Source organism: Anas platyrhynchos, chromosome 14 (assembly GCF_047663525.1).
Source record: "Anas platyrhynchos isolate ZD024472 breed Pekin duck chromosome 14, IASCAAS_PekinDuck_T2T, whole genome shotgun sequence".
In the NCBI taxonomy this organism is placed as follows: Eukaryota; Metazoa; Chordata; class Aves; order Anseriformes; family Anatidae; genus Anas; species Anas platyrhynchos.
Genome location: NC_092600.1, coordinates 17,805,144 through 18,093,501, shown reverse-complemented (window position 1 = coordinate 18,093,501; position 288,358 = coordinate 17,805,144). Strand labels below are relative to the sequence as shown.

At 38.5% G+C, this 288,358-nt stretch overlaps 1 long non-coding RNA gene across 2 annotated transcripts; it reads left to right on the top strand.

Annotated features, from left to right (window-relative positions):
- Positions 1–107,065: 107,065 nt before the first annotated feature.
- On the top strand, positions 107,066–252,469 carry LOC106019904 (uncharacterized). 2 transcript variants are annotated; one of them, XR_002406168.4, is made up of 3 exons: positions 107,066–107,192; positions 108,603–108,668; positions 250,933–252,469. It is a non-coding gene; the product is annotated as an uncharacterized lncRNA (long non-coding RNA). The 2 variants fall into 2 exon arrangements; XR_001195123.3 differs by lacking the exon at positions 250,933–252,469 and adding an exon at positions 121,086–121,205.
- The last annotated feature ends 35,889 nt before the right edge of the window (positions 252,470–288,358 follow it).

The following is a 288,358-nucleotide window of genomic DNA, read 5'->3' as shown; positions in this document are numbered from 1 at the left end:
TAGAGAGCAATAAGGTCGCCCCTGAGCCTCCTCTTCTCCAGGTTGAACAAGCCCAGCTCCCTCAGCCGCTCCTCATAGGACTTGTTCTCCAGGCCCCTCACCAGCTTTGTCGCCCTTCTCTGGACTCGCTCAAGCACCTCGATGTCCTTCTTGTAGCGAGGGACCCAAAACTGAACACAGTACTTGGGGTGCGGCCTCACCAGAGCCGAGTACAGGGGGACGATCACCTCCCTAGCCCTGCTGGCCACACTGCTTCTTATACAAGCCAGGATGCTGTTGGCCTTCTTGGCCACCTGAGCACACTGCTGGCTCATATTCAGCCGACTGTCCACCAATACTCCCAGGTCCTTCTCTGCCTGGCAGCTCTCCAACCACTCCTCTCCCAGCCTGTAGGTCTGCTTGGGGTTGTTGCGCCCCAGGTGCAGGACCCGGCACTTGGCCTTGTTGAACTTCATGCAGTTGACCTCAGCCCATCGGTGCAGCCTATCCAGATCCTCCTGCAGAGCCTTCCTACCCTTGAGCAGATCAACACACGCACCTAACTTGGTGTTGTCTGCAAACTTAAACGACCATGAAATAGGTAGATTATATCGTTCTATTGGAGTGAAATAGTCCCTTGCAATTTCATAACTTTGTGTAAGTGAAACAGAATTCAGTAGGGCTTTCATTTTTTGGTTACTAAAATGGCATATGAATAATATAACTAAAGTCATAGAGAAACAAAGTGTAAAGATGGTAAATCACAAAGCAAGGACAGTTGTAGACAAAAGAACACTATTGAAATAGTAATTGTATTTGTAAAAATATCATGGCAACTTAGAAAGGAGGCAAGCTTTTCATCTGCATAAGCTTTGAAATACAAATGGCATGATTTTCAACATTTTCTGCATGTATTCTTTTGTTTGCATCTACAATTATATAATCTTTGTTTCTGTTACATTATCGTGGTCATTTATGTTCTCATTGTACTAAAAGATAAATGATAAGTCTAGTACAAATCAGTGTTATCTAGTAAGTTTTTTTAAAAGTAGATAAATACTATTTTACAAAATACTTGGTGGTTATCAAAGTTCAACTGTTAAAATAAGGAAAATACAAAAGTTTTTAGGTTTATTTATTTATTGTTTATTTAAAAGTACTTCAGAGAACATTCTTCCAGTATTCAAGGGCAGATTTTTTCCAGTCACTGCTAGAATACGTAGGAGTCCTTTACTCTGTCAGTGAGAAATGGAAACATTTTACGGAATTGACACTGTCACTACAACAACATTGCTTAAATAATTAGTCTCCCTTATTCAGATAAGGGTTCATTGACTTGGTGGATATCAAAATGACAAGTCATCCTGTTCAATTTCACTATGTTAGTTCATATTAGAAATTACTTTCATCATTCTCTCACTGCATTCTGGTATATATGCTTGGTGTTTCTGGTATCAGTTACACAACTTGAAATCATTTTTGAGTTTTTCTTTATTTCTTCTACTACAGTTCACATATTAGGGTTTAAGTCAGTTTTTACTATATCTTTATAAATAATAGTATTGCTAGTTTGTACTTCGTCTGTCAGCAGATCTCATTGCATTGTACAGGCAATTAAAAAAGATCCTCTTGCAAAGCTGTTACTTTTTGTTTTCCAGAAGACGACGTTGAGTGCAGATATTCCAAAACCTGGACAGAAGCTATGCCCAGTGGGTTTTTACAGAGTGCCTGGCCTTATGTGCATTTGAACCTAAAGAAGGCTTCTTATCAGAGTCTGATAGCTTGAGAAGAGAACAAAGGTATGATGGACTAGGGATGGAGAAAGGTTGTATGAGTTATACTTGCATATCTAGAGACCCTGAAGCACCTTTACATTTACCCGTGTCTGGAGTTTGTGTATAAATAGATCAATTAGCTGCTCTTAGGTTCATGCTTTATGTATGAATTATGATTACAGACATATTCTTACCTTAGTCTTTTGTATATATTCTTACCTTAGTCTTTTGTGTATGCCTGGGACAGGCAGCACAGAAGGGGTGGCGGTGTGGCTCTCTATATTAGAGAGTCTTTCGATGTTGTAGAACTCGAGGCTAGGAATGACAAGATCGAGTCCCTTTGGGTTAGGATCGGCAGGGACAACAAGGCTAGTGTCCTGGTCGGGGTCTGCTATAGACCGCCGAACCAGGATGAGGAGACGGATGAGGAGTTCTACAGGCAGCTGACAGAAGTTGCGAAATCGTCGGCGCTTGTACTCGTGGGGGACTTCAACTTCCCTGACATATCCTGGAAGCACAACACAGCCCAGAGGAAGCAGTCTAGGAGGTTTCTGGAGAAAGTGGAAGATAGCTTCCTGACGCAGCTGGTTAGTGAACCTACCAGGGGTGGTGCCCTGCTAGACCTTCTCTTCACAAACAGAGAAGGACTGGTGGAGGATGTGATTGTCGGGAACAGTCTTGGGCAGAGTGACCACGAAATGGTGGAGTTCACTATTCTTGGCGGGGCCATGAAGGGAACCAGTAAAGCCACTGTATTGGACTTTCGGAGGGCTGACTTTGGGCTGCTCAGGACACTAGTTGGTGGAGTCCCATGGGAGGCGGTTCTGAAGGGCAGAGGGGTCCAGAAAGGCTGGGCGCTCTTTAAGAGGCAAATCCTAATGGCGCAGGAGCGGTCTGTCCCCATGTGCCCAAAGATGAGCCAGCGGGGAAGAAGACCAGCCTGGCTCAACAGAGAATTGTGGCTTGAGCTTAGGAGGAAAAAGAGGGTTTATAATCTTTGGAAAATTGGGCAGGCCACTAAGGAGGACTATAAGGATGTAGCGAGGCTGTGCAGGGACAAGATTAGGAAGGCCAAAGCTCATCTGGAGCTTAATCTGGCTACTGCTGTTAAAGATAACAAAAAACGCTTTTATAAATACATCAACACAAAAAGGAGGACTAGGGAGAATCTCCATCCTTTACTGGATGCGGGGGGAAACTTAGTTACAAGAGATGAGGAAAAGGCAGAGGTGCTTAATGCCTTCTTTGCCTCAGTCTTTAGTGGCAAAACCGGTTGCTCTCTGGATACCCAGTACCCAGAACTGGTGGAAGGGGACGGGGAGCAGGATGTGGCCCTCACCATCCACGAAGAACTGGTTGGTGACCTGCTACGGCACTTGGATGTGCACAAGTCGATGGGGCCGGATGGGATCCACCCAAGGGTACTGAGAGAACTGGCAGAGGAGCTGGCCAAGCCCCTATCCATCATTTATCAGCAGTCCTGGCTATCGGGGGAGGTCCCAGCTGACTGGCGACTAGCAAATGTGACGCCCATCTACAAGAAGGGCCGGAGGGCAGACCCGGGGAACTACTGGCTGGTCAGTTTGACCTCAGTACCAGGGAAGCTCATGGAGCAGATCCTCTTGGGAGTCATCATGCGGCACTTGAAGGGCAAGCAGGCGATCAGGCCCAGCCAGCATGGGTTTATGGAAGGCAGGTCCTGCTTGACGAACCTGATCTCCTTCTATGACAAAGTGACGCGCTGGGTGGATGAGGGAAAGGCTGTGGATGTGGTCTACCTTGACTTCAGCAAGGCTTTTGACACCGTCTCCCACAGCATTCTCCTCAAGAAACTGGCTGCTCTTGGCTTGGACTGGCGCACGCTTCGTTGGGTTAGAAACTGGCTGGATAGCCGGGCCCAAAGAGTTGTGGTAAATGGAGCCAAGTCCAGTTGGAGGCCAGTCACTAGTGGCGTCCCCCAGGGCTCGGTGCTGGGGCCGGTCCTCTTTAACATCTTCATCAATGATCTGGATGACGGCACTGAGTGCACCCTCAGTAAGTTTGCAGATGACACCAAGCTAGGTGCGTGTGTCGATCTGCTCGAGGGTAGGAAGGCTCTGCAGGAGGATCTGGATAGGCTGCACCGATGGGCTGAGGTCAACTGTATGAAGTTCAACAAGGCCAAGTGCCGGGTCCTGCACCTGGGGCGCAATAACCCCAAGCAGAGCTACAGGCTGGGAGAGGAATGGTTGGAGAGCTGCCAGGCAGAGAAGGACCTGGGAGTGATGGTGGACAGTCGGCTGAATATGGGCCAGCAGTGTGCTCAGGTGGCCAAGAAGGCCAACGGCATCCTGGCTTGTATCAGAAACACTGTGACCAGCAGGGCTAGGGAGGTGATCGTCCCCCTGTACTCGGCTCTGGTGAGGCCGCACCTCGAGTACTGTGTTCAGTTTTGGGCCCCTCGCTACAAGAAGGACATCGAGGTGCTTGAGTGGGTCCAAAGAAGGGCGACGAAGCTGGTGAGGGGCCTGGAGAGCAAGTCCTATGAGGAGCGGCTGAAGGAGCTGGGCTTGTTCAGCCTAGAGAAGAGGAGGCTCAGGGGTGACCTTATTGCTCTGTATAAGTACATTAAAGGAGGCTGTAGTGAGGTGGGGGTTGGTCTGTTCTCCCATGTGCCTGGTGACAGGACGAGGGGGAATGGGCTAAAGTTACGCCAGGGGAGTTTTAGGTTAGATGTTAGGAAGAATTTCTTTACTGAAAGGGTTGTTAGGCACTGGAACGGGCTGCCCAGGGAAGCGGTGGAGTCACCATCCCTGGAAGTCTTTAAAAGACGTTTAGATGTAGAGCTTAGGGATATGGTTTAGTGGGGACTGTTAGTGTTAGGTTAGAGGTTGGACTCGATGATCTTGAGGTCTCTTCCAACCTAGAAATTCTGTGATTCTGTGATTCTGTAATGGAAAATGCACATATGCTGCACTCCCATAGAAGCAAATTGCCACTTAGATTTTTGACTTGAGGTTTTGAAAAGCCACTGCAAAATTCAACCAAAATACATACTGCATTTTCAAAGCAGTTAGAAACCCATCCTCCCTTTTACAGCTCATCACACGCCTATGGACACAGGATGTCCATACCTCCTGGGGAAATGAAATGTATTTCCTTACATTAAAACTATCTATGGAAAACAGTCAATTTTCCTCCGTTTTTGAAGAGTGGAGGGTAAGTCATCTCTTTGCAAAGGAGGGCAATTGATTTCTCATTAAGAACTTATAAATCTCACTTTAGCTGCTACTTGCACGGACCTCATGAGCATCAGGAATGTTTGCTGTTGGTCCAGGCAGTTAGTATCAGATTCTAAGAAATAGGCAATATATGAAAGGGAGGAGGGAAGGAAAGGATACAACGAACATCACTGTGCTGAAAACTGGATCAAACCAGCAGTGGCTTCTGTAAGGTCTGAAATAGGATGAGACTAAAGAGGAGTCAAAATCAAATGACTTTTTCTATTCATTTTTTTTTTTAAATGGGTTAATAACTAAAAATAAAAAATAGAAATGTAATTTTCCCTTGCTGTTCTACCTATTGTATCTTCACAAATGTAGGTGATGAGCTGTGAGCTTCAGGTGCATGAGGACAAATTTCCCAAAAAGCTGCTATTCTTTTGTAGATTCAGTTTACTACTGTTGCATTTGTCTCTGTGAGCCTCTGCTAGTATCTCAGTTCTGGGAACATATCTGGATACTTGGACTAACAATTTCTTATGGATGTTCCTGGTATTCAACTGTCAATCAGATGCATGCAGATGCAAATTGGATGGTTAGATACACAAGTACTTTGATTTGTCTGTAAACCCATCTTAAGCCTGGATTTTTGTAGGTGGAAATAGTGCTTTCTTAGAAGGACACTGAACCTCTGAAACAACTCCTTGTAATGCTTGGTTGGGTCAGTTCATTTATGCTTACTTTTGAGATGATGAAAATCTTACAAGTCTGAAACTCAGCCTGAAAGCATATTGCTGAGGCTAAAAATACTTGCAGTAAAATGTAACAGATAAAGCTTTGAAGAACCAGATTTTATTTGACAGTCTAGATCTTTTTTTTCAATGACCACACAAAAGCGTTAAATGGGAATGGCCTGAGGACAGGCACTAAATCAATAAGCAGCAGTAAGTTTGTGAAATCAATTTTTTGTTTTTCACATACACAAAAATTGATGTAGCCAATGCTGTGTAACTCCCATTAATTGCCCAGGGTGACAGAAAATTTATCAATTGCTTATTGACTTCTTTGAAGTCATAGGGGGGAAAATGGAAATAACTGCAAAGTTAACTGTGTAATACAAAAGGTATCTTTCCTGAGTGGATGTGTAAATATAGACACAGTAGATTCTTCAGAGCTTCACAGTTACTGCAGGTAATATGTTTGCTATCAACATTTCTGCAATCAGAAGTAGAAACAATGTTATTACAGTGTCAAAATTGCAAAGGTAATATACATGATGTATCATGCAGTTACCATCAAGAACATTAGGACTTTAACTGTGTACGAAAGAATCTATAATTATGCCTTTATTTGTCTGCATGGGATGAGTTCCTTTGTTCATATTAAAAGAGTCAGCATGTTCAGAAGTGGCTGTCTGCCTTGGGCTATCTGCCCCAAACACAGACTTGGGGTCTGCAATTGGTGTGTTTGAAAATGGATATACAAAATGAGTTTTGTTCATGAAAACCTTTGTCTTCTGCATCCTTATTTTCCTTGATAATTTCCCTTCTTTCCCACTCAGGATACTGGGTACCAATAACAAGATTTCTATCTTAACCTTTATTTCCGTTTCACTGGGCTGAAGATAATCTCTCTCATTAGCTCCTGTTTTAGTTCCGTTCTTACAATTATTTTTATACTTCACATAATTTTCCTCTGGTTTCTCCTTGGTTCCTTCACATTTCCTAAAATACCCACTGTGTGAGATGTTCACAGCTGTCAGAGCAAGGGTAAGAATAGAAGAACAGAAGATGCCAAAGTGCCACTGGTGCTAGTTTAGAACCAGTATTTTATACCAGTTACCCATAGATGTGCCTGTGTACAGAGAGGCCAGAAATGTTTCTGTGCCTTATGCCTACAAGGAGGATAAAGAAACTTTTGTCCCTTCCTGAGCTGTAGGTGGATAGAACGGGTCATATTCTGAATGTATTAGACTGACATTCAGGACAGCTATAGTAAAATCCCAGTTCCGTTACAGACTTCCTATTTTGTCAAACATCAGGCATCTAGACCCTGATTTGTGTAAGTGGGTGTTTAACTACAGTGATTAATTTATATTTAAAAATGTTCAAATGTTTAAATATTTTCCTCGTGAGTGTTGAGATCATAGCTAATTTTGAAGCATGTATGAACTTTGCTGAATCAAACTTTGCTCAACTGTCTGCTTCCTTTTTCAGTTTCTACTCTGGAAAAAATGAGATAATGTTCACTTCCTTCTGATGCTTGTCTTTGCCATATATTATTCTTTTGCTCTCAGTTGTTCCATAAGAGTTCCTGTTCAATTCAGGATGACTTGTGGCAAAAGTTATGGCCCAAATAAAAGCATCTCTGTGCCAGACTTTGAACATTTTTTATACAGGTCACAGGCCTCTTATAAATAGCATATTTCATGTCTAGTAGCTGTAAAGTTGGCAACTCTTTCTTAACTGAGTCTTCTTACCTCTCCTGAGTATACAGCATGAGAGAGCTCATTAAACTTCTAAGTCAGAGAAGAGAAAGACGTAAATAAAAATAAATATATAAATTAAAAATACACCATCTGTGGTATAAACAGGGCACTCTGAAATGTTATTTAAGATTTCCATAAAGTGACACATGATAAAAAGAGCAGTTGCAAAAAGCAAAAGAAGAAAAAGACTTTTAAGGCTAATAAACTTTGCACTGAAAAGTGACACCTGACACTTCAAAGTGAAAGAACTGAGTTATTTATGTTTTCTGTGTCTTCAACAGAAAGCAAATTAATAGTCTTTTTTTTTACGATAATAAATTACTTGGGTATCTAACATACATATGTAACCTAGAGTGGAGCCAGGAGCAGGAGGAAGGTTTGTAATAAGCTAGTTTTTATCTTTTTTTCTTTTTTCCTGATTACTCTTTAAAAAATGATTCTGAGTCCTTCAGTGTCAAACTAATCCTCTTCCTTTTATCTTTAACTCCATTCTAACTCCTCTTTGAGGAAGTAAATCCATCTAATACCCTTAGTGTGAATGCAGACAAGCATCCTGGAAAATAGGTCCATCACACTCTTGCTTTCTCTCTGTTCTACCCTGTTGTCTAGCATAGACGCTAATTTCAACAACTGATTGAAAATAATCCTCTGTAACAAGATTTTAATGGTAACAAATTGTGACTTCTGCATACGAGTAGGATCATGAATGCACAACACAGAGATAATTTATTCAGGGAAGTTAAAAAGATATTTGTAGGTGGTGTTTACCAGAAGAGAATGAATTGGTTTAGAGTAAGTTGAAGACATTGATTAAGTTAGCGGTCACAGCACAATGTCAAATATAAGTTTCCCAAAACAAATAGCTTGTAAAGATTGGAAACCATTGTGTATTTAAAAGCAGGAAGATACTGATTCAAAATCAAAATCAGTAATTTGATGCAGCACCAGCAGATGCAGGTTTTATGGGCAGGATACCCATACATACAAGTAGGATCTCTGTTTAAAAGACTGGGTGCTGAAAAGGACAAAGGAAATAATGGGGCAGGAGGAAGAGAAGCAGGTTTAGCAAGCTGCATCTGGATGAGCTGTTAGGCTTAAGGGTGAGGAAACAAGAGTTGCAGCTGAAAGCTCTATTAACCTACTGAATACTTTGTCTCTTCAAAAGGTACAAATTAAAAAAAAATGGTTATCTTTGGAGACCCACAGCTGTGTAAATAGAAAACCCTTACCCTCTGGTGAGCGCTGCCTCGAATGTGCTCCTCAGAGGGTAATCAGCAGGTTGATAATGGAATTGGTCTGTTATGACATTTTTTCGCGACTGCTCGCTCTGGGCTCAGTATCGATTTGACTCCACAAACAAGGCAGGCTACAAGAGTGCATCATGCTCCTGTGTGAGTTAGTTTGTCTGTGTGTGTACCTGTGGGCGAGCTGTGGTGAGTTGTGCCTGCCCTGCAGGCCCGCAGCCCTGGCAGGGCTGCCAGGGGAAGGTGCAGGTCTGGCTGCACAGGGATCCCCTTCCCTCCTCCCAGCGGCCTCACCCTCTCCCCTGTACTTCTGGGGTTGTTCTTCTAGTTAAACCAAAACGAATGAGTCAGTCAGGGGAAGCTCAGCCTGTTTGTGTCCTTGCACTGCCTTGTGACAGGCGAGCACACCTGAGGGGCTGAGGTGTGAGGGAGAATGAACAGCAGTCTGAGCTGCATTACTGCATGTAACTGCTGTGAACTCTGTGGAAGTGTTAGGTGAGGAGAGTGATGCAAAGTTGTACGTGAAATGTTCCCTGAAAAAACAGAGGGGTGCACTTTCCTCTATTCAGTTTGCTGAGAAAGGAATGTGTGCCCACACTGGAGCCGAGCATTTCCAGCAAAGAGCTGGAGTGGGTCACTGGGGGTCTGGTGGGAGGCCAGCTAGAGCTAATCACTTTGTGCCTTTGCACTGAGATGAGAGAAAACTTTCGTGGTTGTATCTGTATATTGACCTGTATAACAAAACCTTAAGATAAGTCTTGAGCTCCTGGAACTACCAAAGTAAAAGGAATCAACATCACATGAGACATGCTGTCCCCACAGCAGCTCGGCCCTCAAGAGTTGTATCCTTGAGCCCCACTGCCATGTGGTTACTTGTGCCCTAACTGTACCCTGCTGTGGCCATTTATGTGGCTCCTGCAAGTCTGTGGGATACCAAAAGCCATGCTTCACTTTGGTACATAAATGCAGGTTTGGCAGAAGTGATGTGCAAGGCTGTGACAGTGTATTTAGAGTCTATGGAAAATATGGGACTTGATGCTGTTCTGGAACTGAGGCATTATGTTTTAATAATGGAACTGATATAACTAATGGAAGATTTGCAGAGAAATGAGGTACAATGACCATTACTTCATGTCTTGAAGTAAATATAGAGCATATTTCAAAAGATACAAGATAGCTGGAAGAGACATTATGGACTCATTTCAGGAATACATTGGAAAAATGTGTGGTTGTCAGTGTGCTGGAGGTCAAACTGGTGGATGCAAGATTTACTGACTTTGTCTGCTTTGTGGACTACTAGGACAGTAAAAAGGGGTTGTGGGTAAATAGGTTGCAGAGCTCCATTCCAAAACTTGTCTGCAAGTTTTTAGGGGTGGAAGGAGACAGTCCAGCTCCTTGTTTATCAGATTTTATGTTCTAAAGTCCCACATTGAAAATAATGTATTCTGTGCTGCATGTAAAAGAAAAGTCAGTCATGCATTCTTTCATTGTTTTTATCCAGAGCCAACGTTTTTGACCTAAAGATGAACCAAATTTTAATCTTTTGTGCCCTTTTTTCACCTTGAATCTTTTCCTGTATTCTTTAAAATATTCATTCTTGCATTGAGAAGCCAAATTTTTCAAGGTGATCCTAGGTGAATAGGATTAAACAACTCAGGTCAAACTACTTACTTAATCACTGTATATTCTTCGTGCAATTGGCAAGAAATTATATTTCATACAGCATTCTTTATAGTCAGAAGTTTTAGTATTCTAAGGGAAGAAAAATGAAAGGCAAATATCATGACCTTTTGTATCACAATGACCTGAAACTGGAGATGGGTTGCAATTTAAATACAGAATTTAATCCCACCTTTACAGTATCTGTAGACACTTGTAAAATATGTCTGGGACATTCAAAATGGAAAGGATATAATGTAATTTCTTTCCAGGGAGAAGAGCTCTGAAAGTTGCCATTGTCCCTTCACACGTTAAAGCAGTTACTGATGAAAATTCATGAATGTGATTAAGAGAAAATCATAGTTTCCCCCAGAAGCAAAGTTGTTTTCCCTTTTAATTGTTTTATTTGCTTCTAGTGCAGGAGAGATGATTCATGTTTCCGTTTTACTCCAGAAAAAATGCCAATTTAATACTGTTTTCCTATGCAAAATCATTTCATTTTATTAAGTTATGATCTGTTAATGACATAGCTATGCAGCTTCTACTCAGTATTCTTTGTAAGAGAGTGATTTCTGACAGACAAAGATCTGAATTTAATCTAAGCACATACTTGAGTGTCACTAGGTAAAAAAAATAGACCTTAGCAGAGGCATGCTTTTCTCAGTCTGAGCATGTGCTCAGCCCCAAGGAAATCAAGATAGGGGAATTATACTTGTAGCACAGAGACTAAACTTTAGGAGCACATAGACTTCAAAAGAAGATCTTTTTTCTGCAGAAAACATGCGAACGAAGACTTTCCTTGAATGTACTGTCTGGGTCTAATAGGTCAGTGATTGCAGTGGAATTTACTTGCCTGTTCCACGCAGAGGAATCATGTGCAGCACAGGAGCCGCAGTGGATACCTAAGCTTTCTATGATTTAGCCTTAGATAATTGCATCTCAAGCATCCCTGCAGCTCCAGCAGCAAACAGTGAAGATTCTTCACCATGGTGGTTTTACAAATAAAAGATCTTGAAATCTGACCATTGAACTGAACCACCTCATACTTGGCAGTGCCTTGAGTACCCTTCAAGAGGCATAGGTTTTTAGAAATTGCTGAGCACCTACATTTTAGCAGTCAGGCTTCAGTGGAGTTTTTTAGTATAGGAGTTCAAGTTCATTATTCATATCCAAATACTCAATGAAGGTAATGCTGTTTTGTCACCTATAGTGGACTGAAAAGAGGATGATACAGGTGACTAGCAGGAGTGTTAAATGGCTATGATGACATAGGCTCACAGTAGGTGATCTCAAGGGATGTAGGTCATCCAGATAGCGTTAGAAGTGTTTCTTTAGGTCCCCATTCAAAGATGCAACCAAAGTGTGACCAGAGGTCATCAAAACATAGTGTTGCAGTTACATTTTCCTTTCCATCTGATGCCAGACAGAATCTTAGTCGGTGTTTTGTACCAGCTGTGCTTATACAATTCTGTCTACAAGGAAATCAGAAAATGTTTCATGATTTGTCTTGCTGGACTGAAACAACGACAAACATCTGGACTGCTGCAGCAACAAAGTGGACAAAGGGAAAGCTGCTGGTAGTATTTCTAAAATGGCAAGAAGTAGACTTCATGACAACAAACATACAACATGTATACTAGTAGGGAAACAATACCTAATTTAGACTTCTATGTTTGAAGTCATGACTGACAGCTACAGATACGAGCTAGTGAAGGATTATGTTTGCCTTACAGAATAAATTTTATGGAATGTAGCAAGTATTATAAGAAGTTCTTTCACATTTGTTTCTCTAATACTCCTACACCTTCAAAAAGGTAGGAGAGAACACTTTATCATAGAAGCCATAAACTAAGTATATTTATGCGTAAGCTGTCACTTAGATTTTTAAAGTATGAGATGCTGCCATACCTGGTGCCACAGAGGTAAATGCTTGGTAAGTTAGCACAGGTATTTCTTGTAAGATTTGTATACTTCATCAGTGCCTACCCAGGTATCAGTATTACTGGTTTTAGAAGTAGCAGACAGAAAGTGTCAGTTGAAAATGGGGTCTAGAACAATGTTTGGTGATATTTTTGTGTGCTTACTAGTGTGCAAATCCCAGGATTCATAATGCAGGCACAAGTGCGGGATGTGAGAAAAGAAAAGGAGCTAGTCATCTTTGACTTCTGGAATTTTCTGGTAAAATCAGTCTTCTCTAAGGCAGTCTCTAGTGTTGTCTCACAATTATTTCCCAAGTTTCTCTTTCCTTTCAGTATTGGGTATTATTCATAAAATTCCGGCTGCCAGACTGACACAGTTTTGCAGGAGTCAGCTTTCATTTGTTAAATGCATTTTTTTGCTTCTTATTATTCCAGAGAGAAGTTGAAAACATGAACCTTAATGCCAAAAAACAAAGGAGGCAAAAGAAAAGAATGAATACCAAAGCCATTATTTGGAAAGAAGATCTTAAGACTTTTAAATGATTACTCCTAATTTGGAGGGAAGGGTTGAATATTTTTATGGCTTGGGTTTAGTGTGTTTCTTTGAAAGGAAGAGCCATGACTTTCCTCAGAGTGTTGCTACAAACGTTTATAGGGCCAGTCAGACCCATAATTCTTTTACAATGCTATGAATATAAAGAAAATAAGTTGGCAATGGCAAATTATATTTTAAGGAAAGCAAAAGCAGAATCAGTTCCTAAAGAAGTTGTAATGTTATAGCATACTAAAGAATGGAGCAAGACCTTTAGTTGAATTAAGAAAAATATAAAAATGAGTAAGAAGAAAATGTGAATAATCGAAAAAAAACTTTGCCTCTGTCTCAATTTACTTTTCTTGCATTATGGAAGGAACACTTTTCTACTAAAAAAATATGTTGCTTTTAACCAGTTGGATTTTTTTTTCTTTAGATCAGACTAGCCTTTTTCTTTGTGTAAATAGAACAGCTCATAGGAAAAACAGGTACAAGTCCATAAGACTTGCAAAAATTCCTATACAATGTTACACAAATTTTGTGTTTTTTAGGTCTTTTCCTCTGTTTTTTTTTTTTCTTTTTTTTTTTCCTCCTTTTTTTTTTTTTTCACCAGGCTCATTTCACAAAATGAGACTTGATGCTTGGAATATGTTTTGAGATTATGGAACTGAAAACAATTGTTCTAGAAGTATTAGTTCCTCAAACAAAGAGGAGCTTACCTCTTATGAAAAGAAACTCCAGCATAAATAATACAGTGAAAAGGAAAGATTGAATCAATTGTTCCTGTGCTTCCTTCCTTAAAATTGAATTATTCATTATTTCCTTTAGAAATGCACAGAAGAGAGCATTTTTTATTTTTTTTAACTTAAAGCCCCCACTGAAGTTGCACATAAAACAAAAATAAATCCATGCCTGGGAAGCATCCACAGATTCAGATTAATTAGCATACTTTAAGAGTTACCTGTGACTTCTCTGGTCTTATATTTGAAAGTAAATTCTGATGCCATTTCCCAGCTGAATTGCAACCTTATCATTTTAATTCCTTACGTGTTTTTGTGTGATGTCTTTTTGGCATACTATTTTTTGGATATGGGGATGCTACAGTTTGGTCATATTTTGGGTCCACTCATGTTTATATCAACTGGTATTGACTTTAATTGTTAGAGTAGCAAAATGCAAAATAAGTGAATTTGAAATATTAAACTCCCAGTGGCTTGTGCTTTCTGGGAGGCTGGACAAAGGAGGAGCAGTCATAAAGAAAGGCTACTTCTAGGAGGGAGTGGTGCAAATGTGATGTCTGTCCATGAATATAGCCTGTATTTTTGACAGCTTAGTATACCAGAAGTAATATGTGAAGGATGCAGCTCAGGATACATAAAACCTCTTTGTATATAGAATATTATATAGAGTATTTGTGTATGAAGGAATCAGACTGTCCGGGCCAGTGTTAAAACAGACAACTATTACAAACAGGTGAGACTTAACCCAGAAATGCTGCTATCCCTGAAATTCTTGCAGTACACTTTCCTTTTTTTTTTTTTTTTTTTTTTTTTTATGTGACTTTGTTTGTGATATCTGAAAATTCTGTCACTTGGAAAAATCTTCTTCAAGCCTGCACTCTTCTCTCTGTCTCTCTATTCCCCACAGCACGTTGTTTTGCATCAGTATCTGGGGTGTAGACGGTGAGGTAGTATTTCAGGTGTACAAGGTTGAGATCTGTGGGGGCTTTGCGTAGTTGCACAGCATTTAGGGTCTTTTCCCAGAAAACACGAGGAAAGATGGACTGTACTGTTATATATTTCTGATAAAACATTTTCCATGTGTTGTACCCTACTAAGGGTCTACAGGGTCTTCTAAGGCTTTGTGTGGATGTGAGCAGGGTATGTCAACAACCTGTCTCGATAGCATCATTAGCATCATTGAGCCTTCCCCTGCTCAGAGCCCAGGTGCTGTTAGGCTCTAAAGCCTTTAGAGCAGTGAAACCTGGAGTCTTTTCAGACTGAATCTTATCCGTGCTGGTAGAAAAGAGGTGACATTTCACATTAGAGGCAGACAGAAGAAATATTTATTTGGCATGTTAATTTCAAATAAATGATGGATGCTGTAATCTGCTCACTGGATTGGAATGTTAGAATAAAGCCCTAGGGAACACAGAATTATCTGGCCAGTGAGGCAATAAAAAGGTCATAGATAATTGATTTATCATATGTTTCTGCAACTTTTCCCGAGGTTTTCACCTCCACATATCAGGATAGGGGTTTACTATCATATATGATATTTCACAAAGGTACAACTGATGCATACAAAATGTACCCAAAAGCTCATATAGAAAATACCATAAATTTATTACAGAAAGCAAGCAAGCATATTATTAAAATGCTGGTGATAAATACAGCATAACATATGGAAGTTTCTTTGGGTGAATGTGGGGGAGGAGAATAGGGCAGGGAAGTGTTGCTAGGTCACAGATCTTGAACTGGGAAATGAAAGGCTTTCCTTGATGTGCAGTGGTCTAAGTGCAGTGGCCTGTGACTATTTTCTTTCCATCTAAAGAAAACTTAATTTCATGTCATCATCAATATTCAATCTTCACAGTGGTTAGTGAAAGAAACTTGATTTGCGTCTTTAGATAATCATCCCTCTTATTTTTTTTCACCGAGGAAACAGCTGCTGCCTTGTCCATTGTGCAGAGGAAAATATATTTCATCTCTATTTATGTTCAGAAAATGTCTTGTACAATATTTTGGTGTCTTAATTTATGACCTATATTAATAATAGCTATAATCATTTTTATGAACTAATTAGATTAATTACTGTTATTATACATTATTATTATTATTCACCATAATCACCATGGGGAAAAATTTAAGAATTAAGAATCAGGAATTGCCACCCTAATTCATGGTCTGCCAATGTTACCACTGTAAACCTGAATTGCAAGGTGTTAATAATGGAACAATTTCAGTTCATAATTTAGGTGCAGCAGAGTTTCTGATTTTCATTGTGGTCATATTTTTTAAAAATTCTTCACCCCTTTTGGACAATTTCATAGCTGGCTGAATATTGAGGAAAAGAAAGTTCTATCCTTTTGCTTTGTATTATTAAGATTAAATTTGTATTGTTGTTTTCTCAAGATGTTTAGGGCCAGCATTTCCTTTGAATGGAAGAGGAGTTGTATTATTGCATTTTGTGGGTGGTAGTACTCACAGTTCCTTGAGCCCCATACCTTATATATACCTGGGTTTGGTTTATTATTGTCATAATCTTAGAATGGATTCTGCTGTACAAAAATTCTTTATTTTGTCACTTGTATTTTGCTCATATTGAAGAAATCCAAGCAAAGTAATTAAAACCAAAGATGAGACAAAATTTAGGAATCAGGATAGCTGAAGTCCACAAATTGTCCATCATTGGAAGTTAAAGAAACATTTAGAATCATAGAATCATTAACGTTGGAAAAGACCTCTAAGACCATCAGGTCCAACCATCCCCCTACCACCAGTATCACCCACTAAACCATGTCCTTAATCAGCTCTTTCTAGTCAGTTGAAGACTTTAATCTTCTATATTCTGTATTTTTTTATATTTTGAACTAACTGAATGATTTATTCAACCAAAACATACAAGTCTCTGGTACCTTTTAATGAAGGATATATTGAAATAAATAATCGGAGCTGAATGATTGAGAAGCTACCAGTGGAGGTAGAACCTGTTCTCCACTAAGACACTAGTGCTCTTGTAAGGGGACTCTTTAATTTCAAAATAACTGCTTCACTATGAGCATTTAAAGAAAACAATCATCTGATCATAGTCACAGCAACATACTGTTGGGGTGCACATGATCAGATGAAGGGCTCCACGGTGCTTAGTGCTCCCTTCTAGTTATTGTAGCTGTCTTAGTATTAATTCTTAAGTACTGTAAGGAATCCCTAAAATATTGGAATTGATTTCCTAATCATTTCTTTCAAATACTAGCATGTTAAAAACAGAAAGAAAAGCATTTTCTAACATGATAATTATCTCACAGGTAAGTCTAAAGTGTTTGATGCTTGCTCGAATAGAATATTTACTCAGTGTGCATTCCTTCCATTTCTACAGTTGAACATTAGCAATATATTTTTTAAAATTCTTTTTTGTTTTAGAACTAAATAGAGTTTCATGTATGGATGGCCAGATGAGTCAGAGTGATGTATACCAGAATGCCCCACACAGCAAGCCCACTGCTTTTAAGAGGCTTCATACTTAGGGCTTTTTGAACACACACATTTACTCTTCAAGTGCTTGGCACCTGATCTCTTTCGTTCAGTAGAAACATCCAGGCGTATGGCAGCTCAAGTTGGCTTGCCAGATGTCCTCAAATCACAGACAAATGCTAAGCATTCTTGAGTTGTGCTGCCCATGTTAACATTCTGAGCAGGAAGAGGAAACACATCGAGGAAAAGAGTCACAAATCTCTTAAAAAATCTAACACACACTGAATGATCTAAAATGCTCATCTTATGCCTTTCTCATTAAGTTTTAATGGGATTCTGCTGAAGGGACTAAGTGGAAGATTTTTGCTTAAAATCCAAGCAACACTAAGTGAGCTTGTTTATCTAGGAAACTGAATACTGTCTCTGATAGAAGTAATGGCTGAAGGAAGGGTGTTAGCCAGTTGTCAAGATTATTTAGCAGAAGCTCCCAAGGCCATGCTTCCTTAGGTGTTTTTGATTTTCTGGAGTCATCTATAGAAGTGAGAAATGCCACAAGAGCATGCTTTACCTTGGTATGGTATTGCTGAAAGTAGTAGCAGTGCAGACTGAGAAGTATATAGAGACAACAGAAAATAGTACAAGGACTTAAGGACATACATGTGTTTTTTCTTGAATTTCACTCTTGGACACGAGATAGTGGCTGTTACTTGGAAACAGTGGTATGCCAGACCCTGCCTCAATGCTTTCCTTCTGCCTGAATCAATGAGGTCTCCAAAAAGCCAGATTTTTGATGATTTTCATGGATCTCAGTTCAAGGAGATGTCTCAGCCTGCACTTGGAGAGCAAATCTACGCAGTCCTCAAGTTAAGCATGAGCTTTCAGTGAGCTCTGGAGTTCGGCTCACTGAAATCATTACACTGACCAGCTGGAAAACAGAGCCATGCAGTGCTGTAAGCCTGCTGCTTTCATGAGATAAATAGATGGCAAGGAATCTTCTGATATTCAGCCTTGTCGCATTTTCCACAGATGCCATGTCTGAAGTTGTGCCATATTTATGGCATCTATGATGGTGCTCTGCATGTCTTTCATGCATCTTCATGTGGACAGCTATCACTGAGATTTGGAAATGAATGTTAGCTTTTTGTGAGTACCATTTATGTGTACATGTACTACTCAACTTCTTCCATTTTATTATCCTTTATTACTTTGCAGCCTTATGTTACATAGTTTTATGCATATAATAGGACCTCTCCTTGCCCTCTACTTCACTTAATAGATAGAAACTTGCTTTTTCAGTTTTAAAAAGTTCAGAGAAAATTAAATCAGGAAGAAGCCTGCATACAGATGTCTCAATTAATGAGTCTCCGAGCTGTATCATGTGGAAAGCTCCAAGTCAGGAAGAACGTATAGTGATTTTTCAGAACTCGTTTTTACAGTCTTTTAATGTGCAAACATAGTGAGCTCTTTGAAACAGGGACTGTCTTTTGACTAGATGTTTTGTGGATGTGTCAGAAAGAACAGGACTGTGACCCTAGGATCGGTTTCCAGTAAGAGTAATGGAAATGATGATGATAATAGTTAGGTGATTTCCTTGTGTTAACAGAGGTTTGCAAATCCCATTGAGTCGCTCTGGGCAGGCATCAGAAGGGGTAGAAAGAGGCACTGTGGGAATAAGTTCAGACTGATTTAAGAAAGCAGGGAAGCAGAGAACAAGGGGATGATGAGCAACCTCAACTACAAAAGAGAACAAAGCCTTACATTGCAAGGAGAGAGTACCGGAAGGAGTAGAAAATGAAGACCACCACACAAAATAGGTGTAGCAGCAGCACTGGATTCTTTACAGACTGTTAAAAATGCAGAGGATGAACAAAACAGGATGTCTTTGGGAGGCTGGGAGGGCAGCCTGTATCAGGGAATGGCAGGGGAGGGTTTGTTCGAGGGAAAACAAACCTAGCTGAAGGGTAAGAGAGCAGAAGTTGTACTCTTGTGCTGCTACTGAGAGGAACTGAACTGTCAATGGCTTTAGAGTTGGAGAGGAAAGTGAAAGTGATACCTATTACAGATGCCTAGGATCCACGTTTAGAGCCTAGATTGATTGAAATGAAATTCATGTCATGTTGAGGAAAAGTTATTTGAAAGATTAATTACTTTAATTTTGCTCTAGCTGTGCCTCTCTAGTGCATGAGAAAACAATTCATATATTTCTTATAATTTCTTATCTGTGATTATAGTTTAACAGGACAGGCTATTTTTTATCTAGTCTAAGATGCATGATATGAGTCATGTTCTTTTGTCCTTGAATTTGATAATTTGGATGTTGAAACCAAGGGTCCTGACCTACAGATTCTTGCCTTCCTTCTCTGTTTCAATCTTGTGGATTGTAAGGATTTACCTTGCCTTTTCCTAAATTGGGAATCAAAGGACAGTGAAAAATATTAGTACTTTGACAGTATGTGTAATATGATGATAAACAGTCATAAGATAACTGATAAGATAGATGATTTGTTACATGAATGATCAATTTGTGTTTGATATATGTTTGATATGAAGACACTCTTCTGTTGGAAAATCTCTGAAATAGGTTAGTAAACTGATGATAAAATCCTAAAATAATTTAAAAAAAAGCATTGCAAAATTGTAGCATCTCATAATTGACTATAAAGAAGGGGTTTTATGTACAATTTCACTATCACTCAATAGGTAAGTGGAACATATTTGATTTAGTTGTGCTGTTTTCAAATTGTGTTATCTGACAAACTGAGTACAGAATGCATAATTAGATCATACTACTGTATTTATGATAATGAATGCTGCATTTGCAATACTTGAAGCCTCACATTAGGCAGATACTTAATTTTTTATAGCTGTTCTTGACAGGTTACATTTTTTATCCTGAACATAAATCTGTCAGGAATTCTATTTGTACTAATGCAGTATATTACAATTTTGATTGTTCACTGGCAAATTTGCACAGGCGTTTTATTTTGCAAGCCAAGTAGTTTTAAAGAAATTCTTAGTAATTACTATTGCTTTATTGTATGACTTCATTAACAGTGTAAAGCCGGCTTAAAAATGCTTAAAATTATGGTATTTACCAAAATTCTATATATTCCACAGACAAAAAAAAAAAAAAAAACAAAGCAAAAAAAACTCACTTTGAATGGTTGCTGGCAACTGATAGAATGTAAATGAGTGAAAACAGAAAATGTGAGTTGCATGTATTTTTGTTCTGTTTAATTGTGTTGGGTAGTAAAGAAGTGGAAAATAAGTCACAGAGAAGAAGAAAGTCATTCCAGTGAGAAAGCCTGAACACGATACTGAATTTCACATCTACAAGGAAATTTTGAGGATTCTAGCTCTTTGCAGGAGCTGCTTTGCATCTTCCAAGTGTGGTCACTATGTCATAACGTTATGCAGTTGTTGTTCCTTGCTGGTTAGTTATCCCTAACACCCAGGTTCTGCTATCCCAGTGATCCCTTATGCTGGCCTTCTGCCCTGTCCTGCTGAAGGGAGAGAATTTTCTTGACATATATTCATATGGTACTGAACGACTGGATTCACCCTGCAAAGTTTCTCTCCTAGAGAAACAGAAAATAATCTACCCTGGCATCAGATCTCATCTTCTGTTTATCACTAACAGTGTGAACGTAGGGAAAGGAAATTGCTTCCAGACATGATGCAGAAAGCAGTTTTTAAATATGGGCATACTCTCATTGTGGATTCAGTACTTGTGATCTCTGGTTATTTTGGTTTCCAAAGAAGAAGTGGAAGAGCTTTGAAATGTTTGGACAGTCCCTTTGGCTTCTGCAGTCCCAGGCTGCTTTTACCATGAGAAGATAATTTAAAGCAGGGGGAAATTATTTGTCCCTGTTACAGTTCAGTGTTTCGCTTTCATAAGGCTTGCGTCCTGCCTGAATGCATATTACATTTACTGGAAAGACTTTTGTTGATTTAATATATGCTTTGGGTCAGGCCCTGCGAGTGCAGGGGAGAGCCCGGCCCCGCAGATGAAGGCATTAACAGGCATTGCTTCCCCTGTGATGCTCCAAAAAGCACAGAAATAGGCACTGGGGAGCCTGGAGAGTACACAGATAGGTATGTGGAATAGAGGCTTATCTGCAAGTAAGTCCAAGAAGAGGAAGATTGTATTCATCATAAAGCAGTTGAGAAAAGCAGTGTGCCTGTGAATCAGACACTACAGCTTCTCCTTTATCTGTAGAACTGATAGCTGCAGCAACACCGATGTGCCCGGCCTGTGGAGCCCACGTTTCTTCCTCAGAATGGAAAGTCTCCAAAACCTGTGAAACAGTGACACCAAAGTGATGATTAACTTTATAGACTAAATCACCTTCATTAAGTTTCATTTGGTCAAATTAAAGCTCTTTTAATTTTTTTAAGCACTGCTTTAAAAGGAGACAATTAACATTACTTCTCTGGGGCCTTGAGCACAGATACTGCAGTCCCTGGGATTGGATGCTGTCAAAAATTACTGCCTGTATCATCTGAAACATGAATATTTTATTCTAAATAATTTGGTTAAGCCTGCTTCTCACGGTATGGTAGAATTTAATGAACATGCTTTCCTAAATAATTTTATGTCATTTACTGCGTTAGTGAAAAGGTGGGGGCACGTGATTCTCAGATGCATCAGGCAAATGCATTGTGCCAATTATTTAAATTGTTCTTTGAATCATTTGTGCCATATCTCTGCAGTTAATTAATAACTTCTACACCTGTCTTTTGTTAGAGAACCCCCCGTATTTTGTTTCTTGTCTTTGCAGTTCTGCTCTGTGCATTGTTCCTTCCAAGTCTGAGCGTTTGCTGTAGATTTGACAATGATGAACAACGATGATGACTGCAGATGGACAAAGATGATGACTGCAGGTGGCAAATGGGGGTTAGAAGCATAATGGGAACAATTTCAAGGACTATTCAGCCATTATCTGAAGGAAATATTTAGATACCAGTGTGGGGTATGACAATTTCAGCCTCGTGGATGAATAATTAAAAATCTTATTTGTGGCTGTTGGGGCTATTTAAATAACACCCTGCTTCATGAACTCGGTATCAAAGAGAAGGATGAGAAGCAGCTGTGGGGCAAGGTGTACAAGTGCTGTGTGAGTTGAGAAAGCTTGAGAGGAGTGAGCCTCTAGAAGGAATGGCTCCACCCTGCTGGAGAGCTCTTGCAGAGGCCAGTTCTGGAGCTTGGAGCCAAAGGAAGGGACCAGCACAGATGTAAAAGAAGTAGAAATACTGCTAAGTATTTCTAATATTTTATATTCTAAGTATTTCTACTATTTAAGTAACTGCTAAGAACATGAGAACTAATGAATTACTCTTTTTAAAGTCATGTGATTTTTTAGCTTGCCTAATGCCAGGGGATTGTCAGTTGGCTTTCAAAAACAGAGATACAGGTAAATTTATAAGTATCCAGAAAATCTTATGGTTGAAGATTCTCTTTTTTTTTTTTTTTTTCTGGAGAAACTTCCTTGCTGTTCACTGTTACTGAATGTTGCAGTAAGCCAGTTATTAGACATTATAGCTTAAATCTAATATTCAGATTTTAATATCTATAAATAAATCCTTTTTGCTGGGAGAAAAATGATAATGTATTCAAAGAAAAAAAATCAAAATTAATTGTACTAGGGATTCCATGTTTTGCTTGTGGGCTATGTCTATATTGAGAAATGTGGCCAAGAATTTAGAATTTCACTTACTTAGTTGATTTTCTTAAGAAATCTTGAGGAATTACCAGTAGGTTGGACATCTTAGCAAGATGTATTTTTTCAGAAAATATTTGTTACTATCAGTTTTTGATCTAATTTAGAGTTCATAAAGGCATATTAAAAATATCACAACTTGTTGGGCATTCTAATATTTTAAAATCTGTCTTTCCTCTGCTGCACATGTTCGGTAAAGCTTCATTGCTTTGTTCCTCTGTGTAGCTTCTGTATAATATTTATTGTGTATGTCCAGTTTGGTTGCTCTATTTTCAATGTGGATCCAACCAAATGTTTATTTTTTTTTTCTTTCTTCAAAGTAATATCATTATTCTACAATAATTCTCTGTTTTTAATATCAGTTTCCGTTGCTTTCTGTACGTTTAGCAAAGGAAATGGGATCAGCCATCTTGGTTCTTTCCCCTTTGACTCTGGAATAACCCAATTAAAATAGAGTTTAGTGCTGTATTTTTAGAGTAAGAACCGTTGTGTGAGCTGCCAATTTAAAAATTACTTTTCTATTTTAATTTTTCACAATTCTCTGAAATGGCTGCAGGCTTTGGAGTGCACCTGCAAGAGTACAATTATGTCATATTGAGCTAAGGACCACCAGTAGAATTGCTTGAAGTGTTATTTAGTAGCATTGCAGTCCCTAAGCCTTGAACACTTCAAGATGTAATTTGAGTAATTCTGTGCCATTTCCCACTTTATCTAGGTGCAGCCTTATTAGAGCTACAACTTTTTCATTATAACTCTGCTAATGGCAAAATGGGGGAAGGAGAGAGAAGAGTGAGACAGACAAATGACAGGAAGGAGCCCCCTTTCCCAGCAAGGGAAAAGAAGAGTTCATGATCTCATTCTTGGTGTTGATGAAAGGCCCTACTCAGTGAAGGACAGAAGACACCTGTCTTTATTTGATTCTCAGGAACTGTTTTGGCCCGAAAAAGCAAACAGCTGTCTCATGGGTACACTTCAGGGAGGCACCAATATGGACAACTTGGAAACACACCTTCTGTAGATGTCTCCCCCTCTCAGGTGTGCTTACTGTGTTCTGCTGACACTGGTGGCATGAAGACTAGGAGGGGATGGTAACCAGCAGTGTGAATGTGCTAGACACCACCAGCACGGGTTTTGGATGACACAAAGCAGCACTGACACATGCCTGTGAGCCAGGACCTTCAGCTTATTGAGAGAGGCAGCAAAATCCGGTAGAAAGTGGGAAACTGGGAAGAAAGCATCATTGTGAGTTTTCTTTTGTGTGCGTATCCTTGCACACTTAACCCCTCATTTGGGAACGAAGTACGCAGTTTGTCATATCAGTGTTGGGAGGTTGTTGACCCCTTTTACAAAGCACTGAAGGAGGTGTCAACTGAAAAGCCCTCTTTCCAAACCATTTACAATTTGGCTACTACAGCTACTTCTTACTCAGTTGGTCTTTTCCTTTGCTTTCACTGACAATTTAGAAACAGAACCAGTTCCAGTTCCGGCTGTGTTAAGCAATCTTAATGGCTACATGTATTTATTTATTTATTTATTTTCAATGCTGTTGAGCAGGACTGCTTGCTGGTGGCTTATATTCTCAGATAGCTGTTGATTATTTTCTTGTCATTTTCAGTTAACTGGCTGAGGAAAAATGGCTCTAATGGCTCTAAACAGTGGCAACTGTTGGTCTGGCAACAAATCCCCCTCAGCTTGGGGCCTTACACAGTATAGTCTCCCCAACAAACCCAGCGTCTGTCCAGAGACTTAGTCCTTGTTTTGCACTAGCAAGGTCTGTCAGCACCAGAATCCTCGAGCAATGCTTTCTCACCCCTACTGGCTTTGAAGGTTGCTTTGTGTTCATGTCATGAATTCATGCTCTCACCAGTCCCAATCCAGCAAGTTGTTTCGATGGTGGTTAGATTTGGAGTTCATACAGACCACAGAGAACAGTCAAAAAGTAGACAGCGGGTATATAGATAAGAAAATGCAGTTATTTCCTGGGATCTCCACTGGTTATGTGCTCACATCACATGGGTAATTGATAAAAGAAAGGCTCTTGGTGGATGTTATTATAAGTCAAAAAAGTTGTACACTTAAACATGTACAACTCTGTTAGTAAAGAGTGCCCCCAGGCAGCTCAACTTTTTAATCTTGATTTTATTTATTGAACAGAATGTAAATAACATATCAGCAAGCTTAGAAGGAGTGAATGGCAGACAGTTACCTGTATCCTTTATGTGATACTGAGTTTGTTAGCTAGTTTGTTCAGTCAACTGTAACATGTTGCACAGAGCTGAAGGGAAGTTGGGCATTGTTTTGGGTACTATTTTTGAAAAGTATTGTTTGACATGTAGACATCTGAATCAGAGAAGGGATGGAAGAACATTGCATTCATAGAAAATAGTAACTTTTCACCCAGTGTTGTCGGTTCCCTATGAACTTTCATTAAGATGCATCCTTATTCAGTGGAGAAGTATCTAGATAAATCTCCAGATGAGAGTCTCACTTCTGATTAGATGTGATACATGCATGAAAATATGCTGCTGTGATTTGCATTTGCTATCAAGTTAGGTCATCCATGAGTCTGTGAAATGTGATTGAATCACATCCCAGTAAGCAGCAAACTTAAGAAAGCGGATGAAATGTAAACAGGCAGGAAAGATTATGAATTGCATATGGAATATTAGAAACCTTTTGAGAATGTTCTGCTGTAAATAGGAGTAATGTTGGATGCAACATACATGAGTGGCCAAGAATAGTACAAACAAATTGAGGTTACTGGTTTGTGTTGAGCCTTTAACATGGCAGTGTTATTCAGTGATCTTTTGCTGCTACCTAAAGATCTGAGTAATAATAGAGATAGGACAGAAGAATGATTAAGCAGACTTCCTTCCCACAGAGATTTGACTGTCTAGATAATTGACAGTCTGATTTATGAATAAAATTTCCTCCATCTGAATGGAAGCTTAATACTGCTCCAAATGGCTAATATCTGGCTACTGGCCAGTTGGCTGACATTGATCGTGTTGCAGGGGAACCTGTAGCAGGACCAAAACAATGCTGCTGTAGCCCAAACTGGTCTCGACTACAGTTTGCATGATGGCTGGTAAGGTCCAGTGTCAGTGATCTCAGAGAAGCTCCTTCTGCTAAGACACACAAATGAGAGGTTGGAGAGTGTTAACTCTACAGCAATCCTGTCATCAGGCAGATGATGATATATTTTAGATGAAATGTCTTGAATCTGAGTCACTTAGACATTGTGTTATACATAAGACTTTTTTAGCTTTTTTTTTTTTCTTTTTCTTTTTTCTTTTTTCAAATGCCTGACTCATTAAATAATTTGGCACTTCTGAAGATGTTACCCAATGAACCTGAGTCCATGGCCAAGCTCCTTGTATATAACATTCTGAAAATAGGGAAACATAAGCACTTTTCTAACTAACCATATTTTATCCTTCTCCATGAATACACACACATATATATTAACATATACACACACACACACACATTTTGCTTTTTTGGCTTTTTGAATGAAAAGTGTGTGAATGTGTGTGAGCATCTGTATCACCAATATTATAAAAAAGGGATAAAACTCAATTGAATGTTCATGACTGGTTTAGGCTCTAAGTAGAGGAAATGAGGGTGGAGTCTGAGTCAAGTCACTCTGTCACCAGCTGATGGATGCGCTCATTTACTTTGCATTGCAGAAGCCTCTGTTTTGGTATGGATGAAATGGGTGATGACTGGTATAGATATTGGAGTTACTAGCAGCAGGTTGTTACAGTGAGACTGAGAAATGCTGAAGCTTTAGCAACTGGATATCAGTAATTAAAATACAGATTTTCATTAAAAAAAAAAAAAAAGGGAATGTAGAAACACATTGCTGGAATACCAGCATATTCTAATAGCAGCAGTAGCCTCTTGAACAGAAGCACTATGGCTCCTCTCTTTTCAACTATGGAACTAATTAGCTGTTGCTACTTCCAGTTTTTAACCTCAGTCTATTGGTTCATTTCATTTTTATTCTGTCTTTAATCTTAGCACGTCCATCTCGGCTTTATGTGGCATCCAGGCTTAAAACCCTGTGAATGAGTGAAAGAGCAGACAGGAATGCCTCCAAGCTGAGCAGAGCCTGTGTGAAGGTTGTTTTCTATGGAATCGCTGTAGACACCCAACAGAGACAATTAGAATATATCTACTCCAAAATACCCTCTGGTAGAGCATTGGTGACTAGCTAATTAGAGGCACTTTTACAGCCTGTGGAGATAATGAGACTCCACTGCCACCTCAATAGAAGGGCACACAATGGGCCAGAAAATACATTGTTGCTTAGCTTGTGGAGGGCTGAAATCTGGCCATGGACTTGCTTCCTTTTGAGGCTCCATCTTTTACTTACTCCCGCTGATGGTTCATCTGGTTCATGGGTTCTGCTCTCCTTTATAGTCTGCATTATCTTCTCTTGCATTCCTGCTGCAAGACTGCCCTAAAGAGGGATGTGCGTGCCAAACTTCTTAATTCCCAGTCCCTCAGCGTATATTTCTGTGTGGTCATCTAGTGTGCTTCTGTGGATCCCCATGCTTCTCCAGCCACCTACTCCAAGTGCTTTGTTGGTGAGCTTTGAAGTATGTCTTCTGCTTTATTCTTCCATTATATGAAACTCACAATAAAAATTAGAGATGACTGTACAGGCTGGGATTAGAAACAGTTGGTGTTTAGCAGGTAGTACCACTGACCAGTGCTTCAGCCATGAGGTTAGTGTCAAGGCCTGTTTCTGAGCTGGTCAGCTAGAGTTCAGTGAATAAACAAAATACCCTTTGTAGGAGTGTTTTGAAGTTGTTATAAGCTCCTTGGGACATGATTACCAGGTGCTGTAGGTGTATAAGGTGTATAAGGCTTGTTGTGTAACTCAGCACGGTGTGGCGCTGGGCACCAGTGTGTAGCTATGGAGACTTACTTGAATGCTGTCAGAGCTGGCTCTGTCAGGGAATGCTGCTATGGAATATATAAGTATGTCCTGAAAATATTAACAGATATGTGTTAATAAAATGAGGTGGAAGAGGCTGAAAGCACGTCTTTCCCATCAGATTCCTCAAGTATTACAAAATGTGCGTCTGGAGAGGCAGCACAGGGACTCTTCCAATAAATCAGGATTGGCCCTTGGCCAAGAGAAGTTATCATTGAGCTCAAGGATCTGGGCTTCTCCTGAGGAAATAAAAAAGCCTCATACTCTTGTATTTCTAGCTGCACAGTTTACATTAAATTAAAATATGTTTTATCCATTTAGCAGTCTGAATAATAAAAGCTGTATACAGCTGCACCAGCACTGTGCTATGCATTCTAATGACAAGCTTCTGACTATGCTAGAATTGCAACTGCAATTCAGATGTTTCCTAATTTATCCCAAATTTTTTATTAGAGCTTTTTTAAAGTATGCATGCCAGAGAGGGAGGGGAAAGAAGAGTAAATAGCATTTAAGATTTTAATAATTCTTTGTTAAAGAGAGTTAATGTAAGGGAAATATGGAAATTGTATGTTTTCAGTCTGACAAGCATAATCATTTTGCCAAAACATGATTCAAATAACTGTCTAAATATTTGGAGTGTCTTCTAATAAAAATATACTCAACCTGTTTTCCACACTCAGATTAATTTGAAAGCAAAAATGACATACAGTTCAAAAGAAGTCATTAAATCAGAAAGGACCACATTGTTCTCTCCTGGAAATCATGATTTAGTATTCAGACTATAATCTTAAATGTTTGTGTATTTTGCCAGCTGTTTAGCAGCTTGAGGCGCTTTGAATAGATTCAACAAAATGACAATAAGACTTGGGCAAAGTAAGATTCATTAGTGGAAACAACAGAATAAAGTAGACAAATAAGACAAAAGGGGGAAGGAAAAAGGAAAATGGCAAACTCCCTTCACCTCATTTTTCCCCCATTTCGAAAGGAGTATGTGTATATAAATCGGAGAGGTATTTATTCTGCATATGAGGGAAAGCTGTATGTAGACTAAGAATGGACAGTAAGGTATTGCTTGTTCTCCTTTTAAAGATATGTGGGAAGAGTGGATGTTTCTTACTGGGGCTGTTGGCTACAGAAACAATAAAAACAGTTTATGAAGAGCACACAGTTACAGACGTTTTAGGCTTGTTGGCTTTACAAAATATCAGGTGCCTACTGCATTACGTAATAACAAAGCTTTAGGACACCAATATTATTCATGAAAGCAGTGGATGAATAGGAAGAGGCGGTGGTGAGAGGTGCCACACATCCTGACACCTCACGTCCAAGTGGAGCTCTGACCCCAAAGAACTTGGCTGCATCTGAGCTCTACCCAGGATACAGTGTACCTGTGCCTTTTGGCTGTTCCGTGTTAAGACTGTTGTATAGCTGGTGAAGTGCATGTGAAGTAAATGTTCTGAACTTAAAACGTAGTTACCAACAAATGCAGAATACTGGATCAAGATTCTGCAAAACAGAATTAAATAAACATACTGTAAAGGTTACATAGTAAAACACACTGCCATCAGACTACAGGCTCCTACCATGCATTTCAGATACTAACTCAAATTGAGTTCAGATTTCATCCAATTGAAAGCTTAGGTTTGTTTCACTGAGCCTTGAAGCTTGAGTGGTCTCTGAGTTGAGAAATGTAAATTATGAATCCCTTTAAACTAAAGAGCAATTCTATTTATAACATTTCTTGTAATCTTTCCTGTCCCTTTGCATGCAGAATACCGCTGTACACACAGTGTCCAGTGTTTCTGCTAGGATCTAGTTACCTTTTTGATATTTGACGAAATGGATTGGGTGCCTGGGAACTGTGCTCATCACAACAAACACCTCACATGCTACTCTCTTCCAGCTATAAATGAGGAGTGAAAAGAATACCTGCTTATCTGTCTGTTTCTGAGTCTCCCGTATTAGTGCAATTAAATCTCTGTAAGTCTGAGTGTAAAACTGCATTTCAAGACAATTCCCAGTCCATTGGAAATATGCAACAACCTGTTTGGGTAGTTTTAATGTAGGGTTAAAATGAAGCAAATGCACTGAGGGCAGCAAATACTCACTTAGCATCACTTGTTTTTAACAAGGTAGAGAGAGGCTGGTGACAAGTCAGGAAAGCTCTTTGGAGACTAATGTTGCCAGCCGTTGGATGTCACTGTTGCACTGCTCAACCCCTGCTGAAAGACCATTTCTTTAGTAAAAATTCTCTATCGTAAGGAAGGCAAAATAAAGATAAATAGGTATGAATGGGGGGGGGGGGATGGGGTAGTGTTCTGAGTGAGATTCATCTCTGTGTGTAAATTGAAGCCAGTAACTTAAAGAAGATTGAAACAAGATGGGCAGTTTTTTCTTCCACCAGTGTCGAAGGAGGCAGAGTCCATTAAGGCATGGAGGCGAGTAGTTGCTTGGTTCTAATGAAGGAGGGAGACGACTGTCTCAGTGACAGCTCCCAGAGTGATTCTTTTTAATTTTGGTGGACGTATGAGGGAGCAAAACACAAAAAGGTTTAAGCAAAGAAGGAGAGGGGGACTAGGCAGTGTCAAATACTTACTTTTTTAGCTTGAGATGAGGGCACTTTTTGTGCAAAATAGGAGCATTTTGTCATGCTTCAGTCTCCTTCAAACTGTTGAAAGCTGATAATTAAGGCTTATTTTAGTCCCCAGGTGGTTACTGTATTCTTCGTATATTTTCGATGGTAGTACATTTTGGGTTATCAGCTCTAATTTGTGTCTTGTTAACATAGTAATATTTGTCTGATAACTTTTATCAAAGCAGTGTATAAACATGTTTGTGAGCAGCAGGTATTATGGACCTTTTAAACAACAGGTTTTCTAGTGTTGTTTTATGTGTATAAATAAAATATGTATATGTCTAGCAATATAAGGAAGATCAATAGCATTGGTTAATCTCGAGTTCTCTACCACAACCAATCCTTAATACGCCACATTATTTTTATGTTTTGTCTTTGCGCAGATATATCCATTGTGAGAATTTAAGCTGTTCAGTTGATGTAGTTTACCTGGGGGAAAAGAGAGTTCAAATTGTCTTAGATATGAGCGTTATCTGTCACAACAGTTAATATATAGATGCATTGAGAGGCTCTGGCCTCTTTGCCCATGTACTGAGAACTGGCAGCTAGAGACAGTGAAGTGTCTGTGGTAAGCGTTCCTATGAACCTGTAACCCAGAAAAGTTGAGCGCCTACCTTGTTTTATATTGGAAAGTGAATGAGGCCTAGTAGTCAAAATTACATCCTAGGGAAAATTATGACCTTAGTTAGTATCAGTATGTGACTTTGGGTGTGTATGCTTGTGTGTTCCCTTTTCTTCCTTTGAGAGGCACAGGACAGTGTCAAACAGATTGAGTTTGGGGGTAAAGGTACAAAACTGCGTATTGTGAGAGCTAACACAGCTACAACAACATTGGCTCTCTGTGACTTGGCAGACTGTCAAAGACTAGCAAGAGAATGATTTTCCCAAGAAGGAGATGTACCCATTAATGACAAGTATCTGTGTACAAATAAAATGGCAGTGTGCTGCTCCTCTACATAGGAACGTGATGGCAGCGGACAGGAGACTTCTGTTGTGTAAACAGGGACCTGCTCATGTTCCACACAGAATTGGAAATGGTGGCGTTGACTACATACTGTAATGTAAGTAATAACTGCCAACAGCAATGTTCTTCATAGGTAGCTATAGAGAAGACAAGCCTAAGTTTATTTGCGGTTAATGAATTTTAGAACTGACAACTGCTGGACAGCATTAACTGTTGGTTTTCTGGATTTGTTTTGTTTTTTAATTTGAATGTTCATGTTATAAGACTACTTTCTGATCTATACTGATGTAATTTTTTCCTGGCTACATCTGGAGAGTCTTAATTGGTTCTGTGTTTAACTCCTTTTGCTTCTCCAGAGCATTACCAAAAGTTTCCCCTTCCACTCGTGTTCAACTGTGCCTATTTCTCCCTTACTACACATTCAGATACGTGTGTTCCCTTAGCATATACATACAGAATGTACATTGATACATCAGTAGTTTTGTCTTTCATTATAAACACAATTGCTATTAAATGTGTCAAGTAGCCTGTTGCAAAGGCTTAATGTGTATGCAAGTATAAACAAGAGGAATTCCTAAATAAATGTATAATGATTATGAAGGAACCTTTAACTGAGCCAAAGAAGATTGCAGATGTGCATTCATAGGCTCTGATCCAGCAAAGTGCTTAAACACCTGTTTTACTTAAGAACACAAGCAGCCCGATTGAAGTTAATGGGACTATTCAGGCTTAAAAATAAGCACATAGATTGAATAGCTGGCTTGGAGCCAGGAATATTAACCCGCAGGAACCACTGTATTTATGAATTGTCTTTGTCTCATGCAGCAAGTTAGCAAAACAGTATCTGTACCAGCCAGTAGTGAGGATTGCTTGTTCTTGCAGCCACAGAAATGGAAGAAACAAGGATGGGATAATTCTGTAAAAAGGAATTAAAAGACACAGAATTAGAATCTGGCTCCAGATACCAAATGTTTCAAAGACTAGAAAAGCTGCCTTAAATGAAAGGGTTTTGATCAAGCTGATCATTTGATGTAGTAACTCAAGCATAGGCTATGCATACCTAGATTTCAAGTTTCCTTGCCACTAGCTATACCTTTATGATGTCAAATGAAAATTCTTCATTCCAAAGTGTTCCATTTTATATGGGTCTATCCAAGGGCTTCTAGCTGCAGGGAAAGAGACCTTCATTTGGTAAATTAAAGGGAAATTTTTTTTTCTACCCAATAAAAAGTGCCTTTCTAACATTACATTTGTCTAAGATGCGTGTGCATGTATGCCATTAGCTCTCTTTAGGCTAACACTGCATCTCTAGTTCTACTTCTACCAAAAGCTCTGAACAATCTCTTTGGCTGTCTCACATACAAAAAAAATAAAATAAAATAAAAAAATGAGAGATGCAAAAAAAGATGAAAAAAAAAAAGAAAAAAAAAGAATCTGCTGACTCTTCTGTCTGAAATTACATAAAGTACTAATGAAAATGCTAGGTCTGCTTAATTTGAAAGCAACTCAACACAGAATCTCCACTCTGATTTCTTTTATGTGAATCACCCATTCCCATTGATAATTAAAAGAAATTCCTTCCCTTACATCCTAATAAATCTGAAGAACATTATGCAAATTGAAAAATGCACCTTTGTCAGAATGCTGTCAGGTAGCACCTTTCACTCTGGAGGACTATTTGTAAGCACAGGGAAACATCCAGAAAGTAGTAATGAATTGCTCTTGTACACTGTTCTGGCAGCCGTTAATAAATCAATGTGAAGGGGAGTTCTGAAGGGCAAAATGTTGCTGTCGGTAGGTGTCCAATTTAATTTTGCTCAAAATTAATATTTCGGATATGATAAGTGAGCTGGCAGGAACAGATTTCATGATTAATTCTATGGAGTCAAAAATGCTTTGATGGCACTTTAATAGCAGCTTCACTGATCTAAAAGTCCCTTCAACTAACCTGTGTGCTTGAGTTCCCAAATTATATTATTAAACCTTTTTTGTTGGTCTGTAAATAATCAAATGCTGCATACTAAAAGGTGAAGTTTATTTTGCTCCTAGTTCTACCTGTGTAAACTACATGAGGACTGGAATTAACTTGGATATGTAGTGGTCTAAAAAAATCAAGGAAGGGTCAAGCCTCTTGAGAAAACAGCCATAACTCATTTTGTTAGGTACCTAATTCTCTTGACCCTAACACAGGAGAATTTGAAAGTCCTTGCTTTTTGTGCTAGAATAAACTGGAGAAATACTTGAAGGTTAATTAGTTAAGGTGGGCTGAGGAGGCTTTTAAAGATAGGGTGATGTTAACAACAAATATACATTTTGTTTCATAGGGAAGACCTTTTCATCCCTGAATCTTGGGGACCTTTGCAAATGCTAATCAGTGAAGATTCACAGTACCCTTGTCAAATTTCATACCTAACATTTGTATGTACAAAACCATTCTCTTTAATGGAGTTGTCCTTTGTATTGGATGTCTGCTGATATGCCAGCTTCTGAAAGAGATTTTTCTATTATCGTTTTAGTGATAAAAAAGTGAGTTGCAAAAGGGCAAGTTCACATCTAAGTTAAATGCTGCCTTGAATCTGTAAGTATTTTACAACCTTTTGCTGATCATTTTTCTTGTAAGCCACAGAATTCTTAAATCTTGAGACCGACGTGATTCTAGAAATTTGTAAAAATAAAAAGGCACCATGAGTGGAGTGTTTTGTTTTACGTATGCATATTAAAAAACAGAAGACACATTTATGCAATACAGATGAAAAATCATGCAGATGCATAAAATGTATAAGAAAACTGATTAACTTTAGCAATGTAAATTACCCTTATGTTTATGCATTTCTTCAATTTAGAATATTCATTAAAAGCCCTAGAAACAAGGCTTGTTGCTAGCTGTTTCAAAGAAGGTAGCTTCAACCTGATTAACTTGTAGTTTGGGCATAGCATATGTCTTGAAATCCTATAGAATTCATCGCCAGAAGGGTGTTTCCTGCACTGGGCACATTCTTGTGACTGCCTTGTGACTGCCCTCAGGCACCTTGCTGCCCTGAGCTCTGTTTAGGCTCTGCTTCCCAGCTTTGTGCGCAGGGGACTTAAGCCCAGCTTCTCCAGAGGCTCGCCAGCTTGGCCATTCTGCTTTACAAATACACAGAAGACTGACGGTATCTCCGGTGTCAGAAAGGCATTGAGAAAGAACAATATACAACAGGCATTGTTCTACATCTCAGCTCCAGCTGTCAGTCATGGAAGAAGCATCATTAATTTCTGAGGGGCTTTCTTATATATCTAGATGAGTAAATGAAAAGGTGAAAATGAAAAATAAATTCTCTTATATAAATGGAACACTTGGATTATAAACTAGCCAAAATGTTCTGTTTCTGTGGCAACACAGAGGGACTGAAGGCTCTTACAGTAGTACTTCTCTGACTCATTCCTTGAAATTAATGCAGTCTTTTAATTTGAGGCTGTTGGTTTGGCAAAAGAACTTCAGAAGCAGCACTTTGATGTCTTTTTGTAGCTGCAGAAAAGCCTTTAATTAGGTCACCTAAACTTCATTTTCTTTCAAACTGTTCACTTTCACAATTCCTTGTTCCCTTCCTTCCTTTGATGTGTCAAAATATATGCCAGTGATATTTAAGTTTATTTATTATGCACTGGCATTAAACCTTTGCTATTAACATTTACTTATATGCTTGAAAATTGATTAATTAATTAAGTGTAGAAGGAGAATTATTCATTCATGTTTCGTTTAACATTCTACATGCTTGTCACACTATACATACGTACTCTGTAGCAGTAAAAACTGTATTGTGTAGGAGTGGGTGTTAATGTCTCCCAGCACAATGGCCTTCTTTATTTTAATTCTGTTGAAAAGTTGAAAAATAATTTTGGCTAATTCCCTAAGAAGGGACCAACTTCTGAGCGGAGCTGCAGAGTCAGATGGAGAAAGATCAGCCTGAATTTTGGAAAATGTTATGTAAAGAATTCCCTAAGAGCTAGTGCTGGAGTATCTGATGGCATTATCTCACAACTCTTTGTGTGAATTGTTCGGGAGATTCAGACAAGGAAGGTTTTGTTGCTGTGCATGTTTGAACATGCAGTTTTGATCTGTGAGTTTATGCCATTATTCTCCTCCAAAATGGGAGCAAAATAGTAGTAGCAAGTGACCTATCATCTAATTAGAAGGATGGAATTCATTCACCTTGTGCAGTGGTACAGACCATTACTCATGCACTATTAGTTCTGTGTTAGCAGGCCCACACTGAGTGTGGTGCTGGTCATGGCTGGCTCCTTACAGAGACCGAAATTCACCTCTGCTAAATGCTGAATGAACATTTGTAACGCCAGTCTGTGAAACATCTATCGAATGAAATTAATTTGCATGAAGCATTAAGTGTCTTTTGTGCTCGATCCTAGGGTCATAGAGCTGGAGAAACGGCTCTGTTGAGGGGATGACATGCTTACCAGGAGTTCTCCAGCTAAAGCAGGAAACGGTTGTTTTTTTTTCCCCTTTCCAGGCTCAAGTAGGTGCACCTCTGGCTCACCCTGCAAGGACTGTAGGGCCACATGGTATCATTCACTGTAATAGAAGAATTGTAGGAAAATAAAATAGGTGTGGGGTGTTAAGCTGACAATATCTGTGAACATGGTGCTGCACTAAGGAAATTTAGCAAATTGACAGTCTAATTTTTAGAAGTCATACTTCTTTTTTCTTTAATTTCTTAAGGGAAATTCCCAGTTTAAAGCACAAATAAAGTATATGCAAGATCAGAGCACATAATTCTGTCCTTTTTATGTTCAGAAATATGTCTCCCTTTCACTACGGTGTTATGTGGTTGCTGTTTATCTTATCACATTGTGATATAGCAGAATATCAGAACTGGGTAGCTGATAGCAGAGCTTGATTATGCTAAGAACTGGTTCCTAAGAAAGGGAGCTACTTAGGAAAGGTAGCTGTGCTTGTGCATTATACTCAATTGAAAAGACTTATTAGTCATCTTAATGCCTCCCCCTTTTTTCTTATTTTTTTTTTTTAAACTAAAGCACCATTGTTCCTTGCAGAACATTCACCTTGTTCTCTGTAGCTTTAAATAATCCAGATGGACAGAAAGCCATTGTCACTACAGTGAAACAAAAATTTAACAAAGAATAGGATCACAGCTCCATGCACTGAGATTTTCAGCAGGTGCATACAGTGAGCAGGAAAGCATTGAGGTTTTTTTGTCTGTAAGAGACGCAGAGACAGAAAGCTAGTGAAGACGTCAGAGTGTGATCAGGAGCAAAACACTGTTCCAGTAGGTGTTCTTGCCTAAAGGATGAGGGGGGAGCAAAGGAATAAGGTAGTCAAAAATGAGATGAGAAGAGTGACATATAACAAAGATCCTGATCTCAAAAGATTTTTGTGATCCACATGTGGGGAAACTTTGGTAGCAAAATCTGACTCCTGTTACATCATCTGATGCTTTCCAGAGAAGGTAAAAATGTGTTCTTGGCAGCTCCTGCAAACACCTCAGAGATACGAGTTGCCTCTGGCTTGTGTATTGAGAAAGAAGGGAACTGTTACAGATGCGGGGAAATTAATATGAATTTGGTACTGATATGTTAGCAGTCTCTTTCAGTGCATCATAGGTTGAAACTGAAGACACTCAATATGTTACATTTGTTTTTCCTGTTCTCTCATGCGTTGATTAGAATACACAAATAGAATCATATTAATAGTATGACATCTTACCATCTGCAACTTAAATTCAAGCCTGTAGCTTGCAGCCTTTTGATCAAGATGCAAAGTAGTTTCTGGCAGTACCTTTTCTTAAAAGATTTTAGCATTAGTGTTTTTGCAAAAATACCTGTTTTTTTTTCCTACTTTTAGAAATTTCAGCAGTCCAGTGAGTTCTTTCATTGCTCAGTGATATTTTTTCTTCTGACAAGTGACAGTTAAAAAATGCCTCCTGAACCAAAAGATATGTCTAATACTCATGTTATTGATAAACTGAGGTCAGGTTCAATTCTGTACACACTGAAAAATAAATGTGTTTAATGGAAATCTTCCTACAGGTTTACTCTGATTGCCATCATAACTTCTTTACCACAAAAGAAAATGACTCCAGGCCATTCCCAAAGTTGGGGAAAATGTTTTTTGCTAGTATGTCTTTTCTAGCAAAGATTCTGTGATAGCTCTTTAGAAGATGGCTTTGGAAGTAATGAAAAGTAACTCTCACTGGAAGCAAGAGAAATCAACAGATCTGTTTGCCAGTCCAAACAAAGAACTGCTGTACAGTAGCAGTTCTCTTAAAGTAATAGTGTGGAGCTTCTAAAATCCCTGTGAGCTTGATATATTTGTAGTCCGGATATTGGTTTCTGTTTGTAGCATGTTTTTATTTGTATTTTGCACACTGGGGATGAACAGGGATTAGACTTACATGTCTGGGTTCTTGCTAACTTTTTTGTGTTTTGTGCAGCCCTTCACACCTGTGCAAATTGACAGTCCAGTGCAGTGGTTTTTGATCTCCAGGGCACAGACAGATGAAGCAAGACCATTGTTAGACAGCTGTGCTGAGTTTACACCTTTGCTAGAAAATTGTTGAGAGTTCACAAATTGAAAAGGTGTGAAAGCCTGTTGGGTGCAAGACGCTGCCTAGTCAAGAGTCTGACTTGCTGCTGTCTTGTCATGAAGCCAGCATTTGTACGCTGCTCAAGTGAGTATGTGTTTCTCCCATTCAGATTTAGTAGTAATTATGTGCAGGGTGTCAGACATTTCACACAGTCTCAGTGTCTGCACCAATATAAAAGACAGCAGAGAATTTAATTTGTAGTCAGCATTATTTTGCCTGATTTTTGGTATGACCTTGAGGATAGATTGGTTACCCTAATAGAGTCGTTTAGCAGGCATACCTCAGGCTCACTACCTAAAGCAGTGGCTGGTAGTCACTGTAAAACTGCAAGAATATGTAATATTTGGAATATTTTGATAGCGGCCATGGTTAGTTAGATTCTGTGAAATAAACAGTCAACAGTACCCTTTAGTCCATATTTGCTTATCTCATTACTGATAAGCTGGGGCACTTGGGACCTTGTAACTAATAAATCATTGACAGCAAAATATAAGAGTATCTGACCAACACAGAGGTTCTTTCATCATTCATGAAGGATCTGTCGTCTAATTGACAGCTTTAGTCTGAAGTTTTTAAAACTATGTTGCTTTTAATAAATGTTAACTAAGCATTAACCTGTCATTGATCTGTACGTGTTAAGGAAGAGCAAAGCCAGCATGCTGTGGAGCACTTTAGATTTGCATTTTGTAGTAAAATGCTCTGATTTTTGCAGGGTAAAGAAGCAATGTTCAGTGATACGCAAAATAAACCCCACGTACTGTTATTGGAAAACAAAGTGGAAGACTTGAAGGACAGGGTGTTTTCAATGTAGCATGGCCTGTAGTTTGGTCCTCAGGTGTATGAAACATTGTAGACTCTTAAGCGCTTGCTGGTTTTACAGGTTACTGTATTCACAATCCCAATTTTATCATTTTCTTTGTGTTTTAAGGTGTCCTGAATGCCCTGAATGTCTCTTCTTCCTTTCTTACCTCTGACATCTCTCTCCTTCTTACCGTGGGTTTCTGTTTCATGGGCAGGTGATTCACCATTCAACACAATCAAGTATAAGAAGTGTTCTGGAAATGTAGATTGGGTTGAAGGCAGAGACGTGTGGGTTTTGTAAAAAGCATTAGTCACCACTGAGATAGAAATTCTGATTTAGTTCTGAGAGGGCTGGCCAGTTGCCCTGCTCAATCCCTGAAGGAAAGCAGGGGCAGCTTCCAGTGGCAATGGTGGTTCTCCCCTTACAATCAAGTTCCAGTTACATGTGGAAAATAAAATTTTGACTTCGGCCTAAACTAGCCAAGTGTTGCTAGAATAGCTGTGCAGAAACATAGAACATTCTGGCAAACTGTGGAGCAGCTGTATGGCAAAGTGCACTTTTTTTTGTTATCTCATACAATTTTCTTGAGAAAAGTCTTTTTTCCCATTTTAGCTATATCCTCAATAAAGCTTTTGCAAACGTGACTGATAAATGTTGCAAAATCTTTCTCTTCACTAGTGCTGTTTTGAAGGGTCAGCAGGTTATGTTATAGCTGTCCTTACTGTCATTACTCAGTTCCTATAACCTGCAAAACAACAGGTCATGAAGAGAGGAATGAGGAAAGCAGAGAGGGGCTCACAGCTTGCTATTGGAGCAAATAGTAAGTTTATTTGATTTTCTGGCATCCTCTGTATCATCTTTATTTGGTTACTCACAGTGCTGAAGAGGAAGACGGTTGTGAAGTATGATATTTAAGGAAATAAACTGTCTATGGCTGTTCAGAGTGCCTTGTTTTTCATAAAGTCTCATTCCACTTAACCACAAAAGAGAGACTTTTAATTAGACTTTTGAATCCCATTAGGAAAAACAAATACCAATACTTAACTACTCATATATAACATGATGGAAAATTGCTAATGTAATTAGATTTTGAATAGTGTTAATGACACTCATTTCTTATTAATAAGAATTAAGTCTAATGCAAGACTGTATGAAAAATTGTTACTGCCTACTCTCCTATCCTTAAATGTAAAACAGTTGCATTTACTTGAAATAATTTATATTTTTCTATTCTGTGAAGTCAGGTGGCACTGTGGTATTTTGTATCATCATAGCCTAATGGGCACATGACATGAATATTTTCAAGTGGATCTAGTCAACAGATAGATTTTGAAATGTAGCAATTGGGTTGTGTATTCATAGAAGTATTATAGTTAGGAGGAAGACACTATAAAAGGAAACAAACATAAAATCTTAAGTTCAAGATGTACTGGAAATCTGCTTGAACTGGTCAGATATTGGTGCATTAATCATAGAGTCACAGAATATCCTGAGCTGGGAGGGACCCACAAGGATCATCGAGTCCAACTTCCGGTTCTGCACACAACTACCTAAAAACCAGACCCTATGTCTGAGAGCATTGTCCCAATGCTTCTTCAACTCCAGCAGGCTCAGGGCCATGACCACTGCCCTGGGGAGCCTGTCCCAGTGCCCAACCACCCTCTGAGTGCAGAACCTTTCCCTAACCCCCAGCCTGACCCTCCCCTGTCCCAGCTCCATGCCGTTCCCTCGGGTCCTGTCGCTGTCCCCAGAGAGCAGAGCTCAGCGCCTGCCCCTCTTCTCCCCCCATGAGGAAGCTGCAGGCTGCTTCCATTGAAAGATTTTTCATTAAAAATCTTGGCAACATTTATGTAGCGGAGGAAGGTGTACTGGTAGGTGGAATAATGTCAGGATGCAATTATGAAAACAAGTCTGGACACCTCTGCTGCTGTCATCACTTCACAGGTGACCTTGTTCAAATTGTGAACTATCTATATCAGGTGGCACATCAAAATACTTCATGGAAATAGCCCCAGGCTTTGGCCTTTCGAAATCCAAATCTAGACTGCTGGAACATGAGCGTAAAAATCACAGATGAGTTGTGTGATTCTAGCAGTAGACTCAGGAGTGAACTATGTGCCAGTACAGAAGAGCTGAATAAAATTTGAAGCATGAGCATCGGGTTTTAAATAGCTCAAAAAAAAGTGTAGTGTTCATTGTGGTTCTGGGTAGAAATACAGATACACCAACACCTCAGAAAGTCTGTCACTCCAGAGCAGAAGCACATGCACTACCATGTGTGTTGTGGGAACGCTTTTTTGGGATTTTCATCTGTATGTCATTACTGGCACTTTTCACTTAAAACTTCATCAAAAAAATAAGTATACTTCACTGTTTATCAAAATCAAACTTGATTACTAAATTTGAATATGTATTATGTATGGTACCTACAAAATGAGTAGTGCATACCCTTGCTCGTGTTATTTTACAGAAATACCAAGCAGTATCTTCTGTTATTTCTCTGGAAGTGTTGTTATAAGAACAATGTACATGGACTAGCAGAGTTCAGGGTTTCAGTTTAAGTATCAGGAGTCACTTGTCTCAGCTACCTTCAGTGGGAGTATCAGACTTCATTCATCATGTTGTCTTATCTCTCGAAGCCCAGTTCAGGATCTCAGCCTAAAGAGGAACTTTCCTGGAGAAACCTGGAAAGTGCAGCTCTGTAGTTCGTATCTTGTTTGTGCAGACACAGATGCAAGAAACATGAATTGGTCAAGAGGATTTTATACATACAGTCTTCATTTATATCCAGATCTGGGCTTTACATGACACTGTCCAGGGAAAATGGCATGAAGCCTTTTTATTTATTTATTTATTTTTTTCAAAAGCAGAAGCCAAACATCTTGCAAAAGAAGCCCTGATGCTGTGCTCACATTTCTTTCCAGTCTAGTATATCTCTACTTTTGGAGCCTGCCATTACTTGTACAGTGTTTTCTTTGTGACAGAACATTGCATTCTGGCCCTTAGGCTGCCTTTCATCCTGGCATTCAATAATAACGGACAGCGTGTAAAGATCTGTAATCAAAAGGTAAACACCGCAGCATTGTGTACAAATAACTCTTTGAGATGTTTATCCTGAAAGACATCCAGGTTAACATTTTAGCTGAGGACACCAGGGAAAATTTACCTGGTGGTGAGTGAGCTCCCTGCTTTTGGTTTGTTCTGTATTTAGCTGTTTCCCAAGCACATTCAGCTCGGTGAGCATGCTGCATAGAGCTGCTGCAGGAGCAGAGGCATTACATTTTAACATTACACCTCTCTGAAATTCTTTCCCTCCTGTTTCTCCTTGTTTTTGTCCTGATCCCTGTTTAAGCAGCATATGCTGGAGGGTTCTACAACCTTGTCTAAACGTAAATGTTATACCACTTCCACATTATTGCTGTGGTTTAATCAATACTGTCTTCTCAGACCTGGCAGCAGATGCAGTTATCCTGGTATAGACATGCTTGTATTATATAACCCTTTCCTGTATGACAAAGGGAATAAGCTGTATGGTATAAGGTGCTTTCTAGAGGTCCATTTATTGCTGTGCCATATGTCCTTCTAAGAGCTAACTGAGTTATATTTGGTGATAGCATGAGTATACAAGCAGAGGAGACAGCTGTCTAAGGAAGGGAAAATATAAGAGCCAACACAAATCAAAGCAGATAAAGCAGAGCTGTAAAAAGCCAGAGACAGCAGGAATTTCTTTGTCTTTGCAAACTATAAAACAAAACAAAACAAAAAAGCAAAAAAAAACAAAACCAAACCAAAACAAAACAAAAAAAAAGATGTTGACTGTCCTGGTTTAAAGGCCATGTGTAGAGACAGAGCAATGGAGCTCCCTGCTGCCAGCTGCACTGGCAGGCACCGGGGGCTGCTGTTTTGTAGTCGTGGCATTTCATTTGCAGGCCTCTCTTCTCAGTTTCATTGCATCAAAACTGTTGAGCTTGTATGTATATAGTCTTTCAGGAACCCATGAATCCTCTCAGTCTGACCTCCTTCTATTTTAGTATGTGCTAGAGCCCTAGAAACCAAGGAGTTGGTTTAAACTTCCCAGCTAAGTTAAATAAGAGCACAGATTTTTGGAACTTGGTTTCTTTTCTGATTCCTTAGATATTGATGAAATATCTAATGAAGTATCACGTGAAGAAGGTTTACAACTTTTATCACAGAATAAGAGAACATTTGTCTTATCTTACTTGAATTGGGATAGATGTAAATATAAGAGAGTAACAAAAGTGAGAACTGGAGTCTTTTTTCCAGTCTTTTCATTTTGTTCCTATGGCCCTTGAGCCCTTATGTGTGTGATGAAGTGAGCACTCCGTACACAAGGTACTTAGGCCACGGACAAAACACCGGGTTAACTCATGATGAATTGAGCTGTCCCAGCTGCAAACACGATTCAGTTCCTATAAGTGATGTAGTTTGGCCCCAACAGTGGCAAATGGTGCCCTGGCTCTAAACGTGTGGATCTCTATAATGCCTGCCTCATATGTAGCCTATTTGTTCAGGTTTCCAATACACCGTGAGATCTCTTGTACACAGCTGCCATCGAGCAATTTCCAGCAAGTATGTCAAGACTTAGCTGTCCCTTTTTGTGCCTGTAATATCAGTCACCCCTGGAGAAAGCAGGCTGGCCGGGGTGGAGTATTGCTGGAAGCAGTCAAGCTGTGGCCCTGCCCTCCCTGCCAGCGTGCTGCCTGTGCAGCTGGGCCTCCTTGGACGTGGCACAGTTAGGAGGGAGCAGGGAGCAGGATATATTCACCCTGAGCAAGGTGGAAGCAGGGAGAGAATTGTGGTGTCCTGGGGCTTCTCAGGAAGTAGGGTGACATGTCATTAGCCTCTCAGGATTCTGCCCAGGCCATCAGATCTGATTCAAGTGTGTCACTGTTAAGGCTTTCCTTTCAAGGTTTCCTTGGCTTCCTATAGCTCCTGTTTTGTTTTCAGATAAAGAACTGAAATACCATGGAGACAAGCTCCTTATAAACACCAAGCAGACAGTCAGGTCAGCCAGTTTTCAGCACATTATTTTACATGACATATCGAGTAGGAGCATAGTGAAGGCTGGCAAAACATCCAGTTAGATTGAAGCCAATCAATTGCCTCATGCAGTGGATATAGATGGGTCTGTTTATAATAAAAGAAGAATAAGCTCTCAGGAAAAAACAGAAGTGACATGCTATGTGGTGCATTTCTGTGTTACAATATGAAAATCAGAGATTATATAATTATATTCTCTCTCTATTTGTGATATTTTAAACAGTAGCACCTTTAATCTGCCTTCCCATACCAGGTTTACCCCTATTAGTTGGAGATTACTACTTCTTCCTTAATTACAACAAAGGTAACAGGACTGCTTACAAATCAAAACAGCACTCACTAAGAGTAACTGTGGTTGAGTCACATTTTTAACCTGAATTATAACATTAAAAAAATAAATGAAAAACGTTAAATTCTCATGGCAACCTGTTGGTGACAGCAAAGTTACATCCAAGTGTAGTGTGCATTCAAAACCAAGCAGAAATACCCTGAATTGAGCCTTGTATATTCTCAGGGAGAGATGGACAGATTTTCATTAAATTGCTTAATTATGTTTATATAAAAAGCACCTGGTTTCTTCTCATTTTAAAGTGACTGTCTGACCTAGCAATGCCTTGACTAAGTAAAGCAATGACTGAGGAGAAAATTGTAGATGCCAAGGTTGGGGGGGACCCTTTTGTTTCTTTCAGGTAGGAACAAAAATTCTCATTCACAGAGCAGATTAAAACTCGTCTTTCAAATGGAGTCACTGTGTTGTCCCCACTTTGTGGGCAAATGAAATCACTGTGATCAGGTGTGGGCTTAAAAAGGCACTTAATGGAGTTGAGAACAGCCTCACCTATTCCTTCAAGCCCAGTTTGAGGGTGAAATCAGATCCAGTGAAGTAGTAAAATATTTCCTTCATAGAATTAAATGTGGGTTATATTTTTATTAAATTCAGAAAAGAGGAAAAGAAATTTTCAGTTAAGCCTATTCTAGGGCTGAAACAGTCACCTTGGACCCGTTGACTCCAGTGGCATTTCGAGAAATAAATTTTTACAACTGAGTGTTTTTCGAGGTTTAATATGATACCAACAGTCAAATATTGAACAAATGCAGTTGGCGAGCTTGGCTTGATGCTTGAATGTTAGAATTCTATTAACAAAGTGCGTTCTCCTCTTCTCCTGTTCCTGCTTCCCACCACTATCAGAAATAAGCTGTTTTGTTCAGACCTGCTGAATTTAAGTACAATGCCAGGAGTGGAATCCAGCTAAAATGCAGCCCCAAGGAGGTTTATGCTATTGTGAGTAGAAAACAGTGACTTTCATAAAGCAGTAGCTGAGTCATGCTAGTTGGCTATAGATTTTTTTATCCTACCTTTTTACAGATAAAATGGATCACTATGGATGTATTCTAAATTAAACTTCATGATGAAAGAAGTATGAAAATAAATAATAATGAGAATCAGACTTGTTTGGGCATTTGTTTTTTCTGTGTGTAAAGATACAATAGTGTAGGTAACAAAAATGAAGTGATTTGTTCCTTTTAGTTTTGTCTGATCAGCTGTAAATCTGGATTATCATATAGATTTCCTGGAGATGAATCATTTACTCTGCTAAAAAAATGTGAAATGATTGATACCAATTTTCTGTTGAGAAAGCCATGTTTAGCTAAACTACAAGCTTTCCCTAATGAAATCTGCCAAAATCAGTTGTCCACAAAATGCAGAGAGGCTGAAAAACAAAGCATGTTGATTACTAGCGAGGACCTATTTTTGCTGTCAATCAGGGCTTTTTATTTCAAACTGGACAAAACTTTTAAATGTGATTTTGTAAGCCTTTTGGAGCAAATCTTCAACATTTCAGAAAATTAAGAGGAATTGTTTTTTTCAGGAAAAAAACTTCACTCTGAATTTTGTCATTTTTCATTGTGTTTGAACAGTTTCAGTTGTGTATTTTTCGTTCTCATATGAGAGACACGTAAATAGTGGTTAGTCCTATGTTTTTACTTTGTTTGTCTTGCTGTCACAGTGAGCAGTCTTAGAAATGAATTCAAGAAACTGGGGTGTCTTTGAATTGTCTCCTAAGCTATATTATCACTCTCTGCCTCAGGATGAAAAAAGGGGTAAAAGGGTCCTTGTTCCTTGAAGGGTAGAAATTCTGGAAATGTTTAGCTGATATATCAACGCCCTTTACGTATCTATATTTTTTTCAAACCGTAAACTATACGTTGTTGTAAAATGTTTGTGCTTCAGCTTCCTTTTGAGTATATGTTGTCAGGAGAGCAGATTGGACAAGTTCCCGGTGCTGATGTTGAGGTTCTTTGCCTCCCTTGTGGCTGACCTGGACTGAGGCTGTGCCTTAGCGCAGGGAGCACATTTCTTGCCCAAGTGCTGTGTAGGTTGAATGGGTTGTAAAGCTCTATGAAATGCTTCTGTGAGCATTGCATATAAGTTGATGGTCTTCAATAATCACCGTAAGTTGCAAGCGAAAAGTTGGCTGCTTCTGTTAAATATTTGTTTAGGTGACAGCACAGTAATGATGGTAGCTTTTCACGAAGTATGCATTAATGTTTTGATACTTCTTTTGTGTTCCGGAGGAAGAGAAACATGTTCCTTCTCTCTGGGCCCGTAATTAGGAACAGTGTTGTGTGAAGAACTGTTGCTGTGCAGTTCTGTGTTGTTCACTCCAGTGATTTTATTCCTCTTTGCGAATTCAAGGGGAAACCTGAGGTACCAGTTTTGTCAAGCACTTTTCATATAATAAGCTTTTTTTTTTTCTCAGATTCTCAAGTGCTGAGGATGTTTTACTCCTTTGATTAAGAACCTTTTTAAAAGGTGCAAAGACTTTTTCTGTCTCATAATTCTCACTTGCACAATTGGTGCCTTCCTCCTGTCCCCCTCCCTGCTCCAGATGAGCTGTTCGGCTAAAAGGGCAATTTAGTCATCATAAAGGGATTTTTGTAGTCATGATAGGGTAAAGCAGAGCATTAAGATGTAGATGTTCATATGTAATAGAGAACTGTTTGAAGGAGACTTTATTGCCGAAGCAAATAGCTATTAGTTCACACACAGGCATACATATGCAAATAGGAAACATGTACATCTGTATGTCTTTGTCAGCACAGTACTGACTGGTGAGGGACTGTAGGCATTAAACAGACATCAACTTAGAGGGCTCACGGGGCTTTGAATTACTGACAAATGCAGCTGTCCATCTCAAATACCATCGTGCTACCCCTCATCATGGCCTATTGTGATGTGACACTGCACTGCAGAATTGATGCTATACTGCATAGCAAAATGCAACATGATCTACCCTACTGCATCTGGGAGGGGAAAAATAAACTTTGGCTGTCTATCAGTTTGGATAACGAGTCTCTTATCAGTTCTTACAATGCTTACAAGCAGGTTAAGAGGGTATGTTTGCTAGTTCAGCATGTCTGTGCTGATAACACAAGCTATGGTGTGGTTAGCTCTCTGTAGGGCTGAGCTACCAGCAAATTAGTTCTCTCCAACTGGAGCACTGTACAGTGAGCTGAAGGTGCAAACATTGGCTAGCATACCCTGGTTAGAGCTACTGAAGAGTTATCACACTCCATCTAAAATGTAGACTTTATTCAAAGAAGTTGGTTTCTCCTGGCAGATTCTGGCAGTGGGCAAATCACAGATAAATTATATTTTCTTAGGTTTCATTGTCAATTTTACCTGCCAGACAGTGAGTACAATTTTGCCTAATTCTTCAATTCACAGTTGTACCCCTGGATTCTGGGTCCCTGCTCCTGTAACATAATCAGAGTGGCAGGGAATGGAAGACTGAGGACAAGTAGAGCCTAGGACTAGGAAAAGTGCCCTTCCTCTCTCTCGCTCCATTAACTGACAAACAGAAGCATTACCTCTGTAATTTAGGTGGTGGTGATGTGTTCAGCTGCTGCTTAGTCATAGCTGATAAAGAAGTATATTTTAAGCAAACTCTAACGAAAGATAGTTTTGTATTTGTTTGTGGTGTGTTGTGTGTGGATTTTTGTTTGTTTGTTTGTTTGTTTTTTTGCCTCTTTTGAAAGAGGCACTGTAAATGTGATTGTTTTGCTGTGCTTATCAGGACAGCTGGCACACAAACACATGGCTGTTTGCCTGTTCTTCACTCAGTACTATCCTGGAGAGTGCCAGCTCGTTTTGAAATAATGGGTACAAGCCCACTCTTGTATGTATGTATTGTTACAAAGGCTCTTTGGGTTCCAGAAGTACTGTGGAGATGGACATCAAAAGCAGGACATAAAGCCCAAAATGGATTAGGAATCTTAGAGGTGAGGAGGTTGTATTCCTGCATAAGGGTGCCTGTGAGGCAAGTTTGGCTGGGATGTGAAGGAGAAGGAAGAAAGGTGACCTAGAGGGAAAATGAGTCATTGTTGTATTCTCCATTTTTCTTTTCAGAATATATCAAGCTAAACTTGCATGTACTGCCAAGTGGCCCCAGCCGGGGTTATGTTCCTGTCACTGATCATGCTGATAGATGTTTCCCTGTTTCTCCGGGTTTGTGCTGATCTATGAGAATGCTTTGATACGTATGGTATGAAAATGATACTGCAAGTGTTTTTCCTTTGTGTGAGAACCTGGAGCAGGTCTTTGGACTTGAGCAGAGCAAACATGGTTCTTCTGTGTCATGTAATACCAGACCTGTCCAGCTGGCTTCTTCTGAGTCTCAAAGTGAAATTAAGGAAGAGAGTATGGGAGCTGCTTTTTAGTTGGTTCTAATCCAGTTTGTTTTCTCTATAGGTAATATGTTTTATTGTGATCCAGACGATAACAAAATTGTTTTGGAAATGTCCCATTAACTGATCTAGTAAGGAGAAACAGCATCTGAAAATGCTTGGTAAAGGAAAGTAACTGGGCTTCAGTGGAACAACAGGCTTGGTTCTGCTCCAGCATCTGCCAAATCAAGTATTTGAAATTCCTGTTCATTACACAGCATAAAAGAAATGGGATAGTAACACTGGAGAATCACGGGGAAATGAGTGACTGTGCCTCACCAAAGTGTGACTGTAACGGTAGGGAATTATGCTGCAAAAGCATGCTGGTCTTGTGGCGTAATCACTAAAACACATATTGTGTGGTGTTCTTTATAAAGGCTTTATTGCAGATCCTTTTATATTAACATACTGTCATGAGGCCAAAATTGGCATCATCTTTGGAGCGTTCTGGAGGGGAACCGTAGTTTCTCTTGCCCCTTTATCTAGGGCTTATAAATGAAAAAGCACTTAGTAGGATTTGTAGTCCTCATTAAATTATTGTGCTACTGGATTTATCTTGTCCTGAGGGTAAAAGCTACATGTCCTCTCCATTTCTTTACAGAGCTGTTCAGATGAAGTGCTCCCAGGACAGAGCAAATAGGCACTGTGGTAGAATTGCATTCTGGAGGGAAGGAGACAGGCTGTTTTAACTGCTTTGCTGCTTGTTGTAATAGCTAGCCAAGCAGTACGAGTAGGAATGTGCTGGTTGGCCACTTTACATGTCTACTGACCCGGAATCTTGCCAAGGGCCAGTCATTCACAGTCAAAATTAAAGTCCCTTTGACTGTGCCCTGACATGCGTTGTTTTAATGGCAGCAATCCATCTGTGCCTGCAGCTCCAGACCAGTTCTGAAATGTCTTCCATCTTATCCGTAGTGCTGGATGCCAGGTGACAGAGTGGGGATGTACTGGCTTCCTGCTATCCAAAAGCACTACTCATTGACATATTGCTAGACTTGGGGGGAAACATTTTTAAGTTATCCCCCTCATTTAACTCCTCACTGCATCAGCTCTGAGGAAGGAGCCTTGCATCCCTACTAGAAAACAAACATAACTGTGCGTTTGTTACTTTGCTGTGAGGATGGTCTGCTCTGTGCTTGGCGTCTTTACTGGATGAGCAGGGGCAGGGACCTGGCAGCCATTTCACCTGCAGCACAGCATCCTGCTGCAAAGTGACAAATGTGCCTGTTGCTCTCGTCTGGAGAGTAAATGCTGTGGTGTTGGTGGTATTCCCTTCATTGAAAATAAAGGTATGATCTGCAGAAATATGATTTGCTTATGCACACAGAGCAAGGGAAAGTTCTCCTTTCCTATCTGCTTTACAGTAGGCAAGCTTGGGTGGCTGCAAGCAGCTTTAGAAGGGAGCAGCTTAGCTTGCTGGGCAAAAGCTTCTGGAATCATAAGACAAAAGCTCAAAAGGTATGGCATTAATAGGGAATGATTTAGCTGAGAGAAGGATTTCTTGGTACCAATGCTGCTCTGACGTTGTCACAAATTGCACCTGCACCAGCACAGGGTAAAGCACTGCCTTCTGCACCCATCTGCCTGGGCTGGAGCCAAGTGGTGCAAGGTCATCTTGGGTAAGGAGCCCACTGGGTAGGGGATTGCTAAATGGTATCATCTCTCTTCTAAGGGAGTGTGGGGAGAAGAGATGTACACATGGAAGGAAGTGTAGGATGATAGATGGTAGGGTTACAGGTATTTTTGAAAAATTAGACCATGAAGAGTCTAAACAGTTTATGTGGGGGCTCCAGTGAAGTTCAGGCAAGAAGGGCAAAAAGTAAACAGCTCATTTGTATTATCTGTTGGTCCCACAATGTCCTTTCTCTATTTTACTTGTTTCAGAATGATCCATTTCTTTTTAACAGTACGTTCTGTGACCCTCAGTGCTTGGGGCAGAAAATGTAAATTTTGTTCCTTAAAGTTGTCATGGACGTGATAAATACAGCTTTTTAAGAATAGTGAGAACAGAGGCCGAGAAGAAGAGCCAAGTGTTGTATATTTAAAAACCCAATTTGCCCACCCTTCCCTCAGGAAACATAAGTCCATTGGAAGTGCTTGCTTTTCCCACCTGTATTGTAGCTTTCAGAAAGGCAATACTAGCATTTGGTAAAATTTCTCACTAGGTTTTGGTTTACCTTCCCATTATCCCTGTTTTCCCCTTCTGCTTGTACATGCTGATCTCTGTTACTGTCTTAACACTCTTCCCTGCCCACTGACGTGTTCCCCATTCCATTTCTGTGTTGTGTTGTCCTCCAGTCCTTCTTCCAGCCTTGCTTTCTTCCCCTTTCTCTTTTCTCGTGAGGGCAAGCTACAGGCATGGAGGAGCTTGCAGGGAATTCAAACCACCACCAGCCTTTCTACTTGGCTTTCCCCATGTGAGGGCTGTTTCTGTCACCCTGAGTGGAGGCAGTAGTTGACGTGAAGGTGAGGGGACAGCTCTTCTAATGTCTTCCTTAGTTACATCAAGAAAAACAGTTCTCTTGGTCTGTTTTCTGTTTGTTTGTTTCCCACCTCCTTTTGGACCCTTTTCTTGCTCTTTGATAGGGCAAATACATCTGAAGTTTTTCCTGTCATCTTAATACAGCAAAATTAACATAGGCAAGTGTGAAGAAGCCAGGGACTCGTGCTGTCTTACCAGTGACGGTCTGAATTCCAAGTACAGTCGTGTGAGTACAAGAAATTCCTCTGTAGCTTGTTTAGCTAGGTTGGAAAATGTTGTGATAGTAAAACAAATTATGATTGTTTCTTCCATATAAAGTTTGCCTACTAAAACTATTTCTGGATTTGACCATATGTATGTACACCCTTGTAATTGCTAGGTATATGATGAAGTTGTGACTTAACCACGACTTGTTCCAGGTAGCTTTCCTTCAGTGCTCTAGGAGGAGATTAAGGTTGGCAATTGTTATGCAGTCTGTGCAGCTTCGGATTTAATGCTGTCTGAACCAGAGCAAGGCACACAAGGTATCTGAAAGTGTCCTTCAGCCTTTCTGCCTATTGAGGCAGTGCTGTCAGACTGCGTGGAGCTCATCACTGGGAAAAGACCGTTCTTCATACCCTGTGTGTTGCCGCGAGAGTCAGGATTAATGCATCGTGGTACTTGGTGATTGTTTTATGCGTTGGCTAAGCAGTGCTAATTTCAAGATCAGGATCTGTTGGGCACTATGCAGGTAGTATGGTCAGTGGGAATGCACATGAGGTAAGATGTGTCTTCTAGCTTCCTACCCCTCCCTCCACTCCCTGCCATGCCAAAGCATTTGGCTTTCAACTGCTTGCAGAGGGCTGTGGTAACTCATGGCCATGACTCATGGTGACTCATGGCCAACTAGAAGACCTTTAGCCACATCATTTGCTCTCTGGAGACTTGAAGCATTGCCAAATTCCTCTGGAGGAGTGTGTTTATATGGGTCAATATTAGTCTCAAGGCTGACAGGTAGTCAGGCTGAAGGACAGAGAATTGGTGGCATGTTTTCAAGGCCTGTTTTTCCATCTCTTTTCCCCCAATCGGAGCACACAGGTGAGGCACTCATACCCACTTCTGATACCTGTGGGCTAAGGAAGAAGGGAGGGTGGGCTACACTGGCAGGCAAACCTCTGTGAAAGCAAGGCATTAGTAATTCCAGTTCATGTTACAAATGTGTCTTTGTGCGTCTAATGTCTATTTTATATATTTCTGACCTTTATTTCATGGCCTTTATCACCATGGTATCTTAGTGCTGAAAGAAGATTTTTGGCTTTGTAAGCTTTAGATTATTGATTTTTTTCCTGTAAATGTCTTTTCTGATTCAAGGAAAAAAAGAAATATGTAATTTTAACTAGTGGAACTCATATCACAGCCAAATTCAATATTAATGTACTAGATAGGCATACATCAAATATTACCTTTTAATACCCTTATCATTGCTTTTAATGCACTTCTTTGTTCTGCAAGCTCAATATGTGGAGGATTTTTTTTAAAATAGGAAGTTAAATGGCATTTTGTGTTGATTCTCAGCTCTTTAATAGGTATCTGCTATCAATAGCAGTGTCCTGGAGGCACATATTGAAACCACACTGCCTACCCCATTTCTTTAACTAGAACTGTGCTCACAGTTCTAATGACATGATATTAATTAAGATAAGTCCTTGGGTATCACATATGAGTCCAGATTTCTGTAAATAGAAATGTCAGTGATGCTGGCAGGGAGCTGAGCGTGAGGTCTCTTCTTTGTTGTACTCCTTGTTCTGTGTCCTCAGGTGGAGATCAGCAGAAGTCTTTCTTTCAGTCTGTTCCTTGAGAAAATAAATGGAGTGCTAGCCAAAGATTCGGAATACTTTAAAAGTATTAATCAACCTTCCTAATGGTTGCTATTCAGCTAATCACGCTTAAAATGGCAAATGGTTATAAAGATGTCAAAGAGATACCCAGAACACCCACTGTTTGAGCTCTTCCCATTCTCATTAAAATAAACTCTTATGGCCCAGCTAGTGTTAATCATGTGATAAAATACTCAAATTAAGAGCATTTAATAAAAAAACATGGTGGGGAGCTTTTGTTAAGGATCTCTTTAGTGTATTTTTGCATTTGAGCTAAGGACATAAGAAATAATTTAATCATTGCCTGATTATAAGAATGTTAGAAATAATGGGATCATCGCCTTCTCACACGTGGGCTAATTCAGAGGCTCATTATTTATTTGTCAAGCATTAGGCATCAAATCAATTTGGCTGAATACTTGAAAGCAGGAAATTGAAGATGAAAGTTGAAATGAAGATTAAGAAGTAAGATTAAGTTTATTTCAAATGAGCAGAACAATCTTGCTTGCTTAAGTCATGCCTGCAAATAGATGGATAAAGTCAACCTTAAGCTGATGTATTATGAAGTAGTAATATATTGTGGGAGTATGGAAGAATGGCTTATGATTTGGGACATAGGAAGCTTTTTTATGATATTACAGAAAAATGGGAATATTGGTGTTAATTTTGTCGGTATATCCCTCTGCTACTTCCTGGTGGAATTGTAATTAACTATTTTTGAGATCCTGATTTTGATATAGGTTGGCTTAAAAAATAAAACAAACTTTAGGGAATATCTCAAATTTTCCAAACCCAATTGATTTTCCACTTAATTAGTTGGAAATTTTTTGCTTTGTTCTGCAGGTGGGAAAGCTTTTAAACCTATTTGGTAGCTGTTTTACATCTGATGTGTGAAAGGCAGAGGAGTCTCTGCTTTGCTTTTAAAGCTCCCAACTTGTTCAATAGTTGGGCAGAATTTGGTGTATTGCCTCTTAGCGAGCGTTGTGAACATGCAGTGTGACTCCCAAGTGTAATTGGATGGGCTGAGGCTCAACTGAGCCGCCAAAGAGCCCTGCTGCTGCTGGACCGCCAGGTATTTGACTGATTTCTGTGGGCTTTGAGATTGCCGAATCTTCTTTGGGTCTTAAGTTCTGTCTGATGTGCCATAAGAAGCAGAGGCATGGATATACTAGTGGAACAAGTCCCCTGCATATTTTATGCTTATTGAATTAATCTTATTTAATACAAGCTGTCAGATAACATTACTATAATTTATTTACATAACTTGAGGGATTTACTTCACATTAGTTTAACCTTGCAGAACATGTAATGTGTGTTTGTGCCACTGCCCTTAGTTTCCTGCAGTCAGCTTGCTCAAGTATTTCTCAGTTCGTGATTGATTTGTCTTCTGGCTGCTAATGTGAGGGGTGAATGTAAACACTGTTGTTACAAAGATCTAATATTTGGAGCTCTCTTTATTGTTACATGTATTCAATTAAATGAACTGCTGTGCTCATACTTAATTCGGTACAAAAAAAATATCTTTAATTAGATTCTTTTTTTTTTTTTCCCTAAAACAAAGCACACAATGTTGACTTTGTTTTATACAAAGTAAATACCTATACTTTTAAGCAGACAAACTCTGTATTTTCTTCAGGGCCTTTCGTGTATATTAAAAGGTTTTTTGTGTGTCTTTTTTTTTTTTTTTTTCCTTAAGTGTATTTTCCCTTGAGACACAGACATTGTGAACTGCTATTTGGTTGTGTTGTATTCATAGGTATACCTCCCTTGTGATGAAGAAGTTGGGATGCTGATGTCATGGGTACTTGCAGCTTTTCTATGTGCTCTCTGTGGGCTGTGGTTATTATATAGGGTCTCAGTCTGAAGGCATCTCCCTCCCAACTGATTCTTTCCTAGTCTTTTTTGTTGTTACTGTTGTTCTCTGCCAAAGCTCTTAAAAACTCCTCTGCCCACTCTGAGAGAGAACCCAGATCCTCCCAATTTATTTTTTTTAAATTATGGCATGACATAGAAAATATGTAGATTAAATTATTATATTGGAAACCAATATAATATGCTCTTGTGTAATTCATAAAGGACAAGGGGGAAAAAGGAACTTTCATTGTACCCTCCGAGTGTGTCCTTTGAAACGTAGCGTTCAACTCCTGAGAAGACAGAAATTAGATCTGGAGTAACAAAAAGGCACGTGGTTTTTAAGGAGTGAGGATATTAGGTGACTCCTGTAGGTAAATCTGTTACCTGCTAATGCTTTTAGAGCTCATGAGGTGGAAAGGGACAGAAATACGTTCCCTGTGTGATAGTTACTAGATGATGAACTGGAAACAGGGCATTCATATAGCATCTCCAGACATTTTCCAGAATAGAAAATCTTATAACCTTGTTGTGGGCTATGGATAATAAATTTGGGAACACTGTTAAGAGTGGAGAATGCAGAGGGAAGGTTGTTTAATAAAACTGTGAGGTGGCTTGAAGCTCATAGGGCTTCTCAGAAGGGAAGAATATTCTCATTGCAACAGTGAAAATAAGAAAGCACCTCTGTGGTTATGAATGCTTCAGAAATCTGGAAAAAAGGGCCTAACAGCATCTTGTCTCCTCGCACCTCAGTGCAGGACTCTGCCTTTCCCTTCAGCTTCAGCTTGCCTTCCTCTGGCAAGGGTGCCTCTGGTGTTGGGTGCCGCAGTGTGGCGGGGTGGGTGTCAGCTCCTGGGTGGAAAAGCTGACCTGGCTGGCAGGGAAGGAGAAGAAAGAAAGCTGATGAGCTTTTACCTAAATGACTGTCACCATGATAAAATATTGTCTGCATGCCCACAAATAAATGACTTTTTTTTTTTTTTTTTTGTCTCTTTGCTGTGTAAGGAAGGGAGAGGCCAACTCCTATTTCCATGTGTGGCATGAGCAAAGAAACAGAGTGGTTTGTCCTGAGGAAATTCATCTCTGATGTAGAATTAAACATGAGACCCCTTTTAATCACAGAACTGTAGAGCCAACCTTATCCTTTCAGTATTTTACTTTCAGGTGTTTTCCTGGGCAAAGAGGATATGAAACTCTTCAGCCTTGTTTTCTGGACAGTGTTCGCTTTGCCTCCTTGCCATTTATTCCTCTTGTCCCAGTGGTGGCTAACTGAAGGAGAAGGCCAAGTCTTCAAAACTATCTGAACATTTTGCTTCAGAATCATTTGGTCTGCTTCTGGAGAAGGAGCAAGATTGACTGGCACCATCTTCTTTGGGTAAACTTCCACGTGACAGAGTTTCCTCCTGCCATCCCCTGCCGCTGTCGTGGACCTGTCCTCAGATGCTACCTGAGGGAAGACTTCAGTGGGAAAGGCAGAAAAATCATTCCAGGACACAAGTAGACTTATTTTCTGTTTGGGAAGAAATGAAAACTCTTCGTCTTTCTAATTCAGGACCAGCACCTGAATTATGGGGAGTAAGAATATATTTGAAGAGAAAAACAGAAACAAAATTGAGGGCCAGACACTGTTCAGTTTCACAGAGTGCTAGGGTCAGTGCCATGGCAGCAATGCTCCATTTGGTGATATGCTTCATAAAGCTTAATAGTGGGGGAGTAAATAATGTAGCTGGAGAAATATTTATGATCACTAGGTTTTGTTATCTTTGTTGTTTGCAGCCATTCTATTTACGGAAGTTTCCTTTGGTAGCAGGAATATTGTCACAATTTCCTTTCTCACAAGTAACTTATCAGAAAAGATTAATTAAGTTTCTTATCAAGATAGCACTTAAATGCTTAGTTATCCAAAGGTGCGCTGCATGATAGTTTTAAATGTCCTTTTTCTGTTTCATTTCCCCGTCTCTTCAATTTTGCTTTCTAATTGAGATATTTTCATTATTTCTTTGTCTGTTGCAGTTAAAATTTAGTTTGCTGTATGTCTCCTGTCCACAGACAGAAGCACATTATTTAACAACAAAAAGAAGAGGAGACTTGCTAGGTCTGCAGATGGCCGTTGGAGAATAAACTGGTGTTGCTCTGCTTTCTCTTAATGACCAAAACCTTTTAGCAGGATATGCATCAGCTGTTCTTTGTGTGCATCCCATTTCCTTGTGTAGTTCGTGGGTTTCAATTTGAATAAATTCCATTTGTTTTCTTTTATTTTTTCAAGTATTTATCTCATTTAAAACACATTAGCTATGTGTTTAACTGCTGGTAATGATGCCATGTTCTTATGCAGAATCTGGGATTTATAACACTCATTTTCTTGATAAAAGACAGGGAATACCCTTCTCCGGTTATAGTACTCTTTTTTTTTTTTTTTTTGGAGCATAGTGGAAGTACAGATTGATTAGAGTAAATGTGCACTGTGTCATGTATAGCTAGATGTTGAGTACTATTTCATATTTTAGTCAGAAGGCTCTGTTATCTGCTGAGCAAGGGAAAGACAGCCTTGAAGAAATTTGTGTAGTCTTGAAATCAAAAAGACTTTACACAGAAAGAGTTTCTGTGAGAAACCTGTGGAGTTAGGTGCCTGAGCCAAGGCATAATCGTGCTGCCAGCTGAGCATCTGATCATCCAGCCCCATGAAGTGATTGCTTGTTCCCTTGTTTAGCTGGGTTCTGACAAATAGCAGAATGTTTGAAGCTTTCTATTGCTCTCATCCCATATCCCAATATGTGGTGGAATGGTTTGTCTTCCTGCTCATCCCCTATGTAGCTTTGTGGTGAAATGACCTGGAATATTGTACTCAACTTTTTTTTTTTTTTTTTTTTTTTTTCTTCTCCAAGAGTAGTATGGACCGGGGCTGAAGTTGAAGTAACCACATGGAAAGACCTTGCTGAGCTCAGTCAGTTACTGGGCAAAGAAGTATTTTGAAAAGATGAGGTTTGTTGCATTGGTCAGTTTAAGGAAGTTGCCATTCCTGGCAAATACTTATTGGTGGGTTTTATGGTTTTAAACATACTTAAACTCTAAAAAGCTCATAAAGCTTTAGAGTTCTTTACCTGATAAAAGTTATGTAACATTCAAAAATAGGACATGCAAGTTTCCAGGTCTGATTAGTGAGGGAACTGCATTAAATACAGGTTGAAAATAGAAGCTGCTAATGTTAAGTACTTACAGAAATTAATTGCTTTCACTTTGAATGCAAAACTTAAAAACAAGAAGACTGATTACTCTATAGGGGTTAAGGATACTTACCGTCCAAGGTGATATTAAGGCTTGTGGAGAAATTCAGAAATTCGGAAATCAAGACTAGTGTGGAGAAATTCAGGTGTTTGGGATCTGCCTGGGTAAGACTGGCAAAGTGAAGTGAATATTTGTCTTCTATCTTGAACTAACAGCAATGGGCAAAGTATAATAGTAGAGAAGGGGCTGTTTGGTATAAGGCAGCAGGGACTGACAAGGCTTTTCCATTTGTTTCTAGGCATTCAAGGTCAGGGAACAATTGTAACTTCTTACAGCTTTTGTCATAATTATTTCTAAAAAGTATGATTATAGTCCATAATGTTTAGTTGTAAATGAAAGCAGCCACAGAAACTTCCCATTCTGCCCTTCTGCACAGCCACAGAGGTAGTGCAGTACCTTGGCTATAGATTCAGAGATAGAGGCACTGCTGATAGTGTATCTGTATGAGCCTCTATCTTTGAACTGCATGCCCTTCCCTTTTCGATTTGACTGCTAAGATGCTATGGAAACCCTGCTTGAAACTTGCATCTTACATTGATTTTTTTTTTCTTTCTTTCTCCTTTGAAAGGGAAGATAGCAGTTCAAGGAAGTAGGAAATCAAATTCAGGCACAGGACATCAGCTGAGCTGTTAAAATTTGATGATAATAGCTGACACAGAGGGGAGTGAAGATAAGCACTTTCTAAGAATAATGGTAATACATATAAGCGAATCATAAACTGATAATGGTAGAGGCTCTCGTAGGGGTTGTCTTTATACTGCGAAGGACCAGCTCCTATTCACTTTCACTCTTGGGAGGGTTTTGAGGGAGTCTACATCCTAAATGAGAAAGAGGCACAGAGGTGCCTCTGCTCATCATCCTTAGAGTTCCTAATTTTAGTCACTGTCAACACATCCTACCTATGTTATTTTTGGGCTTGACTGGAGCAGTAGTAACCTGTTTGATCAGAATGTAAGTTTATGGCAGTATCAACAATTTATAACTGAATATTTGATTACAGAAAATTAAAGGGAGCATTAACAGTTGCAAGTCGGAGGTGATCTTCAAACTCTGAGAGCATCAACTCATGCATTTAAACTGACTACTGTGGAGTCCGAAGTAAATTGCTGCCAGATAATAGCTAAGTAGTGTCCAGCAGGCACTTCTCATATGCATCTCATTTATGTTCTATTTATATCTTTTTATAATTAAAAAATAACCAACTTGGAACATGTAGTTATGCCTATAGTTTGCCTGTGTCTAGCACATGCTGTTACTGCAGTTTCCTCTGCTGTTTCTTCATATTTCTCTTTATATCTGTTAAATTGTGCCCAAGCTTAGGTCTCCAAATTTGCTGGTCCGTGTGGAAGTTGGCACCAGACCAGGATTTAAGGGCAAACTCATGAAGGTGGAAACCACTGGGTGAATAAATAGCACTATTTCCTTTAATGGATAATTTAGAAGGAGTAGTTACCATCTCTTTAAGAGCGTAAAATTTTTGAACTGATTTGTTTACCTTTTTTTCCCTAGTTTCTTTATCATAACAAAGTAAAATAAATTGGAGGTTGTATAGGTGAACCAGTTCTTGGGGTAATACTGGTAGTTGGAGGGAACTCTCCTGGATTGCTGTTCATGCAGCAAAGGGCAACAGTTTCCAGTCATCGAGGTGACATTGTTAAACTTCAAATGGCACAAATCTTGCCTTCTCTTAGGCTTCTTAGACTAACTGCTGAGAGCACTTGGGGTGTTGTGAGGTACTGTCTCAGTCTTACTTTCAGATAAAATATTCCTTTTCAGAATGTCTCCATAGCGCACTGTCACATCATTATTTGTTTTCCATGAGGAATGGATTTTTATGTTTACTACTTTGAAAGCATAAAGGCTGGCATTCATTTTCACTGTTTAGCAAACAAATATCGAACTTTATATTCTGCATGTATGAAATACCTAAATAATGTTGTATTTTCAGCACATGAAGGAGTATGAGGCTGTCCTTTTTGTTCTGATTGCTTCAGCAGCATTTTTCTCATCAGTTAAACAAAAAACCAAACAAACCCAACAACAATTCCTCATTTAGTTTTACCCGCTGTTCGTTGCTGTGATTTCTAGTTTTCTCAGTAAGTATTTTCATGCACAAGTTTTCTGTTTTTTCAGTAAAAGTCAGGAAGTCATCTGTCTCTTGGTACAAAAGTTTCCTCATGCTCCCTTTTCCTAAGGGTGTCAAAGGGGATCTTCTTGTCTGGCTAAGGCCTATATTTAATAAACTTGAATCTTCATTGTAACCTTATTGCTTTCTAAATTGCTTTTCACTTGGTTATTTTCCATAAATATTGACATTGCCTTTCAAGTTATTTTTTTTCGAGTATACTTATGGGAGGTTTTTAGTTTTGTTTTTGCCTGTTTGATTTTTCCCTTGGAAATAGCATGTGCCCTTGCTAGATTTCCAGATGCACTAGGGTTAGAATAAAAGCATTTGAAGGGAATACACTCTGCTTAAGAAGAGGAGTTAAACTTTCACATTAGGCTGGTTGTGGCAGCAGGAGAGCCATTTAAATTGTTTTTGCTACTCCATTTGCTTATTATGCCTCATTTGGTGCCAGTTTGTTTGCTTCTTCTTTCAGATTATCTTGAATTCTTCTTTTCCTGTTTACCAGCTGAACACGTTTCTTTGTAAATAGAACATTCTTGCACTCATGTCAATGACTCTTGAATTTTCAAAGTGCCTATTAGAAGTTGCTTTCAGCTTAAGAGGTCACAACAATATCACAGATGCACAGATTGCTACCCGATTAATACAATTATCAACATGCAGAAATTATGAGTTGAGTGTTTGCGTATGAATATAGCTTTTATTTTAATGCACAGTTTGAAAAGCTTACTTTAAGGAGGCAAGTTTGAATTGAAAATGTTTCCAAGGAATGATTTGTATCTTTTGTGTAGATCAAAGCAGCAGAAACCATTTAACAATTTGTCTGTCTTTAATGAAATCTAATGGGTTTTCTGCATTTCTCTAAATACAATAACTTGACACAAGTCTATTATTTGTTTTTAATGCTGTAAAAGCTAGTGTTATATTACTTAGTGTTCTTAAGACTTTAACAATAAAGATTTTTATTATGTTACATATACAAGCAATTATGGTTGACAATTTGAATGCAAACTTGAATTGGCAGCTGCTTCAGCATTCTCACCAAGAAAAACATTAGGCATGTCTATTAAAAATCTTTCTTCTGCAATTTATTTTTCATAAGGTTCAGCTCTGCCACAGAAGCCTTCCGTTTCCTTTGCAGCTAACTTTATGCAGAGTCCTTTATACTTAAGAGGAGAAAACATCTTTTTGTGATGAGCTTGCCCTAAAAGAAGGGTCAGGTTCAACTGATATCAGGAAAACGCTAGAAATAGACTGGAGCTTTCTGAAGATCTGTACAACATGTTAAAAATGAGATGTGCCAAAGCACAGTATGGTCCTGATGTGAAACCATTTGGAATCTGGTGAGAGTTTGAGCTCCCTGTAGCATGGTTGAGCAGCTCAGTAAATTCTAGTTCTGTGTATGTGTTTCATTTGTTGACTTGTATCAAATGGTAGAATCCAAAATTATAAAGTAAGTCTAATGTGGAAAAAATGGTTTCTCAAACAGAAAAAAGGTTTGCTAATGTACATTAAGCTGAAGTGTCTGTTGTTATTTCCCTTACATGCAATAACTGTGGTGAGTTAGCCTCTCTAGGCTAATATTGATTTTGAAGTGAACCTTTCCTTTAAAGTGTTATTTAAATTGGACCACAATTAGGACTGCAGTTCATTGTGTTACCAGTGAATGTCATTAGTATGATCAAAGAAAAAATTCTAATCTATACTTTTGTCCTAAATGTATGTGTTGATAAGTACCTGTATATGTAACACATCTATTTATTAATAATGTAAAGCTTATGGATATAAATGCGTTAAATACGTGAACAATGACAAATTTAGTTGATATATGGTGTTATTCAGCATGTGAAAAGCAGAAAGAAAAAGCCCCAGAGAGAAAAGGTTGTAGATGGAAACAGGTGACACCACTGGATGGGGCTTTGGGCAACCTGGGCTGGTGGGAGGTGGCAGGAAATTGGAACCAAGTGATCATTAAGATCTTTCCCAACCCAAATGATTCTATTTGATGCATCATTTATTCCTCTATTTCTGGGATGTGCTGAGGTAAAAATTCAGTTTCAAATCAGCTTATTTATGCAAAGGTAAAATATGTAATGATGCTGTAAATGTTATTAGTCAAATGTTACTTCCAAGGTTATTGATTTAATTTGGTCTGGTGAGCCAACGACATGATTCAAGTGAAACACCTATATTTGTAGAGTCTTCTGCAGGTAAAGTAGCCAGTGATCGGAATGACGTGTGGACACAACCTAGGTACCTCATAACTGGATGAATAATCCTCCCACTTGTCAGGTGTTTTAAGGTAAAACTAGATATATACCCATACAAATCATCTTCAGTTACTTGAGCAGATTGATGTTGTCACTTGAAGAGCAAGGATATATTCTGAAGAGGATGTTTTGGTTTGACCCACAGCATCAGCTTTGCCTGCAATAAAGAAAGTGTATCCAAAGTATGTTGAACCCTTCAAATCTCTTGAAGCCTTCACACAAACTCTTAGATCCTTAATTGCAACAAATATCTAGAAACTCTGAAGGAATGATTAAAACTTGTCTTTAAAAAAGTCTGTCTTAATGTACCTTGTCTCTTGTGTTCTTCAGACAGAAAGTGTATTGACTTACAAGAATGTTTGTCAGTACTGTAAATGTTAAGTGTAAGAGTGCTTTTTTTCTGAAGCTAAATCATAAATCATGTGTTTGCCTCAGAAATCTGCCATTTGGACTTGCTTGTTATGAGTTATGATGGTTCAAAGTGGAATTGATGAAGAAAGATGATATGCAACATCTGGGTACTGGAAATGTCTCAAATACAGGATGCTACAAATAAGGAAATTATAGAGGCTGGGAAGCTATTCAGAAAATCCATTTGAATAATGAATTATTTTGTGTAGATAGTAATGTATTTTTGGACAATGTGCTAATAAAAACAACATGTTTAATAAATGAACAATTAAGAACTTTTTCCCCAATGCTTTGGCTAATGGGTCAAAAATGCGATCATCTGTCCTTTATGTCTGTGAGTCTAGAAATCAATAAAATGGTAGAGAAGTTAAGATCTTCTACAGAAGAATTGCTCTGCTTTGTATGCTATAGAAAGTGATGATTTTGGTTATCAACCATGGTAGCATGTTCCTAGAGTCAGAGCATTTGGAAGAGATGACAGTAGCGAAGGGAACCGGGTACCAATGGCTTCCTTCCAAGACTTTTCCTGATGCTGCGGTCCCAAAACTTGGCACAGCTCAGGCCAGTCTTCCTTTTGTGCCCTTCTCAGGCATTGTCGTAACACATGGGCCTCTTATGTGTTACTGGAGCATGTGCTTCTGAATCTCTATGAGAAGAAAAGAATGAATTTTGATAGGATCTTTTAAACTTTGATGAGAAAATCCTTCACTTGCCTGTGCAAGCTAGCTAGTTGGCTTCTCATGGTATGCAATTAGATGATCCTACTGCTAGTAAAATTTTTGAAAGGCATCATTTTCATGATTTCTTAGCTTACAGAAGTTCAATACAAGAGTACTCTAACAAATTAAATTTATTGATGAGCACCTTTTCCTCCCTGTTATAGCATGTTTCAGCTCAATTTCATACCAATTTCTGGCTTCAATATGAAATGTCAGCAACATGTCCAGCATCCACCTTTTTTCTATTATCCACTAATCTTGATTTTATAAGGATCATTCTGGATGCTTCGTACACTTAGCCAGTGATCAAACTGCTATAACAATAAGCTGCAGTTTCACATGAAGCAGCTTAAATTTCTTCAAGGTAATAACATCATTTACTGATTAATTTGCCAATTCATTTGGTGCTCATTTTGTATTAAATAAATACTATCCAGCAATCACTCAAACATTGATGACACTTCTACTTAGCTTCCCTGATAAAGCTAGTGGAATAAAACCATATAGCAAATTGAATTTGTTTATGCAAGAATTTGGGGAACAGAGATTGAATGTGGAACTATAGCATCATCTTCATAGGAAAACATATTTCCATCTTCTGATTCATCAGAAGTGAAATGGACAGATGGAGTTTTCAGAGGAATTGTAAAAGGAATTCTTTCTGTCTGCTGGGAGCTGGCAGAAGTGTTTAACTATAGTTATCTCTGGTAATGACATTAGCTGCTCAAGAAAAGCATTGAGGGAGAGAAGAAAGAAAAACAGGCAAATGTTCTGTGCTTGCTGCTTTTCTCCTAGTGAATGTCAACAAAAATCAAGTATCACCCAAAAATGCTTCAGAGCCTGACACAGAAGCATCAACAGCAAGTTCTATATAGTGCTGTCCGCCATTCCCTCTGAATTTCTGATACTCAGGTGCTGTGCAATGGCAGTACAGGGTCTACGGCACATGTAAGCATGAGAAAGCTTGACTGCCAAGACCTTTTTTCCAAGCAATTCTTTTTATCATCTTAGGGAAATCAATGCTGTATAAAAATCTGATATCGTGCATGTACTGCATGTAAGCAAATGATTGGGATAATCTTTTTTTGGTGCTGAGGTGAAATAGAAGAAATTAATATTTTTAATTTAGGTTTCTGAAATTGAAAGACTCTTTTACATTTCAAAAATATTGTGATTTTGTTTTTAGAGCTTACCAGCAATTACAAAAAGCACCTGCAGTGTCTTTGTGATCAGGAGGTTGTGTATGTGGTCCTAGTATGAGTCCATACTTAGAAAGGTATATGCAAACAGTTTCATCAACAGAGTAGCTGAAGGTCATGTTTGTACAGTCCTGAGATCAGGATGGATTTCTTTACAGTGTCGTCTGCTCTGTGCAAGTTGAGTTCTGATGTCAATATTGAGTTAATGAGCCCAAGTCTTCTGTCAAATGTACTTTAGGAAGGCAAATGTGTGGGACTAGGGTTTAGTGTTTTCAAATACAGAAGCTGTATGGGAGTCAGGAGTCTGGTATGGACCTGTATTTTTGATATTAGCATTGTAGAGCTCTCTTTTCAATCACATTGTGTTAGGAGAGGGATTTATTACCTGGAGATGATGTCCTTTGATACTCACACAGCATGCGGAAGATTTCCAAGCTATACCTCCCTTTGTGTAAAACAAGTATGATTCCTTACTAGGGTGCTGTTTTGTGAAGTTCACCCTGTTGTATGTTTTTTGTCAAGAGGAACCTGCTGAGTGTGATACCTCTAACTGTATTTTGAATCAGCCACTAAATTAATCTTTCAGACTTCTTTCATGATATTCTGGGATTTTGAATTATTTTCTCTAGCTGAAAATCAGTACCAACATGTGCTTGTCATGCTTCAGAGACATCACTGTTTTAAATAATCTGGAGAGGTGATATGCATAAGCTTAGATCAAGGGATAAACCTTCCTTAAACCTGACTGAGATTCTGTTAAGTGAGGTTTTATTGTAGCAGCTTGTAGGAGGACAAGAAAAGGAACAGAGCTGTGAAACCACTAATTTGCACCTTATGAATATTTACACACAGACTAGCTTTGTATTTGTGAAATAGATGATGAAATTATGCTGTATCCACAAGGAAATGCAGCTGTGTGTAGTTGTATGCACAGACTTCATGGTCTTCATGCAAGTCTCATCTAGACGTGAGCACACAGGCTTTGTTTTTTGGAATGACATGGATTTTTAATGTCACTATCATTTTAGGAAATCTTGTCATTTCTGTGGAAAGCTTCCTTTACTTGCCCAGAAGTTGTCTGTAGCAGTGCCCTAGAGATCCTGGGAAAGCACATTAAAAAATGGCAAAGGGGGGGCGGCATGTGCAAGTGGTGTTGATTTTCTGGGCAGTGAGGTATGGAAAGCAGATATGCTGAGAAGCAGTAGCATGCTGCTTAAGCATAGACTTAGTGATTTTACACACCTCAAGGTGAGGGAACTTGTGTCAGGTCTGTCCAATAAAAGAAGCAAAGTAGTGCAGTCACCAGAAATGCATGGCTACCCTCAAAGCCAAGCTTATATTGTACATGACCGTTAAAATGTGACTTCTCTCACCTGGCAATCCAGAGAAGAGGTTGGGAAGGATAAGCGGAAATTCGGCTGTGAAGTTTTTGCAGTTCCTTCATTGTCTTTGTATATTAGGGCTCTGAGTTTGGAACATCCCTGTAGGATCTGAGTTCCTAAAGTTTGCTAACAATAATGAGCAAAACACCACTCCCTGTGGGTGATTGTATCACTGTAAATGCATACTTTACAGGAACACGTTTACTTAGACTATTCGTAAGCTGTGCAAAAAAAAAATAATGAAACAGTTCATGAAGCAAGTTTTCTATGTTTTCAGTGAGTTGCATACCTCTCTAGGTTTTTTCTAGGGGGTAATTTCCCTTCTGAGTATGTGGCATGAACAATTGAACTGGATATGAGCCTGAAAATCCAAGTATTGCCTAGATCTGCCTCTTTTAGAATGATAAATTTATTTATTGAGCTACGCATGTTGTTTTTGTGGTGGTAATAGTTGCCTGTCTCTTCTGTGTATGTGCATTCTCTGGGTGCATATATGTATGGCTGCTATACTGGTCTTACTCCTTTTCCTCTTTTCCCTTTGGAAGTCTTGAGGTTTGTCTCTATCTGTAATAATGGAACTTGTGCATATTCCCTCCTTGCTATGTGCTTTATATGCCTGTCGAGTTATTGAGAGTGGATTAGGTGTCTAACTTTAATAAAAAAATAAACTAAAATAATTGATGTCAAGAAGAGAAGTGAGAAAGTTTAGAGAAGATATTTTGATGTCTGCAAGTTAAATGGAGATATGGTTTGCATTTAAAATCTCATTTCATGTTATAATCTGTTTAAAAGATAAGCATTAGGTATAAATCTGCATTTCTGATACCTGAAGAGAAGGTATGCTGTCAAACAGAAATGAACATTATTAAAGTATAAAATATAATGCATCAAATATGTATATACGTATCTATGTATTTTTACAGAAGTTTGTTCATGTTAACATAATTCAAGTGTTAATCATCTACATCTAATGGATATTGAGGAAAAAGCAACATTTGTTGTTGAAGTCGTGCTCATTGACTGTCTCATGGTGGTTTTTGTTATCTTCTACCTTCTAGACAAGTTCCAGTTGGGTAACTTTATTCTTATGTTAAAAGATCCTTCAGGTTTCATTTGAATGTAATACTCATTACCACTTCTCCACCTAAACTGTTGTGCTGTATTGCTCTGCAATTTTAAACAGTTGTGTAACACTTAGCCACATTTCATTTGTGTTTGTAACTAAATACACCCAGTAAGTTCATGTCAGATGAAAGATAGTGTACAAACACCATATTGCTGTTCCTGCTCTCAAGCAGTGGGTTAACCACAGATATGCAGCCTGCTGTCATTCCCCTCTCTGACTTTGTTCAGGTGAACATCCATGTGATGACTGTTGCTATCTCAGCAAGGTGTATCAACGGTGCATGAGAAGAGTCCCTGTGTATGTTTCTTCGGTCCTTTATGAACCACGTGCTCCACTATTTTTTTTGCCTATCTTGCATGCTGAAATATCAAGAACGAGTTGTGGTCCAGTTGTTTGTGCTGTTCTGGGTTTAGACTGCCGTTGGTAAATGGAGCTGAAGCGTATGGGATTGGGTTGGTCAGATTGCCACAGGAAGGACAGGAAGGTACTTGGCCTTGTAGTGACAGTCTGATCTGTTCACTTGGGAACAATTCTGCTGGGTAGAGGAAGAAAAATGTCAAAACTGAAATAGAGGGAGGAATTCAGAGCAAAACTGTAACACGGCAGATAAAGATGATCTTGCATCAATAGGTAAATGTCTGACAAGGACTGAACACATACTTAGAACCCAGAAAGATTGGCAAATCTGTGCAGATTTTTACATCTGGCCCAAATAATAGTATCAATCAAAATTAACCACTTTTAGTATGCTAATTAGACATTTGTATGGTTTAACAGAAGAATCCAAGCAATTTATCTCTAAATCTCAATAAACCTCCGTTGCCATGTGAGTGATCTTAAGGCTTCCTTCGTATCCCCATTTTCTACCTCAGTAGAGTTTCAGCTTGGATGTTCAATAGAGTGTTTTCGTGTGCATCAGGGAGAAAAATTGTGATTTGCTTCCTCATTAAGTAAGCCAATGAAGAAATATAACCCCAAACACTTTTTGCATTGAGTTCAAAAGATCCAGACAGTATGATGTAATTTTCTATAGGTGTGTGTTTTCTCTTATTAGAGTTGTTCAGCCTCAATCATTTTGCTGTTATTTCCATCTCCATAGTAACCAAATAAACCCCAAAGATGATCAAGGAGACATTTTCTAGGTGCTGTACCAACACAGAGGAATGCTGAGCAACTTCCATATTACTTTGGGGCTCCAGAGACACAAGTGATGAGGAAGAGGTATGATAAGGAGTTAAGTGAGGATTTGTTTATATGTGACTTGTTAAAAGGTTTAGCAAGGCAAGTAGGCAGCTGAAAGTAAAGCAGGCAGTCTGGGAGTAGGAAGTGGTAAGCAGATAAAGGGAAGGGGAAATTGGAAGCTGGGGCTAGAAAGGAAGACCTGAGAACATCCTGAATGGGAATTAGCCCAGAGGCTGTCTCAATGTGTGCAGACTGATAGCACGGTCATTCACTTCCCTGTTCTGCTGTGAACTTTGTGGTGACCTGATACTCCAATAGCCTGTGTTTCACAATGTGGATCTGCTTAGTGCTCTGATGCATAAATTCCATTTCCAAATGCACCTTAGCTAAGGAACATCTGCCTTGATTCAGAGCATTTTAACTTGTGAAAATAGGAATGTTTAATGAAGCGCTTTCTTTTGTATTGCTGAGCCAGATAGGCATCCAAATGCCTTCTTTTGGGGGGAGGGGGGAAGAAAAAACAGACTCATCCTTGTGCCTCATCTGTACAAATGTCTGTTTCACCAAGACTGTTAGTCTAAATCCATTCAAACAGCAAAACAGTTCAGATGTAATATGACGTGCAGACATTAAGAGATGCAGGAGGAGAAACAGCTGCAGTCTCTGACAGTCAGAAATCATCCTTAGTTAGCATCAGTCACTCAGTAAGTGTATTGCAGTGGTTCTGGCCATACAGCAGCTACCTCATCAGCTTCCCTGACTGGGACCTGGGAGTGCTGGTTGATGAGAAGCTTGACTCGAACCAGCAGTGTGGGCTTGCAGCCCAGGGAGCCCCCATACCTTGGGCTGCACCAACAGCAGCGTGGGCAGCAGGCAAGGGAGGGGATTGTGCCCCTCTGCTCTGCTCTCGTGGGACCCTACCTGCAGCCTGCACTCAGCTCTGGGCCCCCAGCACAAGAAGGACATTGAAGTATTATAATGAGTCCAGAGGAGGGCCAAAAAGGGCTGGAGCACCTCTCCTGTGAAGAGAGACTGAGGGAGTTGGGGTTCTTCAGCCTGGAGAAGAGAAGGCCCTGGGGCCAGTGCCTGGAGGAGGCCTGTGGAAAAGCTGAGGAGGGACTCTTTGTCAGGTGGTGTAGTCACAGGACAGGCTTTAAACTAAAAGAGGGGAGATTTAGATTAGATCTAAGTAGGAAATTCTTCATTATGAGGGTAGTGAGGCCCTGGTTCAGGTTGCCCAGAGAAACTGTGGGTGCCCCATTCCTGTCAATGCTCAAGGCCAGGCTGGCTGGGGCCTTGGACAGCTTGGTGTGTTGGGAGGTGTCCCTGCCCATGGCAGGGGGGTGGAATGAGATGGGCTTTAAGGTCCCTTCCAGCCCACACAATTCTGTAGTTCTCAGCGTAAAAGCCACGTTATACCTGCTTATGAGCTGAAGATATTAAGAGATGAGGGCTGAAGTATGTCACTTACCACTGTTGACTTTTGATGTGTTGTGGATATGGGTCAGGATGTGAAATCTTGTACTCCTAAGAAAATTATTCCACAGAAAGCTGTAATAACGTAAGGTATCCAAATACAGCTCTTATATGCAGGGCTGGCTATTACATTTAATTAGGTGTTTGCAATCCATTTCATGTTTTTGTTGGAAGTCTTTTGTGGAGCTTTTGAGTGTCATGCCAGAGCTTGAAGACATGTTTGCAGCTATAATGGTTTAATATTAAAATGATAAATGAACGATGAGTGGAAATCTAAATTATGTATAAAAACAAAATCTTCATGTAGAAAAATTTTCACTGCTCTGCATTTCTCAGAAGATGGCATAAGTGCCCATAAAATATATATGCGTATGTATATTATATTTGTCAAAGGTCTAAACTCCACATTTCTGTTGTTATTGCTTTTGATCGAATTCACTTTTCAAGACTTCAGTTTTAATTTGTTACAACAACAAAGTGGCAGTGCATTCTGCTTTAACAAGTCCTCACCATCTGCTAGAGTAGCAATGAACCAGCAATGTAATCTTACTGTGTTGACAACTAGCTTAGTTAGGACTATTTAGGAATTGGTGCATTTTTGAAATAAATATTCTGCTTCCCCTGGGCAACCCATTGAAATTCTTTCCATCACTTGTAATTTATTCAGTGTAAAGGAAGGATTAAGTTTTATGTTGATGATTGCATGAATTAGCTGTGAAACCTTTCTCATGTTAGTGTTACACAGCAATTTCTCAAGGATGTGGCAGTAAAGAGGAGGTCAGATGAGTGGATCATAGGTGTGGAGATGGAGCACAGAAGGAAAAAATCCCCATTCCTTCATTGAGGTCTTTATTGAAGATGTGCTGTGGTCGAACAACTGTAGGGTGACTGACTCCTGAATATTAATGTTTGTCTATAAAGTAATATGAGATAGGAGACAAACACCTAAACATTTTTTTCCGAATAAAGTTGTATTGTCCACTCTGGAAGAAAAGGAATTAGATGTTGTTTGGTAAGTGTTTCCTACTGAACTAGGATGCTGTGAAACAAGAGCCTGGAATTTAAGGACTGGTCTACAAACAGAAAAGGTAACTAGGTAGTGATAGACAAGTAGGTTCTGCTATAATTTATTTGGAAGTGTATTCCGAAGCAATTCTTTCCAATTACTCTGGAGTTAAGCCACCACTGAGGAAAATCAAAAATTAACTCATTAAATGACATCTTTCATTTTATCCAGTGATGTGTAACCTAATTTAAGTACTGGTGCAACAGTAAATGTAAGTACAACTGCAGATATTTGACAGAGAGCGGGCTGGGTGAGAATTAACCCCTTGTGCAAAAGCAGTGTTCCACAGGGAAAACATCTGAACTTTTCCCCTCTGCTTTTCACCGCGTTTAAGTACACTAAATCATCCTGATTCATAGCACAGAAGAGTTCATTGCCAGCTTCCCATGCGCAAACAGCAAAATATGTCTGGCGTTTAAAATCTGCATCTTCCTCAAAGCTCTTCTGCCAAAATGAGAGCAACCGTAAGGTGCTGTGAGTCAACAGCCTGGCATGCTAGAGTTAGAAACAACTGTTTACAACTCATCAGAACTTCAAAAATGGTATGTTGTAGGGCAGAATGAATTTCAGGCTAAGTACGTAGACATCCAATGCTTCTAAACTAGTAGAATTTATGTGAGTATTCATGTTTGTTCATATTTTTTAAATCAATTTAGTTGGTTTGTAAGCCATATATGTAATACTATATATATGTGTGTGTGTGTGTGTGTGTGTAAAAACAATAGTTTTTTCTTTATGGTCCAAACTGCCCCATCCTCAGCTTGATAATGTTGTTTACCCATAGTTAAGAGTATGTTAGAATATAATTGTAACTATTGGCCATGACTGGCTGTTAGAATGAGAGATGGGGGCAATTTACATCTCATATATCCAGAAATTAAAAATGAAGGACTGACCACTTGACACCATTGCGGTTTTTGAAACAAAGCCTGCTGAGCTCAATTTGTTGTGGCTGCTAAATGACTCTGCTCACCAATTTGAATACATGATGAAATTCCTGTTGGAAGAAGGCACTATAATAATTGATGGCATAATGAAAGTGCCAGAAACTCAATAGAAATACTGTTTGGTTAACCTCTTATTTCAGAACACAGAACACAGGTTTAAAATGGACTTTTTGAATTGCACACATCATGTGTTCTGACACTTGGAAAGTTGCTCCTTTTTTTTTTTTCCCTGATACTGAAATGTGATCAGAGTCATGTTAATTTTGGTCTTTCAACACAATATTCACTGTATTCTGTGGATAGTTATTTTTTAACTGTAGACAGTAAGTTCTGTTTTGCCTCACAGCTGTATAAAAAAAGGAGAATGAATGTTGATAGTAAGTTAGTGATGAAAAGCATTACAGGCCATCACCAGTGGGAAATAGAGTTACCAACATCTTAGATATCAGGTAGTTTCCAACCAGAGGTTTGAGAAACCAGAGGTGAGAGTTTTCTAACAATGGAAATTATTTAGTGTTTTAGAATTCACAGAAAAGGTCCCACCAGGTTCTAATTATTTATCACCACGATTCTCTTTAGTCTTGCTCTTGGATAAATTTCCATTTATGTGCCCATGTTAAAGCTTCAGTTCCTGCTTCCAGTTTTGAAAATGGGTAAAGCCTTTCTACCTGATTGATTCTCTCCAGATAGCCACATTTAATATTCATTGAAATAAAACATGGTCAAAAGCAGTATCTGAAAGTAATAGTCAACAAGCCTGTTACTGTAAAAAAGTAATTTTTCCTTCTATTACTGATATTTCTCCCTTTTCTTCCTATTTGTCAGAAAGAAGCTCAGTGCAGATATGTGCAGTATAAGTCAATCCAACTCTTAAACTCTTTCCGAAAGCTCTTGCTTTTTTCTTACTGTATAATATTGAGTGTCCTGTGTCCTCTGTGTTTCTAATGCATTAAAAAGCATAAAATTTAATGTTGTAATTATAAAAGCATAAAGGAAGAAGCCCGTTGTGTGTACTTGAGATAGGTTATTGTCTTTACCTTTCCAAATATGTTCTATTATAGAAGCTGATTTCCTAAAGGGTTCTGTCATAGGCAGGCATCTGGCTGTGAGTGGCTCTAATGTACCAGGGTATGGATAAGTCATTTCCATAGCTCTAATGCATTCTTTTTTTTTTTTTTTCCTTATTTTTGGTTTTGGCTTTCCTTTTCCTTAAAAGCATCAGTTTGCTGCAGAATCAAACACTATGGAAAGAGACAATAGTGAATGTTCGCATTTGAAATAAGACAGCTTGTTCAGGTCAGAAAAGAGCTACAACAGGATATGTCCTATCTCATCCGTAAGCAATGGATGTTGCAATTACTAATCAGTTTGCATATCAAAGGTGTTTTTTTTTTCTTATTCAGTAAAACTCAGAATCTATTAAACTGCTTTTGATATCAAAAAAAAAAAACACTTATTGTTTTTCTGTATGTGGAAGGCTTTGAATGTCTTAGGTCTTAAGTAGTTTTACATGCCTTTTCAGAGAGATGTTTTTCTATATAATGACAGTATTTTCTTATTCATTAGTCATTGCTGGAAGTCACAGAAGTGGCTTAGTAGGCACCAATTGTTCTAAGAAGATACTTCCTTTTTCCCTTTTTCTCACAATGAGAGAAGTAGGTTTTTGATTCATGCACAAAGCTGTGGGAACAAGATGTAATCTAGAAACAGGAGTGAATCCAAAGAGACCAGAAAGTGAGCAAGAAGGCAAACAGACCAGGGTTTTGCTTCCCCTCCACATGGTGGAAAAGAATAAGCCAGAAGAGCAAAGGTGAGAACAAAGGTCAGGGAAAATCTCAGCGGTAACTAACTTAAAATAAATGAGGGCATCCTACTGAACAATGTGAATTTTAGACCCATTATATTCACATCTGGTGGTAGTAGAACAATACCGTGATTGAGGAAGGGTTAACCCTGCTCGACAAATGAAGTCAGGTGTCCAGCTCCAAAGGCCATGTACATCAGCTAGAGATTTAACCCTACAAAGAATGGCTGCCATGGGGCCATGACTTTGACACCATCTTCAGTTTGTTGCATTGATTTTTATTTTTATTTTGGCAGAAGTGATTATATCTAATTAGAAAACTGAACATCCAGGCTGGTGGTCTTCAGCTGCTGTCCAGTAGATTGTTTCCCAAAGGCCAGTTAGATATTCCTCAAGTTGTAATGAGGAAAAAAAAAAAAAAATCTACAGTGTTCCTCAAAATACCTGAGACTATGTGGTTACTTTGAGTAGTGTTTCATACCTCTTCTTGAAATTGGTCTTTTTGCTCAAGTCGATGAAAGATGGTTTGTTGGCTCGGTTCTTAAGTGCAGTTCCTCAAAACATTCAGGTATCTGGCATTCCTCAACTCCCAAGTATAGTAAGCTTTTGGGTGAATACCTAGGTGTTCATGAATAAACAAAACTCTTGCAAATGAACGACTTAAATTGTAGTGGTTATTCATGCTTACAGAATGCATCTGAGAGCATAGTAGTAAAAGTTTTCTTGAGGTCTTTAACCTGGAGATTGATCCCTGGGAATAATGCCACACTACTTGATCTTAGGCATGCCAGTGCTCAGACGTGGCAGTCCGCTGCAATAAGCTGAGACGTTTGCTGTCTCACTGCTTGATCAGTGTACTTCAGCCACAGCAGTAACTGCCATATGAATGTTTTATTTAGAACTGCTGTTCGGTATCTATAGGGTACCCCCAGTCCTGTAAAGCTCCTATTTTACCAAGCAATAATGGATGCAGAGTGAGGATGATTTAGGTTATTGCTTGCCTGTAAGCAAACTTGGGTCTGTGATATAAAAACAAATTTTAAAAAGGATTTTATTGGTTTTAGTATGGTGTTCTGTTTAAAAGTGGATGTTAAAATATGCTTAAGGGATCCAGTATGCATTGGGAAAGGAGGAGAAATATAAGTCTGAAGATTTGGATTTGGGTTGTCATATTCATGACTTGTCTTGGTGGGCCTCTAAAGGCTGTAGTTAAATATGTCAGCACTTTGAAATGATTAAAAGATAAACATTATGTGTCATGCAGTAAAACAAATAATTTTTTATTATTTTGATATTTGATATGTGGAAAAAAGAAGAAAAAATGTAGATTTTATGTGAATCTTTTCTTCACCTTCCCCTCCTATGGTTAGAGCAGATAATAGGCTTTCTGCACTTGAGAAATGGCATTTTATTCAGGTCAAAGTTAATCTTACTGTAGGTAAAAATGGATCGTCAGACATGGAGCCCTCCCCATTGCTGGCTGCGAGTCAGTGCTTGTCTGGCAAATCTATCTCACCATTTAATGTTTTTAAAATCTTTCTACTAATCTCTTGGGGTCCTTTTCCTAGCTATGAGCAGTGGCATGCCAATTTCAATTAACATTTCCTTTAAAACAAATGTTATCATCTGCTTAGTTCTTGGGACTTTCCATCCCCAGCAAGGATAACAGCAGAATGAAGGAGCTTGGCTTTTTTTTGTTCCTGTGTGATGTTGCACCTTGATGAACATCATTAACCATTATCCATCTGTGGCATTTCTTCAGGCTCCTTGTGACTTAAAGGTCAAGCCAAGGCCTGAAGACTGAGTTCTCTCTGTGAAACAGGGACATTTTCTTTCCCATAACAGATTAAAAGCCAAAGCCCATTGCTGTTAAAATGATGAGTTGCTTTCTAATCATGACCACTAGGCTACTGTTTTCTCTCAAGGCTTTTGGAAACTGGACCTATGAACAGCACAGCAGAGATCCTGATTGCATCTGTGTGAATAAATTATGTTGCAAGATGACTGAGTTTTATCAGAGGAAGACTGCGAGACAGCTTTGTTGAGATATTCTGAATAGTTTTCTCAGTCTCAGGGCAAGAAAAAATATTTGGAAAATCATTTTGAGTTATTAGAAAAAATCTAGTTCTCTGTAATACCTTATTTAATTATTTTAACCCTTTCACAATGAATATATTTGCTTAAATCCAAGTACTTAAGTTTTTTTTTCTTTCAATAAATCAGATGTTTTCTGCACTTCTTGCATTTGCTCCTGTATGAAATTAGAGGGTTGACCATGTTTGATATTGTTTTCTTCTTTTCCCACTCTCCCTCAAGAATCTCTCTAGTTTTTCCTGAAATTGTTCAACTCTTCTTCTTCTGGCTCTTTTATCAATCTTGAACCATGTGTCAGATATGGAGCTGTCTTAAATAAGTGTGTGTGCACAAATTTTAACATGTGGAAAAAAAAAGTCAGACAAATAAACAGTTCCTTGTCCAGTATGAATGTGTATCTGTTTTTCTCCTGCCTGTGAAGAATGTAAAAAAAAAGCTTAAGAGCTTATGGGAAAAGAGGCAGCTGGGAGAGGCCAAGAATATACACAGAGAATGGGAGAAGGTTTCACTCACATATTCTGGGCTAAATAATAACTTTTTTTTTCCTGTCAACTCATTTTTTTGTACTGATTTATGCTACTAAAGCTCTATGATCCAGTAGTTTGTATCCAGGCACATCCGTACTTGCACGTGATGAAGGCAGAACCAGGTATTTCAATGTACTGTCTGGCCCATTTCAGAAATGGAGCTGGTGGCTGCCAAAAAGGAACTTGGTAGATGGTGTATGAGGTATCAGCGCTATGCCTGGCCTTGGAACCTGTTTTTAACAGATGCAGTTTCCTGATGCTTTAGAGAAGTTTGCCAAGGCATCTATAATAAACAGATCAGAGCAGAAATTTCTGAAAATAAGACAAGGTGACTAGAATTGAATCCATTTGAATACACACCTAGTCAAGGAGTATGGTCACAGTATCTGTGATGGGCCATAAGGGCCTAAGAAGCTTCTGAAGTAGTAACCTAAAAAGACATTTAGTGCTGGTAGTTTGTTTTTGAGAAAACTCCACTCTTTAGCTAAATCTCTAGGCCCTTTTGAGGGACTCAGTTGAATTTAATAAATAATTCTCGATGTTTTACCTAGTGTTTTCCACTTTTATTTTTTTTTTTTAATTAGCATCTATTTCCATTGATGTATTCATAATTCATTTATTCTAAACTCCTTTTCAGCTACTCAAGGAAAATTTTGTTTTATGTCACATTGGGAACAAGCATTCTAGAGCACTGAAGAGTGAAGGCTGTTATCTTATTCACATGACAAAGGCATATATTATTCATACTATAATACCCAAACTGCAGGAATTGATAGATGGGACTTATATAGTCAACTCCCAAGCAAACTAAAATATATTTTAGAAATAAACTGCTTTTTGAGTGGTTAATTCAAAATCAGATGGATTGCTGCAAGATACTCTATGTGATTATTTTTACTGTTGGGACTCAAACTACCTACATATATTTTCTCTCTGAGACTGGAAAAGTCTTAATGCATTTATTTTTCCTTCTGTTTGTGTGATTTAAAATCTGAAAAAGAGACCAGTAGATCAATAATTTAATGCAGTCAGATGAAAAGTGTCTTAACCTGTTGGTTCGATTGTAGGATATTATGGGGTCTTACATACTGAATGACTGCATTTAGATTGTATAATCCATATTCAAAATAACTTCCAGTGGATGGAAAACTGGCCTTTGTGGAAGAAATTTCAGTCTGCCTGCTTCTTTTATGCTGTATAGAAAGGTTTGGTCAGCATAAAGGAATACTGCAGAATTATTCCTCCCTCATACAGAGGAATAACTGCGGCTTGGTGATGTTATGGCTAGAATGTTGGGAGTCTCTTTCAAGTGATGATTCAAAAAACACTCAAGTTAATACAAGAATTATTCAAAACTTGTTTATCTATTCAAGATAACTTAAACAGTATGATCATGGCTGTCACAAACTTACGGGAAAAATATCCCAAATCAGGCCGCGTCTCCTGAAATATGCATAGTGAATGACCTTAGTAATGATTTAGATGGACATGTAGAATTACTGCAATGATATAGCAGTGAGTGTGTAAGTTGTTTACGATCTCTTGTGACCCAGAGAAGCAGCTAAAGATCTTGTCTCATTCACAAATAATTTGGTACCCTCAGTAGTTAGACTGCTTGTATGATTTTTGAGGCTCTGTGGGTGGGTATTGCAGTTTCTTTCTTCATTCATTGCTCTGTTAGTGAGTTTCAGACTACTTACACGTGTTTTTCAGAGACCAAATAGTGAATGATGTCTTTGCTGCATTCCAGATTTCTCTTCTCTATGCATTTACAAAACTGAGGAACTGTACAATACTGAAGTCTGCTGATGAAAACTGTCTTGGTTCTCTTTTGAGTATCAGAGTACAGTGTAGAGAATACAGGAAGCACTATTCCCTTGAAAATCTAACCATAGAATTTGATTTATCTATAAAAAGTTGCATTGTCATTTGAAAGATACTGCAAATTTGGAAATGCACTATTTGTGTTGCGTTAAGACCCTTCTTGCTACACGCCACTTGCCAGCACCTTATATCGGTGAATTTTAATTCACATTTGTTAATAAAAGGCAGGAGCCCCAAGAGAGGTTCTGACTGAGATTTTCGTAAACCTTCTGTGTTTGAGTGCATGATACGAAATTAACCAGTGGTATCATGCAGACAGTATGCATGCGTGACTTGTTTAGTTGTAAAAACTGAAGAGGTGACAAGGGTGTTGTTTAAGCCATTATTGATCTACTTAACATTTGCTTTTAAGATAGTGTGCTAGCTTTGATTACAGCTTTTAAATTCTTCTCTTCCACTCTTCCCCCTGCCCCTTTAATCTCCTTTCTTTCAACTGGAGAAAACCCTTCTTACTAATCAGAAAACTTCCATCTGACCCAAAAGATGCAACTTGCATGAAGCAATAGCATATACTTTATTTTCTCAGCATTAAGCTCAGAGATGAACATGACTGAAAAATCAATAATGCACTTGGCCTGCAGCCTCGTCATCTATTGATTTACATGTCGTTTGTCTCTATAGAAAATGCAATTATTGCTTAAATACAATACAGTATTTTGCTAATAGGATACAAATGTCACCACTGAGTAAAAAGGTCACACTTGCATGTAAATGGCTGTCAACCCAATCTCATACTTGTTTCTGCTATTATTTGAGGAGGTTGTTAAGGCACTGGAGAGACCCAGTCTTGTTTCTGAAGACATTAATGGGAGCTCAGCTTTTGATCTAAGTGATATCAGTAGTTCCAATTCTCTGGCCTTAAATAGGTGTCTTCTGATTCTTTAGTTGTATGAAACGTAACCAGGGCAGGTGACAAGTTGAGGGCTTGTTCCACCTGATGCAGTAGCAGTGATGGTGCAGTAGTTCCATTACTGGTGCATGTCTGGGAGGAGTTGTTGTGTCTTCCTCAAGGTTGTGCTATAAACCTAAAGCTTAACTGACATCGAGTGATTTTTTTGTGACCTGAACAGTATATAATATCCAGGCAGGAGCTTCATGGAAGCTTTTGAAGGGTACAGAGTTGTCATTGTTTCTTTCAATGCAAGCAACCTTCTTGCACCTTCTTTCTTTTTCCATCAGTGCAGTGACTGTGGTGAGTAGGGTGGCTTCTTCAGTCTCTTGACTGAAGAAGCAAAGCAGGAGAGCCATGTGTGCATGGAAAAAAAAAAATAAATAAAAATAGAATGACTTTGAATATGTATTTTTGCCTGTATAGTTGAAAAATGGAGCCTAAAGAAGTTCTTCAAATTGCAAAAGTATTGTAAAAGTAATGTAGTTTTTTCTAGTTTGCTCTGACTCTTTTGTGGTGACTGCTTCATTGCAACTTGATATATCTTGTAACTTATTGCAATATCTGATTTAGATGAGAAATTTATCTGAAGGAACACTGCAAGATGTTACACTGCAGAATACCCAGTGAGCAGCAGAGAGACGAAAACAACGTGGTCCTGTGCTTCAGCTGCAGCATTTAGGGTGTCAGTGTGATTTTTTTTTTCTTTATAAAAATTGTTGGTTATAGGTGTGTACATATTTGAGATCACAGTAATGATATAAGATATGAACATTTATCTGAAAATAATATATATGCAAAATGGTAAACTGACAGGAAATTAATTCAGTCTTTAGATAATTACTTTGTTATGACTGTCTCGGCCTTTGAGGGTAAATTGATTAGTATTCAGCACTGTGTCCTTTTCATCATTTATTTGTTAACCAAACAGAAAGACTCCTAAAAAACATTTGTTCCCTTCCTGCCTCCTCCCAGCCTCCATCATGTTTGAGCTAATTCAAATGAAGGAGGAAGGTGGCTGAAGTCAGTTGCTTCTTACTTTCCTTTCAAGGGTGATTGTTCAGTGGATGTGGAGAGGGAAAAAAAGAAAATGAAAAAAAAAAAGGCAAAAAAAAAAAGCTTGAATTTTGAATTCTAAATTGAAATTGTCTCTAAGTTTAATGTGTGGACCGAGCAATGTAGTCAGATGCCAGAAGGTGTGTGTATGGTTTTTTGCCCTATCAAAGAAAAATACTTTCTGAAGAAATGCAGGAAAATATACTCCAAAGCTAATGAGAAATTTTGCTTTGAAACTGTGGGTGTCTTACTGAGATAACATGGCACATCTCTTGACTGTTGCAGGACCGCTGCTGGATTACTGTCCCTGGATATTGGCATGGCTGTCTTTCTGCACGGAAAACAAGGTAGCCGTGTATCTGTTTTGGATAGTAGGGGTGTGTTCAGATCTGTATTGCTGCTTATCTAAAACTTGACCTTTCTAAAACCAAATGAAATTACAAAATGGCACATGTCTTTCAGGTTAATAGACTTCATCAGCTTAATAAACTTCTCAGTCTATGCTAGTGGTAATTGTGAAAAGAACATCACTGCAAAGGCTGTGTGGGCTATGGTCATAGCTCTTCTTCCCCTGTGGAAGTGATACTGCATCATCAAATCACCCAGGTTGGCCAAGACCTTCAAGATCATTGAGTTCAACCATCAGCCTAACCTACCAGGTTGTGTCACTTGACCATGTCCCTTAGTGCCACATTTAGACATCTCTGAAATACCTTCAGGCATGGGGACTCCCCCACTCCCCTGAGTAGCCCACTCCAATCCTTGGCCGCTCTCTCCATGAAGAAATTCTTCCTGATAAGCCATCATCTGGTGGGCTGTATTTAAAATAATTCATGATTCTAACCAGGGGAGAAGCAACTGAGCAAAATTACATAAATCAGGGAGAAACTGAGAATGAGAGGGGTTATCCTTAAGGATGACTGTGGGAAACAGAAATGGGAGATGTAATACCTTAGTTCATCTTGTTCTGTCATGGTGAACAGCTGCAATGTTTTCCAAATGTGCATTGGGTTGAGAAGAAGGAAGTCCATGTTTGTTTATAGTAGGAGTCAACTGTGTGAAGGCTTGATCCAGCAAACAACTTTGGTGTGTTTGCTGCTGTAGCATCGTGTTTAAAAGGAATAATGATATCCTTTAAGATATTAGTAGTTGAGTTGATTGTACAGTTAGGCTTAGAAAAAAGGTACTATCAAGATACTTTCTACCGAGATGACATAGGTGTCATTTTATTTAGAGTCAAGTATTTATTTTGAAATGCTCTGTAATAAGCTGCTGGTAGATATAATTTTCCATGGATCTTACATTTTTTTTAAATTTTCATATGAATTTCAATGATATTCTAAATTGGAGAAAATTGCAAGCAAAGAAAACAAGCTAAAACCAGGTTGAACTTGTCTGCATCTGACAGTCAACTCCAGCCACATCTGCAGTCTCCCAGGGATTTCTGTTAAATTATCTTCTTGTATGTTGAAAACAGCACTTAAAAAAAATCTTCACTGCATGAGGAATGGACTCTCTCTCCCTACAAAGCTTGGTGAGAGCTGAGAACATCACAGAATACTTCAGGTAGCTCAAGAATATAAAAGATTTGGACTGCTCTCATTTCGGTGTTTTTTAAACTTTTTTTTTTTTTTTTTTTCTGCATTAATTCATGCTGCAAGGCTATTTCTCTGCATTTGTTTGATGTTACCATTTTTCCTTTTAACTTCTGTTTCCTATTTCATTAAGCCCTCCTTCCTATTTTAATTCCCTTTCCTTGGTGACTGCCTTTCTATCTTCCCTGAGTCATTTATTCTGTTTTCTGGTGCCCAGCGTTTTTCCTCCTGCTGCCGCAATGTTGCTCTGTTGTAGAAAGCCTGCTACCAAAATGGCAAAGGAAAGAAGAGGGAGAAGAAGCCAACCACAAATCAGGCAATGAAGCATGTGCTGCTGGTTAAAGCAGTAATCTTGGCTGTAGAGCAGGAAGCCAATGCCAATGACAAATGGCTAAGAGATGACAGTTTAAAATCTAGAAAATTAAGTTAATAAAGTTGTTTTTCAGCACTGTGCACCTGCAGTTACAGCTAACCTCTTATCATTCCTGTTGGTGTCAAGTTTATGGCTGACAGTGTTTCATAGAGTCATAGAATATCCCGAGTTGGAAGGGACCCATAAGGATCATTGAGTCCAATTCCTGGCACCACACAGGTCTACCCAAAATTTCAGACCATGTGACTAAGTGAACAGTCCAAACACTTCTTAAGTATTTGGTAAAGATGTAGGTGGTACAATCAGCAAATGAAGGTGCAACGTTCTGAAATGGTAACACTAAGTGCATGTGTCGATCTGCTCGAGGGTAGGAAGGCTCTGCAGGAGGATCTGGATAGGCTGCACCGATGGGCTGAGGTCAACTGCAAGAAGTTCAACAAGGCCAAGTGCCGGGTCCTGCACCTGGGGCGCAACAACCCCAAGCAGAGCTACAGGCTGGGAGAGGAGTGGTTGGAGAGCTGCCAGGCAGAGAAGGACCTGGGAGTGATGGTGGACAGTTGGCTGAATATGAGCCAGCAGTGTGCTCAGGTGGCCAAGAAGGCCAACAGCATCCTGGCTTGTATCAGAAACAGTGTGACCAGCAGGGCTAGGGAGGTGATCGTCCACCTGTACTCGGCTCTGGTGAGGCCGCACTTCGAGTACTGTGTTCAGTTTTGGGCCCCTCGCTACAAGAAGGACATCGAGGTGCTTGAGCAGATCCAAAGAAGGGCGACGAAGCTGGTGAGGGGCCTGGAGAACAAGTCCTACGAGGAGCGGCTGAGGGAGCTGGGCTTGTTCAGCCTGGAGAAGAGGAGGCTCAGGGGCGACCTTATCGCTCTCTACAGATACCTTAAAGGAGGCTGTAGAGAGGTGGGGGTTGGTCTATTCTCCCACGTGCCTGGTGACAGGACGAGGGGGAACGGGCTAAAGTTGCGCCAGGGGAGTTTTAGATTGGATGTTAGGAAGAACTTCTTTACTGAAAGGGTTGTTAGACACTGGAACAGGCTGCCCAGGGAGGTGGTGGAGTCACCATCCCTGGAAGTCTTCAAAAGACGTTTAGATGTAGAGCTTAGCGATATGGTTTAGTGGGGACTGTTAGTGTTAGGTTAGAGGTTGGACTCGATGATCTTGAGGTCTCTTCCAACCTAGAAATTCTGTGATTCTGTGATTCTGGGCTTTTCCTCCTCTCTGTTCTTAGCTGGTATTGGACGTGCTTCGCCTCTAGGGAAAAAATAATTAATGTACTTAAAGGAGATCCGTTTTGTAGAGCAGCAGCACTTGCAATTCAAGGAATGTAACTTTTCTAGTAACTTTTCTAAATGAAGCTTGGTAAAGCGCACTGTTTGAAGTGTTCTCTAAAGAGATAGTGTAATGTTCTTTAATTACGAAAACCTGAAAATGATAACCACACTTGAAGATCTTACCATATGCCCATCTAAAGGAGATTAGAAAAGGGTATCTAGAAAGCTTTCCTTCTGTTTGCCGTGGTAACTTGAAACAGTGCTTTATACCATTTTGAACAGCATCAAATACTAGAACAAAACTGGGTAGATGCTTTCAGGTAGTCAACCTGCAGTGTTAAGTTCTACTGATATTATTATTCCTTCAATACTTTTTCAGTGGAGAATATTGCTTCAGTCCAAGTAGTGGAATTACCTTAGAATAAGTGTGCAACAGAAGTACGAAGAATCAAGCCAGACTCTTAATTTGACTGTAGTGAAGCACAGACATTTTTCTGCCTCTCAGAGCTCTGTACAAGTTTATGAGCAATAATTTAGTCATTGATTTAAAAAAAAATACTACCGCACTACTTTGTACAGATTTAATATATATGAGATATATATCAAGGAAAAAAAACTGTATTAGACAAGTACAACTCTTCAATTTCTTAACACTTAACATAAATAATTGCTGCACTATGAAGATTTAAATGGGCATTGCCACTTTTATAATTAATTCTTTTTGTTTCATCCTCCTTACTAATTGAAAATGGGCTTTCAATGCAAAATGCTTTGAAATTGTGTGAAGAGATAGAATTGGAAATGAACTTAATTAACTACAAACTGTCCAAATCAATCAGTGTTTCACAGTGCCTTTGTAATGTACAGAGTTCATAATTTACTTGGGATTTGCCATAACACATATGCCATAATTGCCAAGTAATCATGCTAAGAGGGTACAAAATTCAGTGCTGTGTTCTGATGCTCTATTGGGATGAAATGTCTGTGCTTTTACATACCACATTGGACTGGGGGCAAAAGGCTGTATTTTTCCATTAACCAAACAGAGGACTTCTATAAATTAGGGCATTTCTCCAAGTCTGGCAGGGCTTTCAGATGTTAATAGCTAGTGAGAAAATATTCTTTGAATTCTATGTCCAAGCAATCTGGCATTTCAAATGGTACTGTTTTTGCTACACCATCCATGGTGTTTGCAACATGGAAACCATAAGCTGATAAGACGATCAGGAAAAATAAATCCCCTGCAAAATGTCTGTAGTCTCCAGAAAGTTTTTGTGGAGTAAATCTGCAGAAGGCTGTTAGGTAGGTCTTCATAAGTATTTTCTAGCCAGGATTAAACTTGTAAACACCTAGAGGAAAAGTTGTTCTGAGGTTTTAATTTGCCTTTTCCCCTTTTACCCAAGCAGATGTAGTCTCTAGGTACATTATCCATAGTATGGGGCTGTCCAATGACCTCAGGGTATTTGAGGCCTCAGATCACATACTTTGTGTGCAAGTCTTACTTGGCCTCCTCAACCACGTGCAAAACTGACTTGATGTAGTAACTTGTTTTTTGGGAGCCAGATGTGCAGCTGATGCTAACTCACTTGTTGATGTTGTAGAGGGACTCACACATGGAAAGGACATGGTATGTATGGTCATTGGGAAGTGAATATCTTTGATAGTTCGAATCTCAAGGTGAGCTACCAGCTTCTCAATCATATAATGATGCTCTTCAAGGTAGTATTCCAATCTTAAGCTATATTATATCTTCTAACAGATTCCCAAAAATGATTCTTCATTACTGCTGCTTTGGTCCTGATTGCTGTGCAGGGTATGTATTTTGTCTGTCTTCCTTATAGGATCGCTTACACCTCTTGTGCAATGATATGGCTTGTCACAAATTGAGTTACTCTTTAAAAGACAGGACACTGCTTAGGTTTGTCTTTGTACCTGGTGAATGCTTCCTTCTTCCTGCCTGCATTCTTATTGTGCTTACACTTTGAGCATTCTTCCCAGAAATGTTTTGTTTCTTCATGCATCTGCGTTGCTCAGATTCATCATTTTTGTAATATAACCCATGGTGGCAATGTCTAACACACCACTTACAAACTTAACTGATTTGAGCACTTCTTCAGTTGAGAAATTCCTCTCTACATTACCCCACTGCATTTCTATCAGAGTTTTCTGTATTTTTCTGCAGCCCCCAAATCGCCGATTTCAATTAAACACAAATCTTGAGTTAGAGATTCTAGAAGCCTTCCAAAGTGGTGTGTCTGATCCAGAAGTCTTGAAAGTTTTATGCTTCAAAAGTTTCTACTTCAATTTGTCATACAGAACTGAAATATTCTAGAAATTCAGTTCCTACAAGAGTGCTTGTATTTTTCAGATCTCTCTGACACAGGCTGATAACAGACTTGTTTTCTCTCACTGCATTGTATACTCTTAAATAAACCTAATGTTTTTGACTGGGTAATATTTGAATAAAAAAGCAGGCCATGGCTGTCTTACAGTCCTTTACAGTTCCAGCACCGTCTCCCTCTGTGAATAGACTAACTTCTTCTCTGACCCTTTTTGAGGTACTGGCTTCATCCATGAACATTTTAGTTGCAGTGGCATGGGAAACCTCTTTATTCTTACTGCTCTTATTGCTTCCTTTTACTTCTGTTTCTAGCAGTATTATGTCCTTTCCTTTCAAACACAGTGTTTGGAGGTGGGGGTCAATGAGAAGTCTCTGTTAAGAATTGTAACTGAAGCTTTGGTGAAAAGAAAGTTAAAATAATAAATGTTAGCTGGAGGAACTTGAGAAATATGAGAGCGCTGTGTGTCTTCTTGACAAATATTTGACTTGCTGGCAAAATCTGTTCATCCTGAAAGCTCCAAGGGCCTTTGCTAAAGGGTCAGAGATCCTTATCCTCTAGAGAAGTCCTTTTTTAACTGTGACACAGCTGTTGATGATAATTGCTGGTTGTGGGACACAGGGCTAAAAGGAATCCTGTTCATACTGAGTTCTGGCCCTTGTCTCAGAGGACCTCACACATAATTTATTTCAACAGCAGACTGTTTCCACTTTATATGTGACTTAGTCTTTTATTCCTGTCACCAGCACAGTAACCTGATTGCTCTGTTCTGGTAGATATGACTGGTACAAAACACCCTTGCCCTTCTCAGAGAGTTAATTCTGAGAATGTACCAATAAACTGTAGTTGCAAAATACAGTAGACAAGACACTGTAGGCCCCACGGATCTTTGTGTTCTCATCTGTATATGAATTTGCCTTATAATGCGCTTTCAGTCTTAGATGTACACACAACTCGTCTATGTGGACATCACACTTCGGGCATTATAAACACAAGCAGAAAAAAAAATAAAAATCAAGCAACAGCAACCTAAGCTGAAAGACAAACAAACAGGTGGCAAAGCAAGTGATTTGGGATCTTGCTCTTTTCAGTGTGTGTTTGTTCCTGGACACTTTTACCTAAATGTTCCGGTGACAGTACTGGGCTTTCACTTCAGTTATTGTTTTATTTTCCTTATCTCAGTGAGGCATTTATCAAAAGATACATATACTTTCTTAGACCTCACTCAGTCAGAATGAATGGAGAGCTTTTTGGTCTGTAAAAATATCAGACATGCTCATCCAAGCAAAGACCTTTGTCAGTGCCCCAGTTCCATTAAGTTGTTTTTGGCATGGGAGAGAAGGATGAATATGCACTATTGGACATTTTTACCTGTGCTTTGGGTAATGGCCCAGTGCCTCCCTATGTCTACTGCAAATATCTCACGTGAGGCATCCACAGATTGCTTTTTACTTTTTTTTATAGCTATATTTCAGAGGAGAATTATCAACTTGTATGTCATTGTCCTCTGACTTTTGGGGAAAAATGAACAAAAAAAAAGGTAATTGCCACATTAAGGTAGAATTACTCACCTTTATTTCCTCTGTGTTTGGCTTTGCATATTTTATTTCATTTCTGTCATTCTACTTTGTATCTATCTAGATTAAATTTATAAAAATCCTACTCTGTTCTGATGGTGTCTTCTCATGTCAAACTATTTCATTGGCATTGCATCTACTGTATTTGTCAAAGAGACTGATAAAAACGTTAAATAAGATGATAGATCTGAAGGGATTCCACTAGGAACTCTATCTGCTTTGCTTTGCTTTCAGATGTACACTTGCTACAGTGAGGTCAGTTGCTTTATTTACAGTTACTGTAACTACTCCTTATTTTCAGCTTTCCATTTAAATGTTGTAATGAAGTTCAGGTGGAAGCTCAGCCATTTTTTCTAAGAGTAACTTTAATTATTGGATTAATTTGACTTGATCTGTCAAACTGATAAATGCACGTTATATGTTTCTCATCTTCTGTTACCTTTGTCTTTATACTTTTTCTCAGAAATATTCAGTAAACGCTTGAGACCCTTCCAACAAGTCTGTTGAGGCTTGTGCTTTTATCTGCAGATACAGCATTTGTTCTTCTGCAGTCATACAGTTCTCAAGCTTCAGCTAATAGATCTAGGATATAATTATTTTAGGATCAGTGGCATAATTTGTTGCCTTCTTCAGAGTTCTGGGATGGAGGTTATCTTCTACAAATGCATGTGTGCTGGACTCCTGCAGTTCTGATGCAAAATCTGCAATGTACAAGAAACATGATGAACACCTCAGCATGATTAAGGCTAGCCTCCATAGGTTTCATTTTTGATTTGGTGATGATTTTTGTTTTCTTGTTAGTTTGCGTTTAAAGAGGCAGATAAAATGTTGATTTCCAGAATGTAATGGCTCCTCTTTGGTGTCCATGTTTCCTTGGACCCAATCACTGAGGTGGTCAGAAGCACTGAGAACTGTAGTCAGTCTGAGGGTTTGGGTTCTGCCCTTGGGATTTGTGAGGATGTTTAGAAGGAGCATGGGACTGTGCAACCACACTTATAGCAATTATGAATGATATAAATGGTATGGTGTAAAGCTATAGCTTGGAAAGTTGTTGGCAAGATAACACTGTTTCAGAAAGCACTCAAACAAGAGGACTGGAAGCCCCACTTGCAAGATAGTTTTATGCTATGAGTTCGGCAAAAATTGTGGAAAAAAACACACAACTATTTAAAGAAGGGGAATAAAGCTGGGCATTAACAGGACTCCAGTTAGTGTCTTTTCCTGCCAGTGACAGCTCTTTGCAGTACTTGTGTTGCTCTAGGCACTGTAACCTGGCCTTGAAAATGCTCAGTTGAACAAGCTGGCTTCAAGTGATATAATAATGAGCACTTTTCATAGCCCAGCCAAAGTCATTATGCTTGGGGTATTCCCTCCAGATGTTCACCAAAATGTGCTCATGCTTTTTTTGCCAGCTAACCGTATGTCAGGAGCATATCTTTAGCTCGGTCCAGAAGGGATTAGCTGGCAGGATGGAGTCAGCAAGAACTGGACTGTCTGGCTGGAGCAGTTATAAGAGGAAAATGAGAAGCTAAATATCCAATAAGTATGATATAAAATGCCGTCCAGAGAGCAGAGGTCAAAAAAGCCAGCAAGCACAGACGGGTTTGTGGGACTGCCAAAGAGAAGTGACTGCATTCGAGGTGCGTAATTCATACTTAGGTAGTAATTGCTTTGCAAGCTGTCTGGATAGGGAGGCCAGTGACAGCTGAACGGACACATACCTGGGTCTGAGCCCAGCCTGCGAGCTCAGGGAAGTTTCCTGGGAAGCAAGTTCCAGCCACTTTCTGGATGGACGTGAAGGTGACACTTGCTTTGATATGGGCAACAAGCTGTCCAGCCTGGGAACTGCCAGATGTCTTCACTTCAAATATAGCATTGCTGCCATCACAAATACAACAACCAGGCCCTGTCCCTCACAACAATAAGCCTGAAAACCTGAATATTTGATGTATTAGGAGTAAAGAAGTTGAGTGTTGACTGTAGCACTGAGTTGAGTGCTTAACTCGGACAGGTGAATGTTCCCACTGGCGGTCGATGCTGCTATTGAGCAGACATTTTGATGAACAGGCACCAAAGCACAGTTGTGCATGGAGATGTTGCTATTGATTCAAGGGAGCTTACAACTATAGGGGATTCTTTTTCATCGCTCAGTAAGAAAGAAGGAGCAGTAGATACAGATGAACTTCATCAGAAGAAGGTTACTGCTGGAAATCCTTTTGTTTTTGAGTCTAATGTACGAGAACTCAGACAAGACTGCCTAAGCAGAACAAAACAAAAAGGCAGCTGATGCTGATAGAGATTCCAGACACTGCTTTTTAGTCCTTAGAGCTCCAGAAACAGATGAAGGGCAATTCAGTTGCTCTTAATGATACTCTACTGAATACATGCTTTATTTCAAAAAGCCAACTGCTCTAAATGCCACTGACAAATGCAATAATAATGTATAAGTGTCAGTGTTGATGTAAAACTATACACCATTTTCCACATTCTGTCCTTGTAAATATCAAATCATTTGTTTTGATATACAAAAAAAAAAAATAAAAAAGAAAAGCTGATGGGGCTTTGCAGTGATTTTTAGTATCATCCTTAAATTTATTTTTAATTACAGATTTGTTAGTGCAATATAATTTAAAAGAAGAGTAGTGGATGGATTTTTTAATGGGTAAGGCTACACAGAAGTACGATTCTTCGAGATCAAAATAAATGTTTCTTTGAAGTCTTGCATGTTTCATGCTGAGCAGATGCCTGGGGGAATTTTTCATGAAAAGAAATCTGTAAGATGCAACATTGTAGTTGAGAATGTTTTTTTGTATGTTGCTGTGATGTATTCACATGCAAGAATATGTGTATAGGTTCAAGTACAAAGTTAAACTAAATCATCTGCAATCTGTCCTAGATAGATACCTGTAATTTCAGAAACAGAGGGAAATTATAGTGAACATCTGCTGTTGGTGACCATCTCTTACAAAGAATTTTCTGGGGATCAGTGCAGATATGGGTGCTGTAAAGGCTATAGCACTGGCAACTCAGCATTCCTGCTGAACCACTAAGTGCAAAAAAAGCTACTTATGCAGTGTTTACATTAGTAGAGCTGTCCTGACTGAAACAAATTCCTTTAGGCCCTCTTATGTTTCTGTCCCTGCATCAGAATGTTAGGACATAGCACAGAGCTCTCTAGTCTGTACTCTCATTCTGAAAAATTTTGGTAATAAAAGGTTTTTAGGAAGATCAGGTTTTTTTTTGTTTTAGTTAAAACATACAAGGAACTTCCTCAATTTTTGATTGTTGGCAGTCTCTCCAGAGCTGGAGTTTGTATGTATTTGGACCATCAAGTTTAAGATCCACAAAACCCTGGGTGTCGTTCTTAAATTCAAATCCATTTTTTAACCCAGTGATACCTTGAGCTTCTGCAACAACCCAAGGCAGCAAGTTGCACAATTTATTATTACTTAATATATTAATATTAAATAGTCGTTTTTTTTGTTTGTTTTTTTTTTTTTTGTTTTTTTTTTTTTTTGTTTTTTTTTCTTTTTATATAAACTTGCTGCTACTCTTTCTGATTGTGCTCAAGTTCTGGATTGTGAATAAGTTTTATATATTCATTTTCTTCAAACTGTTTATGGTTTTATACACTTCTATTAGATACCCTCCATTGGCCTCCCCTTTTTCAAAGAGTAGGGAGCATGTACAGAGTGAATCGCAGTCTTCTAGTGTTTAGTCCAAACCATACTGAAAGTCAATTTGTCACTGTCATGGAAAGAGATAACATGGAGTCAGATCTGGAAATTGTGAATAGCAGTAGTTAGAAAATGTCTTTACTTGGATTAATGCAGTAAAAAGCAGAGATAAAGTCAAAGAATGCTTCCTTGAAATTTAGTAGCACACAGGAGACTTAAGAGTGGGGATCTCTCAAAACAAAGGCAAGCCCTGTAAATAAATTTCAACTAAAAGTACACTTACACCCCTCAGATTTCATAATAGCATGCAGATAGCACGTATTTTAGAAGAGTGGTTGCAAATACTTGAATGTTTTTTTAACAACCAACAAAACAGCAGTGAGGAGAGTGAATGTCTTTAGGTGGATTGGAATCATATTTTGACTGTAACTATGGAAGGTATTTAGAGCAACAGTGGGATATAATTATCCATTTTAACATAATATACATCTCAGATACATGTTAGTATGCTCTAAAGAAAGGGGAAGAGAGGAGCCCTAGAAGCCTCCAAGAAGAATAGATATGAAGATAAACCGAAAGCACTTCAGAAGCATAAATGATGTGACAAATGAGGAATTTTGGTACAAATAACAGTACAATTCCCAATAACAATTGGGTACAATAACAAAAAAGAAAGCAAGAGAAAATGGAGGGAAAAAAAATGGTGTCGTGCCTACCTACATTTCAGCTAAAAGATTTTCAAGGATTTTGAAGTATTTAAGGAACACACAAACATCTCAAACTGGAGACAAGAAAATTGCAAGGATATTAAACAATGAGTTAGTGTATTTCTTAAAAATACCAATGAAATGTATGACGATGGCCTCATTCAGAAGTGAGACTGAAAGTACTGGAGATGAGATACTCAGATGTGAAATTGAATATTCAAAGATGATATAGTGGTTGAGAAATTATTTTGTTTGGTTTTGTAATCCAGGTTTATCACTAAATAATGGTAGAATTGTGGATTGGCTGCATGCTTAAACCTCTGACATCTAAGCACAATTACTGTCTTATCTGTGTTGGTAACTGTGGGGGATGTTTTTAATTCTTCTACAGTAAAACATGCTGCTGTGGGAGATTGTGGGTTGGGTAAAAAGCTTCCTTTAGAAAACAAATTCAAGCTAGCTGATGATGGTCTTAATCCCCCTGGCACATGCACACTTGAGCTCCGTCACATTGGAGGCAGTAGCTGTGAGAGGTTCCAGATGAGGTTCCCATGTTGTGGGAGGTACTGGACGCAGGCAGTGAGAGGCAGTCCCTGGTTCAGAATATTTACAGTTATCATAGGTAAGAGGAGTGGGGTGTGGTGATGAAGTAGCTTTTTTCAGGTTAAACAGCCAAGACTTGACTGTATTTCAAAAGAGAAGTGTGAATGCTTTTTGGAGTGTGAAGGGAGCAGATGGCAGTGTGTGCAGGAAGAAGCCCAGCCTGAAGGCAAGCTGAGGGAGAGGCCTGCGGCCCAGGGAGAGCTTCTTGTCACTGCAGCTTAGGGGGCTCTTTTCCCACTCTAAACAAAATTGGGAGTTAGCATACAGACATCACCAAAAGCCAACAAACATCTGAAAGCTAATAATCACTTCATAGGAAAGAGTTTCCTTAATTCTATTTGTGAGAAACTTTTCCTGGTGTAGGTACTTTGGTCGCTCCATTGGGTCAGTAACATTGCTTAAGCAAGCATTGCTGAAGCCTTCAGTAACTATGCACAAATTCCCGAGGTGGAAATCACTTGCATGTGAAAAGGTGGCAAATGTTAGTGTAAATTAACGTGCTTTCCTGCCCTCCCAAAGGCTGCTGAGGGGAGCAAAGCATTTCCATTGCTTCAAGGCCAATCGCAAGCCTGGAAGCTCAAAATTATTAAGCATTATGGTGTTACTTGCAAGACAGTAGTATCAGGACAGAGATTTTAGATTCTAAACACTTAATAAAAGACAAGAATTATGCTGCTTAATTCCATATTTAATTTCTTAGGCAGCTTATTTTCCTTCTTTCAGAAAAGCCATACATGTTCAACTGAATCTCACAAGAACTGTGATAAAGTTAGCTAATAAGCTTGTTTTCGTTGTTGCGCGCATCCCTACTTTAATATTTAGTGAGACAGACTGAGAAACATTCTCTGATTTATTTAAACTGTTGAGCTATTTGTTGTGGACATTCCAAGTTTGGTTTAGTTTCCTCTTAGGAAATTGCTCAGTTCTTTAAGAGATTGACCTGAGCTAAATGTCTTGAATAACAAGAATGAAGGGAGGAGAGTAGAGCCCAGTGAATATTCCGTGTACTGCTCTTGAGTGTTCACGATCTCTAACTTCCTCTGAAACAAGAAGGGAGCACTGTCCATCTTTGCTGGAAGCAAATGTGTTGCTGCCAAACACATCCCTTCCTGTCTCATGTAGGATGGCAGCGGTGCAGGCCTGTATGGCAGCAGATGGCATGGCAGTGAGCCTTGGAGGAGAAGAAGACTGCAGCGGTAGTGTGAAGGCTGTGCTCGTGCGCTCACTCTCACATTGTGCTCTGCCCAGTGTGAGAGAACATCAGCTGAGCTATGAGTAGAGCTTGCCGAGAAGGTGGTTGACAGATTAAAAGAAATTGTAACAGAAATTTTAGAAAGGTCCAAGCTAAATTTCTTTCGTTACTGTTCATCTTCTATTATTTATTGAATGCTTGTTTGCTGTACATAGCATAATGTATTACTGATAAACAGCTGTGTGGGTAGAGGGTGGCATTTTTTTTCCTTTTTTTTTTTTTTTTTTTTTTTTTGAATTATGAGTTTCAGGTATAAGTTTCTTCATCAGATTAAGCAAGTTTTCTAGGGTCCTATCAGTGAACGCTATCTGGCCAAAAATCAGTGTAAGAAATACAGGAATCAGTAAGAAATGCTGTTTCTCTGAAGCATGTGTCAGAGTTCCTGTAGCCTTCAGTGAAGCTAGGGTTTCAACCATGAGGAAAGAAGTGAAGTTGTTTCAGGTCTCCAAATGTATTTTTTTTCCTAAATACTCAGGATAAAACTAAACAAACACTGCAGGCCCTGAAAAGCCGTGATGATTTTGAGGAGGTACTAGCTGCTACTATCATCTATAATACAGCATTTAAGAATATAGGCAACTAAGATAATTGGCTATATAATTAGGAATTACTTGCCTCTGATTTTCGTGCCTGTTCTGTGGCTTAGAAGCATGGGAAGGTAGAAGTTTACACTACATAATACAGAAGCCAAGAATCTGCTTGAAGAACTATTCATGAAATGTGCAAGTCTCCATGGTTTTTCATTAGTCCATAATTTTATCATAGGTTTATTGAGCTGAATCACTCGAGGAAATTTGAGGAGTTAGAAAGCTCCCTTGGCATTACTATGCCAAGATATGGTATTTCTGCTTGCTTTACATCAGTATTGAGTGCCTTTGCAGCAGGCAGCAAAAAATTGAGCTTTCCACTGTCAATGTGTTCTCAAATGCAAATTGTTACTGAACATTAAGGCTAATTTTTTTTTTTAATTTATTTTTCCAGGAGTATACGTCAACATTGTAAGCCCAGTCAATAGTTAATTTTGCTACAGTTTCTTCTGTACAGCCTCCATAGTAGTCAAAGATGCAGATTTTCCTGTTTGTTTTCAGACATTAACTGACAATGCAGTAGCTATCTGCAGCATATACATGTGTGTGTGTATATATATATATATATTTTTTTAATATATATATCTCCTCCTTGAAAAAATGAAAAGCACCAAAGAATGTTCCATTCCATTGTTTTGTGATAATGTATATGTGGAAAGCAGCTTATTCTAAGTCTAGGATAAGCCTGTCCTTCAAATGTACAATAAAGACTTGCTTTTGAAATCTTCAGATAGGAAAATAGAGCTAGCAGCCATTCCATCTGTTTGAATAAGCAAATCTTGTGCTTGAGAAGTTCTGTAGTTGCTCTGGAAAAAGCTATAAACAGTATATTGTTTAGTTTTGAAAGACATTCAGCTAATGTTAGATTAACATGGCTTTGGTGAAGTTTGTTTCTTAGCATATTTTAAAATATTAATAATAGTTTTATTTTAAGAGTTCCCAGATTTTTTAATTTCTAAGGTAAATTGAGAGAGCATTCACAGATTTAGATGATACATGCACAAGTTTGTTTTCCATCTCGCCATACCCTGATGTAAGGTGTTAATCTGAAAGAATAAATCTGAATGTTTCCCCTGGTACCATTCAAAATAAAGCATGCTAGAACTATTTCTTTGTGGATGAAAATAAGCACCAAGGTTTTTCTTATTTTTTAGATTAATCTTCCATAGTAATTTCATCAAAAAAAGAACAAAGTTTTGAAAAGCTTTTGTTGCCCCAAATGCACCTTTTTTGTTAGTTTCCAAGGGAGATACTCATTTTAAAACAAAAAGCTTTAGGATTTACCAATAGCTCTATCTAAAGACCTTTACTTGTAATCAATATTGTAATCAGTATTATCAATTGGAGCCATGGGGAAAATATAAATGAATTTTGTATTAGCATCAGAATATAAGATCTGAACCCAAAGTTGTCATTTGTATTTCACACCAGGCCTATTCATCTCACTGGCACTTAACAGCACTTCTATTTGCTGAAAAGAAAATATCAAGAAATTATATTTCCATGGAAGGGCAAAATGGGCAGTCTTTTATTTAAATTCTCAAAATTTTGTGGATTATCACCATAAAGTTTACTAGTGTAGTTACTATTGGAGTTGCGTTGTTCTAGCCTACAGCAGAATTCGTGGCAAAACAGCTCTGCTCAGAAAGGGAGTGTATCTGTATAGCATCAGGGTAGCATCAGCACCTCTGTTGCTCTTGAACAGAAGGGAGAGTTGATGTAATCTCAGTCATTTAGAAAACACAGTAAGGAATTTGTGCAGTTTTAGGGTCTAATGAAAAATACTTCACTCTTTTACAGGAGCTGAATATCAGTACACCTATGAATATAGAATCAGTACTTATGGGAAAAGGCGCTTGATAAATCACATACTGAGTTCTTTGATTAAAATAACAAAAACTATATTGTTACACCATTTAAAGTTCAAAGCTCAGACAAGGACAGAGAGTGCATCTCAGGCATTGGCACTTAAAAGCACCCTCAGGCCTGGGAGAAAGGATGCTATTGATTATTAGTGTGGATGTAATGTGTACATATATGTGATCACTATGACACATCTTTAAAATGTTCTAGGTTTGACTGTTGATTTTGTAAATAGTATATTTTTGTCTTCTATTTGAGAGTCTAACTTCACTGGACATATGATTTGTGGAAGTGAGATCATAGAGAACCTTAAAGTTCTCTATAAGTAAATTTCAGTAATATTTACTGTAATATATCCTTTGAGTATGACAGAACAGTTAAATTGTTGTTTCAAATTCTAGATCACACTATCTCCATCTCTCTCTAATCTCATATTCCCCTTTAAATTATAAATTGCCCAAGTGGTATGGACTAAGCCAAGGGAACTTTTGGAATGCATTTAATATGACTTTATTAGCTTTACTGCAGGCTCAGGATATGATTTGGTGTGTTGGAGACGGATCTGTATTCAATGATGCCTCCCTCAGGATTCATTCTCTTTTAATGAACAGTGAGAGATGGTAGCAGTGTATGTGATATATGTTTTAGCATGGTTGATGAGTTTCTGCAGTTAAAAAGTACGTGTCATTGTTATTTACTCTATTATTTACACTGCAAGCTTCTTAGAGGCCCTAGTCCCATTGCACTAGACAATGTAAGAATATAGATAATATCTCTGCTTTTTAGCTGGTTTTCCTGAGCATGAGAGTCAAAGACACGCCTTGAAAAAAGTGAATTAAACTCCTTCCTTCTCCTCAAGTGCGGTTAATGTTCTGGGGTAAGGCATTGGCCGGCAAGTAGTTCATTATAGTGCGTTTAACCTTTTCCCTCGTTCTTGGCATACAAAAAAATTAAAATGTTGGGTGTTTTGCTGACTGTCTTTGTGACACAACTGTACTTTTTGGCACAGAAAAGAAGGATATGAAGTAAATTCAAAACTCAGTACATTCATTAAATGAAGCTTCAGAAAGAGACTACATAATGAAGGGACAGTGACTAAAACAGAGGGGACCTGAGCTCTGCATTATTTATTTTGTTTAATAGTAAGTTTATATTTGAATGTGATTATTGGAAGTTTGACCTACTTAAGGTGACATTTCTGAGTAGTGCACTTCTGTGTAGCAAGTATCACTTGGTTTAGCAAATTCCAACAGTCAAGCATGTTTATTTAAGCATAAATAAGCATGTTCATTTAAACATAAATAAGCATTTAAGCATTTTAAGTGTCTACAATAGCAGTTTTTGATCCTGGAAATTATTAAGAAGGACTTTTTATAGTAAACTGATGACCAAGTGCATACATTATTTTATAACTTTGAATTTCCCTCAACTGTCCAAGTGAGAGAGACATTGAATGGCGAATACCTAATGAAGTATCTTCACATTGTTTGAATGGCAAAATAAGTCATCATCTTCACATGCTCTGAATGTGTTCAGTAATTGAACAGGTAGCTCAGAAATATATGAATTAATCACTATAGTGGTTAGTTTTAAGAAGATGTCGAGTGGAATAACAGTTTAGGCACAAGACAGTAATTCTGTCTATTTGAGTAAATATATAGGTTTTGTCTATACTAACAGGCATGTGGCTTTTTGTTGTTGTTGTTTTGTTTATTTTTTAAGCCTTAATATGTAATGAGATAAATCCATCAGTTTAGTATGCCTGAGTACAGGTTATCTTCAGGAATTATAGCAAATGAGATCCACTTAAGACAGGTTTTCATCAAACTGTTTCCTTATGTTTTCTATTTTGTGTTTTTCTTCCAATTGCCTGTTTATAAGGCAAAATTTAGCTTGAAATGAATTATTTCTAAGTTATGCATTATTCAGAGTAATACTTCAATCATGGTGAATTTTGAAGCAAAACATGTTTATAGTGCCCAGTATTATTGCCTTTCAGTAGCCAAAATCCACTAAGATAATCAGCTACAATCAAATTATGTTACTGAAGGGCATGACTCAGTGACTGTTATGTTACTTAAAAACCTTAACAACTGTTATCTATTTCTTCCTATGAGTGAAGGACTCAGTGTCCAAATATTCATATGAACCAAGAATCTTTCCACTTGGTTTAAGAGCAAAACTTTAACCACACAGAAAAGGTTAAAAGTGGTGTTAGCTATATCCTCTTCCATTTCAGTGGAGACATACTGTGCCATGGATACACAAAAAGAGCTGCTAAATTACTGTAGTGCTTCTAATGCATTTAGCATTTTTAATATGAACCCCTATCATAATGAGACAACGTAAAACTCTACTTTTAAAACTCTACCTTTGAATATTTTGATATTTTCTGAGCTTTGTATTTAAAGGTTGCCTACCTATGTTTGTCAGAATTTCCTGATGTGTTGTTAATAATCATCATAATAACTAGTTCATAGTTATCTGAAATGCAATCTTTGTCTACTTTGCTGTAAGAGCAATATTATTTCATTTTCAGTGAATGTTATTTTTGACCATTCTGCACGTAATAAAATGTGCTATCTGAAATTTTGGAGTAACTGTATGAGGTTTAGGTAAATACTATGGACTGAAAATGCTTCTAGAAGTAGAGCTTTGAGAATGAACCTTGTAATGACATGGGTCACTCTTCAGGAGATGATGATTCTGTAGAGATATACAGCAATAAAAACCTGATTTACTTGAAAAAGGAGAAATTCCTTCTCACACATGACATACAAAAGTAAAGCTATTTTTGTATATTTTTTCAGCTCTTCATTTAGAAAGAAAAAAATGTATTTTTGCTCATTACAGGCTAGAATTATCATCTGTTTTGTAAAGCATGCTTGGTCATGCTCTACACTTGAATGATAGAAGACAAGCATCCTAGTAGTACTGAAACATCCTGCCATGTGATCCAATCTGTTACGTGGTCATACTACCTGCCTTTTCAGAAGGAACGAGAAGAACATGTAATAGGTTGGGGTCCTTCTTTCAGAAATAAAAGAGGATGATTTACAAATGCACGTGGTGGCTTTTTTTTGCAAGAGAGATGTATTGCAGCATCCTGTGTAAGCTGCAATTTTCATAAGCCATGCAGATATTTTTCCTGGTATAGTGCATTACTGTACCTCAAGGGAGTGAGTGTGTACACTGTTTTCCAAGGTGGAAGAGGAACAATAACAGGGCAAGATGTTTACTTCTGTTGAGCTGCTAGAGAAAGTAAGGGTTCTGTGAGCTTTCCTAAAGCTTTGAACTCAGTTGTGCAATAACCAATTACATTGGTGTTATGACCAGTGCCAGTTTAGGAAACAGTAGTTGTGATTTTGCAGTTTGGAGCTCCCAAGTATGCTTTGTTAGTCTTGACTGTATACTAATGCCTGTTTTTTCTCCTTTACTATGGATGTAAAGACATACACGTTATTTCCAGGTAGCCCCTTGCGCCCAGAAATCTACTTCACTCAAGTAGTACTTAATCACTCAAAGGCAATTAAAGGTTTTTGGAAATGTCTTGTATTTTTTGTTGTATATTTCTAGATAAATAGCAAGAGTTTAATACATGTTAACTGTAGCAAGATACTGGATTCTGGCAAAGGTTATCGTTGTAACAGTTTAAGCATTTTTTTTTTTTTGCAGTAAGCTTTTCCTTGGTATAGCAGGTTTTTTTGTGTTTAAACCAAAGCAATGACCATTAAGAAACCATGCTGCGGAAAAAAAAAAAAAAAAAAAAAAAAAAAAGACACCACCACCTGTCTCGCTCCCAAATTAAATAGAGCAGGTAGGACTGCACCTTCATCTATCCAGCTGCATATACAGGGCTAGAAATGTAATTTTAGCTGACACTGAGTAGTTACTTCATTTGTGTTCCCTTGATTATGTGAATGATTGGTCTATGTTTAATAAAATATACCCATGCCACACATGACAATAAGATATTAATTAGATCCCTGATAATTTGCTTGTCCTACTGACCATTTTGGAGATCCCTCTTTTACGGTTGAGAATTGATTGTAGTAATCATAGCCTACCAGTTGGCATGTCAAAGACACAATCAAACCTGGCACTTATGTTATTACACTACCAATACAACCTACTCATTGTTCTACAAAAGCAAAGCCATGATTTTGATTATCAATACTGTTATTTTTTCTTTAGTTAAGAGATTGATTCCTTTAACATCACAAAGTAGAAAAAATAAACTTCTTGCAGATCAATAACACAACACTCTTGCTTTTCTTGCCTCAGACAATACTGATAAATGCAGGTTTAGATTACTTATCTTCCTGACTTAGGAACAGCAGAAAACACCTAAATCTTTCTTCTACTATTTTCCAAATTTGCTTGCCTTTACTGCCTTAAAATTCTTCAGTAAGCATCAGTTTGGTCATTAAAGTCTTGCTGCTATAATTTTTCTGTGTTATGTTGACATTACATTCCAGTAGTTTAAAAAGCAGCCTCAGAACACCTCAGGTTCACAGGTCAAATTAATTTAAAAGTTGGATGGTGCACTGAATGTGATTAATGGAAAATTGATCCTGAGAGATAAAACTCATTACCTAGGAATGCGTAACGGGAGTATTACCTCAGTGTAGGTCGGTTCTGTCCTCTACGTACCAAATGTACAAGAAGGGTTTTAGAAGACATTGCAGTGTGTTTGCTTCCAAACTGTTAAAGAATCCTTTCAGTGTTTGAAGGAGAAAAAGAAAAGCAACCCAGAATTATCTTTGAAGTATAAGCTCATTGAATACAGAGTATAAACTGACTAACCAGTATGGGGCCCTGCTGGTACTCGGATAGCGTAGACCTACCAGGAGCAACAGCAGCATGGCACTGAGCAGACAGCTTCACTTTGAAACCTCAGGCTAACTGCACAGTTCTGGGCTTCAAGTTCGATGAGCGAGTTGATTTTCTGCCGTGCTTCTCTGTCAGGATTTCTGCTGTCTGTAATTCTGTGTGTGTATCTTAACCTCATACTAGATGCAATTGAAAAGTCCTTTTGTATTTGGCCTGTCACTCAGAAGATGTGTCATTGAATGCTATTACCTCTACAGGTGTCCAATCAGAACCAGTGTCTAACTGGAGTTGCTTTGTCTGAAATACTAAGGCTAACAAAGGAGGAACCATTACAGCCTATTATATCTGAAAGGAACTTTTGCAGGACTCAGTAAGTGGCCCAATTTGTTTAAGAACTCCACCGAAGTGCCCTAAGTGGATTCTTACTGCTTCCCGGCAGACTTTGGATGGCTCCCCTGCTATGCCTCCTTTGTTTAATCCCCTTTCAGGAAATCTCTTCTCAAATATTCATTTCAGTTAGGTTATTAGCATCATTTCTGTCTTACTTCTGTTGCAATCCTTTATCCCTGATTTATTGGAAAAATGAAGCATCAAACTACGGAAAAAGGGTCTGTGTGGGATTATTTCATTTTATATTTATACAGAACTTTTTAAAAGAAGTGTTCTTTTATACCTGGGAATTAAAACTTACTGATGCTGGTAAAAATAATAGCACCTCTAGTGGTATTATGAACAGCTAGTATATGTACTGATAATTCCCTGATGGAAACTGATGTACAGCAACTGGTGTAACTTTCATCTCTGACACAAAAATCAGGTTGATAAAATTCAAAAAAAGAAGACAGGAACTACACTGAGCTGTTCACCAGAGGTTCAGACTCTGCAAACAAGATGCCCTAGGCACTCATGAAAAATGTAGCCTCTCTGCCTCCCTTCGCCCAGTAGGGTCATGTCCAGATCCTTTCACCTTTAAATCACGTTGCCTCTTGCTTCACTATTGCATCTTGCCCTCCTTCCTAGTCTGTTGCTGCCTTACAGGCTTCTGTTGTTCCAGAGAGTAGAAAGGAACATTTATTAAGAGAGATTTATTTGGAAAGGTCAGACTCGACATTACCTCAGCATTAGGTTCAGTCTGCAGAATAATGATTTCACTTAGAATGCTGAGCTTTTCCAGAATTATCGCTTATTTTAAAATATGACTTTGAGGTATCAAACGTATGTCAAAATCTGGTAAATGAGTGAATCTGTATTCTGCTGAGCACTTCTGAAGTACTGGAAGCTTCAGTATTTTGTTGATTCATTTAGACTAAATCTTGATCGTAATGAAAAACCCTATATACTGTTAATATTAAAACAACAACAAAAAAGCACATAATCCTCCAAACAAACTTGCTGCTCCAAATTAGGATATAGGTTTCTTCACCTTTCCTGTTTGATAAAAAGAAAGAGAAAGGTTTATAAAAATGCAAGAGACCAGAATTGCAAGGAAGTGCAGTACTCTTTTTCTTTTAGCCATGGATGTTAGTCTAGTTGTATATGGGTAATTCCAAGAAGCTTTCAGTGTGTCAGTCTATAAATCAGCATCTGTTTTGTGGAAGCATCTGCTTCCTCATAAACTCAGGTATAGTTTGTTTGTTTTTTGTTTTGTTTTGTTTTGTTTTTTAAATACTTGCGCAATCTGACAAGAAGAGAGCTGTTGTAAAAATCCAGATGATGAAGGTCCAGGATTTACATCTTCGCTCCATGGATAAGGACCTCATTCTACCTATTATAGGCCTTTTTATGCCATACTGATTTAGTAATGTAACATTTATATTTTTAACAATAAGGAATGTAGGAACTGTGGACATGGCACTATCATCTGGAAATTCATGTATATATGCCAAGCACAGTATGAACACAGATCAAAAAGCAACTCTACAAGCTCTCTGTGAGAAGATATAAGAGATTTAAACATACAGGAGTATACAAATCGGTATTAGCTGACTGTGGTCTTACAAAACAAGTAGCTTATACTTTAAGAATTTTGTGAGCATCAGTGTGGTTTAGAGAGGTGTTTGAAGATGTATAATGGAATAACATGGTGGATATGTATGGGACTTCTTCCCAGTGTGAGAGCAGTAGGGAAAAAAGTGCTTGTTTAAAATGTAACAAACAGATGAAAGATGGTGAGGTCTTGGGCTAACCTGAGGCAGGGATTGACCTCCTTAATACTCAGTGAGAACAAAGTAAGATAGACACAGGCTAAGAAGAGCTTTGAACACGAAGATAAGCAGTTCATGTTTGAGGCAACAGAGGAGGAGGAAGTGCCTAAAGAAATGGCATGTACGAAAATCTGTCAGGAAAAAGATGTTTTCAGAAATTAGTGGGAAAGGTTGCATAATAATATATTCTGTGTGTCACGCAGAAAAGTTCTGCAAGGGTTTGGCATACTCTGCATAGGAGATAGTAGAGAGATTTGGTATTAGAAAAGAAACTGTGTCCCAAAGGAGTGGACAGGATAGGGATGCTGAGATTATAGATACCTTTGTGGTTTGTTTTATGGGAGAAATAAGGGAGGATCTTAGGAATAAGGGTGTTCAAGAGCTCTCTCCTAGTTATGGCCTCTTCCAGGAGAAGATGTCTCAAATACAGCTCACTCTCTTAGTCCGAACAAAGTTACCTCTGGAATATAGAAAAGAAGAAGACATCATAGATGGAGCCTCAATTGTATTTGTGGATGTAACATTTAAGAGCATGGGACCGAAAAAGGGCATAATGCTGAGAGACTCCAGCCAAATGCTGTGGGTGTAAGGATATGAAAGATTAGAGTGATATAAAGAAGTATCACACGAAAAAAAAAAAAAAGAAAAAAAAAAAAAAAAAGCTTTAGTTTTTTTAGTTGTACACTTCTCATTTTTTTCCCCTCCCTGATTATTTCACAATGTTATCATCTTTGCTTCTCAGCATTTACGTCTTGCTTAAAAATGTATCTGTTGTCTCTTAGGAGTTTACATTACTGTAATCTAGCCATGTTGTCCCTCTGTTTTCGTTACTTTCTGTGTTTTATGTCACCCTGCATCACTTTAATATCTTTTTATTCTGTTTTTGGACACCAAATCCAAGGTTTCTTTCCTCATTTCAGAGCTCTTCAGCGTACTGCCTTCTTTTGTCTGTCCTTGTGTATTCTACTGATACTTGGAGTGATGTCTGTGTTTCATTAAGTGCATTGAAGGCTTCTTTTTGTTGTCTCTCAAGCATGGAGCATCCTTCTGAGGCTGATGTATAGCTTAATCTCTTCTTTTTTTTACTGCTGTTGCATATAAGCAGCACAGAAATGACCAGCTGAAAATAGCCACCTGCCTGCATATTTGTAGCAATTATGGGATGCTGGAGATAGGATGTCTCCTATCATCCCATCTCAGGATACTAAAATGAAAGCTAAATAACAGTTGCAGAACTATTCAAATTTCTGCATCAAAAGCTTACTTCTTCACAACCCTAAACCACATTCTCATTTATGTCTGTTCAAAGTGAATGTAAAATCATAACGTAAAAGGGCTATTCAAGATTGAAGTTGATGGAAAATCAGGCATGAGACAAAAAAGAAAAGAAAAAAACTCAGCTGCCCTTACTATTAGCACTTAACAGAATCTGTCACTTTGTCAGTGACTGAAGGAAACATTTTAATGAAAAAAATCAGGGAGATGCAAGTAGTACACAAACGATAATTGAAAAATGATTGTTTCGAGACTGACCCTTGAAACCTCAATAAACACTGTACTAGGTTTTCTAGTTGAGTTGGGATTTTATCTCTCTCCCATCACAGTGGTGTTCAGGCATCTGTTTTGCCTAAATCCTGCAAAATAATTTACAGAGATTAAAGAGCCTTCAGTGCACCTACAGTATTTACAGTATTTTATGCTTAGATCAACTCTAACGCAAGAAGTGACTTGCCAAAAGCAACAGAGAGATCAATGGCTGAGCTTAAAAGTAAAATTCAGGAAGCCTCATTGCCAGCTTCCTCTCTACCCACTAGACTGTAGTAATCCATAAATATGTGATCAAAAGATTGTTCTAGTGCATGCCTCTGCTAGGGAAGGTGAGGGGGGACCTGAAAAAATCAGCCTCCTTGGATGCCTTTAATAACTCCGAGGTGACAATTTTTTAATTGTAAGTCAAAATGAATGAGCGTGTTACTTGTGATCTGTGTCATATCTGTTTTCATTCCTGAAACATGACCTGTCAGAAGTAAAATATTTAGTGGACAGTGCAATGAAATCACTTGTTATTTATGGAGACCTATGAACTGATCAAGGAGGAGTGCTGTTGTGTGAACTGGTACTGAAATTAAGATGAAGTCTGAGCCTGCCAGCTTGTTTTGTGCTGCCATCTACCACATATCCACAAAAAGTCTCAGCACAGTGTAGGTTTAGCACCACCATTCTCTTTTACTCCTTCACACGTAGTGTTTCCCAGTAAGCAAGAATTCTGATCTAGGATCAAAGAATAAGGGATATATGAGCTTATGAACAATTTTCTATCAGAAAATTCAATCTAGGTTCTTTTAATCTAAGTATTAATCTTTCAGACATGTATTGCAGCACTCAGAGCAAACCTCATTGCCATTGCATCTTTACAGAGCCATTCTGTGATTGCAACCTATCAGCAAAAGGTGGTTGGGAAGAGAGACAGCGCAGATACCGAGAAGTGATTCTAAACATGATGAACTTGATTTTTATTTATTTATTTTTTTTGCTTATCTCCCTCTGTGATTTTAATCCTTTGGGGGGGATGCTGTGAAATAGATTTGGACAATGCCAATCGATAAAGTAAAAATCACCTTAAAAGGTATGCTGGCATGCTATAAATGCAACAGCAAAAGATTGAATCTCCTGCACTCGAAAATGAGCCTGATTTTTTTTTTTATTTAATCAGGCTGCAAAGCTGCAAAATAGCAGTATTTTAAAAAAAAAAAAAAAAAAAAAAAAAAAAAAAAAAAAAGTGCTACATTCCCTCTTGTTTAGGTGACAGAACAGTTTATTGTAGATTGATGTGATTTTATCCTGATCAACATGAGCAATGAAACCATCCGGATTCCAAGGTAGATGTCAGCTTGCTTTGGCTCTAAATGCAAGCAGAAAAGACACTGTTATCTGCTCTCCGTATTTTGAGGCCTTGATTAGGGTTTTAATCAATGTCAATGGTATCAGCAGACTCTAAAATATTTATACAACCTCAGTGCACTAGTCTACTCACTGGGATGTCTTCAGCCATTTTTTAATACATTGACCTTCACAGTTGCAAGATTTTGTTTAAGTCAGGATAGGATCCCTTCTTACAGGACTTTTTCTCATGCATCATCATTTTTGGTTTTTCTTTGAGATATGATTCACTGAATCCTTTACCATAATTTGTCATTGAAAACATACATGTTTTTTTCAATAAAGAGATTTCCAAACTTTTTTTTTCCCAGGCTAAATTGTGTTGGCTCAACAAAGTGATCTCTTGATCATCTTGATCTTGAGTGACTTTGTCTAGGATGCATATGCTTTTGTTATTCCTGGACATGGTGTTAATTAGATTCCTCTGAAACCTATCCTGCAGCAGGTGTTTTAGGCTCTCCCCTTACCATGTATCCAAGAGGTATGAGATGAGCTTTCCTAGGGACAGGGGTTGGCTGTTGTATCTCCAAGACACAATATTTTGCCATTCCAAGTGTTTTGCTTTTCATAGATAAATAAAGCGCAGTCCATAATTTAATCGCAACATCAAGCAATTCATCTCCATCCATTAACGTTATAGTGTGGTGATGTCCAAGGACTCTTGGTATTAAATGGGAATGATGTAGGTTCATTTTTTTTTTTTTTTTCCTCTTTCAGCCTCCCTCTCTTCTGTACAGGAATAAACATTTGGATGATATAAAGCATTGATTACAGCCAAAAAATATAATGTCTGGGGCACCAGGGCAGTATTTTCACTGCCACTTATGTGAGTATTTCAAATGCTTAATGTGTTCCCAGCTATTTGAAGAGGCACTATTTTGAAGAGGATATTTCTATGCATAGACCCTGTGTTCAGGCTGGTACGGAACTACACCAATTGCCGTCTTTCCCTCTCTCACATACAGGGAGATGCCAAATCTCTCCAATGATGAGAATGTGGAACAATGAATTGGGACATGTTAAAGTCAGAAAAAAAACTCATGCTGCTGAATTTCAGTAAAATGACCTAAATAGGCAGGTTCCAATCAAATCTTTACTCCTTCCAGTCCTCAGCCCCCACCTCCCCAGGTGTGACTCGTGAGGTGTATTTGATGGCTCTGGGCCCCAGCAAGGCTTTCCTCAGACAAGCCTGTGCCTGTCTGTTCCTGCAGTGGCTGAAATGCAGCCTTATCCTGAAGGAAATGGTGGCGAGAGGTGGCTGCTGGCTGGAGAAGGGGACAATGTAGAGGCCTTGTGGCTGTGGAGAGCAGGAGCTGCTGCCTGCTGCTGTGGTGTGAAACGGTATTTCATGTAACCGTGGCCCAGAAAGTTATGGGAAATGCTAAAACTTTCTGCAAAATAATCAGTAGAGTGCTAAGTATACTTAATAATTTGTTATAATTTAGATGAGGTAGTAAGGATACTATAGCTGCTGTGATGCCTGGGGAGGAAGCAGGAGAGGAGGGTCACAGTTCTGCCATGCCAGCTGTGGCTGCCTGTTGGCAGAGGAGAGGGGAGGTTTCTAGTGGCCTGAAGCCTTGTCTTGATCCGGTAGGTAGCACCAGCTCTGTCACAGGCCGCCTTCCAGTTGTCATGTGGTCCCAGCCTTGTTTTTCTTTATCTGTGAAGTCCATATGCTTCTGGCTGACTGAGCAGATGGCCAGGGTGGCTTCTGGTGGACACTGGTCAGATCCTGCAGGCCAGATGCTGTACGGCTAAATAAACACCTATTTACTGCTAAATGAAATAGGAAACCGGAGATGAACTGCCACTGATCATCACAGTCTCTGATAGTATATTTTTCAGGCATCTTATTAGCTGCATATCCCAACTCACTCCATTCCTCAAACCTTACTCATTCCCTCTTGCGGAGAGTAGAAGCTACCAACAGCTGGGTTTTGAATATAATCCCTTGTAAGGCTGAGTTAGGAGTTCTGGCATAATGATTCATAAATTCATCGATGATCACTAATAGAGGGTTTGAATTTGGCTCCCCAGACTCTCCTCCCATTGACCTCCCCCTAGCCCTCCATGTCTGTATCTTGTTGTTTCCAAATAACACAAACCCCTTTTTCAAGGGCTTTCTGTAGTTTCTTCTGTGCTCACATGTACTTTGCAAGAAAGACCTGTAGAAATATTTGTTGCTCAGGGTACTATATTTTCTGTACGTATAGTGTTAATTGCTTTCATGTTAGGCTATTTAAATATTGGGACTTAGCAGTTTTTGTGTGAATGCTTGTAATCATTCATGGACATGTACAAGTGGTGATGCATGAATTTTACCCAAATATGTTTTTTTATGTCTTGGTTCTCCATAAAAGAGGTAGAACCAGTATGGTTTGGCCAAATTAACTAGGATGAGCTGAAAAACAAATACTTGAAAACAGGTCCAGTAAAGCTATGAACACAGAGAACACATACAGAAACTATTGCCTGAACCTTACCTCCTTATGACCAGAAAGCAAAGGTACATCTGCTTAAACACAAAACAACAAAAGAAAATACTTTGTTAAATAAAAACTAAACACAGTAAAGTATACTAAATTCACCGTGGAAGTATTTTACTATGATCAGTTCTTGGGCTATAAAAGAAAAGGAAGGGTTAAAACTTGGTTTATTTAGTTTTGTAAAAAGTCACTCGCTTCTCTTTCAGAAGAAGTTCTCCTGTCCTAACTTTTTCTGGAGCTTAAAAAGACCTTCTTCTTGTTTCAGAGATAAGGTAAGAAAACAAATGTCTTAATAATTCTTCTGCCTGATTTTGTATTCTCTCATAATATAGCCTAATACAGGCATCTCCTGGGAAGCTTGGTGTTTGTACTAAAAAAAAATGTACTGAACAGTGCAAGTGCTTCCCATAGCTGTAATAAATCTTCTGTTCATGATTTCAGTACAACAAAATCTGGGGAAGCTTTATGTAATATCTAATGCTAGTTTTCTGTTGAGGCATTAGGAAAGATTCTGTAGAATCTAACTGGTTTATTCTGGTCAGTACTGGGGCTGTTTGTTTTGTTTTAGTTTCTTTGCAGCAGTGCAGAAACCTAATAAGTAGGTACAGTCATAAAACATATGTTGCAGGGTATGTTTATCAGGAATGTAAAGGTTATAGTGCTTTGGCAGCTAGAGCCCCTGCTTTACTATTACTGTGAAGACTGAGCTTCTTCTTTTCACGTTTGGTAAAGCAATCCTGGGAAGCCTTGTGATATAAAGACAAAGGGTTCCAGAGGAGAGTTGATTTGCACTAGACACAATGATGCATTTTGGTTCTTTGATATGTAAAAAGAAGATTATGTTTAATAGGTAGTAATAAGGTTATTTCACCATTTTCTGCCTTTTTTCATAAAGCACATGAGACAAAGCAAAAGTTTTTCATTTCTAGAGAAGGCAGTGAGGTTGTGAATAATGCCTCAAAAGTACTTCTTTTTAGGGCAACATTTCTTGTTTATTTTATATCTTCTGTTTATTGGAAGATTGCAAAGAAACCAAAGGAGAAAGTTGGGGTTCAGGAGGAAATGAAGAGACAGCAATAAACGTTATTCTATTTAAATTTACAAATGTCACAAAATTGCCAATCTTAACCTATTGCTGTGGCATTCTGGTACTGCAGACACTTCTTTCATGATAATGAAAATGAAAAACTATTTCACCTTGAAAGCTTTACTTCTGCAGTGGGATTTCCACCGCAGTGAATTTGTCCAGAAACCACCAAAAGTTGAGATGAATAAAAGACTTGACAGCTGTACATTGATAAGCTCTAGTGCCCTGTTTTCCCAGGCTGTTCCTACCTGCTGTATATTGTGTGAGGAGGCTATGCAATTGTATGATTATTGGTACATTTATAGTGTGGTCTACTCAGAATCCCAAATAATGTATTACAAGGAAAAATACATAATTGTGAGGGTCTTAAAAATAAAGTTAAAAATAAAAATGTATTACCAGTTGGCATACATGTCTACTTGAACCATTTCAAATTATCTCAAGAAATTATTTTTTTAACTACTCTCTTGGAAGAAGGGAAAATTTGATGAAATATACTTTGTTTCCAACTAGCTTTTACACCAGACCCTACAGCAGAAAATAAAACTTTAAAGAAGTACATTGTGCTGTATAATTTATTAGTTTACAAGTTGCCTACACCATACTAAATCTTCTGCATAACATATTTATTAGTGATACAAATGTTTTTTGAATTTTTAAGTGCTAGCATTGTAAGATGTGAAAGCTGATCTTATTGGTGTCATCTCATACACTGTGAAGTATGAAAGATATATTGTTAGATGCAATGTTAGAGTTGCAAAGTCAAGCAGAAATTAAGAAACTACAGTAAAACAGATCTTTGCATGCATTTATTGTGAGGTAGTCACTCTGAAACATACAATTACTTCCAAAGCTTCTTAGTGTAAAACTAGCAGATATATTTCAACATCAGTAGTGATGTGCCTTTTTCCATCACTTCATTCTTGGAACAGTATGATCTGTACAAGCATGGTACTGTTTTGACTGATACTAAATAAGTGAAAAAACAAAAATGAGGGGAGGCTGATAATTGGAAAGATTGGTTTGATCCAAATAGTTCAAACTGAGCAAAACATCAGTCCCTAGTCGTGTGTGGAAAAAATCATTACCTATGCATTGGGCATGGCATTGTATGTACTGTGGGACTTGTAAGTTAATGATGGCATTGGGGCATTGAGGCACTATCACATGCCTTGTAGGTAAAGCTGTTGTGTTCTTTAAGGCTGTAGGATTTTCCATGATGAACCTAGTATTTTACCTGATACAAATGGACATGGCCTTTTCTTTTACTCTGAAAGAAACTGATAGAGACTGCCTAGAGATGTAGATGTAGGAGATCACAAGACTCACTTGCAGGAACATTTTAAAATTTCTGCAAAAATTTCTAAATTCTATCAATTTTGAGGAAAAGAGAAAATACTTATTTTATTAGATTTTGTTAGTGATTAATAGATAATTACTTCAGGACTTATCGGTCACTTCCTAATGGAGAAGTAGGAAGGTATATAGCTACTTAGCTTCTAATAGTAAAAGAAAATTTCACAATGGAAGAAGTGCAAATGCTATAGACTGGTGCTATAGAAAATTTAAGAGCTGTTGAAATTTGTATGGCAGTTTGAAAAGCAGTTTTGTAATAATGGTTGTGGCTGTCTGAATTATCAGCAGTGGGATAATTGAAGGGTTTGATAACAACTTTGCAACCATCTGCATCCCCTTAAGCTTTGGTCCTAGAAGTCTTATTTTGTATGTTAGGATTAAGTCCTAGGATACATACATTTAGATTCAACAGTGAATTCTGATCACAACACGTCGGATTGTACAGAGAAGTTCTGCAAAGATAGTTTCTTCAACTTCTTAATGAGAACAATTAAACTCTCTCCTCTCCAACAAACACTTAAAATTGAAATCTAATGCAAATGGCTGACATCCACTGTGCTTAGAAAATTTCTGACTTACCATGCTCTTTAGCCAATGGCGGTGGCAGTTTGGGGAGAAGATTCTTGTCAGTGTAGATATCGTTTCATGTTCTGAAGTGGGTTGACAAAAGAATTCTGTTTAAAACACAAGTTAAGGTTGCTGATTGAGACATGTTGCCTAGCCTAGTATATACTTAGATGTGCTGAGAGGATGTGCAGATGCTCTGAGCTGAAGACATGTTTTTGTTTGGTTTTGTTACTTCCATGTATTCACATTACACAGTCACAAAATAGTTGGACTATAGTTACACAAGGAGTGAGGGATTGCTTCTGGAAGAGGATTACAGAGGAGAGATGTATGGCGTGGTAGACATATGCTGCAGCATGTCTGGAGCAGAGTATTGCTTTAAGGTGGAGATGAGAACTGGAAGTTAATTACTGGTAACGGAGAGACTCTGGGGTTTGCCAGTATATGCCTGTCGTTGAATGCTGAGTTGAGCACAGATATTTGACATGTTTATATAAAAAAGGCCAGACAGGATCAAAAAAAAAGCACATTCAGATCACTCAGACCCTCAAATTATAGCGAGTTTCAGGGTGGTTTTTGTACCTACATCTGTTATGAGTCATCTTTTACCTACGAGAATTGGTAGATACTCTTTGGGGGTCTCCTAAATGGAACACTGTGCATTTAAAATAGAGATAATTCCTGGAAAACATAGTGTGTTTTTTTCCTGTAGTGTTAAAAGTGATTCCAAACTCCTGATACAGGGATGGTATAAGCCACTGGAGGAACACTGCGATGGTGATGCCTCTGGAAGCTGCTGCTTCTCAGCTTGCTCAGTACCTGGGGGCTTTTTTAAAAAAAGCCCCCAGATAATATAAGAGCATTACCTAATGTGATTCAGAGTAAACAATGTTTGCATTGATGGCTTCTTTCCTGTATTAATGAAAACACAATTCACCACTCTAATGGGGACATCACTTACATTACACTGGAACTGCTGGTGTAGAGGCAGGTTGTTAATAAAGTAAAACTGTTGTGTGCTGATGACATTCTGATTTGTGTTAACAGTAATTTATTTATTAGCAGCTGTTCTGTTGTATTAGCAAGAAGTGAACCAACCCATTGATGTTCTGGTAAGATTATTCATGTACTAGAACTTGTCTGGTATGTTAGGAAAAAAATTGAGAGCTATCCGCTTTTCAGTAAGTACATTAATGTCCAAAGGATAAACAGAAAACTGGTATGTCCAATTTTGACTTGTATATGCACGGCAATTTGGAATTTCAGCTTCTTTCCTAGCTTAGCTCTGTAATAAAAGAAAAATGCTTCAGCTCGTTTCTTTAAGAGATCTTTAGATCTCTTAAAGGTCTGTGGGATTTGAGTGTTTTCGTCCTTTAGCCATTTCTTCAAAAAATCCTACCCAAATATGTGTAATTGGTTTGCACTTTTTCTTAGATTATTTATTTATTTATTTATTTGTTTGTCAATGAAAGAAGTAAGAATTTAGTCTGTTAATTGGAAAACGTCATGTTATTGGGAATTGTTATTGATAAAGCAGTGGTGAAAAGCACTAGAATGAGTATTGTGCAGAACTTGGCCGTGGTGAAAACACTCTGGAGTCAAAACAGAAGCTTACAAAAGAAACCCACAAGCAAGCAAAGAAGTTTAAACTTGGACTTGAGAAAAGTGTGTTTGCAGGATAGGAAGTTTAAAAATAGAGCACTGCAATCTTACAAAGAAATGCCATCTTCTGTGCAAGTTACATTATGAACATAAAGAAAATAGCTATTAAGTGTTTGATAAGCTGACTGGTCTTCTGAAGAATTATTTGCTCAATTATAGTTGCACTTGGCATTCTGTGATCTTTTTCTGATACAGTATGCTTTTGTTTGTCTGGGAGGCTGCTAAGTATAAGGTATCAATAGTGACTTTTCCAGGGAAACATCTTTTAGGGAGTACATAATACTAGTCTTTGGGGGAGAGTGTAAGTTGACTTCTATTTTTTCTGAAACTAAATAGGAGTTATTGTGTAAACCCAAATTCACTAGTGCTATTTAATAGTATTGGCACAGGGTCTTTCTGTTCAGTCAAGTTCACATGACTGACAATACAATTAGGCAAAATATGTATCTAAACTGTATGCAAATTAACCTTAGTCAGAAAGTATTGATGCAGTAGAACTGCCAGCAGGTATTTTTTTGTTGAGCCAAATAACATCTGTCTCTTTGCAAGTGTCTGTAAAAGAAAAACATGAAGCCTTGAAAAAATGGGGCGCCCATTATTTCTGGAGAGGTTGAGGTTTAATGGAGCACTCCCTTGTGCAAATGAGCACATTTCAGTGAAAAAATGTGGATGTTTAATTATTAGAACACCTGAACATTAGGGAAAATTAACCTATAAATATGAGAGAAACTGAGTAATGTTACTGGAGAGTACAATTGATTTGATGAATTAGATACACATGGAAGTGAGAAAGCTTTGCTTTGGTTTATGTGTGTAGCCGTTTTACAGTTCTAGCTTAGAGCTTTATTACAGGAACTCGTGTTGACCTATTTACCACAAATACTAATGTTTTTAACTGATGAGATCAAAAGCTTAGAGTATAATATCACACAGATCAGTTAATGCACTCTTCCCCTCCTCTCTTCCTGGCAAGTCATTCATACAAACTGCTTTTATGATTTTTAAGACATCTAATGCACTCTTTGCAGCTGACTTTAATATTCATTACCAAGTATAAACATAGTTTTGGCTTATAAGGTGAATCTCATTCACATCTTTCAGTGTGTTATTCCACTTTTCTGTAACGTAGCTGTACCTATGCATTCGAAGTAGAAAAGCAGGTGAATTCTTCTGTCACTAAACTCTTTGTTCTGAAACACTAGGAATTCAATATGTCTCAGAAAAGATGCATCTGTCATGTCTTCTTATATTATTATGAGATTTGCTTTGCTGATTGCTCTTTGCATTCTGTACCTTAATCTATATTGCAGATTTGAGGTCTCCTTAGAGCATTTGTGCTCTCAGGGCTAGGATGCCTCAAGGATAAATCTCCATTTAATGAGAGTCTTTCTATTTTATCTCATTGTTATACATGCAATATAGTAAAGTGTTTGTTGTTGTTGTTGTTGTTGTTTGTTTTTTCCTCCAGTGGTGCTTTTTAAAGTTCTTTACTTGCCCTCTTAAACTAATGTGATTAAGAGCAACTCCAAGGAGTTCTCCAAGGTAGGCTAGAGAAGGCAACAGCTTGCTGGCAGCTCATTTTTTTTCTGTGTATTTCACTGTTATGGGGATAGAGAACCAGTGGAAAATGCATGCTGTAACAAAATATTCCTGTTATTAAAGTGATAACTGGGATTTTCTTCTCCATTTCCTTTAGAATGCAATGAGAATTAGGTACTTAGTTCTTCTAGGCACTTCTGAAAATTCCAGTGTTAGATATGGGGGTCTTGCTTTAGGTGCACATATCATTTATGTGCATCTAACACAACAAGCTGTATGTTGGGTAAATAAATAGAATTTAATATATTATGCTACATACATCTTGAAATGTTGCAAATAATTTTGTAACTCTGCAATGAATGTGATTTCTATACAGTGCACTTTCGTTTATTTATTTTTTATATTGTGAGTAATATATTTTGGAATGTTGCTATGAAACCTTAGAAGTTAATTAGTTGAGATAGTTGGATTATTTTTGCTTATCTTTATTCAGCTGGGATTACATACAATTTGAATGTAGCACCATGGTATGAGTCTGCTTCAGATACAGTCAATTATATAAGTCTATCAACAGCTATTTTATTATGGGAACAACTGAGACAGAAGGCTTGTGTTCTGTGATGAATGTAGATTAGAAAGAGGTCACCCTGACATACATAATTAGTTTCAGAATTTTAAATTAATAGGTAGTGTGCCCCTAAGGCATCCATACATTCAGGCTGAGGCTGCAGGATATCTGGTCCAGTTCCTGTTTGCTTTTGTCAGCAATGACATGGCTTAATGCTTGTATAATGGCATAAGATATTATGGTAGGGCTAAATCACTATAAAAACAAAATTTGCATAATTCCTTCGTCATACCACATATTTCCCTTTAGAAACATTTGCACTGTTAAATTATTATGCATATTACCAGTAGATCGTTGACTCAACCTGATATGTCTTCAGGTGCTGTGTAAGAGCTAAGCAGATGCTTAAATAAGTTTTTGAAAGCAGTTAATTGAAAAGATATAAAGGTGTATGAAATTGCTAGTCTGTCTTGTTAAATGAACACTACTAACTCAAAATGACTGAACTGAAGGTGAACTGAAAGGCTTTATTACCTGTCAAACCTGAATCACAGCACAGAATCCAGACTTCTGCCCCAAATTGGAGAAAACCAAAGCTGAGAGTCAAGTTTCTGAGGCATTTGACTGGTAACTCCATCTCTCACAAAGGATCTATCTTTTCTGGGTTCTGACTGCCACTGGAGAGAGGTCAGTATAAGCTGGACCACTCATTCCTTCCCTTCTTGATCTACAGGCTATGCTGGTTTACTGAGTTTGTTGAACCAGTACTAAGTTTGTTCTGAGATGTGTTGAGTTGCAGTTTAATTTGAATCAAGTTGTAAATTAGAGCAGAATTACCATCTCCTGGAGCATCTCAGTAGCACATGGAATCTGATACCATTTGACAGTTTTCAATTAATTGAATAAAACTATAGTTTATTCAGGTGTGAAACTAGGGAAAAAACAGCAAAATAATTCTGCACATCTCAGAAATTAAGAAAATTGGTTGAAACTGATGAATCGTACTAGTGAAGGGAAACATAGGAGGACAGGATTTTCAGTGGTATGGGTGTTTCGTATATTCTGTTGACAATAGTAATCACATCATCATACTTATTAAAAAAAGTCTCAAGAAATAACTGTCTACTTTAAGCAAGCCTTAGTTGTAGTGAAAATTATAGGTAGTTTATTTATTTCAAATTCTTAGACCTTTTAAGTAAGCGTGTAGTTGTTGTATAACATCCTAAAATATCAAAAGCCTAGAAGTCTGCAGATGGTAACTGAGTATTATTTAGTTATTGTCTTTTCATTTCCCTTAGAACAGCATTATAAGTAGTCAATCAGTGTCTCCTAGTTAAATAAGCAGAACATGTGCCAGACAGATCCACAAGTATTCAGCCTTTTAAATTTTTTGTTCTTTAGCGATAATGCTGTTGAAATAAAATGTCACTGAGTAATGGTTTCCTGTTGCCACATAAATGCCATAGTAAAACCAATTATTTATTTTATAATTATCTGTTTTATGGAAAATAAATACTGGAGCAATCCCAAAATGTTTATTTCCAAAGTAGAAGACATTGATCCTGTGGCAGCCTTCCATTATGATGTATTTACTTCCATTATTATGCCAAATGATTGATGGGTTGCAAATTGAATCATTTTTTCCTATGGGAAAAATGCAGTTGAGTGATTTTCACATAACACTGGCTTCGTTGAATTCCTGTTGTCCTTCTCTGTGGCCAATTCAAACTGCCTTCCTTGTTTACAGAATGGATCAAAAAGCACTTGATTTCCTGTCTGTCTATGACGATTTCTCTTAATGTTTTGCAGAATTCTTTACATTCTTCATTCTTTCTCCATGCCTTCACATAGTATGTTGATGAGAAGAGTGGAGAAGTTCCTCTTTTGCTGTTAATCAACCCTTTATTTGAAATTCTACTTTTTAATCTTTCTACATAGTGGCAATGTCCTGGCAGTGTTATTATACAGGGCTCCCACAGAAAAATAACTTTCATCCCTTGTGGTTCTTCGGTTCCACAGATGAGGGCATGTAGGAGGACCACAAAAGAAAATGGAAGAACAAGGAAAGTTATCTATTAATGAAAAGCCTGAAAAAAGCTATAGTCAGGACACAGGCAGAAGCACCTGGTAAATGTTCCTATAAAATGACTGGAGCTGTAAAAATGCAAATATTAATTTCAGTTTTATGTGGTTTGAAAAGGTGTATAGTAATAGTACTCTGAATATATTACATGAACTTATAGAGAGATCTTTATATAATATTTTCCTGAAGAAAATTTTTGAAAAGTTTTTCAATGTGATCCAAAAACAGCACATACTTTTTTTTCTCTCTTACAACCGGAGAGTATGTAGAGGCAACTAAGTTACTTCTTCCAAATTGGGAGAGAATGGGGAAATAAAATATAAAATTCATGTCAGAATTTCACCAATTCAGACTTCTACTGACTTTCCAGTTGGATTCAACTTTTCTTCTGTTCTTTACTAGGGAAATATAGAAGACTATCTGGATTTTAGTTTTTCCAAGTTTCTATCTCTGACACTGGAAGTATTCTTACTGTGTTGAAGTTTTACATATCAGACACAGAGAAAAACACAGGATGCAGGATGGGAGAGAGAAGATGAACAGTACAAAGCCTTATACATTACAAATTTGCAAGGATAAATAAAGTCTTTTACATAGAACCATAGAATATCCCCAGCTGAAGAACCGTTTCCTAACGTCCAGCCTGAACCTCCCCTGTTGCAGCTTCATGCCACCATGCCAACATTTCCCAACATTACTTTTCTCTTCTGCCTGCTAGGTATCAAGAATTCTCTGCTCTGTTTAAAAAATAATAAATAAATAAAAAGAAAAATAATGTGTAGGAAATCTTTTATAAAACAATGAAAACTTCTAAAGGGCATTAGCTCTTCTTAATATACCAATGATATGGCAGTAATAGGAAGAAAGGCTGCATTTTTCAGCATCGCTGCTGTAGGTATGTGTTTTTAATTTCAGTCACAATTTCCTGCTGTTGCAAACATGCCATATAATCTACAGGGATCTGGGGAATTAATTAGGTACATTTCATTTCTCCTCTGACTAATCCCCTCAATTCTTTTAGTTTAGGGAGCTGAACACACCAATGACTGATAAGCCACCGGGGCCCTATTTACTTTACAGAAGGTTCTGCTTATCCCAGTGAGATGTTGGCTTGTGCTTAAATTTTCTTCACTTAGTCCTTGGGATTGTGGCATTTGAATGTGACCCTTGAAATAAAAAGTATTATTGCACTTGGAAAAAGCAAATGGGAGTAGATTAGTACAAAGAACAGCTATTGTAGTTTAACAATAAACCTTTTTTGTAGCTGAGTTATTTTCTGCTTAGAGTGCCTGAGAGAGGATATAAAACATCATTTAAGATAAGCAGTATGAACTGTGCCTATTTCAATTTAAAAAAATAATAATTACAATGAAATATCCTCACGTTTTCTGAGTGTTTTTTTTTTTTATTTGATTAAATTGACTTGTTTTCAGTCTGATTTTAAACTACCATTTAGTAGCTGATTATCACAAAATTGAAAAATAGTACATATCTAATGTTATTGATACTGTTGAGCCCGCACCTGGATGCGAGTTGTGTTGCAGCATCTCTCTCTTTCTTCTGAGCATACCAAAAAGGTCAGCAGCAGGCTCTCATTTGCTTCTGCTCAGTGAGTCCGTAAGGCAAAGAAAGAAAGAAAGATATTTTTGGATGGACACTAAGTGGAGGCAGTAGCAAATACTCATTTTATCAGGTTCCCCAGGGGCAGTTGGTTGCAAACTGAAGTTATTTGAGGGCTAGCTGGTTGAATAATCCCATTGTTTTTGCTGAGCGTTGACTTGCTGCATATGCATTTTAACCATTTCAGGACAGAAATTATCAGGGACTGTGTGTATAGAACCTGTAAATCACCTGAGCGTTTTTCAAAATTGTTTTTTAGTTTTTCTAGTTTTGAAGGGCTACAAAAGAAAGAAAATGGACAGAAAAAAAAAAAAACATTTTAATCTTTTGTTGATTTCTGATGATACAAACAAGCTCATAATGCATCCCGGCTTTTCTTTATTGTTCTGCAGCTGTAGGGTGACTATAGAACATAACAGAAAAAGGCCAAATCACCTTGCCAGTACAGACCCTCACGTCTTACCAACACAGGTTCCATATCCATCTCAGGTCAACTCAGTGGTGTCTTTCGTGGCCATTTATTTATTTGTTTCCTTTTTGCATCAATTACATTATTTATTAGGGCAGAATCCCATCTACATCAATGAAAATATATATTGACTCAAGATATGTGCCTTGTGTTTGGGAAAATGATGTTTGCAGTAATTTACCTAAGCCATTTTTTCCCAAGACTTTAACACTACAGTTGTGAAGTGCTGAGATACTCTTAACAGCTCCGGAATATTAATATACTGACTTTGATCATTACAATCAAAATGACATTTTTTTCTTCAAAAGCGTTAGCCTCAAATTAGCTTCTTAGAGAAGGCACACCTAAAAAAAATAAACAAATTTAAAAAAAATTGCAATTGTTATCTCTCTTTCTCTGATTTCTGGCATTATATGCCCAAAAGAGTTTGCCTGAAAAACGCACACTACCAATGCTGTATTTAGCAGTGTTTGTGGCCCTTTCAAAGCTTGTGTGGGGATTCTTTGCTGTAATTTGACCTTAATTCTTTGAAGCCAATTGACTGGCTCTCCAAACATGAAACAAAGGACCTGTACAGCATCTTTTCTCCATATTGATCTTTGATCCACAGAGCCCAGAAAAATGTTTTTATCTTGTGGCTCATTAATGTGGAAGACATTTAGACATTTATCTGGAGAGAGTAATGATGTCATCTGATGTGCTATAGAATCACCTGTTCGATTTTCCCCATTTAAAATAATAGCTTTTCATTGCCTTTTCTTACCTTGAATAAGGCTAGAGCTAATTATTATACCTTGCTAATTTCCTTTGTTTTATTAGTTAAGAAGAATACTTCAAGTGTGCAGTCTTTGTTAATGCTGTACCTAGATGATAGGCAATTGGAGAAGTGCTGATATTGAGGGACCAGCTAGCATTAGTAGGCTAAGATCCAAGCAATCTTGGTGTTTTATAGTGCTCTCTGTAACATAAAGTTCACTTAAATTCAAGTAAGCAGTTCAAGAACTGCAGCAAAGTACAAAACACATACTAGTTGGAGTCTTCTGAACCTCACAGCGCAGTGTTTGCGGTGCAGTCCAGGATTGCCAAGCACCCCTGGAAATCTCTGCTAATCACTCCAGTTGAAGTGCTATGGCTAAGAAGCAGGGGCATGCTCCTTATGCGAGCTGGCAAATGTATATAAGATATCAGTGGGAGGCAGTGGTGGTGGCGTGTTCACCGAGATGTACAGAAGAAACCACCTGTCTAATCTTCATGGAGTTCTGTCACCAAAGTTCCAAAATCTCCACTGAAAATTCTAGTCTTAATTTTTCCTCTTCTACCAAGAGGTTATGTTACACAGTAATGTACGCAGAGCTGAGTAAGGGATTTTCTTTCCCCCTTGCTAACCAAGATTATTGTTAGCATGTCATAAGGTATCTGACACAAGAACAAAAGAAAGCAAAGAAACTTTCAGCAGTGTTGTGACCATATTGATTACATGGAGCTTATCTTCCCTTTATGTTCTCTTGTGTGAAATAATGCTACTCTTTTTCATATTTGTTTGAGAAAGAGGGTTATTTAGCAGTTACAGTAGAAGCCTGACACAAAGAAAATATCCTCCTTTTAGCTGTAATTATTTGGTGCTATGAGGATAAAGCACGCTCTTCTAGAATGTTATTCTCATTTAATGCCGTATCAAAAAAAATCCACTCACTTTTGGAGAAAGAGTCTATTTTCAGTGTCTGTCTTTGTTTTTCAGACTGAAACACATGGATGCCCAGATAGCTAGCAGAATAGCTTCTCATCACTGATGTTTGTTTACTTAATTGTCAAAACAGGGTTTGTATATGAAAGTTTGATATTAAAGTTATTGATACCACTGCTGATTTTTTTTAGTTTTAATATTGAACGTGTTCTTTAGAAATCCTTCTCTATCAGTAAATCTGCTCACATAGAAGATTCATCCAACTTCCTTCCCTCCCTAGGGTTCATCATGAAAAATATTGTACAGTGCAGAAGCCCCAAACCCTGAGACCCCCAGTGTGAAGCAGTAATTTACAGTTTCAAGCTTTTGGTCTTCACAGCCAGATCTGATAAGTATTGGCTTAGGTTTAGACTTAGAAATGGGCTTTTAAACTCTGAATTGTGTGGCTAAAAACTGAACAAGGATTGTTGGCTTTTTAACTATTATAATAGTCATTCATGTTAGTTAAAAAAAAAAAACAAAACCAAGAAACAAACAAAAAAACATCATCTGAGTTTTTTAAAATTACATTTTGGAATTTCTTTTCAGGAGGAAGTTTGGATGTTTCCTGTCCAACACTATACAAGCATTTTGTAATTTCTTACTTGATCTTGGAGTGGGATTTCTGGAATCTTATTCTGAAAAACTGAAATAAACAGGGGTGATGAAACTACCCTTGTTCTCACTAGCTTCACCTGTGCAAGGAGATACATTCTGTATCATAACTTTTAAAATCAGATTGAAACTCAAAAATCAAGTGTAAATAAGTTGATTCAGTGATCAAGGTGAGGTTAATGGGGCCCTTGGAAATAAGCAATTGACTTCACTAAACTCTCATATGAAGGTGAGGGTTAGGGCTGGTGAGAAAACGCTATATCCTCTCTCAATCTCTGTACAGTGTACAGTGCCAGCAGTAAATTGTGTCTCTATCATTAGTAACAGGCTTTCTGGTGAAATGCACATCTGTGTGTACTTCTGTGGTACGACTTAAGTAGTCAGTCACAACAACTTTATTGTTTTCAGATTTTGACTTTTTTTTCATCTTTAAGTTTTTAATAATAAAAGATTTTACGCTTCCTAGTTTAAAATCCCAGATTACAAACAACACAATCTTGAAACGCAATTTGAAGAGTAGTATGGATCATTAAATCCACTAGAAGTGTCTGATATTTGCCAACTGAAATATGAGAAACTTAAAATATCTATACATCTAATTCTTCAGTCTGTAATAAAAGTAACAACCTCATCATGAAGCATTTCCTAAAGATTAATGAACAAATGAAGTTAATGATCCTAGACTATATTTTGGGACATCAGTTTCTCCCAAGTGGTCATTAATCCCCAGGAAGCCTTGTGCCTGAGTCGTCATTGCTTAAATAGACCATTAGGATATTGCATGTTGATTGCAATGTTACAAAAGGGAGATGATAAGCCAATGACTGAACAGCTATGAAAGAGTAAAGCGATCCCAATATATGCAATGTTTTTAACCACAGCAGTTGAGAAATAATGTTTCATTCCAATTTCAACCTGTATTTCTGAGTGAACAATAAAGAAAAGAGGCTGAACAAAGCAAGGAATACAAAAGACTAGACTTCTTCATCATAACTCAAAATAGATTTGGGATAATTAGTGTGTCTTTTATTCCAATCATAAAATAGATCCTGTAATGATTTTTTGAGATGGTCTTATAATTCTGTTGTGACATTTATCAGATTTATGCCCTGCATAATCAAAAGTGATTTCAGAAGATACATTTAAAAAAAAAAAAAAAAAAAAAATGGGGGCAAAATACATAGAATCACAGAATTGTAGGGGTTGGAAGGGACCTTGAAAGATCATCGGGTCCAACCCTCCTGCCAAAGCAGGTTCCTCAGAGCAGCCTGCCCAGGTAGGCATCCAGACAGGCCTTGAATATCTCCAGAGAAGGAGACTCCACAACCTCCCTAGGCAGCCTGTACCAGTGCTCTGTCACCCTCACCATGAAGAAGTTCTTTTGCATGTTGGTGTGGAACTTCCTGTGCTCCATCTTGTGACCACTGCCCCTTGTCCCGTCCCCACAAACCACTGAAAAGAGGTTGGCCAAATCCCTCTGTCTCCCACACCTCAGGTATTTATACACATTGATGAGATCCCCTCTCAGTCTTCTTTTCTCCAGGCTGAACAGACCCAGGTCTCTCAGCCTTTCCTCATAACGAAGATGCTCCAGGCCCTGTATCATCTTTGTGGCCCTCCGCTGGTCTCTTTCCAGGAGATCCCTGTCTTTTTTGTACTGGGGAGCCCAGAACTGGACACAGTACTCCAGGTGAGGCCTGACCAGGGCAGAGTAGAGGGGGAGGATCACCTCCCTTGACCTGCTGGCCACGCTCCTTTTAATGCACGCCAGGATCCCATGGGCCCTCTTGGCCACCAGGGCACACTGCTGGCTCATGGTCAAGCTGTCGTCCACCAGGACCCCCAGGTCCTTCTCCTCAGAGCTCCTCTCCAGCAGGTCATCCCCCAGCCTGTACTAATACATGTGGTTGTTCCTTCCCAGGTGCAGGACTCTACACTTGCTCTTGTTAAACCTCATTTGGTTTCTTCCTGCCCATCTCTCCAGCCGGTCCAGGTCTTGCTGAATGGCAGCGCAGCCTTCTGGCATGTCAGCCACTCCTCCCAGCTTTGTGTCGTGGGTGTACTTGCTGAGGGCAGACACTATTCCCTCATCAAGGTCGTCGATGAAGATGTCGAACAAGACCGGACCCAGCACCGACCCCTGGGGAACACCGCTAGTCACAAGTCTCCAGCCGGACTCTGTGCTGCCGATCACCACCCTCTGAGCTCGGCCAGTCAGCCAGTTCTCAGACCACCTAACTGTCCACTCCTCTATTCCACGCTTTCTCAGCTTTGCTAGCAGGATGTCATGGGAGACAGTATCAAAAGCCCCCATCTACCCAGCTGGTGATGCCATCATAGAAGGCAACAAGGTTGGTCGAGCACAACTTCCCCTTCGTGATTCCATGCTGACTACTCCTCATAACCTTCTTCTCTTCCAATTGCTTGGAGATGGCATCCAGAACAAGCTGTTCCAACACCTTTCAAGGGACAGAGTTGACAAAAAGTATTGGAGTTCCATCAGATGTGAGTTGAACTTCACAGCTGAGGTTTTTGAATGTCTTCCAAGAGGGTGTCACCTGCATGAACAAGAGCAGAAAACCCAGAACTTATTTCTTCTTTAAAAATAAATACATAAACAATGAAACACTTTGATGCAGAAGTCTTTTCCTGAGCAAGCAGTACAAACTTTACTGCCTTTAATTTTCATATAGCTGTATAAGCTAGGCAGGAGTTCATTGTTTCATTGTGTTGTTACCTGCCTAGACATGTTTTTCATCCCTAAATGTGTTATTTTTATAGAAAGACTTCTGGAAGCATAGGTGATTTAACAGTTGAAAGACACAATGGTAAGCTCTTGGTTAGTTCATGGCTAAAGTATGTCTCTATCCAGCTTGTGCGCAGTATAAGTTAAGTTTGGAAGGTGGCTCATGCAGAAGTATGCGTGTTAATCAAGATGTTGCTGGAAGTGGATAAATCTTCAGCTCAGTTTCAAGTAAGGAGGGCTATATAAGCAGTTAGGTAAAGGCAGTTGCTGGCAAGAGAATAATGAATCTACATATAAACTGTTAATCAGATAGCATGAACCCAGGGGTGTTTCTAAATCAAAAAAGCTCGAAGGGCAGATAGGAAGACTGCGATCACATCTTAGCTTTAAATGAGAAAAAAAAAAAAAAAAAAAAAAAAAAAGCTTATGGCTTATTCTGTCTTCACTATAACTTCAGGTCTGTGGAGCTCCTGATTAGGTAGGCCAAAATATTTTGAGTTTGATCTGAATGCATCAAGAGATTTCAAAGGCACCTAAGAATCCTTAAATATTATGTAAATGGTGCCTACCATCTTTGTAGTAGGGTTGTGAGAATAAGAAAAACTGTTTTGTCGAATCTAGTACATTGCCAACAGAAGCTAAAGCTTAACCCCCAAAAGAGTCTTCCTGCCTCCTCACTAGAAAATTCAAATTTTCCTTAACTTTTGAAGTTATGCTTTCTTTTTTTTTTTTTTTTTTCCTCAAAGAGATATGTATTTCAGACTGAACAGGTGAACAGTTCTGGTTTTTATAGGCTTATTTTTATTATTTGAAAGTTTTAATCGTCACCTAATTTGATGTGCTTAAACATAAATTTAAAAACATTTTCATCAGGGTTTACATTTCTTATAAAATATCTTACCCAGCTCTACTTCATATTACAATCAGCTTAACAGTATTTAATCTCTGCTCTGTAGTTTGACCATCTGTTCATTTTGGAGAGTATTTCATATGTATCTCACAAAGGTATTGTGAAGCCTGTTTCATCCAGTTCTTACAACAGGTCCTTGGGGCCAAGGAGCCAGAATCAAGGAAGTCTATATAACAATGGAAATGTTTTTTTCCTCTTTAACAATAAGAAAGTTATATTTACATATGGAAAAGCATAGTATAGGATATCAGAGTGGTCAGTTCTACCAGTTTTGAGAAAAAGTGCACTGCATTGTGTAGTAGTGGCTTCTGTGAACTTGTAAACACACTCTAGCAGCGATCTACCTCTGCTATCAGCACTTTGATGGGATTCCCTGTCATGAAGTTACGTGATTCCTCCAAAATAATCATTCGCTTCCATTTTTTCATGGCAGGTTCCCGTTTTATTAGCATGACATCTTGTTTCCCCCCGTTTCTCTAACTTGGCATCCCGTTTCTCTGTAGACCACCCTTGAAGGTAACTGTTGGGTTTTGTTTCTCAACGTATAAGAGCAAAGTTCCTTCACATGCAGATTAGCATTTGTCAAAGACATAGGATAGTAATAAGGTCTTTCAGGTATGGTCCAAAATAGTCCTGATACTTTCCTGTTCACATACCCATTCTTTTTTTTATTGTTCCCAGACTCAGCATTACGTCAGTACTGTGAATTCTTGAAGAATAGCCACTGTAGCTACACTTACTTTAATTGGTTTTTCAAAGATTAAGGTTGAGGTTCATATAAAATATTAAAAGAAAATATTTTTTCTCTACCATTTTGAATTGGCAGCGTTTCTTGTGAAGGTTTGAAATTCTAGCGTCACAGAAAAAAACAAGTTGCAGAGGACCACCAGAGACATCTGTCTAGTCCAACCTTGTGTTCAAAGCAGGGTCAGTTTCTAGGTGTGTGGAGCCCTTTCCAGTTGAATTCTGAGGCTCTTCAAAGTTGGAGACTCTGAACAATCTGTGCAAGTGCTTAGTCATCCTCATTACATTTTTTTCCCCTAATATCCTCTTTTAGTTTTCTTTCTTGGCTGTAAGATGACCTTTGCCCCTTGTCCTTTTCCTGTGTACCTGCACATCTGTGAACTGAATGAACCTGGCTCCCTCATACAGCCAGCTTGTTCGCCTTTCTCTGAGCTTGGGCTTCTCAGTTTTTCTCTTCTACTAGGGGACTCAAAACAGGACACAGTACTCTAGGTGTGGCCTTCGGACACATGCTCAGAAGAGGGGAAGTCGCTTCCTTCAACCCTCTAAAGTTCTTGATTTTAGTGAGTAAGGCTTTAGAGCCTTTTTTTTTTTTTTTTTTTTATTTCCTTTTTATAAACTGTTACCTCACCTGCTGCATTTCTGGTACTGAGTTCAATAGATATAAATAAATGTACAGACACATAAGCAATTAAATTTGAGCAATATACTGGCTTTCTGGATAAAAAATGCAATGTAATTAAGCAAAAGAAAAAAAAAAGATAACAGGATTTTTTTTTCATTATCAATATGGAAATTTCATTTTCTGTCATTTAGAATTCTCCTTCCCTAGACTAAAACAATACAGACGGAGGATAATGCAAGAAGCAAGATATCTCTTAAATTTATTGAAAGTTATACATTTGTCATTTTGATAGAAAACATTTTTCTCAAACCAATCGTTTATCATTGATTTCCTTGTAAATACTATACTTGAATTACCCCTTCTGCAGTAATATATTGGAAGAATCTTAAATTTGTTCAATATCTCAGATCTGCTTAGCGTAACAGCAGCAAGTCTAGCCCATCTACACTATATTTTAGCTATTGATTTCTTTTGAAACTCAACGATATTCTGAATTTGTTTTGCATTTAAAAAGCAGCTCAGAGATTCACAGCAATGCTTGCAATTGCTATGTTTAGATTAATTTTGACTTTACTGTATGCTTTTTTGTGACAAGGTGATTACCAAGCTGTTGGATTTAAAATTAATTGATATAGTACTTTGACACAGTGTATCACAAAGTCTGAAGTTTGTAGGAGTTGAGAAAGGATAGACACTATGAAGTATTCTAGCTACATATGGTAAATTCAAGCTAACTGTTACTGACAGCAACATGTATTTAATGTATTAATCAGAGATCATAGAATCATAGAATGGTTTGGGTTGAAAAGGACCTTAAGATCATCTAATTCCAACCCCCTGCCATTGTCCTACCCCTTATCCATAAATGGAATCCAGAATTCAGGGTCAGACAGACTACGGTTCTGATTCTAGCAAGCAACCATACCAATATCCTATTGTAGAAACTGTTACTAGAAGTAAGGTATATTTTTCTCAGAATTGCTACTGCAGTAGTTTTCAGATGAGGTTCTGCCTGTGTCGGCCTTTTGGTTAATTCTTCTTTATTTTATTTCTTCATGATGATCCCTTTTTTCCAGTGGCTCATTTTTTCACATTTTCAGTGCTGATAGAAGACTGCAGCATGCTTGAAAATAAATAAAGACATTTCAAATTATGTTTACTACATAATATAATATGTGGTGTCATGATATAGGTTTCATTTAACGTATCTTACACAATTACTCAGTAGAGAGTAGGGTTAAACTGTTAATTCAGAGGAGCTATCATCATGGCTGGGGTATACTTACTTTATAGCTAGTCTTATATATGCCAGCTAGAATACTAGATCTGGAAGTGTGGCCCATTTTTCTGTTTCCAAATGACTTGACTTAAGACCCTTACAGGACTCTTCTGCCTGATTTCTCCATCAGTTAATGCTAGTATTTTGATTTTCTGATGTGTTTATATGTGAAGAACAAATTTGTTCAAGTGTTTCCATAGAATCTGGATGAAAGTCAGAAATAAATAGTAATTAGTAGTCCTGTGGTTGGAAGCTTATCTTATTAGCAAGCATAAAATAACTTAAAGGCTGTAAGTACAAAAGTTATCAATGCATTAAAAAGATATCTCTAGAGCAAGTTGTTATATTCAGTTCTTACCCTTGCAGGATTAAATCTGTTAAAAAGTTAAATGCAGTGATGGAATGAAGAAAGAGAGTACACCCGAAGCAATTTAATAAAGGGAATATGAGGTCCACTTGCAATGGAGGCAAGATCAAATGGGCAGAGCTTTTCTTAGCTGATACTCCCATTGATTTATGTGGATCCCTGAGGAAACAAGATTTTGCTCAAAATATAATCAAGTTGGTGGTAAGGAAACCCTAGGTCTTATTTACCACTTGCATCCTAATAATGTTGATTTAAATTTCTGTACTGCATATTTCCAACTGGCTATTGATACTTCAGTGTTTTTCACTCTGTATGGATTAAAAATAAGTACATTCAGGATATGAAAAATATCTGACTAGGAATTTTTAGTTTTGCTTTGCAGAGTTGGTTATTTGCTTCCCTTCGAGATGATGAATTTATGCCAATACTCTACGGAGTTCTCTAGCAGGTGAGAGTAGCCTTCCTTACATTGCAGATAGCTGAAGAAATAACACAGAGTAATGTATTTTTGAATTGCTTAGTCACCTTGCAAAGAAAAATTAAGAAATAACTAACACTAGTTTCTTAACAATAAGTTAACAAGTTGATGATTATTCACATCATATTTAAATGAAAAAGGACCAGCTATTCTACAAACTTGCAGAGGGTCAGAATTGACTCTTAATGATGGGATGGACAGCAGAAAAGATCAGTGGATGCTGAACTTTGTTCATCCACTTCCAACTGGCAGATTCCCTTTAGACATTCTATAGCAATGTGTATGTATCTCAACTGGCATGTTAAAACTGACATAAAAAAAAAAAGAATGTTGGTATTGAAAGGTCAGCATCATAATGAACTTCCAGTTCTGTTTTCATTTTATATTTATTGTTACTGCATAAATCTTGTTCCATTCCTTTTTATTAGTTTAATGCTTTCCACATTTCCATTTCCATTAAAACCACATTCAGAGCTATTAGTGGATTGTTATTACCCAGTACTGTATCAATTAATGGAGCCAACATGAAAAGAGGAGGATGTAAATCAATCCTCCATGTGAGACAGTGGCCATACAGACTGATTTTCCTATTCCCTACAGCCTTTGCAGAGGAGTGATTTCTAATTATAAGGTGAAGTGGTTGAGACAAATAAAATACATATTCACAGCAGAATGTATCAGCTTCAGAAAAGGACCAATCCACATTTACTTTGTCGTAATGGAAGTTGAATTGGATTCATTTGATGCATTTTGGTGATTGATTGATTTATTTTTTAATGTAAGAATTTCACTATCTATTTGCTTTTCTGGAATATATATATGTGTGTGTGTATATATACATATATATAAAGAAAAAGCAACACCAAACCCCCTGTGGGCAGACTTTATCTGATAATTTGCGGATATTCTTCATAGCTTTTTACTTCTTACATCCCCAGACTGATAGGGCTGCTGACCAAGTATTGAATACTTCTAGCTAGTTTGAAGTCAATTTATTATCTTAGAATACTAGACATAGCTTTAAAGGATTAGGCAGGATAGCTAATGAATATGGACCATGATAATTCAGTAAGAGTTGCTGTTCATGTTACTTAAATATATGTGTACAGCTTGTTTCAAATCTGAGTAAACAAATAGTTGGACTACGTGTATGTGCATTTTACAAATTGTGGTGAGGAGAGTGTAATTCAGAATGCCTCTCCTAAGGAGTTATTTTACAGGTATTTTATCATTATTAATATGCAGCATACCCAGCTAATGAGCTTGTGAGGTTTTCAAGAATCCTTTGACCATGAAGTTGACAGTAAGTTCATTGTCTTGCTTCATAGAGTTGTCATAAAAATTACCATGAGGCATCTACTGACATGTAGGACTGAATTTCACTCACAAGGACTAAAGACCAGTATCGTGCTGCTCCACATGCTGTTAGAGAGCCTTCACCTGGCAACTGTGTTTGTGTCCTGCATGTTCTGGTGTACTATGTGATGTTCTGGTATGTAATAGGGCAAGAAAGAGGCTCATGCCACGTGCATACATACATATGATGGATGTATCTACAGAAACAATATGCCAGTATCCACCTTTATTTTGCTGCACATCCCTTCGTACAGAGAGTAGCTATGAGGCCTACATGAGGGCAGTTGTGTGCTGAATGTGAGATATGGTCTCATGTCTACCAGGAACTGAACTGAAGCTGTTTAACTTCAGACATTTCAAAATCACCTAATGATTTTATTTTACTACACAAAAAGCTGACTTCCAGTTTAGGCCACAGAGCTAACTCAGCATTTTAAATTTAACTACTTCTTTTTTTTTTTTTTCTACATCTTTCACGTGGGGGTGAGAGGGCAGAGACTTGACTCATTGAGTTGCACTGGCAGTTTCCAGATTTCTGTCAAGCCATCATAGAAAATACACAAAGAATTTTGATTAAATAAATGTGTACTTGTGACAGCATAAACAACACATGGAGGAAACAATAAAAATTCCTCCTGCTCATTATACCTTTCCTCATGCAAACAGAGAGTATTTGTAATGAATTTCCTGGAATTCCTTCAATATAACGAGGAGAGGAATCAGTTGATAGGAGCTCAGTGTCTGTTAATATTATAATTTAGCGTAGGATATATTCTAGCTATAATGTTAGGAGCGATCCACATCACTGTTCAGAAACAGTCAGCTGACATTCTTCATAAGAAAAATTTATAAATAAAGAGCTTTTTTTTTTTTTAATGTTTGTGCTTTCTGTCTTTTGCTGTAAGGGTAAATTTTTCTCTGTTAAGACTGTTATCTAATTCTTTCTTTACTTAAGGTCATGCTTGTTATTTTCTACTGTTATCTTTCAGCATAAAAGTAAGGAGGTAGCACATTTTCATTAATGATTTTGCTATATTTATTCTTTCTTCTTGTATCTAAACATCAATTCCTTGCATTTTAAGGAAAAGAATTCATTATTTTTTTCCACTAATTTGTTACTTTACAAGCCTTAAGGCATCAGATTTTACAGTGACAAACAAAACACCCACTCCAAAACACCCACAGTGTGCTAATTAAAGAGTCTTCTGGGGAGGTAAAGGATTACTTCTAGGTTTCAATTGATTTCATCTTGGATGGTCCACAAGTATGAATACTTGAAATCTTTCATGCATTGCACATGCATGCAAGCAGCTTGGCAGTTACATAGAGCATGGACTGGGTAAAACAAAGGGAACGTGTTGTTTAGCATTTTTTGTTAAATCTATTTTTTCTAAGAAAAAAACATATACATACAGATACTTTTCTAACCTGGCCATAGGTCTCTGTGTATAGATGAAGACATGGCAGATCTAGTATTACCAGTAGTTAATTCCAAGCATGAATAACTTGGTTAGTGCAGGGTCAATGCAAGACTGAAAGATAACGCACAAAGTAAAAAGATAATTATTAATTGTCTTTCTGGAGTATAGAATGTAGATGGTAAATGCATTGACAAAAGAATCCTGCAAGAACCAGCAGAATTGAATTAAAGGCTGACACGGATTTAGATTTTCATATGTCTTGTCTTTTCAGCTGAAGGATGTATAGAAATCTGAACTGATCCTGATTTTCAGTATTCCATTTTCTTCCAAATTTCTGTTGTGACTGAAACACAATTTCTATGATGCATCTCATGCTGTAGGTAAGTGAGGACAGAAGTACAGTTGTCTTGTAAATCATTGCTTATATTTTAGGTGTGAGCTCAAATGTCTCCCTGATATCCTGGCCATTATTTACCTAGAACTGGCATGTTACAATCTGGGGTAGCCTAAATCTCTGCCTGCCACACTGTCTCACCCCCTCCCACGGTGGGATCCTAACGGAAAAATTGGTTCTGTAAGCGAGAGACCTAGCAGGGAGACGAAGAACAAACTACACTATAAAGAAGATTAAAGATCTTCATTGGAAGACTGATGTCTGAAAAACAGGTCTGAACCTATTGGATCGCTTTATTTAAGCACTGAACTGTGATAATTAGACTTACGGGAAAAGAGCATTCATATTTTAAAAGACTGAATTGCTGACTCTACTTTTCCTTCTGCCTATGCACTGCTGAGTTCCTTCCCTGATAGAGCAATGTGTCTGATCTCATTCAGTGATTATCCGCTCATATAATTTCAAGGCAAATAGCAATGAAGCACAGACTAGGTGAAGGTTCTCCATTTTGCACATTGTCTTCCAGGAAAAGAGCTTTGTAAAACATGACATGATGGCAGCAACCTCTGAATGAAACATGTAGTATTAACAAATCAGGGAACAAGTTGGTAAATGGTGTATTTGAGCAGTGTCCAGAACTGTGTTGTATCAGTGCTTAGGGCAGGGAATGAATTGGAACATGGGCTTTTGTTGCATCTTTCCTCTGTTTTTTTCTCTAGCAGTTATTTTCATCTGGCCCAGATTGTTTTAATGATGCTTAGCTCAGTTTACAAGAACAAATTATTGTCAACCAACCCAAGTAGCTTGTTACTAGGATTTTCTTAGAATTATTTCTGTCTTAGCAGAAGGACTTTGGGACCTGGTACCTGCTTTGACAGATCATAAATACTACATAGCACATGCAGGGCTTCTCTTAAAAATGCCAGGCATGTACAGGCTCCCTAAATAAGTCTGTATTTAATATTGTTTACTGCTCCCCACAGTCCGGCCTAGACATGACGAGAGAGAGCACCCAGTATGCCAGAGCCCAGCCTTGTTGCAGAAGAGGAGGGCCCATTTATCTTTCTGTTTCCAAAGCAGAACAACAGGACATTATTTGCACTTTGTTTCTGAGGAGAAGATAGTAGATCAACCTGTAACATCAGATGGTTAAATATCTTCCCTAAACATAGTATTCCCCACATACCTCAGTACAAAATATTTGCTAAATCACAACCTGTGGAGGCATTCCCAGCCTAATTAATCGGAGCTATGGAAACATTTAATTTTGATCTGCCTTGCAGGACAAGAATCTCACACTAATAAATGTAAGTTATATTGCTGTGAAGAAACTCCCCTGTAGGTGGAACTTTAGGCTGCAAAAGGGAATATTCTGTCTGCAAGATTTCAAAGGGGTGGGGGAGAGAACACCTTTGATTTAGACTTTGGGGAATTTTCCATATTTTTAAATATTTGTTCTTCCTAAAAGAAATACTGCACTTAAAAATGGTGTTTAATTACAGGTGATGCAGGGCTGATGGATTGCCTGTAGATGTAGCAGTTTAACTGTAGGTAACTGAAGTGGGGCTGAAATTCAGCGCTGGTTCTCAGTTTGGGGGGGGGGGGGGGGGGAGGGGGGTCTCTATATGTGTGTGCACATTTGGGATCTAGAAATGGCCTGTTTATTGTTAGTTTGCCCCAGTTTTCTGTAATTCCTTAATTCTTTGTGACTGAGAAAGAGATGACGATGAGAAATTACAAGTTTTTGCCCATTAATGTTCAAGTGAATTAGTTGGGAGTGGAGGGCCGATAAGCACAGAGCTGGGCAAGGACAGGTATTTAATATGCAGGTTGCTCACTTTTCACCAGTTCACAGCTTAAGTACCTCTCAGAACACTCTTGTTCTGAAACTAGGTGCTAGAATAGGACAAGAACATAAGAAGGGGAAGAAGTAAGGGCTTATTACTGACACGATGTGAAAAGGGCAAGAACGGTTTGCTGCAGGAAGTATTCTTGCTCAGTCCTCACTGTGACACCCTTTGGACCTTGTAATAGTGTGGGAGATTCTACTGTGTTCTCTTCGGCCGCTTTCAGCATGCATTACGTCCTCACAGAACGTCTGGCTGTGATTATCCATGTGCCCAGGCCATACCTGCAGATGAAACAGCTTGATGTGCAGAGAGCTTGTTAGGCTTGGGTTTCTGCACAGAGCTGAGCAGTGTAGCGTAATGCAGTTGTAAAATGTGTGCCCTCTGAAGATTTGCTCTTTTGTATGAGGAAATGCCTTATAGGAAAAGTTATTTTTGTAACACTTGTGATGTATGTTTTTCAGTATCAAGACAATCTTGATAAGTATCAAAAAAGTCTTTCTTGAGAAAAGTTAAAAGACTTTAAATAATTCTTTGAATTACAGTAATTTAAACCCCTCATCATGTAACAAGCATTTCTGAGAAACCACAAAGAGACCCGCTGCTAATGAACAACAGTGGGCAAGCAGGATTAAAGAATTTGACATGTGACAGAGCTCCAAATTTGGTCCTCTTAAATGCGTGGCCTTTTTTTGGGTTGTGCCTCTTTCAAACTGCATGAGAGACCAGTGCTTTTGTCTCAACCTTTCTAATCCTTCCAAAACCATGCTACACTGCTTGTATCATTTTGCCACTTAACTTGATATAGATTTGTACAATTTACTTGGGCATAAAACAGCACAATAGGCCTGTCTTTAGAGAATGATGGCTGTGCCAGAACCCTTGTCCAATTAAGTGAAAGAGTTTTTAAACAAGGTAGTAAAATGCACAAAGCCAACCTTTTTTACTGTATAGATTTTGTGGGGATTATCTTGACAGATTTCTATATGTGGAATTCTTTCTCTGTGGAAATTGTAAAGACTGCTTTTCTAATATGATATAACAGACAAAGCAATGAAAGGCAATTGCTTCTGAGACATATAAACATGTCTGAGCTTTCCCTTGGTAATGCACTTTATTAGGAGGAGCACCTGTTTTACCTGAATTGCCAAGTATTGATTGTGTTACAGTACTTTGGCTGTGTGGCTGGTCATATTGCTGTATTAGAACGTAGCAAACTTGGTCCAACTGCAGACAGTAGTCGGGCAGTTTCTGTGTGAGGAGGTTTAATGGGCCTCTTTCATACCGTACACTCAGACTTTTACAAATGTACAGCATTGGGGATTTTTTAAAGTCTTTTAACTGTATTGGTCAACATGAACAGGTCATGCTCTCGCCATTTTCTTCTCCCATTCTGCATGTCCTTAAAACCAGTATATACTTTTCATGGGATTTCAGGGGGAAGAATCATTCAAAGATGTGTTTACGTGTAGATTGTGCATCTCTCCATCTTCAGTGTTAGCTTTTAGAAATGAACTAGCCATATATTTTTCCAGTGGCCAATAACATCAGTGTTATTCATGTGGCTGACGCTGTCCTGACAAGAATGAAATAGCATTTTTATGAAAATAAAAGCCACATTTGTCTGGAGAGACAAGTTGGTGGCTACTCCACAGGTCTGTCTTTTGTGTAAGGGCATGGAAGCAGTTATGAAAGATGCAGTGGAATTTAGTAGCTTCACTCAATCTGATCCAAAAGGAGATTTGCCGTTTTCTTTCGCTTCACTGTGTTTATCTTGTTACATTTCTCAGCATTTTCAAAACTACTTGACTGACCATCTTATAGTCAGTCAAACAAAATACATTCCAAAGGTCCTTGAGACTTTGAGAGCACCTGTGGATGTTTTCAACAATATTTAGTTGAAGGTAGCAAAACTGATTCAATAAGGTTGAAAATTTCTAGTTCTGTTTGTGTGTTTACGCATGTTCAATACTTTTCCTTCTCACAGAGGCATTTTTTCAGCAGATGTTTATTAGTTCACACAGGAATTGGCTTGTCATTAATGCAGTGCTCCACAGTATGCTCTACTAATTGAATAAATCACTAAAACGGGCACCAAGAAAAAACGTTAAGCTTAAACCATAGGGGGCAATGAATGACAGCTAATACCACTGACTTCAGTGTCTCCTTCAGCCAGAGGGACAAATGTTAATTTTCAGTCCCAGAGCTAAACTGACTTGAGAGTGTGGGGACAGCTGTGGACTTAAGGATATACAATGCTCTTCTGTACTGCAAGCCTCAGAGGACCAAAGTCAGGTGAAAGGTGTGAAATACAGACTTACATTGACTAGAAATATCCTGTTAATAGGACTGTCTAAAATGCACATATTTCTCTCATTTGACGTAGTGAAAAAGATTTATTTTTTGAGAAATTCTGTGTACCATAGGACACTCAGTAGAAACTGGAGAGTTTCTGCAAAAAGCAGTACAGTTCCATGCGAAGAGACTCACATTATTCACATTAGCTCTGCAGCTGAGCTCAGTTGATACTCTGAACAGAGTCAGAGTTCTTACTGCTCCTCATCATTTTATCCACTGCTCAGCAAATCAGCTGACTAAGGACTGCAGTATTTGGACTAATTGTATTAGCTTAAACTTCAGAAAATGGAGTTTAGGGATGGGTGAGAAGATGTTTTGTAAATTTCATAGTTGATTCTAGTCAGCGTTCACAAGTTAAGCTGAACTCAGATAGCAAGTAGTAAACCTAAAATATGGTCAGAAAATGTGTGGGATGAAACACACATAGACCTTTGTTGTTATTTCAGGCAGGAGGATGAGACAAAATTATCTTACCTGTTTTAGAATTGATGGCTTTCTATATAGTGTATTTAGGTGTAAAATAACAGATATCCTATTTGTCCTTTATTGGCCATGTTTATTTGGTTAAACTTGAAAGAATTGGCTCATCACTTTCCCTGAGGATTCACAATCTGAGTTACTGACGAGATGTATGATAGGTAGTGAAGTGCCTATGGAGGAAAGACAAAACAAATTAAGAACATCCAACTCATCTCCCTTTGTCAGAAAAGAAATGTTTATTTCAGAAACTAAGAAAAAAATGTATTTTTGTATTATATTTAAACCTCTAACTTTGCAAGCTTAAATGAGGCAAGATTATTCCCTTGCATAATTAAAGAAGAATATGGACATGGAGAAGATGTGGCTGACAGACAGCGCCTATGATTGTGTTAGCAGTTGGCCACAGGAAAATGAATCTTGAGGATTTTTCCTTTACTTTTTCCTTTCCTACTTCTAAGAAATGCCTTAAATTGACACTAATTCAGCAGTTTTGACTCCCAAAGCCCCTTTGGATAGAGAGTGTAGAATGTAAAGAAATTTTCCTTGGTGTCAGTCAGTAACTTTCTCCTTTCTTCAGGACACAAAAGGCAATTGATAACAAATAGCAGCATTGCTCAATGCTGTCACTGGGTTTGAACTGTGAACTAGATTGATAGGCAATCAGTACTTTATTTGGCTTTTTAACAATTAAAAACAATGACAGCGAGCAGGATGCAAAGAGTTCTTGATGGACATGCTTAATTATTATTTTTTTTTGATCTGTGGAAAAAAACAGTAAGTTATAAGCTCAGACTGTTAACTGAATCTGTTAAACAAAATCTCTTTCCATCTTTCCTTCTGTGTACATATGTAACCTCTCCCTGTGAACTGAAGAAAACGGTTGGACATAGTACAAGAGGCAAAATCTGTGTTGCAGTGTATGCCCTTGGTTGTGTTAATGTGGCAGTAGGGATCACGCTTTGTTTTTGTTAGTCTCCATATAGTGCAGCCTGAGTTAATCTGCTGCTGACTGGGAGTGCTGCAATTGAAGCAAGAAACAGGTTTGCTTTAAAGAGAATTTTAGGAGTAGCTTCAAGGTGGAACCTTTTATGAACAGGTGCTTCGCTCTTAATGCTGTCTGGTTAAGCCCCTTTTGTTAGCACTTCACAGCAGCAGTGATGAGAATATGGAACATCAGCTTGAATAACTGTAAGTATGTGGGTTTGTCAATAAGGAATTAGTTGAGCTCCCCAAAGCCTTTGGGAGACTATAAATAATAGACTGCTTGCTTCCATTTTAAGCATCTATCTCTCTATTTTAAATTTAGGTGGCTGGGTTAATTAAATTTTGTGTGGCTGAAATATGTAGCTCTATCATTTAAAGTCAGAGATACTTTTCTCAGCTACGAAATAATGTTGGTGTATGTCATCTATGTCATATCAGCGGATGAGACAACAGATCAGTGTTTCACTGAGCTCTGAGTGTGCAGTATCTTTATTGCACTTGATCTATTGCGTTGCTAAATGCACTAGAGGGAATTCTTGAGATTACAGGGCACAACTGGTGATGGGTGACATCCTTGAGATTTGGCTTTTTGATATTTCAAAATAATGCTTGGAACGGTTTGTATGTTTTCTGTGGGGTTAGTACTTGTTCTTGAAGATTTTCTGGCAGATTCTGACGTTCTCATGAAGTTGTTACTTGGGTGATTCAATATAATCCTTTAATTTATCAGGGATTTACACAGTTGTTCTCTCTATCATGTTTGTACTCATGTGAGAGCTGGAGCTCCTTGGAGCATTCAGTGTTGGGCAGCTGATGAACTGATAGCACTCACAAAGAGTGTGTTGAACTCCAGTCCTGTTTCTAGAGGAGAGCTCTTGGCACTGCTCTGAAACTGCCCTCCCAATTTCACTTGCCAGATGTGATACCTTTTTGTAGCTGTTATCTAAGTACTCATTCCTTTTTTCTTTCTTACTGAATATCTGTCCTTGTAGCTGGAGTTCTACAGTTGGAAGTGGGAAGGTTAGTTTATGTCCCTACATATTGTGCCAATGCATGGTAAAGTGAAATTCTTCGAATAGGCAAATTTGAAAATCTTGCCTCATGCTGTAGTGATTAAGGTGCTCACTTAAATACATATTCAAACCATTCTTGCAGAACTAAAATACAGGTCTGTCTTCCTTGGGCCTTGAGCTGTTGAACAAAAGGGAGGTAACTCTGACATCTCTGGGTGAAGGTGCTTTATTTATATTTTATTTTGTTCTCTCTACTTCTCTTGCTAGTCTTGAAGCAGTTTTTGGGGGGTTGACTAGGACTTCTGTTCAATATATGTTTTTCCTTCTATTTCACAAGCTTCACAAAAATCATAGGATTAATAACTAGCCCTGATTTTGTCTCTTAAGTGCTCACCAGCCAGCAAACCTGCTCAGGTACAAAAGGAGGTACATGAAACACCTGCTGAAGGACAGCAGGAGCAAAGGGATTGTGTGTGCGTGTGCGGATGAGCACAATACTTTCCTACCCTTTATGAAAGGCTTCCTAAATAGCACAAATGAGCCCTTGTCTTAGCACAGTAGGCAAAAATCAGGTGAGCATTCTGTTCTGCCTTGTCTCTTATGCAGCATTTATACCAAAGATGAATGTGTCCAGCTGAAAAAGAGTTGCAAATATAACAATTAACAGTTGAATAATACTCAGAGAGCAGAGCAAAGAAACAAATATTCAAAATGCTTGTACTGATAAAAAAAATAATCTGTTAAATTCCCAACTTTATAAGCTGTCTCTCTAAGTCCTTGAGAAATAGGAGAGAAAAGAAGACTAATACAGGATGGACTGCATCCAGCAGGCTTTAGAAGCAAAGAGGCAACTGAATTTTTACGGAAAGTTTCATCTGATTAATGACTTAGACTCTAGTATTTGTCCTAAAGTAATTAGTGCAAGATGGCACCCATCTTTATGCACTTGTAAACTGAACATTGCAATTAGGAGAAGGGCTGTCGGGGTGTGCACCTCGTGTGTTATGTTTACATAAAATTATGTTCAGGGGACATCATTGTGGTCTTCTCATAAAGCCTTCAAAAATTCATATATCCCTGAACTAGTGTTGTACATCTTTACTTAGACATGTTTAAATACCATAGTAACATGTTGCTACTTTTACAGACTCCTGCTGTATTTAATGAACAAAATGGAAGATGAAATTTTTGCTCTTTATTTTTTTCTTCTTGAAGTTTAATTTGTGTTTCATATTGTACTTGATGTCCAGTGTTGAAACCTCATTTCAATATGGGAGTTATTAATTTGCTCATGGGTTCTAACATAGTATTTACCATATTTATCACTCCTGTATACGAGTACTTGAGAAAAAATGATTTTATATTCACAATAGCTCAGAGATGAATAATACTATTTGCTGCGTTTTCAGTTGGGAATGTACATCAAGTACAGAGGGATTAAGGCCATGTCTGACTGTGGGTGCCCTACATTAGATATGTATCACCTTTTTTCTTTCTGCACAACAAAGTTAGCATTATATAGCATTTCGAGTGCTATAATTTTACAGTACAATTAGAACTCAGCTTCCATTATCTTCAGTATGCCTACAAGCATCAGACAATGTGCAGAGGAGTTGAGTATTGAAATCTCACCCTGGAGGGCAGAAAGCCTTCAGGTTAATCATGCATTCTCTAAACTGTTTTAACAAATCACTTCCACCAACACTGCATACAAAGTGTCAAAAAATCAAAAAGATCTCAGTTCCTCAGTCCATCTTTCTTAGTCATGAGACCATCCTCTCTTACCTGAAATCTTCAACTTTTTTATTCCACACTTTCCAGCTTCTGCAAAAAAAATAATAAAGAATGACCTTGGAAGTAACCATTAAGCAAGTCTTGTGTCCTTAAAAAGCTGTAATAAGAGAGAAGATGGGTAGAAATGGAAAGGAGTCCACATATATTTATGGAAGGAGACTCATGAACCTTATAAAGCCATTTGGGCTTTTAGAAGCAGCCACAAGACTTATGGTTAGGATTGACTTGGCTGCTGTAACGTATGCACATTTCTCCAGAGTTTTTGATAAATTCACATTATATATATGCCTGAAAATTAAGCTGCACTGTCAGATGTTGCTCCTGCAGATTCACATCTGAATAAAAACAGAATAGAAAGGCTAGCAATACATAGAGAAGTTTTAGATGGAATCTTTTAATAATCATAGGGATCTGTTCCAAATACTCTGGTAACAAATAGCAAAGTGATAAAGTTCAGAAATGGTAAAACTAACACTCAGCAAAACTAGAGCTTGAGTCTCCATGGACAAAGTGGCAGATAAATTTCAGAGTAAGTCTAAATTAGTACCTGTGTACAACTCCAGAGATGCCATACCTTTCCTTAAACCATTTAGAGATTTGAGGTGATTATTATGGATTATTATGCAAAACTGCCCACTTGATTCCTCCAATAATTAAAAAAGGCACACATTTTTGGAAGGTGCTCTCTCTCTAGTTTTGGCAGATATTTCAGACCTGGAAAAGATAGGTAGAAGAATAATGAGATGACAAGAAGGTTGGAATGAATTCCCTGTGTGGAAAAGTTAAATGGACTAGAACTCTGAAAAGAAACAACTGAAGCAGGCACACAATAAAGGTCTCTAAATGAATGCAAATAAGAAATGATTATTCATCACCTCTTATAATAGAAGAGCCAATGGGCAACCACTGAAACTCTTATAAAACAAATTTAAACCAAAATGCTGTATTTTACATGCCATGCATAATTCAAGTGTAGAACTCAGGATTTTTAGGATATCAAAAGCATAAAAAGAGCAATAAGCAATTAGAGAAAATCATGGGCCCATCAAGGGCTATTAAACACAAGGATGCAGATGCAAACTCTAGTTCAAGAAGCTGGGGCATTATGCTGGCAGAAGTATCATCTGTATTTGCTGTTTTTATACTTTTTCTACATTTATAAACTGCTCTCCATGCTGAGACAGGAGATCAGATTACACTTTTCATCTGACCTAATTAATCTGTTCTTATTTGCTAATAGCCTTCTTGACTTGATCCCCAAAACAGTTTTTTTTCTGTATGCTTAGTAGAGAAAGAAAACTTTCCAGAATGTAACATGCAGTTATGCATTTGCACAACAAGCCAATTTTGTCATCTTTTCAGGGAAAGTAATAAGAAATTACAGCAATGGGTTTCATAGGTACTTTGCAACAGTGAGGGACGGATCATTTCAAGGGCTATTGATTTTTGGTTTGGTCCACAAAGTCTGTCCAATAACATTTTTCTACGTCCTCTTGCCAAAGTTGGATGAATTTCATCCATTGGTTTGGATCCTGTCAGTTTTGTTCTCATCTGTGACTGTACCAATGTCTCTCTGTCATGGGCTGGTCTCTTACACATCAATTTTTCTTTCTTAACTTCTAAGAAATCTTGGCCCCAAACCTCCAGTTTCTGCTCATTTCCACATCACATAATCCGTACAAGCTGTGCCCCTCTCTCCACATCCTTGTTCCCACTTCCCAAACCCAGCTATCTGGGACCACATTTGTTCTGTCTTTATTTCTTGTCATCCTTTGTGTTTGCAGATTTCAGTGTATGAAAATCCTACTGGTGATGCAATTTTTCTGATAAATTCCATGAGAGGTAAGCTTCTGTAAATAAAAATTAATCCAAACAGCTCAAGTTGGGTAATGTTGCAAGCAGTGGAAAACAGGGCTATTTAAAAGCACGTCATTTTTTTATTTTGATGATTATGAATATAGGTGCTACAGTGCATGTGTGTGTAACAGATGTTGTGGCTAGAATGCTAGTGATACACAGCTGTTCCCTAGCTCATGGAGCATGCAGAAGGCTGGAATTCTTTCTGTGTATTGTATCTGCCTTACCTCTTGACACTTCCTCTCATCTGGTCAGGAGATACTGAGAACAGTCAGCCTCTTCTTGACTGTGATTTCACCTTCCCCAAATAAAGGCTAGAGCTGCAGTTTTGGAAGGGTGGCTCAAAGAGGTCTAAAGACCTAAAAGAAGAGAGAGCATAGACTCTTTAGTCTTCTTCCCCGCATCACACCACCTCTGTCATTCAGGGTTAAAACGAGAGAAGAGGGTAGGTAAAGACTGCACTCTGATGCCATCTGACCGTCTAACACTTAAGTAAGCAAGGAGGCAAAGATCACATGCCACCCACAAAGATGGGGGTTTGATGCTGCCTGTGCTGTGCTGGCTGAGCTTTTTAGTTCAATCCCTGTGCTATTTTTCAGAACCATCCACACAAGGAAAGTTTGGCCGGTTTTTCCCTACCCACACTGTCCTTTACACCCCTTAGGCCTGTGGAGTTACTGGCTGTGATACACCCAACATTTCAGGGGGCTCCCTCTTCAGTCATCCAATATGGGAACAGCTTTTGCAATACATGGTGCTTTTCAGGAAAGCTGACAGAAGCAGAGACATTTAGCCCTCCTGCTGCTATGTTCTTCCATTAAATGAATGCATTACCATACACCCACCATAATCTGCTCTACAACATTTCATTTGCAATGAAAGAAAAAAACAGTTTTTTGTACTGTTACTGCTTTCTGGAGCCAAGTCGTTTTGCATTCTTAGAGTGAGTCTACTTCAGATATAGCTTCCCCTCCTATGTTGTGAGAAAGAAGCAGGAGTGTGCTGTAAGGGAACCCACTTCATCTGTGGTCCCTGGCTTCTGCCAGCCTCTGTGTGGGGAGTTGGCAGGTGTGCAAGGAGAGAAAAGAGCATTCCTTTTTGCTTCATACACATTTTAGTCTTTGTGCAAGTTCAGATTTATCAAGTCATCTACGGCCAAGAAAAGTGAACCCAAACCTTTTTCTTAGGGAAAAGACCAAAGAACATGTTCACAAGTTTCTTCTTTTTAGAAGAGCTGTGATTAAAAATACCATAGTTTTCCTGAATCTGTGTTGTTGAATAAACAACTCGTATAGTGGAGTAGCATCAGGACAGATCTGTAATCTATGCATCCGTGTATCCTACTGTTGATCTTCATCAGCTGGAGATTAAATTAAGATGAATCACATCATCTGAGAGTAATGGGGGGAGTTAGAGCATGAAAAAGAAAATGGTTTAAATTGTGCCTGTCACTTCCTAAGTAATATCAGCTTGAAACTTGACAGTCAAATACTCAAAATACTCAAAGCTCCCACTGTAATCAGGAGGAAAACTCCTGACTGGATACCCTGAGTCAATAAATTCATATACAAAGATAGTTAACTCATCAAGGACTGTGTTTTGGATATTTCTAGATGGATAAAAAGTGACTGTCTAAAATAAAATATGGTTTAGTGAAATCATTTTCCTCTTCATGCTTGATGCTTGGTGACTCTGGTTCGAAATTCAGCACAAAGGGGGCATAGAGGGCTGCCTACTGGTAAGAGAAAAAGCTGCTAAGAAGGCTAAGGACACTGTGTTTTTAACAACCTGAAAAAGGAACATTATCTTAATTGAAGTTGAAATTAACTGTCAGCAACAGGATGAAGTGCAGATGTGTTCAGACTCCAGTCCTGCGCCTCCTTTCTGCTAGGAGGACAAATGTGGGATAGCTCTGATTCTTCTGTATGTTGGCTTCTTACTGAACACAGTAGCTGTCTGAAGGTTTGGGACCACAGGTGGCATTTCGGTGTGGAGCTGTGAGCTCCCTCCCAGCTCCTGTGGGAGACCACGGCAGAAGGCAGCAGAGCCATGCTCGTGGAGACTGGCATTCTCTGTAACAGGCAGTAAGCCCCAAACAAAACTTTTCGTATGCCAGCTACAACTAATTTCTCCAGCAATGTTTTCTTCACCTGACATTCCCACCCCCCACCCCCACACCCAGTATGGGAAGGAAGGGCTAATTCTATTTTTGAATATTTGGGCCTGTGGTGAGTTGACCCTGGCCAGCAGTGAAATATCCACGCTGTCTCTGGCTAACCCCCCCGTCCTGTGTGCCTGGCAGAAAATAGAAGGAAGGCAAGAAGACGCAGGGATTGAGATAAAGTCAATTTAGTAGAGAATGCAAAAGCTGTATGCACAAGCAAAGCAAAATGAGGCATTCATTGACTGCTTCCCACTGGGAGGCAGATGTTCAGCCATTTTCCAGAAAGCTGGGCCACAGCACACCTAACAGTTCCTTCAGTACTGTGGTTTAACCCGGCCGGCAGCTAAACATCACACAGCCGTTCATTAACCCTCCCCAATTCCCTCTCTGGGATGGGGGAGAGAAACGGGAAAGCGAGGCCTGTGGGTTGAGGTAAAGATAGTTTATTAAGACAGGAAAATAATAATAACAATAATAACAATAACAGTACTACTACTAATAATGTGTACAAACAAGTGATACACAATGCAATTGCTCACCACCTGCTGACCGATGCCCAGCCTAACCCCGAGCAGCCCAGCCCCCCCACCCCAGCCAGCCACCCCTATATATTGTTCAGCATGACCCCAGATGGGGTGGAATACCCCTTTGGGCAGTTTGGGTCACCTGTCCTGGGTCTGTCCCCTCCCAGCTCTTGCTGCACCCCCAGCCTGCCCGTTGGCAGGACAGAGTGAGAAGCTGAAACATCCTTGGCTTGGTGCAAGCACTGCTCTGCAACAATTAAAGCATCGGGGTGTTATCAGCACTCTTCTCATCCTAAGTCAAAACATAGCACCTTACCAGCTACTAGGAGGATAATTAACTCTGTCCTAACTGAAACCAGGACATTGAGAAGACCATAAATGTCTTCCCCCTTCTTCCTCCTTTCTCTGTGCTTTTATTGCTGAGCACATCATGGAATGGGATGGAATGCAAAGCACAGTGCTGAACAGGCTGCAAACTCCATCCCAGCCAGATCCGGTACAAAGGCCATACTCAGGTATTGCTGCAGTAAGACCATATAAAACAGAAAAGAAGAAACATTATCTAGAAGTCTGCATTTCAGTCAGTACATATGAACAAAGTCTTTTTTGATTAATTTAACATACTGTTAACATGAAAAGAAAATAAATGATTTACTTTGTTGCCCTCTTGCTGTATAAAGCCATTATAATCGGGGGCAATGCTGGGAAACAATCCTTGAAACCTTGCTTTTCTTTTAACTGTTCAGTAAGCCATCTTTTGACAACTGTTCTGAATTAGCAGACTATTAGAGAAAATGTGCAAATATAGATGGTAAAACATTGAGACTTAATACACAATTAAATGACATTCACCCCTGGAAAATAAGTGAATAAGCGTAAAGAAAATAGCAATTGATGATCTAAAATCAACTGAAGCCTGATGTTCAGCAATTTTCCATCAAACCTCTGAGGAAAACAAAACAAATTTAAGGAAACAAGGTATGCTAAAAAATCAGACAGCTGTCTACTAATCTGCACATAGTAATGACTGAGTGTTTTTGCTTCAGAAGCTTAAATTTAACATAAGACACTGGAAGAATTTGGAGAAATGGTTTGCCAGCTGCCCTGGACATGACAAATTGTTTGCTAGAGATCCAGGATTAGTTACTTTGATACCAGCCTTTACTAAACCAGGGGAGAGATTACAGTATATTCTTCTGGTGATAAAATTGGGAGGCTCTATAGAAGGTACTGAAAACTAATCAAAGGCTGGGACCATCAAATTGACTGGATCCATCTCCTGGGTAATGGCTGGAGCTGACAGGCTGATGGGGCACAAGGAGCAGTGAAAGCCAGGTGGAGAAGCCAGGTTAACCTGCCATCATTAGCTTTCTGTTAATGTGGCATGCTTTGATTTATTACATCACCTAAAGAGCAGAGCTGTTCAGAAGTGGATAACTCTAAAGTTTAATGGCCAGATTAACTAATGCTGATGCACTGAGGTTTAAATTAAACCTCTCTGAGCCATCTTGGGTCTCTGCAGGATTCCACAGGATGGATGCCTTTCAGACCCTTCCCATGCTCAGATTATGTCCAGGCACCTTGGAATTTTGCTTTCTAAATACTGTGAAGCAGATGTGCTGAATTACCTCAGATGAGGTCACACATTATTCTTTTAAATGTTAAGTTTAAAAATGTTTAAATGTTCTAAAATGTTTATTTTTCATCTGATCTCTATAAGCTTCTTAGTGTGGATATCTAGTTCCATGAAGATGGTGAATATTTTGTCTTTGTTTTTATTTTCCGTAGGATTTCACATGTACTTTTCCAATAGATGAGATTTTGTGGCTGATTTTCTTCCCGTTTCAGTATACACGCTTCTCATTCTGAATTGTCCTTCATTTTAGATACGCCAAAGTCACTTCAAATTCAGAAATGGTAATCTCCATCTATGCTTTACAAACAAAGGAAAATGTTTTATTTTTACTTTCAGACTAAATGCAATGCTTATATATACTCCTGTTTTCTCTTTCTATTTGCAGATATTTGATAACAGATCTCTTGCTTTTCTTCACTTCTTTATTTCCAGTATGAAATGACGAAAGTCCCCAAAAGCTCCAGCACTCCCTTGGGGGTGCAGTTATCTGAGCTAATACACAGATGATTTAGATCGTAATAAAACAATGATGCATAATGAGTGCATTTAACATTTCATGCCTGTGAAGGATCCCAGTAGCTCAAAGGCAGAATTGTTCTTGATTTTCTGCGTCTTTTTACACTCCAGGAATAACCAGGCTATTTAAAAGTTATCTGACGACCTATGTAATTGTAAAATTTGTGTGCATAGTGTTTCTCCCCTGACACATTCTTTTTTTCTTTTTTTTTTTATCAAATGCATTGTTCTTTATTAAAAGGGAACATCACAAAAGCAAATGACAATTTTCTGTCTTTGTTAAGAAACATTTTGTTAGGCTTAATGTGTTTACCTTACTTTGTGCTGCAAAACTAGTATGCTGTGTGGAGGGAATTGCTGTCAACTTCCTCTAGACTAAACTTCAGAATTTCCATCCCTAGTGATTTTGAAGCTATCATTCAAATTGGATACTATACTATATTTGAAGTATACCAAGTGTAATTTAGCCAGTTGTTGTGCTTGTGACTATTGAAATACATGAGGCTGGTAGTTTAATATCCCTTGGCTTAAGAAAAAATTGCTGCGCTATAAAGTGAAAAATATCGAGTTGTAGAGTAGTGTCTGAAAGGCCAGATACAATTGGTTGAATGGATAAGTAAATGTACAAAAGAAAGTACTTATTATTTGTTCTTCATCTGCCCAAGTAACCTTTTAAGTCCCTGAATATTGTAGGTACAAGAACTATGCAGGATTTGGCCAGAATTCTGTTCCCCTCTCGGTGACAAGCAATCATTCCTAAACTGACAATTTAAGTCTCTGCCATCCTACTACATCTCAGATATCCCTTATAAATCTCATATACGTAGCATCTGACAAAAGTTTATGGCCTGACTGTGTTTTGTATTTTGTTAAAGAATGACCTTTATGCTTATGAAAAGACCTGAAAGATCTATGAAAGAACACAGAAAAAGAATTTGTGGAAAGAGGAAATTAAAGCTGCTCCTGAACACCTCCTGATTAAATGCAGTATATGCTCTGACTGAATGCAGCAATAGCTCTGGCTGCTGTAAAGCACCCCTCATTCTGAATGAGAGCATCTACTGAATTTGAGTTGTTTAAAATCCAGAAAAATAGGCAAATTCTGTATCTTGAATACTTTTTCTTTTCTTTTCTTTTCTTTTCTTTTCTTTTCCTTTCTTTTCTTTTCTTTTCTTTTCTTTTCTTTTCTTTTCTTTTCTTTTCTTTTCTTTTCTTTTCTTTTCTTTTCTTTTCTTTTCTTTTCTTTTCTTTTCTTTTCTTTTCTTTTCTTTTCTTTTCTTTTCTTTTCTTTTCAATGGCAACCTCTGGGGAAAAAATGAGGTGGTTGAATCTGGTCCTTGTAACTGTAAGCAGTAGTTTCCAAATAACTGGTTTGGTTACTGAGAACCTCTGTCGTAAGTAATATTTACAGTGCTGGAGCTACAGCAACATTGCTGCCTGGGTCAGGTAATCTGGAGGCATGGTCTGTAGCACTATGTTCAGTAGGTAAGCTGAACCCAAGTGGAAAGGGAACCTCCTCTCCTCCTGCACGATGTTTGACTTTGTTTTTAGTAAGCCTCCAGCTCTGAAAGTTTAGAATACTTTCAAGCCTTCTTTCTATCAACACATGAATCAGCACACTACTCATACCTGTCAGAAATCACATGGAGTCAGTTAATTAGCTTCCCAGTTGATGCAGAGGCAGTGCAGATCAGAGTATAGCAAAGCAGCTGGGGGTACCTCAACTAGCAGTAAATAGGTGGCTGTTCCTTACTTTCTTTGCTACTCTTACTCACTCTGTCTCTCATAATATTCCTTGAATATGATGGTGACATTCAAGTTGAAGAATATCAAACTGTAAGGAAGCATTCTACATTTATAAACACAAGAATAGTAAGGAACTGGTAGGGGCTACCATGCTGCAGTAGATGAAGGTGAAGATCTAATGGAATATGCAATTAATATATGCAGCATCATTCTTTCATGTGAGAGCACCTGATTAGAAAGAAATGATGCATCCAGCATGGTGATTTGGAAGCTCTCCTGTTTATTGTCATACTAGCTGCCCATCAGGGGCAAACCTAAATGGTGAAAGGTTTGGTTTTGTTTGCTCATGCTGTGAAAAAGACAGGTCAGTGACAGAGGTGACTTTTTAGCTTCATTTAAGTTGCTATATTTGCCATCTTAAGGTACCTTTTTTCAGTTACTTTCCACTTCACCATCTTCACTAACCATCTCCAGTGCAATTTTCCATCCTCACTTGTAGCTTCCAGGCTGAATTAGTGTTGAAATTTGCCAGTGACATGGCTCATTTAATGTTAGAACTGAAGGGAGGGGACCAATAAAAAGCCCCACATCTTCTTTACCATTTAAAAATACAGACTCATAAATTCATTGCCACAGTCATTTTTGTTCACTAATCCCTAGTAGGGGTAACTTCAGCATCACTTTTGCAGTGCAAATACCTTGAGGTCATCTGTCCCTTACCCTGCAATGGGTGGTGATTTTAATTCACCGTAGTATATCAGATTAAAACAGCGCTGTACAAATGAGAGAATCTGTATCTCATGGCTCTTTGCTAAAAGCTTGAGCTCTTCAGTTCTCAGACATAACTGTTTCACATTGTAATGTTACTCAGATACGGATCCGTTTGTTAAATGTGTTCAGAAAATGTGTTCGCATTCAAAGACAAGATGAATCTTTTGCATGACCTATGCGTATAAATCTAGCTGTCTTGCTTATAATTAACACTGAAGAATTAAGTCCAGATCTCACAATTCTGACAATTTTAGTCCCAGTCCCTTATAAGTGATTTTGCATAGTTTGCACTGTTTTGTGGCAGAAGTGTTGGCGTTTTCACAGGAGAATACTGTGGTGTTCCCAAACTTTCAGAATTCATGACGTGGCTAACCTCATCCTCAAAAACTTTTGACCAGTTTTTAGTTCCTGCTTTTAGACAATTTGATTGATTTCTGAGAATTAAGCTGTTTGTTCTCTCTCTGGCAGCTGAAATTCAGCAGGTTTGTTGTTGTTGTTGTTTTGTTTCTTTCCATTCCTTGATTGGAGTACTTGGTTTCAAAAAAGCAATCCTTTTGTTGTTGGATAATTATTCGTTAATTGTTATGCAATAAATTATTCTAAGGATGAGGAGGAAAGATTTTTGTAGTGGCTGGTAGAGGTATTTCCATTTTGAAATACCTCTAATAATGGTGATGATTTATTTGCACGCAAATTTTTGTGGAGGTAATTTCATGGCTCTGAATATTCATGAGTAACGCCTTCATGCTGCACAGGGCTGGGCACTTACATGTACTTGCTCTTTAGTGCATAACGGGTTTATTGCTCCTAGCACATAATAAATACTGAGAAATTCTAGGAAGACTTGGAATTTCTTTTGTAGTCTTGTGCCAGAGCATTTGATGCATTTTATTTTTAAACACCAATAGTAATATGAATGTAAAAAGCCAGAAACATTTATATAGAGTAATGAAGGCTTTAGATTAAATTCTGGAGTAGTGGTTACATTTTAATAATCTCTTGCTTATCCTTCCTTACAGTTTTATCTGTAACCCTCGGGATGTTGACTATATAAGTAGAGGATTAATCGTGTTTTATGACTTAGGTCACATTTCTAAACTGAAGGTGATTCTGCAGTTGCTCAGCAAGGCTCTAAGGCGCAGAGCGCTCTGCTCCTCTGAAAACCAGTGGGAACCAAGAGCTGCCTCTTGGAAACACTGAGAACCGAGCAGCCTTTGGCTCACCAAGAGGTGTTAGAGGGAAATTTAGCTTTCGTGTGTGCATTTTCTCTTCCCAGTGAAATTTACTGTCATATTACATCATAACAGCTATGTGCTGTACATTAGCAGAAAAGCAAGAGATCTCTGAATGAGGTGAGGGTTCATGTTTCTTGTTTGTAGGAGGGAGGAGGCAAAAAGGCTTCTGTACCTGTGGTGCTTCTCAAGCCTTCCCAAACCCTTGAAGTTTCTAAACACAAAGCTGAATGCCAAATGCTTAGCATTTCTCTTAGGAACAGCAATTTCATCATAAAATCAAATTTCCCATGAGCAGATGAAACGCACTGGGGAGGAATATCTTCAGGGAAATAAGTTGATCACTGTTTTCAAAGGTTTCTTGTCCCGTATATTCTCTGTTCTGTACATGCTCTCATAAAAGTGGCATGGGTTGCTGTGTGCTAGCTTTCTTTGCTTCCCTATTACTGAAGTTCACTAAAACAGTAGCAATGTGATTGACAGCTCGATCAGTTTCAGTGGAAATTCCAGCCTGGGAGAAAATGCATTTTTCATTGTTTAATGCTTGCTATTTTAATGCTTGTTATTTTTTTTCAAACCATACAAAATTGGGTAGGTGTATTCAAATTTCACAATATTTTTTCTTTTATTCAAACCTAGACCTTGAAGTGACCAAAGAGACTTCTATTAACAATAAAAGATGCAGAGGGCATGCTGAAGGAAAGAGATCTTCATTCAGTGGGATGAATGTTCATTCATCCACTGTTGCAAGGCAATGGATGGTTGTGCACAAACGTGAGAGAAGTGGATTCGGTCCTTAGCCATTGGTGCTACAGAAATCTGGTACCCCAGAGCCATTCAGCTGTGAAGTCGGGATTTTGTCCAGTTGCTGGATTCCCATGTGATATTTTGTGTCTCTAGAAGTACCTACCCATCCAATAGGGCTTCTGCAGGGCCACAGAGATGGTTTCAGGAATCATTTACCCTGCCTTCTCTCACTTAACGTTTCCTCTCTGGCCAAGCTCCTTGGTGCTCTGAGGCTTTGAGATTTCTGAATTTCACAGCCAAGGACTGGGCAGTATTAACTGATGAGCTTGTTATTGCTTAGGGGGAGGGATGAAGTTCTTTCCTAATTGTACAGGGGAGCCTAAGGGGAAAAAAAATATCCCTCCCCTCCCCTCCCCTCCCCTCCCCTCCTCTCCCCCTTTTTTTTAAACCCAGACAGCCTTGTTGCCTTTGGTGTAGAGGAAGGAGAGTAATAGGGTTGCATGTTAGGCACGCAAGCCTAAGTTTGCTTATAGCCATGTACATGTATATGTATCTATATGCATGTGTGAAAAACACAAAAAATTGCTCTTCTTTTTAAAGAACTTTGCTCAAAGCCTTTTCTTCCTGCCAGCAGTCAGCGTTTACAGATAGGAGCATGGAAAATAACACTTATCTTCTTAAAGTTGCTGTAGGTCCATTGTCAGTGAACCTGAAACTCTATGTGTTTGCCATGTATTCTGCATTCCCTTTGGAATTGCTCAGTTTATATACAGGCAGCTTCATTCTTGCTCCAACGGTATCATTACTAGTTTCCACTGGTTGATATACGGAAAAAAGAAGGGGAGTGGGAGGGGGATGGAGGTAGGGAACGAGGGGGCAGAACAGGGGGACAAGTGCTGTTTTTCATGTGCAAAACTCCTTAGCAAGTACCCTGTAGGCCTAACTTCATTACAAGCCCCCAAACTGAAGTCACAGTAAGGATTTTACATTAATTAACTGTATGGAGAAACTGGCACTTTATTCAGTTACCCATTAGCCAGAAGGAGAAGCTAGAATTAAATTGGCCTTTATGATTTAGAAAAATAACAAAACGGCACAGACAGCCAGTTCCAGAAGGCAAAACAGAACTCCTGCCAGCTGCAGAGACGGAGATGCCCTCACAGGAGAGGTGTGGTCCCCAGCAAAAGTTATTGGAGCAAGTCTTCAGTGAGGAAAGCATGATGAGTTTGTCCGGCTGCGTTTAAGGCTTGTCTGCATGCTGAGGAACAGCACAGCACATCCTTGCAGCTCTTATCTACAGAGTGATGTGGTGCACTGGTAGAGGGCTTTGTCTTTATTCACAACACATTCAGTGTGTCTCTGCAGGGAAGGAAACAACACTCTTGCCTGTCAGCCTGTCCTCTGCCACCGTCTGCAGAATAAACTGAACTCTAACTCACCATTAAAGAGAAAGAGAGAAAGGTAAAGAGAGAAAGCAAGAGAAAGGGAATTGCTCTCTGGCTTTTTCATATATTGGCTCTCTGCAAAGGCACAAAGCAGAAGGAGCAGCATCAGCAACCTTGCAAGCAGTGACTCTAACTGTTTCTAATTAATATGGTCTGAGCTACTTTGAGAAGCCAATTCATTACTTGTATCTTTAATGCTTGAGCTTTGCTGAAAACTGGATGTGCCAAGCACACCTTTGCTTCTGATTTATATGTAAAGACTTGCATCTTTCACAGAATAAACCTTATCAGGAGAGATTCAACTAAGGCAGGTAAGAGATTTCTATATAAGTGTCACCTTCTACATTGTTAACATAAGTTAACAGATATTACGTCTGACTACAATGCCTGGCTGTCGTTGAGCACTTAGAGCTATACTGCATTTGTCCTTATGTTATGTTACCTTTGAGCAAGTTTACTCCCGAGAACATCTGCAATACACTTGAAAGATGCATGTTACATTTTTTATTTTTTAAAACATAAAATATCATTGTGAACTGTACAGTTAAAAGTTAAGTTCTGAGTGAAGTAATATGTTCATAGAATGTGGTTAGAGATATCTCAGTGTTTTTATATGATGTTTAATAATGAATTTATAACATTTTAAGAATGAATTTCTTTGCTGTTCTGTTCAGATGCACAGTTTTAGATTGCCAGTTAGATTAACTTTTCTAGCACATATTCCTAGGCAGCTATAAATGAGCTAATTGAATAGTTTTAAGAGTTGAGTGATGCTTATCCAATGTGCAGAAATACGATTGAGTTTTTGCACATGGCATATTTTTTTTGTTTGTTTGTTTTTTTATGGTCAAGTGGGTTGTTTTGTCAACGTGCAATTCAGTAAAAGTAAGGAAAGTAACATGATAATAATATCAGGAATATAACCCATGCCAAAATATGTGAAACAACACCTGACTTGATTATAATTCAGTATTGTGCAAATAACAACACTGCTGGTATTTATCAAGTCAAGGAACAACCAAGCACTTTCTTGGCACATAGTTAGAACCAGTCTTCTCTGCAATCATGAGTCTGTCTAATACTTGGAGACTGAGAGTAACTGAAAAATATATATATATTGGCAAAGGTTTCATCTTTCTAAAGTTTATAAGATGATAGTTTTTTAGGAACTGGCTGGTCTAGTCTTGTGTATTGTATATCATTTTTGGAACTCTTTGTGCTTAAGATAAAAAACAGTCCAAATGAATCACTGTTGCAGGATGACAGGAGAGAGCTGAGGAAACTGAAAAGGATGGATAATAGAATGTGGTCTAGTGACATTGAACGTTGTTTTCTCTTCTTTTAGTAAGGGTGTAAAACAGCCTTTTCTCGGATACTTGCTGCTGATTTGTAACTATTATTTTCAATGTCACCTGTTAGCAGTCTTTCATTCTAGAGCTGTTCCTATCCAATTAGTTCATATGTACAGGCTTTTCTGTACTTTCAAAATAAGGAGTTTTAGTGTAGTTTCTAATTTAACTTTGTCATATTACTGCTAATCAAAGTGGAATTCACACCAGCTCTCACAGTGGATGTGGTCTGGGGATTTTATTCAGTAATGACTTCTTGAAAGAATGTCAAGAATTCAAAATGGGTGAATCCTGCCTGCTTGCCTAGACTTCTGTAACTTTTCTTCAGTCAGATTGTTTTGGTTCTGAGATGTGACCACTCTGTGTAGTAAATGATGAACTTTTGCATGATCTATAAGAAACTAGTGACTTTCTGTGGAACTGTTTGTGTGTTTTTTCAAAGAGTGGTGGTGTTCTTTAGGGAAAATAGGGAAAACAGCAATTCTGCAAGTAGTGAGCTATACTGAGAGAAAGGTAAGATGTGAGTAACAGTATGGACTCAAAATAAATGAAGAATCCGCTACAGTTTCCTATTTAGTTATTGCCTAAAATCTGCAGGCTCAGAACTTGAACCAAAGTAGGAAAAAAAAAAAAAAAAAAAAAAAAAAGAATACTCAATAGAAAGTTTGAAAGTGCCTGGTAGTTCATTCTTGTTCTTTCAGGCCTCTGGGCAGGAGCCACCTTTGGGATAGAGACACCAAGATCTTGACTTAACTCCCTTATCTATACAAATCAGTGTAGGTCCAGTGGCGTCAGAGGAGAAACACCTGTTGAGGGATCTGGCTCTTTCAGAGTAAACTATGTGCGTATTGGGATGTTGGTACTGCCTGCATGGTTCCTACAGGGATGCATGTGCTGTCTGGACTGCCATGGGCCATAGGGCTGGGTGAGCTGGGATGTAGCCAGGGTATTTGTGCTTGAAGGGAGTCAGGGTTCAATGAGGCACCCAGGATGGCAACCAGTAAGTGCATTTACAAAGAACCTCATAAGACTTTTGAGTTCTATTATCAGCAATTTCCTTTTCTTAGGAAATTGATAGAAGACAAGCAGCGGACTCCTGAAGGCAGTGTGTACCTTAGCACAGCTGTAACATAGTTGGGACTTCCATGTGGTCCCAGAATTACTGCAGTGATACAAGAAGGCTGTGCCCTGTATTACAGCAAAACAATGTCCTAGAGGTGAAGCAAAACAGTGTGTTGGAAATAGGAGTTTTCTTTGTATCTGCACCTGCATGAGAAGCTTTGATCCTTGGTTAGTCCAGGACCAGGTCTCCACTGTACCCCGATGGACAGAGCTAAGTCATCAGAAACCATTGTGAAGCCACGGCAGGAATCACATTTGCAGTGTCTGAGGGAAATGCTTATTAGTATAAAGCTCACTTTGTGTAATTAGAAAGCATTGGAACAATGACAGCTTATGCAGAGCAAATATCTGGCCCAAAATCTTATGGAACCATGCAGGGGTATGTTGCTTGTACTGAATCTGATCAAACTTGTGTGTTTGTCGTGGCCCCTTGTAGTGTCTCAGGAGCAAAAAAATGAACTTTGTACAGAGCACCGTATCCTGAATGTGTTTTGAAGTTATTTTCTGGTCTTGGAGTGGGGAAATGAGAGGGCTGTCAGCCCTATTCCAACCAAGAAAGTCCCTTCACGTAGCTGAGAGTGAGAGTTTTTACATTGTTTCTTGTCTTCTTCTGTCACAGTAGGAATAATGCCTACTACTGTGGTCCCTGGGGAGATAGATGCACATTGCTTTCACTCATCATGTTCATCGCACCTCCAGGAATTACATCTCAGTATTTGTCAGTGGCATTTTTTAAAGTTATGGTGCTCTGGTCCGCTAATTCCTGTCACTTTAAGGTTTGCACTGAACAGTTTGAGAATGTGTGTGTGCGTTTTTGTTGGTTTTTTTTCATGTAAAATAAAAATTTGGATGCTTTTTCAGCTGAATGTATTTATATGGAAAATACATTTATTTACTGCTTACCCGAATGAGTAGTTTATGTATACATAAAGATGAAAGTTAAGAAGCCCTTGATATTTCTTATACGGGCTTTCAATGTAATAATAAATATATGATTTTTCTGTTCTCCTGTTTGTATGATACACAAACCACTCTATAAGCTCAGCTTTTCTCTGTTACTCTGTTTGTGGAACATACAGGTGCTTTGTATGGCACTGTGTGGTATTCTCAGAGTTGTCACTCATTCTTGGGTGTGGAGTCCCATGTATTTACCAGTTCTATTGTTTCTAATTTAGAGAAAGGAAAATAGTAACAGTTCCTTGTCTTCCTGTGCAGCTTTCCACTCCCTCCCTTCATATTTGAAGCCTTTCAAGAATATTTAACCCATCAGGTTGATTGGAAAACATAGGTTCAAAACCCATTTTGCTTTAACCCAAAGGATTTCTCATTTAGGAAGCATTAATCTCAAATTTTGTTATCAACTGTTTTTTTTGTTTGTTTGTTTGTTTGTTTTTTCCTTGAAGAAAAATACAACCTTTTAATTAACTGAAATATAGTTCACAGAATGGAATCATTTGGCACCTTCAAAGTGTAATTGATACAAAAATCTAGGAAAGGTCAAACAGCTGAACTCATCAACACTGATAACTTATTTTTTAAAGACAAAGGATTTTATTGAGAAAAGGTGAATATGGTTTGCCCAGAACATGAAATTCAGGAAGTTCTGAAGTTTCAGGTTACATCTAAAACTTTCTCTCATGCATTATATTTTATTTACATTTCTACTTCTATTTTCTTTCTTGTTTTCAGTACTTTGTTGTTTTTGAATGTAGCTATTCAGTTTAGACACGAAGGATGGTATTTGTTTCACTTTTGCTTAGTCAGGATGTTGTAAGTTGGCCCTGCAGATCCCCTCTGAAGAAAGGACTGACTCAAGTCAACGGAGGCAGGCATGCAGCTCTGAAAGCAGTTCAGCAGTAGGAGTTTAATATGTGTGCTATGAATTGCCTTGGGAAGTTCCCTTCTTTCTCTATTGACTAGAGAGAGCCTAGATGACTACAGAGGGCCTAGATGGTAGACTTAGGTTAGACACACAGCTTTAAGCAAAGTTGTAGTCCTAGTTGTATGCCTGTAGGCCCATGAAGAAGTTACTCATCTAAAAAGATTGTTTTAAAGCTAGGGCTTAGATCAGGATTAAACATAGCGTAGTTGTTGCAGATTCCAATCTTCAATGTACCTTCTTTATCTGTCTTCTCCCTTAACTGGTTCTTAGCAAAACCAGGCTAAGGGCTGGAGGCAGGTTCAAACTGCAGTTTTGAATGCAGACTTTTCACGGTCACCTTCTGGAATGGTGAGGTAGATAAGGAGATGAGACACTGTGGAGGAGGTTGAGGTAGTAATTTCTTTACTGAGATAAGGTTGCAGTGAGAATAACATGTCTGACTGTGCCCATAATGAAAAAAATGTGTTGAAGTGGATGGAAAAAAATGAAAAGTGTAGTGGTCTGGGCTAATTCAAAGTCATTTCTGTATTCAGCTTGAAAAGCTATGTTGAATAAAAACCTCAAAATGGGTACAAGGTACATTTCCTGGTTAGCAGCTAGGATCCTTTTAATATTTGAGAGGACCTGAAGAGAGTTTTTCTGTGATATGCTTAAACAGATTTCAACATGAGCTGCTGCTGAAGTGAGTGATCCTTGCCTCCTCACTATTGTTCCACTGCAGCATGTTCCCTCCACTTTTTCTGTGTCAGCACCAGCTGTACTGTAACTGTGGGGGAATTTGGATCAGCTGAGAGATCTAGCTGAAAATTAATCCAGTAGGAATAAGCTCCTTACACGTGTCTTGTGCTGATGAAAAGGGAGCACAGACCAGATTGCTGGGTCAGGAGCTCAAAAGGAATTGGGTTGACCATTCAAGCTTTAGCATGGCTTAGATGCATAAGTTGTATCTTAAGTAGTTTCTGGAAACTGTATGTAGCTGCAGTGTACTCAGTACCTGTATTTCATTTACTGCTTACATATAGATTGTCAGTCAAAAGTTGATCATGTCACTTTATTCAAAACTGGTGTCCCAGTTCTTTCTCAATGACTTTATGGTAGGAACCCTCTTGGCATTCAAACAATTCACTGAGCAAGGAGATTAAATGTGTTGGCTCTACCTGCATTCACTGATGCTCTGATTGACTTTTATTATGCGGTCAATAATATGGATCTGTAGTGCATGATGCATACCCTTGTTAAGCTTTCGTTCCACACCCTCTGATAGCACTAAAGATGTAGGTGCAGTGAGTCTTGTGGTATGTATTAGACCTAATCAGTCTGAGGATATGGAAAAGGTATTATTCAGGCATATTACACCTTGAATCATACCAGAATCACACCTTGGTACCCAGAAGATTTTTACTTCAAAATAATGAATTTGGGAATATTTTCTGTGTCTTTTGTTTTCTGGTTATTTCATCTAAAGTCGTTTTTTCAAGCATTTCTCTATAATTGCTACAAATACAAATATTTTTTGTTTGTTCATCTGTTCTTCATTAACAAAATCAGTCTTTTCGTGCAATCACAGGTTTCAATGAGTTTTGGAACACCCCAACCCCCAATGTTATGAAATAAAACTTTCTGCATAGCCTGTTACATAAGATTGAGACCTGTTTTACAGTTACGGTCTATAATAAGTTTAACATCAAGGACTTAATCCTTTTACATCAATGAAACTCTTTAAACTTTTTTTTTTTTTCAGAAGTTTCAGTCATCCTGGCCTTTGTATTTTAGCTAAACTTAGCACCTGAGAAAAAAAAATATTCCATATGTAGATGTGATAACAATGGGAAAGTAAAAAAAAATAAAAATAAAAAAGTTTAAGACAAAACTCATTGCTGGGGTGATAAAGGTTTACTTCACTTTGGAAATGCAAAGAGATGGAGAGAAGCATCCAGGCTGTGTCAGCACTTACACAACTTTTGGCCTCGTGGAGTTCTGCCAGTTTACTTGTCTGTCACCTGCTTTGAAGGTAAATATGAGAGAAAGTTTTCTATTATTTGCCATCATTTGCTACATTGGTTACAAAGGATTGTGTATCAGTTCATCTGTTTGTGCTTCCTTGACTAGAAAATTGAGCTTTTAGCATTGGCTGAGAGCTATGTAATTGCAGCTGTCTCCAACTGCAGCGCTGTCTGCAGAAAACTTAGGTCTGTCACTCTACAGCCGATGGATGTCAAAGAGCAGAGAGCCCTTCCTGCATGAACTTCCCTAATCTGGTTAAAGGGTTCCTGGCATTTTAGAAAAATGATTTTTCAAATTAACTATTTCTGTTTTCTTTTAATCTGTGCAGGGAAATACTACTATATAAGGTTGCTCTGAGACTGGTAGACTCACCATTCATTAGTTGAGTTTGCCAGATATGTATATTGTAATAAAAGCTAGAGGGTTCTTAAAGGAAGGTTGATTTATTACCTAATGAAAAGGGAGGACTCCTGTGCATTACAGGTCTGAATGTTCAGGTGACGTACAACTTGAGTAGTGGATTTCCACAGCACCTGTTTCCAGTCTATCATATAGAAATGGTACTTCAGGGAGGGATGTAAGGACAACACCTAGGAGTCCCTCACCAATTCAAGGGTGCCTCAAGACCCTCTTGATATCACAATTACCCGCTAAAGAGAGGCCCACAGTGTCTTTAGTTTGTAGAAGAATAATCACCAAGAGGCTCCTTAGCCAGATATGTATGTTTTTTGTGTTTGTTTTTTTGTTGTTGTTGTTTGTTTTTTGTTTTTTGTTTTTTTTTTTTTTTAATTGAGGTGATAAATATTAATTTAATATTGATTATGTGCAGGTGGAACTGTAATATTAGTCAAACTTTTAATATATGCAGACCCACTTGAACTATGAAACTATAAACTACCTTGCTACGACACAGATAAGCATCACATTTTCAGTGTATTCCATAAACTTTCCAAACACAACTTTTATATAATCTTTTCTCATAGTGCACTGAACATATGCAATCCCATCTTCGTTGCCCCTCTTTTAATACTCAGAACTCATAAATGATGATTTATTTTCAGTCGGAAACATGTGGTTCAGCCAGATGTTCAAACAAAGTGACTCCCAGCAGGCCAGCAGCACAGGTTAATTCAAGAATAGATAGGTCTAAATTTGCGCAGGAAAAAAAAAAGCTACAGTTCAAAGCAATTCTGCCATGTATGAAAGGCAGTAAAAGAGGAAACAAATTGCTTAGGTTGAGTAGCTTTGAAATGTGAAGGACATATTATGTACCATCTCTACATTGTAGAGTTATAAAAAGTATTTATAATTTATTTAATAAAAGTAAAATCAATACAATTTTAAGTTATATTAAATTTGTTTGGTTTTGCTTCTTTCAGAAAGGAAAGTTCACATTTCCCTAACTGTTAGCAAATGCTGTTACAGCTTTATGCTATTTCCATTCAACGCATTCCGTTCAATTTCTTATTCTGGAATGTAGCAGTCACTATCACTAACACCAGAAAGTTTAATTACTTTTTTATATGTTTGTTTAAAAGTCTGTTGTATAATTTCTCTACCTTTCACCCATAGCTGAGGGATAGGTTGCAGGTAAAATGTTTTCTTACTGCAAAACTTAATCTGCATATTTGCTTTAAGCTGTTAGAAATATCTAGAAAAGAGTAGAAAAGGTGGTTCTGTTTCCATTTTAATAGGCAAGTTTTCTTACTGACTGTTTAGCTGTACTTTAGTTATTTATTGAGTTGTGATGTTTTGAGACCTAGCTTTTGCTTCTGGCCATTCTGGACTGCAGCATTATCTTTGTCAGGTCTAGTAAGTTTGGTGTCTATTCCGTTAAAGATTTAATCCTCATTTTTGTGTAGCCACATTTGGTGTTCACAGATGGACATCACAAAATGTTTACCAGCAGTTAATAAAGTCTCCTCTGTTCTCTGACACCTATCTTCTAACATAGAAGTTACTGCTCACTTTGTCTGAAGAGCTTCCCATACTATTAACATAATGAAGGATTTTCATGTTCAGGATCTTTCAGGAAGAGGCACTCATAAAGTAAATACCTTAATTACTTGTAAATAATTACAGGGTGCTATAAAAATGAGCTCAGATGCCCTTTGTATTATATTTTTCTTTATCCTTGTTTACGGTGTGGTTTCTAGTAGCACATACACAATGTTGTTTTTGTGTCTTTATAGAAAGACAGCATTTGAACAAAACATTTTTTTCAGGACACATTGTGGAGGACTTTTGTTTTCTCTACCTCCTATGTGAGATATTTGAAAGACTTCTACAAATAGACAAAGCATCTTCCGAGTTCTAAAATCTTTCTAGTTTCTATAAACAAGTATCTATTTGCTTTCATGAGACTGATTTAGGCATTAAGGTCTGTTCCCTTCTTACAGGAAATTCATAATAAGGTTGTCAAAGTTACACTTAGTTTCAGCAAGCAGACAAATAGATTGATTTAGACAAAGTAATAGTTGTCTCAAGCCTTAAACTTAACCAGATCTACAGCTACAGACACATCATAGCTATGCCAGTTAAGAGAGAATTGCTTCGGGAATGTAGAGGGGGCACGGTGCTCTGTCAAGGTGGCCTATAAAACTAGACAAAGTTGGCTGCAAACATCCCTCACACATAAAAAATAATTCTCTGTCATCCTTCATGTGTATCCTGCATTCATCCTGCTCTCCTTCATGTCAGATTTATGATCAGGTATCCTGTTCTGTACCTGATGACGTTCTTAAAAAAACAATCACATTAAATGTCACATTCACAAAGTATAACATAAATTCTCCTAGTTTTAAAATCTAATTAAAATAAAATTTAAGGAAAGATGATAAAGTATTCAGTGGAAGCCTTGAATGAGTATTATGGACAGGTGAGTCCTTATTGACACCTACCTATATATAAACACACATGTAAATTTCTAAGAGGTGTTTTTAGCATTAGTTTCATTTTCACTATGATCCATTTTAAGTAGATATTAAAGTATAGAGTTCCTCCTACAGCTTACAAATGTTAAAGGTCAGTGCAGAAAGTCAAGCCACCTTCAACAGCTGGTGATCTTATAAGAACTGCTGATGACATTTCATAGTTGTGGAGTAGTAAGGGATTCAATAATTCATTTTCATTATTCTTCTAAAAGAGAAGTCTTCCATATTGCAGGCTAGTCCCAAAGTATTCGCACAGTATAATTTTAAAGGAGAAAAAAAAAATAGAGAATGTCATAAAAGTAGGGTATTAAAGTGAATGAGGAGGATTTGAATTTTTCAAAGTTTGTGTGAGTCTGGGGAGTGTGAGTTTGGATTATCTAAAACAGGAAGCCAAGGAAGTAAAATCTAACTGCAATATCATACTTGTAGGCTATTTTTAATCTAAATCATTTGCAGCTTCAAATAAGACTGGATATGATTGTACTTTGTGAAAACCAAATGGATAACTTGATAACAGTGATATTTTTACTTGATATAGGATATTTAATTTTCAATTAAGATTGTCGTCTTTGGATTTCTAGAGAATCTTTAGATGCTCTTAAAAGATAAAGTGATGGTTGTCTCATTTGGGCCAGGGCAGTGTGCAATTTGTCCCATAAAATGTAAAAGTTGGGATGCAAAAACATTTACATACCTCTGCAAACTTCTTTGTTGAGCCATTCACATAAACACTTCCAAGAAGTGACGTATTGTTCTACTTCACATCTGAGAGAATAGGTATGATGGACAGTTAGGTTAATACTGTAATTTGTTAGGGAATCTCCTACAGATAACTTCAGGAGCACATGAAGGATGCAGAAGGATGCACAAGTAATAAATACTGTTGTGTAGGAAGTTTATACAGCATTGAAAAGTTGCAATTTAAATGTACAAAAGTTGGATAATAAGAAAAAATGTTTTTTTTTAAAATCCCAAATGCTCTAAATACAGCCTTTCCTATTGTGTGCAATTTGAACATGTAGTCTATTTGAATTGTACAAATTAATCCATGTGTACATTTCATGGTTTAGCTGAATGTCTGGGATGATGCGTTCCTCAGATAGAGTGATCTCTCACAAAAGCTATGTTAAACACACAGTATTTACAGGACTTGCTTGCAGTGCATTTAGTAGCTCAGAATTACTTGGGATGAACCATATCAGAACATACTTGGTTCCATCTTCCCTTGCTTGATTCCTCTGATGCTGCAGGGTGGGGTACACTGCCCATCTTCCTTTATGTATGTAAAAAAAAATATTGTGTGTATTTGGCTGAAGGGTACGTCGGTGCAATATCCATCTTGTTAAAGAAATTAAGGAAGTATAAGGTCGCAGGAAAGATGCATGAAAAATACCTTTTGTCTGTGAAACATGCTATCAGTTGATCAGACAAAATCTAACCAACTTAGACTTTCAAAGTGGATCCAGCTTTTCTCAAAGAGTGGGAAGAATAATGGCACCTAGAAGGAGTAGAAGGAGGTATGCAAACAAAAAAAATAGTTTTATTGCTTAGATCAAATGAAACTATTTGTCACAACTGCTATTTTCTTAATGAATAGAATATGAAGAACAAGTAACTTCCGAAGATCAGCAATACTGTACCTTGCTAAATTATGTCATTCAGAAAAAAGGTGTTCAAAAGTCTAACATGAATTATGATTTATTTAAGGGAGTGCTACTCCTGGCTTCCATGATTTAATGCTATTAGCCCTTCAGAAAATGAAAGCTATATTTTAATAGCTCAAAAACACGATATGTGGTGTGTGGGACACATATAGTGTAATTATGGAACTAATGGGGGGTGGCTTACTGATGTGATTGGTGCAGATCTGCTCCAGTAGCTCCTGTTAATGAACTGTCTGCCTATGCCAGTGCCAAGCTTGGACGAGTTTATGCACTGGGCGGTGGGTTAGATCAGTGAGAATCTCCTCATGGTTCCATAAATGAAGTGGGTCTTACGGCAGTTAGACTTCAAAACTATCTTGACTAAAAATACTATTTCTACTAATTCATCTTTGAACATTAAAACACATCTGGCATTAACTTGTGGTAACTGGCAGTATTAACAGGAGTAAAGAAAGCCACAGTGGTGTCACAGGAGCAGTAGAACCACATTCCTGATCCAGCCTGTGACTTCAGCAAGACCATATCTGCTGCTGTGGCGGAACAACCGGTGTGCCTGGGGGTTAAAGAAACACCAACAGAGCACGCCGCTGATCCATCTGTCCATCTGTAGCATCTCTGACAAAGAATAGGTATTTCAGGGGAGCACATAACAAAGACTGTGATGGACCATTCCGAAGTGACTTGACTGTAGTCTCTTCCTAGCTCCAGCAGTTTGTGGTTCTGCTCTCTCCTCACACTTAGGCCAATTGATCCCAGCCTATTGACTCTGGTAGCTCCAGGTTAGCCGTTAGCAGCTGTTAGCTATGCAGCAGAGGGGTTCAATGTCCTTCAGTTTTAGGCCACCGGCTATGATACGGAGCTTTAAATATCACAAGTGATTACCAAGATCCAGTGTGTGTCACAGTAAATTGGACCCAGGTTTTACAGTAAAAACAATATAGTAAACTGCAAAATGTATGGAAACATTCGGAAGATTAAAGCAAACGGATTTTATGTGGGAATTAATAAGAACTGAAAGTGCTGTCTTTAAGTAGTCTTTAAGCCATTATGTTGTTCTTGAATCAATATGCATCAGTGTCCTGACTTTTTTTTTTTTTTTAACCACTGAAGGTGCTGGAAATTTCTGTATTGACAATTCATTGCAGATTTTTTTGAAGGGAAAATACTCATGTAAAGTTTTTTTTTCACCATCAGGACACAGTTAGCTGGGTCTTTGCCCACACTGAATGACAGCAACAAGTAACTTAAATAGGCAGGTTACGTAGGTGGGGTAAATCCATGACTTGATAGTTTTTTAAGCATCAGCAAGAAGTGAAGCTAAAACCTGAAGCATCTACTTCAGGTTATGTACTTTTCTTCTTAACTGTGAGTGTTCAAATGCAATTATTACTGTTTTGTTAAATGAAAGGATAAATAACAATTTATTTCTTTCACAAAGTTTCAGTTCCGTGGCAAATATGAATACATTTGAATTAAATGCTAAATTAGTGACAGAATTTGGCATTCTCATCTGAGGATATGCTATTTGGAAGCAAAATTAAAAGAAAATTGGACTGCAAAAAGCATTTCAATTACTGAATAATGGCACTGCATGCAAGATTCTTTTTTTCCTACTGAAAGAGATTTATGTTACCCATTAAATAACAAGCAGCAAGAACCTCCTTTATCACTGAGGAGAATAGTGTCCACTAGAAGTTAAAGACTGGTTAATACACTTGTCTTAGTTAGATTTCAGCTGGAGTCAGTTTTATTTCCGGATTTATTATCTGTCAAAAATTACTGAGTTGTTCTGAGGACTGATCTGAAGAATGTGGCTGGAGTCAAGCCATTGGAAGTAATCCAATACTGACATAACAAAAAAGCATCGTAACTGAAAATTAATACCTTTTATTGGATTGTTCTACAGGGAAAAAAGAATGGGGTAGTTGAATGATTATCTCATATTATAGATGCTCCATTCCAAGCCAGAGCTGAGAATTGTTGGCAAAGGAGAACATAGGTGCCTCCCGTGCCAGTAATGCTTATGGTGTTGGAGTTAGCTACATCTCACTGTATGGGTCCATGTTCTGTTACCTTACATAGGCAAAACTTCCCTCAGCATTGATATATCTCATTAATATAGGCAGTGGTGTTAGGCTCTTTCAGTGATATTTAATTTCCATGCAAGCTACCAGAATAAAACTTAATCCTCTGAACTTCACTGTGTTAGTAAGAAAAACATGTTATGGTCGTATTAAAAAAAATGTTTTTATGGATTTGAACTCTACAGAAATTTTCAGAGAAGAAAAGATCATTGAAACATATTTTAGTGCAGTTTTCTCATTTTGACTTCAATCGCGTGAGAATTTTTGAGGAATCTTTGTCTTCAGGACAAAATAACGTCTTCATGGATGCATTCCTTCCCTCTCTATTACCCCAGCCCTGTGCATCAGCTGTTTCTTCCAGTCTAAATTTGTCGGCTCGAGTGTGTAGCCAAGCTCCACCACAGCCGCTCTCTTACTCCCTCTCCTCAAAGAGGAATGGGGAGAAAATATGATGAAAAGGGCTCAAAGGTTGAGATAAGGACAAGAAGATCACTCAGTAATTATTGTAACGGGCAAAACAGACTCGGCATAAGGAGATAGTAAGATTTATTGCTTATTACTAACAAGCTAGAGAAGTGAGAAACAAAGGAAAGAAACCAAAAGCACCTTCCCCCCCCATCCACCCTCTTCCACCTCCTCCCCCGAGCGGCACGGGGGAATGGGGGTTATGGTCAGTCTACAGCACTTCTTCTCTGCCTCCCCTTCTTGGTCCCTCTCGTTCCCTGTGCTGTGGGGTCCCACCCACGGGATACAGTCCTTGATGAATTGATCCGGTGTGGGCTTCCCACAGGCAGCAGCTCTTCCAGAACTGCTCCAGATATGGGTCTGTACCACGGGGTCCATCCCTCAGGAGCAAACTGCTCCAACCTGGGTCCCCCATGGGCTACAGCTGCAGCCCGGAATCTGCTCCCGCAGGAGTCTTCCACAGGTGGCAGCCTCCGTCCATGCAGAGCCACCTGCTCCACCGTGGTCTCCTCCATGGGCTGCAGCGCACAATCCTGCTCCACTGTGGTACTCCATGGGCTGCAGGGGGACATCCTGCTTCACCATGGGCCTCACCACAGGCTTCAGGGGACTTCTCCTCCAGCGCCTGGAGCACCTCTCCCCCTCCTTCTTCACTGACCTAGGTGCCTGCAAGGCTGTTCCTCACTGCTCTCACTCTCCCAGCTGCTGTGTGGTGCAGCGTTTTTTTCCCTGTCTTAAATATGCTCTCACAGAGGTGCAAAACAACATCGCTTATTGGCTCGGCTCTGGTCAGCAGTGGGGCCCTTACCAAACATGGGGCAGCTTCTAGATCCTTCTCACAGAAACCACCCCTATGGCCCCCTGCTACCAAAACCTTGCCACGTAAACCCACTACACGGCTCCCTGTCACTTCCCTCTCACTTTCTTACTGCAGCCTGTGGCATCTTGCTCTTCTGCTGGTTTGTACTTAGCAGTATTAAGCATTAAAAACTGGGCAGCTGTCTTTATGGGGCTTCTCTGCCACAGCTATCCTCTGGAAGTGTTCCTTACTTCCACTCCGTTCTACTGGAGCAAGGCCTCCCTCCACCCAAGATTGCCCATCTTAATGAGACAGGTGAGGGCCTGGCTCTATTTCCCAAGAGAGGCTACACCAGCTAGTAGTTTTTGCATACATTACACTCAATTTTATTTTGAAAACAAATCATAGAGGAAGCCTAAAGCTGATTATGTTTGTCCTCACAGGCAACAGTTAACACTGAGGTGAGGGAAGGACTTAAGCAATTAAATGTTGTTTGAAACTGTAGAGGTTTTTTATATAACCTTCATAAATGTTCACTGTTGTTTATCTTGCTAGGAAGAAAAAGGAACAGGGCCTTAAAAATAAATAAAAAGAAAGTGAGCTTTATGGGATGTATATGTTATGTATATACTCGTGCCATGTGCAGAATTAACACAGTACATTACCGATAGTGGCAGTATCTGTCACAGTAGAATTAATTACTTAGCTTTAATTCGGGCTTCTGACATTTTACATACTGTTTTTTTTATTTTATTTTATTTTTTGTTGGGCTGGCTGGTTTGTTGATAAGGCCTAAATATTTTCCCCTTCATAAATCTAATTCCTTGAGATTTACTCCCCTTGGACAGAGCCCCACAGGGGTGCCATCTCAGGAGGGCGTGGGAGTAATTCACCAGGACTCAGCCCCTTGAGAGGGCCCCGAGTGTCTTTGGCATGCAGGAGGCCTCGCTCCTAGGGCCCATGCCATGCACCCACGGCACAGCAGCACTGCTCAGGATACCTCTTGAATGCTGCTAATTCCCTACTCCCTCTTTTACACCACCTTTTGTCAGTTAGCACCTCTCTGTTTTGCATATTATTTTACCAGCAGCTTTTGCAGTGTTGCAAAAGCAGCATATGAAACTGAGGTCATTTACACAGATACTAATCTGGTGGTTCTTTATTTAAATGAGATGCCCAGGAATTGTATCTGGGCAAATAAGATCATGTTCTGCTGCATTAAATAGAAAGCAGTGTAGTCAGTTTGATAATAGTTTTCCTTTTCTTTCTGCTGCAGAGTATGAGGAAGCTGGGGAAGCCTAATTGCACTATAGTAGAAAGTATGCACATGTATGAATTGCCAGGCAGAGTTCCCTCTAAGTAGTTTACTTACATAACTCAGCATTTAAATTTAAGATTTCCTTTGCCTGTATCTTTGCTTCATCCTCTAGATGAGATAATGCAGTTCTGAGTACATGAGCTAACCTCTAGTCTTCCTAACAAAAGATTTATTATTTAAAAAAAAAGACAGAGTGAGTGTAAATGAATGTAGCTCATCATTTTAATCATAGGCCAGGTCATCAGACCTGCCATATTTTGGCACAGCCATATGCCATTTAAATCTAAGTGCTTCCTTTATGAATTAATAAATACACTTGCTAATTTTATTCTAATGTGTAAAGGCAAAATTATATTAAATGTTTTAAATCAAATGAATTTGAATCTTGAATTATTGTTAGATTTTTGACAATGACTGATTTGATTACCCTGGTTTCACAAGTCACAGGAAAAGCTAGACATTTTGGAGATTTTACTTCATAAATATGTATCTTTAGATTATAATCCTATGCTTATCAATAAATTCCTTTTGCTGTTGTATCACTGAAAATGAAAGGAGTGATGTGAAAGAGCAAACAGATTCAAAAGATGGAAAATATGATTTTGTCATAAAGATCATTTTCTGGCAGAAATAAGATGGAATTGGTAGCACAGTTGGTACAGGTCCTGTTGTTGGCTTTTGTTCTGATGTGGTATTCTTGGAGCTTATGATATGATTAAAAAATAACTAAAAAACAGTGCTTGCAATTGAGGTTAATTTCTGCTGGTCAGTCTGTAACAACTACCAGAAAAACAGCCTCAAGTGCTTTTGAGTTTTACTTCGCTTGACCCAGAGCCTTTTGGAGGTGGCCTCCAGACATGAGTAATTTTCTGCAGAATCCCCTGATAAGCTTCTAAACAAGTTATAAGGAATCTGCCAAACATAGTTGGGTGATTTGAATGTGAAATAAAACCAAACATTTATAACTTTGAAAGGTGAGAGATGATACCAGCATGGGCCAACATCTTTCAGAACAGTTACTACTTTACAGTTACCACCTTAAACAGCTGCTTCTCAACGGGAAAAACACATTTGTAACTTGTTTCATATTAGCCCATATTAGCCCAGCCTGTCTCAGAAGCCTGTGTATAACCACAGAATCTGTAATAATCTCAAATGTATGCAGACTTTTGCAAACTTGGAATTAAAATTTCTCATGGCTGCATAATTCCCATGTTCTACTCCTGTAATTTGCCTTTTCTCAATAAAATTTGCTTTTTTTTTTTTTTTTTTCTTTTTCCTTCCTCCTCATTGTGGAAGAGAGACTGTAACACAGAGGCTAAATTAGCTGTGCAAAATGTGGACATGTTTTAAATAATCAGGATTATTTTTTTTCTGATCATTTGACCATAAAGCAAAATGATGATGTCAAGACATTGATCTCAGTTTTTCTGAGACATTGGATGAGTTAAGCTTTACTCTGTTGTTCTTTTAGTTTCCAAAAAATTGGCCTAAATAACCACTGTAACGTTTTCTGTCTTGGACTTCTCCCAGGAACTGCAGCCCCTGAAACCAGAGGCTTTCTGATGGCCTGGGGACCAGTCTAGTTTCACACATGACTGGAGAGTCCTTAGTTGCACTGTATGACTTGTTAGATATGGTACAATAGGCTTTCTCTGGCAGCTGGGCTGGCACAGAGCTGATTCTAGAATAGGAAATGAACAAAAGGCTACTGAACACCGGCTTCTCTGTTTGCGTATTGAGCTGCTGGAATAGCACCAAAAGCTCTTCAGTTCGATTTAGAATCCAGTGTATTGTCATCCTCAGGAACCCCCCAGGAATTACTGTTTTATTGACATTTTATTATTAAAATAGTATACCAGATATCCCATCAGTGAGCATAAGTACACATTTTATTATGGTGAGCATTTGTCTTGACTGTTTAGTGGGGTTTTAGCTGCAGTGATGTGCCTGACTTAGAAATTGATGACTTACCGAAGACAAAAGTTGTATAACATAGATGACTATTTTCTTGTGATTCAATTTAAACTGTTAATGGTACATGGAGTCCAATTCAACATAATGTTTAAGACTAATTTCACATGTGCTTAGCCTTGGCATAAAATCAGGCACATGCTTAAATGATTTCCTTAATTAAAGCTTTATAGTAAGACTTGCAAAATACTTTCACTACTTTTCTTTGATTTTATGAGCTTTTTCCCTACTGTTTGGCACAGAGTAAAGTTAAAATATTGCAGATGAAGTGAAATTGATGGAGATGGGGACACCAGCCTGGCAAGCGCACATTCATTAAAAACAGATTAGCTAAAAACAGACTCTGATAATCCTGTAATCAAGACCTGATACACACAAAAAAATAGAAAAAGCTAAACATGTGCTGTAAATAAATAGAAGATTAATTTCCTTTATTCCAATATTTATGCCTTAGTGAGAAATTATTTCTCCTAAAAGATCATTTTCTTATTATCTTAAGATTGCGCCTCCTTTGCAGCTGCATGATGTGCAAGAAATAAAGAGATAATTAATAGTATGAAGGTAGAGTTGGTCCTCTGAGACAGAGAACTTCACAACACAGTCTCATATCTGCTCGTAAATACTGCAGCAATTGCCAGATACTGAAGCTGAGGGACAGAGCATGCCTTTAGCCCACTTTACACCTAAAATCTTGCTGAAGAAACAACGGTGGTGCATGGGAAGAGTGGAAATCTGTACACAGCAAACACTGATACCTAATACCACAATGGGAATTTGTAGCTTCCTTCCTAATAAATTTGATTAAGTTTCTCAAAGAACATCTGAGGTGGAATGAAAAGGAGGGAGGAGTGTTTTGTATGAGAGATTTGAAAAGATTCATTACTAGGGATTACACTTAATGAAACGCATACTGAGTGTGAGGCTGTGTGGCTGGTGTGCTTAATACATACAAATTAAATCTTCTCCTGGAACTATAGTAATAAAAAATAATGAATTAAACATCAGGACCAAGAGATTTTGGCTTATTAATACATTGTAACCCTATTTAGAGGATTCCAATTTACTGAACGCAGATGTTGCCAGTAAAATAATTAGAGTAAAAATTTTGTATCCAGCAGAATATCAAATATATTAAATATCAAAGTTTAATAAAGATTTAAAACCCTATTAAAAGTTAGGTAAAAGGATTAGTGGTGGGTAATGTTAGACAGTTTTATAGTATTTCATGTAGCTAAACTCTGGAAAATGAAACGATGTTCAAAATCAGTGTTCTGAAAAAAAAAAACATATTAAAGAACACAAAGACATTGCACTTTAGCTGTGACATATTTATATGTTTGGTTTTTTTCTTCCTTTTTTTTTTTTTTTAAATGAAGTTCTTTTGAATAATTTTCTCAATGGGAGCTCAGGAAAGTCATTGTACCACAGGCAAAACGGTTTTAAACCAGTAGCAAATTTTAACAGAATGCATCTTAACAGGGAGGTTGTTGGACAGACCCTGTCAGGCTCATGCTTGCTGCCTTCCCTCCTGTGTGCAGATACACAGCCCATGTCTTCTCTAGCAGACTGTACCAGAACTTTAAGAGCCACGGGTGCTGAAGATTTTATTGTTAAAAATAAATGCATAGAAATATTTTCTTGTTTTGTTTGGTAAGTACATCTACTGCCCTGAGCCTTATCTGAGTTTCTATTTAGCTGTAGTTCATAGGACAGACGCTGACCCTAAGAGTCTCAGTACTGACTGACCTCTGGCTTCTGCTGGCCACTTGAAGGGATGTTAGGAATCTTCTCAACTGACATGTCCCAGCCATCAGACAGCCTGTCTCATGGATCGTGGAGCCTTTTAATCAGTAATGGTAACTGCCTTCCTCTGTGTTTAGGGTGATTCTAAAAAGCAATATCTATACATTCATAGAAGTGCAGCCAGTTGGAGAACGGCCCTTTTATTACAATTCTTTTTGAAAGGATAGACTATTTTTTTTCTTTTTTTTCTTTTTTTTTTTTTTTCTGAGGTCTTTGGCAGACTTAAAAGCTGAAGTTGTGGGTTTGACCAAGTCTTGCTTGTCGCTGAAGGCAGAAGCAGGGTTGTTGTCCCTGGGGAACATTGTCTTCCTGAGCAAAGTATTGCTTGTCTATGGATATTACAGAAATGAGAACCGATACAGTGAAAACATGTAGAAGGCATTGCAAGGATCAACAGGATTGCAATTCTTGGCAGAAAGGTGTGGAAATAAAAGGGAGATTAAACAGGGATTGGAAGAGCACTGTGAGAACCAAGTATCAGAATGTTAAATCTAGCAAGAGCAGAGTAGTAAGGAAGATAGAATATAAAGAGAGGTTTAGAAAACAGGGAGAATTAATCCTTGGTACACAAGGACAAAGAACTCAGCATCTGTTAAAATGCTGAAAGCATCTTTTGAGCAGCATTTATTTTATTATAATTTTATTAAACTTTAAGTTTTACTGCTCTTAATTACTTTTTGATCTAAGATCATGAACTTAAATGAACTTAAAATCAACGTATAATCATAACCTTTCTAACTTTCAGCCCTAAGAAGCTTTAATCAGCATTTCAGGAAGTAAAGCTTATTTTGTCCCCATAACAGAATGGATGACAAAATAAAGTTCCTTGGGGAGATAGTTACTAAAATTTGAGGCTGTAGCAGCAAAACTCAAATAGAAAGAATTAATTAAGACCCAGTCAGGACAGAACCATAGCACGAGCTGTGCGTCTTGGCAAGGCCGTGTGGATGGGAATAGGTAGCAGCAACTGCAAGAAGTTGGCTCTAAAACAGCACCGTCAGCTCTGAGAAATCCCCAGACAGAGGTTTAGGAAAATGAAAATGTGTTGCTGGCAGGAATACTCATCAAATTGGAATTAAGGTGCATTGTTACAAGAATAGAAATTGAGCTTGAGAAAGAAGCACCGCTGGAGCTCCATCCCAGCACTGTGCTGTTTACAGAAACATGAAAGCCTCAGATGAAGTTCCAGAAGTTGTCCAGGTGCCAACTCTATTATTTTCTAACTATGTTTGACATAGCAGCATTTTGATTAATCCTCCCATATCGGTTTCCAAATACTTGCCTTTAAACCTTTGTTTCCATTCCTATTTCCCAGACTCATCTCCTCATTCTTCACTTTGAAAACATGAGTATTTCTGGAAGATAATGATAAAGTCAAGAAAAGTAGTTAGTCTTCTTTTAAGAAGAGTCAAAATACTGCAGTGTCACACTAGAGAACAGAGGCCGAAATTGCAGACTTATGTTAATATAATTTTATTGTGCATGCTATTAGCAAATTTGTACTAGAAGATAAACATCACTCATCACCACTTGTACGTAATTAAGATTATTTATGAATTTAAAGGTGAAAAAATATCTTTTTTTTCCTCGTTATTGCCATAATTAATAGCATTTACTCTATAAACAGAAATTTTAACACCGGAAGAAGATAGAATTCTGAAAATATATTCAGAAGATTGACTGACTCAGGAGATTCTCTGTGTTCATTAACATTCTTGATTTAACTGTGTTAGGAGAGCTAAATATATGGACTGCATAAATAAATAAATACATAAGTTATAGAGATGATATCTCATCAGTTTGCACATGTATCTCTAGCTGGGCTTAAAATGGCAACCTGAAGTTGTCAGAAAGAATTTATAATTTAAATACCCCAGCTAGGTAACCCAATTTTCTTGAAATATTCTTAAAAGGATTCCATCTGCTCTCTCTTCTCTGAAACAAGATCTTTGCATTATAATGAAAGGAACAGAGAATGATCTGAAAAACAAGCTTCTGATCTGCAGTTAGCACACTGACTACAATGAGTACCCCAAATGCCCACCAGCTTTTTCAGTGATGAAGTTACAAGATTTAGCACAATGCTTTTTGTTTCCTTTGGTGTACAAGAGGATGGCAGTACAAAAATAGTAAGATTCATCTTTGAATCTTGGGTTGCACCAATAAAATCCCATTGCAAAGGATGAAGCAGCTGAAACTGCTTTGTTTCACTCTTCCCCCTTTCTCTAGAGTGTCTTCAGCCTCCGGCATCTGAGAATGCTGACAGTATACAAAGCTAATTTTCTCACCGTTCTAATGCAGTTATTTTGCTACATTCCCTTTGCTAAAGTGAGGAAGGGATTGTGCATATCAGCCTGACGTCTTCCCATCTGTCAGCAGCACTGAATTCTGTGTATTTTTACGTGTATGTATATGTAAGCATTGTATTTATTTCTCCACTCCCATATACAGGATTTGCAGCAAAAAGGAAGAAATTTGCCTTTTTTTAAGGATGACAAAGATTACTCAGGTTCATATTTCAAGTCAGTGAAATTAAGGTTTCTCTTAGTCTGATTTCCCCACTGATCCCTGAAGTTATAATTGGCGCGTTTCCTAACATACTGGCTGTACTTGTTACAAATGAAGTCTCAACTCAATCTGAATTTAGTAATATTTTTAAAAGGAATGTTTATAAAAGGCAAGTAAACAGCACTGGGTGTGCGGGGAGTCTACGCTCCACCAACATGCACACACAAACATCAAACTTTCTAAATATACAGAACATTGCTTTATATACTAAACCCAAGTACACCTATACATATGTACTACCAGAAAAGGTAACAAACAATCCTTGACTTAGTTCCATGACTTAACAGTCTCCATTTTCCATTCCTTTTCTTGATTACAAACACTGGAGAATTCCAGGGCTAGTCGTGGGAACAATACGTCTCGCTTCCGGGAACAAAGGTCTCTTCCCAGATTGAAAGGAAACATTTCCATCTCCCTTTCTATTGGCCTTGAACGGGATACATAAGGCCCGAAGGCTGAGTTGCTTGACAACTTAAAGTGAGACGTATTGTTCCCATGACTAGCCCTGGAATTCTCCAGTTTGTAATCAAGAAAAGGAATGGAAAATGGAGACTGTTACATGATCTGAGAGAAATTAATGAAGTCATGGAAGATAGGGGAGCACTTCAGCCAGGATTACCAACTCCCACTATGCTCCCCCAGTCATGGACATTAATAGTATTAGACTCAAAGGATTGTTTGTTAAACACTTGCCAGAATTCGGAAAACTTTGCCATGTTTATGTTTCAACTGATACCTTTTCTGATTATACATATGTATAGGTGTACTCGGGTTTCTTGTGAATATGTAAAAGCAATGTTCTATATATTTAGAAAGTTCGATGGTTCTGTGTGCGTGTTGGTAGAGCATAGGTTCCCCGCACACCCAGCGCAGTTTACTTGCCTTTTATAAATATTAATACATTCAGATTGAGTTATCTCTTCATTTATAACATAGGTGATGAATACCCTTAATCTCTGTTGTGGTTTTCCCTTTTCACAATCTTCCAGAACTGGTAATTTTGCAACATGCACCTCTACTTCAAACTCCTCTGGGAGAGTTGTTATGTCAGTCCTAATGTTATCAGACAGACTAGGTGTTTGTGCAAAATGAATGGGAGATCTGACTACAAGAGTAGGTGAAGAAGCTTCAGGGTGAAGTGATCATTATCACACTACTAAAAAACTGTAGAGTTAAAACTAAAATAAGATTAAAACAGCCTAAAATACTCATCAGTATTTTATGCTGCATCAGTAGCTGTTATTGGACTTCAAAAATCATTGTGTTTCTGTGATACATCTTCTCTGAATTACCTTAAAGGTTAGCAGTGACTTGTATCCACCTTTCTTTTAAAGGAAGATGCAGATCTACTGAAAATATTCATTACCCTTTGTGGAAGATGTAGATCTAGTGGAAATATTCATTAACCTTTGAAAAAACAGATTCATGCCATCTTGCTAATACATTTTTTTTAGTGCATTCTGCCTCTGTTCTGGGCTTATGATGTCTGATCAGATGCTTGCCACAAATTTTGTATAAAAGTGAATGTCAAAGTTAGTAGCCTGTTTAGTATTTGCTGACTCTGAATTTCCATGGAATAAATTAGGCTTTCTGATGGATGGTGACTGTGAAGTTTACTAGCTGTTCTGACTAGCCTTTTTTTTTTTTTTCCAAACCGTAAATTGTCATAGTCTTATTTAAGAGTAAACAACAACAACAACAACAGAAACAAAGGAACTACATCTACTTGCACAGCACATTAAATAGATCCACTGACATTTAAGATTCTATTCCAAAATTGTATTTAACTTTCAAGTGGTAGGTGAAATAAATCCAAAATCTACAGTTTAGAGACCCAGAGCCTAATTCTGCTAGAATGACCTTGTTACCTATCATGCAAAGAACCACTTAGTCACCACTCAAAAGCTTTTAAAATGAATGCCATCACGGTCAACCAACAGTTACATCACTTAGCCCTTTGGTGACGTGTAATTGTCCTTTGGTTGGGCAGAATCACCTAATGCTCTCCGAATAACAGCAGTGCTTTCCATAGCAAAAGAGTATGTATCCCAACCCCTTTGTTTACCGTCTCTAGCTCTGCAGCTTGTGAACAAGTCATCTGTCTGTCTTTGCCAAAAAAGCTGAGTAACTTCAACTGAGTTCAGCAGAGTAGGTTCTAGTCTTACTAGTCAGACTAACTTTCATTATGAGGGCTTGGTAGGAGTTACTGTTTAATGATGTAGTGGAAATAGGAATGACAGGTATGCTAGTGCATTGTTCAGCACACAGGGAAGAAGGTCAAATAACATTTTTTGGAGTCGGGTGACAGCTTTGGAATTAAAGGGCATAATTTCATAGTAGTAAGAAAAATGCAATTTTAGGGATTTTCAGAAGGATTTTTTTTTTCTTTTAATGAAGACATGTTTCTTAAAGGAAGAATTGAACCGGTTGTCAGTGGGGATTTACAAAGTACTTAAAAAAAAAAAAAAAGAAATTGTACTCTCATCAGGCACTCGCCATGTATTGAGCTATAAAGAAGTGGCAAAAAAAGGATGACATTCTTTTTTAAATTGCTGCTTCAGCTCTAGTGAGACATTATATTTTAGCTGATAAGTGCTAGGAATAATGTTTTGCATAAATATTCCACAATATTGAGCAGATTTTGTGTCTATAATTAGAGCTTTGATTTACTCACAGACAGAATTAATTAGGGAGTAATAGTTGTACTGTAATTCTTCTATTATAACACAACTACATTTCTTTTCCTCTTTCTGAATCAAAGGTATGCAGATAGTTCTTTAACCTTCTTTAGAATATGGTAAAAATATTTTGTTTAGAAGATAAATATCCTGGTACTAAATACAACAATGTGTTCTGCTGTCCATACATAATTTTATATTTAGTTTAAACTTCAAAGGGTGTGTTCCAAGACTGTTTAAACTCTTGAATAAAGGAAGATACGAAAAAAAAAAAAGTGCTGGAATTCCCCAGCACTTTGTGTCCTCTCCAGAGCCATGGGACAGGGGTGAGACTAACTGTAGAAAAAGAGAAGTTAGAAATGAAGAGACATTTATTCTCAGAAAGAGCAACCAGGCGTTGGAACAGGTTACCCAAGGAGGTGGTAGTGGCACCGTCCCTGGAGAGGTTGGATGTTCAAGGAGACATTGGACTTTGGAGAGATTGGACTGTTCAAGGAGAGGTTGGATGTGGTGCTTAGGGATATGGTTTAGTGGTAGCATTAGTAGTAGGTGATGGTTGGACCAGGTCATCTCAAAGGTTTCTTCCAACCTGACTGATTCTGTGAGTCTAAGTGACCTGCCCTGAAATGGCAGTGAACAAAGCAAGATTGCAGCAGCAGTTCCCAGAGACTTTGGTGGATCTTCTCAAGGTCTTTTCTCCGGGTGATAGATCTTCTCTCCAAACAGTCAGGGAGGCAGAAGTGCTGCTTGGCATGGGAACAAGGTCAAAGAAAGGCAGCTCATCTGTGGAACAGGGAGAGCAGTGAGGTGCATTGCTGCAGCAAAAATGGGATATGGATTTGAACCATCTGTTGGCTCCAGAGATTCATTTTATCAGTCTATTATATGCTATGATAAAGCTGAACAGCTGGAGAAACAAAAGGCAGGAGAGCAGCTTGTATTACAGCCTGTCCATTGTATTTCCACCGTGATCTGACACCGTGATCTGGGCAGAGGCCCATTCTCTGCTCCTCTGTGTGAGGAACCAAGAACTGTTTTGCTTTGCCACCAGATGTAATGGTGGTGGTGGTGATCAAAACAAGAGTTGCCCCCACTTCTGCGTCAGTTTCTCCCCACAGACCTTCTGTTCTAAGTCAAGATGTGGGCAGGTCTGAGAGCAGGGCGGTGTTAGCGGCCCACAGGGAGGAACCCACTGTTCTTTCACTGGCTTCTACAACTTGCACTTGATGCACTTTTACAACTCATTGATACTGAATGAACTTAGAATTAGTATCATTTAATCTAAATTAAATTATCTTGGGCACTTAAGTAAAAGCGTTGAATATTGCTTCAGTAACTTCGGGGGATTTTTTTTCCTTCTCCTCCTGAATCTGTTTTACTTCCTTGTACTTGGAAGAGGTTGTTTTCAGCTGTCTCTGTTAGATCCTTCTATAATGGAAAAATATAATTTCCTAGTTCGGTTCTTACTCTCAGCAGCAAGAAACTCTTCTCCAAGTCCTATAACTGACTGTTCAAAGTTCTGTACAGTTTCAGCCTTCCCTGTGGAAGGAAGTGGATGACTCAGGAAGTCATCCTTTTCTCAGGGAGGAAAAGCAAAGAGCATTTAGGAAGCAAATTGTATTTAAGAAGTCAGGTTCCTATTCGGCTGACCAGCAGGTCCTCTTTAGAGATGAACAATGTGATGCATTTTAATGTGGGTGGTGAACTGATATATTAGTAGATACATAATATTCATGTCAAGAGCAGCTTGCTCAGCAGATGTCCGATTTTCAGAAGCCAATGCCTAATGAAAATACACACCAAATGTGCACACACATCTCTTCTGGTCTGACATAATGAATTGCCTTGTAAGCGGTGTATTTGTATGTAGTCTTTGTACAATTTTTGCAAGGTATGCATTGGAACTAACTTCTGAAAAGCTGCCCTGAATATCCAAACTCTCTGTCTTCTGTTTTCTTGTCACACATTCTAAATATTGTGTTTTTACTCTATAGGCCCAGGAATACCAGGGCAGCTGTTGCCTGACAATGCAATCACTATGACAGTATTTAACGCTCATACTGGCAAGTTGCCTTGGGGCCACGATTTGCCGAGGCAATCAGTACTCTGCTAACAAGCTAGAGGCAAATGACCGGTGACCATTTTCTTTCAGCCCACTTCCCTTTGTGTAGCTGGAGAAAGGCCTGAGCCAAACAGACTGTGAGACAGAAAATATGCTGAATGGTGCTGGCTGTTTACAAGCAGCCCCCGTGGTGGCGAGCAGCACAAGGCCACAGCTCATGGGGGCTCCTCGAGGTGCCAGGGCAGGCAGTGGTCTGTGCTCCAGAAGGCCCTGCTTACGGAAGCGCTGTTGGCAGAGGGCTGAGGGAGATACAAATCAGCCTTTTAGATTTAAAGAGAAAGCCATACATGCCAATGAGAAGTGATTCCATTTGATTAAATATCCATTAACTGATACGTTTGCGGGCAGCGTCCTCATTTGCTGGTGGTGGATCCCATGGCCCAGTCCCCCAGTGGAAATGGTTCGGAGCACCGTATCAGAAAATTGCTTTGATGAGTCACAAGTTTGCCAGTTTGATTTTAATAGAAAAATTGGAAGAAAGTATTTGAGTTACGATTGTGCTGGGTTTTTAAGAATGCATGAGTGCAGTTTCTGTTCTTCACATTTAATTCAGGTTTCGAGAACAGAGAATGGTATGAGAAATATGGGCATGATTTAATAGTTGCTTCAGAACAGTGATGAAAATGCAGGTGGTGTACCGGTGATGTATGAGCAGAAGAGATTTGGTCATAAATAATAAAGAACACCTCTGAAGGTGACACAGATTGCAGTAGTAGCTCAAATATTTGATGATCTTATGAAAACTGTTTATGTTTAGATTTAAGAATGGTTATAAAATTATACTCCAAAAATATAATTAGCAATATCTCCTTATGGGATTCCAATTCATATCTTAAATGAGAATGTATTGCTGAAGGAATGCATCAGGCTGACAGTAGAGTAATCACTACAGCTTCCTGGCACTGTCCTAATGGTTTATCTTGGGGTTGGTGGAGAAATCTAAGAATCAATCCTTGACCACTCTATTACTGATGTTCTTAGGAAATAAGGAGCAACCAAAAACCATGACCCAAAATTCCTGGTTCCTTTGAGAGTCTTGGTGGTAAGTTCACCTTTTCTGACAGTCTCTGAGGGTCTTCTGACACCTTTATTTTTGTAGATGTTTGCATCCACATAGAAATGACAGAGTAGGGTTGTAGGCTCAAATTGTCAATCCAGAATTTCAGGTCCGCAAGTTAAAGACACATTTCCTAGGCATGATCAGATCAACTCTTATCATGCATGCCCTTGGCTGGCACATGTGGGAGATGCGTAGTTAGGTTCAGCATTCCTTCCAAGCACTAGATTTTCTACTAAAGCTTCCTAGACTTTGTTCTTAGGCAGGGTCTGCATGGGACTGTACTTCTTGGTCACAGGTAACCTTGGTCATAAAAGGTCTCAAAAAGGAAATCTGGACCTAACGTTTGAAGTCTGTCGTCCACAGGTTTCCTTTCAGGATGTTCTGAGCAGGGCTATTCATGTAATTGGGGTTAAACTATGGAACTGACTGATAGCTAAAGGAGTCAGGGTTGACTGTATGTTTATAGAGGTGCAGAAATGGGAATTTAAGTAGAATCCAATAATTAACCATATTCTCAGTGAAAGCTGGATGCTTAAGGATTTTTGGAATTCATGCAGTTTACTCATGTGAAGCTTTGGGTGTACAAATGTTTGATTTTTGGATCAGTTTGATCATTTCAAGTGTTCTTACAGCATTAGGTCACTGAACTGAAGTCTTACACCAATAAATCAGACTCAGATAAGTTGTTTCAATTAGTAATTTTTTTCTTAAGCTAAGGACATAGACCTCTTATATTGTGCAGGCCAACAACTGAGAAGTTGGATCATTGTTTTCAACTAGTAAATCTGCAAAAGAAGTTTTTGTAGGGGTCACCAAATATAAAGGTAGCAAGTTCTGATCCCTGCTGAGTTCAGTGGCTTGGAAGAAGTCAAGAAAGCCAAAATTCTCCACGGAGTACTTGTTTTTGTCACATCTTTCTATTTTTAGATCATTTGCATCTCTCAGAGCTGAAAGACCGGTGCTTTATTATCTTCCAGAATTCTGACCATTTCAGAGGCAGAGAGCTCATTTTGTTCTGCACTTCTTTCCAAAGGAGCTCAATTAAACCATATAAAAGAATCAAACATTACTGATTAAGTAAGAAAAAAAAAAAAGTTGCTATGATGTAAAGTCTGTTTTAAGATGTAATGCAGCAGGTAGAAGTTTGCTAGGAATATAGTGTTCTTGCTAGTAGGGAAGATGTGGTAAAGTAATAGTGTACCAGGAATAAAACCATTAATATGGCAGCTAAAATGGGCCAGAAACTTAAGCCCATCGTAGTTTTTATGGAAAAACTGTGCTTTAGCACTTGGATAACAGTTTACTACACTAGTCAGCCATCTAAAGTCTTTGAGTTTTAAAACTTAACACTATCCATCATCATGTCCTAGAGGGAAAGACATAATAGTTGCTTACAAATTCACCTGAAAGGTGATACGCTTTGTTCATTGTTTCTGTCGTGTGTGAGCGCATGCAGTTATACAGCATATTCTGCAGTTTCCTTGCACTTAAAGCAACCAGATCAGATAGTGCTGGTGTGCATTGTGGGCTTTTCAGTAGCAATCAGTGAAACTGCAGCAAGACAGGTACCAAAGAGTGACATGAAAGGGGAAAGGCTCTGCACTTCTTTCTTAGACCTACATTCATGTTTTCATGCCATGCAGTTTCCTGAAGTCTTCAGTTACTCATGTGTGAAATTTATTTGAATGTTAATGAGAGAACAGCATCCTCACTGTAACAGGTGTTCAGACCACAAAACTGTTTTTACTGAATATTTAACACAAATCATTCACAACCTCCTTGTGATGATGCAAACTGTGACTAAATGGCAAATGAGTTCTGCAGCAGTCGATGTGGTGCGGGATAAACCCTGTGCTTTACATCCTCTAGTAGAGACCTGATAGTGTCCAGGGGTCCCTTGATAGATGGAGTTTGAGCTGGGACGAAATGTGCTGAGCCTTTTGATATGTACAAGAAGAAAATAATGCAGACTGCTAATGCTCAGAAAAACAAAAGCTTTTCTCAGCTAAACTCCTGGTGAGCTGTTTGGCATAAAACCAGCTGTTCATGACTTACTGTAATAATGAAGACACTCACTTCATGGGTTTATTCTAATCACAATTCTCTGCAGGATTAGATGGAGTCTGATGTATTTGTGAGCTTTCCTGGAGCAAAGCTTGCATACCTTTAGACTGAACTACTGCATGAAAAACAACTTGGATTATAATATTGCAAAGAGGTCTATTTGGCATCTGTTTTTGATGAAGTTTGGTAATTATGATTTTGCAGTATGAAATTCATATACATCTCCTACTGGATTTGAAGCCACAGTTTTAATTTCAGTTACAAAATTACTAAAATTTTGCCTCAAGACTTAAAGGTGTTTTTTTTTGTTGGTGGTGGTGGTGTTTTTTTTTGTTTGTTTGTTTTGTTTTGTTTTGTTTTGTTTGTTTGGTTGTTTGTTTGGTTGGTTTGGTTTGGTTTTTTTTGGGGGGGACGACAGTGGTTTCTTAGACTTTAGTACATGGAGTTTTGATGTACCAGAAGTTTTAAATGCAGCTGTTTTTAGACCTTGTAAGCTTCTGAAGCTTTGAGTTTACTGTATTCTCTTTCAGAGATGAGTGCCCCTGTTTTTTTCAGTCCTACAGTATATTTGGAGCACGTGTGTTAACTTGTGTACTGGAAAGATTGTAATAGACCTGCTGAAAATGTCAAGATGAACAATTCAGGTAGAGAGAGAGAGGAGAACCGTGCTGGGTCTCAAATACGTTCCATTTCTCAAGTTCGTGGACTTCAGTATTAAAGCATACATATATGAAAGAGAAAGTATAGCCATAAATGTATTGCAGAAATTCACACTATAAATCTTACCCTGATCGGGGGTGGAGGGGGTTGGGGAACACGACACTTTCTTCAAATTTGTTTGTTCCAGACTTTTATGTTGCTGCTACGGTTATGAGATCTGCAGTCTCCACTCTTCCACGGATTGATCACCTCACAGTTAAAATCCCTCATCAAGATTACATGCCAAAAAGGGCAATAAAAATAATAATAAAAAACTCCAGCAACAAACAAACCTGAAGAGACTGCAGCAAACTGTTTGAACTGAGACGATTCAAAATAAATCTTGAAGCTTTCCAGTACCTAGTCAGAATGAAGAAACCGTGTTTTCTTTCCAGCTATTTCTGTGGCTTACTCAAAGTGGCTTACTAATGTCAGTTATTTGCCTTCCCAGTTTGCCAGCCTCATTCACAGCAAGGCGTAGAGCGACTTGGCAGGAAAGCCTCTAGCAGCGTAACAAAGCTGCTCTCAGGGTCACCCTGCCGTACTGGCAGCTGCAGAATGAGCACGGTACTGGGAGCTACTTGGGGGGATCTGGGGACTGCGAACTTCATGGGACATCTGTAATGCAAGTCACATGTATTTAGTGGCCCCACCTTTATTTCTCTGATTTGAATTTACATGTTATTGTTACTTCTCTGAAGGGGTGGTTTAGGTACTGAAACACAGCTGTGGTGCCACATAGGATGCCTGATGCACCAGGACACCCCTGCTAGGCCAGCAGCACTGGGCTGGCAATAGCCGCCTGCTTTCTGTAGTGGTAGGTGGAATACATAAGGTATTTGAAGTGGCACTGGCTGTGTGTATTCAGGTAAGCTCATTGCACCCTAAATGTCATTAAATTAAGATCTTGATTAAATCAGAGTCCAGATAGATGCCAAAAGTGTCAAAATCACTAGGAAGAGCCTTCTGGTCTGAGCTATACTATAGTTGCTTCTGGGCAGTGCTGTTTTGCTAAAAAAATCCTTGTAGGGGGCTGTGTGTGTGCTGTGTAAGGTATCTACAGGGATGCGCATGTGTGCTGCCTAAGGCTTCAGTTCGCAAATGAATTCACAACTCTAGGATTTTAATTTGACACATAGTCACAGACTTGAGATACTGCCTTTAAAAGGGGTCTCTGTGGAGGAACTTGTTTTCATTTCCATTTACAGAATCAGAATTAATGAACTGAAAGTGTTGGTAGGCATTAATGAAAGGTGCGTCTGTTAGAGTGGAGAAAAAAATTGCATAACTCCCATGCAGAAGGATAATTCTTCAATTTTAACTTGCCAGAAGAATTTACAAAGCTGTTACTCTGTTATTTGTACTGTATGGAATGCCTTCCTGCAGATGCTGTACACACAAATAAGAAAATGAGTTCCCTGCTTATACAAAAAGTAAGCAACATGTAAATAAAAACTGAGGGAAAGGTGCAGCAGTGAGCAAACGAGCAGGCTGGAATTTAACAGGTGCCTTGCAAGTCGCACTCCTTTCCGTCTTTAGTCTGCTGAGCACTTCTGAGAGGGATTTCTGGGTATTCTGTGAAAGAACTTAACACAGTGCTGAGAGGTGTTTCGCACAGATTTGGATGGGAGTTTTAGGCCTAGGTGACTCAGCGGGAGAGAATTTGGCAGCTCAGAATTTCAATGAGATGACTGCCTTCTGCAGCGTCTTTGGAATTTAAGTATTCAGCCCCTCTAAGTTTATGGAGATAGCAGATGGAAAAAAGAAAGAAGAAAACATAAGCTATTCAGTGGGCTTAGGTGGAGAGAAAGCTGGACCAAAAACGTATGAAAATCATGGAAAAGAAATGGGGATTTGGGGAGAGGAACAGCTGACTGGAACAATACAGAAGTGATCTTGGAAATGCTCTTTGCTAGGCCTAATTTCTGTTTTCAAGTTGAAACATTTTTCTGTAGGAAATACCACACTAGTCTTGAAAAGTTGTAGAAAATTGTATCTTACACTGAAAAGGACACCTGTTCGTGTGTGTGGTTTGGTAAACTGCTCGCTGTCTGGGTGTGCTGCTGCCTGCACACAGACTGGTTTGCAGTTTGTCAACTGTCCTGCAAGTGGAGTTCGTAGTTAAGTGAACTTGTAAAAATGACTTTGTGAACCCTAAACAATCTGCAGAGGAAATACTCTGGTCAGTCCATCAAGGAGGAGTACTCAGGTTAAATAATAATGACTGAAACCCTACATAGTGTGTATAATTTCTTTAGGCTTGTATTTACATTTTCTGTGCTTCACTGGTAGGGCACACCCTTGAGATTGCAGAAATGGCAAAACAGGGTAATTATTAAAAATTAAAATGACATTGCTGAGGGAATCACATCTAGTAAAGGATCAACCAATTTTCTCTGTTGGCTAAAGCAGGAACACATTGCGGTCTGTACTAGTAATCTTTCTCTGCAAGTAACATGTACCCGAAGACTGAACATCAGTGTTTAACAGCCACAGCACATTAACAGGCCCAGAAATATGTCAATTCTCTCACTAAGGTGGGTTAGTGCTGGATTTACCTTGTCCTTTGGCACATAATAATCACAAGGATGTCACTGGACATCCAGTGCTTCTTGCCTTTGCTTCTTGTGTTAAAGCTGTGCACTTTGGATACTGTACTGGGATCTCCTGTGAATGGTATTGATATTAATGTTATCCTAATGTCATGGTTTAATAATGTAATGTTATGGTATTAATATTACACCACCAGCTTTAATGGATGGCATTTTATCAGTTAATTTGGCACCATTAGTATTATAATTCTGTAGGTTGTTTATGCATTTAAATCTGAATACAAATGGTTTTTGTTTGTTTGTTTCCCAAAGCTAGAAATATTTTCCCTATATGCATTTATCTTGTCTGGTTTACTACAGCATTTCTGCCCAGAATTAACTGCCAGTAAGGGCCAACATTAATTTGTTGACAGGTGTGGGAGTGTAAGCTTATTATGAAATGCCTACAATTCAGCATTGATCAAAAGATTACAGCTTTCATCTGTAAATACAAGCGAATGAATAAACTGATGGCACTGCATCTTCCTGCTCATCTCTTGATTTCACGCTGCATACAGGCTGTGTATGTGTGCTTGTGCTTTCTTCACCTCTTTGAAGGAAATAAACTAACAAGTACACAAGTGGGCACAGAGCGCTGAACCTCTGTATTCATAACAGCAACAGCTTTCAGTAATCCCTCTGCATTGTTGTCTCCCTTTAGTATTCATAAAGAGCCAACATATAAGGGTTACAGTCTGTGTATTTATGGGTATGCATATGTCGATAGGAATATAAAATTAGACATGTGGTTCAAGATAAAAGAATAAGAATTGTAGGTAGAAGGCAGTGAAATGCCTTCTTGTTCAGAAAATTTGGAATAAAATGGTAAATGGATTTTACACCCTATGCTGGATTTTGTTTGTTTTATTCATAGCGTACCTACTATGCCTGTGAGGCATACACAAAGATAATGTACACACATCTGCAGCTTTTTTCATGCTGGAGAAAGAGCAACTGGAAGTGAGCATCAGGTCTTCTCATACTGTATAGATGGACAACTCCCCAAGCAAACTGAAAGAATGGGTGAAAAGAGGTTTACAGGACTTCACTAAAGATTTGGAAAATAGATTAAGTTTCATGCCTATTTAAGCAGTCAAGCTGTTTTAAGCAAGGATATCTTGCTAAGTCAATGTCTCTGCAGTGAATTGACAGCTCAGGTGGCAAGTGAAACCTTCAGTGTTAACTTCTACTTGAATGGTCTCATTGTGGACCATGCTCGTTCATTGTTAACAGAAAAACATTCGTGTGCCCCTTTTCCAGATCGGTATGACTTCATCTAGGTGGTACATGTTAAAGATTTGTTAGCTTTCAGGCAATGTCTGTGCAAACGTTCATCAGTAGAAAGCACTGGGTCCCTTTGGTGTCTGGGCATGCCGTCTTTCTCGACTCTGAACAGGGAGCTTGCATGGCCACGTTGGGCCAAGGAGGCGTTGAAGCTCAGGTGTCTGTGCAGGCACCCAGCTCCCTGGGCACAGCACGGGGCCTTCTGGCTCCTCAAGTGGGACGGATCAACCCCTTGGGGAGATTTGTTCACGATGAAGCTCCACCTTCCATTGCAGATAAAGCAGCTAGAGACATTTTGTTCTTCAGGGTTAAGTATGAAATCAAATATGGCTAAAGGAGATGGCACAGTGCAAACAGCTGTGTGAGGTACCTTTGCGTATTAAATGTGAATGGCCAAGTCTCACACACAGACCGTTTTGGTGTTTGGGTGTATTTGCTTCAAACAGAAGCTTTATATGCAGCTGAGAATGATCATTTAATGAAATTGATCCCCATTCATGTCCCAGGAGATCTAAATACCAGGACAGTAACAGTCATTTCTAACTGGCTTTCATTCCTGTCTTTGTTGTATGGCACCTGGATGTACACATAAATCACTGTCCCTCAGCTTTTGGGCATAGTGTGGCCTGTGGAACAGCAGCTATGACATTCAGTGGTTTCACAGTGCAGATTTGCTTTCATCGCTGACTTCTGAAAAATGAGTATCTACGTGAACTGTTCTTCCCTGTTCCTGAAAGTTGAAGATTTGAGATGGAAGTTCGTTCCATTGTAGTGTAGCTCGGAGTACTCCGTGTAATGCACTTTCTCAGCAGGGCCGTGCAGGTGGTTTGGTGGGCAGCAGTGATGCAGACAGCCTGCTACGTCTCATCTGCGTTACAGAGATAATCTCTGAAGCAACCCATTGATAAAATCAGAAGGCAGTTTGCCACAGTTTCTGTGATTTGCCCGGGCCCTGTAAATTAGGTTGTCATGTGCTGTATACGTAAGGAATTGTATTATGTACGAATTCAAAAGATACACAGCTGAATTACAGATATTTATAATTTGCTATATATAGCTACTACTCGAGTAGTTACTGGGCAGATTTCCCACCTCCAAATCTTGCATACTTATGCAATTGGAAATTAGCTTGTCTTTTTATATTTTTTTTTCCCAGAGAATGTGTATCACAAGAATGAGAAAGGTATCTGGGACTCTCTCGATGGCAGGAAGCCTATTGCTGTGTGGCTGTCATAACCTGTCAGGATAATGATTCTTTAGCTACTGTGTTACTTTTATTTACTTATCTATTGTACTTATTATTTTGTGGTAAATGCATATTCCTATGGTTACAGATAGACATAAACTTCTGCTCAGGGGATTCCATGAGCTGTCTAAATTCCCCTTATATATATTTTGAAATGGCTGGTTTTCCATGTTTGTTTTTTTTCTTGTCATCCCTGATGTGTTTTTTCTAACATGAAGGGATCAGTGTAATTTTTACTGTTATCAAGGGAAATTGTCAACTTCCCTGTCTTCCAGAAGGAATGGTTTAGGTCAGTAATGTATATCGTTATTTTGTTCTGAAATTTATTTCCTCTGAGGCTGATAACTTTTTGGTCTCAATTCTTATTGCCTAATTCTCATTCTTCATTTATGGCCAGTGATTTTGCAGTTCATGTCTAAAGATTAGGTGAGATGAGTGGCTAGCCATCTCCTAAGGTTGGGATGAACACCTTCTGCTTTACATGGCAGTGAAGACTGAAGGTTGAGTGAGGGATGTTCCCCACATTTGCTGAATTTGCATCATTTTAACAAGTGGAATTCCTCACTGTACTCATTAAGTATTATGCTGAGTGGAGGGAGGTATTTTAATTGAGATAAACTAAATTAGAAACTGGAATTGGTCTGTGGAAAGCTTGAGTAGGCTTGGGATAGATAGGATTGGCAGTGCTTAAAAGAACAAGAGGAAGCCAATAGGAAGGCTGCACTAAATAGGAAAGTAAGATGCAAATGCTCTCCGCTGTTGGACAGATAATGACTCAAAAACCTATAAGCAGCCAAAAGAAATATTATTTTTTAACTCCTCCTAATGGCAACAGATCAATGGATAAAATGCTACCATGTATTACCAGAAGTTTTCAGACTGTGCCTGTGATCTGAAGGGTGAAAACCAGTCACCTGACAATAATAGTTTCTAAATGTAAGGCAAATTATGTATTTGAATGACAGAAAAGTTCAAACAAATTCATCATTTGCAATATAGAAATGATAATGCAAAATGTTACTTGAAATGCCGATTTGTTCTGCTTGTATGCTATTACAGCATTGCGTTTACTGAGGTGTTGTTATCTTTACACTATGGAAGTGTGGTTGTCTCTTGAGAGGTCACATGAATTATCTCTTCTATAAAATGTTTCTTATAGCATTATAAAATATAGATGAATATATATAAATAAATATTCTTCTTAGAAAAAATGAAAATTGTGGTAACCTTTTTATTGTTAGCAAGCACTTTATGTTATTATCACATGCTGCATATTGCAGGAATTCCCATAGAGAAATGCTAATTTGGAGAAAAGAACATGCATATAATATATATATACACACTTGTGTTCAAAAGCATTATCGTTTTTGGCTGTTAATTTGGAAAATAACTGAAATGCATGATAGTTTTTCTGTGTCTTGATACCCAAGCTTGTTTGACTCAAATGAGAGCTGAGTGCAGGCTGCAGGTGGGGTCCTACAAGAGCAGAGCAGAGGGGCACAATCCCCTCCCTTGCCTGCAGCCCAGGGTATGGTTGGCTTTCTGGGCTGCAAGCCCACACTGCTGACTCGTGTCGAGCTTCTCATCAGCCAACACCCCCAGGTCCTTCTCCTCAATCCATTCTCCTCTCAATCCATTCTTGACCCAGCCTGTGTCTGTGCTTGGGATTGCCCTGGCCCAGCTGCAGGACCTTGCACTTGGCCTTGCTGAACCCCATGAGGTTCACACAGATCCACCTCTCAGGCTTATCAAGGTCAAGATCAGCAAGATTGTTGCAAGTGTAGTCATTTAACTGATGAACAGAGAGAAATGGATATTCTTTGATATTTTCACTCTCTTCATTATGCCTATTTATAGCATTCTATTAGCAGGCATCATTTAGGATTGTAGTAGTGTTGAACTGCATCACTTCCATACCGGGTTACTTGCCTTACATCTACCTTTACACAGCTGGTGTAGGTACAGTCATGGAAATGAGCTCAATTTTAGAAAAAGAGCCATAACCCACTGCTGCAGCTTCCCCATACCCTGTCACACTGCTGAGTGAAGGGGGTTAAATGATTTTCTTCCATCTTTTAAATCATGTTAAAATTTATGCAGTCTTTCTGAAAGAAGGTCCTATTTAAACCTGGCTATTTCACAGAGAAGGTAAGAAATTTGGTTTTTATTTGAAGCATTTGTAAAAGTGTTGAATTGATGGGTTGGAAGCATGACAGATTTTAGATTTAACATAAGGAAGGATAGAGAGGTCAGACTGCCCTGCCACCTCCTTTTCTTTTCTGCACAAGAACACAGGAGGTGATGTGTTCTGGGCTGCTCTGAATAAGCAAGATGGGACTGTATCTCACTAGCATGCCTGGTCAAGAACTTCAGTGTATATTTTCAAGAAAATTCCAACATGAAAAACATTCTGATTTAGAGCATTATATCAAGGCAGTGTCAGCAACCTGATCTAGTGGGTGGCATCCCTGGCCGTGGCAGGGGGTTGGAACTTGGATGATCTTTAAGGTCCCTTCCAACCTGAGCCATTCTATGATAAATATATTAAAAAATATATGTTAATAAAGTTTTACCTGACGAATTTATTTTATGAGCTACCCAGTATTTTTTCTAACTTCATTTAGACTTCAAATTTTAATAGAATATTAATTTATACTTTCTTACATATGAGAGAGATTTATCCATATGAGGGACACAGCAGATTGCCCCGTTTAAAGACTTTTCAGTGTTCTTGCCTTGCGCTATTTTTTTTCAATTGCCTATAATTTTACCAGTGTCAGCCGCTTGGGGATGGGATTTTCTTTATCTGTGGTCTGCACCATTATTGTATCAGATCTACTTTTCCCTGAAAAAAAGGTTCAGAATGAGGCAAGGGAAAAGTCATTGCTTTTCACTGTTAAAGATCTCCTTTGAAAAATTTATAGTACTGCTATATTTTAGAGCAAGGACTTGAAATTTTATGAGAGGAGAAAAATGCCTTTTATCATCTGCTTGGAAATCTGCACAGCCTGGGTGATTTTGTTGAAAGGACAACAAAAATACCCGTAAGACGAAAAGAAAAACTGAGGTAACATAGACAGGAGGAGGCATAAAATTTGGATGAGCAGCTCAGAGTAGTGGAACTAGTGGTTGAAGAAAACACAACCAGAAATGGATGGGACAAGGGTAGAGGAGGATATCAGTCAAGGAGAATCTTTTTGCTGTGCTATGTTTTCTTTCTGCTCTATGGGTTCCAAAATTCTGCCAACGAACTTGGTCCAGGTGTTTCTGCTCCCACTGTCTCTGCTGTGTAAAGAGTAACTTCTGCTGTGAGTCCTTTATGTCATGATCCTTCTTAGACATCTGATCGTCTATTTGCCCCCTCTCAGTTATTTCCTTCAAAAAGCCCCATTCTTTCCTTCAAGTAACAATCATGTCAATTATTTATGTTCAGTTTACTGGAAGAGGCAGAAATGGCATTAATATGTTGCTACTATAAAATGTCTATTTATGGAGAAGAATTAGGAAAAGCAGAGGGTTCTTTGCATTCTGCATGTTTGCCAATGGCTCAAGTAAATCTTCTGCAGGCCTCAGAGTCGCCCACATTCTTCATAAGGGCAGAATGTTAAGTAGGATATTTTGGTGAATTTATTTCAAGTATAGCTGCTAGCGCTACTTGAACGTTTATAGTGGACATGTATTTGTTACTAACATTAGCACAGCTGAAGGACAGCTAAAACTATTCTCATGTTGAAAGTTTTCTAGTTATAGAGAAAAAATTGGTCTCACTCTCAACACTGGCATTTTTCTGTCAAGAAAATCAATATTTTGAAGAATTCATTAATTCTTTTTTACAGATTAGTGTTGCTGGTTTGGGTGCTAATGACATCAGAAATGTGATGCTCTTTTTTAACCACTGTGGCCACATTTAAGGATTTTTTCTTTTTATTATTTGTATTCATTTTCATTGTAATTCATTTTCATTGCAGAGCAAGGAAATGGAATTGGTAGAGTCATTCTATTAGCTGAAAGATTTAGGAATTTTAGATTAGTATTTAAACTTTGCAGAGTTCTCTATGTGCTGTCATTTAAGGAAATTGTTACAGCAACATTGCGAAGATACGTTGCATAGAATTTTTTTTTATTTTTTTTATTTTATTTTTTTTTTGTGATAAGAGCTTTAAAGAATGAAACTCTTTATCACAGAATCACAGAATTTCTAGGTTGGAAGAGACCTCAAGATCACCAAGTCCAACCTCTGACCTAACACTAACAGTCCTCACTAAACCATATCCCTAAGCTCTACATCTAAACATCTTTTAAAGACTTCCAGGGATGGTGACTCCACCACTTCCCTGGGCAGCCTGTTCCAGTGCCTAACAACCCTTTCGGTAAAGAAGTTCTTCCTAAGATCCAATCTAAACCTCCCTTCGCAGCAACTTTAGCCCATTCCCCCTTGTCCTGTCACCAGGCACATGGGAGAACAGGCCAACCCCCACCTCGCTACAGCCTCCTTTAAGGTACCTGTAAAGAGCAATAAGGTCGCCCCTGAGCCTCCTCTTCTCCAGGCTGAACAAGCCCAGCTCCCTCAGCCGCTCCTCGTAGGACTTGTTCTCCAGACCCCTCACCAGCTTCGTCGCCCTTCTCTGGACCCGCTCAAGCACCTCAATGTCCTTCTTGTAGCGAGGGGCCCAAAACTGAACACAGTACTCGAGGTGCGGCCTCACCAGAGCTGAGTACAGGGGGACGATCACCTCCCTAGCCCTGCTGGCCACACTGCTTCTGATACAAGCCAGGATGCTGTTGGCCTTCTTGGCCACCTCAGCACACTGCTGGCTCATATGCAGCCGACTGTCCACCATCACTCCCAGGTCCTTCTCTGCCTGGCAGAGTTTATCTATGTAAACAATCTATAACTTTCCCCAGTCTTTGCTAACTGGCTGCTTCCATAAAAAGTGAAGCTGCTTCTGGCTCAAATTTTAATGCAAATGTTCTTTTCCAAAACTATTTCATTTAGTATAAGGTTACCAATATCAGAATTCTGGAAATGCACAAGCACCATTACCTTTGCTTGTAAGAACACACCTTTTTAAAAGTAGATGTTTTTTTTGTTAATTGCTTTAAAGATAAGTATTTTTTGTCACAAAATTGTAAAAAAGGCTGCTGGGTATTAATATAAAAGCAGTTTAAAATTAAATATTGAGTTGCAGCATATTAAAATTCATTTCCTGATTCAAAAAAGTAAATAAAGTACGTGGAAATCAAATCAGGTCACCTGTACTGTCAAAACACAATATGCATTATATTTAATTATTAGACTTTCTTGGGTCTTTTAATTGTGTAACCAACAAAATTGGATTTTTAAACATTTAAAATTTTGAATGCACTGAGTCCACAGGCATATGGGGTAAGAACATGGTAGCAGTATTTTTTTGTTAGTTTGTTTGTTTGCAAAGGCATTCTCATTGTTCAGAGCAGCAGAACCAAAACAAATGTTCTCAGCACCCTTCCTGCAGAATACTCCTATACTCAGGATATTTATATTCCCGTGTTTGCAGGATCAGAGTATAACTCTTGGATGAATGTTGTGCAAATTATATGAAGTGATATTCAGTTTGGATTTGGTAGTAAGCCCATGGAAAGCCAAGGAAGCACTCATTTTATTTCAGCTTTGGGTCACAGTGCACCGAAGTCCCATCAAAATCAAATCAGTCAAGGAGGTGGAAGGCTCTGTGTATTGAGTACCACTGCCATTTCCAGATAGCTGGTATCTGTAGTGCTCCAAGACCTGTTAGCATTACTGACTTCTCACTCATTACCAAGTTCACTGAATTCAGCCATGCGAACAGATTTTCTGGCTGGGCTTTCATCAGTTGAACAAACACCTTCTGCTGCGCATCATTGCTTCTGAACCAGGAAGAAGAGGAGAGGTGGGTGGCCTAATGCAGTGTTCTCTGCTGCAGTAAGAATGTGTTCATGGGACTAAACCAAAGCCCATTATTAAAGTTGAAAGACATTTAGACCAATCTCATCTTGGTTGAGATTGATTCAGATTTATATAAATCCCTTTTCTAGATTCTACCATGCAACATTCTTCTTGTGATACTGATGTTGAGATACTACAATAGTAGCAGTGCACTGAGGCTCTGAACAAGAGGGTAAATACCATGTTAAAAGAAAGGTCTCAGCGTAAAAACAGCCCAGTGAATACTCTTGAGTTTCACTTGGCATTAATATAAAAAATAAAATAAACATATCACAATGACACCAAGTTTCTTCTAAGGTTCTTGAGTCTTTGGGAAGTTTGGAAAGGTTTTATAATAGAGAAAACTGGAATTAGTTCTGTACATTTTGTTTACTTCCCATTGTGTCATGTTAGCATTTATCTAGAGAACACAGATTTTTCAGAGGGGTAAAACATTTTCTAAAAATAGAATATTAATAGAAAAATACAGATAAATAAGCAAGTCAGAATGACAAGACGATTATTGAATAGGAAACCTTTGGAAACTGAAAGAAGAAAAGAATCTGATTTAACTTCTCCAATTTCTTATATATTTCTTGTGCAAATTTTGTTTATCTGGAAAAAAAAAAGCATTAATTATTGAGAGGATCACCTTCTGTCATGCTGCTGATACTGCTGCTAGTCAAAGAAAATTGAATGCCACAAAAGATGAAAGTGGATAGTAACTCTACTTCCTGGGGAAGCGTAATGGCACGAGTAAGAACTTTTCTTTTAAAGTCACTTTGTTCATCACTTGTCATCTCTGTCTTTTCTGCTTTGATTTCTTCTCCTCTGCTAATCATCTGCAGGCCTACGGAACCTCTTATTTGTAGACAATAGTCATCAGTTGTATAAACTCAGTAGTTGGTACCTTTATAAACTTTGGTGTATGGCAGACTGCATAGTACAGCAGGAGTAGGAAGGTAGGGTTACAGAAAGAGATGCAATAAGAGATTTTTTTTTTGTGAAGTATATGCTGAATACTTGGTGTGGGATAAAATATTTGCTTCTTCTCTTGCTGAGCACAGTTGCCTGAGGGAACGGGAAGCTTCAGACGCCCCTGGTCAGCATGGTACCTCTGTACTGGTACACTAAAATCGCCGGTGAGAAGCTTTGAATGATTGGCATGTCAGCACTTGTTCATTAACACATTGTCTGCTCTTAGGCATGGTTTTTGAGTATGGCCACTGCCAGGTAGCCGCTGTCCACGTATTCCCTTCAGGTCACCTCAGGTCTCACCTCAGATCTCTTCAGGTCATTACACAGGCTGAGGACAGCTTCCAGTAAATGGTTCAAACAGGGCTGTGCCATTTGTAATGCAGGGAGTTCCTTCATGTGGATACAAACTGGGCTCCTGTAGTGGCCCTCCGGGCCTGAGAGGACACCTCAGTGCTCAGTGAGAGAACAGCTCACCACAGCAGTCAGTGCCCATGGGTTAGCTGAGGACAAGACTTTCAGTGGACTTCCACAAACTAGTGTTTCAAAAAAGTCTTTTCCAGTATCAGTGACAATGCTGCTGGTGAATATGAGATCAACTTTGTCCTTTTCTTCAGATGTAATATATTCCAGGTATGGTTTTCTTCAGCTTTGTCCTCAAAGATTTGGAGACTTGCAAAAATAAAGTGAAAGGAAGATTACTAGCATGCCATTAGTAGAAGTCTGTGTGCAAGGCCTTTGCAGATGACCAAGGAGAGGTTTTGAAATCCCTGTATTTATGCAGTGACAGATCCATTAGTGGGACAGCACTGTAGTTTAGGTTAACAAGGAACCTGCAGCTGGATTTCCTTTGCTGTGTACATGGGTGATCATTGCTGCTTAGGTCTAAGGCTTGAAATTGTTTTTCCCTTTTCTGCAGTTAGTCCTGTCTTTAACTTTTTAAGGTAACACTCCTGTGTTTGAATAAAGAAGCTCTGGAGGAGTTAGGAACAGAGAGGCTGTAGTTCAGTGGGTTGGATTTTGAGGGGAGAAGGGGAGGGTATGCTTGCTGTTTATAACTTAGACTGTATTTTTCAAGTTCTGTCAAGGGAACATAAAGGCTGTCACAGAAAGAAAAGCAGTGTAGTAAGATGTGCTGAGGAATCACAGAATCAAAGTTTACCTGTTTGACATAAACTGTTGGTGTGTTTCTGGGAAGGATGTGTGGAATATGCATCTGGAGGCCCAGCCTTAAATGAAGATACTAGCTCTTGATTGCTTCATTATCGCTTGTGAGGAAAAGTGTGTGTTAGAAATTCTGAGGTGCCTTGCTATTTAGATAATGGTGGTTCAGAAGTGTGGTGGGCAACATTTTTCTTTGTTAAAATAAAACTGTGTCTGTTTTGGAATTTAAAACCTGTCAGAAACATGTGCATCAAAAAGATGAATGCTGTATTATGTAGACTTAATATGGTGGGCCTTGATTTTATCTGTTAGATTTATTATGGAGTCGAGTTCCATTACCGGTATTTTGTGCTCCTGTTTGTTCATGGCCACGGCATTACATTAGTAGACATTTAACTGTTCAATTATTAACCTCATGTAAGCACTAATACACTGAAAGAATCTTTGAGGGAGCTGCAGCAGTCACTGTGACTTTTAAAGAGTTGACTAATGTAACCAAATAATTGCCCTCTAGTTAAGGAAAAACCCATGGGTCATTCCAAGAGACACAGAGGATTTAACGCCTCGTGCACCATACAACTATCAGTCTTCAGTACATCTTGCCCCATGTTATTCAGCATCCAGCTGATAAAAGTTGGTATAAGAGATAATCAAGTGACAAGAGTATTTGTCTCAAACTCACATCTAAAGGATTTCTGATTGTTGTAGACAAGTGATATGAGCTTTCTGTGATTTAGTTTTCCCACAAGTAAAATCTGTTTTCCATCTTCTCCTGTGTGTTTTCCTGTCTCAGAGGATGATATGAAACTTGAGATACTTTAACAATAGCTATATAGTTATATGGTTATAGATACATGGTTAAAGTTATATAGAAATTGATAGAAATAATTATAGATAGTTCTGTTTTTCCCCAGTTCCCCAACAAATTAAACCCTATATTTTCTGGACCAGCCAGTAACATTTGTAAGAGCAGACTCTTAATGCCCTAAAATGCTAGTGATTATAATTCAAATACCTTCAATGGATTTGAACCTATAACCTACAGTCAGAAATAATTGAATTTTTGGCTTCTTTATTTTCATTGTTCTTACATTTTATAGTGTGTTTAAGTCTTTCCTCACCTTAATTCCTCACAGTCGGTCTGTACAGAAGTCATTAGAAATATTTTTGCAGTTCAGAGTCCAGGTTAGATTGTGCATCAGTGTTCTAGTGCATGGTCATAGGTATCATTACTCTTTACTCATATGATTATCTGGTACTATTATAGCACGTCTTTAATCAGAAATGTAACTAATGCTGAAAAAATATGTACAGAATAGTTTAACCTTAAAAAATATCATCAGGAAAACACACACCCTTTTATTCCTCCTCTGAAAATCTAAGAAGTACAACAATAATTATAGCAGTCTCACAGTCGTGAGTTTCTGTACTGTCATCTCTGTTCTTGGATTCTGAAGGATATGCTACACATTTGTAAGAGGATGTTCTGATAGGTGGCACTGCCATTTTGTGGAGTGAAGTAATTTTAATTTCCTACAGTATTTTTTCTTCTCTTTCTTCTCCTTTAATCTAAAAACAGCTATTCTGGCCTCATTTATGTGTGGAGAATAGAATAAGATTTCAAAAGGCTAAAAAAATCTCAACATATCTAGGACTAATGGAGCTACAATTGAAATTTAAATAACAAATGCAAAAATCGACATGTATTCTCAAATCAGAAATGAAACAAAAAGGGATAAGAACACTTATCAAGTAAAGAGCTTCTGGAACATTTTAGGCAACATGTTTTCAGTAAAATCTTTTTGAAATTTTATCATTCCCTGTACAGTATTTCCTGAATTTTTAATTCCCTTTTGTTTTGAACTTAAAAATAATGCAGAAGGGGGTTTGTTCTTTATTCAGTCAGATCTTCAATAGTAAACTTTAAATACTTGTAGAACTTCAATTAACTTCTGCATAGCAGATAAGTTATTCATAAATATCACTGAATTTAGCAGGATAGTCTGTCAAAAGTACATGTTCTTTTACAATAACTTAACCTTTTTAGAAGCCAGTATTAGAGTGAAATTTTAAGTGGAGAACCTGAAGGATATAGCTGAAGTCTTCTCTTACTAAAGACACATCCTCCATTGGCTTTTGGAGGCTTTCATTTGGGCTTACACTTAAAAAAAAGTTTATTAGTTAGCAGGTAATCTTTAGGTGCAATTAGAGAAATAAAGGTAGTTATATGTGTTATGCCAAGGAAAAAAATAAGTTCTTAGTGAGTCTTGATTGTACAAGTATCCCTGCTATTCGATATGAAGTGCGGTAACAAACAGCAGTAAATATAATTATGCTATTCCTTATGGTAGTGATTTTCTAAAACACGCACATCTGCTACTGTGGAGTGAGCTGCCAGCTCTGGGGAAATATCACTTAGAAAAACATGCAATGCACACAAAGTAATTTCCAGCAAAGTTGTTTGCTAAACTAAATCCAACACATTGGAAATAAGAAAGCCATAGATGAGAAAATCCTACTAGCAGTAAGAGCAGATGTATCTTGAGAGACTGCTGGTGTTGTTTTTTGTTATAAAATGGACCTTCCCAGTGGTGAGAAGTAGTAAAAGCCTCCAAGACATTTTAAGCAGGGTGGGAGCAGGTGAGTGGCTGGAGGAGTGTCTTAAGCACAAAGATAAGCAGCTGTTGCTAGTTTGTCATGGTAAGATGTCAGTGATGCTTATACTGCATATTAAGAAGTCCTAATACCTTAAAAAAGAGCATGGAAAAGGTTAATGCCCATTACATTCATTATTGCAAGAAGAATAAACTTTTTGGTTCTGCTTTTGTATTAGAAAGAACTCTAACCCACTTCTTGTGTGGTGAGAACACTGAGACTGAGCAAACTTTGTGTTCTCTTTATTTCTTCATAAGTTGCCTTTCTCAATCTATTTGAGATCTGTAATTTAATATCCATAGATTCAGCACATGCTGAGGCTAGGCAAAGGCTGTGGGACTAGAGCTTTGCAAGAGCGGGATACTCATACTGCACCAGGGTGCACGCCCTGAGCCACAGCACCGGTGTCACCTGGTCAGCATACATGTAGTTCTCCAAACACCGTTAGGATGTTTAAGCCTCCTGACATCTATTGGCTTCTTTAAAGAGATGCCATCAGGAAAGTACTTGCTGTTTATTATACTGACAGCATAACTAGTACTTCAGTAAGCATTGCAGCAGAGAAAAATTCTGTCCATGCTTAAGGCTGGACAATGTCCTTAATTCTGTCCATGCTTAAGGCTTGACGCAGGTTATCTGTGTCAAACACCACACACAGCTTTATCAAAGCTGTGTGTGGTGTTTGACACAGATAACCTGCGTAACCCAGCACTGCCCATGTGTGTTCTGAAGTAAGGGATATTTCTGCAGACCCCAGATTGTGAGTGACAGGTTATTGAATGTATTCTAGTGGGAGGTGGTTTCTTTTGATTAACTTTTCATATCTTTCCTGTGCAAAACAATGTCATGTGAAGCATTGTTAAGCAGCAATTTGACGTACCAGCTAGTGTAAATAGCTGCCGTGCGAACAGAAGAGGCCTAGGAAAAGGCATATGTGTGTTAAGATTTATATGTACATTATTTTCTGATTGCAATCGATTGCTGTGTCCTGCCCAGTGTTTTTTCTGAGGTGTGTTGGTGTGAACTTCCTGTACCTTTTGGAGTCGCAGTGAGCTAGGTTAGCTTCAGCAGCTTCATTTGGTCTTTGCTAGCAGAGCTAATTCTGGCTGAATACAATTAAGGAGCATTCCTAGAAGCAGTTGGGTGAAGTGACTGATTTTTGTGATGAGAAACTAGCAGAATATGACCTCTTGTGTGGCCAAGACTGTGCCTGCCAGGCCAGCTCTGGGGGCTGCCTGTCTTGGATGCGGGTCCTGGCAGGCCCTGCTCACCGAGCTCTGGAGCTGGGCTGAGGTACTGCGCTCTGGTGTACAATAAACACAAAGATATTTTGCCTCTAGCTGTCTCATTGCCTTCGTACTGCCCCGTGCTTTCTGTGCTAGAAAGCTGCCTTATTCAGAACCGAGGAATTGTTCCTGGTCTTCATGTAAATGTTAGGACAAAGCATTCCTGCCAGAAGTGGTTAAGTATGACCAGGTCCCAATCCTACAGACAGCCTGAGCTTTTCTTCCTTTTAGCAAATGAATAGGAGGCTTCAAGTATCTCTGCAGGGAAGGCAGTAGCTAAAGACATAGGGTTTTCCCTAATCTGTATGCTACACTGAGGCGCATCCTGAAGTGGGATTTAGTCAGAGGTACTAAATTTAAATCCAAGCTATAGTCCTGAAAATTTCTGCTCAGCTATCAAGAAATGCTGAAGACAGCTTAATTCTACAGACTAGTCATTATTTTCTTTGAAATTCCTCAGAAAGCTTCAGCCCTTGGGTGCCCCTGTTTCTTCAGGGCCGATCAGCATCTGCTTCGTGACTGCGCTGTGCAGGACCTGGTGCTCCTCTGCGGGTGGCTGCTGGAAACACTGCAGTGCGCTGGCAGGACCTCCTTTTGGATACAAAGCTTTAATACCCACTGGCTTCTTATACAGGATGGTTATGTCCCATAATTATATCATAGGTTTGTAATTCAGTCATTTTCTAGGAAACTTCTGTTTGATTTCTTTCAGGCAGAAGTAGGATCTGAACCTTCTCCCGTTTTTTCCCCAAGGACTCTGTTCATGGGAGTGTTGTATACTAACTGTGATGCATCACCTTCACCAGAAAGATTTTGTGCTGGTCAGTTGAAAAGTTTTTAAGGGGACAAGCTTCATACCTCAGAACATCCCTCTTTGCATCCTAGAGTAAGGTATGCAGACCCATTGCTGCTGGCTCCCTATGAGCTGCCTCATTCTGAAGCATATTTTGACTGGTATGGATCCCATGACTGGTATGGTTCTGTGTACATGTTGTAGGGGGAGAATAGGTGTTAGACTGATGTTTCCACATGCCAGTTTGGAAGCTAAAAGTCCAAAAATTAGGTTCTGCAATGTGATAGGCTAAGAATTAGAAATAGTACATCCAATGAAGCAAATGCAGAAAAGAATAATGCCATTACAGTAAGTTGAATTTTCTAGTGGTTATAGCATTGACATAATTGTGTAGGATCCTGTGTGATGGTGACATTTGCGTATCCTCTAAAGGATAACTGTTCAGTGCTAAACATCTTTGAGAACACCTGCTGCATTAAAAATACTGAGTAAAATACCAAAGCTTGAGTGGAGCCAGAATTTCTCCTGTTACACAACAGAGAAGAAAACTGTAGTTACAGATTGAAGATGTCCTTGCCACAATTTGCTTTCTTCTGGGTTTTGGAAGGAGTAAGGGGAGAAAAAAGGGAAGTGAAGGAAAGGGAGACTCACGGTGTTGGCAGAAGAAACAGATGCTGGCAGAAGAAATGGATGAAGAAGCAGAGTGTGGTTTATCACACCTGAACACAGGAAGAATTAGGCTGAGGCTCATCTGTTTCTCTTTGGTTTGGAGGCTGTGCTATTGTCAGTTCTTTCTCTAGTATGTTGTTTATCTACGCTGAAAGAGAATGGTGAGATTAAGGTACAGCGCTACAATGTCATGAAATTTTGCATGAATAGTCTGCAAAAAGTGTGAATTGCTAGGTGACCATGATGCAGAAGGATAATTTGAATCAGCTGTGCTATAAGCTGGGTGTTGCCTCACTTCACATCCCAGTTCAGACGGTTGGATTGAGAACATCAGAAGGAGGTGCTGCTTTCTGTCACTGAGGTACAGCCAGGATCACGAGCTATGACAATCAGATTTTTCATCTAAATTACCTGATTGCAGCAGGTGCATTATGTGACAGGGAATATACCAAAGCCACATGGACTTGCTCATATGCATCAGATTTCATGACTGCCATGGAAGTACTTCTTTTATCCACACCATATGGCAGTTCAAGACACATTAAATAGCCTTTTTCTTCTGCCAGGATTGGCAAAAACCCTAATCCAACAGCAAATTTCTATACAAAATCAGCAGGCTCTAACAAAATGACACAGTCACAATTCGGCATGGTATCAAGTGATGGCATTATAGCCATCCATCTGCTGTACAGCAGGAAAAAAAAATGTCTTAAAGCAATAGCCACCATTCAAAATGACTCCCATATTATTTTCTGTTAAACATGGATAAGTGGATAAATGTTTTTATCACAAATGAACTGCAATATATATATATATATATATGCATTTGTGTGTGTTCAGTAAGTGAGGCAGAGTTTAAATGCCAGTGTAAGTAAGTCCAGATTCAGAAGAGTTGTGGAGAACATAATCCATGAACAGCTGACTGCCAAAATGCTAACCACATGGTAGCATCACGGTAGTAGCATCACAGGGTGCTAACAAGCACCAAGACATTTGTGTCAAAGTGACTGTTGATGTCTTCAGTTAAGGTTCACAAATTCACAAGTTATATAAAATAAATTGATTTAAAGGTAATATTTTAACAAGGGATGTTGCACAGTTTTAATTGACCAAATCACTTATTCTGCTGAACTGGCTATGTTTAATCACACGTTTTTATTATTTTTATCATTTCAACAATAAAAGACTCTAAAACATATTGTCTGTACTACGTTGGATGATTAGGCTGCCCATAACCCCTTTAGACTGGTGATGTTAGGAAAATACTACTACAGATTCATTTGGCAATGCTGAAACTTTAAAAGGTGGCTGCTTCCAAAGTCCTAAACTCCACTTTAGCTCCTGCCCTGGTTTCAGTGGTCTGGAGATTTTGATAGAAGTAAGCACAGCAGTTAAGATTTCAGTAATCTCTGAAATAGCAAAATAGCACTGGTCATCAGCAGAGACTTATTTAGCGTGCCACTTTTTTTTTTTATCAGATAATTTAAACAAAATCTTTTTGTGTCCATTTCTCTTTCTTTACAAAGGAGCAATGTGATACTGAAAGTTAAGTATTACAGGTTTCTGCAAAAATGGATTTATATGACACTTGATAAATGCCCGTATGTGTTCTAGATGTATTTGGCGTTTGCATCATGTTTTTTGCATTTTTATAATGCCATAGGGCCCTAAATAACTTGATATTTGCTCTTCTAAGAGTTTTCTAGGCCCAAGATGCATAACAGAAAACAAAATTTCATGTTATGTTGTCCCATAAATATTTCTATATAAAACAGAAAAAAGGCATTCAGAGTGTTTTCATGCCATTTGGCTTCCTGTCATGTGTATATACTAAATTTAATAAGAATTTATGAAAGGCGGGCATGAGCTTAAATGTGCTATTTTCTGAAGAAATATGGGAAAGCCCCTGACATTTATAATCTGAAGTCTTGATTCATCAAAGAAAAATTTAACAAAAAGGGAGGCTAAGTATTGCTTGCTCTATGCATTTTTTTCCTTGGCAAGGAGATTTCTGACTGTAGCAAACTCCTTTTTGTTGCACTCAGTAGCATATAACGATCCAAAATACAAAAGATCACAACAGAAAAATATACTTAAAACAACTCTAAAAATGATTTAAGCATTGATTTTTTTCTTCTCTTAATGAAGTTTATTGGTTGAAGTCATTACTGTAGAACTCTTTTAAAATTATATGGAATTGTGGTAGAAGTCATTTAATGTAGTAATATGACCCATCTTTTTCTGGGAGATCAGGCAAGATGAGCATCATGCTTACTTCTGACTTTAAAGACTCTCAGTGAATTGTTCTTACACAAAAAAAGAGTTCTTTTGTAGATTGTGGGTGCAGGAGTAATGTTAAACTCAGGATTAATGCTACTGAATGATAGCTGGAACAGTACTGAGTAGTGGACCATCCTTTGCATGGACCAAAAAGCAGTTACTTACCTAAACAATTGTGTAGCCAAATTCTCTCAGTCTTCAGGAAGCTGCTCCCTTGTTCATCCACACACACGCAGCAATTTAAAAAATCCATACCGAGAAATGTAGTGTACACTCTGACAATGTAAAGCTATGGCTTCATGCCTGAATGCATCTGGAATAACAAGAAATAATTTTAGAAACTACCTACTTATTAATAACAATTACACTCATTCCAATAGCAGCAAATGCAAGTAACAATTGCCTATAACATTTAATTTTCAAAACATTCTTCTTATGCCAAGCCTTCAGTCTGATGAAAAAATCATTTCCCCAGCTTTGCATAATTTTAAACCTTGGTCTAATGTCCCACCCATGTAAAAATGTTGTGAGTACTAGAATACATTAAAAGTAATTTTGAAATGCTGTGTGAATCTATTAATTCAGTCATTTTTGTCTATTTTGTGGCACTAGAAAAATAATAATGTTTTTACTGGATCCAGAGAATTCATGAAGATTGAACGATAGCTACAAAGAAATTTCTGTATTTTTCTTAATGGCGTTACACAATTCTGGAGTCTATCTTCAAATATGTTAAAATAACGACCCTCCTCAAAGCAACTTCTAGATTTCTAGTCACTACAAGTGCTCACCATATAGTGACAGAGATTATGCACCTCTATAATGCTTCTCACCCTGGTACACACGATAAGGTTCAGTTGGACTGGTATCAAGGGTTCATGTTATCTGGCATGCCTTCAGTGATGTGATTTTAGTGAAAACCAGGAACTGGTTTGGATCTAAGATAGTAAAAGCTTCTCATAGATTTTATATTTAATAAGAATTCAAAGTACTGTTTTGGAGTTTCCATTCTGAAACATTTTTCAGGTTCATGTGAATCAGGCATGGAGTACTGCTACAGCTCAGTACAGGGGCCAGTCCTCTTTAATATCTTTATCGATGATCTGGATGAGGGGATCGAGTGCACCCTCAGTAAGTTTGCAGATGACACCAAGTTAGGTGCGTGTGTCGATCTGCTCGAGGGCAGGAAGGCTCTGCAGGAGGATCTGGATAGGCTGCACTGATGGGCTGAGGTCAACTGCATGAAGTTCAACAAGGCCAAGTGCCTGGTCCTGCACCTGGGGCGCAACAACCCCAAGCAGAGCTACAGGCTGGGAGATAAGTGCTTGGAAAGCTGCCAGGCAGAGAAGGACCTGGGAGTATTGGTGGACAGTCAGCTGAATATGAGCCAGCAGTGTGCTCAGGTGGCCAAGAAGGCCAACAGCATCCTGGCTTGCATAAGAAGCAGTGTGACCAGCAGGGCTAGGGAGGTGATCGTCCCCCTGTACTCGGCTCTGCTGAGGCCGCACCTCGAGTACTGTGTTCAGTTTTGGGCCCCTCGCTACAAGAAGGACATTGAGGTGCTCGAGCGGGTCCAGAGAAGGGCGACGAAGCTGGTGAGGGGCCTGGAGAACAAGTCCTACGAGGAGCGGCTGAGGGAGCTGGGCTTGTTCAGCCTGGAGAAAAGGAGAATCAGGGGCAACCTTATTGCTCTCTACAGGTACATTAAAGGAGGCTGTAGCGAGGTGGGGGTTGGTCTGTTCTCCCACGTGCCTGATGACAGGATGAGGGGGAATGGGCTTAAGTTGCGCCAGGGGAGTTTTAGATTGGATATTAGGAAGAACTTCTTTACTGAAAGGGTTGTTAGGCACTGGAATGGGCTGCCCAGGGAAGTGGTGGAGTCACCATCCCTGGAGGTCTTTAAAAGACGTTTAGATGTAGAGCTTAGTGATATGGCTTAGTGGAGGACTGGGTAGTGTTAGGTCAGAGGTTGGACTTGGTGATCTTGAGGTCTCTTCCAACCTAGAAATTCTGTGATTCTATGTGATAAACAAGTAGCCTGTTTTCTCTATATAGTAGCAAACACATTCAATTATGAAATAATGAAGAGAACTATCGATACATTTTATATCAGCTTTGTCTTTGCATGCTTTCAGAGACTCCTTCCAGCCAGCTGGACGTATGTGATCAGGTCAGATAGAACCAAACCCAGAAATGCTGTGCGTGCTCTCTCTCAAGATTTGTCCTTTAATGTTAACCCCAGACATGTGATGACCCAGAGCTTTGAAAATATTTGTCAGTTCCTAAGGATGATATGTAACTGCAGAGTTCTGCAGTTGAAGCTCTGCACAGGATTTGCAGCATGTTGCATTGCCAAAAACACATGATTGTTGCTGATGCCTTATTGTCCCTTCCGTTCTTGCTACACCTTCATTAGCTCTTACCTGCAGTGTCTGCTTTGCATCATCACAATGATTATCTAAATAACTGTGAGCATGCAAATCCCAGCACGGTGACTGGCTGCCCTCATTGCTAGTCGTTCAGAGTGCAAGGATTTGCACAGTAACTCTGGGCTTCTTTCTCAGTGATGGTATTGTAAATATGCCAGTTACCTCCTCTGGATACTAGAGGAACGCTTTTTCTTGTTGACATCTGAATTCAGGTTTGTCAAACTACTTTACACTGACATAAACAACTCATCAGGCAAGGCAAGACAAAAAAAAAAAAAAAAAAAAAAAAAAAAAAGCATTACGCCCCTCCCCCCTAAAAAAGGAAAATCCAAAAAGTAAAAAGAGTTAGGGTTGGAGGGAGGTTATTGTGTCTTGAGTTTTTCTGCTTGCTTTCTTTTAAATAATGCATGACTAATTTCTTTGTTTTCCAGTCCCTAATAGTGAAGAGGTCATTGATGCTCTTCTTTCAGGATTTGCTACCACATGTATGTTTTCATTTGTAATGTTTGGTGACTAGAGTGACTTGTGGAAAACGGACTCCACAATCAGTAAGATTGTAAAGTAGGTGTGTTTATTCAGCGCTGGGCAGCATGGGGGGTGGTCCCACCAAAGTTGTGCGCACCTGACACAGCAACTTGCCTTAGTTATATGCAGTAAAGAGTTACATATGCATGGTTTCCCAATACACCTATACATATTCATAACCTGTCCCCGCTTCATATTAAAATTAGTTCCAAGGAGTCATTTTCATAAACTCCTCCCATCTGCGCTTGCGCAGTGTATTTTGGTGGTGGTCATCAGGGGTTGTGGGGATGAAGATTGATGACTCTTTCTTGTCACCAGTAGTTGACCTCGTCTCTTTGTGCAGACTCAGTTGCTCCTTGGCAGGACCAGTTTCTACAATTTTCTTAAGACAGGCTCACACTCTTATTAGGAAACTGACCTTGGTAAGGGGCCTGAGGCTTCTTGCTTTAGTTAATTTGCACAATGCACCATAGTTAGCAAAGACACTAAGTTAGCAAAGACACCAATTTAATACTGTCAGCACTGTATCACTACTTGATAAGATTCTCCTAACTCCCTCTCTCAAGAGCACCTGTCTCTGTGTTCAGCACTGAAGTGCTACAGATACAAAAACAGAGTTACCATTTAGAGAAGAGACTTGATCTATCAGGGAGAGAGGTGAAAGTCTGGGAGAAGGATCTTTGTTGGCATTTTCATTTAAAGTATGGTTTAGTTTCCAGTGTCATGATGATGACTGCAAGCTTTTTCCTTTGCTGTAATAATTAAGTTGTAGGCTAGCAAGGGTGGAACAGCATCCAGTAAGTTTTTTACTGTGGGCCAGATCTAGAAAGATGCTTAGTTTTCACATTAACTCTTTTAAATCAGGTTGCCTTCTCATCAAAAAATCAATTGCCTTATCATTGTTTCCTGCTCTAAATCTAGCTGATAGCTATGGAACATGACCTACAGAGGTAGAGCTAGTCTCAACTCTAATGTTGCAGATGCTCAGGTTTGCCTCTAGGCTGAGTCCTGCATGTAGTTAGCAACTCTTTTATGTTCTCTATCTAAATGTTTCAATGGTTTATTCCTTTATGCCCATGTACTAAAAGATAAAAGGCAGACTTTTTAGCCATTTGGGGATGTCTCTAAAAGAATCCAGGACATTTCTAATGTTCTGGAAGTTGCAAATTTCTGTTGAAGATTACAACATGAGGAAAATTCTGCTGAAATACTGGAAATGGCCTGTCTCTTCCTTTCAGTGCCAGGTTCCTTCCATGGCAGTTACAATCCGCGTTTTCCCTGCTGCCATTCAAAAGGCAAGAAAGGATGGCTCTGTGTCCTCAGAGGAGGGAGTGTAGGCTGAGCACGGGGTAGAGTTGTTTTCTAGGGGCAGCTTTTGTTTGCTGGTTGTGGCCTTTATTCCCCTTTACTTCGTATTTACTCTGTCATTTCCCTTTGCAGAATCTCTGAAGATTTTATCTGGAAAGCAAACAAATAGGCACCCAAACCAAATTTGCTTTGCAGGAGGCTGAACAGATGCAGTTGGGTTGGTAATAAAGGCCTGCCTCGGTTAGGGGATGGCAGCACGTTTGCAAACAAAGCCTACAGGGTTTTGAGGCCGGCTCACGCTCTGTAGATCTAGCCTCAAATCATAAGCCTGACAGCTCACCCTTAGTGAGTGTCTACGTGAGCTTGCTGCCCACAGTCCTGTGCATTATTCAGGTGCCAAAGCAACTCTAAGCCTCCCTGTCCTTCATAGAGGAGAAAATTCAGTCTACTAAACTGCATCCCAGGCTAGCGTCTCAGGTTGGTATCAGTGAGTAGGCCCTGACTTTACAAAGTGTTAGGTTTCCATGACAAATAAAAAACAACCCGTCTCTCTTTGTTTAGTATTTTATTTTACTTTAATTTTGTTTCATTTCATTTTTCAGGAAGGCAGTATTATTCTAAAATGCCTTTTAAGCCTGTAGCTGAGGTTAACCAAAGAGAACTCGATACGACTTCCATAATGTATGGGGCAGTGGCCTCCTGAGGGCATTGTTTCAAGCGCATCATTTTTCAAGAACTCCAGAACGCAAGTTATTGATATTTTAGAGGTGCACAAAAGCTTGAAACTCTAACTATTTCATAGCTAATTTATTCCCTTGCTGCACGCTAGCCTAGCAACCACACTGACTGAACTGGTGATATTTTTCACCATGGGTGAAGCTCAGCTTTAGGGAAGGGCCTGCTCTGAATGGCCTGCACTGAAGTGCACGGTGAGAGAAATCAAGCTGCAGTTTGTGGGAGCAAGACTTCTTTCCTGAAGCCTACATTGGGCTTATGCTTTAACAGATGAAATAACAAATGCACTTTTTTTTGGAAACTAGGGAGAGTACAATAGCTTGAGAGGTATTTGGACTTGCTGAACTGTTTCTTTAAAAGAAAATCCTTCCCTCTCAGACCCCCTTCCATGTAGAACCTAAAGGCGTTTTTCTCCTTTTGAGCCAAAAGACACAGTTATGCATTATTCAAACACTGAGGCTTTGGTAGAAAACAGAGAAACCTCATGAACACCTTTGGTTGGGTTTTTAGCTAGAATATAGGTGATCTTATTTTTACATGACTTAAGTTACCATTTGTCTCCTTGTTCTGACTAATGTCTTTGTCATTATAGGTGCTGTTAAGATCAGCATTATTCATGCTCATTATTTTCTGAATTATTTCCTTAACGGTCTCCACCTTTTCATAAATCCTGTACTCAATCTGTATAATGTTCAGTCCAGTGGCCATTTCGCCATTCAGCATAGCCGAACAAATCTTTCTGGTGTTTTAGGCTAACCCCGTGGGATTATAGAGGGGACAAACCTAGAAAAACAATCTTGTATTTTGAGGGTTTGCTCTTTTTCTGGGCATCTTTTACCTTGAAAATTTCTTTCTGCAACTCTACCACCCAAGGGGAGAAATAGAGCTGAAGTTTCTACATGAATTTGCAGTGTCAGCCATTAAATAACAGGTAGTTTGCAGGGTACTGCTCATCTTGTGTTCTTTTCCTGAGTGATGGCATCTCCATACTGTTGTACAATGCTGTTCTTTGGACTGCTTTTAGACAACTTTTAATTCACTGATCTCTGTGAATGTTAGAATGTGTATTGTTATATTTTTAATAGAGTGTGGGAAGATGAGGTAGTGAAAAGCCCGTGTAAGAAAATAGGAATATCATTAAGAGTCAGTTTATGTAGTCCACCATATTCCTGCTGTCAATCCAGTAGTGCATTGACAGCAGCAGAGAATTATGGCATTATTCTTACTCTGGCCAGTTCTCTTACCACTTGTTTCAGTCACTTACAGAGACACGGATGGGATTCCACTTTTGAATCTAATGATCCTTGATGGACAAATTCTCCCAAGATTTGTCTAAATATTGTTTTTTATTTCACAATGTCCTGTGATTCAGAATTCCACCACTTAATTGTTGGTTTTGTGAAAAACAAACAAACAAACAAACAAACACGCACAACTTTTTAAAAATATGTTTTATTAAGTTCTTGGCTGAAAAGTTTAAAGGCCACTACACGATTCTTTTATGTGCAAAAATTGTGAGTAATCACTCACTATTTATACGGTTCTCATTATATAGCTGTGGGTGATTTGTTTTTCCCTCTCATTGGGTCTTTTTCAGAGTGATTCCTATTAATTTAATCTTTTTATGTGTGAAATATATTCAGTTTTCCAGTCATTCCCATGAATTTTCTCTGTTCCTTTCTCGAAAGAGTTTTGCTGTATCATTTTGAAATAGGTGAACAGAGGTTCTCATCAGCTGAGGGATTTTTCAGCACACTGAAATTATTTCTTCCATGTGAAATATTCTAATATAGGGAAGATTTTTTCATAAAATTTACATTTAGAAATACAATGTCTGTAAATTGAGGCCTGGATGTACATTCAGCATTACCCCCTTTTGAGGGGTAGTTTTATTATTTATCTTGGAAACCTAGCCATTAGGACCAAAAGTTTATATGCAGTTTCCTTGACCAGAACAAGACTGTTTACAGTGTGCAAAATTCAGCATAAAAGTAGCTGGACAAGAAGGCTTTCAAAAAAAGGAACCTAAGGGAGCAGCGTAACTAACACAAATTTTAAGGAAAAATATGAATTGTAGGTTACATTTTTATGTCACAGGAATGGTATCTTGTCTGTGGTGCAAGCACCAGGACAGCTTTTGTTCTCATACTCCCGTTCCAATCAGAATTAACTGCAGCTGCGACCAAAGGCACAACTCTCACTGTTCTTGGCCAATTTCTTACACTTCCTCCTGACATTTTATCAGTGATTTTTTTTCTTTACTTGAAAAGATATTGTAATGAAGAAAAAGAAATTTTGAAAGCAGAATAAAAGAAATTTCTATTACAGATATACCAGGCTTAATGATTTTCTAACAGTTGAATTTATTCATTGCTTGTATTCCACAGCTCTGTGTCTCTGGAAGTTGAAATGTAAAGATGTTGCTGATATGGGAACACTATTGCTGTTTCTTACTATCACTATATATTACATTTATTTTAGAGCTTTTGACCACTTCTGTGATTTTATTTTTATCATGCCAGAAGTGTTGCTTGATTAGCTAGGTCTGTAACACAAATGAAACAGAGACAGGAGCAGCCTCAGCACCTCTCCCTGTTCTCTCCTCCACCATCCCAGCAGCTGGGCTGATCCAGTAGTCCTCTAACCCTGCTGAAATGCCCTTCTCTAGTGTACTTCTGCTAACAAAACCCAAGAGCCTTAAGGAATCTTGATAATAATAAGCTGTCCTGCATGATTTTGTTATTAGAAGCTCGTTGAGCTAGATCACTCCAATAAAGCAGAAAAAGGTTTTGAGACACGAAGGGTAGATAAATGGCAATGAAGTCTGATAGCAGTTAGGCTTAGTTTCATTTGTATTCCTAAAGAACTATCCTCTGCAGTACACTTTTTGGGGGTCCATTCTATGTCTCTGCACAGTCAAGTCTGTATGTTCTCACATCCATTGCAGCTTTATGGGGTGAAAGACTTGAGACTCTCTCGAGCTTCACATTATTACATACCATCCCGGTTCATTTCTGGGCATACCTATTGTTTCCCATTGCAAGCTGGATCCTCGCTAATCATCACACTCAGACTCTAGATACAGTGTCTTCCTCTGATAAAACAATGTCATTTGGGGGAAGATGAAATGGTAATTACAATCAGAGTTCAAGCTGGCAGGAGATGGAGTAAAAATTAAAAGTGCTAAATCTGTATCATTTTGATTATCTGAGAAGTTCCCAAATTTTGCAGCAGAGCTGCATTTAAATATGTAGCAAAGTGGCTCCTTGTAAATCAAGTCATAATTGTTCAGCTCTAGGTTGCAGGAGCCGATTCCAATTTTCTACTTCTCTGCAGATGCTCAGCTTTGATTAAGAGCAGAGGTATGAATAATGGGCTTCCCCCATTAAATACACAGTTAAGAGAAAAAAGAAACAACAAAGCCTTCAAGATGCATTGTACAAAGTTGTGAGAGATGTAACATTTCTTTGAGATTAAATTGCAGCCCTATAAGTATATGATCTCACTTATTAAAGTGTACAATAAGCCTAATGACTTTCTGTAATATCGATATCCACCTCAGGTAGTGTCTGGAGTATTCAGACATTACAATGGTCACTATAGGGTATTGGAGAATGATTTAGATTAAGCTACTTCAGAAGATATTGATGGAAGGTTTGTCAGTGAAAAGGGCAGATAAAAAGCATTTTACCAAGAAAATTGCCCATTAAACGGCATGTAAAATGCGTGATTTGTTAGAATCCAGGCTAGTGAACTTTGCCAGGATCTTCACTTTTTTACAAATGGAAATTAGCCACTTCTTATCACCGGCAAGTGTATTTTCTGTGCAGACCTGGCTATTGAGGAACTCCAGTGACAACATGGACCTGATTGTTGTGCTGATTCGTGGTAAATATGACTTACTTTCATTGATACCAAAAGTATAGCTTCTAGTGGTTCTATAGTTTTGGTCTTCACTACTTGAAATTGCAAAGGTTTTGCCATGAATGATTGTGTCTACTTCAGAGAAATTTCAGAAGCCTATTGTCTTTTGTTTCAGATGGGACAGCATTGTGATAATGGTTAAAGAACTAGGAAGAGGCCTAGTTTGCTTAGATAGTGTAAGATAAACATGTTTACAGACCTTTGAATACACTTGCTTCTTGGATGCTTCTTCAACAAACTGTGATTAGTGTTAAAGTAAAAAAAAAAAAAAAAAAAAGTTAAGTGATGTGAAGAGGATAGCGGTGTTGTGAGTTTGCTGTGCTCTACAACCTGTACAACCTGTCAATGTAAATCCCACGCTGTGATCCTTAGTTTGCAAATATTCTATTTATCAGAAAAATAAGCGATGTAGCAGTTGAATTGCCTGGAGGACTTTCTTTGCAGCAATTGGCCATGTGAGTTCCTTGGTAGACTGTATGTCTTCACTGAATACCAAACAGGATTCTTATACAAGACACTATTTTAAGTCTTTTCTTTTCAAACAATAAATGGGAGTTGGGTTGCATACAGTGTTGATCCAATCAGGTTTAGGTAATAATGCCTGAAATCAGATGTCAACTCTCCCAGTGTCTGCAGAGGTTTCATCTCTTCTGCACCTAAAACTACTGGCCAGCACAGTGCAAGTTTGTGTGAAATGTGCTGTCGGCACAGCCATGCCCTTTAGTCTGTGCCAGCCCTGCCCAGAGATGTGGCAGAGCTGTATGTAGTGGAAGACTCCAGAAAGGAGGAAAGAAGGTCTCAAGGGGGTTGAGTTTTGCAGGTTTTCCAAATGTTGATGCGTGGGTACTAATGCAGAAGAACAGCCCATCAGGAATCATTACTAGGAATGCAGCTTAATTTTAGTGACAGTTTTAATAGTGCAGGAGCAATGTGAATTAAAAAAAAAAAAAAAAACAACAAAAAAAAAAACAATTGCTTGTTCTAATCTCATGTATCAGCATGAAAACTGATCACCTGGAGGACTCGCAGAGGGGGGATTGCCCAGTACGTACAGCATGACAGGTAGCCACGGATAACATAAGAAGCTTTTGCCTGCAGACAGAACACACTTGAGTAGGTGGAACAATGGTATGGCAAATCCTATGATCCTATGAAATGTTTGAAATAATTGATTTCTTTTCTTCTCTGTCCTTTTATTAAAACAAAGTGAAGAGTAGGGAATTCAGCTGCTTGATTCCCATTAAAGCCAACCAAGAATGTTTCACTACTCATAACATTACAGCGATTTGTAATTGATTTGATTGAGTTTAATTGATTTACCTCTTCTATGGGTAGACTTTAAAAGGAGTACCTGAATATGCCTGGGAAGCAAAGAAAATAACAAGGAGCTTTGTGTAAATTGTCGGGTATTTTGCTGTAATGCTAGATATGTTTTTCTTTAAGGAAAAAGGATTATCTCTAATAATAAAATTTTACTTAAAAAGATGTCATAATTAAAAAATAGTAAGAGATTTTTCTATTTTGTTTTTATATGGTCTTAACTGACATAGGAATTCTTAAAGATATTCTGTAAAAATAAGGGATTTCTTCAACATCGAAGCTGTGGAAACAAATCCTTAGATCTTACAGCCATGTTTTTAAAACAGGTTTATATGTTCAAGCAACACTGAACTGTTTATTACCTTTTAAATATTTTCCCTTGTGCCTTAGGTTTCAGCAAATGTCATTAATAAAATCTTTTTAATTTTTTTTTTAAAGTCTCTTTAAGCTCATTTAAATGACATGTTGTAGAAAGAGAGTCCAAAATATGTAGAATGAGATATTCTTTGAAAAAGAAGGACACTAAGAAAGAAAGCAAAGCAGATAGCCCTTTACACAATTGTGGTTTTGGAGCCCTCTGAGTACAGTATGGAAAGCTAGTAGAGTTGCAGAAGAAAATATTTAGTTTATGTGGTTGTACTTACCCATGAAATTTATATTCTCTATCTGATTTTTAATCTTTGCCAGTTTAGTTCAAGAAGCAATTTTTGAAGGAAGTTTAAGCGTACAAATTTTTCACTTTCAATTCTTCCACCTACTAAAGTAGGTTGTGGTACGACTGCAAACAAAGATCCTCACTGGAAAGCCTTCCCACCAAAGAGAAGCTCTCCTGGTGCTGGTGGCCAGAACATCTTTCACTGCTGTCACAGGCAACCTTTCTCTGCCCTTTGGGGCAGTGAAGTTGTTACCACTCCACAGCTTTCAGCTATGCCAAAGTCCAGCAGAGGAGGAACAAAGCAGCACCCACCTTGCTGCCTGAATTCTGTGCTGGTCCACTAGTGCCCATCCTCATCTAAGATAAACATGAACCTCAGCAAGGTCATGTCTTTAGAAAGTGTTCATGCAATTCAGATTGGTAATTAACTAAATGCACGGTGAGTATTCAGGTTAATAGCATCAGATTTGAGAGGAAGACATTTTTAGTAGAGACCACGTCAGTTGTTTCTTCCCTTCACACTGGGTTTGCCCTGAGCATGCTAACCAACCTTATGGAATATTTCCCTGTGAAGAGTACCAATATACAGAATAGAGTTGTATTTTTCTTTGTAGGATTTGGATCCTTGTGAAATGGAAGTCTCTGCTACTTACGAGTAGCATAGCAGGCAGTGGACTGCTCTGTATCTCATGTGAATAGGCACTTCTTTTGACATAATTGCACAATTCTTGTTAATTTACATTCTAATCAATCTAAGTTGGCCAAAACTGCAATTATAATCAATGTTCATATCGACAGAGCAGAGTGATAATAAAGAACAGCAGATCTGCAAGAAGCATGTTTTGTTGTTCCTTTTTAACAGCTTGCAATAAGGAGGACTAGTCCCATAGACTATCAGCTAAAGCCCAAATCTGGGAGTATCCCAACGGAAACAAAATGGAACAGACCTTGTTTTGTCACCTCTGAAAGAATATTCAAGCTGGCTTGGTTAAGCAGACCATCTTTGAAACATTCTGCCACTGTAGGCAACTTGCCCTTATCCTGACAGTTTTTGCAGTATCAGGTGTGGTCAGTTTTAACCTGAGTTGCATTAAACGTTTGTTTCTCAGCATTGCTGACAGTGGAGAGAACAATTCCCTTTCAGGGTACAGGGAGTAGAAACCTCCCATACTCAGTGTCCAGGACTTTTGGATTGGTATTGGTAGTATTAGCCTCTCTATATTTGATGGCACATGGACTGTGGTGTGCTGAACCCTTCAGAAAAAAGATACCCTTAGGGAACTGTGGCAGCTAACCTGGGAACACCATTTGGCCGCTTAGAGCTTGATCCTTGGTGTTAGAGGTTTGGAGGGGTGCAACAAAGTAGAAGAGAAGCACTCCTGTTCCCCTGAGATAGGGAAGCACCTCCGCCATCAGGGTGCCTTGAACGAAGGACGTGGGAAGCATCAATAGCATAACAGTCCCCTTTCTGAAAATCGCCCTGAGAGCCTGGAAGTACTGATCTCTTTGTCTAAATAAATTTCAGTTTAAACATTATCCTTGTTAAATCTACAGGCATTCTGCTCAGGAATTCTTTAAAATGCCATGTATCTGGTGCAATATAGCTGATGTATTGGGTGATATTTTTGATTCAGTAGGAGACATTTGAATCAGATGGTGAGTTTGATTTACTGTAGGAGATATCTATTTTGATAGATGATGCATCTTATTCAGTGTTCAGTAAGCAGTGATTCAACAGGGATGTGTCTGATTTGGTGAATGAAATATTGTATCTGATATTGATCAGTTTTTCCTGTAATATACACATTTATTTTAATAGTTGATGCATTTATATCAGTGTGAAGTGTATCAAATTCTTCATGTAACATTCTTTCGTCTGTTGGTGTGATTTATGGTTTTTGCAAGCAATAGATATATATTTCAATTAAAAGTAAAACATTCATTTTTGTCTGCCGTGCCTTCACAGTATTCTAGAATGTCTTGGATGTGGCTCATGGAGGTGTTTGGAGTGGTTAGGTACTAAAGAAAGGTGCCTGCAGTGTGTGAACAAAAGCTTTTCTTTGATAAAACTAGTAGTGCATTATTATTTGAGGGTAAAATGCCCTTCTGAAGAGCAATAGTTTCAGTTTATGCCTTCCCTAACACAAAGAGCTTCTGTATGTGCTACAGATACTTAGAAGTATTAATAGTATGTGAATACTTCAGAAGCAGCAGCAGCCAGGGTTGCATCCTACACACACAAATCCAATAAGATTTTTCTATCTGCGTAAATAGGTGCAGGACTTAGGGTCAAAGATTTTCACTGTTAGGGCATTGCTACTCTGATTCTAGGAGTAACTTTGTTCCTTTCCGATCCAGGAACAAGGTGATTTATAGAGCTTGTAATGACCTCTAATCTCTACCTGATCAAGTAGCCACACAATGCAATTTGGTGCATCTTTTCAATAAAGGGCAAAGTAAAATAGGTTTTGGCTGACACCAAATTACCCTTATTTTAAGTGTTTAAATTTTACAGGACTAAAGGTCATTTCCCTGGATGTGTTTTATAACATTTATTACCATGCTATGAAAACAATCATACCAGGTTCAGTCCTGCCTGACCTTTTATATGTTGCTACTTTTATTTAATATAAAACAATTGCTACAAGAAGAAAACTGAGATAAAAAGATGAAATTTATTAACCCACGTTCAGGCTGATATTGGATTTATGTACAAGCATAATAAACAGAAATTGAAAGCTGGAATTCTGTGAAAGAAATCATGTGAAAGTATAAGAAATATTAAAAGCTGGTACTGCCCAGTGCAGGTGCCTGGGGCTGGTGTGCAGGCCCTGCCTGTCTCTTTCACTGCCCGGTCCTCTCTGTGGGGTGAGCATTGCTCTGGAGCTCTGGAGATCGGAGCTGTTCTGCTTATGCTTCTCGCATGGTGCTGCAGGAGGGCTCCTGGACATGTGCTTTGGGCCTTAGGTCCTCGATCTGTAAAACGTGGCAGGTAAAGCTCGGCTACTTTGTAAAATTGCTTCTGGAACTCCTGATTGAGGATTTACTGCTTTAATGTTAAAAAAATGCCCTAAGCTGGGAGAAAAAGGATGAAGAGATCAGATGTATTATTTTATGTTACCTAATTCTGATACATATCTATGTATTTGACTTCACTTTTTAATGTGACTAATACTATACCAGTTAAACCTACAGTGTGAGGTAGTCTCTACTGGCTCAGAGGAGGTGAGATCAGCCAGCTGCCCTCACCTCAGGGGTGCCTGCAGGAAATGTGGGGCAGTGGCAAAACGGCCCATCTCCTGCCTCCTGCGGGTGTAGCTTCAGGCTGGGCCAGGTCTCCCTCCAGGAACCACATCTGGTTTTCCCCCGGAGTACTCTGCATCCAACCCCTGCTCTCTCCTGAGAAAGCTGCCTGCTTTGGAAAAGGGAAGAACTAAGACACGTAGGTCTCACTTGAGTTTGGGAAAAAGGATTCTTCTTCACGGTGCATTTCTCTATTGTTTTATGCCTCTTTAGCGCATATAGAATAGCTGCTGGGAGTCATTCCTCATGCAAATAAGCACTGCTCTGAGGTATTACAGCAAGAAGGCAGGCTGAAACCTCAGCAAGGTTTCTCCACAGTTGGATTTGCTCCTTACAATACTTCTTCTCCTTGGGAAAAGTCCTGGGCCAGATTCTCCTCCAGACTCTGGGTGGGCCTTGGACAAGTACATCCGTACCACACAGAAAGCATCATGTGATATTAAATAATAATAGCTATCTATTTGACTTTTCATCAGAAACATAACTGACTTGTTACTTTTTTTTTTTTTTCCCTCCCCTTAAAGTGGAGTAGGGCGTTGTGTAATTTTTCAGTGTTTGTGTGCCCACAGAAAAGTTTGATTTCCAGCTCTTATAAAACTGTCACAGCTTCACAGTTGTGAGTGTGGATATTTAATTGAACTGAACCTCATAAGATTTTATGTTAAATTATACTGAAAGGCCATAAAAAAAAAAAAAAAAAAGAGCATTAGTTTCCACAAAAGGCAAACAAAAAAACAAACAAAAAGCTTTCAGAAATGTTTATGTACAGGGAGACATCCACAGATAAACACCACTACCACAAGTACCCAAACCTGTAAAAAGTTGTCATTTCACTTTCTTATTTAGCAGCCAGACTATTAAATTACCTGGGTTGTTTAATGGACATTGCACAGTTGGGCTGTTGGGAATTAAGTATAATAACAAACATGTGGGCTTTTAAATTTTTTCTGACTTGTTACACCGTGGAACACTGCATTATGCCATATCACATTGGTGTGATAGGCAAGTGAAACAAGACAGTTCATGCTAATGAACAGGAAAACACAGCAGTTTGCTTGTTACCAAATTCACTTAGAGTATTTCAGGGCATTTGGAAGTATTATGGGAGAGACAGTTATTGCTGAGAAGAGCTATAATGAAATTAGGAAAGTGAAAACTGTATGTTTGCTTCTGTTTATATCTAAGCACGAAATGTGCAGATCTCTTACTGGAGATATGTATCTTCTGCCTGCCTTAAAACAAATAGTGTGCCATGAGATCACTCAACTAGGGTACAGGAAGCAGATCCAAATATTAATTGGATGTACATTTACATTTATTCTCAGCATAGTTTGTTTCAGAGAAGCATTTGACTCTATAGCCTTTATATCCAAGGCATGCTTGTGTATTGTATGTGAATATAAAGAGAGAAAACTAACTGCAAATTCATCCCAAGTGTATCACAAAATGAGTACTTTGGAAACCACAAAGGAAAACAGGTTTTCGATATTGTAAAAATTTCCCTGCTGTCTGTTGCCAGTGAACTTCAGTTCATCTAACTGCCCAAGCATGCCCTGTGCAATTTGAATGTCTGCTGGATATTGCTGTACACGTGATTTTTTTGTGATTTCTAGATTGTTTGTTCTTCCTTTTCAGGCACACCCAAATTATGTAGGCCAGGGAGCGTTCGTTGGTTTTCATAAAATCGATCTCTGTTGTCTCAAAGTAGAAGCTGTTTTCAAAACTTTTAATATATCAGGGACAGCTGGAAGTGCCCTGAGGTCATACCTGTCTTTGCTGTGGTCTGCCCCTTGCCCATCAGTTCCTTGAAGTGGAACAGTTTTTACTATACAGTAGTTGAGCTGGTCAATTCAGGAGAGTGAAGGCAGTCAGCACCATACAGAAACCAATTTTTACCTCCTATTAAACTCTGAACACAAAAGGCAAGAAGTGCAGACAATCTTGTCATCTTCCTTGTCTTGCTCGGTGCTGCCCACCTAGCTACCTACAGTGGAGTTCAGGACTTCATTCAAACTATTTATTACCCTGCTGTGCTTTCTTATTGTTGAACTTTATGAGGGCTGGGAACACTGCAGAGTATGGGTGAGGAAATTTAAGCTAGAGACTTGCAAGTTGCCAGCAGCTGAATGGGAGCAGGATGGAGAGTCTTCCCCTCCAAAGGTGGTGGGCATGGCAGGGGTTCTTAAGAGCTCTGTAAAAATGACACTACTAAAATGTTTTGTTGGTAGATGAGGACCCAGAAATATTGTCCAAGAATAATAGAGATAGAAGTCCCATCTATTATCTGGGCAAAAATGAAATTTCCAAATGCCTATTCAAAGTCCTGTTAGACACTTGAGATGCACACAGTATTTTCTACAGAGTTCTGAATTGCTTTTAAAACAAAAAGGTTTGGATTGAGCTCATACGAAGGCGATAAAACATGAACAGTGTCATTTTCACTTTGTGAAAATTATTCTGTAGGAATGTGGTAAGAGTTTTTGCTTATGCAGTGAATTAAGAAGACTACCCCAGTTCTGTTATTAAAAATGTCGCTCTTTATAAGGTCATTTGGCATTTCTGAAACTGTTTCAAGTATGCTCCTGAGCAATATAATGAATAACTATCAGACAGCATTTGGGCAGTATAACATATTAGAAAGACTAGGAAAGGCTCCTTAAGACAATTATTGCCTTGATAATATGACAAACTTGTAAGAAACTTTACAAAAATTCCTTTTCACATTATAATACTTTTTTTTTCCTTTAAAACATTGAAAATTGTCTATGTCATTGAAAGTATCTTTCTTCATGATTGGGCATAAAGATATTATTTACTTCAAGGCTTCCATGATCTTTCTGGTTATTTCTACATTTTAAAAAGATATCTTCTCCGCTTTCAGGGAACAGTGTGTTTCAATCACTGGTTCTTCTTCTTGCTTACTGCTTAATACTTCAGACTGGCAGCATTTGAACTTATCTCTTCATTGACCTCTGACAACTTCATTTAGACCTTTAAATATGTTTGTATTAGTTAGAAACAATTTGTAGCTCTTAATACTGCAGATAGAATCACATGGATCCAACATGTCAGCTCAGAGTCTCACAGAAGCCCCCTCTGTCCTTCTCCACTCCAAGGCACAGTTGTCTGCTTTGAAACCTGCAAGCTTCACCTGGACTTCACCTTTCTGAGGTCGATGTTTACCCATGCCATGTCGATATGTTATATAACGTCTGTCCCTGTAGTGTTATTCTCATAAGATACACACATGTTACATGTATTAAGTCCATTTTCTAACTGAAGAAAATAAGGCAAGAGAGGTTGAATTTGAAAACTGTATTCTTAAAAACACACCAATGTCATTGTACAACCATTGTAGCTGCACACATACTGTATTTTCTAGAAACCAATTATATGTATTAGATTCTGTTTCCATGTACATTTGAACATTTGATACAGGCATTTGTATACTGCAAAAGCAGTTGTGCACAGCTGAGCAGAAACCATCCCCAGTGAGTTCTGCAAGGTCATACAGCAAATGAATATCAAAACTGAACCTGGATACCCTGTCTCTCCGCTGCTGTATATCTTTTATTAAGTAGAAAATATACTGTTATAAGAAAGTTTCTCTGAGGTGATATTGCCTGTTGAGTTTAAACAGGTTTTCCAATCTCTTAGTGACACTTTTCCTATTGTTCTGCTATGAAAAAGCTCACTATGAACTGTGCAGCAGTGTCATTTCTAAAAGATGGGTATATACAGCAGCAGCACACATACTTTAATAATAAAAACCTTATTACTACAGCAAAAATGTTGTTTCAGCTCTTTTTCTGTGTAGCAGAACAGTGGCACCCAGTGGCCACTCATGCTAAAATCCTAGCCAATAATACTTTACAAATCTGAACGGCAGTGCAAAGAAAAATGAAACGAAAAAGAAATTTGCGCTTGTAGGTTGTTCTTACATGACTCTAAATATTAAACAAACAAACGAAAACCATAAATGTCCTGACAAGTTTCAAGGAACTTTGATGTTCTTTAATGCATAAGTCTATGTTAATGCCAGAATACATATCTAGGCTTATAGGTATGCACATAAGAATTCCATTGTTAAGTTACTAAAAGTAAGCTAACTTTTTTTGCATGTTAAAAACAAATGTTTTGCCATTGGTTTTCAGTTGTGAAGAGAAATTATATCCCTATAATGATGATTTCACTGTAGTATCTTTCATTTTTTTATATGTATTTCTACAGTATGCAGTTATTACAGAGATGGAGGAAAATATGAAGAACTCTTCCCAAAAGAAACTGGACCATATTTTTTCCCTGCATTTTATATGCATGTTAGATTTTAATACGAATAAGGACTTTTTGCATCTATACAATTTATCTCCAGTAATGCCATTTGAAAAAACTTTGCATATTAAGTACACATAATCAAAATGTGAACAAGAGGATAATTCAGAAATACTTGCTTCCTAGACTAGTAGCAATAGGAAGCTAACACATGGAAAAAAAAAAAAAAAAAAAAAAAAAGCTTTCCTGATTTTATACCTTAGACCAAATTCTTATCATGTTTTGACTTCGGACAATTGTTGAAAACCCTTTAAAATTTCAGACAGTCCAGTTTTGTGTGAGGCATCTGATGCCCCTTCATCAAGGTGGGTACTTTCCCCACCACAACTCAATTACGTTTGTATTCATGAGGCTATGATGCACTAGTTGTATTTCTGAAATGTAGATAGGATTGTTTGGTTTCTATGTTCCCTTCTGCATCAGTGCTGCAGGTTTGGGCTGAAGCAGCAGTAGGTTAATCTGAAGGGTCTCCTTCATCCTCTTCTCTCATGTCTGGAATGTAGTATTTAACAGGCTGCTAAATGAATGTCCTGATCTTTAGCCTGTTTGGTGAATTTCTGAGCTACCTGACTGCATTGTGTATTTTTCTGAAATAATACATTGCGTCATTAAGAGAAGCACTAAATAAGCTAGTGTTGCCGTACTCACCTCTTTCCTGTGAAAATGAAAGTCAGTGCCACAGATGCTGACAACTTTCAAAAACTTGTGTGCAAGTATGTCTAGGAAACGCTTGATTGCAAAAATAGTAGGAGGAAGGATAAAGTTAAATCATTTGCAAGTCATAGATCTTTTTGGCTAAACTGTCTCAAATGTTTTATTCCCATTCCCTTCTCTCTCCGTTATAGCCATCAATGTTACGGATGTAGAATCTGTACCAAAAGATATGGTTTTGTAGTTCCTATGACGAATGGATCTTCAAGTGAAATTCTGTATAAATACATGTAGATGGCATAGACCTACCTATCAGCTCTTCAGTGTTGTACTGAAATGAGCCCAGTACTTGGCATATTGCACTGGGCAGGAGGACAGGTAGGGTTTAAGATTAAAAGAGTAGAATACTGTATGATTAGACTCTCTTATTGTGGCATGAGGTCTCATTCCTTTTCTCTCTCTGTGTGCAGTTCCATTTAAGACCAAGGAAGTGGTTTCTGTGAGAAGTGTTTACATTATCCTATGAACAAACTAGGTTTTAACATTGAACATGCTCCACCAACATCCCTGGTATTTTTTTTACTTTTTTTTAAAGATAACCATCTATCTCAACATAAAATCTCTTCCAGTTTATGAGTGTTACTTGCAGTCAATATGAGTAAAAAGTGTAAGTAACTTTCATGTCTACCTAAAGATATCATGCATCAGGCTATTCCAGATAATGCATGGACATGCATTTGGGCCATATTTATGGCCAGAAAATCCAGTATCTACCTGTTCTATGATCTGAACCTGAAAGACGTTGTAAATAAAACATCTAAGTTTTACATCAGTAAAAGGATTTCATGTATTAAAGACAGAGCTATTCTTTCTCACTTTTAAAATATTTCTAATTTAAAGAAAGTTTAACAAGCTAATTTCACTTTCTTTTGTGTTGGAAGCAAAGCCAATTTGATGTTTGAATCAGTAATGGCTTCTTGGCTGGCAAACTCATATCTTATGTTGAATTATTCTACATCAGACAATAAAAATGATTTGAAGGAGAACTCAGAAATAAAAATATAAAGGCTTTAAATATGGCATGTTTAATGTCCCATGAGTCAACAAAATTACTTTGTGGTTTAGGCTGATTTTATATTATTAATAGGACTGTACGACAAGCTCCTATAAATCCCTTATTCCATCGGTAATACCTTTTTCCTAGTGCAAACATAGAAAATGTGCATATAGTAGAGGATGATAATAATTGTGAAATTAAGATCTAAAAACGTGTAAAACCTCCAAGTATTCCAGGTCTGATAGGAACATCCAGCTCCTGTGTGAGTAATTGCAGGGTGGTGTGCTTTCTGCATGCATCTTGTTCTTGGCTTGGAATCCTTCTACTTCTCTTACAGCTGAAAAGGGTTAAATGTCTGAGGGGTAAAGAAAGGGGAATTGTAATGAACAGCTTGTAAAGAACAGAGTCACAAGATGGATTAAAAAGAAATGCCTCTAATAATCCTTTTCCAGGTTGGGAGGAAGCAAATTTAGACTTTACCCCCCTTTGTTGAAAGGAGTTCTTCTAGTGCAAAGGTCTGAAGTGTTATTAGGGCGATGTAAGTGAACAATGTTGCCTTTCAGTCATCTTCTCAGGAGTTTTTTTCTGGAGCAGTCACTTTCTTGTAGATGTTGCGTGCTCCCAGTTTGTTCTACATAGAAGGCATACAAACTCATAGAATCACAGAACAGTTTGGGTGGGAGGGGACCTTAAAGATCATCAAGTTCCACCCATTGCCATAAGCAGGGATGCCACCCATTAGAGGTGATTTCAAGGCTTTGGATGGCCAGGCATAGGAAATAAAGAAGTGAGGAGAGAGGTTGGTGTGTTGTGGTATGCACAGCAGTGTTTGTGTAAGGGGAAAATGGGAGAAGATAGTGCTTGTCCTTTCAAAATGAGTTGCAGGTGCCAGAAGGCTTGTTTGTTCCTGCAGCAGCCAAGACCCCAGCCGGAGGCAGTGAGTGGCGCAGAGGAAGGGAAGAGACGTGCTGCACCTCCTTGCCCAGAGTAAGGAAGAATGAAGCTGCCCCCGCTGCTGAGCATGTGGCAGCTCCTCGAGGACAAGTGCCTGTTGGATGTCCCCAGGGAAATGAGGCTCCACAGCCTAGGGCTGAGGACTTTGGGCATAACACTTGTAAGAACATGTTCAGGCAGTTGTGACACGAAGCAAATCCAAGCTCAGGAAGGAAAATTTGGGATTATATAAAGAATATATTACAGCGTAGCGTAGACATCCTAGAGCATGGGCAGGAGTTTGAGTGGAACAGAGAGTTAAATGAAAGGGGAATAGTTGAAAGATACAGATGAGATGTTTAACACATTGACAGAAAAGGGAAAGTATGAAGCCCCTCAAGACTGGAGGATTCACCTCAGAAGGAGAAGATTGACAGACCTTTAAGAAACAACCTCAAAGAAGGGCTTGAACTTGTACTTTGTTTTCTTGGAGGCTGGCTACCTGGGAAGAGGATGGAGTTTTCAATGTGTCTGGGGAACTGAGCTAATTAATGAGGTGAGGCAAAGGTTCAAACATCCTGAATATAGCGAGGAAAAGAGAAAGGCATGAACTCCAGAGAAAACACGGTCATGCCATCTGTAAGGCATAAACTCTCTTTAGATTATTACATGACTCTGGGATGCGTTATGATTTTTTTACAAGTACAACTCAATTTGCAAGCCTACAAATGAAAGGCATTAGGAACAATAAAAAGAAGGTGCAGAAAACTTCCTTTTAGTGTATATACTGAAGTAAACACTGCTTGCACTGTCAGAAGCCTCTGAGAAGGAGATGTGTATTTCTAAATACTCCGTCGTAGAGGTCATAACCCACCTTTTCATTAGCAGCTCACAGATCACATTGCACACACATGTGGGAACCCTTGTAGATGATTTAGTAGATTGAGCACTGTTGATCTTTTGTTCTCATTTTTGTAAGCTGTAAGCCTTTACCCTCCTTATCCTTCTCAAAAAAACTGAAACATTAAGTGAATTCATCTATGAATCCTTTAGGCCTTTCCCTCCCATGAAGTGTAAGAACTAAGCAGTTAACGTTTGTAAAGCATACAATACAAATTTTAAGAGCCTTCGGATGCACATGCAGCTCTGCAGAAGCTGCGTGCACGGAGTTTAACTTCACTGGAAATGTTTTTTGTTTGCTGCATTTTCAAGTTGGCAGCAATACGGTGATCTGGCTTAGGCTGCAGGCTCCTCTCCTGTGGCAGCATGAGATAGTGAAGACTGGAGAGGGCAGCAGCAGGAGGTGAGCTCTGGAAAGTTTATCATTAGACTTAAATCCTGTGCTTAAAAATACTGGCTTGTGTGGCCAAGGTCAGCAAAATGAATTGCTCTTTCATTTTGTCTTCTTACGATAGGCTTTTTCTTTGTTAAGAAGAGGACAAGAGAAAGAACCTTGTGAACAGAGGTCCCCCGATACATCCACTGGTTGCCGTCAGGGATGATGGATCTGGCTGACCACAAGAACTGTGCTCAGATTCGCTCCACAGCTCCCTCTCTGCACCCTGCAGGACCACTGCAGTGCCCTGCCTACACTTACTCCCCCTTACACTGTCAGCAGGATAGCTCAGTGCCCAGTCAACCCCGTGGGGAGGCAGGAGAACAAGCTGCCCCTGCCCTCCACACACAGCCAGGCCACCAGCATCCTCCCAGCTGCACCCAGGAGAACTGGAGCAGCCCTGCACTGGAGCTAACTCCTGTCCTCCTGAGAGGCTGAACTTCTCTGGGTTCTTGGGGAGAATCAATAGATGTCGATACAGGTTGTTTTTTTTAAATCCTAAAGGTCAGCCCTGGGCAGGGTAGCATGTTATCTTATGGAAATAACTAGGGAAAAAATTGCAGCTGGAGTTGATTTACTGACTACAGGTATCCACAAGGTGCGGTGCTTGTGTTTTCTTTTGTGATTGAATGCTGAGAAAGACTCTTGTTTACATTTCTGCAAATTAAGAGGATGGTGCCTTTGCAAGGAGGTGGTTTTCTCCCAGATGACTCAGACAATATCTGCAGCAACTAAGTCTCACTGCTAAGCCTCTCTTATCATTCATGGCATGTCCATTGAAAATGATTTCTTGCCTGGCTGCAAGTCAAGGCACTTGATCATTATCATCATTTTTTTCCCTACATCAACCTTTTCTCATCTTATGCAAGTCCAAGCTAATTTAGATAAGGTCAAGATCTGGGCCACTCCTTAAAAGTTTTTAACATGGCTTTTGCTTCAGGTTGTTCCATCTCATTCTTGAAACATCTTTTGTAGTATCCCCAAGGCAGAGCTGGAAGAGAAGGTTAGTGGATAATTCAGTAGTTAAGCTATCCTCCAATATTTGATATGCCTCCAAGGCATTAAATTTTCACTTGTATCTGTTAAATTGCTGGGAGCTTTCTTCAGTGGTTAATTATCTTTATGAAATATGTGGGGTTTGCAGCCATGCAGAACTTTGAAAAATCCTCATAACTTTGTCATTGTAAAGGTGGACAAATAAATGGTAGAGATCTTTGCAATGTGTGCGTGTATATACATATGCGTGTGTGTACAGATAAATATATGTGTACATACAAGTGTGTTTCACTCCCCAGAGAGTGAAAATGAAAACAAATGGAAAGGTTATTTAACCCTTCTTATGGATGTGACTTGAACTCCAGTCATTCCTCCCCCCATGTAGCTGTGAATGCAGGAGTCCTCTCGGAATATTTCTTCTCGTGTTTAGTGTGAAGAGCAAAGCAGGAACAAGATTTTTAAAGGATTTTTTTTTTTTTTCTGAGACATTTTCTGAAAAAGATAATCCATCTTAAAACATGTTGACTTGCAAACTCTCGATGCCTCTGGCAGACCTGAAGAATGCTGCAGCAACTAAAGAGCCACCAGATAAAGTTCCTTCCCCCAGCAATATCCCGAGGAATTTTATACCGTCAGTAGTGGGCTTTGTGGACTGTTTTCAGTGACCAACTAAGTGCAAAGGATAGTGCAAACACAGTACAAGGGACAGAAGCAGCCGTCCTTGCTTTATGGCATGAGGGAGGGAGCAATTACCACGTATATTTTTTCCTTTAAATCACAGTTTGCAAGCAGCATGAGTGTTCTCTGTGCCTATTCCTCTCCTGAATGCACTGAGACATCCCAGCTTTTTTCGGTAGCTCAGCAGAGGATTATTTCTGGGTATTTACCAGGTTAAATTCTTTTTAAATATATTAGTCAAAGTCTCTAAAAAAAAAAACACATATATTTCAGCAGACTGATTGAAATCTTTTTGTTGCACTTTCTGATGGTATCTTAGAGGAAAATGAAAGTATCTTATTCACGTAGCCACTTAGCATTTTCCATTCCATTATAACAGTGCTAGCATTATTCATACCACCACTATGATACAGAATAAAATCAATATGATTTTAATTACTAGTGGCCTGTGCCTCTGTTATCTAAGACTGCCACTGCACATCTGGTGGACCTCAGGCAAATTTAGGTGTCACTGAATTAAGTTTGGCTTTTATTTGTAATAAAGGTTTTCACATCCTCGGAAGGCAAGCTGTGCTGCGTTTTGTAGAGCTGTTTATGTGCTGCTGTATCGATAAGTGATGTGATTGTTTGAGATTTCTTTGAAAGGAATCTGTACTGAAAGGCTACATTGTGATGCATATGAAGAGGGGCCAAAAAAAGCGACCGTGTGCACTCGTAATTCTCAAACACGCTGAGTCAAGCCTGGTGGAACTAACAACCAGCAGGCAGAGGCATCTGAAACACTTGGGACCAGCGTGCTGTTTCTCAGGGAGCAGGTTGCATTTTGTTTGTCTGCAATCAGCTTTAATGATGCACTTCTTTCTCTTCTCTGACTCCTTAATTACTGCAGCAGGGCTGGGCTGGGCCGCCAAGGCCAGCGGAGTGAGGAGAGGGGAACTGAGAGAGTCAGCACTTCTGACCAAACATTTTCCAGTTTAAGGCAAAGACAGGCACTAATAAAGGGACAATGTACTAGGCTTCCTGCCACTGTACCTCCAGTCCTATACATTGCAAAGCTGAGCAATGGCTGAGCAAGCAAGATTATCCATACTTCAGTGTGTTGGGTGATGATTGTGTGGATATTCTATTCAGCACATCTGAGAATTGCTGAATTTCTGCTTTTTTCCATTTTGTAAATCAGAAAAGTCTTACCCTAAATCCAGTCTTTGCCAAATGCTTTTCTTTTTAGTTCAAAGAACTACATGGAGTTAATTTGCTCTCCTCGTGCCCCTCCTGTTCATGATCATTCGCATGGTTCTGTTCTGCTAGTAAGTTCCTCGGGGGAGAAAAGGGAAAGGCATACACTTCAAAGTTTTATGAGGGTGCACTCTCAGAAGCTTAATTTTAAATTTAGACTTGAAGGTGTGCATGTAACAATTGCTGTCCTTCGTTTCTGTTCAGAGGAAAGGAGAAATACTGTGCAGCCATCTAACTTGGGAGTATTAAGCATGCTAAGAAGCTTCAGAATCTGGCTAAATTTGGGGGGCAGACAGCTTTAAAAGGGAATATGCCTGAGGCCACAACAAACTACTTCAGGATATTCTATGAGAAAAAAAAAAAAAAAAAAAAAAAAAAAAGAATCATATGAATTAGTTGTGAATTGTTTGTGTTTGGCTGCTTAATTCTGAACATTTTTCTTCAATTTCACTATTTGTCTTATAAGCTGCTATGTGTTTTGGTGAGGAAATCTGTGGATTCAGCTTCCAAATATATGACCTCAACAGTGAAAATTATTGCAGATTTACATTACAAGGCTATTAATTGAAAGGATCGACCATTGTTACTTTCATCCTGAGGCTGCAAGTGTCTCTCTAGCAATTGGAAATAGCGAGAGTTAAGCTTGCCAAGAGTTCCTTGTGAAGCAGATGGAGAGGCAACTGGCAGTCTTGCTGAAATCTTGTTGGCTAAGCCTTCTGAGTATCCATAAAGCTCCCAGAGTTACCTCTCAAATTAACTTGATCACTGCACTATATGAAAATATTCTTCCATCCTGTCAATGGCTGTTGCAATTTTGTGCCCTTCCTGTTCCCCAAGTAGACTGCTAAACTCTCAATTATCTCTTCAGGTGCTTAAGAATGATTACAGTCCTGGAGAACTTAAGATGGGAATTCAGTAGATGTGTATATCTTCTTTTCTTATAGGCTTTTAATTTTATTTTATTTTTTAAACTGACATTCAAAAGGTAACCAAAATGTGAAAATGATGTGTGTGCAAACTTGTAACTACTGCGTAAAATAGAATTTATATACGGCTCCACGCACTGAAGGATGGAAAAGGCAAATGTTTGCTTGTGAACAAGGCTTGTTTGCAGAAGGCAGAGAAGGAAGCAGCCATGGACTCTGCTGGCATTCTCAGATGTGCAACATGATCCTAAAGCTGATTGTAAGATGCTGCTATCAGTCTTTCTTTTCTTGCTGCCTGTGGGTTCAGAATATCAATCACAAGCTGCGTATGCTTCAGCTGGTCCTGTTTGTTCCCACTGTGACCTTACAGTAAATGCATCGTTTTTTCATTTATATTTAAGAACAGATGAAAGTATGCTGGGACTTACTTCCCTATCCACACAAACTAAATCAATATTTCAGACACATTCGGTGGTACCAATTAACTGTTCCCCATCAGAAGTAATGATGTTTGTTTTCAAAGTTACCACAGCATCCGTTCTGTTCGTTTCGTATTCTCTCAAGTATGTAACCCAAACCAGGAGAACCAAAAGTTTATTTAATTGACATTTCTTCCTTTGGAGTTGCAAGAGAAGTGTGTATGTACAGGAAGCACACTGTGAACTGAGTTGATAAGGGAGTGTAAAGTCATTGATGTTCTTCCTCCTGCTGCCACTATGTGGTACTAAGTATTCAGACCTGTGTCTGTGTGTCACCTCAATTATTAAAAGCTTCTCAGTCCAGAAAGCCGGTGTGCGGCCTTGGTATGCATGGAGCCCCCTCAGAACCAAGACAAGCCACAGCTAGTCGAGCAGTGTGGCCTTTGGGGACTGTGTTGCTCACAAAAGGCTCAGAGGGAAGGCAGCCTCCTTCTTCAGGGTGAGCAGGCGCTGGAAACACTAAACAAGGTGTTACAGCAGGAGGTAAGCAGGAAATTTCAGACCTGCCTGGAGAACAGCAGTGGCCAAGGCCTGCAGGCAGCATTGAAAGGACAGCCTCAAGCTCTGCATATTGTGGGATTCACCGCTGCCATCTTCACTGCAAACTGCGGGCCAGGTCATTGCACGTTGCAGGAAGGACAGATAGTGCAAGGGACCCTTTTTCTCCAGCTGTATATACAAAAGAATAAGTCAGGAATTCTTTGCATCAGAGAGAAAATGCAGCTGGCATCTTTTGCAGATCTATTCTTTTGGTGTGGAATTGTATTCCTCAGTGTTAAGGTTTTATAGATAAGACTTGGTGAAAAAAAAAAAAGGTGATAAATTCTTAGAGAAGAAGAGCATGTGCTAGATACAAGAGTATGGGCAGTCTATATAGATGTATAGGTCGTAGTCAAAATTATAAAGTAGTATTCTACAGTGATATTCTCCTCCGGACATTTTTGTAACCAAAGAACTATTTTGGACTAAATCAAAATTTGTTGAAAAATCATTAATTTATGGAAAACATTTTAGAACAGGAAATTTATTCATTAAAAAGCTATTTTTGACCCAAGGCCATTTGACAGGGGAATAGTGGACAGAAAGATTTCAGTTCTATACAGAAAATAAAAAATACTCATGGAAAGAAATACCATTCATTCTGTGAAAGTAGGTGAGAGATTTCTTGTCAACCTAAGATAAAAAGAGAACTGAGCAAATGTGGCTTAATAAAGAAGCTATTTTCTTAAAAATGTGTTCAAGATGAAAATATTGATAAATGCAAGTACTTTCAAAATACTTTCAAGTTAGTTAAAAAAATGTAAGTTTTGAATGAATATGATGAAATTTTTATGGATATCAGATAATTCCCTTTACAGGTCCCCTTTTAAAATAAATTACATGAAGATTCTTACCATTTCCTGAAAATTTGTCCCCCAAACTAATTTTATCTTGACTAAAAGCAGGGCTTTTTTAGTTATGTTATTATATAACAAATGAATTCCTATATAGGAAACCATATGTAAAAGAAGACCTTTTTCCCCTCCATACTGCTAAGAGAAGCCAGGAACAGCTGTGTAGTTGGTTGCACTGGTGCACTCCCATCCTTTCCCCACTGTATTTCTATGTCGGTTATCTCTATACCTTCACATTTGCTCAAGTCTTCTCTGGCTTGAAGCTACTGAGCTCCAAATTTCAGCGTGAGCAGTGCTCTGAGTTCTTCTGCTGGGATTTCTCTTTGAGGGACTCTTGAATAACAGAGGGAGAGTAGGGCAAATCAATTCCGACAGTGTCAACACTAATTTATTGCAAAAGAGCTGCAGACAAGTACAGGGACAACACGATGCTATGTGGAACTGCCTCATCAGAGTCCTGCAGCCTCTGTCATTCTGAAGAGGTGCTCTGTGATGGCACTGCCTGCCCAGGACATGTTGTATTTCTGTGTCCCACGCCCTGCAACAGTACTACGTTTTGATCCTGGCTAGCCCACGCCAAGTGCCTAAGGTGTGTGCACGTCATGACTTTTGTTTGTAGGCTGCGTTCTGTCTAAATTCATTGGCAAAATGGAAACCTTTCTCATCTGATATTTATTCCTGCAACTGTGGCCACAGAGAAGCATCGTGCTATATGCGGGCAAATTGATCGCTTAGAATGGAGGCAATTTCCTGTTTTCAAGAACGTAGAATGAGATTAGGAGAGAAAAAAAAAAACAAACACACAAATTCAGTAAATTCACTAAAGAGATTATTGAACTGGAGTCTGACGAGCTTGAAAATGTATTTCCTGATTGTCCCACTTTATAACTTTCCAATATTAATTAGCTAGGGCTGATCTGGTGGAAGTTTTTCTGCACGATGTACTTGGCACTTTCCTTCTTTAGACAGAAGATACAAATATTGACAAATGGAAATTCATATGCAAATATGCATACAGGTCAAATATTTTTCTTGTGAAGAAAATAGAACTATATACTCAAGATATACCAGGTCCATTAAGTGTTGTAAGTTTTTCTGAATTTGAGCAAGTCTGTGGATTTATGCTGCTAAACCACAACTGTGGCTTTGTCTCTGGCATGTAGACATATGCGTTTTCTATTAAAAACCTGAAGCCTCCTGAGAATTTGGGCTCCCCATAAGAGAGGCATCTGTGTGGTTTGAATGTGAATCTCAAAGCTTTTACATTTGTGATAGAAGTAACTTTGTACACCACCACCACATGGAATCTAGTTCCTTTGTAGGCTCTGTTGTCGAACAGTGGCATCTTGAAATCCTAGAATGGTTTGGGTTTCATCACATAATTCCAACCCCCTGCCACAGGCAGAGACAACTCTCACTAGACCCGGCAGATATTTCAAGGCAGTTTGCAAATCAAGCATTTCTTTGTGTTTAATAATGTCAAGTGAAATACATCACATCCATTTTTCACAAAGTAAAACAGAAAAATATACTGCATATTGCATGCAAATTCTTTCCTACATAATATATCCAATATATCATGAAGCATACTTAAAACTGCGTTATTCTTTTCTCCATGCTTTGATCAACCCCAGATCAGCCTGCACCAATTCATGTACAGTGAATCTGTTCTGCTATTGAAGCTTGGCTAAAATAGACCAGGTAATTTGTTACCTGACATGTGTCATGGAGTTCTCATGGCCCTTAGCCTTATCTTCTCATTTACTGGGTTCCAGTTTCCCAAGACCATTGGGAGCATTTCTTCAGATGGCAACAGTTGAGAAGGCTCGAGCCTTTCTACCTGAGATGACCCTGTAGTAGCTGTGGTCTACAGAGATGCTAAATCCCCTTGAGATCAAAGCAGGCTGCTCAAAAAAGTGTCTCTCACACAGCTTGTACTTGGCTTCAGCTTTCCTTCCTAGGTATCTGTGAGGCTTTTTGCAGCTGCAGAAGCTTCGTGCTGCCTTGCCGGCAGCAATCTCAGAACAGCAGGTGCTTCTGGTGTGGGCTTTTCAGCTGGTGTTGACCTCTGCTGCTATGGTCCTGAGTTAGCTAGCTTAAACCCAGTTTACAGCTAAATGTAAACTACAGCAGTAGATTTTAAATGCATTATACACTTTCCAGCAGTTTCTGATGATTACAGCATGCTGCAAATGGGATGAGCCCTGAGCCTAAGTGGGCTGGGAATGGGCTGGGAAGCTTTCTGTCTTTCTGGCTAGCTGTTTTCTCTCCTGCAGTATGTGAGGGTTCTCCTGTGGTGCTGGATTGCTCTTAGCTTTATAGCAAATAGTAACAACTCTCTCAAAAAATTACCTCAGAATGCTTTTTTTTTTTTTTTTTTTTTTTTTAATTTACTCTGGAATATGGGAAGCATTGTATCTCTTCTGCAGATGTGGACTTCTGTGTTATCCCGTAGCTTTCATTTTCAACCTTCAGTTTGCAACAGTGAAGCGATGGAGATTTAACCTTTGTCTTGAGAAGGTCTGAAACTATTCATTGAATAATTAATACATTTCCTTATATACCTAAAATGCTAAAAGTCCTTTGGTGCTAGGGTCTATTCCCTGTGTTTCCTTAAAAATTAATTTGTTGTTAAGTTTTGGCTGCTGAAACATCACTGCCATACTCTACCCAGTTCCTCTCTCACAGATACTCAGGAACCTGTGACAGATCAGAGTAAGTGTTTAACACCATCTTCAGGTTTCACTGACTGGTGGGTAGTTGAGTCTAAGGGAAATGTGTTTAGTGAACAACCTGAGAACAGAGGACTACTATTTCAATTATGTTTACTTAGTTAGTCCCACAAAAAGTCAAAGTACTGTCAAGCCCCCACATAGACATAGCTTGTGAGCTTGCCTGGTAGGATTTCTGTCTGTCACACAACTGTCAGCGTGTTTGTTAGGCTTGTTTCAAAGAAAGAGCTCTAAATGCAGGAAGAAAACGACACCACTGGATTTGTTCAGTTTAAGAGGCTGGTTGCCTTCTTACTAGCTACCAGTTTCACTGCTGAAATACCATCACTTCAATCTCAAGATTTTTTTTTTCCTAGTGGCAATGTTTTGTTACCATTAATGCTGCAGTTGTCCTCGCTGGGAGTGTCTAACAGTGGAAAAATGCACATCTAAAATTGTTGGAATTTAAATTAAAGGTATGACCATCAGAAAATAATGTAATCAGGAAGATCTTTTACATCCAAGTCCTTTTATGGACAAACAGTGCTGAGTGCCAAATAGTATTTCAGTGTCTGGGTTAAATTCACAGAGTCATAGAATCAGTCAGGTTGGAAAAGACCTCGAAGATCATCTAGTCTAAGCCTGAAGTCCAACCTTCGGCTCATGATGGCTGAATAATGCAGTACCTCAGTGAATTTCAGCGCAAATGGTTAATTTGCCAGATGAATAGTAAACATCTTGAAGGTTGCTTATAAATTTATTTTAGGTATTTATAGCTATCATGCATCATTAAGGAAACATCTGGATGGATACATGTCTGTCTTTATATACTGTGTTACAGGACCTTCCTATACGTTATAAAGGATATAACACTGGTAGGCATTCATGGTTGCTGTGTACATGGGAAGCATGGGAAACTGTCCCACCTGGAGAGATGGATGACCCCCCAAAATGTAAATGTGGTACAATGCTGTTTTTTTCAGTTATTAGTAAAGGCACGCAGATTCACTCCATTCAATTCACTTGTCTCAAAGGGGGAGTCACTTCCAAGAAGCGACCCAAAGCAGTGATATAAAACCATACAGAAGCTGCTCAGTCACAGCAGAGCATGGCCGGGGGCAGCCTCCTCCGTTTACGAAGAACAGTCCTGCCAGACTCCAGTCTGTATTGGCCTCCACACCCACTGAGGGAAGGGCATTTTGAACTCTGAGTTACTCAGCTCCGCACAGGATTAAAGACTCCAGCTTCAGCTTATTTAAATACATGCTCAAACTTTCTTCTGTACCTTAAATTAGATTATCAAAATGGAATTAACTTTGAGAACACCAAAATTTAATGTGAAGTAGAACTCATTTTCTTGCCTGCCTTAGTTATGACAAAAAGACTCCACTGCTTTTTATACTTTTATGCCAAGTGCCCAATGCAAAGAAAAAAAAAATATAGCAAAAATTAAGAGCTTTCCTTTGCTGGACTCCCTAGTAGTGTTCTAACTTTGAGCAGATTGGTATCCACAGCTCCAACGTCAAACCCCAAAAGAAAGTAGCTTTGTGTGATAGTTTTATTATATGTTTTTAAACTACATGCAATGAGAGAAGTGGTGATTTAGTGGTTCTGCAGTACTTTACTGACTCTAGTTCAGATTATAACACACTGCTAACCCCTATTTCTCACCTGTAACTCCAACCTATAAATTATAAACATGCTGGCACAATCGTTACATTTTTATTTTTTTATAGTTCTCAATTTACAACTCTGGCTGTCCTTGAGCTAGTTCTTTGTATTTGTTACAGTCTCCTGAGGGAGGATTCATTGACTAGTGACTCCACATTTTAGCTCAGAGAAAATTCAGTCTCATTTTGGTGTCTTCAATTTTTCACAAGGCCTTACTGTTCCTCATTGATTATGGACTGAGGATTAATTATGCTGTCGTTTAATGTATTTACATGCTTGGACAATGTATTGACTCACTTATTTTAGTATGGTCAGCATTTTTGCTTGGTATGGGGCATGTTTGTTTTATTAATGGCTGCAGAGCAACATGTTGCCATTAGAATGAATGGAAGTGATCAGATAAGTAAAGATGTATTTATTCCCTCAATAAATCTATGAAGATAATTTTCTCTTACTATGCTGAGAACTGAAATGCCTCCATCTTTTGCCTTGAAAGCATCAGAAAAAATGGTATTTCAACCTACTCTATCATAGGTTGCTTTACACAGGTCAGTGCATTGGCCAGTCAAATGTGATATTATCTGGATCTGCTTTTTCAATACATGACAATAGAATTGTGATGAAATATGGGAAATGTGTGATATGGATTCTTATTTTAAGTAGTTGGATATTTCTGTGCATTCATGTTGCAGAACTTTAGGGATAGAACGATAGGTGGATGTTAAATATATAATTCAAAATACTTCTCAAATAAATTCAAAAAGGGAAAGTAAGTTTTAAAATATCTAAGATTTAGACATTTTGGTATAATGAAACTACAGCTAGTCCTGAGCCTAACCACCCACTTTTCCAGGAAACCCACATAAAGCGTAAAGGAGAAGACATCCCAGGAGGTTCTCTCTTTATCATTTTTTCAGGTAGTACCTTCAGACAGGACAGCATCATTATTGTGGGTTCCTCCACTTGCTTCACCAAAGGATGGTGTAAAGTATTAGCCCTAGGTCATTAGGAGAAGGCTTGAAAGCTAATGCCCCTTGCAGGAAAGACCTGTGCTATACTACCAGGCCAGTTCCCCAGCTCTATACTCAAATGCATGTACATTTAGACAGTGTACTCCTGTGGAAAAACAGCTGGTGTCCATGGTGTGAATGGAGATGAAATGTCACTGAGGTATCACCTGACTCTGTGATATATTGCCACTTAAAATTACACAGAGGCTACTGGGAGCTATCTGGCCTCCAAGCTGAGTTGGTGATGTAGAATCTGAACTTTTGTCCCTCTCTGTCCTTTCCAGCACTCCCTCTTTTGGACCTCTGGACTTTTGAGATCCCACAGAAGGGAAATTCTGCTACAGGAAAAGTATGAACATATGAGCAAGGTCTTCTTATTGGTAATGAGCAGTGTATGGAGGGTGAAGTTATGTTAGAGGTCAGGAGGAGGCACAACTTACTGCAGAAAGCCTGCAATGCACCACAAACTTTTTTTCCTGAATTGGGTATTTCATCGTTCCTTCTTGGGTACTGTGGCAGATGTTCCCGAGTGTTTAAATCCATTGTAGCCATAAATCCCAGACTAAAAGAAACCCTAATCCTTCTTGGTTTACCTAGTAAAGGATGAGGTTATTACAGTGATAGGAGGAAGCACCCCAGATGAACAAAGCAATCCGAAATATTTCCAGGTCTGTGACACACATGTATAGAAACAGAAAGGCTTTGAAGATTATTCTTCCACTCTTTTGCACAGGAGCAAGGCAGCGTTTTCAGCTGACTGTATGGTTTATTTTCTCAGAATGTTGTGTCAGATGCCAGTTGTGTAAGATCAGTGAATGTTACAGATGTCATATTTTACACAGAACCCCAGCCACTTAGTAAGAGAAACTACAGAAGACTCCATTAAGCATATGCAAAGTCGGGTTATTTTCAATCTGTTCCACTTCTGAAAATAGTGTACTTTATGCTGGGTGTGCTCTGAATTACCTGGTGTAGTTGTTTCTACACATAATCTCACTTTCACAGTGTTTGATACAAGTACTCCAAATTAAATCTCTATTCTCATACAAGTTTTCTTAAATATTTTGCTTACTCTAGGACTGCATTTTACAATTAGAAATTACATGTGATTATAAATGATATATATCAGCTGATTGTCTCCCACAGATAAACAGATACCTGGTGAGAGGCTTTGGACTGCATGGTTGTGCATGAATCATGGTACACACGCTGGCTGTTACCTCACCTGTGGAGGAATTATACAAGTGTAGCTCTTTTGATCTCATGAACTTCTTACTCTTTGCTTTGAATAGGTGTCTGTGTCTCTCCCTGTCTGTGAACGAGGGAGTTTTTCTAGGATGTAAGGCTGATGTCAAGGCACATACTGCCATGTCAGAGCGGTAGTTAATATTAGCGTTAGTTTGGTGTTCTTAGGGGTTACATGTCTGTTAACAACTCAGTAGTTCATATCTGAAGATGTCACATCTGAGACCTTTGTATTGTGTTTGGTACCGTGCTTTCTGTGTGTAGAGTAGTTCCTTAGCTTTAGCACAGTGGGTGGACTTGAAGCAGTATGACTGTGAGCTGTATGGCGCGGCACTCCAGCTGTACTTACCTTTCTATGAAGTCTGAGATTCTTCTGTAGTCACTGATCTCATGCCTAGGCCACAACATCTGGTGATGCTACTGATGGAACATCTCTTGCTTGCTAGTCTTATGCCAGTAGATGCATCTCAGGTCAGTTTTCAGAAAAAATAAATTGCTGTCCTTTCTGTCAAAGCAGGAGTTTGTGTGATGCTTTTGACTGTACTTGGTAGGTTCTGTTTGTTGTGCTGATGTTAGGGTACAGGCTTTTTACATGACAAAATTAGGAATTACAGTGTTCTGTGTTTATGCACGCCACCGACCTTTATGAGATTACCGTCTCTCTACTTTGTTGCATGACTTTTCTGAGAGCTACGGGGCTTTTGACGTCTCTATCTTAGCAATTCTTTCATAGTAATTTGGTATCAAGGTTCAAGTTCCTTTTTAATGTCATTTCCTTAGTGACTTTAGGATACTGGGATATAATATCCAAGCAATAGGTTCAGTGTGAATTACTGCCCTGTCCCACCTGTTTCTGCATGTATACGAAGGCAGAAAACCAGCTTGTCATTAATACGATGGGCTGATATGAGGGTGAGTGCTGCGTGAGTCTGAATGCTCAGTGCCTCCTGCCTGACTTACATGAAAGCACAACCGTGTGTGAGGTCAGTGTTACAGTAAACATGAAATATTGGGTGGTGCTAGTTTTATGTAATTTCTGGGTTAGACCTAATCTGTGATCACACCGGTCATTGAAAGGAGAAATTACTGAAAGGAGGTTGTCGGATGAACTGCAAGAACAATTCTTCTAATTTCCAGTGACAGCGCTGTCATTGAATAGGGAGGAATTCTGTGTGTGTACATAACCTTAAGGAAACGTTATTGTCTTACCAAGAATGATAATATCTAGATAAAAAAGTTCAGAGCAATATGATACCTTAAGTAATTCATGACAAAAATTTGAAAACATGTTTGACTCAAAAGAAGGAATGCTTATTCCAAGGCAAGACCTGAGAAAGGAGGAGGTGCAATCACTGTGAGTAACAAGAGGGAAACCCAGCTACAATGGGTGCCTTAGAAGGCTGGGAGCAAGGTGATAATGGGAAAAGGATACAGATCTTTGTGTAGGAAAAGCAAAGGAGAACCACAGGAAGACAACTGTAGCATTCTGAAAGCTTTTTCCACGCAGTAGGATTAGCTCCATGCCGCTCGCTGAACAAGAGCCATGCATTGACTGCATGACAAAAGCAGTCTGTGGTTATTCACTGTCTCATGTTTTTCAGTCATTCATTCTTTTTAAAAATTTTTTAGCACTTTTGCCCCTTTACCGGCTCACATTATTTTACTTATCATGTGTGTCCTAAGGGATTTTTAAGGAGGATTGAGAACTGCATTTGTGTCAGATGGAGCCTGAATGCTAATTACCAGCCTGACAGAGTATAATAACAATAGAAGAGCATCAGTGAAGGAAAAAAGGAGCAGAATATACAATTATTTTATAAAAGAGTTTCTTTCCTTGAGGGAAAAATCTGCACATTTACCATCTGTGACAAAGGAGATGTTGAACTGTGTAAGTGAATTACCCATAGCTCTGTGTCCATGTGTGTATGGAAGAGGATGAACTTGAAATGACATTAAGCAATTTTGTTATTGCAAGAAAAGACTAGAAAAGGTACTGAACTGCAAAGCTGCATTTCCCTCTCTTTCAAAAGCCTAATTCAGGTTGATAAATGAAACATGATGTAAAACAGAAATACTATATAGAATTCTATGGAAATATTTATTATACTGCACAAAGCTTTCATTTTTCTTCGTGCCATGTTCTAGAAGGAAGCTTACAGTATGTTGAAAGGAAAAGTTGTGTCAGTATTAATGATATGTTTAGAAGGCATTTATTCACATACAACAAAGGATATTCTAGCAATAATAAAGGATGGCTCCCAGCAGCAAAACATTCTTACTGTAAAATAAGCGTATTTTTTAAAATTTTTCTCTCAGCTAACTTGATAATATGTACTGATATCTGGTTTTCAGTTTTCACTGAAGTTGCATTAGAAAATTAGGTGATGTGACATTCCACAAACTGAATTCTAGATATCCTCAGCTAACTGGTTTCAAGCACAAGGGAAGGCTTCTTACCTTTGTGCTCTTTGTGTAAGTTGATAAGAAATGGTCTTTCACAAACTTCTGTCTTAAGTCCTGTATAATCATGTGTTATCAAATGACAGCTGAATCTGGACCTTTCACCTATGATATTCTTCAGCTTGCCAGAGAAAATAAAATATCCATTGGATATCTGAATTGGATGCCAGGAATCAGAGCACAGCAATATCTGGCACAAGCTGTAGAAAGCTGTTACGGTTAGGCTCTACAGTGCATGAAAAAAGAACTTTTCTCAGTAGGCTTCCAATGGGGAACATCACTGACAGTGCATTTCTGTGATCCTTCATCCTGTTGATGTTCTCAGGCCGTAGATAACAGCTGCACCATGACTGTTGTACTAAGTACACGTTTGTAATCACAGTAAATAAAGCAGACAAAAAGGAGTCTAATTTAGAAGAAACATGGAACACAGAGAAATTAATGTTTGAAGTTGAAGATGGTGTCTGATGTAGAAGAACCTGTAGCCAGATGGTCTAACTACCAGTCCTGTGAGCAAACCATGTTAAAACAAAGTGGGAGAGTTGGAGACAACCATATATATAAGGAGTAACAGATGGAATTTCTGTCTATCAAAGGAGGAATATACTCTAGTACATTAATACTGACTTTTCATATACTGTGTAGAAATAGAATTTCATAAAATAGCATATATGCATTCACTTGAGTTACTGTGCTATTTTCTGTTCTTCAAGAAGGATATCAGCAGAATTTTCCTGTATTCCTTGCAATAATTTCAGTAGGTGGCAGACCTTAACCTTTAACAAGAGCTTTGATTTTAGGAATAGGAAAATGCTGTAATCACCAGTTCACCACATAGTGGTGTCCATGCAAAAATATGTTGATTCCAACTACAGGGATCATGGTGTTACATTGAACGTGGTGGTCGGTTGTCAAGTGCTTAGCGTTACAAAGCTTTCATTTGGCTGATGGTTACTTATCCTCTTCTCACATAGGTGTTTGTAAGGAAATTTTCTATGCATGTTACTAAAGTATTGAGAATTTTAACCTAGTTAAAGACTAACAACTAGGAAAGGCCAATCTTTTGAACACAGCAGAAATACATAGAGTGTATATGATGTTGTCATGATACTAAATTACTGTACATTGCAGCATTGAAGGACCATTATATAATAACACTAGAGAGAGACCAGTTGATAAAAACCATGCAAGTCAGCAGTCACTCATCATTAACTGTTTTAATACTGAGTCAAGTGGTTTAATTATGTATCAAATATTTTAATGATGCAGTTTATTTTTTAGTGCATATTTTCTTGCAGTTTGTTGTCAGGGAGAATGAAGGTATATTATTTGTCTCCCTGCACTTCATTCTGCAGTCGAAGTTTGACAGTAACAGTACTTGCACAATTTAAATGACAAAAATGTAAATAATATATGTACTTGCTACATCTGTGGCAGATATGTGACAGGCTGGCATACCAGGAATGAAGTACTTAAAATATTTTTGCTTAGAAAGGACAAGCATTACATAGGCTGAAGTTACCAGCATAGCCAGAGACAACTGGTGAGACCTTGACTGTAAGTTGATAGAAAAACTCTCATTGGCTACACAAAATGCACAATTTTATCAAATTATTTTAGAAATACACATAACCAGATTCCTTCTTTATCATGGAACCAACAAAACTATGCATTGTAGCATCAAGCCTCAGTGGTCAAATCTGTCTTGTGTTAGGACTTTTCCCTCCTCTTTCATTTTGACAAAAAATGTCCCTTCTAAACTGTAACTTCAGTTTAGTGCTTTCTTTCTCTTTCTAGGAGAAATAAAGAACTATGTCAAGCATTGGTCAAATAGATAAGTCTTCAGTCAGATGTCATATAATAAGAAAGCTATTTTGCTTTAGCTTTATTAGTCAATTTTATGAGTTCTAAGAAAATGTGCATTTATTGCAGATTTTGACAAAAACTATATACAAGTATAGCAGTTTGCAGGGATTTCAGATAGTTGTATTGACCAAATTACAGCACTGTGTAGGAAACCCCATGCCCAAAGTCAGTTTGCAGCTAAATGTGACAAACCACTAATGCCATGAGCCACACCATGTATTGGTAACAAGTACAAACCACTCAGACTGTAGTCAGAAAGACAGAATTGTGCTGTGGTTCATAAGGCTCTCCAGTAGTTGAAAATCAGGCAGTATAATACAAGTTGGGCTAAAGTTGGACAATTAATCCAAATGAGTAGCTTAAACTCCAAACCTACGCCACTTTGAAATACATGTGGCTTCTCAAAGTTGCTGTCCCTCTGTGTCCTTCAGAAATGGTAATTCCTTTATGCGTTGCAGCATAGCACCATATGTTACAGCAGGGAAGGCTAATATGCTACTGAAAATACAAGTTGCTTTTCTATTAGGCAATGATCCTATTGAAATTAGCATTCATTTCAGAAATTAAAGAGCAGATTGTGAATTCTGCCAGATTTCTGCAATATAAAGGTATTCATCAATATAGTGCCCTGACAAACAAAACACATACTTAGGATGAAATTGCAAAATGGCTCTGCCTAGGCAGAGGCAGCTGGTTTCTGTGTGAGCTTCCAAAATGAAATGCCCATTTTTCCAAGCACTCATGTATGGCTTGTAGGATCTAGGCTATCAAAACAGGTACTTTATCTTGAACATACATGGTTGACAGTTGGCTGTACCTTTTACAAGCAAGTGCTTGTGCTGCAGCTTTCAAGTTTTTCTATTATTTTTCCATCACAGATTATCATTAATTTCTATTACAGCTTACCTTGGGATTTCCTGCCAAGCGCCTGATGGCAAAAAGCTCTTACATAAAGATGCTGCTTTTGATTAAAAAAAATTAATAATAATAATATATGTAACGGTATGCTCTGAAGATGTGACCATCAGTGAACACATAAATGATTATGGTAGATGTTCTGAGGCTCCTTAATTTGGGGATTGTCTCTTATTAGAAATGATAGGTGTGCCAAATTCACTGTTCTCCACTAACTGGAAATGGTGATTGGTGTAACATCTACTGCACTTGTTACAAAACTGCACTGAGAAACTCAGCAGACAGTTATTCTCTTCATCTTCTTTTCACCAACTTTCATAAGTCACCTCAAAACCAAAGGGGAGGGAGAGTTTTTGTGAAATTTGTACTGTTTTTGTTGTGTTTTTTTTTCTTTTGTTCTAGCTTGCCAGCGTTTTATGAATTTTATGAATCCACGTATTTTCTTGATGGAGAGAAAAAAAACACAACACCAAAGTACAAGTAATAATATTAGCAATGGAACTAGTACTAAAAAGTAAAGCCAGTATTCCAGTAGCAAATTAAATGAAAAAAAAGCTTTCCGTAATTAAAAGACAAAATATCCTTTCATCCTTAGCACATTAAGCTCTCATACTTTCTTGCTGCATTACATTTTATATGCACATAAATAACTTTTAAAGAAAATTATTTGGTTTACAAAATCATGCAGTATAAGTTAGAAAAATAGATGTTACTCATGCAAGTTAGGTTCATCTGTCATGTTCTTCAATATTTATACAACCTTTAATTGCATAACAAATAGGATTATCGTGTATTATTAATATATCAGAATTACATAACACCATCTGATTCCCACATGCCATGGCCTTTTTCCATACAGTCTCATGGTGTGCTTGAGAATAGAGAGGCGAAATTAATAATTATATAGAGTATTGTAGATCTTAAATTAAAGCTGTTTAATTTTTGGTGTCTTAAAATACAGTAACTGACTTCAAGCTTAAGGTAATATTTTGAGAAACACACTGCCTACCTCTCCCTCCTCAAGTTTGCAACCCATCTCAGTCACTTCATATGGTGCAAGCAAGCCCCAGACTTACACCAGCTTCATACTAAGAGTTTACCCTTGTCATATGTCAGGAGGTCTCTTGAATTTCTTAAAACCAAACAGTGACACCTAGCAGTACGCCAGATTTCCTGTCCCCATTGCCTTGTGTCTGAACAAGGCCACAGTGGTTCGTGTCCTTGTGCAGCAGGGCTCACACTCTCCAGCAACTGAAGTGCTTGGGGTTAGCATGTGGCAGGAGCTGTGGGTGTGAGCAGTTCGATTCATTCTCAAATAATCTGTCTAGTCTGTCGATGAAAGATCCTGTGACATGTTTTTAAGAGTAGCAGTTAGCTCTGCTTCATCCTGGCTGGCATGTTCACAAGCTCCTCGGGGTGCTGTTACAGTCTAATATTGTTAAAAGCTTTGAAACCTCTCAAGCAGAACCCCCACTGGAGCCGTGGGGAATTCTTCATGGCCAGCACTTGCAGGATCATGCCCATGAATGTAAAGCATTTTAGGATTCCCCGGGAAGAAACCATAACCCTCAGAAGGGTTTCACATTAATATTCAAAAAGCATACATATGGTTGCAGTTTACAAAATATTTCAGGGGAAATATAAATGGAAAAAAGTTGTTTTCCTTTTTTTTTTTTTTTTTTAGATTGGGTGTACAGTTAATAAGCAAAATCCTTTCTGATCCTGGACAGATCTGTTAGCCTTGTGCAGCAGTGGGCAGAATGCCTGAGGCAGTGATGGAAGTGCTGGGTGCAGGCTGGGTGCGCTGTAGCCAACTCCTCTCACTCCTCCCTTCCCAGAAGAGCAGCAGATACTTGGCAGCCCCGAACTTCCCTGTCCAGATTCTGGTTAGTGGCCAAAGAGTAATAACACACCTAAGTCAGGCAGGCACAGATACTCTAAGACTGCTTAGCCTCTTCTTGATTGTAAGCTGTCTGAGTACAAAGCATACCCCGTAGCAGAGCATCTTAGCCAAAGGCCTGTGGACAGTGCAAAGACTAATAAAAGAAGTAAGGCCACCCTGAGTGAGCACACTTGTCATGTGTGATACACCTAACTGCAGGGAAGTGGTATAAGTTTCTTTATCCCATTAAAAAATGTTTTAATGATTATTTCTAACCCTCATGTCTCTAGTTGCCTTCAAATGTCTGAGTGAATTCCAGCTGACTCAAATATTTCTGCAACTTCAGAAAGCTGGAGCTGATGTAGAAACCATTACACTTTCCTCAGAGTAGCTGCAAGATCTTCAATTCCCATGCTATGTAGGAGCCAGTGGCTTTGAAACAAATACATCACCTTGAGAACCTCTCCCTGCCATGGCCAAAGATAAGTAACATACCTGCTTCAGTGACAACACCTGAATGTTTTCAGTAAAGTCTTTGTTTTCCTAGTTAAGAATGAAAAATGTACCTGAAGAGTCATAAACTCTCTTCTTGTATTATCAAGCATCACTTTGTGCTAGTGGAGGCAGGTTTGCCTTTTAGTACACCAGCAGCCTCATCTGTAAAGTGTTGTAATAATATTTACTCTCTTCTCAAGGGCATTTTGAGAGTTAGTTGGTACTTTGAGGAAGCAGTTTGAGAGTTTGCATTTACTGCCAGCAGTATCTATATTCCACAAAACAATATAGCAATGGAAACATTTGGATTTTTTTCCTTATTTGCGGGGAGCTATTTCTGCTTTTCAGCTGATAAATGACTTATAAGATAACTAACATAAATCCCTGCAAATACATGCCATTTATGGTCTTAAATACATGCAGAGTTTTGTCATCCTAAAGATAAATACACCACTTGAAAAGGGAGCATCCCAATCACATCTGACCTGTTATATAGATAAAGTCAATGGTGTCTGCAATTACTGTGAGATCTATCAATTCAAACCAATCTGTTCTTAAAGACAAATCATGCATAAACTCAAGCTAAGTAGTGGTCTCCTATGATTCTGGTTCATGCTGTGCTGACAAACCCTCATAAAAGCAGATAAACTGTATCAAGAACTAATTAAGGACAGGGTTTTTTGCCTCCTTTGCATGAAATTAAGTAACAGTATTCTGGGAAGAACTAAAGGAACAAAATCCAGTGTATTTTTTCTTATTCATACACAAGACTTGAAATAATGTCTCAGATTTTTCTGAGGCTTCAGTTATTGTATGTAACTCTGGGGTGTGAATCCCAAAAGTGAGCCATACCCAGCAGGAAATGAAGATTTCTTATTTCACCAAGTTATTTTGGCTGATTAATTCAGGGTGGGACCATTTAGAAAAATAAGCCTACATTATTCTTTATGGAATTAAGAATAAAATCATTGGCTTCCCTTATTAACATGTTTATTTCGTTTTGTTTATTTTTCAGTAGACACACCTTGTTCATGCTTTAGGTAACAATATAGTACCTGATCATTTACTTGAGTAACCTTCATCATAGCAAAACAACAAACACAGATTGGAAAATACCTGTGTATTAATCTACTACTTGATGCCTCTAATGGATTAGACTTTGTCCCAGGTATATAGGGCTCTGTCATTCCTCCAAGTCATTTGTTGGTAAAGTACTTTATAAACACAGAATGATACCTGGATTTAAAATTTGCATAGTTCCAGTAATTATATTGATTTAAACCAGTTGAATGTGTCTCAATATTTGAGGACTTTCTCCTCTACACTTGCCTAACAACAAAAGAATTATCTTAAATATGAATTTGTAGGAATATTGCCATATTCACTGAAAGTAGTTGTCAGAAGATGTTCGAAGAGTGTATGAAAGGCTGTGGTTAAAATTAGCTTTGATCAGAATCAAATCTCCATCTAATTAATGTAATGATGTATATTACATGATAGTGAATGTTAATCTTTCTGTGAAGACAAGGTAAAACAATAACAGTGTTTTTTTCCATTTCTAGAACTCGCACTCTGAAGACCAAAACTTAGGCATAACAATATCCTCATGTACTAATGCCATGCCTATTTACAGAACTGAAAGAAGAGTCACATGAACTGTTATTGCTAGGGTGGCTTTGCATTCACAGTGAGGCTTCAAGAAAGTAGCTAAATCACCTTCCATAGAAACATTTTTATTTTTTCCACTGGTTTCTATTGTAATGCATTTCTCAGAAGATTCAATATGTTTTTCTTCTTTATGCTGAGCTTTAAAAAATATTTTCCAACTTATTTTCACTTGAAATAAATATTTGTCTTCTGTCATGGAATATTGTTTCCTGCAAAGAAAAGCCACTGTCTTCTTTCTGCTTTTACGCCCTCTGTCTCTTTTTGACATTTATCTAAAATGACTCCAGTGTGTCCTACAGATTTAAGACTGACAGTATGTGGGAAAGACAGTGGTCTCAGAGTAGTTTGGCTTTACTCCCAGTGGAGAAATAGAAAGTGGTAGCAGTTCTGAAACAGCACATTTTTACTGCAGACACCCGTAACCTCAGCCTGCTGAGAACAAGGGAACAGGGGAACTACCTTGAAAAGGATAATTCTGTATGAAACTCTTTGTTGAAAAGGGTTAGTTGTCAACTACAAGATTTCAGTGAGATTCATTAGACTAGGAATTCAAAGCCTCTGAATCATTCCAGCATGAAGAACATGTGTGGAAGATGTCTTTCCAGTGGTTCCAATTTTTAATTTTCATTCAAACAAACTAATTTTCATTCATTAATGTTTGAATCTCTACTTTTTATAGAAAAGTCATCGAAGACTGAAGTATTGAGTTGTCACTAGAGCTTCAATAAAATTGAGGACAGGTTTCTTTCTAGCTAGGTTTTAAATATGTTTTTCAGAAACGTTTTTTTTTAATAATTTGTTTTGAGAAATTCATCTGAAGATTGGTGTCTCTTTTACCATTACCAAAGTTCTCATGAACATGTAGCACTTAGCACCTTATAGCTCAGAAACATTTTTTTCAGATTGGCATCTGAAATTCAAATATATATCTATGCACAACTTAAAAATGATTAGTCATATAATTTGATTGGTGTTTTTCTTGTTCCCTGACTGGTATGACTGTTTACAGAAGGCTAAATTTAAATGATCTCTTCCTGAGATGAAAATGTATTTTCTCTGAACATCTGTGCCTGTAAACGAAATGCTCATGAGAAGTGACTATAAATGCCCTGTTCAGATATGCATTTCAAATGTGGCTAAGTCTAGTTCAGTTGAAGATCTGAACCAGAATTTGGTTCTTTTCTCTTTTGGCTGTATTTATTCAATTTCAATAGATCCTAGTAATAACTTCTGTACTGAGCTGCCTCAGTTTCTGGTGCATACGTAAAGTAAAGCCAGTGAGAAGGTTTCACAGCAGCTAGAGAAGGCTAGTGGTAAGACACTCCTATAGGCAGAAATAGACACCGATAACAAAAAAACAGTTGAAGGAACAGGTGATGATTTCCTATTTAATGATTTTCACAAAAAAAATTTGGATTACCTGTGACTGGGTCAATGTATCATTTGTTAAAATATGATACATTTAACAAATCTATCATTTAACGATGAAGGCTTTAACAAAGGCTCCTAAACCTGCAGAATATGTGACATAGTGATGCCATATGAATTTCTGTGCACAGGGACCCAGGGATCATTTTCCATTGTAGGGGAGAAAAATGTAGAGGATAAAATGCTGATTACCTTATTTGGCAAATTCAGAGGAGTTGCCAGTCTTCTGAAATTCAAAATGACTGTTTCAGTACTCAAAGGCTGATATCTTTAGGTATACAAAGGGAAATAAGGTAGAATACTTTTTATAAATGTCAGTAGCCCAAAGTTGTTCAGGTGGAAACCACCTGAAATATTCGTGAAATAGTTTTGCAGTGTAAGCAGCTCTCTAGTCTAGCTACAATTGCTTTGCGATCTTTCTAGAGGCAATCACCAAATAAAATAGGAATATGTTGATAATGAAAAAGGTGGTATCATATATGTTTCGTTCTCACAAAGAATTTAGTAGTAAAAGAAATGTATTAGAGTTTTCCACAATAGTATTTTAATTTTTTTTCAATAGGGAAATTAGTGGTGCCATTTTTCATGTTACGTATTTATTACCTTTTTATTAAGTATTCTGGAAACCGTGCAGTCTTTCACAAACACACATGCACACATACATCCTTCTAACATTTGTAGTCTGATGTGAAAATGCACAGGGCATTTAGCGTAACTGGTGGGATGAAGCTCCATTTTAAGGGTGTTTTCATTGTTTTCTGAAAATCCAGGGCACAACAGTGTCTTACATTGAACAAGGAGAACCAGAGGCATCCTGAATCACTGCTAAGGAAAAAGACGGCACAGCTCCAATTTTCCAGCAGATGTAACAGCAGCTTGGAGTTGTAAAAATGTCTTGCAAGATTTTACACACTTTATTGATACACAGAATATGTTTGTGCTGCAAACTTATAGGCAGTAATAAAAGATGCTGAATGTTCTTCATTTGTTTATTTTAACCTGTTCATGAAGTTGACCTTTGTTATCTTTCATAAATAGGGGCCTGGGACGGTTGTTATTAAATACAGCTGGACTTTTAAATAGTGCTATACTTTCATGTTTCCAAAAGTACCATTTAAAAGGCCTTCTACGAGATGATTTACCTGGTCTGCAGTAGTTGTGTTTAAGTTTAGATTTCAGTTAGTTATTTAGTTATTCAGTTAGTTAGTTATTGAATGGTTTCATCTTTTCCAACATCTAGTTAATGTTTTGATCCCTTGTGAAGCTGATTTTCTTGGATTAGAGCATTTCCTAAAATCCCTCAAATGTCTTTTATCTTTCCATCTTTTTGGTGACAGCTCTAATGTTAATTCAGCAATGGAAGATTAAGTTATTTATAGATATATACATATGTTTATATTTTTTCCTTTATGCATTGCAAAGGAGTTCTACTCTGCTGATCAAAACTATTTTACAAGGCTTTTTCGAATGCATCGAACCACCTATCTTTTTAATAGGACTCAAGATACTGACCTGGGTTTAACCAGCTGCAGAATACTCCTTCTATTGCGAAGGGCACATATAGGAAGATTCCATGTTTGTTACCAGCCAGATGTGAAGTTCAGTATGATCTCTCTTATAATGATAAGATAGCAGGCATAATTTACTTTTTGAAGTCCTTAAGTATTCCTGAAAATGTTCCCTCTACTTGCCTGTTGGATAAAATACTTGGTGCATTCTAGCTTTTTAGGCAGACAGACATTTTAACCACCACCAAGCTGTGATAGTCATGGTTGCTTGACAAAATGGAAAAGTAGTGCCACGTTTCAGCTCCATCTCTAAAGATACATTTTTTCCCTTTAATTTTTTTTTCTTTTGCTTTCATCTGAATTTTTCTTTCATTTTGGATGGACTTCAGAATCTTCCAAAAGGTGTATATTCTGGAAATGTTCACCAATATTACATACATTGACAACTGGATTAAAGAAAACTACTGTGATGGTAGTTCATCAATTTGAAAGTAATGTTTTTCTGCTCAGTAAGTGCTACTTATGGCATATATGTCAACTTTGTACGCATATTTGTTTTATGTTCGTCTACTAAATACCATCTACCACTACCTGTAGTAATGATATATTTGTTAGTGAAAATTAAAAGCTGCAAAGTGTATGCACATATCTGACACATTGCTGGATGCAGAAGGAGATGCTGGTCCTCAAAAATAGTGAATTCTCTTTAAAAAGTTAGGCACAATAAAACTAAGTGATGTACAAAAATTAAATAAATAAAGCTCTTCCCAGTTTTGTCCTGCCTTTCACGTTCTTCTTAATCCTTGACATCATTCCCTTGACATCATCCGTAACTCGCTTCTTTAGCTACTTTAACTGTGCTTTAACTGTGTGTGTGTGAGATAATGAATATGTAAGTGAACGTAAATTTGAATAAATGTGGAAGTGAATACATTTATGTGTATAAACACGTAAATACAGTCCTGTTGCTTACATTGTTCTTAAAATCCAAATCTGAAGCACTGAGCTTTGAGCACAGATGCTGTTTTCAGTAAGATAGTACTTGTCTATTTGAATGTCATGGCAGATGTTTTACCTCGAGGTTAATATCTGACTTGCTTTAAATTCATGTGGGAAATCTGAAAGTTCCATTTCCTATCTCAAAAATCAATAGAAACTTAATCAGAGCTGCTAAAAACAAGTCCCAGTTCTTTTGTAACAGAGAAAGTAAACAAGATACAAAATTAAAAGTGACAGAATATTTTACATGAAGGACATGAAGTACACCACCAACTAAGCTTCAGCTGTACACAGTGTGTGTCTTTCAAGTTGAGGTTTGACTAAAGAAAGCTCCATCTGTTTTGTGTGTGTTTTTTTCTTTTTTTCCTATACCAAGCAAGGCACTATAGTGTATTTATGATATTCTTCACATTTTAGTGTAATCTAAACACTTTTTTCTACAGACATGAGCTTTACATCAGACAGCTTGTATGGTTATCTGTAAGGGGTGTTTTTTGGTCAGAATTTGTGCATTTCATACAGAATTCTAATATATGGTTGTTATTCACATTTGTATCTTGAATGCTTTATTTGGTCTTCCTGCTCTTTTTTTTCCTGGGCTTCATATAGGTGAAGTCATGTCTTGTGTTCTAGTCTAAGCTGATTATTTCTGTGTTGTTTTTTTTCCATCTTATTTCATCTGGAAACTCTAATGCTAGAAGAAAGTGTTGTTTGATATTATTTGTGCTGAATCTGAGAGGATGCTGGGGGTATAATTTAATCTCAAGCACTACGGAAAATTAAGACCACTGTGTTCAGTTTTTATTATCTACTCAAACAGCTGATCATTAAGACATTTTGATCGCTACATTCTGCAGCTGGATTCAGTTGGGGTACAAGGAGTTAAAATCATATTCCAGAAGCAAACTTGACTATTCTGTCAAGTAAGATTGCACAGGTAAATAATTGAAGTAAAGGAAATAGTGTAAACCATTGAAGAAACGAAAGTAAAAACAAAATAAGGATTCTTGTTAACACCATCCTTTGTCCTTGTTTTTAGAATTTCAGCAAGTGCAGATAAATTTTGATAGGCACTGTTGTATTTTCTGAAGCAGCCAAACAATTGTAGAACTGCTAACGTGTATTTCTGTGTAGTTGAGCCTACTGAAGTTTAATGTTTATTTATTAACCTACATGGTCTCTACCACTGGAGGGTAATACCGTATTTGGCAGCCAACAGAGAGAAAATAAGGTTGGGCAGGGCATAGCTAAGCAGCAAGTAGGAAGAAAATCATGAAAAGATGCTCAATGCAGATAGCTACAAAATGTATATGGTGATAAGGTCTGGAATACTCACAGGGCAAGACATTACTTTAGCACAGGGGACTTCTCCATTTTCTCTGACGTCTCAAAGGCTTATTTATTTTTCTATCACATTTCTTCAGCAGACCAATGTATTTTCAGTTTGTGGATTGTGCAAGCAAAGTGAAACAAAAAAGGGGAGCAAAGGGAGAAGCACAACTGCATCAGGCTTTCTCTATTTGATTCACTGATCATTAGTGAATGATCTGATGACTTGAGAAGTCTTTCAACAGCTACACTTGTTTCTTCTTTTTTAGAGAAGTCTTGATAGTCTTGGTAGAAATGATACTCTTAAAATTGTTGTGGATTTGAATGTTCAGTTCAAGCAAAGGAAGCTAGTCATCATACTGGGAGGAAAAACATCACCACAAGACTCCTATTCCTAAGTGTGTACATTCATCACCGAGAGAGCTTTCCTTGCTTCAGCCTCATTGACTGGAGGTGTCCTAGATGGAATTAGGGATCTGTTCGAACAGCTTACCAGTGAAACTTTCTTCATGTAAATCTACCCTTAAATAGCTCTACATGTGGTCAATAAATCTGGAGTTCATATCAACATCTGAAATCACCATGACTGTACAAGTGATTATCTTTGTTCTACTGGTGGAGTTTTTCTGTGGACACTACACACACATGGCGGCACATAGTGGTAGAAGTATTGTTCTGATCCCAGTCTTATATTCTGTTGCTTGCATCACAAGGAGAAGTTTTTTTGTTTTGTTTTGCTTTGTTTTGTTTTTCCACTTTGACCTTCTGAAATTCCTCTTCTCCTCTTGGCTTGATTTTTGAAGAGAAATATAGCACCTAGGGTGAGCCTATACTAAATCTTGTGTTGCTGCCTCATCTCAGAAAGACATCTTAGTTTTCCTTGGCCAGTGGAAGCAAGGAAAAGGGCAAGTTTATCACAAACATCATAGGGGAAAGAAAGAAAGAAAAAAGGCTTATGTGGGCTTGGGAAAAGTGATGTGCAAGCTGGGGCTAACAGGCAGGAGCAGAAGTTCTGTGTGGTGGAGTTGGATCGTGGCTGTCTTCTAAAAAAACAATGTTGCAAGCAGAGATAGATTTGCTGTCTACTTGCATGTAAAAGAAATTGCATGTTGAATGAATAACCTGGAACAGAGCTCAGAGAGAGCCCAGCTAGAGGAAGAAACCCCAGTTCCATGCTAACATAAAGCAGAATTTTGTTTCTGAGGATGTTTCTGCTCCACCGGGGGCACTAATTCTTTAAGAAGAAGCTAAATCAGGTGCATACAAGAAGAAAAAGTCAAAGGAGGGAGTGGTACTCAGATGGGTGTGAGAGTGAACACTTGTTTCTGTTTTGTGGAACCTGCAGTTTAGGTACTCCAGGTACCTCCTCACTGGGTGGTAGCTGAACAAAGTCATGATTAACAGAGGAACTGCCTTTTGACAAATCTGTTATATTTTAACAACTTCTTCACTATAGAATGTTATTAAAGTACCCGTTGCATTTTCGCAACATTAATTGACCATTACTGATGAAAAGAAAGAATAACAAACACACCTATAAACCCTTCCCAAATTCATATTTTTTCAGGCCATATTTGTGATAGACAAAGGGAATAACAGAAAATATGTTTGTACATTGTGATGGCAGAGAGCCAGGAAAGGCTTGAAGTCACTTTGGCCAACCAGCAACTGGTAGCATGGCCTTTGGAGGCCTGCAGATACCCCTGGTGCCCAATATGGGGAAGTAGCTACATCCTACCTTCACAACATGTGTTGTTTATTTTTGGTTGTTCTCTGTGTTTATCACAAATCCAGTGAATTTGCTTCAGTAGTCTATCCCCCAAGCTGTGAGGCTTAAAAATGCTTCTTTTTTAGGAACAGCCAAGTGTGTTTGACTTGGTTTTTGAGATTTGTGAGGAAAAATGTCCTCATTGCTCTGCAACAACCAAAATGTTGGCATTATTGCCACTGTTTTCATCAACAGTCCAAAGCAGAGCATCATACAAGCCTCTATGAAGAAAACTAACTCTGTGCCAATCAAAACCATGACAACAACTCATCTCAACCTAGAATAAGCAGGTAAAATAAATCAGATGGTAAAATACATCATCCCTTTATGCTCCCTGCCCATTCATCAGAAGAGAAGCTATGGTCACTCAGCTTATCAGTAGATGTCTACACAGACTGCATGTGCTTCAAATGATGAGGGCTGGTAGGCTTTAATTTGTAGAGGCAAAATTGTTGATGGTGGGAACCTGATATCCAACCTGTATGTATTTCTGAGTTGGCTGGTTGATTTTCAGTTTGGACTACCTTTACTCTAGTGTCACATATTGAAATCCCAGCTGCGGCTGGAGTCCATCCTCCCGTTGGTGCTCTGCGATCAGGCTGAGGCACAGCCAGAGCTCAGTCAGTGGGAGGCCTGGAATACTGGCTTCAAAAGATTATTTCAGATCCAAACTGAAGTACTAGCATTGGTGCTCCCATTGTCAATTGTGTTCCTGAGACTATTTCAAACAAACCTCCTTAAATAGTCAAACATGCATATCTCAAGGCTGTGAGGGGAGAGAGAGGCATGGAAAGAAGAAATGGAGCACCTCATGCAGGGGACTGGTGACACAGCCGAATTCCAGCAGGCACCTTCAGGATCAGTGCTGCTGCTTCAAAAAAAAACCCGCGTAGGTGGATTCAGAACCATGAAGATTTACTTGTTTGAATGTATGCTTTAAACCATTTGTATGATTAAAACAAAGAGTTTGACTTAATTTGTGTCAGATTAAAAAATCCAAAGAAGCCAGGAAAGAGCTTAGTTTGTCAAGTGGGTTTTGTTTTAAAAATAGAAACATTGTCATTGCTATCTTTCTTCTTAAAAACCTCAGAAATTTTAATGAGTATACGAATTAGTAGAGTGAAAAAAGCTGTTAGCATTCTTGTCTCATGACTTAATTTAAAAAGTTCTTTTGCTTTCTTTAAAGTTAAATTTAAGAAAACAGAGCATTAATATGTTAATTAATAAGAAATTCAATAGAGATCTAGAAAGTAAGTAGTTAGACTACTTTTTTCTTTAGTAACTTCGAAGCTCATTAAATGTTCCTAGGAACACATATGCATAGGAAAGAAGTACAGAGAAATCTTCTTAAGATGAGCTTGTGAAGAAACCTGTCTTAAGAGACATTGGTATTCTCAAATGTATTGAGTCTCCTCTTCTTAGAAAATCACATTAATTAAAGAAGTGATTTTGTTTAGTCCTTTGAGTTAATACTTGAGACAGTTCTCTTTGGGTCCTAGAGCTGAGGGGAATATTGACTTTTAGATCAGTGGCTGAGCTAAAAACTTCTTTTAAATAAACACATATTAGTCCGAGATATTTTGCCTTTTTTTTTTTTTCCTTTCACATCAAAATAAATTGCTCAAAAGTGGGCTTGAAATTTCTTATATAGAGATAATTTTATTGACTGAGTAAAGCTTTCATTTTCTTCTCTTTGTTTTTAAAAAATAAATACATTTAATATTGTAAAAAGTTTCATAGCCAGTCTTTGAAGCATTATTTGTTTTGAAATGTATTTCCAAAAGCACCACTTTCATTTCCTGTACCCTCCCCAAAAGGGAAATATATCTGGATTTCAGCACAGACTTTAGAGTCTGCATTGAGATGAAGCTCCGTTTTTTGAGTGTGACAAACTCTTGACCAAAAAATCAGCTTCATTGATTCTGTGCCAAAGAGCTGTGTTCTTGTTCAGTGTCGCAATTGTGTGTCTTCCTGCCTTCCCAGGGACTCCTATAAATACCTGGATCAGTGGTAGGCCATAATATGGCTTTGAAACCACAACAATGCTATCATTTTTGTGCATCTCTTTTCTGCCTTTCTACTTTTTTTTGCGATCACATCTGACTGTACACATTCAGTCTCTGAAAAGAAGTACCCTTCCTGGGTCCCAGGCTCAGCACGTAACAACACCTGGATTCTGGTGGGGTCCTGGAGGTCAGGGTGACCCCAATCTTCTTCATCCTCTCTGGTAATTGTTCCCTCTGGTAATATCGGATGTCAGTCCACAGTCACAACTGTGGTCACATCTCAGGTTGCTATGCTATTTCCAGCCCATCTCCATGTCGCACGAGCTGGAGCAGCTGTTCTCTCTATTACTAGCTCTGTTGCCCATGGCATTTGCTAGAAAATCCTGTCTTCTGAAAACATGATTTTCTTGCAGAAGTAAGTACAAGGCCGGCCCTTGACACCAATCATGACAGTGGAGGCTTTCAGAGAGGGCTTATGCATTGTTCAGACCTCTTTTGCTAGCAATTACTGGTAATGTGAATTATTTTACTGTGGTTATGAATGTGTAACTTTTGGAAGAATGGGATGTTAAAAGCTCCTTTAGGTCATTGCAGTCACTTCGGGCACATTGAACTCCCCGTTATGTAAGGACACACAAAAGCAGAACAGGCTCCCTACAGCGCTCTGTCGTCCTTGTCTTCTCCTGTGAAGTATGTGAAAGGTTTGTCTATTTTATGAAGAGAGCGTGAGCAAGCTGTCCTTTTCTAAGAACACGAAGCTACTGTGTGCAAAGTGGGAAAATACATTGGAAACGTTAACACTGTGTTAGCTGCCTCTTCTCTATCCACTCAGAACCTCGATGAAGTTTGCTGTATTTATATAATCCCTTACAGATATTTATCGACGCTACAAAGTGTTTCAAGGAAATGTTTCCACACAGGCTGACAAGGTTTCAATTTATAAAGAGCACAAGAAGATAGACTGCTCTCCGGTGTTTACCCAAACCTACTATTTTGGTATAAAAACTCTGTCTTAAGGAGATGAACAGGGCTGAGGACAAGTTTGAATCTTGTTTGGCTCACTAGTGGTAACTGAGAAAAATGGAACAATTTGGGAGAAAGCTGCCTGCTACTGCATGAGAGTCCAAAATTAGACTGTGCAGAGAACAGGAGGAAAAGAGGTAAAAAATAGGGATTCAGGGGAGAAATGAACCATCTCTTCACCCCCACTGGGTGATATACCAGTCAAATACTGGGATCAGGATCAGCAATTGGAAGCGATTCTGTCAGTGAACAGGAGAAAATAGCAGAACAGAGAGTGCTATTTCTGGACCTTCTTCTGTTGTTCCCAGCCATAGCTCCTTAAGTAACTGTTTTTACTTTCAAGGAAGTTTTGGTTTTGTTTTTCTTTTTTTTTTTTTTAAAGTGTAAATAAAATAAGATTTGGATGTATTAAGTAATATTCAGGTCTATTAAACTGAGTTCTGATTACTCAGCTTAGTTAAGATCTTAAAGCTAGGAAGTGATGTTTTATTTTAAATGGAACAAAGTTCCTTTTAAAATTCCTGCCCCCCAACCAAAAAAACAACAAACCACAAAACAAAGAAACAAAACCAACCACAAGCAAACAACAAAAAACTCTGTTTATTTTGGAGCCTTTCTCTTCAATAGTTTCAATCCACTTGCTAGTTACAAAGCTGTTTTAAGTTAATAGGCTGTTTGCCCAGTATGTATTCATACTCTTCAGTATTGGCTTCTCTTACACTGATCTTTTCTGTTTTACTTCTAGTCATCTTTTCATTGAGTTTTTACCTTTCTCTCCTGTACCATGCAGTTTCTGTTCCCTTGTTATTATAATAATGATAGTCAAGTTTATTTAAGATTGAATTTTTCCTGCTGGAATAGAAATGATCAGAACTGTGCAGAGTATTTCAAATGAGATCATGCGTACCTTGCTTTATCCCTACTGTAAGTACCTTTTGAAAGCACATTTCTTGCCACAGCTACCTTGTTCACAGTTACCTTTTGATTAACTAAGACACCTGTATCTTATGTCCCTAACCTTTTTCTTTTTTAATGAAAAATCTACGTGGATAGATTTTTTAAATGAATATTTAGAAAATGTCTATTACCTTTGTTAGTTCCTCCACACAGGAACAGAGATCTTATTGTCTGAATAAGATTGTCTGTTAGTGCATTTTGCTTAAAATACTTGGTATTCATCTCCGTTTGCTTCCTGTTCCGAACGTTTGCAATTCTGTCAAGCACTGTGTCATACTCAGTCAAACTTCCTTGACTCTCAACATTGATGATTTCTGTAGCCATGTACAATTCACACAAACTGCTCATTACTGAGGCTGTAATTAGCTACCTCAATCGCATGGGACACTGGGTGACACACAGACAATTAACAAATAGTGAAATGATGAATAGTTGAAGCAAAACTTGAAAGTAGTATGGCAGGAGAAATGAATGCTTCATTGGCTGTGACCTATGCTGAGTACCTGTCTTTCTAGGACAGTCGTAAGAGAAACAATGTTGTGTTTTCTGAGCTCAGATGAATTACTTCAGGAGGTGAAGCTGTTTCAACTTCTCAGTAAGTGCTTAAAATTTGATTTATGTCACACTTCCATCAATCATATTTTGCTGTAACCTTACGGGTTTCAGAAAAGCTATTTTAGGCTTATTCTACTGTAAATGATACCAGTGTTGTATCTGAAATACAGAATTTTTATGAACTTCACAGATTAGTGTTTCTGGCCTGGGACAGAACTGTGATGTAGCTTGCAAATACCAATGTCTGACAAATCAAGATCTCAAAAAGGAATGAGTTTTGCTGGCAGAGTTTCTGTCTTTTCTTCTCCCAAAGGGTGATTAGTGTAACATGCAAATGTTTCCAATTAAACTTGCAAAAAGAAAAAAAAAAAAAAAAAGGAAAGAAAGAAAAGGACGAATACCAGCTTTTCATAGAAACTTGCTCCTGAAGATTCAGATGGTAATGTTTAGAAATATTGCAGGTGTATCTGGCTGCTCGATGACAGTAAAACCACCTGTGAGCACAGACCTTGGATCTCTTGGATCTAAAGTCTAAAAGCTACAGAAAAACACAGGCTCATTTAAGCTTGGATATATCCTGATCTGCACCTGCCTTGGTCTGACATGCTGATTTTTGTCTCTGTCAGTTGAACACCTATGGTACAAGGCAGAGCAAAAATCTGATCCCCTCTATGTGCAACCGCTGGGTTTCCTTTTGCAGAGTGGAGGAGAATGAAATAAAAGTGGTCGTAATCCTTTGTGTGTTAGGATCTCCAGTGAGACCTTTGCTCGTGTATAAAGCAAACCCAAATGACATTTTGCTGTTCTTGTTGTCCTCTATTTTGAGACAGTAGTTTCATTCGAATCAGTATCATCTGTTGAAGGGGATATACTATTTGTGTAAAATTAGTAAGGCCTGGGAAGATGTTCACATGAAATTCCTGTGAACTAAATCTGTTCTGTGCTGACATCATCTAACTGTTAGCTGACAGATGTATTTTTAGTATTTTTTTCTTCCTTTTTTTTTTTCTTTCCCAAATACCCAAACTGGTAATGAATAAATAAAATAATATGAAGATCATGGGCAACATTAAAGCCATTTAATTACAACATGCCTAAGTGACCTACCTATAAATTTGTTTTCTATAAAAGGGACATAACATAAATAAAAATCCTTTCAGATTTACCTTTCATCAGAAAGCTGAGCTATATAGATTAAGTCTTTGTTTTGTGAACCTATACTTATTTGATAAAAAAATAAATAAAATAGAATTATTAGGTAATGATAATATAGTGTACCAGCTATACTTAAGTATTTGATTTTGACAACAGGTGGAGAAAAACTAACACAAAATAAATGAGAGTTTTTAAAAACATTGCAAAGACGGCACCAAGGCAGATTTTCAGAAGTATGTAATAGTAAAAATCTCTTCTTTTGGACTCATTTTTACATGGTGCTGCATTGTGTTGTGTAAAGATTAGACTGTTACTGTTGCTGACCTAAAGCCATAGAATAAATACTCTATATCTTGTGGAACAGTTTCCAATATTTAGCTGCACTTTTTCCACCTGTAAATATATTACAGTAAATATATCTGGCTACATTTCAAACTGCATGTAGATATACAAGAACACAAACACATGCATAGGAACACAAACCAGGGCTTTATACTCTTCTTGTCTTATCTTTGCACTGTGTTGTCATAGTTAAAAGAGGGAAAAGTTGAAGAAAAAGTCTGTACTAAATTCTCTGGTCTGTTTGTAATATGCTTGAATGTAATATGACTGAAGACATGCAGAAGTAACATTTAGCCTTAGTTTTCAGAAGACTGACTTTTGTTGTGTTTACAAACAACTGACTATAAGCAAATTGGGTGGGGTGTGAGAGGAAAATAGGCTACACCACAGCAACTTCAGGCTCTTTGCATTTGAAAATTCAGTTTCTGAAAGAGAGAGGGTCTGCTTTCTGAGAAATGTTCCAGGCACTGCCTTGTTTAAACAGAAGTTACCGGGAGTGTGCAGTGTTACCCGTCCACTCAAAATGGGTGCTCAGTGCTGTCTGGGACGGTCCTAGGGGTGCATGTGAGGGATAATGTTCTGTGATTCCCGGTTCCCCAAGTGGTTCTCTCAAAAGGCAGAAACAAAACAGGAAAAAAATCTAACATGAAGAACAAAAGCAAACAGAAAATAATCACATAGCTGAGGGCAGCTCTTTCATGGCCCCAGCAAGAGCTCTCTCTGTCCATGTAACTCCAGGTAACTTGCCATAGCTCCGGACTGTATTATAAATTCAAAATTTTTAAGATAGCAATTTTAACTGCCTGGTGTCACCTTTGTTTTCATTCCAACTTTGTTTGATGTGGACATGTACTACAAAGTGCAGACGGTCATTGGGGTTATTGACTTCAGCTATGAGACTTGAGTTATGCTCGTGGTCAGGTACCTCGCCAGTCTGTGGCCAGAAAGGCTGAACCTCCTGGAGTTCAGTCCTTGGTTAGTAATACTTACTTGCCGATTATTTTTTTTTGTTTGTTTGTTTTAATATGTACTGTAATCTCCTTAAGACCAAAATAGATCATTCTTGTTAGTCAATACTTAAAATGACCTTTTGATACTGAATATCATTGGTAGGTGCAACTCTAATACAATTATAACTGATAGAGCTAGCTTAAATATAGACATTTTACTCTCTCTCATTCTCTCTCTCCTTTTTTTGTTTAATCAACACAGGACAAAATTTTACCCCAAAAAAGTTGATTCTTATTTGGTTTCCTATTTGAACACTGGACATTTGGACAGCTAGTCTAAATAAAGCTTGGATTTTCGAAAAGCACATGGAAGTTACTTTGTTCCTAGATAACACTGCTGAGGACAATGAGGTACCTTGTCCCTTCCTAGGGCTTTCAAGGAACTGTGATGGTACAAATAATAACAAATCAAAATCATAGCTTATATTAAAACACGAACCAAAAATGAACAGTCTCACAATAGGTGCCTATCAGAGTGCTGTACCTTTGCTACAGAACTAACTCTGACAGGATATGGAGGAGGAGGGTAAAAATGAAAAGAAGGTGAGCTCTTTCCTGCAGAAAGTGGGCGATCACAGTGAACAGACCTGAAATCAGAGAGACAGGCAGATAATGTTCATTTCTCCCACATGGCCATATTTTTTTTTTGGAACAAAACACAAGAAGTAAAAACAAAAAAACACTACAGAAAAGCCATATGGCATTTGGAAGGAAACACTTAATGGTAGTACCACAGGACTGTATTCTTAAAGGTTCTTCATTTTCAAATGTTGAAGCTGAAAGATGAACCTTTACAAGAGTTTTCATGACATCAAGCAAGACCTTCGCATCCATTTTGAAATCATGTAAGCTTTTTGTGGCAGTTAAATGGAGTCAAACACTGCTAAATGCATTAACCAACCCTATACTGAATGCTGAATATTCATTTTTCTGATCACTGGTATTTGCCAAACAATTCTTGTTGAAAATGGATGCTAAGGATTTTACTTCATTTGCAGTACAACCAACTGCAAAAGAGACAGCGTAAACTGTATTTCCTAACTTTCTAGTGAGGTTACTTTCTTTTGTAGCTTCAGTTCTGCTTGTTTACAGCCTTTTCAAGAACATGAGAGTCCTGTTCCAGGTGTAGCAGGAAACAAAACTGTAAGAAAGTGCAACTGTGATGCAATACAACTGTGCAAAAATGCAAGGGGTCTTCCCAGATACACCCACTGATCTGTGCAGTGTCCGCACTTAGCCCATCTGAGTACTTCTGGTGAAGTACTGGTGAAGCCTGGCTGATATTCTCCTGATGGCCTACTGACAGCTAAACTGGGCCCTTCTTGGGCAAGACTTCATCTGTTGGGGAGGAGGGTCTCTTTGTGATGTACTGTATATGACTGTATATAAAAGTGGACAATTTAAATGTAATTTGGCAAGTATTCTTCATGTGATACGCTTTCAAGTAGTTTGAATCTGGTTTGAGCAAGGCTGAGATTAGCCATTGGCCTGGTTATAGGATTAGAAGGCACATGCTAGGAGCTCTGAGATAAAACATTAGCTGATACTTCTGTTATGGTGAAAATATTCCTCTGCTGCTGAGCACAAAGCCCTGATCTGGCTCTCTGAAGGAATAGAAAGCTTCATTTGGAAGTCCAAGTGCAACACTGGTGTTAGGTGATGGTTTTGTGGAAGAGAACACGTAGGGTACATGCAGTAAGACACCATTAGGTGGTTGTGTGTTTGGATATACCGTGCTTCTAATGACATCAGTCTTCAGAAGAGAAGTTGCAATAAATCTGTTACACCTTAGATTCCAGTTACAGGGGGAAATCTAAAATTTACTGCAGTATATGAAAGCACCAAGTCTAAATTAAGAGAGATCCATTCCATCCACCAATTCCACTAACAGGTTTAAGGCCTTGACTTTGCATAGTAACAAGATTATAGGAATGCCTGAAGGACAATTCTGGTGTAAAACCAAATGTCCCCAAGTGATTTAAAGTTGAAAAAAAAAAAGATCCTTTCATCTTATTATTAATTGTATAATTAATGCATCCTGTGTACTGATAACAATAATGCCATGTAATTAATTTTTAAGAATTAAAACCTTGCCTTTATCCGGTCTCATGGTCCACTTTCATGTTTATAGCTGTGAATATAAATCCTCTTATCTAATTATAACACGGCTGGTTTCATTGTTCAAAAGGAACCGTTTTTTATTATTTATTATTTTATTATGTTATATTTTATTTTATTATATTAATTATATGCTTTTCTATATTCTTTAAAGAGACCAAAGAACATAACATTTTATGGTTTTGATAAGGTGTGATATTTCATTTGTTTTCTGTGTCTGTTTTTGTCTTCCATGATTACCCATTCTGTTTACAAAAAGGCTCAATTAGCATTTGAATAGCAAGCCAGAGAGCAGACAGGTTGAGAATTCTTATAGAACTAATTTGGCAGGCCTTCTCATCCCCCCCACCTCTCTCTCTCTCTCACAGCTTTTTCTTTCTCTCTAATCAAGCTGCAGTTATTAAAGCCAGAATAAAAGAACTGATTTTCCATTACATTGATGCATGCTGAACAGTGCCTTGCTTTGCCTTTTCTTTCAGCTATGCTAATTGGACTCAAAGGAAATATTTAGTTTATAATAGCAAATGAAGAATTCATTAAATTCTAGCAAGGAAAAAAAGTCAAGCAATGGAACTGGACATTATTTTTTGAACACATCCTCCCTTTCAAGGTACTTATCTTAATACTTACTTACAAATAGCAACAATATTATTTAATTTTCAAACCTAATTACTTGGGGAAAAGAAAATGTAGAATCTGGGAAAGGAGGGGGAGATTTCTTTACAGCAGCAGATCTGCAAATTCAAAAATCAGAGTGGGCAGTTAACTTCCATACAGTAACACATGAGCTCCTAAACAAAAAAAAAAAAAAAAAAAAAAAAACAAAGCTGTACTGCCATGTCTCCAGTTTCTGTCTTACTGCCCCTGAGGTAAATCAGGAGTGACTGCATTGAAATCAAAAGAGTTACATTGACAAGAAAAGTCTGCAAAGCCTGAAATCGCACAAGAACAATGTTTTACACTAGATTCCCAGAATTTTTGCCTCTGGTCATAGCTGTATGTCTCAAGAATTGTCTGGCTCTGATTCCTGACACACTCAGATACAGAAAATGGGGGAAACTGATTCAGTATCTTGTGATTTTTATTGTTGATCTTGTGATTTGACAATGGAAATAAAGCTTCTCAATATGAAATATTATTTAAACTTGAGATTCTCACACAAAACAAAAAGAAAGCCTTCTTGATTATGAAAAAATTCTGTCTAAAGCAAGGGTTCCAAAGTCCCAGTCTTAAGAAATCCCATGTTTTTAGGCTAGTTCAGTAAACATCTGGAAGAATGTCTAGGTTATTGACTGAAGTGGGGTTTTAAAGTGGCTTGTGACTTCTAGGAATTGGCAGAGAGAGGTGTGGCTGTTGTTTTTTTTTTTTTCTTCCAAATGCAATTTAGACAAGATAATTTCTAGGAAACTGGGTAGCTGAGAGTCTGCATTATCACGCAGTGGCTTTATGCTGCTGTGCTGTGACTGCCTTCATTAGAGGCAGACCTATATTATGTGGGTGTCAGAGCAGCCAGAATCATCAAGATCTGAAATATCAGGTTGTTTCTGTGGCTCCACAGAACTAAGCAGACCATCCTCACTGATCAGTTGATTCATTGGTGTGTTACAGGCTATACAAATTGAAGTGCTTTTACAGACAATGTATTATCTGAATCATGCCTGGATAAACCACAGATCTTCTGTAATTCTCCCAAGAACTCCTCCCAAGACTACTTTGATTCTGTGAAAACCTGAGGTTTGCTGACAGAAGTTCCAGTCACAGCAGCTGACATTGCAGCCTGCTGGAGCACAGGCAGGCGGTGTGCATTGCTCTGAGAGCTGGATTTACTCTTAAGCAATGGAAAATCCTATGTCTACCAATTTTCAGCAAATTTGCGCCTTTTGCTTGCGTACCCTAACAGCATAGCTACATCTCAAATCTACCTGTTCACACGGAATGTGAAAGGTCATTTGGCGCAAGGCTCTGCTTTGCATGCAGAGAAGTGCCTTCCACACAGGCATTAGTCTTTGTTCTGGGAGCAGTGTGTGCAGTAAATAGTAATGAATTGCAAAACTAAATGAAGTGTGTGCAACGTAACTTTGAAATGTCCACCATTATTCTTCCCCCCCCCCCCCCTCCACACACACACACATTTTTGTGTATTATTTAACCAGCAGGCATTCCTTCCCTTAATGCACTCATCTTGGGTTCAGTTCCTAATGCAGTCCTGCTCATGCCCAGGAAATAGGTGCTGCAGGTACTTAGCACTCATAAAACAACGTTTGCTCCATTTAGGCAGCTAAGTTGCAGACATCCAAATTGTGATCACTGCCTCCGAAAAGGATTTGTTTTTTGTTATGGAAGCACTTCTCTGAGGGGTACAGTTTGTCTGGTACCATATGAACAAGTACCTCACAGGGACTGAAGACAGGCCCACACCCCTTGCTTAAACACGATCTTTTTTCTGTGTATTGAAATCTGAGACAGAGAGATATTTAAGCACCTTGCTGAAGGTCTGTTTGTTAGTTTGTGGTGTGGTTCAGAATCGAAGATCTCTTCAGTTCTGAGCAGAAGCTGGGTTGTTAGCATGGCAGTACCAGCACTTGACAGCTGAAATCAATAAAGGCTGAGTATTCTCATGTCGCTGCTGTGTGCAGTGTGAGCCAAGGACTGAAAGGTCTCTGTGCTTGTGATACAACATTGCTATACATGAGGAGTCAGTCGCTCCCTCTGCTAGGCAAGTGTCTGTGTCATCTTTACAGCCATCATCAGTGGGGTTATTGCAGCAGAATTACTACAGTACGGTGGTTAAATCATTGAAAAACTAATACCTTGCTGTTCCCAGCACATCACCATGACACTATAATAACCAAAAAAAGGGGAAGGGGTCTGTGGACAACTGGCCTAAACCTCTGGTATCTGCAGAATACTAAAAACGCCAATGGACGCCTGAAGTTGAGGAGTTTTTGAGCCTGGGTACTCGTTATTTGTTTTATTTTTCCAGCATCTGGCTTGAACTTACCTGCTTGTGAACTCCTTTTCAGGAGACTCAGTTATTTCAGATCCTCAGTGCCAGCCTGGCATTAGTTCAGAAACATGGATGCAAGGGGGTTGGGAGTGCATCGCAGCCTCCGTGGCATCTGGCTTAGCTCCTGCACACCTCACTGCCTGGAGTTGCTGGTAACTGGGCACACTGATGCAATCACCACGTTTCACTACCTAGAAGAGAGTAAAGGAAGTGCCTTTATCTGCCTGCCAGTTGTTTTATGTGGTGGTTTGTCCCTTGTCAGTGATGTGCCATTGCTCTTTTTCCAACTTGAATCTTTACATTGGTACCTTTCATTAATTACCCAGTAACAGATCAAAGCTTGAATTGTTGTCTAGATGAGTGCAGGCAAATCCTAGCCACGATGAGACAGTTTAGCCTGGGCAGATCTAAATGGGCTGCCAAAATCCCCTTGCCAAAAGGACCGCATTAATAAGCCTTATTGCATTAAAAGGGGGGAATGAGAGTTGCTCACTCCTGCCTGTGACCTGTGGTGCAGTGGCCGCGAGGCCAGCAGCCTCTCTGGCTGTGCTGCAGCTGTGTGGGACAGGGACTGGGGCTGCAGCACTGGGGCTCATCCTGCCACCCTCTATGAGCTCAGGGCCCTGCCTACCTCCCGCTCCCCTCTGCTGCACTCACTCAGTTTTCCTTTGTGCTCTTCTGCTCTGATTTCTCAGCTCACTGCGTTCTTCCACTGACCCTTTCTCCTTTTCCCCCGCGGCTCTTTTTGCTCTCCAGCTTTCCTGTGGCTCCCTGAGCTCCTGGTGCCTTTCTGGTTTGGGCTGCTTGCTGTGTCCCTGCAGCAGGGGCACCGGCACATCCACATCATACCCACGGCTCATCCCCAGCCCCTCGTGTCCTCCGCATCATGCTGCTGCTGTGTGTGCTTCTCACCCTGCGCACACTGCAGGTGGTGTGCAGCAGCTGAGGCCAGAAGGAATCAGCGCCTTGCCAGAGAGGGATGCTGGACGGTAATTAAGATGAATAGGAAACTGTTAGGTGTCTCCAGAAGGAAATATTCCCGCTCTTCTCATTTCCTAAAATACTTGTCTGTGAGTCACCAAGAACCAATCACCCCAATGAAAATGCCGTTAAGATTTACATGGGTGCAAATTTATTTAAAATGAAAGTATGGTTAGGTAAATCTTATACCACTTATTTTATTATCATATTCTGTATGATTAAACTATAATACACACATGAAATCAGAATGTAGATTATATATTTTTATATTATGTTTACAGATAAAATAATGCCTTTACAGAACTGATCCCAATCCAGCTTTAATTTAGATGATTTTCTTCTTATTTTTAATGTTAAAACACAGATTTTTAACCTGACAACGTTTTATTTTTGTCCAGTTTCAGAAGCAGGTGACAGAAAACCTGGCAGTTTAATACAAATGGGTTCATTTAGGATACATAAGTGGTGTGTTACTGCTGAACGTAACAAGCTGCTTGCAAGCAGCGCTGTAGTCTGTGTGAGCTCCAGCACAAGCTATAAACCAGCTTGTTTATGGCTAAAGTATAGCTGTGTAATAAGGTCACTGGTCTACCCTTTGGGATTGGGGTTGTGAACCCTTTTAAATCAGAGCAGGAAAGGAATAAATCCACCTGCAAAACAATTTTCAGCTATTGTACTCTAGGGAGGAGCTTAATCCCACAGGACGAAATTTTAAAAAGTATTTTAGGATCCTAAAAATAGTCTATGCTATTGTGAAATGTCTCTTAGCACCACTGTAGGCACCTGAATAACCTTCAAAGACTGGTCATGAAGAAGAGACCTGTGCCCTTGTGGCACAGCAGTTGGAGTCCAGCTGTCTGAAATGGCAGTTGAGCACTAAATCTTATCACAGACACCAAAATCTCCCAGGGCTACTATTTGTGACTGGTATTTCCTGCATTATCTTACAGAGGAAGTTGTTTTAAACAGGTACATAATTTTTACTACTGCACTTTGCTGTCTCCCCCATTGCACAGCTGAATATGCAGAATATTACTCCAGTTAACAGTGATGCCACCAGCCGGCCTTCCCATGCAGGAGGTACGCTGCTTACATTTTAAGCCCAAGAATTGATTTGTATTGCTTTGAATCACTTGCAGGGTAACCATGATGATAATCAGAGCAGTCTGTATTCCTCCAAAAATGCATACAAATTTTGACTATTTTTATTTATAGTGTGAAAATGATACATTTTTTAAGCTGTTTTCTAAACAAGGGGCATATTTGCACACTCAGGATGAAAACAAAAACAAATAAACAAAATGAAGTCTTCCCAGATATATTTTTATGAATTTGTTCATAAACAACAACTAGAATAATGATTTAGGTAAGTGACAAATCCGTCCCAGCATTTATCAACAACTCAGACCAAACTCTGATTGGCAGCTGCAAATATGGAGGTCCATTTTCTCATTGTCGGTCATTTCTCACTGCTGTGCTTTCACCTACAAACTGCAAGATGTCTTAAAAATTCCTGCCCTTAAAAAATGTGGAATTCCTCTCTTCATTTCTTCTCTCTTGAATACTGGAAACAGCTGGAAAAATCATGGCAGGCTGTGCTCCTGTAGGAATTTTATGGTGGTTTCAGTTCATGAATTGCAGTATTATTAAAAATCACAGCAGTCGGATAGAAATACCCGTACTATAAACAACCTTTGAGGAGTGATGGAAGGCTACCTTCCATCATTAGATAAGGGCTCTGTTTTTCATATCTAGTTACATCTAATTATCATCTTGACAACAGTAGTTCCTTAGTAGTCTGTTGTTAATTAGCTTGAACTTTTCAGGGCTGTGGTAGCACTGAGAGAGGGAGGCTTAGGCTGTAAATATGGAACCCAAATTTTGGAATCATTTTCTTATTCAAATGCAGCTGATAGAGATAAACAACTAGAGTTAGATCAGTTCAAAGTCTGAACATGCAGGAAGGAGATGTTAAATTGAGAAAAAACATGGACTGTTTATCATTCTTGTTGTTATGAAATACAGAATAGAAGGGAAGGAGGAATCCTTCTGTAGCAGTTCTCAAGATACAGACTAAAATATTCAAAATTTAGGGGGGAAGGTGCAGTCAAATATATGTTGTAAAGTGATCTCCAGATTAATTTTGCTGAAAAATTGAAAAATGTGTTCAATAGAAAGCAGCTTTTCAAAATAAAAGATCCTCTTTCTGCAGTGGGATGCATGCAAGCAGCGCTACACAGATAGGTGAATATGCTGAATCTGACAGGAGATCTTGCACTTGTAAAGTTACTCCAATGCATTTTAGAGTGACAGCTTTCATCATGATGCTGACATCTCATGCATTTGGTTATTTTTTCTTCTATTGATTTTAATGCAGTTCATTGCAGTGGTAAAATTCAGTATGTGAAAATGGTGGCACTGCTGTGAGCTCCATAATTAAGTCCTAAAGTTCATTACTGAACTTTCCTTTCTCATATGTGAGGGATATATGGATATATAGGGCAATCCTTTGCACATACAGCTCATCTACCAACATTCAGCAAAACAAGACACCAGATATTTCAGTTATCTAACAACAAAGTGTGCTTTAGTTAAATCTGATTGCAAGTAAGTTTCATTTCCATCAAGTGTTCTGTAGCCTGGGAGGTTTTCTGATCACTTATACAAAAATGCTGATTAATGATCATCATTTACAAATAAATGTTTTGCCTTCAGTGCCAGTGGGAAAAATGCTAATATTTATTGCTTTCCAGCAAAAGGTTTTCAGCAGGTCTGTCAGCATAACTAAAAATGCTTTACAGTGTTAAAGAAGATTAAGCTGACAGCAAGCCATTTTCTGTTGTCACATGAACAACCTTACATGAGGTTTATTTGTTGAGTCGAGTGAAAATTAATTACATATATCAAAAGAAAAAAGTGTTGATTTAATTTGAAGATTTGTTTACCTTTATTGGAACAGCCTAAAAGCTCTTTTCAAGATTAAGTACTTTAATTAAGTGAATTTATAAATTAAAGGGATTCAGGGTCATTTTCTAAGACAGAGTTGTTACAACTTTAGAATAACTATTATTAAAGTGTGTAATTAAGTGACAATTAATTATCAATCCCAAAGCTGACTGTATCGCATAAATTTCAATATTGTTTGCTGAAGAGAAACACCACTGAAATAGTACAGGCAATACTCATTATTTTAAAATTTGTGTTCTCTTGAAGACTGTGGAAAGGAAAGGAGTTATTTTCAAGTTTAATGCAAGCATAGCTTCAGCTACTCCTGCGAAACTGACAGATGGTAATTTATTAATATTCAATGGAATATAATAGAATAGATAAAAGCTAGCAAAAGTTTGTTATAGCAGTTTCTCCTCCAGCAGTGGGTAAAAAAATGATGCTGGCATTTTATCACGAGCATAGGAGGGTTATATGATATTGTTCTAAATAAATTAACTTTTCTGTCACAGAATGAGAAAACAGAATTATTTCTGGCTCTAATTCGGTGTTCTTCAGATAGAAATTCCCAGCTGCACAGACCTATATTGAATTTGTTTCAGATATCTCCTAACTCAGGCCTCTGCGTCCCAGTGTGTCTGTGCCAGCGCTGCGTTGCGGTGTCGCCGGCAGGCAGCTGAGCACCACGCAGCTGCTGGCTCACTTCCTGCACTGCAGGGACAGGGAAGAGAATCAGGGAAAAAAAGGGAAAAACTTGTGGGTTGAGATAAGGACAGTTTAATAGGACAGAAAAGGAAAGGAAAGGAAAGCAATGATAACAATTATGATAAAGGAATATACAAAGCAAGTGATGGAGCACACAGTTGCTCACCACCCACTGACCAATGCCTCCCTGGGCACCCCCCTAGCCATTACTGCCAGAAAGGCACCCCGTGGTGCGGGATGTCCCTGAGGCCACCCTGGGCCAGCTGTCCTGGTCCTATCCCCTCCCTGCTCTTGGAGCACCCCAGCCTCCTCGCTGTCAGGCAGCATGAGGAGCTGCCGCGGCCTTGGCTCTGGGGGACACTGCCCTGTGACAACGGAAACACCCATGTGTTATCAGCATTATGTTTCTCCTAAATCCAAAACACGACGTCGTACCAGCTACTAGGAAGAAAATGAACTCCATCCAGCTGAAAACAGAACACCCTACTACAGAAAAAATGTGCAGCCCAGACTTAGACTACTACAGTAAAATCCAGGTTAAGATGAGGCTGTGCTTTCACTGCCTTAGACATAAGTCACGTTCCTTCACTCTGTCCAAACCACTGACCCTGAAATTCTTTCCTCACAGCTCTTTTAAGGCTGATGAAATGCATGGTGCCTCCCCACCCCAGCCTGTGCTGTATTTTGGTGGTTGTGGCCCTTTGCTGTGAAGAGAGAAATGTGAATTTTGAATCCCTTCAGGCAGAACAAGGAACTGTACCAGAATCTCCCTATCGTGGGTAACTTACATAAAAATGAGAGGAGATGAGCCTCTAGGCTGTTCTTTAACTGTCTTAAAGAAAGACAGATCTGTGCTCAGCTGTGAGATAGAAGCATCTCTCTTCTACATAGGGCTTGCAGAGACACTTTCTGAATACACAGTGGTATGGTATCATCAGCTTCAGAAAAGAAGTACAGATGTAGCCAGTTACTGTGGTCCAAGTTAGTCTCATTTTTTCAAGTTTAACTTTGGGTGACTTGCTCAGTGTTCGGATTGTCCTGAATTCCATTCTGAGGAGCTGAATGATGATCCCAGGCACTGTAAAATGTAGAGAGGGAGAAATTTAGATTTCAGTCTGGACACCAGACACCTAAAAATCTCAGTGCACTTTGAATTCTTTCTTCATAAATTGGTATCACAAAAATTGCTTGCATTTGAGGTGTTGTGAGAGTAAAGATAGGGAAAGATTATGAGATGCTGAGGTATTAGAGTAATGGAGGCCACGGAGGGACCACAGATTGATGTATATTCTGAAAGAAATACCTAAAGGAGCCTGGGGATAACCCAGCTCCATTCAATCTCAAGAAGGAAAAGAAATAAGAGCTGTAATACAAAGCTGTAAATAACAGAATTGCAATAGTCATATTCTTTTGTCCTCTAGGCCCTCCATATACTAGTACCATTGTTTGCTTATACAAGGCAGAGTTTTTTCTCATGCTGTCAAGTTTGATGGTATCTACTTCAGTAAACTTCACAGGCTACTCACTGAGTTAAGTATATGGTGAAGAGCCAGAGAAAAAGAGGTCAACATGAAGTCAGCAACCATTTTACATCACCCATCTCCCAGAAAGGGAGAAAAAATACAGAAAAAATGCAGAGCAAATCTAACATAAAATGAAATGATGCAAATCATCTACAAAATGTATAGATAGCATGAAATAATCCTTTAGGTTATGTTATTTATTAATGGCAATGTGCCACTAAAAAAAAAAAAAAAAAAGAGGAAAACATAGCCTTTTTTGACTCAAGTGAATGGTCAGAAATACATTGTGCATTGTTGTGGTTAGGAAAAACTACCAATAGAATTGGATGTCTTGCAGTCTTTTAAATCAGAATAGGCTTATTTGGAAATTATATATACAAACCAACCGTCTGGAAACATTTTTCGTGAGTCCAGCTGCAAGCCTTTTTCAGCTGCCAGCAGCCCCAGGTTGCCATGACCCAAACCTTCATCCTCACATGTGCTGGCTGGCTGTGCCTCCTTCCACCCTCTCCCTCCTGCTGGGTACCTTGCCCTCCTTCTATCTTCACAGGATCTCCAGCTGTCTGAAATAGGGAAGTATTTTGCATTCCCTCAGCAAGGGGAGGAGAGGGAATGATCAGTTTCAATGTAATTTACAAACAAGAGTGCCCATTCACTATTTTTGCACCTGACTGCAACCCCTCCTAGAGCCCATGAGGTGTGACGACTCTCAGTCCTGTCTCCTCTGCCACAGGAACTAGTCGTTCTGTAGCATTCTGTTATATTTGTCTCTTGGCATTAATTACGCTCATTCAAATTCTTTCACATTGGAGGAGTTCTGGAGAATGAAAATCCTAATGGCTGTCATGCTACAAGACTAAAGGACGCCTTTGCATCAGCATTTAAAACTGTGATCGCTCTGTTCTTCCCAAGCCCAGTATGGTTTCTATTATCTCAGTTATGATTAAAAAATGTCCAGTAGCTAAACACTACCTATTATGCCCAGCTGCTTAGGATGAGTGATTTGGTAACACCATTCTTACTGTTCCTTCTGTCTGCAGTGTAGTTTTCTCATTTTGCTAAATCATAAGTGCTGATGAATTTTGAATATATAAAATGAAAAAAATATATATGAAAAAAATATTCCAGGTTTTTCTTTATCTCTTATTTCCTTTTTTCTGACCATAAAGATTTTCAAGATAAAAGAGAGGAATTGTATTATATATGATGATATTTTAACACTCCAACTAGTAAACTGTATTTTGTAACAGATGGGAGGGGGGAAAGAACAGATTAAAGTTCAGAGGTTTCCATGGTAAACACACGTATTAATTATCTTCAAAACACCGCGTGTATCAAGAACACAGGGGAAGTATGGAGAGAAGAATGTTTAGTACTAATTTTATTAATTGTATAGATAATCAGAAGGTTAGAGGTTGGAGTGTGGAGCGGAGTGAGAGAAAACTAAGGGATGACTGCTTCTACAAAGGTATGTTCTCAATTACAGATCAAACGAAAGAGAGTGGTTATGGTGAAATTATCAGTTGGCAGAATTTTAGAGAAAGGACGGTGATATTTTAGCATTAAATTTGTTCCTTGGGCTTCAGAATAGGGGTATGACATAGGATTCTGCAGAGGAAAGGGTGAGCAATCATTTTTAGATTTGCCCTTTTAAAATATACCAAGCTCCCTTTTCAATATAGATTCATAATGGGAACTTCTCTTAGCTTCTCCTATATGAAGATTTACAAAGACAAATGAGACAGGAAATTACAGGATTGAAAAGAAAGCCAAGGTAAGTTACTTACTGAATTCATATTGGAGGGAAGAATAAGATCAACTGGGAAAGATGGGTACTTCCCCAACTTCTCTATTGCTATCACAAACTTTTTAATCTGCAAAGATAATAGAGGAATCTCATTTTCCTCAGGCACATTTTCTGGCATTCAGTTTAGAATAGTTCTCTTAACGAATTCCACTTCTGCTTACGGTTCATGAGAAAATGACAGAGTCATGATCTAATTAGACAGTGGTTGCAGCAAATATACATCAATATAAGTGAAGCTCTTTTCTAAACAGGTATGTTTTCTGAGCAGAGTTGGGGTAGGTTTGAGAGAAGATGCTGAGGATTTCTTTTCTTCATTCAAATTAAGAAATAATTCAGATAATAAAGGGAAGACTCAATATAAAATCTCCAGAAGAGTTTGGCTGCTTTATGCCTTTGTTGCTTATAAAATGTCTCTCAAATTCCCAAGTTTGTAACTGAAGCAGAAAGACAAATTCTGTAATACTGAGACTTCTTGTACAGTGCTAAGCCTGTGTTGCTCTCTGCAACAGGATCTATACAGATCCTCCTAATGCATTTGCAGCATATTATGATGGTAGGGGCCCATCTACTTCTGCATGTTGTGTTGCTGTAGGTACATAATTTTAGGTGAACTATTTCCATACTATGATTCATGCTAGGATTTCAGAGTCTCTGGACTTTTAGTGTCTGAGACAAAATGTTTATAAAACATACTTTAGTGTTGACTGAAGTACAGTAGCTATATGCCAGAATACAGTACTGAGATTATCGTAGCATAGTTTCTAGAACAACATGATTTTATTAGGATCCCATGCATAAAAAGGATCCCATGCATTGCTTTATCCCATGATAAAGCAATGTTTTCAGCTCTTATGGTTGAATATAACATTTTGACAACATGTATCAAATGCAATTAAATATAATTGATAAAGTCTTATCAGCTTGCACAATATCTGCTTGAGCAAAGGAAAAGTTCTTTGATCTCATAGTCACCCTCAGGACAGTCCAGCCTCCTGCTGCACATCAAAGGGCTCTCCATACCTCTGCTCCCATCCTCTATTGCTTGGAGGGCAGTTCTCTCTGCTTTTGCCTGGGTGGATATGGATTGTTAGTTTTCAGCACAATTCAGGGGAACACTCACTATGCCTGGATATCCTATCATTGTGGTTTTGTTTGTTCTTTAAAAAAAAGCCGTGTCACACACATCTAGTGACTTCCAGATATGCTGAAAGTAATGCACTAAAGCATATCTTTAGGCCTAACCTTTTTAATCCAGAATTTTGTTTGAGAGATATTACACTCCCTCTAATCACAGTTGGGAGTGAGAAAAGCTTTGAACTATGTAGTCCATGAAGCTAATTGCAGTCAAGAGTCCTCACTTCAGCATTTCTCCAAACTCTCTTAAATATCTTTGATGCTATCCAGCATACAGTTTCAGTAAGACAAATGCAGTCTGGAAATACTGTTTAATGTTTCCTTGATGAGGTGAGCTATTTAGCCAAACAACATCTTTCCTCATTTTTAAAACCATGCTCAGCTGCTTCCTGTTAGATTGGTGCTGAATATAGTTGGAATTTGTGTATGCACTTCAGGAACTAAGCAAAATAAAATGTTATAGTCATTTTCTGAGGTTGCAGATTCCCTCATTTGTTTTGTGCTTACAGAACGAGCGTCCATAAAAGCTTTTATTATATTATTACTTATGTGTGTACTTCAGTGGAGAAGTTCTGTGTCTGATGGCGACCGACATTAAAATTAGTAGTGTGAACTTCCTATATCCCTCCCACGTGTTTCAGGTGATGGACCACTAGACATTTCTCCACAATCAGGCAAGCTTTAATTTCTTTAACTGATATTGCCATCCATACTGTCAATTGAGGTCATGTGTTTTGTGATTTGAAATATTGATTCATTAGCATCTAGACAAACAACTAATTTCATATAGGTCATTGAGCAGCTATCCAGCAGTAAATGTCAGTACATTATTATTTACATGTTATAAAACAACCTCTGTAAGTTACTGTTGCATATGTAAATTCAGAAAGAAATGATCAAGATAAAGTATTAATATTCAAGTGTTTAAGATTCTTTTTTTTTTTTTTATGTGAGCATGGAAATAAAATATATATACAAATACATTTATTTTTATCCCTAAAAAAAGCCATAAATATATATTTGTTTGCCAGATTTTTACCAGAGAATTATATGTGATTTTTTCTTTTAACTGTGCTCAAGTCTGCTGAACATCTGTTAACATTTAAAACAGTGACGATATGTGAGAATCTTCAAGAAAAAGCAAAACCAAACCAAAACAAAGAAAGACTTTACTTTTCTCAAGTAAAATAGTGGCTAGTGTATTTTTTTTTCTTTTCTTCTCCCTCTCTGGTCTTTTAAATGTCAGCACATACTCATCAAAATAGGATAAATAAAATGTTATTGTGCCTACAGTGAGAGGTGTTTTCATGTGAAAAACCACAGCTGTCACACCTTCTTCTTAAGCGTACTTTAGTAAGTACACTCAGGGAGTCTCCAAGGTGACACCAAAAGCTTTTTAAATATAGAATTAAAAATGTGTCATCATGTTGGATATTTCTCTCTCTGAGCACAAATGAAAAATCTTTGTAAAGTCCCTTGGAAAGTACTTCATTTTCCTTCATAGGCTATGTCCTAAAAGTTGAAATAATGTGCACAATTTCAAGCGGTGTTTTACCATTGTCCTTGCTAAGCTGCAACCAGAAGTTGTCATTGTTGTCTTGAAAACAAACATAAATCATTGCCAATTTTAACAGCTTGTCTGCATGTATACAGATGTATATCATTTGTATGCATACATGTATATATATATGAACCTCTCAAAAGGAAAATGTTTGTGGTGGAAGTAGTGTAGTGTATGGCCATGTGTAGTTTATTCTGTGTGCTGTATAGATGATGTTATCCTACATGAGCATTTTAAAGGACTTTTAATATACTAGTAGGTATGTATAAAGCTGGTTACTAAACCAGCGGGATTCTAGGAAGTCCTAGTTTATTGTAGCTTGAATTGTTGCTTGTTGTTTATAGTAATGATTGGCTTTGCTCTTCTAACATAGAAATAAATAGCTCAACATTCAGTTCAAAGTGATTTCCTTCAAATTTTTCTGTTTAAAAATAATGAAGTGCTCACTGGCTTGGAGATGTCACACAGTAATACCTCACTACAATGAACTATGAGAAGTAGTAACTCAATGTAAGCTGTAATCACTGTGTTCTGCAGTAAGATTAACACTCAGAGCATGATATAAAATAGATTTATCTATACATATAGTATGTCTGTAAAGTACTTGCCAAAATTTTTTAATGTACACTGTCCTTGTTCAGAAGTCACAGTTGGTTGAGGCAAGGTTCTTTTGTTTGATTCCTCTCTTTTTTCTTCCTTTTTTAAAAATCCTCAATGCTGTGACATATTTTAAACTATTCCCTTCTTTGGGAAGTGTGAGTAGTTGAGTTCTTTCTTGGGGGAGCCTGTAGCAGGGCTCTAAAAATGTGATGGTTCCAGTAAGGTACGAGCTCCTTGGCAATCCAGTTCACCAGATTCAAGTTGTCCACGTAGGAATAGTACAATTACACAGTGTGAGATTAATAACTTGTAAGAATGGCTCCTCATTTTTACAGGTCCTCTAATTCATCTGATATCCATTTTAGTAGGATTCAGTCTTTTTTTCCTCCTTTTTTGAGGGTGTGGAGTACTTTGTGGTCTTGATTCCACCATGCTTTTGTTTACAAGGAACATCTCCACGGTTAGTGCAAGTCTTGATGGATTTGGAAGCTTTCTTGAGGACCTGTCTAAATTAAAGAATTTCAGCTTCCAAAGCTGTTTTTTCCCCAACAGGCTCCTGTAGTTAAAATTCTGAGGGCATCTACCTTCAGAATTTCTTTCTATGCCTTTTTTATTTGAATGCTAACATCTCAGTCTGTACTAGTACTTGCTGTTTGTTGAAAGACTATATGAGTTTATTCTCACTTCCTTTGTTATCCATTACCTGCAAACAACAAGAAATTGCACTCACTGCTTCCCCTTTAACTTCTGCTATTCAATTCTAATGAATATACCACCCACCCAAACCACACACTTTCAAAGAATGAGGATCATAGCAAAAGCAGAAAAATAACCTTTTATTTATTTCTCTTCCTTATCTCTGAATGAAGAGGAAATAGCAAGGTGTATCTAGCAATATGGAATAAAAAAAATCTTCAAAAACGTCTGCAATGAAGAAAAAAAGATTAAACTTTCTATTTTATTGTCAAAGGTACTTTAGGGAAGTTTGATAGCCCTTTTACAATTTATATTATAAAAAGCCATTGATCAAAAATTTACAAACAACTTCTACTCTAGGAGTTCTGCTCCTTTATACTTTTCTTTTTTTTTTTACCAGTACACTTTAACAAATTCGTCTTGATTTTGTGGCAATGAATTTAAATCAAAGGTAAAAGATCAGTCGCATTTACTGTAGAACTGAAAGTTTCTGTATTAGGAGCACTGGCTGGACTTGACTAGACCACCTCCAGAAGGGGATCTCTTCTGAAATAAGATGAAAAGTCAGACTACTTGCTCTTTCATGTGTCAAGGGGGGTAAAATTCTAGTGAACTGTATAGTAACTGTCTATTCCCTACTGTGTACTAAGATTAAAATATCATTTTGACTGTGATCGTTACCAATCTGAAACTTCAATAGTTGTTCCTTAGAACTAAAGATGCATTCATCTCTCATGCCACACAACATCCAGCTCTTTTTCTGTTACTTTTAAAAAGATCACTTACAAAACCTGATGGGAGAAAAGTGTGTATTGGTTTGGATAAAACTGTATTTTGCATGTCTCTAAACAACATTTTGCAGAAACTCAGGTTTGTGAAGAAAGAAATATTTTAAACTGTTAATGGAGAAGTGTTTTTGCAAGACCTATACATACTTAATGTAACACAGAAGAGGAAGATGAGTAGTAAAGGAGATGGAGCTGATCCACAAATTGTGCTGTTTGGGATGAATAGATTCTATTAAAAACAATAAACAAAAGATAGAATGTGTTTTCTCAAAAAGTAAGGAGTATCAGGCTGGATTTTGTGGTGTCTTGAAACAAATTCAGATATTCACACAATTGAGGTGGAAAGGGTATCACTGTTGATTGCTAGTTTATGTAACTTGATACACTCATTAGTTGGGTCAGAATAAATGCAATAAAGGTGCAAAGCGACACAGACTCTACCTCTTTTTTGTTTAAAATGAAGTGTCCCTATATTCCATTTAACATAGAATGTAAACATTGTTTAGTACATTAGTCTAAATAGGTAAGTGAATTTTCTGAGATGCCTTTTTATATGTTAGAGAGTCGTTTACATAACAAAAAAATTTGAGACAAAATGAGGTCACCGTTGCAATAACCAACAAAGGATATCCCACTAATACCTGAGCTGAACTCATCTGATCAGGGCTGCTGGTGTTAATCAGCAGTCTTCATAAACTAATTCCATCTCGAGTGTTTGTAATTTCTATTTACAGGATAACACCATTCTCTACAAGTTGAATATGGCTTTTTGATATTCATAGATTTTTTTTTTAAATGTCACTGAAATTATCTCAGAGGAGCAGATCTGACAGGTCAATCACTGCAGATGGCAAGTGCTTTGTTAATTATACAGAAATTTAGAAACAATTGTAGAATGTCTTGCCTCAGGAGGAATTTCTCTCTTGCTCTGTTTGAGAGTAGATTTCCTCTACTGAATTAATTTTCTGTTTTGTGAAGATAACAATCTCTCTGCTGCATTGTAGGAATAACTCCTTGCTCCTTGTTCAAATATGCAACTGTAAATAAGCAGAGGATATTGCAAATAAACAATGCCATTCTTTTTAAATAATGCAATGTGTGTAATTAGGACGATGCAATTACAACAGTATACAGCTCTCAGTGTAACAATTAGTTTTTCAGTAAAATGTAATTTGTTCCAATGTAAATGTTTTCACTCAATTCAGAAGATTCCCTTGAGTTGTTACAATAATAAGCCTATTTCTACGAATCTATGCAGTTGCACTGTATGTTCCAACACACAAATCAAAGAGGACAGCTACATTATAATAAGCTACGGGAATTATAAAGTCAGAGCAAAATGATATCAGTACTATTTTCTGAGGGGAAAATATATCCGAATATCCTCTTTCCATTTCCATTTTAATCCCAGAGATGTCGAAAGCATTTTGCCAGTTTGTTTCAAATATACTTGAAAAAATATAAACATTTCCTTGTGCTACTGTTGCTGTGTTACCCTGTCCTCCAGGTGATGATATCTGACTACTTTCCAATCTTTTCATTTTTGTTCTTAAAGATAAAGAAGTGCTATTATTGTCATCGTACAGATGAGTTGCACAGAGCAAAAGCGATCTGCTTTAGATTTCATCAGAAATTTATTATGAAACAGGATTTCAAATCCAGCCCTATTGTCTTGCCCATCACCATCCTATGTCAGAATTCCCCTCCCTTGTCACTGTCTCAAAGCAGGTAGGCAACATTGTGTGCTGTGGGGAAGCAACTATTGCTCACAGTAAGCGAGCAATAATTTTGGTGACATTTATTAAAAAAAAAAAAAATCCGTACTTACTCCATAGCAGTAAAAAAAGAAGTCTTTAGAGCATCTGGGCATATATTGTTACCACATGTTACCACATGGGTGAAAAGCATCAGGTAGTTTGATTTTTCTTGTGGTTCTCTCACAGATTTGCATTAACTAATATCTTTCCAGGGCTAATGCTAAATAAAGGGTGACATTTTTGTGGCAATAAACAAATGCAATTTTAGTTCAGCTGAATAAATGCTACCGAAAATTTCTGAAAGGTATAACAGAAAGGATGAATGTAGTTACTCTGGATGGATGGATGGGAGTGCTCAGCGTATTCTTGGACAAGTGAATTGTCTGGCTTTGAATGTAAAATTCACTTTTAATCTTTGTACCAAAGTTTGCAAAATTGGGGTGGTTTTCTTTGCCAAGCTGTCCCGTTGTTATTACAGAGACTGCAGGTTGATCTGATTCTGAGCCTGCAGTTATTGGTTACTTGTAAATCTTGCAATGTATTCAATGAACAATTTTATAAGAACACCCAGCAGTAGTAATGTGCAATGATTATGGGGCTAGGTGCTGCGATGAGCATTGTCTGCTTTGGTTAAGTCATTGCTAATGAAACATCACAGCTGATTAAACTGGCAGAAAGAGCAGTACCTATGAACAGGCTCCTTCTCATTGGATCTTCACATCTTTTCATTTCTGTTTCTTAAAATGCAAAATACCAGTAGGACAAACAAAAATATTCATTTAATTAAAAATCATGCTAGAAATCACATATTATGATTGGTGACATGTTCAAGAGAGACTGTCTTAATTGCATGTACGTCACTACATTCCTTCCTCTGAATTCCAATGAGGTAAAGAGTAGGAAGAAGGTGCAGGAAAAAAGTACTGCAGGCCCTCCAGAAGTGGGATGAAATTGAATTGATACTTACATTCATCGTGTAACCATGCTTGTGCCTCTTCTTGAATAACAGTAATGGTGATCAAAGCAGAAATGATCTTTGGGCTTGGTGCTTTCAAACTGCTCACTAATCACTGTAATTCCGAAGAAAATAGGGACAAAACTACCCCAATAAACACCACAATCATTGCACTCTGAGTAAAAGGGACTCTCACCAAATAAAGCTGAAGCAAGGTAAAGATTGCTCTATTACACAGTATGTCAAAGTTAAATACAGGTCTAAATCCATTCAAAAATTTAGGAGAGTCAGTTCCCAACCCTGTGGTGAGCAGACACAGCTGCTTTGTTAAGCAAGCATCCCTTCCCAGAGCCTGCCATGGCATCGCTGCTGCTGACAGCAGTCTGCTTCCTCTCAGGCCCGTTTTAACCTTTGGCTCTGCCAGCTCTGGTACTGTTATAAATGAGGTCTCAACTCAAACTGAGTTTTGTAATATTTATAAAACAAATATTTCTAAAAGGTATTAAAGCTACAAAAGGTATAAAAGGCAAGTAAACAGCACTGGGTGTGCGGGGAGTCTACGCTCCACCAACATGCACACATGAACATCAAACATTCTAAATATACAGAACATGGCTTTACATACTAAACTCGAGTATGCCTATACATATGTACAATCAGGAAAGGTAACAAACAATCCTTTAAGTTCCATGACTTAACAGTCTCCATTTTCCACTCCTTTTCTTGATTACAAACAAGTCTCCATTTTCCATTCCTTTTGAACAATACATGTGTGTCTCGCTTTAAGTTGTCAAGCAACTCGGCCTTCAGGCCTTATGTATCCTGTTCTTCCCGGATCGAAGAAAAGCACATCCATCTCCTTTTCAAGGCCAATAGGCCCGGGTCAAAAGGCACGTTCAGGTCAACAGGGGGCGGAACAGCAAAAGCCTTCCATGGCTGTGGCAGCAGAGGGGCCCATGGCGTAGCAGTCGGATCAGTAAAGGAGCCCGCAGCTCCCTCACTGTCTGGCACCCACACGTTTGTGATTGTGGCTCCACAGGGCTCTTTAAGGCCTCAGAGACTGCTTGCCAGGTGCCGAGCAATCCCACTGCAACCTTGCCATTTTTAGTAGCAGAGTCCCACACCTTGACCTCAGTTTGGTCCCATATTTCAGGCTCATGAACTGTCCAATTGTTAATAAGGAGAATAAGCTGTAAGGTTAGCAGGACAGTCTTTGTTCCTAAGGACGTGTGATTCCCCATAATGCGCAGCTGCTGACCAGCGAGAGGCAGTCGTGAGCACGGGTCTGCTTCTCTCAGCTCGAGCTTCTCTCCAGCTCCAGTGCGCCTGTTTCCAGTGACTTTCTGTACGAGCTTCTCTGAGCGGTTTGCTGAGTTTGGCCGAACCTATCTTCATGAGGCAATCAAAGTGCCTGTTCCCGTCCTGGTCTCCATTCTGCCAGCCTGTTCCTCTTCACTTCTTTTTCCTGCTTCTTTATTGATGTAACTTCATCGTGCTGCCTTTTTTTTTCTTCTTTTGTCTTAAGGGCAGGCTCCCCTCTTATACCCTTCTCTCCACAGCAGTTCTTTTCCAAACAACTTTTCATTGGTCAGACAACTTTGAATGTAACAACAACAGCAAACACCGAGAAACATCCACGCCTTAAGGGCTGGAGAACAAGAAACCAGAGGAGTCTCCTGAATCACCCTTCTTTGTTCCCTCTAAACTCTTTTATATTCCTGATGGCCTGGTCGTTAAAGAGTCTAATGTTATCTCAACCATGGGGCTTTCCCACCCCCATGGCCACATTCCCAAATCTACTCCTTCTTTATTAATATCAACCATTTTCTCGACACGAATTACCACTCCGTATATAACAGTACTGAGGTAGCATTTGATGTGAGCAAATGCCACTCTAAACAAGTCCTGTGCACCTGGAGGAACTTGTGGCTCTTCTCTTCAGTTCGTTTTTTTTTTTTTCCTGTTTATGCATAGAAATGAACCTGCTTTCAGACATGGAGCTGAACAGTAGCCAGGTGCTTTATAACTGTGTTAGCCCAAACCTCTCATGAGAAATATTTTTTCCTGGAAAATAAATTATAACATGGCTAAGTGGTGCCTGACAAAGCTAAACAGGAGCCATGCTGCTCTATTGCAAATTCATCTGCAGTCTCTCGGTAGAAAGACAAATAAAAGCACTTCATCAAAATCAGTCAGAGAAGCACAGGAATACTCATAGGAGACCGCTAAACTCTAAATACCAATCAATTTTGCTAACTTTTTTTGTCCAACTTGCAAGTCCCCTTAAGCACTGTCGTCTCAGCCTGCCAGAAAAGGCTGCCTGATGTGCTGCAGCAGCGGAGAGCAGAGCGGCAGCCGAAAGCCCCTCTCTGACAGCCGGAACCGGCCCGTGCACGGTGTGCCGGCCTCCAACTTGCTGAAGTCACTGGGTGGGCTCTAGCGGCAGCAAGGCTTTGGAACTGGGCCTTGGGCTTGGAAACCTTCTGCTCTGTTTGAGAATTGGGCTCATGATGTCTTTCTACTGTATTGGCTATTTTGCAATGACCCGAGAACAGTGGCCAGTAGGCATTTAAGCTGCATATATTGAGAGTGCAGTGAGCAGCCTTTAGACTTTGTCCTTGAAATCAAAGTTGCTGAAATATAAAATATTGAGGGGTTGTCGTCAGCACATTTGCACTGATCCTTTTTCCTGCCCAGATACCAAAGTTGTGTTATGGCTGGTGGGACAGCAGAGGCAGTGAGGCGCTGGTTTCCCACTCCTGCTGCCCTTGTCCTGCCATTCCTCTCAGTCAAACTACGAAGCAGTTCTGAGAGAAGCAGAACTTACAGTTCAGCCTCATCATCCACTTTTTGAAGCTGAAGTTTTGTCTTCACTGGTACAATATTTACATTTGCCAAGTCAGAAATGTATTTTAAAGTTTTGTTTAAACAGTGTCGTGTTCTGTATACACAGCATAATGGACAGAGATAAAAACTGCTTTTCCATTGCACCTCCCTTCCCCATATGTCACGGTGTCAGCCTGAATCATTGTTTTGCCTTTAATAAAAAGCAAAGGGAACTCATCAAATGGGCTATGAAGCAGAGCACAGTATAGTACAAGGTCTAACTCAACTCTGAATTGTTTTCCAGGGTTGTCCTCTTTTTTTTTTCTTTTTTTTTTTTTTTCCTATATCCCTTTTTCCTCCTTACTACTTTACTGATACCATCCTTTACTCCCAAGCCTTTTCCTGCGTGCTTCTTCCCTTAACCTCCATGTTTACCTTCTTAACTAGTCTCTGTCACCTTGCTTGTGTCACCATCACACTAGGACACTAGGTAGATTTTTCTCCTGTGCCCCCTTTTAGTGGCTTCATTTTAGCTCTCATTCAGTAGATTTACTTATTTATTTATCTATTTATCTATTTATTTCCAGAACTGGGGATCAACTTGAGCTCCATATTTGTCTTCTGGGAGAAATCTTAAATCTAGATTTCCTTGGAACAAATCAGATGTTGCTTTTGGATACAGTTTGCTTAGATCAGCAAAACCAAGTCAACAGTAGTTATGACCTGCTCTCTGTTGTTTTCAGAGTTTTCAAATCTTAAGTTGTTTTTGAATATTCTGCAAAGCACATTTAGAAGAGCCTTGTGATTTTGGTGTGCCAACAGAAGTGCGTAAAGATGAGGGGAGCAGGAGAGAAGTCTGAAGAATTGAAATATTTACCTACAGAGCTCTGTAATCCACAATTTTTGCACTTGCTTTTAAGATGTGTGGGAAAGATGTCTTATTCACATACAAATGTGTTTTGGTAAGAAAACCAATGCAAAAGCAGTCACTGCAAAACAACAGTGTTTCTGTTTTGTTGGGCTTATAAAAGGCAAAGTGTTGGGGTCAATGTTCTGCTGTTGCATCATCAAGAATGCACCGCAATTGTCTGTTGTTTTATATAATAAAACTTCTGTTGATATAAAGTACAGCTGTTGATTTAAATGTTGATATAAATTCTGTTGATATAAAATACAGCTGTCTATAAAATTACAATAAAAGATGTTCACATTTTTTGTCACCATTAAATAATAAACGCAACAGCTAATTCAATTTAGAAATAAGCTCTTAGTAGAAACAAAGCCTTGGTAGTACTCGAAGGTCTGGTTTTAAGCTGTGGTGTCTTTATTCCTTTGAGTCTTACTTCAGGTGAATCACCTGTTCCTGGATTCTCAACAGTAGAAAAGTAGAGGAAAATGAATCAGTAGTCTTACTGCAGAACAGTGGCCTAATCACATCTGACACCAATTAGCATCCTTGCTGATTGTCCTTATCAGGACATGGTTGAAGCCTGAATTTTATGTCTCAACAGTGCAGTGGCCGCTGGGTATATGGCCAAGGACAAAAAAGGATGTTCAAAAACAGCAGCTTCAAACTTGTCCCTGAAATGGGCCTGACTGTGTTTTTTCTTTCACTGTACTTCCAGCTGAGCCACGTTCAACACCACCAATTCAGCCTCATCTGCTTTCAGTAGTGAGTAATTTCTGAGAAAGTGGTGAAGTGTGAATCCGTGTCACTCAGAACTGGGCATTAATCTTCACATCAAATATGCTTGCTAGGGTTAGTCATTGCAAATGACTAAGGAATTGCTCTTTGTAAATCACTGGATATTTCTGCTCTGCTTTTGTCTTACAAGCTATTGAAAGTATTCTTGCGGAAAAGATCTGTGATTTTCAAAATGTATTTAGTTAGCAAAAATATCTACTGTTCCTATAACTTCCACAAATATATCAGGGCTTAGGATGAACTGTGTAAGACAGAAGAAGTTATTTTAAGTATATAATTACTATTTAAAAATGTTTTTGTGAATTTTTCATTTTTCTGCAATTCACGAGGCAGAAGCTGCTATTCTGACAGATGATCTACTGAGCTTTTTTCAAGTGCAGCTGACTTAAAACCCAAGAACTTCTTGGTGTGTCTTACCTTCTGAGGTCTTAAAAC